Here is a 288,358-nt window from a genome sequence, read left to right on the forward strand (position 1 = left end):
TTCAAAGGAGACAGACAATATTTTCTGACTGTAGTTTCAGCCCTTCTCTACACAGGTGTACATAGCTCTATCAAGTAAAAGGTGACATATAAAAAAGCCAAAGGATTTAGGTTATATTCGGAAACAGAGATAGGTGGACTCCTGCAAACTGACTACTCAAATTTAAAGTTATCTAAAAATGTCTGGACGGCCCCAATCATTCAAATGGGCATTTTCTTCAGAACGGATGCAGTTCCATGGCAACCTGCTACAAGTTCACAGTTACAAGGTCAACTTTCACTCTGGACTTGTAGAATGGAACCAGAAAGGCTTTGTCCAATCAGGGTCTGTTTCTGAGTCTACGCTGCTTAGGTAGAGCAGGGCAGAGGCTGCAGGGTAGGGGCAAGCACCCATCTCTTTGTCTAGGTAGGCAGGGGTGGCCATTCCCTTTTCCACCTTGAAGGCCTGAGACAGACCTGCTCGACCTGCTTTGACTAGGGAGGATAAACATGAGGGATGCTCCCTTCAGCATTCAATATCACACAATTTCAACCCTGACACATCCACTTGGTTTACAGTGGTGTCTTTAAGGAGGATTGAAAGAGAAATGCTGGGACGCAGGGAGGGAAGAGAGGCACCAACTTTTCTCTACTACAAAACCCCATGGAGCACCTTACAAAATCAGGGACTACCTAAGTACAGAGAGGGCGATTAAGGTTATATCACCCCTCATATACCCAAGCACTATTTATAGCACCACTTACAAAATGGGAGGTCTCTCATGACAGATTGCAGGGTTTTACTAACTGAAACCAGTAGGAAATCTCCACATTGGGGTCAGGTAAAAAGGCCTGTACCCCGAGGTCATTACACCGATTACACCAACTCTTAGTCATATCCTGGTCATGGAAACAGTATTCAGGATGGACAAAATAAGGAGAACTTTGGGTGTAATCCTATTATTCTAAAGAGTCTAGCACTCTGTTGGTGAGCAACATCCAAAATATTTGTAGCATATGTCAATGGACGTACAACACCAGTCACCCACTGAGTAAATTATATCAAATCCATCAGAATGAAAAAATGATGAGCAGGATGGATAGCACCACTATTGAACTTACAGTGAGTGAACTGTAAATTCAGAGCAGCGACTCTTGGCTCCCCACCAACAACCGTGGTGAGCACATATTGAAGGGTATGTCTTTCCCCAGTATTTGAAATTATAATGTGAACTTTCATGAATAATTAATTCCAAGGACCTACATTTGCATAGATTTCAATACGATAAGGCCTGGTTTGAAGGGTAATTTCTGGCCTTCCCGTTTGCTCTGGAGACTGCTTTCTAGATCAGGCTCTAAGATTCTCCTTCATGGTAAGAAGCCATTCTGTGTCTGGAATCATGCTCATGATATCTTGAGTCGTGTGGGTCTTGCCCGCTTCCCACAATGGTATAGTGTTTGTCGAGCACACTGGCTCAATGGACTAATGTCTCCACTGCAGGGATGTGTGTTTGACCCCCTGATCCCAGGTTGCAATCCAGGAAGGTCCACTCAGGTTTTCATCCTTCTGAAGTGAAAAAAAAGCACCGCTGAGTTGATTGACAGTAAACATCTGTTATATAGCACCAAGAAACCACTTTGGTTGAATGTGTGCGTTACATATAAATATGTTATATCCATGGTCAGACTGGCTTACAGGTCAGTCAGGCACTGCATGATGTGCTGTTCTGACAGATCAGTGTGTGTGACTTTATTTTAGCAGTTGTGGGCCGGTTTTATGGTTAGGTGGGCCCGTTTTTACTGTTGATTTTCCTTATATTAGCACTTTTTTGCTGTATGCTTTGCTAATGGGGTTCACTTTTATTTTGGTGCCTGGACATATTTTATGTCCCAGTCCGATCCTGGTTATATCACGTTTCACCTGCCCCATGGAGGAGGGGCCTGTTTTCCCCCCACTTTGTGCAGATATTGCCAGCATTTCCGCCAAGTACGTGTTCAATTGTATACCCCCACTGACCCACCTCAAGGCAATCATCTATAAGCTTACTACCCTTTTGAAGAGCCCATCCTTTCCCAAATCTCAGAAAACTACAAAAAGCAAGGAAAATGGCATATGTGCAATCAATTCCCCTTCCAAAGGATATGCAACATTTGAGTGTTTCGCTAGTTATGTTCAGAGAATTTGAATTTTACTGCGTCCACCATACCGCAGATGTTTAGTAGTACCTTGAACTGTGTGATACTTGTCTATTTCTAATGGTCTCTGCATTTGTACCCTGTGAATATGGTGTAGTATGTGTTGTAAAGATAAGATCAATTGATCAAAATAAAGTGATGGGTGGAATACTTACATTAATATCAGTCACTAGTAGTTACTTAGGGCCAAATCATAGTCTACCGTTCTTTTTAACGCTATGCCAACCCAGACAGAAATTAGCCATATGCAAATCAGACTGGGTTGTACCTAGACACCAAGAAAACCGGGTCTTATGTTTCGGTAGAAGTAAGACCCAGTTTTCTTGGTGTCTAGGTACGGAATTACTTGAGAAGGTAACAGAATACAGATACCTGGGAATATGGTTCACGAGTAATCTGAATTGGACCACCCATTTGGAAGCACTAAAAATGAGGGCGACGGCTTCCACGAAGGGCTTAAAAAGATTTAATAGTTTTTATGGAGAAATGTCAGACGGGCCGGTTATAAAGGCCTATCTAGCTATGGTCCCCGCGCAATTTCTATACGGGGCAGAGGTTGTCTTTTTAAGCGGGAAAAAATGTTGGGATAAAGAGGAGGGTTTGATCCTGAAAAGCTTGTTCTCACTGCCAAAATCATCAATGGTACAAGCAGTAAGATTAGAGTTGGGAGTTACCTCATGGGCAATAACTCCAAGGATGGCCCTAATACGATTTTGGCAGCGTCTAGGGACCGGGGAGACACCCAAAAAAATCTCACAGTGGTGTAGATAAGAAATTGCCTCTAGTGAGTTATCTTGGGTGAAAGAAACAAGGGCAGCATTAAGAGAAGCATATGGAGTGCTGGGATTAGAATTATATACGCAGCTAGGACACGCCATAATAGGCAAAAAAGAACTACGGTCTTTGGGATCCGACGTGTCCTGTACAAGCGATCGAGAGTATCTCCTCCAGAAAGTTTCGGTGTCCCATATGACCCAAATATGGGCTTCAGAAGTTCAGACGTATCCCTATTTAGATAAGTTGCCGAATCACCGTCTCAGACGAGAGGTACTAAAAGTGAGAATGGGAATAAATCCATGTTACGTAAACAATAGGATTAAAAACCTCATGATAAATAAGGATGGTAACTTCACTTGTATGTTAGGTACCCCCTGTGATATTATACACATTCTATTAGACTGTATGATGGTTCTTGATATACGTAAGGAGATTTTATGCCCGATATTTAAAAAAATACAGGAATATGAATAGGAAGAAAGCCAACCTTTTAGTGGAAATTACAAATTTGGATATAGCCTGTGCCTTGGGGAAATACATGTATAGAGTGAGGGCGTTTCTCCAGTGTACAGAGTTATAGGTGCAAGTAATCCCCCGAATATAAAATGTGATTGTATTTTAATAGTAATGTACATATTGTGTTTGGAAGGTTTTGGTTATATTTGTTTAATTCATTGTGATTTTAATAATTCAGGAGGATATTGATTTTTAACAAAAGGAGCCGTGTCATCCTCCAGGAAATGATCAAGTGTTGCATTTTTATAACTGTGTGATATTATGCGTTTTTATAAAGTTTTATAAAATGTAAAGTACACACTTTTATGGTTGTAACAAACCAAATAAAGGTTTTATGACTGACTGACAGCCTTTTAGGCCTCATCACTGCAGTGCAGCTGGAGTGCCAGTGCAGAGTGTACCTGGATCCACCTGAATCCACCTGAATCCACATCTGGACCTACCTTTGGCACATGAAGGATGGAGTACTTAAATTGGTCTCAGCCAGTGGTATTTACTCTGCACCACATTCCATTCCATCATATTTAGCATATCCCTGCAATTACAGATATACCACAATCATGTGCAAATAACGCCTGGCCCTGATGCGCAAAGGACTATCAAGACCATACTGACAGGATAGGTTCTCACTGATGAAATGGGTCTAAGCACGTGTAGGGAGAGCTATAATCACAGCCCCCGGTGGAGTTTAATCCCTGCATGTACATATGCCTTCACATTAACTCGAGATTAAAAAGAATACTTGTACCCGCGAGATTCCGTACTTCTTTCAAGCTACTAACATTACACTGTAACATTCTGTAGTTAGTAGGAAGGTGGAGTCTCAGTACAGAAAACTTTGGCCCTCATGTATCATTATTTCAAATAGCTATTACCTAATTGCGATTATCTGCGAATTGCTATTAGGCAATTGCTATTTGAAAATATGAAATTCTATGAGTTTCATTTAGCATTTCCTAATGGGTCACAAATCGACCTACTTCATTTATATTCCTGAGGCAGGTCAATTTGCGACCCATTAGGAATAGCTAAAATCACAGGGATGGTGGCCTGCTGAGGTCAGCATTCCACCCTGTCTGTGATTGCTTTTAAATAAAGCAATCATTGTTTGTTTTTTAACAGCAGACCATTTTCTTTAAAGAAAAATGGGTAGTGCTTAAAAAAGAAAAATGAAAAGTTTTATATTTTTTAACAGCAGGCAGAGTTTCTACTAACAACTACCTGCTCTTAAACAATATTTTTATGAACATTCACAAAGGGGAAGGTAACCACCTACTTGAAGTAGGTGTTAAAATGCTAATCTTTTTAGGAAACGATGCCCTAAACATGCCACTTCCTAATACCGAATTGGTATGCATTCGCATTTTCAGTAACAATTGGAATTCAAACATACCAAAAAGCATTTTACCGGTCGCAAACAGCCCTAGTATTGTGATCCTCAGTTTTGAACGGTGTACGATGATTGCTTACATGTGCATTCTGTATTTAAGTTATTTTTAAGGTTTGTGACCTTTTCTATGCGGCCACTACTTTGGATTGCCTTCACTTCGCATCGTTAGTGCGCAGAAACCATTACTTTGCATGGTTTTACTGCGCATGACTGTTACTTCGCTGGATATCCATATCGTTGTTTTTATTTAGGCCCTTCTGTTTCTAAATAACGTAGTACGACTCTGAAGACGCAGGAAGCTGGAGCAGTGGAAGGTGATCCACGAGGAGGGAGAGGTAAGTGGAGCTGTGTGAACGGTTGTGTAGGTGTAGTGTAGAGTAGTTTTATTTGGGTGTAGGGTAATGTAGGGGGTCGTGAAGGGTAGTGTTTGGGAGTAGGGAACAGACTGGAGGTAGGGTCTGGGTCGTGCAGGGGGCAGTTTTTTGGGGTTTAGGGTAGTGTTGTGGTATTAGTGTAGTGTAGGGTTTTTCTTTAGGGTTTAGGGTAGTGTTGGGATGTCATGCAGGGTAGTGTTTCAGTGTAGGTACAGGGCTGGGTGTAGAGGCAGGGTCGTGCTGGGGGAAGTGTTTTAGGTTTTAGGGTAGTGTTGTGAGGGTTAGTGTAGTGTAGGGTAGTGTTTTAGGGTTTAGGGTAGTGTTCGGGGTTGTGCAGGGTAGTGTTTGGAAGTAGGGACAGGACTGGGGCTAGGGGCAGGGTCATGCAGGGGGTAGTGTTTTAAGGTTTAGGGTAGTGTTGTGGGGTTAGTGTAGTGTAGTTTACTGTTTTAGTGTTTAGTGTAGTGTCGGGGGTTGTGATGGGTAGGGAATGAGTGTAGGGACCGGAGTTGGGAAATGTGTATGTTAGTGCAGGGGGTAGTGATTTAGGGTTTAGGGTAGTGTAGTGGTGTTTCAGTAGTGTAGGGTAGTATAGTGTTTTAGTGGTTTGGTAGTGTTTTAGATGTGTCAGGTAGTGTATTGCTATGTATTATTTACTATAGTGTTGTGTTTTAAACATTTCTTTTTTTTAATATGACACATTATTCCGCATACTATTTTTATTACTAGGCAAGTTTTTACTTCACATACATTAACACTTTCAATGTAATGGTATGCGAAGTAAAAACTTGCATAGTAATAGCATGCGAAGTAATGGCATGCGAAATAACATCTCATATGCTCTTTTTAAAGGAGGCTAATTTATAAACGGATGTAGTCTGTGAAAGAAAAATTATCCAAAGTTAAAATCCAATCTGATTGACCTGAAGCCATGATTTTGACTGTTTAGTTCATTTTACCTGGCAACCAAAAGTGCTGCATGGGAAGGATGTACCCACGAGGATGTCCAAGCCTGAACCTGTCTTTGCTTTTGATTTCACATTAATTAGATCAGAGGATTTAAGGTGCACACCAACTGGAGGAAAAATAGGACCCAAAAAAGAATCAAACATTTTTATGCCGAGCCTCCCTGAAATAGAAAATATTGCTGCTTCCCTCACCCATAGGTGCTGTAACCTGCTAAAGTGTTTCATGGGCAACATATGAATTAGATGTCCAGTTGTGTTTGCTTGTACTAAGTTGTACCCTATAAAAATAAACAGGTTAACAAATGTAAAGTGCATCAGGCAACAGGCTGTAGTAACAATGCAATCATTGACCCCACACACTGAGTAGGCACAGGACCGGATTGGGACCGAATACCAACACTGCGCAGTCTTCAATCGACCTCTTGGCTCGTTCATCAAATATCAGACACTCTCTGACTCTTCATCTGACTCCTGCAAGTTCCTCCTCTCTCCCTTTGCATCATTTTTTCTGTCTTTCTCTTCCTACTTGTTTCTTCTCAGTGTGTTTTCCCCTCTCTTGCTCTCAGTCAATGTCTGATGAGGAGAGATAAGTGCCAGTCCCCAAAGATTAGTGGTGGTGGGCCCTACCAGCAACCACCAGCTCAAATTAAACACTGTCATACACTCTGATTTCAATGGGTCATTGGCACCCTTTCTAAAGCACTGAGTGCAAGCTTCATCTCAAACTCAGAAGACATATTATATTGTAACTCTGTTGGCAAGATTCCCTCACACAAAAAAGGTTTGGCATGGGGAGCAGGAAGTCAAACTTACCTCCCAGGGAGACAAAGAATGGAATGGGCAGAAGAAACACACGCTGAGGGCCTACTTGTGGACCGTCTGACCCCAACATTGTAGGTAGGCAGATGGGGTAGAGTCCTGCAGTTGGGCCAATCATGCATGAAAATATTCCCTAAGAGTAGTAGTCTGCTCCCAAGCCTCTCCTGTGACTAACAATGTATGCAGGAGTGAGGGTGGGGGCAGGAGCCCACTCGAATGCTGCTGCATGCTGTTGGCAGGCAAGGCCCAGCACCCTCCACAGTCCATCAAGCTAGTTAGACTTCTGCTGATCCCTGGGGATCTCTTAGTCTGCAGTCAATTACCCTCAGCCAGCTGCACTGTGGGCCCTGTGCTTGCCATCACAGATCATATACTTTCATGGCCTTAACGTTGGCTGTATCATCACCTCCTCCAGATCTGGCAGACCTTCATGTGGCTCTCATAAACTTCCAGCAAGTCCTTGATGGCCCTTAATCAAGACTGCGATACAAGCTGGACCCCAGCTGACCACACACTTGTTGCTAGCCCCCCTCAGAGACCCTCTACCAGCCAGTCCTAAGACATCAAAGGTCGGCCCTGCACCAGTCCTTCAGACCTATTCTTCTGGTGCTCCGACCCACGCTGCCTCCACTCAGAGTCTGACATACCCCTCTTTACTGAGCTCCTTTAACTCCAGCACTCTTAAGCTACTCATATCCCACTATATTTTAGCCTTTGTTGTCCCTCAGAGTTTCACAAGGCTTTACTGGCCATGTTTGGCTCATCTCAGCCTGATAAGTTCTTACATGGCCCTCACAAACCTCCAGCTGCCCCTCACAAACCCTCACTGTCAGCCCCTCAAAGCTTCTGCACAGCCACCTAATCATCTTCTGCTGAGCTTTAGATGTCATCAACAAACTTCTGCTTACCTTTCGACCCTTCATTTGAGCCCCAGCACTCTCAGGGATATTCACAAGAAAGTGCTGAAGCGCTGTGTTATGCCAAATTTGGTAACGCCACACTCTGATATTTTCAAAACGCAGGGATGCACTGTATTTACAAAAATACGGCGCACCCCTGTTTTTTTCCCCTAGCGCTGGCACTAAAAAAGATGCCCAGCGCCGATGCAGGCACCCTTGTGCCATATTGCAAGGGTGCCTGCGCTACAGGTGCGATTGTTTATGCGCAGGAATGAACCCCTTCCTGCACATAAACAATCAATAATGGCAATTTGCTCTTTCTATGTCTGTGGCAGAATGCAGCACACATAGAAAATGCAAAAAATGAGGAGAACTTCATAATTTCTCCTCGTATTGCTATTCTAAGACCAGGTACTACCCGGCCTTAGTTTTTGGCACTGCCCTAGCCTAGTAAATCTGGGGCATCGTCTAAAAGCAATGGGTGTTGCGGTCGAACACCCACAATAACACCCATTGCCTGCCCCTTTGCCGCAGCAGACTGCTACAGCAAGGGGCATTGTTACAAGGTGGCGTAAGTGACTTAACCCCACCTTGTAAATATAGGTAAAGGCACAACGCCACCGGAGCGTCAGAAAAAGTGACGCTTCGGTGGTGTTAGGGGCATGTAAATATGCCTCTCAGTGTCTCCAGTTTTCCCTTCCAGAGACCTTCAAGCACCTTCCCCTAGCCCCAGAGCCCCTTTCAGTGCTCTCACAGCCCATGAAAATCCATGCCAGTTTGTCCATCACTCTCCAGCCCATTGAGTCCAGGCACCAGCATTCACTGTGCAGCCCTTAGGGTTTGACCTTTTCAGTCAAGCAAAATCTGGAGAATAGTCCCACCCCATGGGAAAATAAAATTAACCATTGCAGCATCCTTTTGCATACAGTACATCATACATATGTACGAAACACATTTATATTTGTTCTTGTTTTTGCACGCACCTTCTTGTCACAATCTTGCATTCTAGTAGTGATACGTAGCACTGCCTGTAATCTGCAAATAAACAGTTCGAATCCTGGTATGGCAGCTCAGCTGGTTCAAGTGGCTGTTGCAGAGATGTACGGGACTGTAAGCGATCTCTTTTGGCGGTATTAGCTCTGAGGTGGAGGGAAAGCATGTGCCTAGCAGATCTGAACATGTCTCAGCAGTTTACATACTTATGTCTGAAAAGGAAATTCGAAGTGGAATTAAACCCAAACAGTGAGCAAAAGTATGTTTCTGAAGAACCAAAAAATGGCACTTGATGTAACCGAGCTGTGCAGCACCGCACGTGGCCTCTTCAGGAAGGCCTTGTGCGGGTGAACACTTGTTAAAGCTTGCCAACTAAATTGTTTGCATTTCACAAGAGGAGGCAGGTGGTGCACCGGAGACAATTGAACTCTGAACTCCAACAAGAAGGTGTCTCACTCAGGCTTTAAGCATCTCACCCCTCCCATCCGTGTCGCAGTTTACCTTATATGGGTCCGCCCACGATCACAAGCTGTGCAGCCGAGTACATGTCTGTACAGGAGAGCTGGGCTTTTAGCTGGGGATCATCAGATTACATACATTTTAGCGTGAAGGCCAAGACTTTGAGTAGTTTTACGAGACACCTTGTGACATTCTAAAGGAAAAGATAAAATACAGGCATAATCACAAATATCTGAGTTGTGTTTGAAGAAAGATGGAATAATACACAAAATATATATATTCCGGATGGTATGCTTCTCTTTACCGATTTTTACCAGGCATGCTTTTATGTAGATGATGTATATATATATATATATATGTAATTAACAGCTTCTCCTCAGCACGCTCTGCGCTCGCAGACACCGCCTCCACGCCAGCATGAAATGAGGTAAACGGACCAGCAAAGTCAGCAACAGATGGTATTTATTCCATAAACAGAACCATACATATACACACACACACACACACACACGCGCGCACCCACACACACACACACACTCACATATATTATACTGAGCAAAACTTTGCACAGTAATTGCAATCAAGTATGATAAAAAGTAAACAGTTATAATTCGGAGGTATCATTTAGGGGCAGCTAGGATTAGCAATTGTTATTCATATGTCAGGGTTTCAACCCCTCTGCTCTGCTTTGCAACCCATGCTATTTGCCGAAAAAGTCCCAGGGACCATATTGCAGAAACTCTGTGTAGGAAGGTGGATACCTGGCTATGGTTACCCCAGATTTTTTGCCTTGTGTTTAGCTGGTTTTCGACTTAGTTGGCCTGGGATCCTGCTAATCAGGGCCCCTGGCTATCTGCTCTCTCTGTAAAATGGACTCCATGTACTTTAGGTATATACCTAATTGGATGTTGGGTCACTCTTGTGAGTCCCTGTACAGTGTAACATAGGTACCCAGGGCATAGGTGCACCCAAGGCCTACCAGGGGCTGCAGCATACATTTTGCCACCCCTGGCTGGCAATCCAAACTGACACACCTGGCTGATCACTCAGCTGGGGCAAGGTCGTGTAATCACCCCTTGCTTAGATATAGTATTCCTATATCTAACCTTATATCTAGACACATATACACCTATAAGTCACTCCTATGGCACTCCTTAACAATCCTGGAGGCCGAGTGCTTGGTTTTATGTGAGATGAGGCTCTAGCATGAGCTGAGCCTGTCTGCAGCTTTCGGAACCATGTCCTTATAGCTGTTCTAGGATATAGCCATACCATATACTCTGCATTATAATCCTCGCGGTTGAATGCTAACTTTGGTTTGGCTTTATCAAAACATGTCGTGTAAGGTGTCATACGCTTTGGAATACTACCCTCTCTCCAGTTCTGGTGACGGGGGTAGCATTCCACCCTTCTAGAGGGAGAAGGCATGTTGTTCCTACTAATCCCGGTTAAAGTTAACCAGAGCCTCAGCATCGCAAAATGGATGCTGCTGCCACAGACACAAGTCTGACCTCCTGCTACTGGGAGTCCTTCCAGCGAGGGAGGCTTGGACAATAGGTTTCCTGTCTTGGGAGGTGCTAGCTCGATCCACAGCCACAGCAAAGCTGAGACCCCGTGGAGGTGACGAGAGACGTGGGACCGGCCATCTTGGAAAGCCAGCGAATTGCTTTCCGTGCAACTTCTGAGGCACCCTCAAAGTTGTGCATTAGGGATTGAGAAGCCCCAGCCCCGAGCACCAACTGCACCGAAGACCAGCCCTCCACACTCCACGAGTTCTGCGTGGGGCCCTTCTGCATTTTCCTGCTCAACGCGTCTGTCCGGTCACTTGCCCATTGGCTAGTGGCCTCTGTGACGACGAACCTACAAATTAACACCACTGGTATGGTTGCTCCAGACTGGCCCCTGTTACCCTGAAAAGGAGAAGCCCATCAGACCTTGCTGGTCTGATCCAGAAGCCATCTTTGATTCCTGCATGGGTTGCCTTTGCCAAGGCTTGTTGACTCCAATCCGGAAGCCAACAACGCCGACAGCGAGATCCTTTGTGGGACAGTCCATGTCCCGCTCCTGGTCATCGTCGACACCCCCTGGTCCATGTGGCTGCAGAGACAAGCTTCACAACATCACCTGATTGCTTCGCGACATCGCCTGGTTCCTTCCTGGTTCCTTCCTGGTCACTGGCTAGTGACCCAGACTCTGTTCCCTCTGCTTTCAGGTACTCTTCATCCTCGATCCACCCTTGGATCCAACCGGACACTTCTCTCCTGGTCGCCTGCAGCATCTTTCTTCACTGCTCCATAGGATTCAGCGACGAAACCCGACACACTTTGACACCTATGCACCCGCTTCCTGTGGGTGAGGTAACACGAGTATTTTGGTACTCCTGTGGGTATTGACTATCCTAGTGTCTAAGTTTCAAGTAGCTTTCTCCTAGTCCATCCGGAAGTGCCCTAAAAGAACTAGTTTTCAATTCTTTCGTTCCCATTCTAACTCCATGGTAACTCGAGTGTGTGTAAAGACACTGCACACACATCCCATGGGCCTCCTGCTCCCTATCCTTTGGTAGTACAGAGTAGCCCCAGTGATTCTCCAGGCCCTAGGCCTATCCTTTGTTCGTGACGTGGTTCTTGTACCACTATTTTAGTATATGGTTCGAAGTGCCCCTGGGGCATTACTGTATTTTGTGCAACTTATTGTATGGTAATTAAGTATCTTGTTGTGTGCTTGTGCCTCTGACCTCATAAAGAGTTCAGAGGATTAATTTAGTAATAAATACATATATATTTTATATATATAACCTGTGTGGTGTCCTTTCATTTGGTATTAAACGGGTTACATATGGTAAAACAGCTGGCTTCACATGCCCTCTTGAGTTTAGCCTAAGACTGCTTTGTCCATGCTACCACTAGGATAGCTGGTCTATAAGGTTGACTTTACAACCATCACCATAAGGGTTGTTTGGACTGGTGCAAGGTGCTCACTAGAATAATGAACATCATATACCAGGCCAACTTCTCACACTCTGCATCAGCTGTATTGGTGCCCCAAAAAGTAATAAAAACAGAGAAAATAGTTTTCAATACAGATGGCTTATTTGTGATTAGGAGTAGAGAAACATACTGAATTTACGCTATTACTTCTGTGTTTATTAAGTGGATATATTTCCTACACTTTTCAAACGCGAAAGCTTGGACAGTGCTCCAGTCAAAATCATTTCGGCCATGTTTGGTATCTAAGCAGAAATAGCGCAAATACAAACACTTTGCTCTATTGTTTTTCAAAAACATTGTTCATGCATTGAAATAATTTTGTTACAGTGTCGATGTACTTCCGTATTTAAAGCACTTTATGGGCAACTTATGTTTATGGTCTGGCTTGACATCGCAGCTGTAGTCAGGCAATAATGTGTGCATCAATAGAGAGGGACTTTGGCTCCGCCCACATGTTGGCAGCCAGGAGTAAATGTTCTGATTGGGAAGATGTGTGCTTCCACAAAAAAGGGCGTTCCCTCCGCTGTGATCATTTTGTTTATTTATCCAGCTACCTGAACTTGAATTTTATGGGGCACATTCTTTACATTATTATGTTGAAAGTGTCCTAGATAGCTCGAAAATTGATTTTGTTTTTCTCCTCCACAGCACAGATGGAAAGAAGGCAGTCATTAACCTACCTGGATGTCTTTAATCTAGCTTGCCAGTTCAACTGTCACCTGACCTTTTAACCTAAACCAATATTATTTTACAGTTATTTGCTTCCACATAAATACATATCTATTCCCATGCTATTTACTTGTAATACTTACATTACCATACAACAGTCCTTTAAAGACTGACCTATTCGCATTGCCAATGCTTGGTTACTTATGGTTACGCAAAACGTTTCCTCCATTTTGCATTGTGACAACATTTTTCTGTAATATGGACGGGAGCAAAATATGTTTCAAACATTTTACAATAAACAAGCTTCAAAATGGTGCAAATTGATTTGCCATTTGCCATTTTATTTGCAGCAATGAAGAAGTATTGACAAAGCCAATAGGGCACCTCATTTTGTAGGTGCCCGCACCACGCATATGAGCACCTACAGATACAGATGAATGATTTTTAATTTTTTATTTGTCGTGGTCTGAGGTGGTGTCAAGCAACATAGAGGACCAGGTGGGGGAAGCAACATGAGGAATGATGCAAGCAACGCAGACAGTGAGGGTAAGAAGGAGAAGCAACCAACAAGTGAGATGAGGGCACAGGTGGAGGAAAGGAACACAGAGGGAGAGGGTGGGGAGGAGAAGTAGCTGATAAGAAATCAAAAAAGAGTAGACAGGAGAGCAGCAAACATGCGAGAAAGCAACAAGGGGAAGTACATGAGGGCGAGAGCAACATGGAGGGGTGGGGAGAAGCGAACTGCAACAGAAAGCAACATGGAGTGCAGTAGGTGAGAAGTACACTACAGAGATAGCTGGAAAATAAATGCTCTCTCATATGTGCATCACCCATAGAAAAAAGTACTGCTTGAAAAGAAAAGAATGGAAGCATAGACATCAGCCAATGAAAAGAGATGGTAAAGAGGCTATGCTCCATGGGAGGGACAACTACAAGTCTGACAAGCTGAGACATGAAGAGTGACAGGTAAGCCAACCAAGGGTAAGTAAGTCACTGTATGTTCAACTATACAAGTTGAGGAGCACAAAGTTGAGAAAATCTGAAAAGATTTTTTCGAAGTCTCAAAGTTTATATATTATTTAGAATTGAACATTTGACAGCAAAAACTTCTACTAAAAGTACAATAACCAGATTTTTTCACATTCAGATTGTTTTTCCATCATCTTTATTCACAAAATCTTCAAGTGTTTTGATAAAACAGGATGACATGTCCAAATCAAACAGCCTACGTGTTTCGTCCCTATTCACATGGGACTTCTTCAGGGCGGCGCTTACTATTGCGAAAGTTCTAACTTCAAAAACCGAGTGTATGTTCGGCACTCTGTGTGGAACCTGTGTCAGCTGTTATTTCCTCACGTTTTTTTTCTGTGAGTTCGGCACATATTAGTCAAGCCAACAACGCTATCGATTTTATTCACTTGAAGACTATGTGAATAAAGATGATAGAAAAAGAATCTATCTGAATGTGAAAAAGTCAGGTTATTGCACTTTTAGTAGATATTTTTGTTGTCATATGTTCCATTATAAATAATATATCAACTTTGAGAGTTCGAAAAAATTTCTTCAGATTTTCTCAACTTTGTGCTCCTCAACTTGTGTAGTGGTATGTATTGGTTAAATTGTTTTTTTTTGGTTGACTCAAAGAGTACATACACTTGGGACAGACAGTGTGCAGGTGAAGATTAAACCATTTAAGCAGAAGGACCAAAGCAGCAGACCAGGTCATGCACAACAATTCATTAGTTTCACAATTAATGGTGGTGCAAACACTTCTAACACCCGCTGCCGTAGGATGCGTAATTTACAAGAATATTAAAACAGAAAAAGAAGGTGCACTCTAAGAAAAGTCAATATCCGAAGTCGCTCTTTTTTGTATAAATTCTTCTTTATTTTAGATTTCGTTCAAACATCAAAGGCACAGCCAACGCGTTTCGTTCCACTCTTTGCCTTTTGGAACTTCGTCAGGGCAATAGAAAATAAGCTTGCGATTTCAAAGGCAGTACCCTTCAGACTGCCACATAGATCCACGTATTGCACTGTGTAGGCCGAAGGTACGTTCTCATGTATCAGAATAAGGTTAATCAATCCGTGGCTCCTGGGAAGATCTTTGTCTTGTGCAGGTAATATGGGGAACCCGGTTGAAAAAGGTATCAGCCTCCGTTCGTTTTAACAGCTGATTACGTTTTCCCAAGGTGATAACACCAACCGAATGCTTGAAAACAGGTTATGGGAAGCCAATGTATAACGCACCGAACCCGTTTTCCACTAGGTGACCGCTCGTATTTGTGTTGCAAGCGTCAAGGTTCCCCGGATTCAAAGCAGCAACCAATTCCTTGTCTATCAATCAAAGCCTTTTAATGCAGCATACCGAACCTATAGTAGGGTGTCGGCTCTCAGACCTTCGGCGTGTGCGGCGTTCAGACTTGTGTAGTGGTATGTATTGGTTAAATTGTTTTTTTTTGGTTGACTCAAAGAGTACATACACTTGGGACAGACAGTGTGCAGGTGAAGATTAAACCATGACCGTTTTGCTGCTGTGAAAAAGTCACTGTATGTTCTTGGTAGGCCCACAAAATGTATTTTGCAACCAGACAGCTGTGCCATCTGATGGGCTCACCCTAAAAATCTATGTAATATTGCCACAGATCATCTAAAAAATACATCTGCATTCAGTTTGTGCTTGATTAGCAGCTTTGTGCCTAGTATGAATCGTTGTTTATTAACAGCCATAGCCTCAAGGTTTTACTATACATTATTTAATTAAAAAAAATACAAAGCCTTGTTGTTGGAGTCAAAGGATGTGCAAAGTCACTTTCTGTAAAGTTCTCAGTGAACAGGGATGGGCACGATGGGGAAGCCAAAGAGCTTATAGTATAATTGTCATTTCGGTGGTCAAAGAAAATAGACATTAACCAAATAGCACATATATTTGCTTTTAAACATATTTTTATTGGTTGCATCTTCCACTTAGTTCAACACCGATTGCTTTTATGTATTTTTTTCATATATCACTTTCACAACTATACAGTTGTGTTTATAATTTTCCACTTATACCGATTTTCCTAACATAACAAGAAAAACATTTATAAAACTTTTTCTCTGTTGTCATATTCTTTAATTCTGGATCCAATATGTTCCCCCAGCTGGATAGGCCATTCTCTTGTGTATCGTGATCATAACCCCTGTCTGCCTAGGTACTTCTTTCCGATGGGTCTGTCTTGGCTCCAGCTCCGTCATCTGGGTAAGAGTCAAAATTGTTAAAAATGTAATTCCACAACTCAGATATGGGGCGCCTCCTGATAACCCTCCTTTCTTGCACTCTGAGGGCAATACTTTCAAGCTTAGCCCATTTAAACGACATTGTTTACCAGCTTGGCATGTGATGGCCCTCTTACTTCTTCCAAGCCCTAGATATAGCCCTTTTAGCAATCATACATGCAAGATCAAGACATTTGCTACTGGATTTATTTTTTGGTTTAGGGCTTTGGACCAATCCTTCGAGATATTCCTTTGGTGTAGTTAGATTTATTTTGACTAGCATAGGTTCAAGGTGGTCCTCAGTCTTACTCCAGAATTCATTAACAAAGGAACAACACCTTGTCATATGGAAAAAGTCAGCAAGTCATGATGTACTGAACTACATCTTGGGCACGCCAAAGTCTCTATTCCCATTATCCAGTTTAGTCTCTGAAGTGTTAGGTACATTTGATGTAAACAATTATGCATTAAATGCACTTAAACCTGGTGAACCTGGCCACCCTGTGAGTAGGGGCTAACACCTTACCCCATTCCCTGTCGAAGTCTGTTTCCCAGTGGGCCCTTAGCTGAACCAAACCTGATTTAGTCATATATAACAGAGTTTTGCACAGCCAGGTTTTTTTTTTTTAACAGTTTTACATAGCACGAACTAGACCCGAGACATCGAATATCAGAGCGCTTTACATGAGCACCAGTTTCGTTACAGATGGACTCATTCATTTTTGTTAGGCACAGGGAGATTAAGTGATTTGCCCAGAATCACAGGATGTTGAGCGTCGTTGCTGAGACTCAAACCCGGTTTCCCAGCTTCGAGGTCGACCGCTCTAGCCGTAAGGCTACATTGTCTCCTCTACCAAAAAGTTACAATTTTCCATCCCGCTCCTATTGTGAATATCAGCTGTAGGAAGTCGTGTGTCAGTGGTACCGTGGTTGTGGCACCCAAGAGGCAGACCGTACTCTGACATTGTCCCATTACCTATTGTTTTGACCTTCCCTGCTTCCCTGACCATTGTAAGCCCCACTTCAAGGCACTCTGACAATCTCTTTGCCTTAACCCCTTCGCCGCGAGGCTAATTGCCCCGCGGCACTGGGAGGGAGGCGGGCGCGTGCAGTGCCACGGTGCTCGTGACGAGCTCAGCTCATCACGCTGCACGGTGGCGCTGTGCTGATGACGAGCTCAGCTCGTCATGACCATGCCCGTTTTTTAGAATGCTCAGCACGGCGGGGGAATTAGCCCCGCGTGTGAGCGCCATGCGTGTCATGACGAGCTCAGCTCTTCATCAGCACACGGCCACCGTGCCTAATGACGAGCTGAGCCCGTCATGAGCACGCAAGGAGTTAAAAAAATATTTTCCAGCTATAGGGAGCCTGATGAGAGGGAAACATGGGGCATATACTTGAATATGTGCTGTCTTACTTACACTCCGCTTCCAGCAGCGTAGTGCTATTGTAAGTAGTCTGGGTCTCCTCCGAGGAGCAGGCTCCCCTCCCCAACAGCAGGGAGGCCAACTGCCCCTGTTTGTACCCAATGGTCCCAGCTCTTCCAGGTTCTCCCCATTGAGCCACCTTGCAATCCACTGTAGCTGTGCCGCTAGGAAAGATAAAAGATAATCTGGTGCATTCAGCGCTCCTTCGGCTATGGGTATTGTAAGCATTTTGACACCACTCTATTTCAGTTACCGTCCAAGATTAAGGGCCTGATTTAGATCTTGGCAGATGGGTTATTTCGTCACAACGGTGACGGATATCCCATCCGCAGAAATATAAATCCTATTATAATTTATGGGATTTATATTTTGGCGGAGGGGATATCCATCACCATTGTGACGGAGTAACCTCTCTGCCAAGAACGAAATCAGGCCCTAAATGTCTTATTAGGAAGTCCAGCCTATTAAACCAGCACAATGGCACAATGGGACCCAAACCCGTCAGATCAGCAAAAAGGACAACAATCTCAAGAGCATGACTGCCTTTGTCAGTGATACGTGGGCTATGATTGGCAATTGACGTGATTTCCAGAAATCAACTCTGCTTTTTAAGCATTGAAGGCTACCTCCAAGTTCCCTTTCTTAATATCTCCCTTTTTGTCCAATATGTTAACTCCTAAGTAGCAAAATGTGTGCTGTTCCCAGGTAAGCTTGCGTACTGTATAGTTTTGGAGGTGTTCTCTGTTGGCTTCGAGTCTACTGGAAATCTACATGTTTCTTTAAATTAACCCTTAGTCCGCATGCCCTTCCAAATTCTTCTACTATATGCACTCAAGACCCTGTGACCTGTCCTGTAGATATATCAACATATTGTCTACATAGAGTGAAATGGAATGTGTTCCGTCATGTAATGTTATATCTCTTGCACTTCCCTCAGTTCTGTTATGCACGGCTAATGGCTATATCCCAATGGCGAACAGGAGCGGGAAGAGCCCGTTGCCCTTGCATATTCTGTCTTGTTTTGTTCTAACATACACCTTCCTATTCGTAATCGTACTACTGATTCGGTATATGGAAAAGTGATCCATTTAATCCGTTTGTCCACTAATCAAATTCTAGATAACACTGGCTCAAGATATATTCACTGCTGTTAGTTGAATGCCTTTTCCCAGTCGACCGAAACAATAGACATGGGTTTAACCTCTTTCAGAGTTTCCTCCAGAAATCTGAAAAACCTGCTGATATTATATGAAGTGTTGCATGTGGGCACAAAATCATTCTGGCCCTTTTACGGCAGTGGTACTAGGTGAGGGTACTCCATCTTATTACTCCTTCTGCTTTGCGTCGTGGGCCGTAGTGTCCACTGCTCATTAAATATATGGGTCTCTCTTCTTGCTGTTCTTTCAAATTCCTTTCCCTCTCCCTGGGTCTGCATCTGTTTGTCAGGTCTTCCACAGACTGCTACACTTGCTGAGGCCCTCTAGTCAGCCAAAGATCCTCCTTTCAATACCTGTTTTGACTGTTTTTCCCAGTTTGTTAGCCTGTCTTGGTCTAATGCCCATGCCAGCGCTAACGTGTCCTCTCGATCCTCTCCGTCCTCGTCATGGGTCAGAACTTGCTCTTCTTACACTTATTGGTGTCAGCATCATTCACCTTCTTGGAGGTGCTTGGGAACACAAATTGAACCAACGTTTAGCGCTTGTGCACTCAAATGCGAATAGATCCAGATGCAGATCCGACAAGCACTACAGCCTCCTCCTTTCTCTCCCTTCTGCTCCACTTTCCAAGGCTTTAATATCCACTGTGCATTCATTATTTGGAGATGTGGCATCCATCATGTTGGCCTTCCAGTTTCATACCCCTTTCTCTAGGTCTTCTTTTGTTGGTCAGGTCCCCTGCAGATTGTTGTCCTTCTTAGGCCTTCCTGGTAGCCAGGCCTCACTCCTGAGCTCTCTTTCATCTCACTGGCCTGTCTTGGCCAGGTGCTCACAGAAGTGTCAGCATGTCCTCTTGCTCCTTGCCCTTTTCCTGCTTCTGCTCATTTCCAGTTCTACGTGATTGAGTCTGATATGATTTCTGGAGGGTTCCCCCCAAACACAGAGGAGTGGGACTAAGGCTTGCGGTGTAAAAATTAATTTCAGAGCATGCGTTGAGTTAGAGCAGTCCAGAGGACTCCAGCACTAACACAAACTCACCTAGCTATCCTATGTGCCGGCAGTGTTTTTTGGTTACTTACCAGCAGTCCTGTTAAGTTCAGGGACAAAATGGAAAAACAATTTGTTTGTCTTGAGACAACACCCTCAAACTTGGCACTAAGAAATTGGGACTGTGAGGATTGTGGTGTATTACATTATATGGTTGTGCTACTTTACCTTGTAATACACTTGCAAAACTGCTGTGGGCCCAGTCAGGCTTGTTTCTAAAACCCTTAGCTCAGCTCTGGATAGCTGTGGCTTTGAGCAACAAGGCATAAACAAAGGAACTATTGTAAAGCATTTGGAAGCACCAAACAACAAATTAGAAAAGTCACACCACACGAAAGAAATCTCACACGAATTTAGAAAAATAGATTGTATTTTCAATAATTTAAAGACACCATGATTATCAAAATCTACTAGAGGGTTCCAGAGATATAGACTTTTAAGTAAAATGTAAATGTCAGCTTTTCCCCCAAAGTGCAAACAAGCATTGGTAACCGTAAAGTTTAGAAACTTTTGAAAAGCTACTCCGGCCCAAGTGGAGGTGGCTAAATACAACAAGGGTAAGGTTAGGATGACCACTTAGTAGTATTACAGTTACCTGGTGACCAAAGCAGTCTCAAGTCCAGTTCCACACTCATCATCACGACTACCATAGACTTCAATGGACTGGCCCTGAAGCTTCGTATGCAGAATGCTGAGGATGCAGGATGCTAAAAGATGCTCTGGATGCTCTGCGGTCAAGGGAGGTGTCCTTGCAGTTATTCATCCGTCCACGGGTAAGATGGGGCACATTTTTTCGTCATCATTAAATCCTCTTTGAGCCAGTAGAAGGCTAGCTGCAGCTGGGCTACCAATCTCCTTAGGTGTAACTTTTGGCAGTTGAAGATCGGTCTCTTGGGTTGTCCAGCGGCGGTCAGCAGCAATTTTTGGGTTTCGCCTGCCGAAAGGCTGCGCTCTGCGCAGCCTTTCAGCGCAGGTGAAATCCTATGTCGACACTAAGCAGTTCGGGAACGTCCCCCGGCTCTCATTGGCTAGCTCCATAAATGGAGGCTAGCCATTGGGTGCCGGATCTGTCCGTCAAGGCCGGACCAGATTCGGGGGCGTTCCCGAGATTTTTTCCCAGGGCGGAGTTACGTTTTTTCCCGTTCCCTCCCCTTTCACTGAAAGTGAATTCAGATGCGCTGTCCATTCCCGCCCCCTCCGTGTGCCTTTCCGCCCCCCTCGCTGTCCTGTGCACGTCTCCCGCCGTCCGTGTCCTCTCCCGCCCCCTCCTGCCGTCCGTGTCCTCTCCCGCCCCCCTCCCGCCGTTCGTGTCCTCTCCCGCCCCCCTCCCGCCGTCCGTGTCCTCTCCCGCCCCCCCCGTGTCCTCGTAGGTGCTTGAAACTGCTGTTAATAAAACGTAAAGAGAATAATCCTCGCATTCGCGTCCTTAATAGAGTTAAACGTTTCCTTCATTATAGGTAGGAAACTTCTCTTTTACCACTACTGCACGCCAACAATACACGGCACAGCACGCCTCAGAATGTGTCCGAGTTTTCTTATTTGCGCCTGCGTCCCAATATATAAATTGTTATTGGCTTATTGCATTGTACTACAGACTCCGCCCTTTACGTTTCTGATTGGCGTTTCTTCCGGAAGAGCAGCTCTCTCAGTAGGTGACCTTCCTCCGCATCGTGCGCCTGCGTATACCAGGTCTCTGGAGTTTTCATTGGTCAACGTTGAAGCTCAACCCTGTGCGTCGGTGCTACATTTCGGAACTACCACGCTTTCTTCTCGCCGGATTGGTCACTTGGAATCTCCGCCCTTTCTAGTTTCTGGTCCTCTTTCCTTTCTCTTACCGCGCGCTTCATTGTTTTCAGAGTGATTGGTTGTTTGTGAAACCCCGCCCCTCTCTTCCCTCACACACAGTGTTCTGATGGCGCTGGTTTTTTTTTGTCGAGGAGGAACAAAATGGGCACCAGCCTTGGGGACGAAAACAAAATGGGGGCGAGTCAAATAACAAAAACAACCAACAAATAAACAAAGTCCAATAACCTCATAGATAGGACGATTGGGAGTATGTCTCCATTGGTGATTTGCGAGGCTAAAAGACTTGAGGGAAAATCGGGCAAAGCGATGTCAGGACACCGGGTAAGCGGTTGGCAAGTCCGTTTTAGAGCAACTCACCGCTCTCCTTCCCACGTTGTAAGCCAGCAACGTGGTTATCTCATCACATGATGTCCATTCTTCTCAGTCTACCAAAAGTTGCATGCCTTTCTTTAGACCAATCGACCCACAAAAGCCTTCCTTGGCCCGAGTAATAAGAAAACAAAAAAGCACCAGTCGCAAGCAGCAACCGGTGCTTTGCTCCACGCACTCGCCGGTAATCGCCTCAGGCAGTGTTCCAGGCAGTGCTCCCGTGCACCACCCGCCGCCGCACATATTTGCATGGACACTCAGCCCACATTCCCGTGTCCAGGTTCCCTGTGGGGCCGATCAGCAGGATCAAAGGCCGCCTGCCTCCACCGCCCTTGGCGGGCACCGAGAATGGGCAGTATGGAGCTGGTTTTAATTGGCGTCCGTCACGTAGTCAGGCACAACCTGCACCGGTGTGAAAGCCGAAGCCTCCGGTTCCAGGGGACCGCCTCCAGTCAGATGGATTCTCGACCGGGTCCTGTCAGGAGGGCCTCGGTCATCTGTAAGCTGAGGGATCGGGAGTGGATTGGAGGAGCTAGCGGGAACGAGAGGACCCTGGTTGTAGTGATCTCCGGTCCGGGCATCAGCTCCTGAGACTTGCCGGGAGGATCTTTACTATCGAGGAGCAGGTTCAGCAGGGGTCCTCAGCGTCGATTCCAGGGGTAAGTCGTTTAAAAGATGTAAAAAAAAATTCAAGATTATTTCAAAAGTTTACACAAGATTGGTAATTAGTTTCACTGCTGATCACATGGCAGGGTTTTTTGGGGATATGATTATGTATTCCCCGACCCTGGAGCTTGTTGGAGGAGCTCCTATTTGGCCGCCATCTTGGACTTTGAATGGCTAAGATCTTAGCCCCTCAAAAATACTTCAACCTCTGATGTCGAAAATCATGGAAAATAGCGATCTTAAAATTTCGCCATGGCATGCTCCCATGCATTCAAACCTTCCACTGTGGCTACGGGCACCATCCCCAACTACTTGCAGCCTGTGCAAAAATGGCCAGGGAGATATCCTCCATCTACTATTCTCCTGTACGGAGACTGGGCAGCAGAGGAGACAACTGCTAAAAATCCCCTTCAACGACAGGGGAACTCGGTCAAGGAGGCAAGCAGCTATGGCATGCTTTGATCCAGGAACACCACAACTAAATTGCAGGCTAGTAAGATTTCTTGCAATTGCTGAGAAAAAAAGTCACCATAAAATCACGCCTTACCTTGGATTCAGAGCAAATCTACCAGTAATCGCCCTACGTAGGCCTAGTCATTAAGAATTGCAGGCAGCTTTATACACTGGAGATCCTAGCACCATCGACCCAACTAAACAACCAAGGCTGCTCCAAGTAAGAGAACTGGGAAGCCCCCATTGTGGTTAGCAGCTTAGAAACACTGTAAAGTACCTTTTTGCACTGATTGCAGCGGTTGATTTGGCAACAAACGCTGCACTGGCTGCTTTCCTTACACCAGCACTAGTCTGCACTAGCACCAAAGTGCTTTTTTAACTGTTGGAAATGCAATTTATTTAAAAGCTTTTAATGCTTATGGATACTATAAATGTGCACCGTATATTTTATCTTACGGTTTTAAGTTTCTGTATTGCTATGGTTTTAGTTACTATGCAAATTTAATACATTCTGAATTCAGTCCAATCTAAGTTGATGTTTTGGAACAAATAAAAACAAGCATTTACAATGCAACGGTTTTGCCTTTGGAAAAGTTTGAGTTATTGGCATTGTAAATGACAACATTTGTATTGATGTGTTGGTTTTGAAAACAGATAAATAAATGGCATTGTCATTTACATTGCAAATAGCTTTAACATTTCCAAAGGCGAAACCGTTGCATTGTAAATGCTTGTTAAAAAGTGCCTACAGACTACCTGGAATGGTATTCTTCAGCTTTGTTGGCCCTGGCTGTGGTTCTAGGAGTCAGTTGAGTGACCCATGAAGTCACTTCTTCACTCTGGGGCACAAGAGTGACTGTACCAAGAGCCAGGAGCCACAGGCACAATCCTTTTTTTGCTAGCACAAGGAGTGGAAGGTGCAGACCAGCAGTCGGTGCAGTCTCTCCTTGCCAGGCCCTGGGATCAGCTGGGCAATCCTTCTTCATTCCTTTCTCCAGTTCTGTCATGATCTGAGGTTCAAGGTGCCAGGGGTGCCTTAGTTATGAACAGAAAGTTATCTGTGCCTATGGGCTACCAGGATCCCTCCCACCCTGTGACAACTTCCAGCTATGTGTGGCACCTAGCAACCCCAGAGTGTACTATTACGCCCACTCTCAAGATATCTGAACCCTTACTTGGATGTAAGGAGCTTGGTGGCCCACCCTAGAAGTGTGGCTACCTGCAGGCTATAAACCCAAGGGAAAACCGGTCTGAACTCTGTTCCTGCAACCAGCATGTCTACCTGAACAAAGAGGCAACCCTTCAAGAGTGTGATCGCTGTTTGCCCACCAAAGACAGCTTCCCATTTGAAGCTCGCCTTTTGGGCCAGCACCTTGAGTGCCTTCCTGCAAGGGGGTGGTAACTCATCTACGTGTAGTAAGCTTCTATTGTTCCTGATCCATGGAGTCATTCACACTACTCCTTAGGAGGGCAGAAGGCTGTCTGGTGGCCACCAACTGTGCAAGGACACTGGACAAACTGGACCACAGAGTGGAAAAATGCTAACAGTTGCCTTTTCTTAAAAGTGACATTAAACTTCAATTTGGCATCAAGGTGGCTTCAATGCCACAATTAATTGGATACCTTGAAGTACTCATTTTAGTTGTCCCATTCAGAGGTCAGCCGGTAACTCTGTGTTAGCCAGCGAGGCTGCCAACTTTTCCACAGCAAATATTTTAATTTGGAAGTTTTGCTATTAGGGCATATTAAAATATATATCCTACCTAATAATATACAGCTCCCTGCCTTAGGGCTCCATGGGCCTTCATTAGGGGAGACTTACATATATTGTTAAGGGAAGTGGGGTCTTTGGCTGGCTGTTTGTTTACAGAGTTCTGTCACAGAAGAACATACTTGTGCTTTTCCAATGACAGGAATCCTTGCACAGATGGTCTTGGCTTCTACAGCTAACTCTCCTTCTGCGCCTCTCCTATTGAGAGTGAAGTCTGGACCAGGAACTGGCAAGTCAGCAAATTGGTGTGATTTCTGGCCAGGGCCAGACTGGCTATAGTGTGCACAAGGCATTTTCCCGGTGCGACAGAAGGGTTGCGGCTGGTTTTGGAGATGTGGGGTCCGTTTTTTTGTTACTGGGGGCCGGTTTTGCAGCAGTGCTGCAATTTTAGCCCTCTGTAACAAAATAACAAAAACAGCAACAGTGTTTCCCACCAGCACCCCAATAAACCAGGTCCCCTCCACCCCAGGCCGGGGCTGGTTTGCCTTCCCAGTCTGACCGTGTTTCTGGCGATAATCTCTTGGGAGAAGACCTCTCCAAATTAATGGTTAAAAATGAATCTTTTTAATTAAAAATATCACAGCCTAATTTACATAAGCTGAATTCACATTAATGGGCAGCGCCATGTTGGAGTTGTGTTTTACTGCATGCTGCTAACTTAAAGCAGGCTCATATGCTCATAACCATTGGTACAGCTAGCTCCCTACCCCCACAAAAAGCTTATGCTGTCTGTTATCGAAAGACATATTGTGTGCAGGGCCGGATTAGCTTCTGGGCTGGCAGGGTGGGGGCCAGTTTCACTGCTGGGGGGCTGATTTTGTTGCTGGGGACCTTCCAGACACGTTCCTACTTGCATACGCTTCTAAATAATAATGCAAAAACAAATGGTTTAAGGCTACAATTTAAAAACACATTGTCTGCTGAACCGCTGTGCATATGGACTGATAGTACTTTGTAAATTGATGGAAATTGTTACTGTACATCTGGTTCAGTTAGTTTCAAGCTTCCAACGACCATTCTCAGTCTATTTGGAGTTAAACTATATAGTTTGAACCCTGTGATCCATTGGAAGTCTTCTTTGAATTATGCATTCTCCAGAATGCTTACCACATATACTTTCTCCACGGAACTTTCCTTCAATGAACGGAAGATCAATTTTACTGTAATTCTAGAATGTGCACTTCAATCGCCCATCCGCACAGTTTTGGGATTGCCTGTGGTTTGAGGATTAACACCGTATTCTACGAATTCCCTACCACAAGACACTCTCAACTGCTCACAAAGACACCTGCTCCACACTACTAATGGCTGTAACTGTGCGAGCATCACTGGGATATCATCTGTCCAGGGCCAGCATTGGTGATTAGCGAATCTCCAGTAGGCATTTGCCTTCCTCAGTGGTTTTTTAAACAATTAAGATAGGTTTCAGTAAGTATCGCAATATATTCCCCAACCTGGAGCCTGTGGTAATTTATCATAAAAGGAGTGTAGTTAATCAGGGCCTCAGGTAAAATTGTATTTTGCTAATTGGGTGCCCCTTTTTTCGTGCAAGAAGGTCTTTTTGAGGCCATTGGTAACAATGATGCTCCCTGGTGTGGCATTTTCTAGTGGTGCAATGAGGCAGCTGCCCCTCTGGCCTCTTTGTAGCACCGGCCCCACCTAGAAGAGAAATGAGGGCATGAAGGAGGAACCAGCTTTCTCACCACCATGATGTTGGGAAGCAGTCTGACCACTATGTGCTTTGGGAGCTTGTGTGATCAGAACAGTTTAAGGATAAAGAATGAAACTGTCCTTAATTTCCTCTCCTACACATGAGCAAATCTTCCTTGAAAAATTGATGACGCTGGATGAAATATCGGCTGAAAACACTTTTATGAAGGAAACATGGGATTCAGTGTGGAAATTTGGGGAAAATAAGTAAACAAGTATCATAAAAGAGAGAAAGCTCCCCAAGCAGGGCCAGACTGGCCGTAGTGGGCACTGGGTGTTTCCCCGGTGGGCAGGAGGGGTGGGTGTGGTTTTGTGGCTATACGGGACGGTTTTGTCGCTGGGGGACGGTTTTGCAGCATTGCTGCAATATTGGCCAACTGTAACAAAAGCAGGAGCAGTGCTTCTTACTAGCACCCGCACCCGCCCTCCCCTCCCAGGGCCAGTCGTGCAGCAATCTGCCAGGGCTGGTTGCTGTTCCCAGTCCAGCCTTAGCCCCAACTGGTGTGGGAGAAGTTGCGAGGTCAAGGGATCAAACTTGTATCTATCCAAAATAATTTGTCAACCACTGAGCTGGATATGGAGCGGATCTAACATATGACTCTTGTTTAAAGTGGATCCAGCCAGGCATTGTTTTACATATATCACAGTTTTTGTGGCTTTTACACGATCTTACATGACTACTGTTATGACTACCCAGTTTATTGGTATTTAGTTTGTCAGCTTGAAATGAAGTTGCTCAGCCTAGGGTCGTAAAGGAGATTTGAAGTCCACACCTGTAGCTGTATCAGGAAGAGCTGTGCCATCTCCTTGCAGAGCCAAGAGTCTGATTCTTTAACATTTGAGGTGTCTAAAGTTCAGACATATAAATTATAATTTCTCAAAGTTAATGCATGAACTTTAAGCAGTGGGAAACAGAGATGAGCAATCATATCACACGGTTTCTGACTTGTGCTGTCTGCATTTCATGCATTAACACATAGGCTTCCTTGGCGTATTACAATAATAGATACATACACCAACAGCCACCTATCTGCCTTTCCTGAAAATAGCAATGTTCTAGATCCCACCCAATCAGGATTCAGTAGACTTCACACTACTGATTCTGCTCTGTTCCCCATCCTTGATGATCTGAAGGTCATGGTGGCTACTGGTGACAGAGTAATTCTGGTGTTTTGGGTCCCTCTGCAGCATTTGATACAGTGCCTCATAAAATACTCCTACTGCATCATTTCCATAGTGAGGTTTAAGATCAAGCCTTGTTTGGGATTTCATCCTTTCTTGCACATTGAACAAAAGTCATTCAATTGCCTCATTTCCAATCTGACATTGGACCTTTTGCACATGGGCACTGCAGGACTTGTCTCATCCCAACACTGTTTAACATGTTTGTGGGCCTCTGAGCATCACTGATTCGAAAATATTGGCTTACTTTATGATCTATGCCTGTGACACCCACATCGTCGTCCAGTTGAATAGCACGTATAATAATTCACAAACAAACTAGCCAGTTGGATGAACACTACTTTGATCAAATTCAATAAGGCTGAAAACATTGGAGCATATTTACCAAAACTAGAAATAAAAGTTGGATAGTTGTGGAATATTTATTTACAATAAGTACAAATAGAAAAGACTGAGCCCTCTTTGTGCTTTTACATAGAGGGAGTTGGAAGTTTCAGGGCTGATTCACAAACGTTTGTATGTTTTATGTACAACACCATGCCATTGTGAATAGGCCCCAATGTTGTTGATAATGACTCCTTGTCTTGGTGTAGTAACTCATGGCCGAATAATCTTAGGTTGCCCTTGCATTGGTAAGTATAGTTTCCAATCTGGTATTCATCTTTGATTACTCTTTCTAAACCTTCCAGATTAACAGCGTCACATCTGTCATGTCAGAAGGACACTAGGACCTTGGGGCTGCCAACTGGACACAAGGCATGACTTCCTGTATGGGGAATGGGGAAAGGCAGGAAATGAGGGAAACAAAGGACACCCCAATGTGGTGTCTCGAAGGGAAGACATGGGTGGAGACAAGCCCCCCAGAAGCAGATAAAAGAGTAGAAAAGAGGAAACAAGCAATAGAGAATAGTTAGTAATTTATCTGTGTCCTGTGCAAGGAGTGCCTTCATACACAACCCCTGGCAATTAAGCAGAAACCAACCTATGCAGCCTTGAATGGAGTAATGGTCGTGTCAGCCTTAAAGAGTTGTGTGGTGTCCACACAATCCCGAAGCACATTAGCCAAGGCATGTTATTACATACCCATGCAGTGAACGGGACCAGGGAGATACCTAATCAGAGGCCCCAAATGGCACCAATAAAATACAATGTATGCCCTAAAGAAAAAATACATGCTAACAAATTCGGCACTGAAGGAACTGTGACAAAAACCCAGTAAAAGTCAGTGCACAGCAGGTTGGAAATAGTTCCCCAGAGTGTTACATTCACCCTGGATTTGAAGGGCAGGTCCGATAGGGTGGAGCAACAGCCTTTTTGGAATGCGAAGCAGTAAGAGTAAGCAAATGACTATAGTCGGCCAGTGAGAAACAAACTGGACAGTCTGTGGAGGCCATTCACAAATTTGAGGCAACAGAGCTCGAGATCTCGAGAAGGGTAGATGAGAAAAAGCATCCATTTTGAAATGCCGTAGCCCGATTGAAATCAGCTGGGCAGACATTTTAAAATAAGGCACCATCACGAGGGGAGGCTCAGAGTCATGACTAAACCCAGTACTCTGGAAAACAAGGCAACTATCTTCACATTAAATAAATCAAGTTCAAGTTCAAGTTCAAAAATTTGTATAGCGCACTACTCACCCAGAGCGTCTCAAGGCGCTTGTGGGAGGGAGGTGAATTTACTTATCGAATATCCAGGTTTTTAGTTGCTTTCTGAAAGAGAGGTGGTTCTGAGTGAGGCGGAGGTGGGTGGGGAGAGAATTCCAGGTTTTAGCCGCTAAGTAGGAGAAGGATCTTCCCCCCATGGTGGATCTGTGGATGCGCGGGATTGCGGCGAGGGCTTGATTGGACGATCGTAGTTGGCGGGAGGGGGTGTAGAAGGATAGACGTGTGTTGAGGCATTCGGGTCCTAGGTCGTAGAGGGCTTTGTGTGCGTGGGTGAGGAGACGGAACGTTATTCTCTTGTTGACAGGGGGCCAATGGAGGTCTTTCAGGTGGTCGGAAATGTGAGCTTGCCGAGGGATGTCCAAAATGAGCCTGGCTGAGGCATTTTGGATGCGTTGGAGTTTTTTCTGTAGTTTGGCTGTGGTTCCGGCGTAAAGGGTGTTGCCGTAATCCAATCGGCTTGTGACCAGTGCGTGGGTGACTGTCTTTCTTGTTTCGGTGGGGATACAACGGAAGATTTCTTTGAGCATTCATAGGATGTTGAAGCAAGATGATGAGACGGCGTTGACTTGTCTGGTCATCGAGAGGGAGGAGTCTAGGATGAAGCCCAGGTTACGTGCGTGGTCCGTAGGTATGGGTGCGGTTCCGAGGGCCGGTGGCCACCATGAGTTGTCCCAGGCAGATGGTCCTAAGATGAGGACTTCTGTTTTGTCCGAGTTTAGTTTTAAACGGCTGTTCTTCATCCACTCGGCTACTTCTTTCATTCCTTCGTGTAGGTTGGTTTTGGCGGTGTTTGGGTCTTTTGTGAGGGAGAGGATCAGCTGGGTGTCGTCTGCGTAGGAGATGATGTTGAGGTTGTGTTGGCGCTCGATGGATGCGAGGGGACTCATGTATACGTTGAAGAGGGTGGGGCTGAGTGATGATCCTTGTGGTACGCCGCAGATGACTTCGGTGGCCTCTGATTTGAAAGGGGGGAGGCGGACTCTATGGGTTCTTCCGGTGAGGAACGATATGATCCAGTCCAGTGCAGTTCCTTGTACTCCGATGTTGCTGAGGCGTTGTATGAGGATGCTATGACAGACTGTGTCGAAGGCTGCGGAGAGGTCAAGTAAGATGAGAGCAACTGTTTCTCCGTTGTCCAGTAGTGTTCGGATGTCATCTGTTGCTGCGATGAGGGCGGTTTCGGTGCTGTGTTTGGCTCGTAAGCCTGATTGAGAGGAGTCGAGGGATTTGTTGGATTCGAGGAAGGCGGCGAGCTGACTGTTGACGGCTTTCTCGATGACTTTGGCGGGGAATGGGAGGAGCGAGATGGGGCGGTAGTTCTTAAGTTGGGTTGGGTCAGCCGTGGGTTTCTTCAGAAGGGCGCTGAGTTCGGCATGTTTCCAGTTTTCTGGGAAGGTGGCGGAGTTGAGGGAGCAGTTGATGACGTTTCAGAGGTGGGGTGCGATGATGGAGTCTGCTTTGTTGAAGATGTGGTGGGGACAAGGGTCGGTTGGTGATCCTGAGTGGATGGAATTCATCAGGCGGATGGTGTCTTCAGTGGTGATTGGGTTCCAGGTGCAAAGGTTGTTAGAGGGGGCTTTTGGTTCGGAGGTGGGTGGAGTGGGCTGGTCTTCGGACTGGTTTTGAAAGCTGTTGTGTATTTCGGCGATTTTGTTGTGGAAGAATGATGATAGAGAGTCGCAGAGGTCTTGGGAGGGGGTGATGTCGTTAGTGCCTGCGGAGGGGTTAGTGAATTCTTTGACGATGTTGAATAGTTCCTTGCTGTTTTGGGCATTGTTGTCAAGTCGATCCTTAAATGCTGATTTCTTGGTGGATCGGATGAGTTGGTGGTGTTTGCGGGTGGCGTTCTTGAAGGAGGCCAGGTTGTCAGTGGTAGGGTTTTTTCTCCAGGTTTTCTCGAGAGTCCGACAGAACTTCTTGGAATTCTTAAGGTCATCGTTGAACCAGGGGGCTTTTTTGTTCCCTTGCTTGATTAGATGGTTTTTCAAGGGTGCTATTTCGTCTGCGCTGTGGGTGATCCATTGTGTGAGGTTGGTGGCTGCTTGATTTGGGTCCGATGAATTGGCAGGAGTGTTTTGTTGAAGCGACGAGAAGAGCTGGTCGGTGGTGATTTTGTTCCAGTTTCTTCGGGGAATAGGTTGTGGGGGGTTATGGGACGTGGATTTTTTGTAGTGGAAGTGAACGCAGCTGTGGTCCGTCCAATGGAGAGCTGGGGTGTGATCGATGGAGATGTGCTTGCTGGAGGTGAAGATAGGGTCGAGCGTGTGTCCGGCGGAGTGGGTGGGGGTGTCAACGAGTTGTTTGAGTCCGAGATTGGCCATGTTGTCCAGAAGGGTGGTGGTGTTGTTGTCGTTTTTCTTGTCCAGGTGGAAGTTGAGGTCTCCCAATAGAATGTAGTTCTCGGATGGGATGGCATGTGGGCTGATGAAGTCAGCGATGTCTTCACTGAATTGTGAGCGGGGTCCTGGGGGTCTGTAGATAAGGGTGCCTCTGAGTGTGGTTTTGGGGTCGGTGTGAATCTGGAAGTGAAGGTGTTCGGCGGTAGCGAGGTTATCGTCGGAGCTGGTCGTGATGCGGATGGTGTTCTTATGGATGATGGCGATGCCTCCTCCTGTTTGGTTGATGCGGTCCTTTCGGATGATCTTGTAGGTGTCCGGGATGGCTATGGCGATGTCGGGGGCTGATGAGGCGTTCATCCATGTTTATGTAAGGAAGGCGACGTCCGGCGATGTAGTGTCGAGTAGGTTCCAGAGTTCGATGGAGTGTCTGTGGACTGAGCGGGTGTTGAGCAGTAAGCACTTTAGGTGGTTGGTGTCGGAGCACTGTTTGGAGTTTGTGGATTTGGTGTGGGTCCTGATGCAGTCGAACTTGCAGGAGTGGCAGGTGAAGGGTCCATGGGGGTGTCCTGGGGCGGCTTGGTAGCAGTTAGGGAGTGGGCCGGAGTTGAGTGCTGAGAGGGTTGCGGCGTCGTACGTTATGCGGGTGGAGAGGATTTTGCGGGGGCCAGGGGGTCTGGCGCTGGGCGCGGTCCAGGCGCGGACGGGCGTAGACGGACTTACCTTTGGCGCACCTTCGGCGCGCATGGGGCGCGACCGCTGCGCGTGAACGCTGCGCGCGTAGGCATCTGTCATATGTGGATAGTGGAAGGGGAGGGGCGAGAGAGGGTCAGCTGGGAGGCGGGATCGGGGTGGAGGGCCGGGCACAAACAAACAACAAAATGGCAGCGAGCCAAAGGCCAAGCAGGACGAGACTGCACACTCAGGCACATAATAAACAATCAGGGAAAGGCAGCAATGCAAAATCTACTGTAAATGAAAGCGCAGCTCAGCAGTAAAGTGCTACGGTAATTTTACAAATATGCCCAAAATAGTTTCTGAAGCAATGCGAGCAAAGCGCAACTTAGGACAGTAAAGCGCTACGATAATTTTACAAATATGCCCAAAATCGTTTCTGGAGCAATGCGAGCAAAGCGCAACTTAGGACAGAGGTAGAGAGCAATTTAGGGTAAAGAGTAGTGTGGCATTATAGCGTTACGATACCCGGTCCAAAGCAGGGAGCAGCAAGCAGGGAGCAGCGTGAGGAGCGACCGCTTCTGAAGAGTTCAGGACGGTCACAGCGCTAGCCCTGCAGGGTCGAGCCTAACCTTTCTGTGGGAGGGAGGGTCAGCTGGGAGGCGGGATCGGGGTGGAGGGCCAGGCACAAACAAACAACAAAATGGCAGCGAGCCAAAGGCCAAGCAGGACGAGACTGCACACTCAGGCACAGAATAAACAATCAGGGAAAGGCAGCAATGCAAAATCTACTGTAAATGAAAGCGCAGCTCAGCAGTAAAGCGCTACGGTAATTTTACAAATATGCCCAAAATAGTTTCTGAAGCAATGCGAGCAAAGCGCAACTTAGGACAGTAAAGCGCTACGATAATTTTACAAATATGCCCAAAATCGTTTCTGGAGCAATGCGAGCAAAGCGCAACTTAGGACAGAGGTAGAGAGCAATTTAGGGTAAAGAGTAGTCTGGCAGTATAGCGTTACGATACCCGGTCCAAAGCAGGGAGCAGCGTGAGGAGCGACCGCTTCTGAAGAGTTCAGGACGGTCAAGAAAACATCAAGGGTAAATCGTCTGGCTCGGAGATGAGATAGCTCACAGGGAGAGCAGGGCCCCCTTAAAAAAGGCTCCTGCCCATAAAAAGAGACAGCAAAGTCTTGGGGGCTCACCGAGAAACTTGGCTGCCATGTTGGAAAGGGATATTTAAAAAAAAAAACACATCTGTAAATGCACATCAGTTTTCATAAAGGTTAGCAACATGATAAAGATATTTGAGCTATAAGCAGATTATTTGCTGTAGAAGGGGCCACAGACGTAATGCTCTTTCTTCTCTTTTTCTCCATAATGATGCATTACATGAAAATTCAAATAAATAAAATAGAAACATGATAGTGAGTGCTCCAAGTGCTGTAACATCAACAGCGGTCTAGGTATGGCATTGAAAATATTTACTCGTCAAAAAGATTGAGACTCAGTATGCTGCCTAGGACTGAAATGATACAGGAAAAAAAGCTAATTTATACATAAATAATATTTCAAGCTGAGAAACAGTCATGAAAAAAAGGAGAAGTCTAACACAGAAAGGGAAAGGTTACAAAAGAAAAGATGGAAATAAATACACCGAATAAATAAGTAAACAAATAAATAAATAAAATAAATGGAGGCAAGCTCTTGCCAAAGGGAAATGCATCAATATCCAAATTACAATGAAAAAGCAAAATTCAGAGTAGGAAAATATGAGGAGAACAAGAAAGTCACGAAGAATGACATCATGAGTTCCAAGGAAATACAACAGCCTACATGCTAACATTGCAAATACTTTACATACTGCAGCACCAGACCACCATGCCTACAATAGAGGGGCTTATTTACAAAAAAATTACACAGCGCAGTGTGTCAAGCAATCTTGTTGCGCCAAACTGCATAATTAGGATATTGCAGGGATGCGTTGCATTTACAATGAGACACATCCTTGTGCTTTCCACTACGCTGGCACACAATAGGCTGCCTAGCGCCAATGCAGGCACCCTTGAACACTGCGTTGCAGGAATGATTATTTTTGTGCAGGAAGGGACGCTTTCCTGCACAAAACCAATCATTGATGACGTTTTCCTCCTACATGTGCTGCAGAATGCAGCACACACAGAAAGAGGAAAAAACAAGGAGAATAACGGTATTTTTTCTTGTTGTGCCTCTTTAACGCTTCCCCTGTGGAGGTGTTAGAATCTGATGCATTCTCAGGTTTACGAATCCTTGTAAATCTGGGAATACGTCAGAATAATTAGGTGTTGAGTGGAAACATCCACAGCAACACCCATGGAACACACCTTTCACGCACAGTAATTCGTGAAAGGGGGCCCTATTGCAAGGCCATGAAAAGTCACGCAGGGTGGTTTTGCGTGGCTTGGTAAATATGGGCCAGAACCCTGCGCCACCCGAGTATCACAAAAAGCGCTGCTCCGGTGGCGCAAGGGTCTTGTAAATATGCTCCAGAATGTCATGAAACTCAGTTACCTCAGTCTAAGTGCCACCCATAGTCATGGAGGTTAATTGACTTAGCTTTGGTTCACAGTGAAAGAAGTGATTAGAGTTGCTGAATGGCTTTCTCACAGCAGCAGGAGTCAAACAAAAACTGCAGCATCTGGCGGAAGTAGCGGGACATGAAGGTCGGTAGCTAATCAGAACATTCTCTCCTAGAAAGACTGATATGTACAGAAACCTCAACGAAGCACTGTGTACATTCTTCAGAGCAAATTTGCCATGAAGTGACGCAACGTTGCACAGCAACCAAAGTTTCTGTGATGCGTTGCGCGAGAGGGAGCAAGCAGAACTGAAATCTGCAAAGAAAGGGCATTGTTTCTCTTGCTCTCTTTGCTGGCACACTTTTGGCTGCCTTGCACCATACACACACTTTTGCACCATTGCGCAAGGGTGTGTATGTGATGTCTAGTATAGGCTTACTACTAGAAGGGTTCCAAAATCTAGCACACTGTTATTAAACTGAGGGCCTCCCACTCTAAAAGAAACATGGATTGATAACACAGCATTTTCATATTTGGCATGCCAGAAGCAGTGCAGAATTTGAACCAGTGGTTTCCAGTGCTTGGCACCGGCATTAAATTGTCAACACCAGGTGCTTGTGACATTCTGCCACAAGGTGTCGCTGTCTCAGATGACCACAACAACAGTCAATTGTTGATTCAATACACATAAAAAATTACTCTTACCTGCAGCACAAGCCATTCTTATAGCTTCGGGGGCCTGGAGTAGCGTGAATTGTCACACTTGTAGGAGTGTGAAGGTTAGTAGTTGTGTTGTGACTATCACTGGCAACAGGGCAGGGACAATGTGTAGCACAAGCTGCAATGGGCCCCTGACAAGAGTCCTGACACTTCAATTCATGAAGCTTTATTCAGTACATACAAGATGACCATAAAAGCACAACAACAAATGATAAAAACAGGTAAAACATGATTACAATCAAGAGTTAAAAAAACATGATTCTTAAAATAACATACTTTTACGTGCCCTAATAGACTGATTTAAAAATGTAGCAGTAAAAAAACAGATATCGGCAGTTTCCAAATTGAATAACAGACTCATAGCCGGGTTCACTGTACATACACCATGTTTAACAAACAGGGGCATCAAGTAAGCTATCCTAAAATTCTTATACAATTTGCAGATCAATAAAAAGTGCAAGTTGTTTTGTTTGGTGATGCCGTCACACTGGCACGGCCCTGTTGGATGTTTCTTAATACTCGGCTGGGCCTCTAAATGATGTGCTACTCCAAACCTCAGTCTTGTTAGCAAAAACTTATGGGATGGTCTTGTCACCAAACTTAAATATCTGGGAAAACCTTTATTGATTTTATATTTACTAAAGAACATGACTGTGGACAGGGATACATTTGTTGATCCCCGTTTCCCAGCCTGATGCGCCATAAAAGTTTCTTTCAGCTCGGCTTTTGGGATCATAGAAGCGGCACCCGGGTCAGTCAGTACATTTAGATTAAATATTTCTAAGAAACAATCAGCTAGATATCTTAACCAAGGGATATTACGATATTTATCCAATGATAAACAATCCTCAATAACTGATCTATTAAACAACTTCTCATCCTGTAGCCAAATTGACCGGTAAATTATAAGTGGCCTCAAGGATAAGACATCAGCTAGATAGTTAATGTCCAATTCCCGGTGTATCAGCTCAGTGGGAGCATAGGTCGGTAGACATAAAAGCTTTTTTAGGAAGGTATTTTCCTCCACCTGTAGCTTATGATCATACATATGTCCCCATACTCCTGCTCCATACATACATAGCAATGGTCACACATCTTGCTTGATAGATATGGAGCATGTCCTTAGTACGTCTATCCTCGACTTTTGCCGCAAATCTAAAAACACCATGTGCATTTTTAGCCATTTTATTACTAATATTCATGAATTCGTTATTCCACTTCCTGTCCTTTGAGAAAGTAATACCAAGATAGCAGAATTTACCTACATTTTGCACCTTATTACCCTCAATAAAAAAGGCATTGGAGGCTCTATTTCTATGCCCATGGACCATGGTATGCGTTTTCCCCTTGTTAATGGACAGTTTCCTATCCCTAATAAAGGTAGAAAATCTGTCCATCAGACGCTGTAGTCCAATAGAGTGCTAGAGAGCAGGACAGCGTCATCAGCATACAATAACACTGGGACAGAAACGCCTTTGATCTTGGGTGCATCTGCATTTACAGTTTTTAAAATAGTATCTATTTCATTAGTAAACAGTATAAAAAGAAGGGGGGCTAGTACACACCCCTGCCTTATCCCTCGCTTAACACTGAATTTAGGGGTGCATTCACCTTTAGTGCCGTAGCGCACACAGGTTTCTAGCTTTGCGTATAACCTAGCAAGAAAAAAGATTATACCCTCCGGCACTCCAAGCTGTAACAATGTTGGCCATAGTATAGAATGGTCCACCATATCAAAGGCACTACTTAGATCGGCGAAGCAAAGATATAATGAACCCTCCTTTGCTTCAGTATATTTACCAATCAGTAGTTCAAGGTTAATACACTGGTCAAGTGTACCCCGACCCTTCCTAAATCCATACTGGCTGTCTGCCAGGAGGCCTTCGTGCTCAACCCACTCTTCTAATCTAACCAACATGACTCGGCTCATGATCTTTACTGACAAGTCCAGAAGAGTGATTGGGCGATAATTCTTTGCATCTGCCCGACTGCCCTTTTTAAATTTTGGGATTATAATGGATTCCCCCCAAGTATTTGGTGCCTCTGCACACACAGCGGTATTAAACACTTTGGTCAACACAGGGCTTCACATCTTTAGGGCGGCTTTATATACATCAATCGACACCCCATCGGGTCCCTGGGCCTTGCCCCCCTTACTAGCTCCGATGCCTGATTCAACCTCTTGAACAGTGATGTCCAATGGGTAACCCAACCCTCACTAGATACATTAGATGTTAATTCGGATATATTATCCTCCTTGAGGAAGGCAGAGTTTACCGTTGCTCAAAACAGGGTGTTTTCGGATAGCTTTGCGGCCTGGTTGAGTGAATCCCAGGCCTGTTGCTGTAATTCACCCTTTCTCCTTTTCAGAGCATGCTTGTAGTCTGACCTTATTTTAGTGATATGATCAGGGTCCCTAGGCTTTTTCACAAGAGCCTGTTTTAACTTATTTAACAGGCTAGTACATACCTGGTCAAACCAGCCCCAACCATTTCTACAATGGGCATTTTTTGGTTTAGTGAACCTGGCATTAATAGATTTATTGATAGAATTGAAAGCAGCTAGGACCCGCTTGTTGTCGGTGCCGTGATCCAATATGATGGTAATATTTGTCAGACTCTCACTGACAATGGAATTTAGCAGTTCACTGGCTTTCTCCCCTATCCATCTAAGCCTCACACCATTTGGTCTATAAGGCTCTACATTAGTAAGTACAGTACCTACTTTAACAGTACTACTCCCCCATAAGGTACAATCCAGAACTATATAATTGTGGTCACTTAGGGAGCTGACCTCTATCCTAGGAGAAGCACAGTAAGGGGTGATGTTAGATGAGACAATCACATGACTGAACTACTCTGCCTGTTTTTAAAAGTAGGGATTGTCTGACCAAATTCGTCTTTAACATAATCCAAGATTTCCAGGTCATGACATCCCATGAACTTGTTCAATATTTCGCCATAACTGTTATGTCTAAAATGTAAATCATCCACGCCATCATTATTAAGGACCCCACAAACTTTTTGGGTAGACAGTTCACACAAAGGTAGGTTAAAATCGCCCACCCAGATAATATCAAAAACAACATTAAGTTCGATAATAAAATTATCAATAGCAATGGCCAAATTGTGGACTACAGTCGACCTGGAATTATCAAACAGATTATTGTAATAATTAACCAGTAGTACATTACGGCCCTGGTCCGCAATTAGCCAGAGGATCTGTGCATGAGCTCCCACACACCAATACCTTTTCACTGTAATCTGTCGCCTGATAGAGACCAAAATCAGGAGACCCCCCTTGGCTCTCCCCGAGGTAGAACCTTGTGCCAGCAGAATGTACGAGACAAAACCATCATAATTTACTTCCTCCCAACACAAAGTTTCCTGAAAACAAAGTATATCATAGCTATTAATAAAGTCATTCCAACCCAAAACGTTCCCCTTGGACTTAAGTCCAGCAAGATTCCAGCTGACAATTTTAATAACATTGGTATGCGTTATAGTTTGCGTTATACTATGGGCAACTGGGGCGGCTGTTACCATAGCACTGTCCCCCATTATTACTTTCCCCTTTAATATACTCCCACATCTGTTAATCTCAAATCGTTCCCCCGGCTGAATTAGCTCCAGGTCTAGATGTTTATTATTTAATTCAATCTCTGGGCTTACTGAAGTTGCCATTGCAGATAACCCGCGGCCCTCGGTATGTCAATCGTTAGAGTCCAATGAGCTTAAGGCTTGATATCTATTCTGCATGGGGATTTCGAAGCCAGGGTGTTGTACAGGTAAATGGGGACTATTGTATCTGCTTCTATCATTGTTGGGGGGTACGTTAATAAATTGACTATAAAAGTAGCCTAATGGCCATACGCAAACACTATTCTCAACATAAACTAGTGAAGCTGCCCTTAACAAGACGGTAGCTACATGTTGTCGATGTTTAAAATTTACTATAACGCAATCGCCCCTACAGGTCTTTCTAGACTGCCCTATCCAGTTCGGCCTTCTCGTAGATAAGATTTGGTCAGAAAAATTTATCGGGAAGCCACATTGCTTATTCAGCCACGAAACTGTCTTGTTTTAAGTGAATTGTGGGTTTCCTGAGGGGGCTGGGTTGAATGGCTTTCCAAGGGGGGGACGTTTGTCAAGACAACCACATATGGGGCACAATCAGGTGGCAGGTTGGTGGAGCGATTATTCCTTCTTTCTCTTACAGTCGGCATACTCTCTCGAGCTACAATACTCTGCTTGTTCGGACAAATTAATGGTGTCGGGTCAGGCATAACAATTTTGGTTTCAGTTATTCTATTACTAGGTGGCTTAGGGACATCTTTAGGAGTACCCTGTTTTATTTCAACTGTACCCTTGGCACCACATTTAGGTCTCTCAGTCCGGGCCAGATGTGTCTTCATAAGGTCTCTTAGTCTTTTAACTTCAGCAGAAATGGTATCAAGTTTGAACACTAGGGGTTTAATGAGCTCTTCTAGTTTTGCATCAATGATACTAGCTAAAAGGTCCAATTGATCAACATTAATGTTACATGAGCCTTTACTTCCCACCGGCTCAGAATCCCCCAGTGGACATTTCGGTGGTGTCTCTAATCTTTTTTTACTACGGTTTCCCCCTCGTTTGGCTTGAATCTTCCTACATGCCCTTACAGCCCTGGGTGTTCAAGGGGGGGATGGACCCTGGTCCTTGGTATCATTGTTTGAGGTATCATGAATATCGTTATTGGATATAACTGAGATGTCCTGAGCATTTTCTGCATGAACCAGAACATCCACAGATACAACTGCCTGGCTCCCCGGGCCACAACTATCCGATAATATTGGTGCATCCACTAGGATAGGTGAAGTTGGGGTAGTACCAGGAGAACTTCCCCGCCCTAGTGATGCTCTCCTGTCACTATTAATTTTATTAACCACTTTCACCAAATAACTATCTAATGTGGCTAAAGCAGTGGGAGTCTTATCAGCTTTATGTTTAGACATGATTGATATTTATAATTAAAACCACAAAGTTTAAGCTTTTTAAAAAGACGAAGAATACAGACTATCATGAATTTCCATATACTTAAATAAAATCAAAGTCCAATCAATAGATAAAAGAAAATGAAAGTCTCACTTCCAGGGAGGAAATGGCAGCAACCTGGACCAGAGTCTATTGCCCAGCCCAGCCTCGTTCAGCCCCGGACGGCCACAGACGGCCCGCCCTTTGCCCGGGCTTAGCCCGGCGCCCGCCCGCGCGTGTCACGGGTGGCGGGAGGGGTACTGCGTTCTTATGACGCCTCCGTACGCAGCAGTAGCGTCAGAGGTGCAGTGGGGCAGCTAGGAGGTGTAGTCCGGTGATAGCAGCGTGGCCGTTCCCCTCACGGCAGGAAGAGCGCCGCTGGTGACTGCAGTGCGGCCGTTTCCCTCACGGCCTCCGGTATGTGCCTGCTCTGCCCCGTGTCTGCTTCTCCCTAAGCTTTGTTCCTGATTCCCATCACCGCGCCGCCTTTAATTATCCGCGGGTTGTCAGGTGCTGCACCTGACACTTATTTTTTTACAGATTAAAGAAAGTCTGCGACAGATCATAAACTGGCAAGCTGATCAAAGAAAAAGACCTGCCCCCCTGAAGAGGGAAGGATGGTTAGAAAGAAAACACAGAGGTGTTATAAAATGCCATCGTCCAACAACGCATACACGAGGAGGCGAATAAAGTAAAGCCCTGGTCTTTCAAGGGCAGGGCTGAAAGAGCCCAGAAAGCATGAGAGAGCTGTGCATCAGAAAAGACATCAAGGTGCACAGACACCTCCAAAGATGTGTCAAGCAGTGATGAGGTCCAGAAAGTGGAATAGATAATAGTGCTGCCAAAACGAGCGAAGAAAAAACAAGCTGCAGAGCATCCACCAACTTAAGCACACCTTGGAAATACAAATACAGAGAAAGCAAGGCCCATAAAACATCTCTACAGGTGACCACGTCTGAGAACCACCTCCATTCTAAACACAGGGCCCCAGACTGACAATTTGGTGCAACCACCAACGTGTGTAATAACACAATCAACACGACACGTCTGGTGGAGTAACACAATGACATGAACATTGATTGCGCTTTCCGCAGCGGCAGCCACAAGTGCAGATCAGCAGCCTAAACAACATTCTAGTAGTCATTACCTCCTCGTCAGTCCTCCCCGTCCCAGTCCTTACTAATGAGAATAGCTCCTCCCACCAGAAACTCCCAAGCAACTAAAAACCCATCCCTTCCCTCCAGGCCACACCCGGAGGCATATAACCCTGCGACACGCCCATCCACATCCTGTAATACCAAACACAAGAAGCTGAACAGGTAGGGAGGGATGGGAACGTGGAGTGGGACGGGGAGGGCTACAACTCGGAGTAATGAATATTACCGGTGAGTAACCGGTCATTACCTCCTCATCAGCCCTCCCCGTCCCAGTCCTTACTAATGAGCAGATGCCAAAGCAAGAATCAGCTTCACTCAGTAGCAAAAACAGACTTAGCAGAACAAGCAGAAAGTCACACAACCTGAGCAGAACGGGGAGGGCTACGACTCCGAGTAATGAATATTACTGGTGAGTAACCGGTCAAAACCAGATGGATCAAAAGACTCCTCAAGTGGTGGAGTGGAGGGGGGAATGCTGAGTCAGCTTTCTTCAAGAAAGGGGAGCTCTCACTTTGGAGATGTCACATTTCACTAAGGAGGAGGGAGTTGAGTTGTATAGGGATGACCCTGGCACCAAGGGGATGCCTGCCAGGCACTGGACACCTCTTCCTGTTTGAGGAAAAGGCAAGGCAGGATGCCAGGGAAACAGAGGACATTCCATTGCAGAGTAAAGTAAGAATGACATGGGTGGAGAGAAGTGCTCTTCTCCTAGAAGTTAGGGAATGACTAGTAGAGAAAACAATTGATAAAGAATAGTTAGTAATTTCCCAGTATATAACACAATTTCTGTTTCTGTTGCATTACAATGTTATGTAAGATCTGTCGTCTTTTTCCACTCATATCCTAAGACCTTTTGGCCAGTACTACTGATTTTAACAGGAAAATATTTTGTACATGTAATATTTTCAAAAGGGTGTATTTTGTTGGAGGTGTGGCATGGACGGGGAGTAATGTTAAGTGAGGGTTGTGGCGCAGCAGCCAGAGCTGCTTTCTTCAGAGCTCAGGGCTCAGGGTTCGGTCGCTGGGGGCAGCTCAGCTCCGCATCACGTGACCCTGGGCAATAGCTCACATAATCTCCCTGACGGCCCCCAGCGCCTTGAAACCCTTAAAGTGGTGATGTGTTTGCACTTTACAAATAGGAATTTCTTTATTTTGGTATGTTGGTGGTGAAAGAGAGCAAAGACATGCTTTAATTCCTTAGTTTACTGTCTTTTCATTTGCATAACTATTATCTGCACATATGGGAAACATCACTTACAACGAAACTTTTACAACGCACTACCGTTACAACGCAACCATTACAACGCAAACTATTACAATGCATTGCTCTGGGGGGCTCTATAGGATAGGGAATAGGTTAATTTACTATCCAATAACCTTCCCTCGTGTCCACGGGGACTGGAGTTGGAATAGTAAATTAAACTATTCACTATCCAGCACCCAGAAGCACTATGCGTTGTAATGGTATGCGATGTAAAAACCGCGTTGTAACAGCATGCGTGGTAAAAGCATGCGTTGTAACGTCATACATCCGCACATACAGATTGTGCCACAGTATTTTGTCATTCTTATTCGTAAAAAAATGAATAAATAATCAACACCAAGATGCAAGTGGTTAGATTTGTGCAGTAGGGTAAAATCACATTGAAGAGGCCTTAAGGCTATTAGGCAAGTTGATTCGCTGTACAAAGTAATTGTTATATGCATGTAGCAGGCAGTCAACAATGCGTTACCATGCCAGTTTTGCAGTTCTGTGGTACTGAACTCGAATTTAGCATTTTTATCTATCTCTGTTGTCATGTCGGTTTTGCCTAATGCATCACAAGATATCTTCCATGAAGAAGCTTGTGCCAGCCTTTGAAGAAGAGCAATCTGTAGGAAACCTGTTTACTTGTCAGACATCATATTGTCTTGACGCTGTTGGCACCCACCCACAGCTCCAAGGCTGAGGCCTCTCCTCCCCCACAGCTTACAACTCTGGTTTCCTGCACCATTACATCACATATTACCCAGTTTGCACATTGCTTCAAGGTCACGTATAGCAGATAGTGCCCAGCTGCTGAATAGCCTCTGGTACCAGCAGGGCACATACTGTATAAAGTACAGAATGATGCATGGCTGGAAAAGCAGATAGTACTCGGTTTCCACCCAAAGTGAAAGCATTACTGGGTTAGAAGCAGGGAAAAGTTGAGGAGGCATAATCATGCTGTTTCAGTGCTTGAGTTTATAAGAAAATGACTAAAAAATACAAGACTGCATTGGATTTGCAATGCAGACATTTGACATATGTATTATTGTCAAGTAGTTTTGACATTTAAACTCTCCAAATTCATAAGAGAGGCAGAGCAGGTACGACCACTGTTGTCTCCAAATCAAATTGACAATATTCTCTGGGAAACCAGTGTTGAACCACAGGGCATTTGAGTGTGTCATCTCCTGGACGAGTGGATTAAAGGGGCCTGGGCAAACACAGAAGAAAGGAAGTGTGTTGAATTCTTTCTCTTTGTCACTTTTCTTATGTCAAAAGATGATAACCAGGGTCTCTGTAGCATACCTGGAATGATAGCTGCAGTGGGGGGCTCAAAGATAATGAAGGAATTTGAAATCTGGTGGCAATGTTTAAATTCATACAACGATTGTTCTACTGAATATCGACACCAACAATATCAAGATAGAAGAATACTGAGGACAGAATATCAAGGGACACATTATCGAAAGGTAAGTGCTGATAGGGAAGCATGTAATATTGAGGGACAAATTATTGAAAGGTAAGTGCAGATAGGGATGCATGTATTTACTTTTCCTAACTCAACATCTACGCATCTTGAATATATATGTACCACATAGGTACATATATGTACCTATGTGGTACCTGATAGAAGAGCATGGACGTAATTTGCAGGTAGTCAGGGGGTCACAAATGTGGCCTCTAGCTTGCGCTCTACTTCCCCTGGCACTTCCTTTATGAGCCCTGGCCTCAGAGGGGGCAAAATGCTCCTTTAGATGTTTGAGAGTGGGAAACAGTTGACTGTGCCAGCGGAGCCGAAAGAAGCCCCAAGACAGGGATCCAGAGCTTAGAAAACCCTTATGAAAGCTTTCAGATATCTTGCTTTGACTCAACTGTAATAACTGCACAAGTTCACCCCCATCCACCCCCCCACGAAGCATGCGAAGATACAATAAAGGGTATAAATACGGGTGAGGAGGATGAATCCAAAAGGGCTACCAAGGCCTTCAACAATTTAAAGACTGGGGCCTGCCGTCCCTCAGAAGGGTAAAAGCAGGCCTGGGTCCTACTGGGGGGGACTGGTGGGATCACACACTGAACCCATGGGGGGACAGGGCATGGATGTCCCATTAGATGGAGGAGAGGACCTTAGGTCTCAACGTCTAGCAAATAGACGCAAATAGAAATAGTAAATAGTATTAATAATGGTAAATAGTAGCACATAGCGTTTTGAATCAACTTACTTCCCCTCTTCCTATGAAAGCAGCAAGCAGCTGTCTGTCCCCGGAAAGCGGTATAAGCTCTTGTCACTTATATCTTAGGCACCTGTAGTTCATAGGTATGAAAACCAATAGCGATGTTTGAAAATCTGTAGACCTAATGCTATGTGTAAAACATTTTTATGAGGTTTATTTGTGGTTAAGGCCACCAACAGAAGAACCACTTAGGCCCTTACCAATGATCATTTAATTAAGACTGAGCACTCTTGTAGGAAAGAAAGCAACCTAGCTTCGGAGGTAGGAGGCACCACTGTTAGAGGGTCGCTATGCATGATCATCACGTTTGATGTTCAAGCCCTTCAGTTGGTCTTTCTCTGTTATTGCGGCACACACACCACTCCCTCCTTTTTAGAGCATGCTAATTGAAAGCCCTCACTGAGGTTATACATTGGAAGGGAGAGCAATGACTCACCACGAGTATAGAAGTCAAGGTCATGCACAAAAAACTAACAGGCACATGCATCAAAGGTTTTTGCAAGCGCATACGGTGCGATCCCCAAAAATCATCTGTTTGCAATCGCAAAATGGCCTTTTGCGATGCATCAAAGTGTTGGGGACATGCAATTTAGGAAATCACAATTTTTTGCATTGCGTTTAAGGAATCGCAATTTGTGATTCCTTAAATTCAATGCTAGAAGTACTTAGAAATAGCGAATTCGCAATTTGGGTCCGAAAATACTGAGAAATTACTCTGGTTGGTATTTTGCAAAAACTTTGAAAATGCACTAAAGTGCATTTTTCAAAGTTTCAGGTTACACACACACATGCCCTTGGGGCATGTGTGTGCGCAACATGGGGGCACATAATAATTTCAGGGGAGCAACTGGGTGTCATTTTGACACCTTTGCACCCATAACATTGCATTTGCAATTTTGCGAGTACCTATTGGTACTCGCAAATTGCGCATGCAATTTCCCATTCATTCCTATGGGCCTGTAGGCCCATAGGAACGAATTGGAAGCTGTTCCTTAATTGCAACTCGCAATTTGCGAGTCACAATTAAGGAATGGGTAGGAATCACTATTTTTCCAGCGATTCCTACATGCATAGGCTTTTGAGAGTCCTTAATTGTGATTCCTTAATAATTGCAACTAAAGACTCGCAAAAGCATTTCTTGATGCATGGACCCATAAGGACCTTATTTATAAGCCCCTTGTGCTGACAATGCACCGCTTTTTGTGACGCTCCGATGGTGCAGGAGCCTGCTCCATATCCACCAGGCAGCACTACGTCACTTCTTTGGCCTTGTAAATATCGTTCCATTTAACGCAGTTTTCTGCATTAAAGAGACGTGCAATGGGTGTTGCTGGGGGTGTTACCAGCAACATCCATGGCTTTTTGACACTGCCCCAGATTTATGAGGAATTGTAACTTTGAGGCAGAGCCAAAAACCTACGGGTAAGGAGGCGCAACGAGGAGAAATATCTATATTTCTCCTTGTTTTTCCTTCATAGAAAGAGGAAAAAGCCTCTTGTGATTGTTTTTGTGTAGGAACATTTCCGTTCCTGCACAAAAATAATCCTCCTCGCAATGCAGGCACCCTTGCACTATGGTGCAAAGGTGCATGCATCGGCGCACGGCAGCCCATTGTGCGCCAGCACAGGGGTAGAGGACAGTAATGCGCCGTATCTGATCGATAAAGTACATTCCTACCCTTTTCTTTTGCCATAGGGCAGCGCAGCAGGAAGGACAGATAGGATGGCAATTAAAAATCCACTGACATACCCAGACAGCAACCAAACAATTTTATTACCCCAGCTCAGTCCCCCCTCCCCGCCATTGTCCCCAACAGTGATGGGCTCCTACAATAGGGGCATATTGTGGGCTAGTCAAACAGTCAATTGCTTGGCACATTCACAGCACTGTGAAGGACGGAGTAAGTGTGTAAAAGGGAGTGTAAGGAAATTTTTATGCTGCAAGAACACTGAAGGAGAGCAGAGAGAGGATTCGGGCTCCTCGCACTCGTTCGGATGCCGGCGGATGAGGGTCCGATGCCTCTGGCTTCCCGTAGTGTAGGAGGCGAGGGAGGCGAGGCACAAGTGTGGAGCAGAGAGGAGTGAGTTCAGATTGCACATCGAACCCATAGATAGGATGTGGAATCACGGACTGAAAAGTAAGAGGGGGACAGTTTTGTTTCTTGTTCTTCAGGCGCTAGATGCATGACCTTGCTGTGGTTACTCTTTTTAGGAAAACGGGGGCGCTAGCAGTGTGGCGTTGTGCCCGGTGCTCCCTACATGATCGACATTTTGACTACAGGACAAACCAGTGTAGGGCTAGTGTTACCCCCACTTTAGGCAAGGACTACTTTGAGATGAATCCTGAGACTGAGACTGAATTTGGTATAGAGTTAAAAGGGGCAGTAAGAAAGAGTTTCTCAGTGGCTAGTCTAGTCACACCTTGGGCACAGTTAAATCAGACAACGAAGCTGAGATATGCGCCTGCCCTCTACTGCATGGAGGTAGCTACTCAGCAACCTGGACACATCGAGGCCATTAAGGAGAGTCAGTCAAACTCAAATATTTCTGGAGTTGGGGCTTCTACTATTGCCCCTATCACCGAGATACCATTGGGCAAGAGATATAAATTAAGATCGCACACTTTTTTGGGGGGCGGGGAACCTCCTGCGACGCAGCCGTATCAAGCTGTTGAGACGGGCGAAAGTATTTCAGCATGGTGGATTTTTTTCAGCGAAGCTCCAGAAATACGTGCAAGATTTGCAGTCCCCTAGCTCCATTTTCTAATGTGGGCTGCCATGAGTGGTCACAATCAGAGGGCCGCTTCTCAAGTAGATTTACTGCTACTCAAGTAAAATTTCTACTCAAGCGGCAAAAAATGTACTGAAATAGCTGCGTGCTCTTGCGCACCTCATTATGCCATTCACACTGATTTCTCAGAGCCGCTCACGCTAATGGTGCGAAATTGCAACGGGAGCAGCGCAACATGCATATTTTCTTACCTTTGGCAGAACTCTGCGGAATCTTATGGAGTTTTTGTGTAACTCTGAGTTCTGCCCATGCCTAAGAAAAAGCTAAAACTGTTGTTTTTGCCTTCACAAAAGTACCACAAAAACATATATAACCCTTATTACTAGGGGGTCGATTCCGATCCGTTAAAAATCTCCCTCCGTATGACTCGCATCCGGAGCCGTTTCCGTACGACTCGTACAGACGCCGTACGACAGGACAATTATGATCCCGATCGGGCTACCCGGACGCGATTCGTACGGTCCACGTCAGGTAAGGGCGATTCGTACGGAAAAGCGCACGATCACCTCCACACCGTACGGCGCATACACCCCATGATCGCAGGGGTACGTGCCGTTCCCCTGCGATCATGGGGTGTACGCGCCGTACCCGGGGGGGAGGGGGGGGGTTCCGTACCTGTTTTGGGGCGAACTCTGACTGTACAACAGTTTCCAGCTCCCGTAGAAAAAGGGTCGTACGGAGCGTACACAACACGGATCGTACTTGCCGGGTCGTAAAAAGCCGCCACGAACCGTATAACCGTCGTGTACAGCGGCTTCCGAGGGCGTTTCGTACGGGAATTTCATTTGTACGGTCCCTGGCACGATTCGTCGGATAGCTGCATCGGGTGTGGATCATACTACGTCGTTCGTACGGGGACGGTTACGGGTACAATTCGTACGGAAAAGAATGCTCCGTACGACGATTCGGAGCACTTTTTACGGGATCGGAATCGACCCCTAGATGTTTGATGATGAAGCACTCCCCCTTGTCCAGAGTGACACAGCAAGCACAACTGAGAACCTCAGGAGGTGATTGTGCTTTCAAATCCAAAGATATTTATTATGAAAAAGTAGGCCACGAATGCAAACAGACATATTTGAGGAGAGTATTAATTGACACCTAGTATGCACACTAAAACAGATATCCAATTGATACATCCAGGCAGCGATGATTCCACATCAATGGGCAAAGGCCCTCTTGTGAAAAAAATTCAGCATTCATTGGGGCTAGTGGCAAAGAGCTGGATCCATGGACATAATTTAGTTATAGATATTTCTTAGCAAAAGTGGTATATGGGCAATCACAAAAGACAGTTGAAGCCTCTGTGAAGATCTTCAAAAGATACCGGGCCTCTTTTTCTCCCACCACCTATTTTCTACATACAGTTAATTATAAAACATTATTAGCCACATCCCTTAGCAATAGATTGCAAATACTCCCTTAGACATTGACATATTTTATCATTTGTAATTGATTGGCACCAGCACCTCCCAGTCTACTTAATGCACATGTAACTCTTTTTAATAGAGTTTGCAGTACCATGATTTATACACCTTTTCATATATTCACAGCTTTGGCTATCATAGATATATATTTTCTTGGTATTAAAAATATGTATTCCCATCCTTAAGTCCAAAGTACACTTCGCAAAGGGGTGAAATGTGCTGGCTGAAGTCTCTGTAAATATCATTGTGTACTGTGAAAGCAGTTCAATATAGCAAGCCTCTTGTTAAGAGAGAGAAGTACTTTAAATGAAGTCCACTGGCACAACCGCACAAACTCTATATGAAACTACTAGCAGCCCGTCCCGAGGTTGTCCGGGTATGAATTGCTGCCAGCCAGTAGTATATTGTTTTGTAGGATTTCGTTTTGATAGCATTTCTTATCTGTGACAGGCCTGTGAAATGCTCCGATTCACAGTACACTGCTGATGCACTTAAGAGTGCGCGTTCAGTAGTGTGTGAACTCGAGTTTCCCTACTTTATTTTACCTTGCAATATTATATAGCGCAAACTCGACAACATGGCATGAGCACAATTTACAATACAAAGAACACATTCATTTGTGGTAGGCACGGGGAGACAAAGCGATTTGCCTGGAATCAGGATGTTGAGCTGATGCCGAGATTCGAACGTAGCTCCCCAGCTCTAAAGTTCGCAATTCTAGAACTTGCGGCGGGAGGTGTGTCTAAAAGTGTATGTCGGTGCTGGCCATCAATGAGAGAGACCTGTGCATTTTTCAAATCGGTGGTGAAAAAATATGAGTATGTTGCTGGAGATATGGGCCGCCGTGCCACCAATGTACTTACCGGGGGAGGGTAAACACCCATTATTCCGCAACTTTCTTTCCGCATACCATCACTCCGCAATGCCATTATAACGCATGGCATTACATTTTATATGATTTTACCACGCATACATTTACAACGAAATTCGTTGTAAATGCATGAATGGTAAAAGCATGTTTTATTTTTTATTTTTGGATAAGGTAAGTATGAGTATAGGGGTATATGTTTTGGGGTACTGAGGTATATATTTTGGGGTGTTTGGGTATTTTAAGGGTTCAGATATAGTTTTGGGTTATGGGGTACTGGGGTAGTTTTAGGGTTTAGGGCTAGGTTTGGGTTTTGGGGTAGGTTTGGGTTTTGGGGTATAGGGGTATTTTTAGGGTTCAGGGGTAGGTTTGGGTTATGGGGTACTGGGGTCGTTTTAGGGTTTAGGGCTAGGTTTGGGTTTTGGGGTAGGTTTGGGTTTTGGGGTATAGGGGTATTTTTAGGGTTCAGGGGTAGGTTTGGGTTTTGGGGTACAGGGGTATTTTAAGGGTTCAGGGCTAGGTTTGGGTTTTGGGGTACAGGGGTATTTTTAGGGTTCAGGGCTAGGTTTGGGTTTTGGGGTACAGGGGTATTTTAGGGTTCAGGGGTAGGTTTGGGTTTTGGGGTACAGGGTTATTTTTATGGTTCAGGGCAGGTTTGGGTTTTGGGGTACAGGGGTATTTTTAGGGTTCAGGAGTAGGTTTGGGTTTTGGGGTACAGAGGTATTTTAAGGGTTCAGGGCTAGGTTTGGGTTTTGGGGTACAGGGGTATTTTAGAGTTCAGGGGTAGGTTTGGGTTTTGGGGTACAGGGGTATTTTTAGGGTTCAGGGCTAGGTTTGGGTTTCGGGGTACAGGGGTATTTATAGGGTTCAGGGCTAGGTTTGGGTTTTGGGGTACAGGGGTATTTTTAGGGTTTAGGGATAGGTTTGGGTTTTGGGGTGCAGGGTATATTTATAGGGTTAAGATGGGTTAGTGCTTAAGGGTGTTGGGGTATTTTAAGGAATAAGGGTGGGTTATGATTATGGGGAGCCAGGGTATTTAAAGGGAGCAGGGTGGACACCCGGAGCTGGAATGTACAGAACCTGGGAAGAAAAAACATTGAAATATTGGGCACAATGCTCGTTTTTTTTTTCGTAATCCCACGCCCCGCACACCCCCACGCCCCCAGCGCACGCCCACAGCACACGATATGAGACATGGCATGAAGGGCGGAACGTACCACACGCCCCCAGCGTTTGTCACGCCCCCAGCACACGCCCACAGCACAACGCAGACACGCCCACAAGGGACTACTTTGCTGGCACTGTTCTTTTACCTTTTAAATGTATATGGTGGGCGTCTGCATAGCCTATGTCATTATGCTGCAACTGCCCTTTCCAACGCTGTATTGGGTGTGGTGATTGGTGCTGTGGTTCCTGAGATTACCCGCCTCAAAGGTTTGGCCTCTCTCTTTATTATATTAGTATAGATTGACCCCAAGTAAACCCCACAAAGTCTCAAGGACAAACTTGTAACCTATGAATAGTCTTATTGTTGATATAATGACAGCCTACAAACTAAACATGCAAACATTTGAATTACTAGGATTGCAGAGTGCACACTCTTACTCTAGAGGAAGTATGGTCCTACTAATATCATATACACCAGATGCAGAAATTTTTGAGTAACGTGCAAATGGATTGTTATGCATCTTACTTCCATATCTCACCTTCCAGATCTGATGCCAATGCTTTCAAGATCAACTACCCCCTGAATCTCTCCAAATACGGAATGAAAAACCTGAAACACAGGACCTTGAAAGACTTCCTCGAAAATCTCTTTGCTGACCAATACCATTGCCAATGTAAATGCACCCTCAAAACCAATCTTCTCCTCTTCACACACAACACTGACCTATGGATCAGTTCCTCATGCAATTTTCTCCCATCTCCTCTCTCTCTAACATCCCCATTGGATGCAAACTCGAATGCTTTTCCCCCCTCTGGCCTCTCGGGCAACCTTTCTATCTACATCTACAACAACGGGAAATGTTCCTAGCAAGCAACACAATCCTGGCCACAATAGACTTCATTTATCTCATCCTCAAGCCCTCCAACAATCCTCCATGCTCCCCTTCTCCATTCATCCCTAATACCCCTCACTCATTCCCTTCCCCTTCGGGCCCACCCAGACAAATCCTCTCACCCTGGACTCTCCTGCAATCTGATATGCCCCATTGCTGACTTTCAACACCAGATCTTAAACACCCCTCCACAGACCATCTCCGCAGCGTTTCTGTTAACCTCCAAAAAACCATTATCTCCACCTCTGGTTGCCCCCTCCACCCTTTACTCCAACCACAGTCAACCCAGAAGCCTACCCCTCCCTTTCTTTTCTTATCACCCCCTACCCCAACATCCCCCAAAACCAGATACCAACAACCCACGTCTCCCCCAACCACAATTAATTAACATAACTAGCCTCTATTCAACTAGCTCCTTTCCACATTCTCACCCTTCTCTCGAAGAACAAACATCTTCAAATTGGCTCTATCCCTTCTAAGCGGCTCTCTGGGCTCACGTTGCTGCTCCCTTCACCACCCCCGCGGATCCTCCCCTGCCAACATTCCAGCAGCGACAGCCGTATACCCAGACCTGAAACAATGCAATCTCCCCTAAACAATTCAGATCTATTCTATCTCCTAGAGTGTTAAGCAGCTTTAAATTCTGCCACCCCCTCCGCCTCTCTTCCCACAGTGGGCTGCCCGAGTTCCACCATTATTTGACCGCAGTCAAACTCACACACACCATCCTGGTGCACGGTCGTACCCTCTTAACTTGATTCGAATCCCAACTTCCCTCCTGGACAGCCAAGTCAGAAGACAAAGACCTCTCCCTGATCTGCATGCTGCACAATTGTTGGTCTGCAGTCAAACACTGCCTAGACATAATGGACTAGATATTGGTCCATAATCTCGGTATCCTTATCCACACAAAAACGTGGCTCAATTACTCATCTAAATCTAACCACACTCTAGACCTTCTACTTCCTACCAATTACTTAATTTTGTATTGTGACTGAGATGATAGACAAAATGGAGGTCTCACAGTCATTCACAGAAACTCCCTGAGACGCAGGACCCACCCAATGACCCATTTTCAGTCTTTTGAATGAATGTCAGTGGAAATGTCCACGTCCACTACTTCCAACATCGGATTGAATGTGATTTACCATCCACTGGGTCAAAACAACACCTTCATAGAGGAATGAATGGACCTTTTTGATCTCTCAATTGATCAGCTCAGACAACTCTATCTTCCTTGGAGACTTCAACATACACTGATGAGATGAGGGCTATGTGGATACTTTTCCCTCCTTTCTCAAAGACAATGATCTCCAACAACAGTGCCATAAGCCACACACCACAAAGGCGCCATTCTGCACCTGATAATCTGCAATTCCCCCTACCTGCAGTCATATGACCCCATTCTAGTCAACTGGTCCAACCATATGCAGATCCTGTTCCCCCTCTCTGGCTCTAATACAAAACATCCGGGCAACCCAAGAAAAGAAAATATGGTTTAGGGACACATCCAACCTTGACACAGAAGCCATGGACCTGGCCCTTCCTACCCTGATTTCAATTACACCTCACCTTTATATTAATGTGGCCCTCGGCAAGTACAACTCCTGCATGGAATCCCTTATCAACAAATATGCACTCCTGAAGTGCAAAATAGCCAGACCAAAACTCCCTAGTCCTTGGTTCTCAAAAGAACTTTACAAAGAAAGAAATCTCATCAGAAAATGTGAGAAAGAATGGAAACTAGCACCCTCTCACCTGAGTATGATTAAGCTTCGCAAAGGGAGATAACAATACAAAGACTGAATAATCAGAGCCAAACCCTCCCTTATCAGAGCCCTTGGGAATTCTGCAAAGAGTAGACCAAAGTGTCTGTTCAAAGTTATTGTGCAGACTTCAAACCCATCCACCACTGTAGCGCCTAAGTCATCAGTGGCCCATTGCAAGAACTTTGTGGATTTCTTTGCTAAAATAATTTGAGACAACCATATCTCGTTAAACACCATTTACTCCCGAGAAACGGTGAAGATTCTAACATGCAAGGTGCTGCATTCGTGGTCATCTTTCTCCTCAATTTCTGAATCGGGCCTACAGCAAACCATCTCCAAAGTAAAACCCTTGAACTATCTTCAGAATGTCATTCCAGGTTCAATTAGCAAATCTCTTGCCACACACCTACTCCCCATATTGACCAACATGGTCAACTCCACTCTCCAGCAAGGCCTTTTCTAGAATGATTAAAGTGGGTCACGTCTCCTCTTTCTTGAAAAACAACCGCTTGATAGGAAGATCTTGAACAACTGCCACCCAGTCTCCACACTCCTATCTTTAGGCAAAGTCATCGAAAGTGCCGTAGAGGCCCAACTCGCTTCACAAATTCGAACAAACAACCTCCTAAACACTCTCCAGTCAGGTTTCCATCAGGGCCACAGCACAGAAATGGAGATCCTCCAAATTATCGATGACTCCCTTAGAATCCTAGACTACGGTAACTCCTGGCCCTCCTGGATTTGTCTGCTGCATTCGACACTGACAACTATCTAGTTCTCCTTCGCACTCTAGAGCAATACATGGGAAGTGGGGGAATAGTCCTCAACTGGTTCTCCTCATGCCTAACCAACCATTCCCAAATTGTGAAATTGGGTAACTCATTCTCTAGACCAGTCAGCATACATCAAGGGGTCCCTCAAGGCTCGATCATCTCCCCAACAACCCTTTTGAACTTCTACCTCGAATCACTTTGTGGGGTTCTCAGAAACTCTGGAATTCTCTTCCATCGCTACTCCGACGACTTTCAAATATATACATAAAAATCTTATCCAAGAAGATGTTGTCCTGCTTTCAAGCATGCTCTTAAAGATTCAAAACTGAATGGGTAACAACCATCTAAAACTCAACTCAACTAAAACAGAATTTCTTTTGATTTTGCCTCGGAAAGCAAAAACTCCAGTACATGTATTGATGGATAACTTTCCCATGCTGGATGGCTTCCCTGCCATTGTCCAGAGTGCTAGATCACTTGATTACACCCTTGACAATCATCTCAATGTTCACAGCCACATCACAGCTATGGCGAAAAGTGCACAACACCCACTTAGGCAGCTTTGGGGCATCAGACAATCCCAGAACAAGACCTCAAAACAGTGGTGCAGTCTCTCGTTCTCTCCAGACTAGACTATGGAATTGCCCTTCTCTCAGGCATTCCAAAAGTTGACTTAGGCCCACAGAGAACAACACTACATGCAGCAGTATGCTTCTTTTTAGATCTCAACAAATTTACCACATTTCCCCTGCCCTGCCAACCCTCCAATGGCTTCCCAGTGAAGCAAAGGCCCAATTCAAAACCACCTGCATTACCCACAGGACGCTGCACTCATCTTCACCCTCTTATCTAAAAATAAAACTGAAAATCTCTGAAGCAAAAAGGGGTTCCAGAAATGCCTTGTCCGCTCCTGGGACCCCCCAACTTTAGTCGAGAACGATACATGAGCCAGTCGTTCTCTAGTAGTACCACAAGAATCTGAAACTCTCTACCTCCCTCTCTCCGCCTAACCACCTGCCTAGTCACCTTCAAAAAGGACCTCAAACTCTTCATATTTGACAGACACCTAAGAACTCTCTCTACCAGGATCTGAGCTACCTTTGTTACGTGACCCCATCATCTATAGCAATGCTTCACTATGTACGACCTTCGACCAACAGCTGCAATTTTCTCATGTGATAACTCCTGCATGCATCCACCGATGTAAATGTCTGAGTTTAAATACTGTAACTGGAACTCGTTGTAACCCATGTATCTTGCTACTGTTGTAAAGCACTCTGATGTTTGGGCCTTGCCCATGCTATTTAAAATTGCAAAAATAAATACATTTTAAAAAAGAACGAATGAGAATGCCTCCCAGGAGTCTAGTGCAACTTAGTATGCTTGAGTGATTGACTTTGGTATGGAGTGAATATCTAAGAAATGAACAGGAGCCTACTGGCAGGATAGAATCCTCCTGTACAAATGAATGGGTGAAGGTTCCGGGGTTCAGGGGTGTAGCTATTAGTAATGCAGCAGGTGCAGTGTTACCAGGACCCAGACGCTTGAGGGGTCCACTGATATTTGGTTAATGCTTTATTTTACTACCTAACCAACAGTTGAGGGGGCCAATGCTTCCCTTGCTATGCCACTATCGGGGTCAATAACCACTTGGTATGAGTAAATGCAGTAAGCTGTTAGAAGTGAACAGTCACGAACAGTGAATAGTAATATGCACAGTCATCTGAACATTAAATAGTCATCTGGGCGAGGGGGTTACCTATAAGACATTAATGAATATTTAAAGTGTACGAAGCAGTAGCGGCTCCTCGAGGGAGTGCTGCGGGGCTGTGGGCGATGGGCAGGGGAGGGGCAGGGTGGGGGGTAGTAAACTCCGGCATACGACCGAACCGAGTTAAGTACATAAATAAAATACATAAAACGAATTACATTGCGCGCTCTGCAACCCAATCGGCGGTGCAGCGCTCGCAATGTAATTCGTTTTTTTGATTTATTAATGTACTTAGCTTGGTTCGGCCGTATGCCGGAGTTTTCTACCCCCCACCCTGCCCCTCCCTCGCCCCCCTGTCCTGCAGCACTCCCTCAAGGAGCCGCCACTGGTACGAAGTGAAAACAGAGCACAAGGTGAACGTACAGAGGCGTGGTCTGTAAATTAAACCATGCAATAAAATATTCCTCCATAGTCAACAAGTGTAGTCACTATTATCGGGCTCCATGTGGGCCGCCATTTTGGAACGCCACTGCAAGGCCTGGTGTCTCCAAAGTGCAGGCCCAGTATTGTTTTCTGTGGTTCAGAGGTTCACTAAAATACATGCACAAGAAAAAACTAAAGAATTACTAACCTAATCTTGGATTCCGTTGTAGCGTGCTATGCGCCAAAAAAAAACTTCAATGCCTTATCAGGGGTCGAAAGCGCTAGATAAATACATTTACAATTACAAATACATGCTAGAACCAATGAACAGTCAGACTGTGAAATATCAAGTGCTTAGCCACACAAATGAACATGAGTTTGCTTGTTACTGCAGCCAGGGCAGGCGCTAGGCATGGGCAGCTGCCCAGGGCCCCGCGCCTTCTCGCAGCCTTGGGGCCTCGCACTGTTAAAAACTCCAGAGTTTCGAGCCTCTGGGGGGGGCCCCCTAAGAGTTTATATTATTTTTGTTTTTTGATCAATCGCCCCTGCAGGCCTGTCTCTGTGGGCCTAATGACTGCATCTGCATGAGGATAGCAGTGATTAGACAGGTAATTAAAGAGCCCTTGCGTGTGAAGGGAGCCCTGCGTGTGTATCAATGAAAAGGAGAATATCCTGCTGGGCGCCGAGCAAAAGATAGAATGGCGGCGCATCACAATGGAAACTGTTCACCTAGGACAAGTGGAAAGAGAGTAGAGAGTGGGATAAAAGGGGCAAGACAAAAGGAATAAAGTGGGAGGGGGGAAGGGGGAAGCAGATAGGTGTGAGTACGGCAGTGAGACAAGAAGGTAGGCAGAGAGGCAGAATCTGCATGTTAAAGCGGATGGAGCAGGGTTTGAAAGTGTGTTGGGTCACTCGAGTCTCAGACTCGGTAGTGAATTAAAATGGACATTCAAAAAGGGGCCCTATATTCATGTCCTTAAGTTTGCCTACAAAATCATTGACCCAATGTCTGCACAATGAAGTTCTGAAAAGCAGGTGATGAATGGGCCCGCTCTCCATTTTTGCCCTCACCCTCAGCGTGCAAAAACAAATCTTAACTCTGCAGCAGCGCCACCCTTCGCTGCCTTTAATGCAACTTCAATGAGACTCGTTATAGTTCTTTCACAGTCTCATCATGTCAGAACTGGAGCTTTTTCTATATTATATACAAGGAAGTCGTAGATGTTGCTTATTCATCTTATACAACTAATAATCACTGACAAAACCAATAGTACTGGCTTGTTGTAGGTGTAATTTTACTTGTTGTAATATTTATCTGGATGCAATGACAGAAGCAGAAACATACCAGTCGGGCGGCTTACATATTTTTAAGCCACACCCTTAATTACAGTAGCCATGCCCCTTTAAAAGACCACCCCAGTTTTTTGATCCCACTTAAAGCCTTGCTGTCAAGTCAGTATGTAGCCCGTTTTTTTGGCTATTTGTTGACCTGCTTTATTGTCAGATGAGCCGGTTTGTACTGTTGATTTTTATGAAATTAAAGCAAACATTGCGTGCACCAAACTCAAATCAGTGCAGCCTGCCATACCTGACAAAAAACATATACAGCAGGTCTTTACAAGTTTAAAACGACCCTAGTTTGCAAATATGGGACACTTTTCTAGCTAACTAACTCACTAATGGGGGCCCCTTTTGCTTTGGTACTGGGGCATATATTCTGTCCCAGTCTGTTGATGCTTGTTAGGCAGCGCCACTGGAATTATGTGATTGTGCGGCAGCGGCGATTTCTGCATAATCATGCATTTGATGCATTTGCCACATAATCCATCATCTGCTGCATAATCTACAAATTTTAACAACAAAATTGCTTTCTATCTCACACTGTTCAAAAGTTACTAAAAATGCAGCAACACGTCGTGCCGCAAGTGAGAAGGCCCTTTGAAAAGCTGGAGTAGTCAACTTTCTGTTTCCCACTGCTAAATTTGTGTGTTAAATTGGTACTAATGGGGTGCAACCAGTACCCAAACAGTGTTACCAAGTTTAAAAATGACAAACAAATGAAGTAATACTATTTCGAAATGTGCCAGATTATGCTGCATAGTTTGACTTTTCTTGTCACATAATTTACTCATCCTGCCACATAATTTAGCCATCGCCTGCCACATAATTCCAGTGGTCCTGATGTTAGGGTAATCCATTGCCGTGATTTTGTTCTTGTTTATATTTTCCATTCTTTACCTAATCTTGCATTCCTCAAGAGTGGTAGCTATTTCCAGCATGTGTGTTTCTGTATTTTATTTCACAGCTTATTACTCTTGGATGATGCCCCCTTTGTACTGAGTCGCCTCCAGGTGTTTAAAACAGTCTACAGTTGAGTACTTTGGAGTTGAGGCGGCAGGCAGTACAACTTTCACACTGTGCGTCTGTGGGTCAAAAAGGTGTTCAGATTACATGATCATTCAAAATATGGCCTCTCTGCAGAGCACAAGGAGCAATGGTCCTGCATTCCAGTTGTGATTCTATGCAAACGTGTGTGAAGGTGCTACTTATTGGTTAAAACAACAGGCGAAAGTAAAATCATTTATTGTAGTTACTCATTTAAATAGCTAAAAACCATTGACAAAACCCAGTTGCAGCCAGCATGACTCCTGGGTATGGGGGCATGCGGAGGGAGGGGGTTTAATTTAAAAAAAACAAAAAACTTTCCTTAGCCGCCGTGATCCGATGGCGCGTCGTCTCTGCTTCGGGGCCTCACATGTTCCTATTCTGCCCTGGGCCCCACATATCCTAGGACCGGCCCTGGCTGCAGCACGTGCATCTTCCCCAATTGTCCACCCCCAATGACAGAAGCCTTATCAGTAACTGTATCTGAAGAATGCAAGCAGCAAACTGCTGGAGGGGGTTGGGAAGGAGGGGAATGCAAGAGAAATTTACTGTTTTAAATTTGTTTAGTGTGTGGGAACGTCTTCCTCTTGCAGAAATGGGAATCTGCACAGGCAACCCCTTTTAACGTGCAGCCTTGCAATAGTTAAATTAACAAGCATTGGAAATGCAATCGGGCTCGGATTTATTTGAGTTTGAGCTAATGGCATTGTAAATGGCAATGTCTTTTCGCCATGTGTTATGGAGTGTGTGCATGTGGTGTGTAGTGGAATTATGTGGGTTAGATTGGAATTGTAGCAATGGTGGCATGCTGTGCTTTACATGAATATGTTTAAAAGTAAAGTGTACCATACTGAGATTGCTACAATAGTTAATTGTGGATGCGTTAACAATTGATGCGTGCACTGATGGCTGGTGGTGTGTGTGACTGCCTGTAGAAATTGTGCACTGATGGCTGGTGGTGTGTGTGCTTGGTAAAAGACTGCACTGCCGGCTGGAGGTGTGTGTGCCTGGTGGAAGGGTGCACTGACGGCTGGTGGGTGTGTGGTTGGTAAAAGCGTGCACAGATGGCTGATGGTGTGTGTGTTTGGTAAAAGCATGCACTGACGGCTGGTGTTATACGCCTGGTGGTGTTTGTGGTTTGTGAAAGCGTGCATTGATGGCTGGTGGTGTTTGGCCCTGGTGAAAGCGTGCACTGACGGCTGGTGGTGTGTCGTTGTGTGTGTGGTTGTGTGTGTAGTGGTGAGTGTGTGGTGGTGAGTCTGTGGGAGTGAGTGTGTGGTAGTGAGTGTGCTACACCAATGTGGCGCACTGGTGCCACTGCACCTGCTGCAGCAATGCTAGCTACGCCACACTGGTGCCACTGTACCTGCTGCAACAATGATAGCTACACCACACTGGTGCCAGTGCACCTGCTGCAGCAATGGTACCTACACCACACTGGTGCCACTGCACCTACTGCAGCAATGGTACCTACACCACACTGGTGCCACTGCACCTGCTGAACAATGGTACCCACACCGCACTGTTGCCCCTGCACCTGCTACGTCACACTGGTGCCACTGCACCTGCTGCACTAATGATAGCTATACCACACTGGTGCCACTGCACCTGCTCCACTAATGATAACTATACCACACTAGTGCCACTGCACCTGCTGCACAATGGTAGCTACGCTACACTGGTGCCACTGCACCTGCTCCAGTAATGATAGCTATACCACACTGGTGCCAGTGCTGGTACCACTCCACCTGCTCCACCAAAGATACTTACACCACACTGGTGCCACTGCACCTGCTGCACAATGGTAGCTATGCCACAGTGATGCCACTGCACCTCCTGCACAAGGGTAGCTATGCCACACTGGTGCAACAGCACCTGCTGCACAATTGTAGCTATGCCACACTGGTGCCACTGCACCTGCTGCACAATGGTAGCTACGCCACACTGGTGGTACTACACCTGCTCCGCAATCATAGCTAAGTAACACTGATAACACTGCACCTGCTCCACGAATGGTAACTACGCCACACTGGTGCCACTGCACCTGCTGCACAATAAAGTCCACATTTGTAAAGCGCACAATCACCCGTAAGGGTCTCTAGGCGCTGGGGGCCGTCGGGAAGATTAAGCGAGCTATTGCCCAGAGTCACATGGTGCTGGGCTAACCTGCCGCCGGAGCCGGGGATCGAACCGTGGTCCCCAGATTCCAGCGTCAGTCGCCGTCAATCATAGCTAAGCAACACTACCACGGCAGCAGCTCCACCAATGGTAGCTACCACTCACCGGTACCACTGCACATGCTGCACCAATGATGCTACGCCACACTGGTGCCACTGCACCTGCTGCACAATCATAGCTAAGCAACACTACCACTGCAACTGCTCCACCTATGGTAGCTACCACACACTGGTACCACTGCACCTGCTGCACTGAACTGGTACCACAGCACCTGCTCCACCAATGGTAGCTACGCCTACGCCACACTGGTACCACTGCACCTGCTCCACCAAATATACTTACACCACACTGGTGCCACTGCACCTGCTGCACAATGTTAGCTATGCCACAGTGGTGCCACTGCACCTCCTGCATAAGGATAGCTATGCCACACTGGTGCAACTGCACCTGCTGCACAAGTGTAGCTATGCCACACTGGTGCAACTGCACCTGCTGCACAATCATAGCTAAGTAACACTGATAACACTGCACCTGCTACACAACGGCAGCTACCACACACTGGTGCCACTGCACCTGCTGCACAATCATAGCTAAGCAACACTACCACTGCACCTGCTCCACCAATGGTAGCTACCAAACAGGGGTACCACTGGACCTGCTGCACTAAACTGGTACCACAGCACCTGCTCCACCAACGGTCGCTACGCCTACTCCACACTGGTAACACTGCACCTGCTCCACCAAAGATACTTACACCACACTGGTGGCACTGCACCTGCTGCACAATGGTAGCTATGCCACAGTGGTGCCACTGCACCTCCTGCACAAGGGTAGCTATGCCACACTAGTGCAACTGCACCTGCTGCACAAGTTTAGCTATGCATGCACAATCATAGCTAAGCAACACTACCACTGCACCTGCTCCACCAATAGTAGCTACCACACACTGGTACCACTGCACCTGCTGCACTAAACTGGTACCACAGCACCTGCTCCACCAATGGTAGCTACGCCTACGCCACACTGGTAACACTGCACCTGCTCCACCAAAGATACTTACACCACACTGGTGGCACTGCACCTGCTGCACAATGGTAGCTATGCCACAGTGGTGCCACTGCACCTCCTGCACAAGGGTAGCTATGCCACACTAGTGCAACTGCACCTGCTGCACAAGTTTAGCTATGCATGCACAATCATAGCTAAGCAACACTACCACTGCACCTGCTCCACCAATAGTAGCTACCACACACTGGTACCACTGCACCTGCTGCACTAAACTGGTACCACAGCACCTGCTCCACCAATGGTAGCTACGCCTACGCCACACTGGTAACACTGCACCTGCTCCACCAAAGATACTTACACCACACTGGTGCCACTGCACCTGCTGCACAATGGTAGCTATGCCACAGTGGTGCCACTGCACCTCCTGCACAAGGGTAGCTATGCCACGCTAGTGCAACTGCACCTGCTGCACAAGTTTAGCTATGCATGCACAATCATAGCTAAGCAACACTACCACTGCACCTGCTCCACCAATAGTAGCTACCACACACTGGTACCACTGTACCTGCTGCACTAAACTGGTACCACAGCACCTGCTCCACCAATGGTAGCTACGCCTACGCCACACTGGTAACACTGCACCTGCTCCACCAAAGATACTTACACCACACTGGTGCCATTGCACCTGCTGCACAATGGTAGCTATGCCACAGTGGTGCCACTGCACCTCCTGCACAAGGGTAGCTATGCCACACTGGTGCAACTGTACCTGCTGCACAAGTGTAGCTATGCCACACTGGTGCCACTGCACCTGCTCACCAAAGATACTTACACCACACTGGTGCCACTGCACCTGCTGCACAATGGTAGCTATGCCACAGTGGTGCCACTGCACCTCCTGCACAAGGGTAGCTATGCCACACTGGTGCAACTGCACCTGCTGCACAAGTGTAGCTATGCCACACTGGTGCCACTGCACCTGCTGCACAAGTGTAGCTATGCCACACTGGTGCCTATGCACCTACTGCACAATGGTAGCTACGCCACACTGGTGGTACTACACCTGCTCTGCAATCATAGCTAAGTAACATTGATAACACTGCACCTGCTCCACGAATGGTAACTACGCCACACTGGTGCCACTGCACCTGCTGCACAATCATAGCTAAGCAACACTACCACTGCAGCAGCTCCACCAATGGTAGCTACCACTCACCGGTACCACTGCACATGCTGCACCAATGATGCTACGCCACACTGGTGGCACTGCACCTGCTGCTCAATCATAGCTAAGCAACACTACCACTGCAACTGCTCCACCTATGGTAGCTACCACACACTGGTACCACTGCACCTGCTGCACTAAACTGGTACCACAGCACCTGCTCCACCGATGGTAGCTACGCCTACGCCACACTGGTACCACTGCACCTGCTCCACCAAATATACTTACACCACACTGGTGCCACTGCACCTGCTGCACAATGTTAGCTATGCCACAGTGGTGCCACTGCACCTCCTGCACAAGGGTAGCTATGCCACACTGGTGCAACTGCACCTGCTGCACAAGTGTAGCTATGCCACACTGGTGCAACGGCACCTGCTGCACAATCATAGCTAAGTAACACTGATAACACTGCACCTGCGACACAACGGCAGCTACCACACATTGGTGACACTGCACCTGCTGCACAATCATAGCTAAGCAACACTACCACTGCACCTGCTCCACCAATGGTAGCTACCACACACTGGTACCTCTGCACCTGCTGCACTAAACTGGTACCACAGCACCTGCTCCACCAATGGTAGCTACGCCTACGCCACACTGGTAACACTGCACCTGCTCCACCAAAGATACTTACACCACACTGGTGGCACTGCACCTGCTGCACAATGGTAGCTATGCCACAGTGGTGCCACTGCACCTCCTGCACAAGGGTAGCTATGCCACACTAGTGCAACTGCACCTGCTGCCACAAGTTTAGCTATGCATGCACAATCATAGCTAAGCAACACTACCACTGCACCTGCTCCACCCATAGTAGCTACCACACACTCGTACCACTGCACCTGCTGCACTAAACTGGTACCACAGCACCTGCTCCACCAATGGTAGCTACGCCTACGCCAGACTGGTAACACTGCACCTGCTCCACCAAAGATACTTACACCACACTGGTGGCACTGCACCTGCTGCACAATGGTAGCTATGCCACTGTGGTGCCACTGCACCTCCTGCACAAGGGTAGCTATGCCACACTAGTGCAACTGCACCTGCTGCACAAGTTTAGCTATGCATGCACAATCATAGCTAAGCAACACTACCACTGCACCTGCTCCACCAATAGTAGCTACCACACACTGGTATGACTGCACCTGCTGCACTAAACTGGTACCACAGCGCCTGCTCCACCAATGGTAGCTACGCCTACGCCACACTGGTAACACTGCACCTGCTCCATCAAAGATGCTTACACCACACTGGTGCCACTGCACCTGCTGCACAATGGTAGCTATGCCACATTGGTGCCACTGCACCTCCTGCACAAGGGTAGCTATGCCACACTAGTGCAACTGCACCTGCTGCACAAGTTTAGCTATGCATGCACAATCATAGCTAAGCAACACTACCACTGCACCTGCTCCACCAATAGTAGCTACCACACACTGGTACCACTGCACCTGCTGCACTAAACTGGTACCACAGCACCTGCTCCACCAATGGTAGCTACGCCTACGCCACACTGGTAACACTGCACCTGCTCCACCAAAGATACTTACACCACACTGATGCCACTGCACCTGCTGCACAATGGTAGCTATGCCACAGTGGTGCCACTGCACCTCCTGCACAAGGGTAGCTATGCCACACTGGTGCAACTGCACCTGCTGCACAAGTGTAGCTATGCCACACTGGTGCCACTGCACCTGCTCACCAAAGATACTTACACCACACTGATGCCACTGCACCTGCTGCACAATGGTAGCTATGCCACAGTGGTGCCACTGCACCTCCTGCACAAGGGTAGCTATGCCACACTGGTGCAACTGCACCTGCTGCACAAGTGTAGCTATGCCACACTGGTGCCACTGCACCTGCTGCACAAGTGTAGCTATGCCACACTGGTGCCACTGCACCTACTGCACAATGGTAGCTACGCCACACTGGTGGAACTACACCTGCTGCGCAATCATAGCTAAGTAACACTGATAACACTGCACCTGCTTCACGAATGGTAACTACGCCACACTGGTGCCACTGCACCTGCTGCACAACTGAAGCCACTGTCTATATAAACACAGCTGTAGTCAGTAAAGAAAACCAGATCTGCATGAAAAGAGGAAACGCAAGTAATGTCTTTGGTAGAAGGAGAACACAGAACAAGCACGAACGCGCGCCACTCACTGCAGACTGGTGAACGCGCCCAGAACATCTGGATTCCATTACCGCGGCCCCCTGACAGCTCCTAATTGAAATTTATAACACTCCCGTGCGCATAACCACACAAAATATGGCGGAAGTGGCCAAAATGAATAACATATGGCCTATTGCGTGAAGGCTACTAGAAAGACAGCACCGTGAAGACCAATTACCATGCAGATTGGAAAAAAAACTACAGAAAAATCTCGCGCATCGAGGAATTTTTCCTGCACGATTCAGAACCCCTTAACAATAGGAGCTCGGAGCTCCGCCCCCCTGCTGACGCAGTGGTGACGTAGGCCGAGCCCTAAAAATGTGGAAAATGGGCAGGGTGGGAGGTTTTTACCCGCCCCCTTTCCCTTCGAAACAATAGAAGAGGCCCGAAAACGTCACCGTGGCTCTCTGTCACATTTGAGAACGCCCATATTCAGCCACCAGGCACGTCCTTGACAGTGTCTCTTTGCAAGACATGTTGTACTTAAATCAGCCTCCTCTGGTATCCCACAAGTCTTTTTAATGCGGGTTGTGCGCTCAGGTAGAATTAATTATGCAAAATCCTGGAATGTGAAATTTTTAGAAAATCCATTGATTTCTTATAAATGAGAAATTTGTGAATTTCGCCAGTGTAAATAAAATTTCGCCCAGACCTATACACTAGTCATGGACAATAATATTTTAATAATAATAAAAACATGATGTAGTTCATGACGCCCGTGCCTGCACAGTTTTGCCTCCTTATCGTACTGAAAATTGGGCCTTTGTAAAATTTGAATTTATTGAAACTCCACAGTACACAATTTCACATAATTTCGGTCCATGGGGGAGTGGTTTGTGTAGACAATATCTTGCTAAGAGTCATTTTCATCTGTTGGCAATATGCTGCAAGACTTTAAGTTAAAGCCATTTGCTTTGCTAATGATATTCTATAGCAAAGCAAATGGCTTTAACTTAATGAAAGGCGAGACCTATTGCATTTTTAATGCATGTTTCTTTTCTTTCCTGCACTTAGTATCCAGTTTAATGGTATTCTGTGCGCAGAGAGCTTCAGAAGAAGGGTAGCTTGTCAGCCAGGCAGGCAGGGGTGAGGGTCGTGATGACTTTGTAGAAAGTGCTGGTGGTTTTGAAGATGATGCCAGCCTGCTAGGGGAGGCAGTAGAGTACCTTCAGGATGGGGAGATAAGGTCATATTTCTTTCAGGCCTTTGATGGGGCATGCTGCAGCATGCAGAATCTCCTTAAATGAGCGTCTGGAAGGCCATAGAGTAGTGTTGCCACCATCCAGATTGGAGATTACGACGGCTTGAAAGGAAGGTCAGAAGTGGCTTTCTGGGAGTAACCGTCTTTAGTAGAGTGAGGTAGTATCAAGCCGTCATTATTTTCTGGGAGGTGGCCTCCTTGAGGGATAGGTTGGAGTATAGACTGAAGCCAACGGACTTCGGACAGGCAAACGTTGGAGTCTGAATCCATTCAGCTTAAATATGAAGGCACCATCTACCAATTGGCCAACAAAAACATTTCACTGATAGTTGCACAGGCACTTATATTTCCATGTAAGAATTAAGCTAACTCCAGCACTGCACTCAAAGAACAAGATGAGAGAAAGATGTGTTCAGATCCTTAGCCGTGTGTACTTCCTAATTCAGCAGGAGGTTAAACAAGCCCAGCTAGTAACAGACTTCCTTTTAATGTTAAGCATTTTTCAGCTGTGGAAAATCTGTGCAGCCTCCGCAAACACCACAATGTGGAAAAAGTATTATATTGCAGCAAACACAGCTGTTGTCTGAATTTTCAAATAACGTGGCCTGCATAGGCAGCTCACATTTTCCTTTGGATTTTACTAAATATACATGTAAAATATATTTACTTAAAGAGTTATTCAGCTAGCCCTCTTCATCTGTTGGGATGTTATTCTGTCATTCACATTTTTCTTATGACTACAGCCAGAACAAATAAAACCAGCATTAAGAAAGCCAAAAGACTGGCAACCTATTGGTTTTGCCAATGCTTGTTCCTAGTTGTGTCCAATAACGTGATACAGCAAAATAAAGTGCGTGCAACAGCCCGTCATGTAAACTGATGAGATACACAAGGTCAGGCACTCTGGACCAGCAGGACTGGCCCCCAGCCCTTCCTCATCAAGCACCATTTCCCGCTGCAGATAAGGGCGTGCTGTAAATATCGTCCCAGTGTCGCATCCTTTGTTTCAGTGGCCGCTTGACCTTGTTGCGCTCCTCGTCTACCTCCTAAAAGATGACCCAGCTTCTCATAAATCATGTCGAAGACGAATGTTAGTGACTTGGGGATACTGAACTTTCTCTCCCCCCAAAAATCTCCTTTTGTGTTTCCTTACTTTAATTAGCATGATTTATATTATTTAAATAGCCAGCCAACACCAACATACCTAAACTTGAAAAACGTCACAAGCTGAAGCGGTGACTCCTCGTGATGCCTGCAGAGACTTACCACTTCAAGGGGTAATAAAGGGATTACCTTTCCTGGTGCTTCCTTTGCACACACTCGAAATATTTGGGACATTCTCTGCATTTTCCCACAATTTCTGTTTTGCTTGTAGGGCTGAGCTATTTAGGTGTAAATGTGGTACCACATATCAGAACTGTAATTGATTGTGTCTGAACACTGGGCATTCACATCACACTGTTGACATTGCCCTGAATACCCTCTGACATGTACATAGAAAAGCTCAGTAATCCACTAATGGGTGTCACTTTGCTGACCGCCATCAAACGCTGGGGAGAGGAGGAGCAGTACAGCACCACAGGTCCCAGACTTCCATGCGGCCGTAACAGCCGCCGACAAACTTACCACGCGTCCGAGGTGCTTTAAAAGCACACCAGGGCTCCTGCAGCGTGGGACGTGCGCAGGCGAAGCCCAGGCCAAGGACCGGAAGAGACTGGGCTGGGCCGCCCCCCCTGATATTTATCACAAAGGTAACCATTCCAGGACCCATGTCACAAGGTATTACGACTAGAACTGTTATATACACACATATATATATATATATATATATATATATATATATATATATATATATATATATATATATATATATATATATAACTTGTAAGTGTGTCAATTTGTGGTTGATAATTGGACTGTTTGAGCCCTCAGAATGGCGAGTAAAAGCAAAGGAGTAGCAGGGACATTGGATGCTTTCATTGTGAGGGCAGAGTCCCTATTTACCCATGAACTTGAATTGACAGAGCGACACCTGTCCATGGACCCCGCAACTCACGCCTATCATTGGATGGCTTGTTCCCTGACAGTGTAACACTTGAATCTCCCCATAATTCATCGCCCACAACAGCACGTCTGGTTCTTTCAGACCTAACACCATCAAGCCCGGGAGCCCCTGTCACGGATGTCCCAGATGCACCAGACATTAACACTAGATAGAGCACGGGCGGCATGCCCTCAAAGGAATATTAAACCAAAAATCCAACCTGCTAAAAGGAAAAGAAATGCAGGGATGACCAAGCCCAAAAATTCCAAAGGTTGCCAACCTGATAATAACGGTACAAATCAGGTGATCATCCACACCATTTCAGTGGGCACACAGACTGATGTTCTTTCTAATTCTGCCCAGACGCTGTCATTCCCTTCGACGTATTTAACCCTATTGGAAATGCCTTGGCTGACATTAAGAAGGCAATTGACACGAATTTCAATTTGTTGTGGGGAAAATTAGAATCCTTGAACTGTGAACTGGCTAATCTAATGGGTAGGAATGTGAATTTTGATCAAAATGTTGGCATGGGTGGAATATTTCCTTCTTCCATACATCCCAGCTCTGCCTCTCTTAAAGATATTACTCCTGCTATCCCACTCATAAGTTGTAGAAATACAAATGTATTGCCTGGGCGAAATCCTCACAGTGAACAAAGAGATAGGCAGGGTGTCCCCCTAGGAAATATAGCCATTTTAAACCCAACATTAGGAAGAAGCTGCCTTACTCACCAGTGCCCTAGTGCCCCTGTAAGAGAGACAAGTGTAAGCAGGGACATTCCCAACTGTCCTGGGAATGCCCACTCGAGAGAAAACACTAACGTACTAAGTCTACCTCCTGCTTCCTGCCCTTATGTGTTAGTTTTGCTGGGGTTCCCTACTTAGCTGGGGATCAAAGGGAGTCCTGGGCAGATTTGTGTAACAAGTCTGTAGACGGGTTTTGCAAACATAAGGGCTTTCACCCCTCTAATATGAACGACATCCTTATGGCCAGAAGAGTAGGGTGGGTGGGTCCTTCTGCTAAGAACATAATTGGTGATTGTGTTGTTCTCAATTTCCGCAGACCCCACCTGGTTCGCCGTTTACTGAGTATTTTTGAGCAATACCCCATGCTAAATACCCGCATTAGTGCGCTCCCCCTGGGTTATTTCTATAAGCCTCCCCCTAAATCCCTTATGAATGCCCACGTCTTGCCTCTGATAACCAATAGGATTAATGTACTCTCCAGCTTAGATGCACAGGATTGACAACCACCCTCAATGGCTGTTCAGCAGTACCAGCAGCTACACACAGAGGATCCCTCTGAAATTTCTGTAACAACTGATAATGACAATGATGATCACTCTCCAATTAGAGTTGACAGAGGAGTAGACCTGAACATTCTTAGTTGGAATGTAGCAGGGTTACAGTCAGAGCTTGATGACCAGGATTGGTTGCATTTAGTTAATGTAATGTTTCAGGAGACGTGGGCTTTGCTTGACCATCACCATCACAAACATGGCCGACCATCAGGGGGCCTTTTTATTGGACTTAATGTAGCAGCTGGAGGAACTTTTAAGATACTTCCAACTAACAGTTGCAATTACCAAATTGTATTGTTCACGACCAGAGTTTCCTTTTATTTGGTAAATTTTTACAATAATGACTTCCATTCTATTCCCAATAAGAATTTTATCGAGCTTTTCGATCTCATCTCTAATTTAGACTACCAGCAACGTTCGGGCAATCCGATTGGGATTATTTTAGGAGGTGATTTTAACGCAAAACTTAATGATACGCACCTAGGTGCTTGTGATAATGTGAGCAGTCTAGTAGCTGGGTGGGCGGAGTTAGTGGGTCAAGGGAAGAGGAGGAGACTGGGAAGGAAGGGAGATAGAGTAGGGACGGGAACGGAGTAAGAAGCAAGAAATAAAGCTCGGTGTTAAACTATATTGTATCTGTCTTTATTCGTGCCAAGACACGACAACTGGCGACGAGGGTGGGATGGGTGCATCCTGCCACCTACAGAACCTCGTGAAGAAGTGTCCCGTCCCCCTGCAGTGCAAAAATAATAAGACGCTGCTGAGACAAGAGTGTTGGAAGTAAGCCCACCGCCTAGAGTAAGAGGCCAGTGGACATTGTCCCTATACCGCGATTTGCCAGTCGCGTGGAGCCCTGATAGAGAAGCGCTGCTGAATGCCGAGGGCATTTTAAAAGAGAACGTCGCTTCGCGCCAAAATGCGTCTCACCCCCCGGTGCGTGCAAATCGGCACGCGCCTACTGAGGAGACGTCGGGAGCTCACCCTGCTCCCACCTACTGCGCTGACAACCGGGGGGTCTCTGAAGCGTTGACAAAGCCCTGGGAAGTGCCCAGACGAAAGAGCGCTGTCGTGCGCCAAAAAGAAAACGGAAAACGGAAAAACTCACCCCCGATGCGTGAGGAATGGCACGCATGTAACGAAGCATAATCGAGAGTCTGCCTCGATCCTACCTGATCGTTCCTATGTACCAGAACACAGGAGGAAACAAAGAAACGTTGCTACCTGCAAGCGACTAACTGCTGGTGAGTGTCAACTGAAGCCCTGTGAGCCTGATGAGTGAGCAAAGTCAAACCTCGTGGGAGAGGAGAGTTGCAAGTGGGCGGCCATCTTTGAGTCAGGCAGCCTAGAGGGACACCCCTGTCAAATACATGAGCGGCCATTTTGAAGTCAGGCACCCCAAGACTGAATCCAAACAAGCACTGATAACTGCAAAGAAAAAAATAAAACAAGAATTGGTGAGTGCAAAAAAACCCAAACATTGATAACTGCAAAACAAGCATTAATAATCACGAAACGGGGGGCGTGGCCAGGCGCCGAAGGTAATGGCCGCCTGATTCCCTAGCTTCGCCGGGGCCGCCAGTGTCCCTTCATAAATCCGTGCATAATCTTGGCCGGGAGGCTTTCTGAAGGCAGCCCCCTCAGGTTGGATGAGACCCCGGAGCGATTTTCAGGCTTGAAGAACCCTCGGAGGCTCCGTGAGGCGGCCGCGACTCGCAGCGGCGACCCGGCGTCACGCACCTGGACCCCGGGAGCCGCCGCCTCTGCCACTCGAGGTCCCGGCTTTCGGCCTGCCGCGGTCCGCGGCCTGAGAGGCGCGAAAACGGGGGGCGTGGCCTCCGCAGCGGCGCAGAAACATCGACGCACTGGGATCGTCTGACAAGGCGGCCAGCGAGACCCTCCGGACCCAGGGGATCCACACACCGGGACTCGGGACACAGCTAAGCGCCTACCCAAGAAGTAAGGAGGGCTGCCACACACAGCGCTACTGATATAAAGCATGCGGGGGGAGCGATCGGCCCGCACTGCCCACGGCCTGACAGGGTGCTGCTGGCCCTAAGTGCTGCACAAAGACGCGCTTTAGAGAGGGGCACATACCCACGGCTGTGGAGGCGGCTGGTTCACGGGACATCGGCCTAAGGGTGGACCGGTTGTGAGCGACTGCAGACCGGAATAGTTTGAAATCGCCACAGAGAGTCTCGGAGTACACCCCTGGCAGCAGGCCCCACGCTGCTATAGATCCTGGGCAGTACCTACAGTCCTGGTTGCGGTCTGTTGGAGGCGGGGAGTGGATCTGACCTGGCGACGGCCCGAAAGACGGTGGGTGACGGACCATCCAACCCCAAGGGCTCCAGATCGACCATGCGGCCTAAAGTGGGTTTAGTGTCCCAAACCAACAAACTTGATCAATATACGGTGCCCAAAACACAGACACAGACCGGGGGGGCAACGAAGGAAGGCACGGGGCAGGCGGAACCCTCCCTGACGTCCATAATGGCGGCCATCCAGACCCTTGGCACCAACCTCAAAACGAAAATGGACAAGATCACCATAGAAGTAAATCTGCTCCGCACCGACCTGGGGAAGACTACGGACCGCTCGAAAACCAACGAAGTGGACATTAAGGCCCTTCAGGAGTCGGAGAAGAAGCTTGAACGCAGGGTCAGCGAGCTTGTCCACCAGCACCGACAGATGGCACTTCGGCTCGATGACCAGGAAGGCAGGGCTTGGAGGAGCAACATACGCGTGGTGGGCGTAGAGGAAGACCTGGAGGGTGACAGTACGGAACTATTCCTCGAAGACTTGATACTCCGCCACCTTAAACCCAAAAGGTTTTCCAAGATATTTACTATTGAGCGGGCCCACCGGGCCCCGATTCCCAAACCCAAGCCTGGAGCCCCACCCCGAACAATTATTGCCAAAATACTCAACTACCGAGACCGGGATGCAATCCTACAGGCTGCCAGACAACATGGGGACCTACAGTACGAGGGGTCCACAATTCGTTTTTTCCCTGACTTTACGCTGCAGGTGCAACAGGAGAGGCGCTCATTCCAAGGGGTCAAGGCGGCACTACGTGACCACGGAGTTCGATACATGATGTTCTTTCCCGAAAAACTAAAGGTTATACATGGCGGCAAGTCCCACATTTTCACCTCGCCAGCGACGGTACAGGAATGGATTGACACAACGTTGGCAGTGGCCCACCCTCTTAAAAACGGCGGACAGTGGAGAGACACAGGACACCCCTCCCCGGGATCGGCGACTGGGAGAGCTGAGAATGGTGAGCAGAGCCAACGATCCTGGCGTTCGAGGTCAAACAGTCCCCGCTGGGACTCACCCGGAGATAACACAGCGCGATGAGGCGGCGCACACTGGACTTGGAAGAAGCCGAACTATAATGTATACAGTGTGATTGTTTGTATGCCTGGGCACTCCGAGGGGACAGCGTGGGGCCTGCCCATGCTTTAAGGGACGGGCCCCCCTATAGTACTCATACACCCCTGGCCTGAGGGGCTGAATGACCCGGGACACTGCGGGAGGGCGGCAGGGACGGAGCTGGCCACGTTAATCCCGAGTTAGAAGTTACTCGGTGTTCCAACGGGGTAGGGTTGGGCGACAGGCGCTCTGCTAATTGGGGTGGTGGGTTGTTTGAAACCCACGGAGCAGGGGGCAGGGAGGTTTTTTTTTTGTTTTCGCAGAGGTGGGCGGGATGTTGGGGGTCGATACGGGGAGAGAAGCATGGAGTCATATGTCTGATATGCATGTTACTGTTTGCACTGTTAGAGCTTTTGGGGGGGTACCAGGGTGGGCAGCGGAGGTGGAGAGTTTTGCTGCTGGGGGGGATCCGGGGAGGGTTGGGAAGTACTGGGTATGTATTGGTCGTACAGAATCTATGTCCGTGAAGACTTTACTGGTTCAGGAGTGCTGAGTAGGGACTGCTTTCAAAGTAATGGTTATGGCTAGGAATTGGGAAAAGAGCCTTAAAATAATGAGCTGGAATGTGAATGGACTTGGGGACAGACTCAAGCGTACTATAGTCTTGCAATTCATTAAACGACACCAACCTGACATAGTAATGCTGCAAGAAACTCATTTGCTGGGGAACACATGTCAGGCCCTCAACAGGTGGGGTTACAAGCTCGCCTCACACTCCGGCTTCACCTCAGGCTCAAGAGGGGTGGGAATCCTCATCCGCCGCTCCTTGCCCCTCCATATAGATGGCACTACATCGGATCCGCAAGGCCGCTTTACGGTGGTCACAGGCAGGTGGGAGGGGTACGTACTAAACTTGCTCTCGGCGTATGTCCCGCCGGGCTTGCAGGCTCCTGCCTTTGCAGACTTGCGCAAATTGTTACTCTCCCTCCCCGAAGGTCAGTTGGTCCTGGGAGGGGACTTCAACTCGGTGGTGTCGGGCATGATGGATAGACAACCCTCCAGAACCATACCCCAGGGACAGCAATGGTTGGCTGAGTTTCTTGAGGCCTTTGGCGCCACCTTCACCCCACGGCCAGCCAATTCACCTTCTTCTCTGGGCCACATCACACCTTCTCACACCTCGATTACATTCTCACCATCCTGCAGCATCACACTATAGTGCGAGAGGCGACACTCCTGACGCGAGGCATATCGGACCACTCGCCGGTCACAACACACATCACATTCGGAGCGAGGAGGGAGGGGTGCGTGGCGCCGATAAGCCCATGGCACCTGCAGAATGAAGACACACGGGGGAAAATCGACGCCTCTATCACTCAATATTTTGAAGAAAATGAGGGTTCCGTAGACTCCCCTGTCACGGTATGGGAGGCGTTTAAAACAGTAGTAAGGGGGGAAGCGCTATCACTCATTTCTGACAGGCGGAGAGAACAGCGCAGTCAAGTCACCACAGCTGGGGCGGAGCTGGCAGAGCTTGAGGCGGAAGCGCTTGAGAAAGGGGGAAGGACGGTCCGACACCAATGGCAACTCAAGCTGGTGGAATATAGAGCACTGGTCTCCCAGGAGGCCCAGATAATAGCTAGACATAAAATGGGCAGGCTATACGATCAGGGTGACAAAGCCGGAAAACTTATCGCCTGGCTTGACAAAAAGCAGCAGGCCAGGAAGACTGTGCCGCTAATACATAATCAATCCGGGGCGAGTCTCACTGAGCCGCGGGAAGTGGTGAAGGAGTTTTCTAGACACTACAAGCAGGTCTATACTAGGGTGTCTGACCGCCCGGAGGAGGACTCTACGGCCCTCCTCGCTGATATCCGAATGCCGTGTCTGTCGGATGAGGACCGGGAAACCATTGATAGCCCACTCACTGTGGCCGAAATACAACGCGCAATAATGGAACTCCGACCAGGGAAAGCGTTGGGCCCTAACGGTCTCCCAATAGAATTATATAAGATTAACCCTGAGACAATTAGCAAACACCTGAAAGCCATGTTCGACACCAGCAGAAAGGAAGGAATACTGCCACGAGACCAGCGCATTGCTACTATTGTGGCTATCCCGAAAGAGGGGAAACCTGTTGAATCTTGTGCCTCCTATAGGCCGATTTCCCTCCTCAACGCGGAGCCCAAAATACTGGCAAAAACACTCGCTAATAGGCTTAAACCAATACTGAATACACTGGTACATCCTGACCAGTCAGGCTTTATGCCACACCGAAACACGGCCCTAAATATCAGACGCTTACACGGGGTGATCGGACAACGCCACAGATTGAAGGAAGACGCGGTTGTGGTCTCCCTGGACGCCACCATGACGATTGACACCCTAGAGTGGCCGTATATGTTCGCTGTCCTGCGTAAACTGGGCTTTGGGCCCCACTTTGTGGAGTGGGTTCGTCTCCTTTATACAGAACCCCTGGCGCAGGTCCTAGTGAACAATAAAGTGTCGGAGGTTTTTACTTTAGGGCGAGGGACACGACAGGGCTGCCCCCTCTCTCCTCTCCTTTTCGCCCTCTCCTTTGAACCGCTAGCTGCCTGGATCAGACGTGACGTCTACCTTCGTGGAATAGAATGGGCGGAGGGATGGGAAGACAAAATATCCCTTTATGCGGACGATATTCTCCTCTACCTCTCTAAGCCACGACGGTCAATCCTTGCGGCCCTTGACATCTTCGCGAGCTTCGGTCAAAATTCCGGCTTCAGCATCAACTGGAGCAAATCGTATCTATACGTCCTCAACGGGGACCCCCGAAGCTCCCTGACACTTGTCCCATAACAGTCGCTGAGGATGGCTTCAAATACCTGGGAGTGTTCATATCCAAGGATAAGGCCCTGTCCTATGAGCGTAATCTCCAACCTCCCCTGCGGCGTCTCCAACGAGAGGCCAAGTCCTGGCAGGGCCTCCCATTATCATTGTTAGGCCGAGCAGCCTTATTCAAAATGATGGCGCTGCCCAGGTTTCTCTACGCCCTTCAAAATTATCCGGACATGGTGCCTAACGCCTACTTTACAGCAATCGAGGCAGCTCAGCGCACCCTCCTTTGGGCGGGAGCACCGCGTATCGCTCTGTCAAAACTTACACTGGGGTGGTAGGACGGTGGCATAGCCCTCCCCGACATTCGCAAGTACTACTGGGCAGCTCATCTCACCGCGATTAATCAAGGGACTTATGGGGATGGGGACGATCCGGCCTATGGGATGGACAGATGGCAGCTTCCTGGGGGAAACTATGAAAAAGCTCTCTACTCTACACTGGGCAAACTTCGTCTTACTGGGCCTACACAACACTCGGTGCAGGTATGGCACACAGCACAGAAACAATTGGGGTGGTCAGGGGTCCTCACCATGGCTACACCACTCTGGGCATCCGAAAAGTTAGGCAACCTGGGTCGGACTAAAGGGTTCCGGAACTGGGACCTTATAGGCATCTCCCAAATAAAAGATATCTGGGGCCCTAAAGGAGTTGACACATTCGCTCAAATGCAGGCCACGTACGACCAGTCGCACACCGAATACTTTCAGATATCTACAGGTGCGGCACTCCCTTCAGACACACATTCCACCTGGCACCACACTGCCTCAAAGCTTCCCTCTGGAAGACAGGCTCTTAGACGGGAACATTCCAGAACACGCCATATCTCTCACGTACAAAAAGCTGATAAATAACTCCCCTGACCTGCTGCTACCCTTGAAAGAGAAATGGATTGCCGAGGGGTTGGAAATTGATGAGGAGGAATGGAGGTCTGCTCTGGCCTCCCCCCGTGAGGTGGCCATTTCTGCCCAACTGCGCCTGATTCAACTTAAAATTCTACATAGAATTTATATCTCCTGTACCAGGCTGCAGTTGATGAGAAATGGTGGAGATGGACTCTGTCGCAGCGGATGTGGTGTAGCGGGCACCTTCTTTCATACCCTATGGGGGTGCCAAAAAGTGCAGCGGTATTGGGGGAGAGTAGTGCACTGCATGCAGGAGGTGTGGGAGGTAGAAATTAGACCTGAGGCCAAGAAATGTCTACTTAACATCTGGGAACCCACTGACCTGACGCACAGAGGGAAACTGTGGGTGACACTTGGGTTGGTGGTGGCTAAAAGGAACATCGCGAGGTTGTGGGGGGACCCTAACCCGCCGAAACTGAGGGACTGGCAATGTGACATGGACTGGTGCATGCTGCAGGCAAAGACAGTGTATGTCTCAAGAGGATGTCCCCGCAAATGGGTAGAAATATGGCCAGATGGAATGACTACAGGGGGAATATATGTGAGCCTCCTCCAACCACGCAATCTAGCTCCTTGGACATATAACATTGGCCATTGCTAACTGAGTCAAAGCATTTGAGGACGCCTAGTCTCTGTACACACACCGGCACTGCCTAGAACCATGCAGTACTGTAATCTGACGACTGAGTTACTGGGGGGTTTGTTTTTGTTAGTTCCTTTTCTGGATACAGAATTTATTTACAGTGGACCTTATTATTTGCATAACCTTGTAAAATCTGACCTTCTTTCTCCTTCAATATCCTTCGGGATCTCATATACTTGAACTCCGTTATGCCGCCGTACCCCCGGGTTGACGGCATGGGGCCGTGTCATTGTACTATTATACTGAAAGTTTGATTGAAAGCCGGCCCGATGGGTTGTAGGCGAGGAATGTCAAAAGTGATCTAAGTAATAAAGGTCTTTTAAAAATAAAAAATAAAAAAAATAATCACGAAACAAGTATTGGCAAAGACAAACCCAAGCAAACACAAGAGTGAATTAGCAAACAAGCATTGATAAAGACAAGAAGAGAAATCCAACAAGCATTGGTTGAGATAAGGAAATAACAAACAAGCACGAGTGAATGCAGAAGGTGAACAAGAAAACAAGCAATGATAAATGTAAGTATACAGCAAGGACAAGCATTGGCAAATCTAAAAGGAACAATCAGTGGCAAGTGTACGAAACCAAGCACTGGCAAAGGCAAATGAGCGAACATTGACAAACGTGAAGAAAACAAGCCTTGACAAATGCAAGAAGTGAAGACCCCGAAGAGGGCAGAATTGCTGAGGACCCCGAAGAGGGCAGTGCTGAAGACCCCGAAGAGGGCAGAAGTGCAGAAGACCCGGAAGAGGGCAGTCCTGCAGAAGACAGTACCAGAAGCCAAGAAATCAAATGATCCAGAGGCATGAGGAGATGAATGTCGAAGAAGCTGCACTAGTCTGGAACAAAAACATGCACTAGTCTGGAACAAAACGCAAGAAGAAGATGTCCATGTTGCCACATATCGTTGCGACAGCCCCACCGACTATCTGCAGTTAGCACGCAACTCCAAAGAAAGCGGGAATTCGCAGAGACACGAGTCGCGCATGGTGCAGCTGAATGGTGGCCAGTTGACCTCATGAGATCCAAGCTTAACTCACTGAAGCATACCGAGACAGTCGTGCCAGGGGCGGACAACATACAATAGTCACCCGGGAGCGGTGCATCTTACCAAAATCAAAGGAAACGACCAAACAAAGGCTATCGGCCAAGGAGGGTCGGCAGCAATAGATAGGAAGCAAAGGGAACAGTCCTGTGACATTGTCATGCCACCACATTCCACTATCATGTTGGTGAGAGAAGAAACACATGCATCTAAGCCCTGCATTGAAATACCACCCCCAGTGATGCAGACCAACAATCAGAGTTTGGGTCACCAATGGAACAGGTGGCTGGAATCACTGGATGACTTTCTTGAAACAACCGGTGAGCGAAGGACGGAAAACGTCTACTATTGCTACGTCAGCTTGTAGGTCACGAAGGCCGACGCTTAATCAGAACATTTTCAGCAAAAGACACAGAGACATATGGAAAACTCAAAGAGACGCTACACGCTCATTTCTACACAAAGGACGACGTGGATCATGAACGCATCGCTTTCAACACAGCACGGCAGGAACCAGGAGAACCATTGCCAAGCTTCATCACCCGGCTGCAAAGTCTGGTAAAAGGTTGCCAGTTCAACACATTTTCAAATGAGGAAGCAGTTCGGCTTCGGATAATCGAAGGCTGTTCAGACTCTAACACGAAACACAAGATCCTTCAAGGGCATTGGTCGCTAAAAGAAATCATCAGGAAAGCTGATGTTGGAGTGCGGATCAAAGCAGGATACGTATCAGAAGAATTGCACACCATTGCAAGAACCAAAGATACCAGGAAAGAGACATCCCTTATGTTTGAGAATAAAGTCACAGAAACAAACAAAACCAGAAAGATGAAGGATGAAGGGAGATCGAAGAGAAGACGGCGGGAGAGACAAAATGACAGAGAATACTCCGAGTCAACAACACAAATGACTGAGATAATCCAGGACTGTGATAGTGTCACTGACACAACCTCGGGGAGTTATTCAACCTTAAGGAGTCATTCAAAGTATGGCACAAAATACTCTGAAGAGGATGAAGTGTCAAGTGGGACAGATCGCACCCAGGGACAAGACGGCAGCCTGCCCACCAAGCAGGCAAGAAAGACAAACTATAAGAGATTGAACCAGTCATGTCATCACCGGAAGTTGATACATGACCACGCCCGAGCACCTCACTGTTTGCCAATTGCTGGTGATGATTACGAAGAAACATCAAGCTGGAGAACACATCACACCCGCTGCGCAGATGTCAGTGCACAAAACAAAGGGGAAGAAGAAGCCAAGCGCAGAAGCCGGGCTGATTCTCGCATCCATGACATCCGAGATAACGGGGAAACTGAGAATAGGTCATTAACAGCACATGAGAGAGGCAGAGATGAAATACCCGGGGATCAAACACGAGAAACCAACACATGGGTGTCAAACAACCTTTCCAGTGAAATGACACCGCAGATACTTCGAGAAAGATACTCGGAGAAGTATCCCAAAAACAACTCCGACGCAAAGAGCAATTTGGCATGGCCTACTCATGTCAGAGATTTACCAGTCAAGCCATTCTACAAGGAACATTCTCAAAGACAATTGACACCTGACTCCTCTCACTCCGGAGACATGTCTGTCCGATCCTGGGGACCAATACAAGACTCCTCTTATTCCGACTGCATGTCTGTCCGATCCTTTGAGTCGGCGGGGTCAGGGTCCCGCCAACGACCACGGCATCAAACACCCGAACACCTCATGCAACCGAAGGACATTCTTCCCGTCGAGAGCAACCTACCTCACACCAATGTTCCTGAACATTCCATCACCACACAAGCCAACCTGTCATGTCAGTCGCAGGGATATCACGACATAAAGTATATACCGTCACCCCTCAAGGGATCAGTGAGGTTGACTAGAAGGACTTACCGAACGAAGACAGAGATAACAGATGTCACACACTGGATAAAAAAAGACTATCCAGTCACTCTACGAAGGAAACCTGACGTGTTGACAGAGACAGGTCCTCCTCAGATGAGAACAGAACGTACACCTTCTCAAATCGTCAAAGGGTTCCCCAGTCCCAGACGTGAGCGAGAATGGGTGGGCCAACAAGAGGCAGTGAATGAGTCCCTGAACCGAACCAGAATTGTCATTTCAAATAAGGCATCCCAGTCCGGAATGCATGACGTTGGACAGGGGGACAGTGCTGCCCTCCACCAGACAAGACAAAGAGAAATAAAACGAGATGCGGGTGCTGGGAAGAGAACCAGATCAGCACACACTCATGAAGAACATAGAGCATCTATCGCATCAGAGTCACAAAGGAAAATAAACTGTCACTATCACGATGAGCCTTTCACAGCCACCTCAACAGGGGCACTCGTGATCGCCTCGGAAACTGAAGATGAGTGGATGACCCAGAAACTTATCGGAAACCACCACGAATCGGGAAAAAGGATAACACATGATACGTTTCGCAGTTTCAAAAGGATGCACTCCTGCAATCAAGGAGATTCTCAGCAAGGCAAGATGAAACAACACCAAGGAAATGGAGACGTGTCTCGTTTCAGGGCGGAAGTTTCGACTATCGCTCATCAGAAAGGCACCGTGGTGACGGCGGCATCGGAAAGCAGATGTCTCACCAGAGATGCGTCGCACTTTCAAATGTGTAATCCTGCCCTGAGAGAGTCTCTCCAGAGGATGAGTGGACAATCGGAGAGTGAGAAGAGTGAAAGGCCTGATCCGGCTGCCGTAGTCCAGAGACAGGACAATCAAGTAGGAGATGATTCTGAAGTTGGAGGTGTGTCCCTCCGACCTCAGCAAGACATTCAACGGCCACGATGGCTAATTGAAGAACTATGACCAAGTCAGTCATGTTTTGTTTTGTTAAAAAAAGGGGGAGATGTGATATTGTGAGCAGTCTAGTAGCTGGGTGGGCGGAGTTAGTGGGTCAAGGGAAGAGGAGGAGACTGGGAAGGAAGGGAGATAGAGTAGGGACGGGAACGGAGTAAGAAGCAAGAAATAAAGCTCGGTGTTAAACTACATCGTGTCTGTCTTTATTCGTGCCAATACACGACAGTGCTGAGTTACACAACTTAGGTCCTTCCTCCCGTAGGGGTGCTGAGTTGGCAGTGTTTTTGAGTTCCCATAACCTGGTCAATGTTATGGATCAGACGGGTACACTATATGTGACTAATTATTACCAGCCAACATTCAGAGGAAGGGGTTATTCGAATACAATAGATTTTGTTTTTATTTCTACCCTGATCATGGACTACTTAATTAATGCAGAGGTTGTTGCTACTATGCACGGGGATCATAACCCTATTAAAATAGCATTGAGATTGGCTTCATGACTCATGTTTCCATCTGAATGCGGGGCAAGAGATTTAATGCCATCGACTGACAATCTAAGGTAAATTTGGAGGGGCATTGTCAATAGGGATCTGTTTAAGTCATTAGTTAAGGATAACTTGCCCCTCATTGATTCTTGTCTGTCATTTCAAATCCCACATTCAGAGGTAGTCTATGGTTTTTCTAAAGTTTGTCTGGTTATTAAATCTTTTTTGTCGAAACCTGCATCTCTGAGAAAGCAAAGCCCTAGATGGTTTGATGATGAATGTTCACGGGCTAATAGGAACTTGCGTAGGGTGTTGTCAGCTGAACATAGGTGTGCCTCAGATGTGAAACTGGCCAAGCGGAAGTATAATCTGGCAGTTACTAACCGTAAGGGAGTACTTCTTAGTGACCGTTGGGAAACCCTATCGCAGGCCGCTACTGATAAAAGGGGAAAATTATTCTGGTCTGCTGTAAGGGATCTCCTATCCATGAGACAGTTATTAACTCCCATTAGTTGCACCATCTCTAGCCAATCCTGGGAATCCCACTTTTCTAAAATCTATGCTATTTCCCCTTCAGCGACCGACCTGTATGAATATGGTTTATTTACTAGCATTCAGATATCTCTCTCTGAAGTAGAAGAAGCTATTCAACAGAGTATCGGGAATAAGGCCCCTGGCCCTGATGGGCTACCAATAGATTTTATTAAATGGAATTCGGACTTTTGAGCACCACTTCTTGTGAATGTTTTTAATAACCTAATGCACGCCCCGCTACCTGACACCTGGGTGAAGAGTATTATCGTCCCTATATTCAAAAAGGGGGATCGGTCACAGACGAACAATTATAGGCTTATTTCTCTGATTGATAATACCCTTAAAATATTGGGCAGAGTTTTATATAATAGGATCCTGGAATGGTCAGAGGAATGTAGCATTCTAGAGCCCTGCCAGCTAGGCTTCCGTAGCAAGGTCGGCACTAATGAACAATGCATCAACCTCAGCCTTGTAATCGGGAAATACACCATTGCACGGAACTCTCCAGTCTATTTGGCATTCATGGATCTTTCCTCAGCCTTTGACTTTGTAAATAGGTCAAGGCTGTGGGCGATCCTGTTGGCCTATGGTCTGGATGAGCCTCTGGTTCATTTCCTGGCATACCTCCATAAAGATCTTCAGGCCCAAGTGAGGATTGGCAGAGGTGGAGAGGTCTCAGGGTCAATCAAGGTCGGAAGGGGGTCAGGCAGGGTTGGGTCTTTGCCCCCCTTCTTTTTATTATTTATATCAATGGATTGAATAAATCATTAGTATCCATGTCCCAGGATGTACCTATGATTAATGGGAAACCTCTCCCTGTGTTATTATACACTGACAATGTGGTTCTTATAAGCCGCACCCCTAACTCTTTGCGCACTTTAGTACAGTCTTTTGTTAAATACATGGATGGTCTGGACCTAAGAGTTAATTTGAGCAAATAATTTTTAACGTTCTGTGGCCCTCGGAGACGCCAGCTTGGTTCTATTGTTGTTGGTAGTCAGAAATTGATAAGCACCTGTAAATTTCCCTATCTTGGGGTGGTCTTTGCTGCGAACGGCTCCTGGACTGAGCATCTTGCCCATTCCAGGAGCAACTTCTCAAAGACCATCAATTCAATTTTAAGTTTCCCCCGTCCAAAGAACACAGGCGCCATTTTAGCAATCTTAAATTTTTTTAATTTACAATGTCTTCCAGTGGCCACCTACGGAGCTGAGATATGGGGCTTTGCGAACAGAATAGACTATACTCACTGTTCAAGGTATGTTCTCAGATTGTTTGTGTTGATGCATTTAGTCATGTAACACTAGAAAGTTGTTCCTCCCTCTCATTCTCTCTTCTGTCCCTTCAGAGAAAAACGCACTGCTTAAAGAATGACATTATGTAGCATCAAGAGACTTGTTTGATAAACTGTGTAAAAGTCGATGTATGTGTTTTTATCTTGTTTGATATTGTTATGTACAAAATTGTAAATAGTCCCCTTTTTTATATGTACTTTTGTAGCCCTGAAGAAGTCCCTGGTTGGGACGAAACGCGTTGGCGGTTCCAAAGTGATGCTGTCCAAAGCTTTTAAAGATTGAACAATAAAGAATAACTGAAACTGAAAACATCGACTTGCTCGTGAAACTAGATTCTTTTTGACTCATTCGTTGTTACAAATTGTGTTTAAAGTGTGCTGGGCTACTATGTGCGGCTTTGCGAACAGTACCTGCGTTCTGCTGGAAGAAAACAGATTCTGTAGGAAGCTGTTGGGCGTCCCAATCTTTACCCCACAATATGCTTACCACAAAGAACTAAATTTAACCTATATAACTGATTTTATACGTGCCCGACCAGCCCTTTACTGGCTATGGATCTGAAAGACACTTATAAGGCGCACTACATACCAGTGAGGGTCTCAAGGCACTGGGGGGGGGGGTTGCTTTTGATCGAAGAGCCAAGTCTTGAGGATACTTCTGAAGGCCAGTAGGTCTCTTGGGTCTGCTGTGGGTTGGTGGGGAGGGGGTTCCAGGTCTTGGCGGCGAGGTGGGAGAAGGATCTGCCGCCGTTGGTCGTTCTTCTGATGCGTGGGACTGTGGCGAGGGCGAGGCCGGTGGAGCGGAGCTGGCGGGTGGAGGTGTAGAAGCTGAGTTGTTTGTTGAGATATCCTGGGCCGGTGTTGTGAAGAGCTTTCTGCGCGTGGAGGAGGTGCTTGAAGGTTATCCTCTTGTTGACAGGGAGCCAGTGCAGGTCTCTCAGGTGGGGTGTGATATGGCTGCAGTGGGGGATATCGAGGATCAGGTGTGCAGAGGCATTCTGAATGTGTTGCAGCCGTCTCAGGAGCTTGGCCGACGTTCCTGCATAGAGGGCATTTCCGTAGTCCAGCCTGCTGGTGACGATGGCCTGGGTGACTGTTTTTCTTGTTTCGGTGGGGATCCACTTGAAGATCCTGCAGAGCATTCGGAGGGTGTTGAAGCAGGATGAGGAGACGGCGTTGACCTGTTTAGTCATGGAGAGGGTGGAGTCGAGGATGACCCCTAGGTTGCTTGCATTGTCGGTGGGTGTTGGTGCTGTTCCCAGTGTTGTCTGCCACCAGGAGTCATCCCAGGCTGATGAGGTGGGGCCGAGGATGAGGACCTCCGTTTTGTCTGAGGTCAGCTTCAGTCGTCTGTTCTTCATCCATTCGGCGACGTCCTTCAGTCCTTCGTGGAGGTTTGTTTTGGCGGTGTGAGGGTCTTTAGTGAGGGAGAGGATCAGCTTGGTGTCGTCGGCGTAGGAGATGATGTTGAGGTCGTGCTGTCGGGCGACGTGGGCGAGGGATGCCATGTAGATGTTGAATAGGTTCGGGCTGAGGGAGGAGCCCTGGGGTATGCCTCAGAGGATCTCGGTGGCCCTGGAGCAGAAGGGGGAGGCAGACGCTCTGAGTTCTGCCGGAGAGGAAGGATGTGGTCCAATTTAGGGCCTTCTCTTGGATTCCGGCGTTGTGTAGGCGTGTTCATAGTGTGCGGTGCAGACCATGTCGAAGGCGGCTGACAGGTCCAGGAGGATGAGGGCCGCTGTTTCTCCATTTTCGAGCAGGATCCTGATGTCATTGGTGGCGGCGATAAGGGCGATTTCGGTGCTGCGGAAACCGGACTGGGATAGGTCCAGGATGTTGTTCTCCTCCAGGTAGCGGGTCAGTTGCTTGTTGACGATTTTCTCTGTGACCTTCGCCGGGAACGGGAGCAGGGAGATGGGTCGGAAGTTCTTGAGGTCCTTGGGGTCCGCCTTGGGTTTCTTGAGTAAGGCGTTGATCTCAGCGGGCTTCCAGCTTTCCGGGAATGTTGCTCTCTCGAAGGTGATGTTGATTATTCTCCGGAGATGGGGTGCGATGGCTGTGCTGGCTTTGTTGAAGATGTGGTGAGGGCATGGGTCTAATGGGGATCCGGAGTGGATGGTGTTCATGATCTTGCTGGTGTCCTCGTCGTTGACGCTGGTGCAGGAGAGCAGGCGGTTGGTGCGGGTGGTGGTCATGGGGCGGTGGTTATCGGGGTAGTTGTGGTTCTGAAGCTGTCGTGGATGTCGGTGATCTTGCGGTGGAAGAAGGTGGCCAGTGAGTCGCACTGGCTATCTGGGGTTTATCAGAGTTTATGCAGCATTTATAAAGGCTTATCTTTTTAAATCCTGGTAAAGCTGAAACTCTGCATAAAAAAGACCTCAGGAGTGCTCTTTACTTGTTGTATAGCACCGAAAGAACTGCGCTTGAATCGAAGAAATCTTTAGTTTTTAGTTATATGTCACTGGAGCGGAACTACCACCCTCTTCCAAATGATCTTGTTTTACCTATGAGTCACTGGGAGAGGAGCATCTAATTCCGTTTGAAGTAGGGACAGTTACATTCGCATTGTGTTTTCCTCTTGGCTACCATCTGAATCTTGATCTAGTACCCTGTCCATGTAACGTGGTGAGTGGCCAATCTACTCTTCATTTCCTGCTTTTTTGTAAATATTAAATTAAATACAGTAAGGGGCTTCTTTACCCTTTTTTTAAACAGGATTAGGCCTATTAGCTTGGATTCTGTCTACTCAAGTATGCTTGCCCTGACTGATGAGGAGCTGGTTTTTCGTTTAAGTACATTTTTGAGAATTGCTACTAGGGCACATAAGACAATGCTAAATCCTTGAGTTTTTGTTGTTGTTTTTTTTAAACATGAATGGTTATGTCTAGAATTGTTACTTACTTACAACCCTGAGTTTGTAATATTGTGTTTTGTAATCCCAAATTCTTATTAATGTGTATTGTCACTCTTCTCTCGTCATTTATACTGTTTTTACTGTTTTGTACTCTTATGAATACAATGTTTATCCGAATAAAGTTTATGAACTAATGAGGAACACAAGGTCATACCTAAACTTGAAAAAACGTCACGCGGTGAAGGGGTGACTCCTTGTGATGCCTGCAGAGACTTACCACTTCAAGGAGTAATAAAGGGATTACCTTTCCTGGTGCTTCCTTTGCACACACTAGAAATATTTGGGACATTCCCTGCATTTGCTCACAATTTCTGTTTTGCTTGTAGGGCTGAGCTATTTAGGTGTAAATTTGGTACCACGTATCAGAACTGTAAATGATTGTGACTGAACACTGGGCATTCACATCACACTGTTGACATTTCCCTGAATACGCTCTGACATTTCCCTGAATACGCTCTGACATGTACATAGAAAGTGAGAGAGCGCAAACTGACCTAAATGTATGAGTGCATCACACTTACCCGTAGTAAGCACAAATCATGAGGAGAAATGCCATGAGTGCTAGTAGTATCTGCAATTATATTCTGAATGTATAGCTAATGTAGAGATTTAAGTAGAAGTGGAACTAATACAGAAATGTGTGATACTATATGATTTTATTAGATGTGATTATTCCTGAATCCATGTCGTGTAGCTGTTAAAATGTAAGATGGCATGTGGTTAAACGCAGAATGTGGTAGGCCTCAGGGCCAGAGCTAGAAGGGAAGGTGTTTCTTTTCACGACATAGATTGCACTAATGTTTTGGTCATTGCATTAATGGGCCATGATTTATAGATGTGTTTACTGAATAATAGAATAAGAGTATTAACATGCTTTAATTAATGAAGAAGTTGAATGCTATAATTATTATGAGAAATGCTGTAGGCCTGAAATGTTTTAACATTGATTTACACGTACTGGTCTGGGCCGAGAAATGTTGCGAAACTTTTTAGAAGTCTATGAGAGTTGGGATCTTGGCTGCAGATGTCTGTCTGCAAGAGAAAAGGGGGGATCCAATTATAAATAATATGAATAGAGGTCTGTTCAGAAGACGGCCCAGACATGGAGGAGGGTTCCGGAATGTTTTAAGGGGTATCAGCGGGCCGGAGAAGAGTCTGAGAAGCAAGGTCAACTCCAACGTATGAGGCCCAATACAAAGCAGCATGGAAAAAGCCAGAAGCTACACCACGTGAGGGGCGTCTCACGAGGGGCGTCTCAAATGTTGTTGACTGTTTTGTATTAGGGACAGCACCCCTGGGTGGAGTTAGAGCAGATGCCTGAGGACCCTTTAGAGAGCGGATGGGTAGGCAGAGAGGGGTCATGACTGGAGAACTATAGGTTTTCACCAAGAGACTAAGAGTGAGTGACTTCCCTTGGGGGTCATTCACTGCTGACACCTTTTGTTAGGTTGAGACTTGGTTAAGTAGGGATACCATCTAGAGCAGGGTAGGGACAGCCTAACCTGTGTGTTTTCCCTCCAACTTAAATGAAGGAGAGATCTCAATATGCGTCAATGCTGATAGCTTTATTATTCTTAGAACTTGTGCTGGTAATTTCCGTTGCTCGTCTGAGGGCTTTCAGAGAGCACATGTATGTAGTTGGACCTGTGTATCTCGTGAATCTCATTCTGAGATGCCTGTATTTGCAGCTTATCCTAACCTTACAATAAACTTTTGAAAGCTAGAAGTTGTTTGTGATCTTTTGGAGCGGGGTCCTTTATTGGGTGAACTAGCTTGGTAAGAGATGCACTTTCTTCCCTCAATGACAGGCAACAAAGGTTCAGTCGACCAGATCGAGGTTTAGATCAATAGTGATAAGGTATCGATCAAAATCTCGCCCTTCCAGTTGGTAGCTATAGAGGATGGTTGCCTTCTTGAGGACGGTGACCTAGGCCAGGTTAGCTTACCCCAAGGCCCTTAGAGATCGATGATCGGAAGAACCGCCCGCCGAAGAAGATCCGGATGACGTGAGACAGAAAAAGCAGCAGTATCGGTCGAGAGTGAGTATAAAGGGTCATGCGTGTTAGATTGCGGTGTTTTTGTATTGTATCTATGTTGTAATGTCTGGCGGAGTTGAAGGTCTGTAGAGTGACTGTGGAACAGGTTGTGAGCGCGCGCAACCGGTGGAAATCTTAAGTTCAAGGAGAGCTTAAGTGGTTCGGGTGTATCGGACACCCAGAGTAATTGTCAACTAGTGTGAAGGGGGTCATGAGGTACCATTGATCACCCGAAAGACCGAGATAGGGGGAACGTAAGAGTGAGTGCGTGAGTAACGGACGCTGGTCGGAGGTTACTGTGTGTGTAAGCAACCTATCAGAGAGACGATAGACATTTCGTCAGTTGGGTTGACAATTACATATAGACTGTGGACGTACAGTCGAGGGAAGTGACCGCTTGGTCGGAAGTAGTCATTTTTCGGTGTATGAATGGGACGCATGCATGACCGGGAGACGAGTTGAGAAAGGAGGGGTGCTGCTGCGAAGCGGAGAAAAGTGACGTCAGGAAGTGTCGCGCTGTGATTGGCCGACCGGAGAAAGACCGCGCTGTGATAGGCCAGCTAGCAAAGACGTCAGAAAGTGTCGAGCTGGGATTGGCCGACCGGAGAAAGACCGCGCTGCGATAGGCCAAGTTAGCAAAGCCGCGCTAGGATTGGTGGATTGTCATCAGGAAGTAAACAGAGTAGCGAGGCTGGATATTGTACGTATAATTATGAAGTGTTTTAAATGGCTGAGAGCGGCGTTTAAAAAAGAGAAGCGGGGATCGGAAGAAGGGGAAGAAGCCCCGCCGGAGGGTACGCCGGCTCGTTACATGGCAGTGAATGTTGGGCTGCATACGATCCTTTGGATAACAGAGTGGAGTAAGATTACGGAAGGAAATGAGGAACTGACGTTCCCGAAGTACGGGACGTTCAGATTAGAGGTGTTACATCGATTAAAATCAGTCATGACCTCAATGAGACCCTTGCCTAGACCGACCCAGTTTGAAGCCCTTGATGCATGGATTAGGGCAGCGCATGTAAAGAATATGAACAGACGACAAGAAAGGGTGAAACGATCGGTAAGGGCAGTACAGGATGCCAGATGGGATGCGGATGCTAAAAGATGGAGAGTGCATAACATGGAAGTCAATAAACTGTACCCAGTGTTAGAGGTGCCCGGAAATAAAAGCCCCCTAGAAGAAGATGATGAGAGCGAAACAGAGGACAGCCTGATAAACAGATTATTGACAGACAGGCCACCCCCGTATAATAGAGCAGGGGGAGAGGTCGAGCATAGTGAAAGAGAAAAGGGGGGCAATGCAGGAGAGCATGGACCGCTTCCCAGTTCAGAGTGGGATCCTGAGGCAAAGAAAGAGCTGTCCCAGCCTAGTCAGGTGCAACAGGTAGTCGGGAGGTTTGTGGTACAAAGAGCGCCGGAAACGGAGCGCGCCACATCCTACGCATTACCAGATGCACTACAGGTACCTGTTACCATAGGTCCTATAATATCGATATATGACCCAGAGAGAGCAAGAGGGGAAGAACGGGTACGGAAGGACGGAGAAAGAGCAGAGACGGCAAGGAGGAACGATACGATCAATTTCCCAAGTCAGATGCCGATACCAAGAGAGTGGAGCACCCCGGTGCACACAGCAGGGGATCCAGGAGGGGATTCTGGGGGCCCTAGATGGCCAGTGGATATGAGGGGATCTGGACGAAAATCCTTTCAAGAGCTAAATGAGTACATGAAGAAGTGGGATGAGGCAGTGGAGGCTCACAAGAGCATCATAGCTGCGGAAGCTGAAAGGGAAAGTCAGGACAGCAGAGCTCGGACTCACTGCGGGGCTGGGGAGAGCAGCCCGGAGGGGGACTGGAGAGAGAGAGATAGTAGGGGAGTCACCCATTGGGCCCGGAGTGGAGATAGAACGGACCTGGAAAACGGGGGCCCCGGGAGTGGAGGGGTGGCGCGCCCAATACTCAGTGAAGGGGAGAGGAGAACGCAAGAGTACAGAAACAGCTTTAAGTGTACCCACTGTGTGCCCGGCACCAGAGAACTGAATGGGAGTTGTGAGAGGTCGCACCATAGTCCCTGTGATGACGGACACGAGCGCAGCCCAGGGAATATGGGGAACCAGGAAGGATCGTATCGGATACTGAGCGATACTAGGCAAAGGGAGAGTAGCGACCAGAGGGAAAATAACAGAGAGGCGTACGGTGAAAGGAGAGAAGAAGGAGAGAGTGGGCAGAGCAAGAGTGGGGGTAACAGGCCCGTGTTCCATCACCTTCCAAGATCGGATGGCCGAGCATGGGACCTGGAGAGATGGGAGCAAGGGAGAGCACTCATTAACTCTCCCGAGCCCAAACGTAGAGCTCGGAGTTGGGATGGTAGGGAGACCAGTGAGCCCCCTTTGAAAGACATATTGCGAGCTGAGATAAAAGCCAAGAGACTCGATGTCGCCAGCTTAAGGTCAGACCTGGATGACATGGTAGATGGTACCCTGCCTTTAGAAAGAATGGAAATGTATGAGCAGGATGAAATACTGTATATGGCAAAGGACATCACTCGAAAGGCGAGAGCAATCCATGAGAAGTTAGTCGAACTAGCAGGCAAATATATGGTGGACCTGTCAAGAACCAAAGCATTACAGGGTAACCACAGGCTACATTACACAGATCGAGACCTAGATGAGAGGAGAACGATCGGGCTGAAAACGCACATAAGGGAACTGATCACTGGAATAAGGACATGGAGGGCACTAGATAAGTGGGAAGAGAGGTGGTCCAAGAAAGGGACCGTCAGGAGAAGCACGCTTGGTACGACACCAGGAAGGCTGCAGGGAATAGGAGCATACCCTTTGCGTGAAGTCGCAAATGGGAACTATGTGCATGTCCCTTGGAGTAGGGGAGATTTAGCTGCTTTTACCACCTCCTTCCCCAAATTGCGGGAAAACCCAGTGGAGTGGTACAAGCAAGTTGAGAGATTTGTAAAAATCTCAAAGGTCCTATGGATAGATCTGAACACGCTGTTTGACATTGTAGTACCAGGAGATCTGTGGACAGCATGCAAGGTTAGCGCTGAGTGGCCCACAACGGAGCCGGAGAGAGATGCTAAGACTAATGGGCCGTCCGAGATTGTGATGGCAAAATTCGAGAGAGTGATGACTTGGCTGAAAGAGAAGGTGCCAATGCAAGACATAGATTGGGTCAGAATAGACCGAACCAGACAGGAACCCAAAGAGACAGTCCACGAATATTACGAGAGATTGCTGAAGGCGTTTAAACAGTATAGCGGCCTGGATGTAATGGATCCAAAAGACATAGGGCAATTTGTGTCCAAGTTCGTCCTGGGACTGAGACCGGATATTAGTTTAATGATTCAGCAACACTTGATTTGTTGGCAAAATAAACCCCTAGACGAAATACTGAGATATGCCAGGTACTGCTGTGATGAGATAGACTCCAAGGCTAAGAAACTAAAAGAAAAATTGATGGTGGTACAGATGCAGGCAGCAGGGAAGGGGGGACAGCAGCAACAGCAGCAAGGAACAGGTACAGGAGGAAAGAAGCAGTACAGTCAGAACAAGGGCAATGAGGAGAGTTCCACCTTTAGACCCAGAATAGACGTAGCTGCCTTGAAGAAAACGACTAGGTGCCACCAGTGTAACGAGGTGGGACATTGGAAACGCGAGTGTCCCTACAATGAAGAGATAGGAGAACAAGGGATAGAGGAGGAAGAGGTCCAGAGCGCGCCTACAAGAGGGGTGACGCCATACCAGGGAAAGGTGCTCAAAGGGGGGGGGGCTCCTCCCCGAGCCCAGTTCCCGCAACCTCCCCGAGTAGGGACTATGGGTAAGACCTATAGACAGATGCCCCTGTTTGTAGAAGGAGAAGAGTGCTATTATGTGGACCCATTAACCGGACAGAGAGTGGAAAGAGAAGACTGCACCCTCGGGGCAGCCTTGGAGGTGGACCAGAGGGGACCCTATGTCGAAGCAGAAGTAGCAGGGTGCCCCACGACATTTCTGGTGGACACAGGAGCCACTAGATCCACGATCAGATCAGCTGCAGTTCCAGACCTGCCCATGTCTGGAGAGACCATACAAGTGGTGGGGGTCGCAAACAGGAGAATAACCAGCCAATTGACAGAACCGGTACAGGTGAAAATAGGGAAGTACAGCGATGAGCACCAGTTTGTGGTTTGCGATTCAAGTCCTGTGTGTCTGCTAGGCAGAGACCTGTTGTGTAAATTGAATTGTACAATATACTGTACACCTCAGGGAGTGGAGGTATTGACCAATGATGATGACGCAGACTTCAAAGTTGCAAACTCAAGAATATGCGTGGAGCTGTACCCTACTTTGACAGTAGATGAGCTCCCCTGGGACTTGAGAGAGACAGTGGCACCAGAAGTATGGGATTTCACTGGGGAAGAGATTGGATTGGTCAAAGGGGTGGACCCAGTGAAAATTGTAGTGAAACCGCATGCTGAGTTCCCAAGAACACCCCAATATAAATTGACTCCAGAAACGATTGCAGGCATAAAACCCGTGATCGAGTCCATGATTAAACAGGGAATACTGAAAGAAATCGTGGGTAGTCCATGCAACTCCCCGATTATGGGTCTGCAGAAACCAAATGGGAAATTCCGGATAGTGCAGGACCTCCGAAAGATTAATAACATAGTCGTTTCGTGTTGTCCAGTGGTACCGAATCCATCAGTGATACTGTTTCAGATTCCATTCCAAGCTGAGTGGTTCACTGTGATTGATCTTTGTCAGGCTTTCTTCTCGATCCCTCTGGACGAAGAAAGCCATTTTCTTTTCGCATTTAAGCTGGAAGGTCGCGTCCTAACATGGTGTCGTATTCCTCAGGGGTATACAGAAAGCCCATCGATCTTCAACCAGCTTTTGAAGAAAAATCTTGAAAGTCTAGTGCTGCCCCAGAAGTCAGTTCTGGTCCAGTACATAGACGACCTCCTCGTGGCGTCAGAAACAGAAGAAGCTTGCAGGGAGGACTCCATTGCTTTGTTAAATCACCTAGCTGCCAATGGGCACAAGGTGTCCCCGGGAAAATTGCAGTACTGCCTGACAGAAGTGCAGTACTTGGGACACAGAATAGAGAAAGGCAAACGAAAGGTGTCACCAGACAGGATAGAGGCGATCATGAAAATGAATGCGCCTAGGACACAGAGAGAGGTCAGGATGTTCCTAGGGATGGTGGGTTATTGCCGACAGTGGATCGCGAACTTTTCACTGAAAGCAAAGCCCTTGCAAAAACTGACGCATAAGGAGGTGAGCGATCCGGTACCATGGGACAAAGACTGTTTGATGGCATTCTTACAGCTGCGAGAGGACCTGTGTCGTGCTCCGGCATTGGGAATGCCTGATTACAATAAACCATTTTTGCTTTACTGTTGTGAGAGAGAAGGTTGCGCGTTGTCTGTGTTAGTCCAAATCCATGGGAATGCCCGTAGACCAGTTGCTTATTTCTCGGCTACTTTAGACCCAGTAGCCGCAGCGTTGCCCGGATGTCTCAAATCCGTTGCTGCAACGGGTGTCAGCATTGAGAGATGTGAAAATATCGTCATGGGGCACCCGTTAGAGGTGTGCGTGCCCCATTCTGTTGAACTGTTGATGACCAGGACCAAAACACAGCGTCTGACCAACAGCAGGCTCACGCGCTATGAGCAAGTTATTCTTGCTGCAGAGAATGTGACCCTCAGGAGATGCTCTGTTTTGAACCCTGCCACCTTGATGCCACTCCCAAATGATATCGAGGATGATGATGAATGTACAGACCATGACTGCCTCGATGTGACTGAACTATGCACCAAACCCAGACCCGACATCGTAGATGAGCCACTGACCGACCCAGACGAAATTTTCTTTGTCGATGGCTCATGTGTAAGAGACGAAGTTGGGCAGTTGAGAGCAGCTTACGCTGTTTGTACAATTACTGGAGTTGTGGAAGCTGGGTGCCTGGAAGGAGTACACTCCGCTCAGGTAGCCGAGATTATTGCCTTGACACGTGCTTGCTTGGCAAGCAATCAAATTCGAGTCACCATATACACCGACAGCCAATATGGTTATGGGGTGGTTCATGATTACGGGCAGTTATGGTCTCAAAGAGGGTTCATGACCTCTTCAGGCTCTCCCATTCGCAATGGAGAGTTTGTGCGCCTGTTGTTAGAGGCGTTGCAATGTCCAGCAGGTATCGCAGTTGTAAAGTGCACCGCACATACCAGAAATGAGGACTTCGTCTCGAAAGGCAATAGATATGCCGACGAAGTCGCGCGGTATTGCGCGGAACAAGGGTACTCTTTCACAGAGGTGGAAGTGGGTGGAATAAATGTAAGGACTGAATTAGCCATGATATTGGAAACTGTTGATACTTGGGACGAACTGACAAACATGCAAGAAAATGCTCCTGATTTTGAAAAAGAAACATGGGAAAAGGCAGGATGTGTAGTGGGTGAGTCCCATTTTTGGGTCTCAGCAGACGGCAGAGCAGTGTTGCCCAATGAGATGGTGAGCCCAATGGCCAGACACATACATGGTCCCGTACACCTAGGGAGAGACGCTATGCTGAGAGTGTTTAGACAGACCTGGTACAATCCTAAGTTTAGAATAGCAGCAGAAGCAGTGTGCCAGCGTTGTGTGACCTGTCAGCAGTTGAACGTAGGGAAAAGAACACCAGTTGCACTGAGCCACATAGGAAGGTCTGGAGGTCCATTCAATCGAATGCAGATAGATTTCATTGAAATGCCGAGGTGCAACCGCCTCCGCTATGTCCTGGTGGTTGTTTGTGTATTCTCCAGATGGGTTGAGGCATACCCTACACGTAGGTGCGACACCCTCACAGTGGCCAAGTTACTGCTTAGGGAACTCATTCCGCGCTTCGGGGTGCCGGCCTCTTTGGAATCAGATAGGGGAACGCATTTCAACAGCGAGCTTGTGAAGATGATTTGTGCGGCTCTGAACATAGATCAGAAATTGCATTGCAGTTACCGACCAGAAGCCTCAGGAATTGTGGAGCAGATCAATGGCACGATCAAAGCCAGAATTGCAAAAGTGTGTTCCTCAACGACCCTGAGTTGGCCTGACGCCCTGCCATTGGTCCTCATGAGCCTTCGTAGTACCCCAGACAGAAGAACGGGGTTGTCACCACATGAGGTGTTAATGGGGAGAGCAATGAGGCTGCCATCTGTCCCAACTACTGCACTGTTAAATATCACAGATGATATGATCCTGGACTATTGTAAGGGGCTGTCTGACGCCATTCATTCTGTGTCCCTTCAGGTGCAGGCTGCCGAGGTTCCATCGTGCCAGGGCCCGTGCCATGACCTGTACCCTGGGGACTGGGTCCTGGTGAAAAAACATGTGAGAAGAAGCTGCCTGGATGTTCGTTGGCGTGGGCCCTTCCAGATCATCCTGATCGCGAACACGGCTGTGAAGGTGGGAGGCCTGCCCAATTGGATCCACGCGTCACATACGCGAAGGGTTCCAGCACCTCTGGAAGAAACAGCTCCTCTCTCGGATAGACGTCCAGCAGAGGACCGAGAAGCCATAGAGGGGGCTAGCCAAGCTGTAGAGGTGCCAGCGGAAGCAGGGAACGAGTCTGACCAAGCTGAGGACGGTCAGTACAACAGCGAAACAGACGACGCTACAGAAGGAGAGAGTAGCTGGGAGTACGAGTCAGACACTGACAGGTCTGACAGAGAGCGAGAACAGACAAGAAGGAGAAGGAGTAGAAGGGCACGTGGAGAAGCTAATTGGCCGCAAAGAAGGAGCTCTAGCCTGAGGTCAACTCCAGAGATAACCCTTCCTCCGATATCAGAAGACTCAGACCCGGAAGAAGGTGCTCAGGGCGCTGAAGCACCGGACCGAAGAAGGTCAAGAAGAGTGCGTGTGCCTAGCAGAAGATACTCCACCCCTGAGTGGACATATCTGGCGACAAATGTCTTTGAAACAGGAGACAGGGAGGATTCGAGCGGTGGTGGTGTCCAGTTCTGAGCCCATCGTCACCGTGGAAATACGACTGTTGGTACCCGGAGTCGAACAAGAAGGGTCACTAACATTCATGCTCCCCAGACCTCCCCGCCTCAGCAAGTTAAAACACATGTTTCTCTCAGAATTGCAATTCCCCGACTTTGGTACAACGATAACAGCCCATGAAGAGCACAATCTTCGTTTGGAAATACTGAACTTTGCTATCGAAGCTGCAGGCACAAACCTGATAGTAGATGCTTAAAGGACTTTGTAAATAAAGCGAGCAGAAAAAGAAGATTACCTAGCGCCCAGGAAGCAGAGAATATTAGGGACCTTCCCTTGAGTTGATGGAGAAGGGCTAGGGTTGTCTGTATTGAACTATTAAAGGACCTTTGCGAAGAAGGTTGTCAGCTTCCAGTTGTGTGGATTCTAAAGACAAAAAGAGTAAAAAGAGACTGTAAAGGAACGAGAAGAAAAGAACTTTGTGCCAAGATAAGAGAGAGCCATATTGTCTGACGAAATGGAAGCCGGCACCCAGAACCGCAGAGCTAAATGTATAATAGGTACACTAATAGTAGGAGTGATAATATTAATAGCTTTAGTGGTAACAATTTCTTATGTAAAGGGACATGAGGAAGAGGCGAAGGTAACTGATGTGAAATCTGTAGAAACGCTTACACCCACTGTTGCTGGTGAGAAAGGGGAAAACACTCACGAGAAAGCGTTATTAGCTACAGAAGCCCGCAGGTTACACGTAGATGAGTCCCAAGGAGACTTTAGGTCAAATGCTTATGCTAAACTCTTATATGAATACGTGGATGCCATGGAGGTTAAGGACTGTTACGTCTGCATGCAGTTGCCGGCGTCTGTAGATGAAGGCATTAGATATCATCACCTCCCGCTGACATATGGCATTACATGTAGCTTATTGCTTAGTATATTTTATGGGAGAGATAGTTTTGAATACTATTTCTCCAACTATGATTCAGTGTTGCCAGAAGTCCCAAATTATAAGCAGATGAACAAATGGGACTACTGGAAGAGTGAAGACAGATTGGCCAAGTTCTTCATTCCTTGGATTACCTTAGATACTTCACATGCCCGTAGAAATAACCTGACATGCAAAGTGTCAGAAGTCGAGAAGAAGTTCATAGGGCAGGTGGATGATCGTTACAGGAGACAAAAGATTTTGAAAAAATCAGGACAATGGAAAACAGATTGGACCGAGGAAGAGAAGGCACACAAGAGAAAGGGTAGTAGTGGTCCAATAGCTTTAGATAAGACGCAGAGAGGAAAGCTATGTCTACACCGAGCCAAAACGTATTACGAAAATGTATACGTGGGAGAAGTCAGCTGTGAACATGCTTTCAATATAGAGTACTATACTAAAGATTTCCTGAAGGGAATGCAAGTGATTCCAAATGTGTATTTTGTATGTGGAAGAAATGCCTACGTGAGACTACCTGACAACTGGTATGGATCATGTTACCTAGCAATTGTCTTCCCCAAAATATATCATGCACAAGACTTAGAGATCATCGAGGGCAAGACATCATCGAGGGGAAGGAGAGATATAGGAGATGCAGAAATGGTTGGAGATGTCTTTGGAGCTGTGTTCCCTCTTTTGGGACTAATCCTTAATGATGTTAAAATTAGACGACTGGCAACAGTCGTCGACAGGTTGTCTGCCAGCACTGCTCAGTCCTTAATGCTGGTAGAAGGAGAGATGCAATCGATAAGGGCTATGGTTCTTCAGAACCGTCTTGCGTTAGACGTCCTACTAGCAAAAGAGGGCGGAGTCTGTAAGGCTTTGAAGGTCCAGGAATGTTGTACTTACATTCCAGACAATTCAAAGCCCCTTGAGAAAGTTATTAGGAACATAACTGATATTCACAAGGAGATCGAAGACTTGAGTAGAGAAAATGTCTGGGAAAAGGTGGGCCACGGAATGAGTGAAGTTGGAGGGTGGATCTCCACCCTAGGCAAAAGCTTTGTGTGGTATATACTAAAACCTATCATCATAATATTGATCTGTGGGATCATATTGTGGGGATTGGTGAGGGTATTCAAAGGGTACAGAGCAAAAAGGTCAGAAAGGGCCCAAAGAGAGCAGCTGCAGAGATTGGCTGCCATACAAGATAATCAGTACAGGAGTCTGAGGGCTCTGGAAACGCAGAGACAAGTTATGCTAGCAATAACTGCAGTTTAAATGTTAGTGATGACCCCGAGAGGTCATCAAAGGGGGGAACTGAGAGAGCGCAAACTGACCTAAATGTATGAGTGCATCACACTTACCCGTAGTAAGCACAAATCATGAGGAGAAATGCCATGAGTGCTAGTAGTATCTGCAATTATATTCTGAATGTATAGCTAATGTAGAGATTTAAGTAGAAGTGGAACTAATACAGAAATGTGTGATACTATATGATTTTATTAGATGTGATTATTCCTGAATCCATGTCGTGTAGCTGTTAAAATGTAAGATGGCATGTGGTTAAACGCAGAATGTGGTAGGCCTCAGGGCCAGAGCTAGAAGGGAAGGTGTTTCTTTTCACGACATAGATTGCACTAATGTTTTGGTCATTGCATTAATGGGCCATGATTTATAGATGTGTTTACTGAATAATAGAATAAGAGTATTAACATGCTTTAATTAATGAAGAAGTTGAATGCTATAATTATTATGAGAAATGCTGTAGGCCTGAAATGTTTTAACATTGATTTACACGTACTGGTCTGGGCCGAGAAATGTTGCGAAACTTTTTAGAAGTCTATGAGAGTTGGGATCTTGGCTGCAGATGTCTGTCTGCAAGAGAAAAGGGGGGATCCAATTATAAATAATATGAATAGAGGTCTGTTCAGAAGACGGCCCAGACATGGAGGAGGGTTCCGGAATGTTTTAAGGGGTATCAGCGGGCCGGAGAAGAGTCTGAGAAGCAAGGTCAACTCCAACGTATGAGGCCCAATACAAAGCAGCATGGAAAAAGCCAGAAGCTACACCACGTGAGGGGCGTCTCACGAGGGGCGTCTCAAATGTTGTTGACTGTTTTGTATTAGGGACAGCACCCCTGGGTGGAGTTAGAGCAGATGCCTGAGGACCCTTTAGAGAGCGGATGGGTAGGCAGAGAGGGGTCATGACTGGAGAACTATAGGTTTTCACCAAGAGACTAAGAGTGAGTGACTTCCCTTGGGGGTCATTCACTGCTGACACCTTTTGTTAGGTTGAGACTTGGTTAAGTAGGGATACCATCTAGAGCAGGGTAGGGACAGCCTAACCTGTGTGTTTTCCCTCCAACTTAAATGAAGGAGAGATCTCAATATGCGTCAATGCTGATAGCTTTATTATTCTTAGAACTTGTGCTGGTAATTTCCGTTGCTCGTCTGAGGGCTTTCAGAGAGCACATGTATGTAGTTGGACCTGTGTATCTCGTGAATCTCATTCTGAGATGCCTGTATTTGCAGCTTATCCTAACCTTACAATAAACTTTTGAAAGCTAGAAGTTGTTTGTGATCTTTTGGAGCGGGGTCCTTTATTGGGTGAACTAGCTTGGTAAGAGATGCACTTTCTTCCCTCAATGACAGGCAACAAAGGTTCAGTCGACCAGATCGAGGTTTAGATCAATAGTGATAAGGTATCGATCAAAATCTCGCCCTTCCAAAAGGCTCAGTGATCCACTTATGGGTGTCACTTACACATGCAGAAACATCTGCATTTTCTGTGGACTTTCTGTTCATCTAGGAGGTATCTACATGTGCAAAACCATGCTGACCCCAGCACCCTGAAGCAAGGATAACTTTCAAGGCAGTTTGCAACTTTTTCCATGCTCAATTATCACTTACATGAAGCTGGCCCCTACTCCTTGTCTGGGTAAAAAAGCGCCTCGGACAAACGGCCTGCAAAGAAATGCATTTAACTATTCTTAAAGGCAAACCCTCCCTTTACCGCGGGCTTCAGGGCAGAGCTCTGGAGCCGTGAATACCCTGCACCTGTGCCAACCCACTCTCGCAGGCCTAATGGGCAGGAGTTGTCTTCCTATCTGGCTTAAATAAGAGCCGTCTCTGTATGGCGATTCCACCTATAGACTAGGAGGGATTCTGCCGAGGGGACCTCTGGGGATACTCCTAATTTCCGTACAGACCAGTGCTCCTGAACTGATAGCTACAACCCCCAGAACCTAACCACTCTCATAAGGCGATTCCCTAGTTATATGAATGGCGAAGGGGTTGGAGGCGGGATGATTCACTGCCAAAATACATCAGACCCTCATTTACACAAACATTCGATGTTCCTTGAACTACCTACCATAATTCCAACAATCACAAGCATTCATCACATAAGCAGGGTAGGATGCACAATCCTTCAAGTCACTACTCCTCAAAACGGAGGCACATCAGATACCTGCAAACCGCATTCCACTGAGGGCATAATTTTGTATATCTTTTAAGAAACTTCATGGAATTTCGCAACATTTTACAATACATTACACAATTTCTCAAAGCACTGAAATTCACACAAGTATTGCTGCTGTCCATTTGTGACATACATTTTCGTGATGTCAACAGATTAGGGGCCTTGTTACCTGCCAAACTCAAAATAGACACCTAAGTTTCCTTCGATTTCCAAAACTCTGCTGCCCTGAAATGATGACTGCCATGCACTTAATTGCAGAAATGGATGTGCTTGATGGATGTCGTTTGCAGGTCACATTAGTAATTAAATGTTGGCTTTAAAATTCCACAGTCTGAGCCATGGATGTTAGGCGTGCTCTATTTTGCAAACAAATATATCCTGTTGTTATAATAACTGGCTTTTTCCTTATAGCAGTGTGGGATTTAAATACTCTCCCAACCCCGGGCTGGGAAAAAACCCATTGATACTCACAAAATACTGATAACTGATGAAGGTAAATTAAGCAAATAAGTGGGCCTACATAGGGCCAGGTCTACAGTGGCATAATCTCACAATTTTTGCACTACCCTTGTTAAGTGAAATTACACCATTATGCCACATGGTGGATACATTTGAGTGCAGAAGTATGGGAACAATGTAAATGCCCATAATGTGAGTGGCTCTTGTTCAGAGCACTTGTGTTTTCGGCACTGTATTGTTTAGCACTGAATGTGTCCTCGCATCCAAATAGATAGGAGGATGCATTTTGTACTAAATAGAACTCTTAATGGAAACTTTTTAATTCACCTAATTTCGAATAATTTTGACAGAATTTAACAAAAGCAAAATATACAAATTTCACACAAGATTTGTACTATTCTAAATCGATTTCAAAAGGCTTGCTCTCAGACTAATTCAAAATTTCTAGCAATGGAGCCTGCTGGTGGTAATCCATTATCCTTGATCAGCTCTTGCGGGGGTGTACCTTCCTATGTTGCAGCACCAACCAGTGGCAGTTTTGCCAGTCAGTGAAACCCATTGATGTTGTCCTCTCCTCAGCTATGCTGAGTCCTACGTAATAAAGGCAGGAAAATCTCCTTTATAGCATGTGATTAAGAATCTACTTGGAAAGGGCAGGTTGGAAAATGATGCTGGTAAGATGAAGAGAGATGCTCCAAAAATGGTTGAGCACACGGAATTTTGCTTTCTGAAGTACCTGTATTAATCATGGCGTTTGAATATTTTAAGGGAAATTTTGCAGAAAAATGCACCATTTTCTCAATTTGTTTACGTATAGGCAAGGTTAGTCTGGCATGATGTCTCACACTATAAAAATGTTGGAATGTTTCAAGAATTCCACTTCGGAATTTATGGCTTTTAAACAAATGGGTCTGAACTACGTACTATATTATTCCATATTTAGGCACTATTTTTAGGTCGAGCCTGGGCTGTGCATGCACTGCTCTGTGAGGCATGCTGTATTAGAGTATGGACTTGAAGCCCCGCCCACTCTCCGCCCATATTTGTCATTGGCTTGTGTACTTCGTAAATGCTGGCTTCTGAGTCATTAATAGGCTGGTTAGTCCCTCTTTAGTACCACCTTGTCTTCATCTGTAACCTCCCATGAGGACCGGCCCTTTTACTTTGGTTGTTACACAGTACTTTTTATTTAATCTGTAACTACTATTTTCTTTAATGAGTTTTTCCTACTGTAAACATCACATGCTTTCCTGCAACATTCAGAGACCCATGCGTGCTTTCACTTTCCAAGCAGTAGGTCTCGCATTTACAAGAGTTTGCGCTATTGGCATTGTACACAACAATGCCTTTTATTTATGTGTTATCAAAAATAGATAAATAAAAGGCATTGTCATATTTACAATGCCAACAGCTTAATCTCTGGTAAATGCGAGACCTATTGCATTGCAAATGCTTGTTTTATTCACCATGACTACAAACAAGTGCAATGTTTCTTTCCTTGACATCTACATCACAGAAAAAGAGGGGAAGCTAATGATCTCCCTTTATATAAAACTCACAGAAAGCAACAATCTGCTCCACTTCAGCAGTGCTCGCCCTCGAGCACTCAGAGGAAACTTTCCGGTGGGGCCATTTCTCCCAATCAGAAGAAACTGCTTGGACCATTGTGATTTTAAAGAAGAATCAGCGAAACTCATGAGAAAACATATAGAAAATAAATATCTGACTAGGATCATTGAAAAAGCGCAGATAAGGGCATGCAACACCCCTTGAGAGGCACTTCTGGAAACAAATACCAACAAAAACACTTATTCCATTATCTGCCTGAGCACTTATAATTCCTTTTCCATTGAACTGAAAAGGATAATAAGCAAACATTGGCGCATCCTCACGTCCAATCGTTTGACATTTAACAAACTCACTGTTCAAATGAAACAGAAGCATAAAGGATAGACTCAGTGGTGTAACGAAACCTGAGGGGCCCCCCTGCAAAGTACATGGAGGGGGCCCCCTGACCCACCGCCCACCACTTTGCCCGACCACCCAAAAATCTGGTACATTTTGAATTGACACCTCCAACATTTAATGAAATGCCTCTATAGGGTCTGCTGGCCAGCTCCAGCTCCCAGCTCATAACTTCTTTGTTGGCTGGCGCATCTAGGGTTTTCTGACTGCCACCGGAGCTGGGTAAATAGAACTCATCATATTGTACCCACCACCGCTCTGTCGCAGTTGAAGACCAAGTCTAAGTTATAGTCAGAGGGCTTGTTATACAGTCCATCGTACAGCTGTTGTGGGAAAACAAAGGATATCTCCGACTATAACACCATAGGACCACACTGTGTCACTCTCTAGCCATATGCAACTGCAAGATCGAAATTTACTTACAGAAGAACGTAGCAATTTTGAGGCAGAAGGTGGGGCCTAGCACTCATTTAATTGATAAGCTTTAGCGATCTGCAGTCATGCTAGGCGAATCCTGGTCCTCCTATGCAAGGCCTTCAAGCAATTAAGATCTCGAACAATCCACATGAAAAAACGGGGCACGGAACAGTTCACAAGAAAGAGCAAATGCAAGGCAGCCCATATTGGGATACTCCCCTGAAGTTTAGAAATAACAGTTCCGCCCCCCCCCCAAATTAAAAAATGGAACAGGCAAAAATATTAGTTGAATAGGAAACAAGCATTTGCAATGCAATAGGTATCGCAATTGGGAGATTTTGAGCTATTGGCATTGTAAATGACAATGCCTTTTATTTATGTGTTTAAAAAACCTGCAATAATAAAAGGCATTGTCATTTACAATACCAATAGGTCAAAGTTTTTAAAATGTGCGACCTATTGCACTGCAAATGCTTGTTATGAGAGTAACAAAGGAGTGGAAGAAGTATGTGATTGTAACCCGGTCCTGAATGACAATCTGTGTAGGGGCAACTGAAAGGAATCCACACTCAACATTCCCTGTAAGAGGGCCATAAAGCTCTGTTTGTAGGCAAGAAGCATTATTCACTCATTAGAACTGCTCATTTTCATTTCATTCATGTTTCTATGTCATATAGCGTTAATCAGTTAAAAGTGTTTATTTATTGCCCATTTCATTCTGTTTTTCAAGTTTCTTTGTTAACGTACGTTTTTCCATAGAGGTTCGTGATGTGCCTTTTTCCCAACCAACATGTGATTTACCCTTTCATGGAATGGAGACCCAAGGCTTTCTCAAGGCTTAAGGTTGGCATAGCTTTAAAATATCAATACAACAGATACTCATGTGAAGCAACCACACAAATCTGCCCTTTTTGCAACATCAACATTTGAAAAAAACAATTTGCCTATATAATCTTTATAACCATGGGTGCTAGTTGATGTCTAGGCGTGTTTCTTCTATATATCACCATTTACAGCAACACCATCGAAGATTGTTTTGTTAAATCAAAAGCACATTTTAAATCATCATTCCGGTAATCGAAACTGAGAAGTTTGAAGGCAAGAAAATGAAAAGCAAACTGCCCTGGTTTAATATGTATTTAGCTTTTGTGAAAAAAGCCTCACTGTTACAGTGAGCAAAACAAATGAGGAACAGCATGTGTGCTAAGGAAGCGATCGAAGTAGTCTAACTTTCCTTGATGACGCCATGTGTGTATTTATGTTTCCCTGCAATCAGCACAGCACAAATGCACTGGTAATGTGTTGCTCTCGAAATCACACTTACACGTTCTACCACTTGAAGCCTATTTCCCACACATCCCTTACCTCCTGTGTGGTCTTTGCACGTTGACTTACCTCCCTCATGGCACGTGCAACATCTGCTCACAACGACCAAAACACTGAACGCTGACGAAACACACTATAAGCAATGCCTGAACCGCGCATGTGTGAAGCCAACAATTGCCTTCCTTAGATCCTTAAAAAGCATTTGCAATGCAATAGGTCTCGCATATTGCATTAATGATTTTTTTGTTCATTTATGGATGCCACATCCCCTTCTTTCGACATACGGAGTCTAAGGAAAGGGGCGCAGGCACTATTAAAGTGAAACCACTGCATGCAGTGCTTTGATAGAAAAAAAAGCATCTGTTTGTGAACTTGAGAAACAGATGTTTTTTTTTGGTAAAAGCGGCCATGCTGTGCTTTCACTTTAATAGCGGCTGCACACCCTTCTTTAGACATGGTTTGTCTAAAGAAGGGGACACGGCATCCATAAATTTGAAAGCGCCGCATGGGCGCTAGTGAACCAAAAAATAAAAAAAATAAGTAAATGCGGCCGATATGCTTATTCTAATCCTGCCATTGGTTGAAATCGCAAATGCATTAAAATGAGGCAACCCTGAAAATGATGCCAATAATTTTAATTGGGGACACTATTAATGCGGATTAAGGGGTTGGAATTGAAACCATTGTTTGTACGATAATAAAAAAGTATAATTCACATATAAATATATATTACATGGTTGTCTGGCTGTCGTGATCATATTTAACGAGGATGATGGATTGCCCATTAATATTTCCACATCCGGGTGCATGGCATAGAGGTATGGATTTTATTGCACTGTCACCCCTGAGGCTGGAGGCCCCGCCGGTGACGAACTTACTTCGGAGTCACAAATTTGCTAGCATTCGCGACAAGAATTTGCAATTCTATTAAGGACACGGAGGCGAGGATTATGCTTCTCAATCTTTACTTGAAGCTCACAGCAGCCAATGAAAATGCTTGCTTTTCATTCAATATAAAACGTTAAACTACATATCCCATCATGTCTCATACATAGACACGCCCCCCTAGTCCATAAGAGGCCTCAGCCTGCCGCCATCTTCCTCTTTCTTTCGGCGAACAGCTCCAACGAAAACTTGGAATAACTTCTCAACTCTTCCAACGGGAAGAACAACATCTTCAGGCGAAATATCCTGGCATTCTTTGAGCCTCAGTCGCTCTTTTTATCAGAACCTGAAAGAAAGGATATGAGACCGTAACCACCATAACCATTGGGTGGGCAAGCATTTATATACATATATACATGCCGGGTGGGATAATCCTCGCCTCCGTGTCCTTAATAGAATTGCAAATTCTTGTCGCGAATGCTAGCAAATTTGTGATTCTATGTCAGGACCGGAGGCTTCTGATTATGCTAGTTTAACGCTTATTAAATACTACCGAGGCAATATCCCCCACCGGCTTATAATAAAATGTTTTGAAGGTCGATTCTGACGACCAATCTGCACAATGCATGATATCATGAATGCTGGAACCCAACATGAACGACTTCGATGCCATGGCACCCCTGACAGAATGCGCACCAAAAATGGTGATGTCAATGCCTGCTTCCTCCATCACATAGCGAAGCCATCTGGCAATGGTGGCCGCAGCCACCGCTTTGAAAGGCTTTTGCAAGGCGATCAAGAGCTGCGAACAGCCCTGAGGCCTAAGAGCCGCAGTACATTCCTCATAAGTCTTTAGACATTGCACAACACACAACTTTTCCTTCTCCTGGAATGCATTATAAGAAACATCTGTAGATAGTGTCTTAGTGCGCCTAACAATCTGAAAAGAAACTCCTTCTGGAGTAAATACTCTACCTGTTATGTCCAGCGCGCGTACATCCGATGACCTCCTGCAAGCCGAGAGGCAAAGTAACATGGCCAGTTTGGCCGACAACTGCTTCCTGGAAAGAAGCGAGTTCGCTGGCCAACTGTCAAAAAGGTCCAAAACCCGAGTAACGTCCCACAAACCGGAATATTTCGGTTTAGGAGGATTTTCCACCCGAATGCCTTTCAACAATTTGCAAACTACCGGGTGCATACCAATCGGACGCCCTTCCAGCTGGGCATGGCCAGCTGAAATGGCAGATCTGAAGTTGTTGACCGACCTATAGGCCAAACCCTGCGATGCTTTATCCGTCAGGAAATTCAGCACATGGGGTAGTCCGGCCCCCACGGGATCCAGATGTCGTTCCACGCACCAATCCACCCAACCTTTCCAGGCCGAGGAGTAACGCTTCCTCGTGGAAGGTGCCCAGGCCTGCTTGATGAAATCTGCAGCCTTGCTTGAAATCCCTGGCACTTGCCACTGTTGCCTGAAAGCCTCCAGGCCATCAGCCGAAGTCTGCCCTCCGCTACCAGAGGGTGCCTCTCCTGATGAGGGCCCAGCAACAACGTCATCGACTCCGGGAGGAGTCTGGGTAGGTCGCAGCTCCACTGCATCAGCTTGGGGAACCAAGATTGCGACGTCCACCAAGGCGTCACCATGACCACCTCTGCATTCTGCTTCATCACCTGCGACATCGCTCTGGGGATCAGCAAGAAGGGGGGAAAAGCATACTGCACCCCCCGTGACCAGTCCTGGAGAAAAGCGTCCGTCGCTTGAGCCAACGGATCCGGCCTCCAACTGAAGAAGCGAGGGATTTAGAACGTCAGCCTCGACGCGAATAGATCCGTCTCGAACGGACCCCAAATCTCCTCTAGCCACCTGAACATCCTCGGGAGCAACTTCCAGTCGCTGAAGTCCCTGAGGTACCTCGAGTTCCAATCCGCTACCTGATTGGACTGGCCCGGGAGATATTCCGCAATGACCGATATCTGGTTGCGAAGGCAGTAATGCCAAAAGTCTTTGGCTATCTGCACAAGCATGGACGACCTCGTGCCTCCCAACTTGTTGATGTATCTCACTGCCGAAATATTGTCCAGACGCAGGAGGATACAACATGATGTCTGCTTCGGGGACAACGTTCCCACCGCGAACGACCCCGCAAGCAGCTCCAGACAGTTGATATGAAGGGAAAGTTCTTCTGGGGACCATCTCCCTCCTGTGGAGATGTCGCCACAACGCGCGCCCCAGCCCCAACGGCTGGCGTCGGATTCTATCGTTATTTCCGGAAGACAACCGAAGATCGCTCGGCCGTTCCAAGCGTCGACGTGTCCCAACCACCATTGCAATTCTGTCCTCACCTCCTGTGTGAGGGGAATGCAGTCTGAATACGAGAGACCCTTCTGAAGATGTCTGATCTTCAGTTGTTGCAGAGCGTTGTAATGCAGCGGGCCCGGAAAAATCGCCTGAACCGAAGATGCCAGAATCCCCACCATCCTTGCCAGAGCTCTGAGGGAGACAGATTGGCTGATTAGCAGCTTCCTGATCTCCCTCTTTAGATCCTTCAGCTTGTCCTTCGGAAGGCACAACTGAGCCATCACAGAGTCCACTGTGAACCCTAGGACTGACTTCTTGGAGTTTATTACAAAACCCAGATCTTGCAAAATAGTCGTGGTCAGCTGGAGGTGCCGCAACAGAGTCTGCTGGCACTGGTCCACTATCAGTATATCGTCCAGGTATATGATGAGGCGAATACCCCTCTCCCGGAGATACGCCACTACCGGCTTCATCACCTTGGTGAAGCACCAAGGAGCCGAGGAGAGCCCGAACGGCAGAACCAAATATTCGAACCATTGGTTTCTCCACCTGAACTGCAGGAACCTGCGATGCGGGGGAAAAATCGGAATAGAGAGATAAGCGTCTTTCAGGTCCAGCCGGACCATCCAATCTCCCACCTGCAGAAGATCTGTTAAGAGATGGATGCCTTCCATCTTGAAGTGATTGTACGTCAGAAACTGATTGAAGTCCCTGAGATTCAACACCAGTCTGTTTCCGCCCCCTTTTTTCTGAATAACAAAGATATTGCTGCAGAAACCGCGAGGGCCTTGAGGACTCGGAGCTATCGCGTGTTTCTGCAGCAAGATCGCAATTTCTTCGTCTATAAAACTGGTCTCTAGTTGGGAAAAATGGAGAGTTGGGGGTACGTCCGACTGAACAGGACGTGAGTAAAACTCCAAGTGAAAACCCTGCACCGACTGCAAGACCCAGGCGTCCTGCGTAAGTTCTTTCCACCGCCCTAGGCAGTGCTGAGTCCGACCCCCCAGAGGAAGAAGGGAAATATCTGAAAGTCTCACCTGAGCTTTGCTGGTATTTGAAGTTCCCCCTGCCAGTACCGGACTGGTATCTGTTCTTGCCGAACCTCTTACGGGAGGGGTAGAAGGTTCCTCCACGGGTAGAGTTAAAGTCATTTCTGCCCCTTCCGAAGTCGCCTCTTTTAGGATCCTTAGTAAACTTCTTGAGAAAGGTGAGAAGGTTGGGGTCAATTTCCGGCGTTTCCGCCACCTGATTCGGGATGTCGGGCCTAGGGCACTCAGATCGCAAACGATTTCGCACTTCCCTGGGGAAACCCTTACGCAGGTTCTCATGAATATAGGCAGTCACAGCCATAGGCGGCACCCAGTCCTGTGACCTGGGGTGTACTATCTCCGTTGGGACAAAGGTGAAGGGTGTATGAGCCGGCGCCAGGCTTTTGGGCTGCGCCGATTTAGCCTTCTTTGGAGGGTTGTGATCCTCCGAGGTGTCTGTATCAGTATCCGTGTGGGTATCAGTGTCCGTGTCCGTGTCGGTATCATGGACCTTACGTTTAGCCGTGGCTTTGCCCCCTGTGTACGAGCAGTCCGCCATATCCGGTAGGGTAGCTAAGGCCTGCGAGTGAGGCCAAGTGGCAGTGTCACCTGAATGATGACCCGAGGCAGTAGCTTAGCCTTTCTTCTTTTGAGGTTTAATGAAGCCATGTCTTTTGGCGAAACCTTCTAGTTGTCGTCTTATGGGACGAAGGGCCGAAGCAAGTGCCTGCTGCACCGTCTGTGGGACCGTCGTCTCCATCGCCCTGTTAACTGAGGACTGGACCGATGCGTCCAAGGCGCTAACCAGGTTGTCCTCCAAGGCAGCCGTCTGCCTAGTCTCCACGTCCTCCTCGTCATTGTACCCCTCATTATACTGGTCTTCTGACATCCTGATAATCTTGGAGTTAATCACACTATATGTAGACCCTCAGGGTCGGGTACAAGGAGGGTCAGGGGGGGGGGGTCAGCCCACACAGCACACTTGATTATACACCTTCAACCCCCTCAGCAAAGCTGTAGTCAAAATGGGCCAGGGACCCAGGCCACCACAATTCCTTGAGCGTGTGCACACTCGAAAAAGGCCTTTTCCTGTACTTTACAACCTCACCAGGCGATATCCGAGGCAGAGGGACCCTTCCTAACTTCTCCGATGCACAAGCGTGAATGTAACTAATTTCGCGGGTCGCGCCGCGACGTGCAGCCCAAACGCGACCGAATTCTACCAAAAGGCAGCCCAATTCAGCGCGTTTTTGGGGCGCCCGTCGCGGCCGAGAGCCACCCGGCCTGTACTAGCGTCAGCGGCGATTAGGGAAGCCAGCTGCGCATGCGCTAGACGCGCGATCGTCAAGGGGAAGCCGGGACCAAAACATAAAGGCTCAAAGGTAATAAAAGGCGCCCGTCTGCCTCCGGTCAGCGACCGCTTTGCTACCCACGCGCCACGGAGGCGCGCTCTCTGCCACCAATGAGGAAATTCTACAAATCAGAACAACGGCCGCCGAGGCGGCCCGCAAAAACACACCGCTACTCCCTGTAAGCAGGAACAACCCTTAAAGGCATAACATAACCGAAAACAGTGCTCAATAATGCAATAATTATACAGTAATCCTGCACATATTAGCGAAAATAACATCAGAGGGAGTAAACGAAGGTGCACTTAGCTCTGTGAGCAGCAAAGAAAGAGGAAGATGGCGGCAGGCTGAGGCCTCTTATGGACTAGGGGGGCGTGTCTATGTATGAGACATGATGGGATATGTAGTTTAACGTTTTATATTGAATGAAAAGCAAGCATTTTCATTGGCTGCTGTGAGCTTCAAGTAAAGATTGAGAAGCATAATCAGAAGCCTCCGGTCCTGACATAGAATTCGGCTGTTCGGACTGAGTCTGTGGACAGTCCTAAGCGTGGGCGGGCCTATAAGGCTCTGTCTTCGTTCACTTCTCTGTCTTCTTGTCGAGTATGCCTGGCTATGTGCGCCTCTGATGCCACACGCCTAACGCGCATTTGCGTGTGAGCTCATTGCGCCGCAGCCGCCGCCGATTTCATTGCGTATGCGGGGCTGCCTGGCATTGGTCAACACTCACCAGCCAACCCTGCCCCCGCCCCCCACGCGCATACGCGGCGGCGGTGGAAAGTGAAACTCAGGAGAGGACTCAAGAGTATAGTAAATAATTGTGTGCGCTCCGCGCATCCACCCTTGTGTCCCGCCGCCATTTCATCGATTCGAGTCGAGAGGATCGACTCACTGTCACACTCATCATGATAATTACACAGTACTGATGATTGATAATAAATTAATAACTGCTCACACGAGGACTGCTGCTCAGTACCTCTCACACACAAAGTGCAGTGCCTCACTCAGTCTCCGAGCGACACACACACGGGTGGTGACGACGGGCCGGCGGGGCCCCGGCCGGGGCCCCCCACCATATCAGACTTCACTGTACTTGACTCTCTCTCTCGGGGCCCCGGCCGGGGGCCCGCACAGGCGCACCCAGTATTTCTAAGACTCGGGCCCCGGCCGGGGCCGCACCTGACCATTTTGAAGACTCCCAGGGGCCCCGGGCCAGGCCGGGGCCCCCGCCTGCACGGCCGCAGCATTTCAAAGCCTGGCTGGGGCCCCGGCCGGGCCCCCGCACCCATTTCAAAGACTCGAAGGGGCCCCGGCCAGGGCCCGCACTGGCACTGTCTGCGCACCATTTTAGAGCCTGCTGTGCGACGCGTCACAGATGTATTGAGGGCCGGGGCCCCCAGAGCCCGCAGGCCCCCCCGCAATGCGGGGGCTGCGGGGGCTTGTGTTACGCCCCTGGATAGACTAATACACAGCAACACTGGGAAACGTCCATCAGTAAGACAAATTACCCTCTGGGACCTACCCTTGGTTACTAGGTACTTCCCCTGTGGCAACTGCTAAGTATGCCCCCTTACCACATAAAAGCAACAGATTGCCCTGGGCCTAAAAAAAGTAGAAAAAGAGATGCCATACAAACTGTAACAGCAGCAATGTGATATATGTCACCATCTGTCCTTGTTCTCCAATACATTGGGATGACTATAAGGAAAGTTAAGATCTGAATAAGCGAACATAGAAGCACAATAAAGTCCAAAAAAACATCAACTAAGCTGACTGCACACTATCTGGAGAAGGCACATACTGACTGCAATATACAGTGGTGCATCATAGAAAAACTAAATGCCGACACTGGGGTAGCGAACAGATTACTAGAAAAAGAACAAGGATGGGTGTATAAATTTAAAACAGACAAGGCAGGACTCAGTGGTGGCATTCCATATGATCAGCTCAGTCTCCTTTATTCCACAAATTTAAGAGTCGCTCTTGGAAGTAGCACCACAAATAACCATATATGATGCCCTGATTAAAAAATTGTAGTAAGCATTCATGTATCTATGAAATATTTAAAAACCATGGAGAGCACTTCTTTGTTTGAGAGCTTTGTTGGGAGCATGGGGTTAGGGAATGCCTGTGCGACAACTTACCTTAAATACTCATGTCCCTATGACATATGGTATAGTCCAATGGAACAAAGCATGACAACACTATTCCTTTTAATAACACCCTGTTTACTGATAACAATATGGAAAGCATTGTCTCTCAGAACACAATTGACCAGATGTACAATCTACCAAATAGCGGCTCGCAAATTGTGTCGCATTTGCGACTCACAATGTGCAAGACTCTATTTGCCATGTACAACAGTGTGTTTAAAAGTGTTTGTGATTCCCTATGGGGTCGCAAATTGTGAGGCTCATGAATATTAATGAGCCTCTCGCAATTTGCGAGCCCATTGGGAATGACAGGCCCTCCCGGGATGGTGGCCTGCTAGGCTCAGCATACCACCATGTCTGGGACTGCTTTAAAATAAAGCAGCTTTTCTTTTCTAAATGCAGCCCGCATTTAAATTTTTGTTTAAAATGAAACGTTTTCTTTAAAAAAAATTAAGAGCAGGCAGTGGTCCCTGGGACCCCTGTCTTCCCTTAAAAAATAATATTGCATGCATTTGCAAAGGGAACGGGGTCCCCTGGGAACCCCTTCCCAATTGCGAATGCATTACCACCTACTTGAAGTAGGTGTAATTTGTGAGTGTTTTGCAATTGCGGTCCCAAAACATTGGTACATGGCTTTGCGGTCGCTATTAGTAAGGGAACGCCCCTTCCTAATAGCGAGTCGCAAAACAGTACTTTGCGAGTCGTAAAATACTGTTTGTACATGGCCCCATGCTTTTTAGCATGCGCAAATGGGTCTAAGATCTGTTTGAGCAAGCTGAAAAGCATCGTACATCAGGCCCAATAACAGCTTTTCTGATAAAACTTTCAAAAAGAACAAACACACACTTCTAAAACAAACTCCCTGAACAAGGGAGTCCTGTGATCCTATAGGGCGTATGTGGTTTATAGTCTTTTTTGGACTATACCGGCAGCCAATAGCTGCCCCAGTGTGCAAGGCACTGGAGTTTCAGATGCACAGGGGTCGTCTGGGCTCCCCGTGTTGCGCATAGCACACGTGCCAAGAAGACAGGTGCTTACGATTAACACACCTTCAGGCTGGACCCACCGCAATTAGCAGTAAACAGAAACAGCCGAGCACAGAAGATAAAAACGTGGTCTCTGCCCAAGTACACTGCCACAAAGCCAGGGAGAGCGGAGCCGATTTGGTGCATTGGTAGCGAGGGACCCTTGACGAAGTGAATTGAATCTCCTTTTCAGGTTGCATTTACTAAGATGCTGAAACTAAGAGTTGGATACTGACGAATGTATGACGTTACAACGCATACATTTACAACACATACACTTAAAACTGAGTTTTTACATCCCAACATCCACTACAATGCATTTCAATACATCGCATGACACTACATCGCATATTAAAAAACTACCTTTACAACGCATACCATTACATTGCATTTAAGGTAAGTATTGGATAGTATAGGGTAACATTTACTATTCTAACTCCAGGGGGGTGCAACAGTAGGGTATGTGTTAAATAGTGTAGAGGGGAAATTACTATTCTAACTCCAGGGGGTGGACCAGAAGGGTAAGTGTTGGATACTGTAGGGGTTAAAATTACTATTCTAACTCCAGGGGGTGCAACAGTAGGGTAAGCGTTGGATAGTGTATTGGTACTATCAGTGCCTAATTTGTAAAATATTAAGTGCAGGTGCTCATATTTATTAGGAGGCCACACCCACTTAATCCGGCTCCACCCACTTCCTTCACTGACTCCACCCACTTACTCCATCTGTTTCAGTCATATCCTAAACTGGCACTGCTGAAAGCCAGATGTAATAGTGTGAAATAATCTATCTTGCAACCCTAGGTAGTGTATGTTGGTAGGTGATGGTTCCCACAGAACTGAAAGTGTGATAGTGGTGCGGGTGCACCACTGCTTTAATATTAGGGTTCCTCTTAAGTGGTTGTGATAGGCACCCTCGAACAAAAGGGGATAGAGGAACTCCTGCTTTGACTGAGGCGCAGTGTGCTGTGAGGGAAGGAGGGCTGAGTGCGTTGCTTTAAGGTCTGGAAAGGCAGACCCTTCCTGAAAGCAGCCTCCCAGTCAACTAACCACTTACAATCCAGTTGTTCAGCCCCTCTGTACATGTTCAAACCCTGTGACACATACTAGGGGTAGTTAGATAACACTTGGAACTGCATTACATTTTGGAAAATGCATATGCTAACTTGTCTAATAGTGACGTTTAGTGTTATTTCTGTTTAGGTATCTGCTTGTATAAGTTTATAGTTGTCTTATTCAGATTCTTGCACTCTGAGGCCGGCCACAAGTTGCTTGTGGTGGCGATATCTATAAAACATCACATAACACATTATTGGATGACTGCTCTCAAAACTATGCTGAGGCCTCGTAAAGGCAAAGTTAAAATGAACTATGCGGAACTCAAGTTGCAGAGCTGAGATCCCTCGCTTCAGCTGCTACATTGCTTTGCTGGAATGCAACCAACCTTGGTTTTGCATTTTATTTTACATATACGCAAACTCGACCTGAAGGTATTGGAGCACTACATGAGCACCAGATACATTACACAAGGAGAGGTTATTTTTTTGTAGGCACAGGGATATTAAGTGGTTTGCCCAGAATCACAGGATGTTTAGTTCACACCATTTCATTTATGCAGTGCTTAATAGTATACTTTGCCTTTCCCCCTGCCTCATCATCTAGTATCCGTGACGGTGACAAATGATTCCTTAGATCATGAGGTGTAATCTTATGAAGTTCCATTACTTCATGTATTGTTATGATTACAATATCATTACTTACTTACTGACTTTTAATTATTCTGAGGCTTGCCGTACGGCACCCTGTTTGCTTCATTTGCCTAACGCTGCAGCTGCACACTATGCTGGGGTGGGCGAAAACAAAGTGTGGACACTGATCACATTGATCAACTCGGGACACTTGACTGTTGAACTCCAAGGAGAGACAGACTACTAATCATTTGCAAGCAGTCATTGCTAATGCACTAGCACTTATATGATTGATGATGGACTGACCAGTTATGGTCGCTGAAGCAGGGACCCCCCCTGGCAGTTTCTAGTGCTATGTGCCTCATCATAATAAGGCGGGCAGCTGTGGTGTCAAATAAATAAAAAATGTTTACACACTCTCCGTCTCACAGCACCAAAACCAACCAAATCATTGACCCAGTGGTTTTTTTCTCCACAAAAATGAGAAAAATGTCACCCATATTTGTGGGAAACTACACAATCTGGCAACACTGAACACAGGCATGGAGTTTTACCATGTGTGTGGTATCAGCTCTTCACCGGGAGTCTGGAGACCTGTGAAGTGAGCTAATAACGCATGTGACACACATTGCCACCATGTGAGTTGGCACTTTGCAGGCAGGTATGTCAATCAACCCAGCCCTGAGAAATAAGTGCAGTTGGTAAGCACCAGAAACCACTGGCACAAATTAAGCTCTAAAAAAGGGGAGTTGCTCTAGGCCACTGAGTTAACGACATTTGGACTGTTCAAACTATTTATGCCATTTAGTATGGGATGTGAGCCTAATTCCCAGCTAATCTATGTCCAGAACCCTGTCAAGAGAATGACTGTAATGGCGCAGTAATGAAAATGAAGTTGGTGCATCACTCCTTGTTTTCAGTTAAGTAATCCGCATATAACAATACATTTCACAATTAAATCTCAGCACTGGATACAAGATCCTCTTTCAGCACTGAAAGATGTGGCAAAGTTACTAGTAATTATCAGCACAGGGGGCATGCTAACAACCCAACAGATAAAATTGCAAGAAAGTTGACAGACTGCTGTACCCAGCTGCAGTACAGTTTGTCACTCACTTTTGTGTGTTGCCACCTCCAGGATGCAGAACTGACATTTGCTGCATGAAACATAGGTTCAACACCAGTTTACATTGTCGGGGTAGCTTTATTTTAACAAGTGCACTTCACATTACAGGCACTAAGTTTGTCTTCTTTTTTGGAGTCATATATACATAGCAAGAAGCACCATCCTAAGAATAGTCAAATTGCCTGACAAGTTCAATGGAAACGTATGTGCTCGTTTAGAGCCTGACAGGTGGACTGCCAGCCTATCGGGTCAAGAGAGGATGTCTGCCACATTTAGCGATCGCTAACCACCAGGTGGATATCTCGAAGATAAGCTTATCCCCACATAGGCAGATGCACCTTCAACACAACTCGTGCAAGCCACAATGTTGTTAGCCCACTCTGCATTTTGACCAAGTAGAGAAAGTTAAAAATAATACATAAATAAAACTCCAAAGTTGAGTGAAATTCATGACGTTTGCATGAATTCCATATGAAATTGCTCAGCTCTAACATTCATACATGAAAGACTATCTCACCAATCAATAAAACCACTTTATAAGCTCTGAACATGTGGCAAGCAGATTATACACTGAACTCAGCATGGCAATTAGCCTATTAAACTATCACACAACATCCGAAAGATGTTGACACTTAAGGCAAAGTGTGCAGAAAATGCAAGACGAATGAGAAATTCAAACAGAAGTGACCGTATTTTGAACTCCTTCTTGGAGAGCTGTAGCTTGACTATTTAGTAAAGTACTAAAAAGTATTTACTTTGTCTGTATGGTTCAGCTGATAAACAAAATTAAAAAAGAAAAAAGAACGATGTTAACTGTTTTCATTTTATAAGTAGTCTTCTGACAGTTCACACGCATTAGCTTATTCTTTCAAACATTTGGAATACAAAATTAATTTTCGACCTGGAGAGCAAAAAACAACGTATCAACTATTTTTCACAAAAGTAGAAAAGAGTGATGAAAGCCTTTAGGGCAAAGTTGCCTTACAGTGTGTTTAGATTAAGGCAATGCCTCAAACAATAACTGGAGGATTTAATTAGGACGTACCTTCGCTCGAATTGGAACAACCTGGACAAAGTGTGAAATACACTGCTACGGAATGAAAAATTGTCTAGCATTCGCGACAAAGAATTTTCAATTCTATTAAGGACACGGAGGCGAGGATTATGCTTCTCTCATCTTTACTGACCAAAACAGCAGCCAATAAACAACTTCAAACTGGCATGACCCCGTAAGGACAAGCCCCTCCATCAGTCTGCACCAATCACTGTCCAGTCCAATACAATAACAGTCCATGCAAAACCGGAACCTTCCTCTTTCTTTGCGATGTCCTCCGCAGTCCAACCAAGACTGTAGCCCAACGTGGCAACTATCGCATCCTCTTGTCAGAAGGGGAAAACTTCTCCTCAGCTGAGTCCCAGCTCAGTCCGCAGGAATCTTTACTCAGGTCTGCTTGTGCTGATCACCTGAAACGAAAAGATATGTCGTAATGGCTATTCCAACATCAAGGAATACAACAAGCCATAACATTATTCGGGTGGGTAAAATACATCACATCTTCAAATCGACATACAAAGTACATCACTGACAACTCGGGTGGGATAATCCTCGCCTCCGTGTCCTTAATAGAATTGAAAATTCTTTGTCGCGAATGCTAGACAATTTTTCATTCTATGTCAGTCCACGGAGGCTCTGATTATGCTAGTTTATAGTTTCTCCACCACCACCGAGGCCACATCCACAATAGGTTTATGATAAAACGTTTTAAAAGTAGATTCAGATGACCAGTCAGCCGCAGTCATGATGTCCTGAAGCCGAGAGCCGGCACCAAAGGATTTCGAGGCCATAGCCCCTCTTACAGAATGAGCTCCAAATTTGGAGGAATCAATACCCGCCAGACTCAACAACCAGGAAACCCACCTGGCCAGAGTAGCATTGGCGACTGGGCGGAAAGGTCTCTGTAGAGAAATCAATAATTGACCAAAATCGTTCCTAAACTCCCTAGTACAATCCTCATATACCTTCAAACACTTTACTACACACAATTTACTGTGGTGAGGAAAAGCAGGATAGGAAATACATTTTGAATGTGTTTTAGTACGTTTTGAAATAGTAAAGGAAACTCCCGTGGGAGTAAATACTCTACCTGCCAAATCCAGAGCTCGAATGTCCGAGACTCTTCTGCAGGAAATCAAGCATAGCAAAATCGTAAGTTTCGCTGAGAGCTGTTTTCTAGACAGACCCTCATTCGCCGGCCAAGCCGATAAAAAACGCAGGATAACAGAAACGTCCCAAAGCTCCGTATACTTAGGCTGAGGAGGGTTCACCAGCCGGATCCCCCTGACAACCTTACACACCAGTGGGTGTTCTCCGACAGGTTTACCATCCACGTGTGGATGTCCCGCCAAAATAGCTGATCGGAAAGTGTTCAGCGATCTGTATGCCAAGCCTGATTGAGCCAAATCTGACAAGAAATTCGCAATCATAGAGACATCTGATCCCACCGGATCTCCCTGTCGTTCGTTACACCAACCAACCCAGCGTCTCCAAGCTGACTCATAACGCTTGTGGGTGGAAGGTGCCCATGCCTGTGACAAGAAAAAGAGAGTGTCCTGAGAAACTCCCGGCACTTGCCAGCGTCTCCTGAAAGTCTCCACGCCATGAGAGACAACTGATCCAGAAGGACCAGCGGATGTTGAAGGCCCACAGGATCCGTCAGAAGTTCTGGGAACGATGAGATTCGCACTGGAGGTGCGCATGCAAGACTCATCGCGACCGGAAACCACGCTTGGGTTTTCCAACATGGGGAGATCAAAATCACCTCTGCCTTCTGCCTCCGAATCTGAGCTAGAACCCTCGGGATCATGATGAACGGGGGGAAAGCATAAAGAATGCCCATCGTCCATGACTGAAGAAAGGCGTCCGAGCTGATCGCCAAAGGATCCGGGCGCCAACTGAAAAAATGGGGCAACTGTCTGTTGAGTCATGAGGCAAACAGATCTATCACACACGGACCCCACAAGTGGTCCAAAGCTCTGAAAATCCTGGGATGCAACCTCCAATCGCTGGCATTCCTCAAATATCGAGAGTTCCAATCCGCTGTCACGTTGACAGATCCCGGAATGTACTCTGCCGTCACCGATATTTGATGGTCCAGGCAATAGTGCCAAAAGTCTTTGGCTATCTCCGCAAGGAGACGAGACCTGGTGCCCCCGAGGCGATTTATGTACCGTACCGCGGACACATTGTCCATGCGTAGGAGAATGCTACAAGAGATCGTTTGAGGGGATAGAGTCCGCACCGCAAATGAACCCGCCAGGAGTTCCAGACAATTGATGTGGAGTTTCAACTCTTCGCGGGACCAACGGCCCCCGGTCTCCACCGAGCCGCAGCGGGCTCCCCAGCCCCACCGGCTCGCATCTGACTCTATCACTACTTCTGGAGTGGCAGCAAATATGGCCCTGCCGTTCCAGGCCTCCAAATGCTCCAACCACCAGTTCATCTCCGTGCGAGCGTCCGTCGACAACAAAACCTGCTGGGCGTAAGTCACGCCCTTGCGAAGATGCAAAGCCTTCAATCGTTGCATCGCTCTGTAGTGCAAGGGACCCGGAAAGATCGCCTGGATGGAATAGGCCAATAGCCCCACCAGGCGAGCTAAGGTCCTCAAGGAAATTGTCGGAGAGGCAAGCGCTTTCCTCAACTCCTTCTTGATTGCCACCCTCTTCTTGAGCGGTAAGAGCAACTGAGCTTTCACCGAGTCGACCTGGAACCCCAAAAATTCCATAACCTGTGAAGGTGTCAGAATGGACTTCTGCAAGTTCAAAAGGAAGCCCAGTTCCTGAAGGAGGTGAACCGTCCATGACAAATGGAGCGAAACAATCTCCGGAGAGCATCCCAAAATCAGGATGTCGTCTAGGTAGATGATCATTCTCACGCCCCTCTCCCTTAAGCACTGAACTATTGGTTTCATCAGTTTGGTGAAACACCAGGGAGCGGACGAGAGGCCAAAGGGCATGGCGGCAAACTCGAACCACTTGTTGCGCCACTGAAATTGAAGAAACCGTCGATGCGGTGGAAAAATGGGCCCCGCCAGGTAAGCGTCCTTCAAGTCCAGACGTACCATCCAATCTTGTTCTAACAGAATGTCTCGCAGTAGGTGTATGCCCTCCATTTTGAAGTGGCGATACACCACCCATGCGTTGAAATCCCTGAGGTTGAAAACCAACCGAAAGCCCTGGTCTTTCTTTGGGACCACGAATACGGTGCTCGCAAAGCCTTGAGCGTGCGGCAAAGTTTCCACTATTGCTCCTTTTTGGAGCAAAGCCAACACCTCTGAGTCTATGAAACTCTGTTCTTGTAGGGAAAAATGTAGTGGCGAGGGCGCTTGACGCTGCGCGGGGGAGGCATAAAACTCTATGCGATACCCTTGGACGGATTGCAACACCCAGGGATCTGTTGTTAGCTCCCGCCACCTGTGAACAAATAATGCCAACCTGCCTCCCACCTTGTGTTCTGTTGCACAAAGAATTCGTACCTGAATAGGAGTTGTCTCCTGAATTATTTTGCTGTCCTCTGTAATTTCCTTTCTGTCCTCTGCCACAACCCCCTCGATTACGGGAGGGGTAGAAGTTGGGGCGTTGATAACCTCTGCCTCTCTGCTCACCTCCACGTGAGGTCTGATTAAAACCTCGGCCGGACCCTCGACCTCGCTGACGTCCGGCCCTGTCAAAAACACCGGTGTGAAGCACCCTCTTAATCGTGGTCTGCGCCTTGTCAAGCGCGGAAAAGGTGGCGACGTACTTGCCCATTTCCTTGACGAATTTGTCTCCGAAGAGCATGCCGTTAGCCAGAGAACCAGGTACGTTGGTGGCCATCTCCGCTAATTGGGAATCAATACGCATCAGAAAAGAGCGTCTGCGCTCCGTAGACAGCGCCACATTTGCGTTCCCCAAAAAGCACATGGCGCGTTGGGCCCATTCCATGATATCAGACGTGTCCATAGGCACGCCTTGTTCTTTGGCCTTGACTGCGGCCTCCAGAATCTTACTAAGGGGTCCAGAGACGTCCAGTAATTTGTCCTGGCACCCCCGCCATGCCCTATCCAGTCCTTTTTTGGGATCCTTAGCAAACTTCCTCATGAACGCTGTCATGGTAGGGTCAAGGTCCGGAGTATCCGCCACCTTCCCTGTCACTGAAGGTCTGGGGCATTCCGATCTCAACGTGGCTCGTACCCCACTCTCAAAGCCTTGCCGCAAATTATTGGTGACATAATGCGCCACTTCGGCACAGGGCACCCACTCCGTTGATCTAGGGTGAACTATAATATTGGGATCAAACAGAAGGTTCCTAGGGACCTGACTATCATCTGCCTTGAATGCCGTGTGCTTAGTTTTCTTAGTCTTCTTTCTAGAAGCTATCGAATCCACCTCCGAGTCTGAAGTGCCAGGCGGCGTCGAGGAGGAATCCCCCGAGGTCTGAAAAGCCATAGAGCCATGGTCCCTCATCACTGATTTGGCCATCTGCGCTATCTTGTGGGTCTGGGACTGATCCGAAGTATCCCCCTTTCGTGAGGATTTAAATTTCCTCTTGCCCGATGGGTGATGGGACTTAGTAAAAGGTTTTAACGCCTTAATCAGGGCTTTACTGACAGAGCTCTGGTCGTGGGTAGCCAGGGCTTCACCTAAGTTCTCCTCCAGCTGTTCTTCCTCAGGCTCATATTGTTCATATTCATTAAATTCGACCCACTGGTCGTCCTCCTCGGTGTAATACGCCATATCCACGGGGAAAGGAGGTGAGGAGGAGGTTAATAGGGGGGGAGTAACCCAGGGGTGCCTCTACACACACACTTCGCAACCTCACGTGCCAACACACCACAGAGGCAGTTTATTACACGGTGGAAGGAGCCCCTAGCACAACCAACACTCCCCTAGAGCAAAGCTCTCACTCCGGACACGCTCCGGTCAGCGTTAGACTGAGACTAGGGATTGATGCAGTCACTAACACGCAGATCGCGAGGAGCCGGTAATCTCAAAACGGACCTCGGCTCCTCGCGCATGCGCGTTGCATAGGGGGCACACACTCGACTGCTCCCTGCGCACGGCGAAGCTGCGTCTGCCTCCTCCTGCTCCACCGCCCCCTAACGCGCTCAGGCACACAGCGCACACCGCAGGACGGCGGACCGGGAGACGAAACCCAACGCCAAAAACGTTCGCAAAGGCGGAATAACAAACAGTGCAATAGCGCTATAACCAGTCGCGCATTAGCGCATGTAACACCTATGAATCACACACCACAAACCCCCATCCGCAAAGCAAATAAGGGAAAAGGCACTTAACTCGCTGCTGCAGCAGCAAAGAAAGAGGGAGGTTCCGGTTTTGCATGGACTGTTATTGTATTGGACTGGACAGTGATTGGTGCAGACTGATGGAGGGGCTTGTCCTTCCGGGGTCATGCCAGTTTAAAGTTGTTTATTGGCTGCTGTTTTGGTCAGTAAAGATAAAAGAAGCATAATCAGAGCCTCCGTGGACTGACATAGAATCCCAAAGCACATCGGCACGAGCGAGGGAATCAAGGGGAACCACGTAAACTGCCTAGTGAAATAAAAATAATAAGCTGGTCAGATCTACAATGTGAACACATCTCGTTTTATAGCTGACCAAGGCAATGACCCCAATAGAATATCAAGTTACCTGTTCTTGTTCGAAACGGCACACAAGACAAATGCTTCCGTGTTAGTGCCAGAGTGGAAACTGGGCATAAGTGCCGTCCATGGTTTTTCAAACGTCAGATGGCGTAACGTGAATATGATGAAGATGAAAGACAGACCCAGTTTGTGAGAAATAGCTAATCTACCGTGAGTGTGAACAGACTCCGAAAAGATAAAAACAGGAACAAACAGAAACATGCCTCTTGATGCGTAGTGACTGTTTTTCAGCAACATTACTACACCTCGAATATAAATTCAATGCCACAGAACCCGGTAGAGTTACAACAGGTTTGAGAGGGCTCTTTAACATTTGTGCAATTAAATGAAAAATACGAACACATCCATAACTGTCATAGTCCCGGCCCTGAGAAATAAGTGCCAGTGCTAAGCACCGGAAAGCACCGGCACAAATGAATCACTGGGTACTATGCGTTGTAATGGTATGCGTTGTGTTGGTATGCATTGTAATGCCTGCGTTGTAGTGACATGCGATGTAGTGTCATGTGTTGTAATGGTATGCGTTGTAATGTCTGCGTTGTAGTGAAAAAGCGTTGTAAGGGATGTTGCGATGTAATGACTGCGTTGTATGTGTAGTGCGATGTAATGACTGCGTTGTAAAGGTTGTTTCCCATACTGACCAATGGTTTGTTTTACCTTTCTATCATTTTAACTGCCATAGGGTTTGACTACAGGGCCAACCTCTTGAACTTCCGCCCCCATGGGGTTTACAATTTCCCAGATTGTGGGTGAGTTGCTGCGGCATAATAACCATGATAATATATGCTCTGTGATGCCTGACTGCTAATGTAATCCGATACATGGTGTGAATGAGGTTTATAGCGATAGACAACTTGGGCACTAAACCCAAAAAAGTGAACTTGCATAATAATGCAATTACGTATGATCTTGCATCCTGAACACAGGAAGACAAGTTGATGCATGCACACGTTTCGGAGGCCCGCATGTGAGTGTTTTTCACGAGTTGCATGGAATGTACGTTATACGTTCAGTGCGCAGTAGTAGTCATGTGCATGGGAATAGGGCATGCTACAATTTGAGCAGCCACACAATGGCACGTGATATAACAATAGCATTTGTTGTGCGAACAAAATAAATGTTTCACAACGTGAAACAAAATTTTCTTTTTACAAGTCGGACCAGAAGTGGCAATTATTTTACATGCGCTTGAGAAATGCATGCTATACACAATTGAACGGTGCCAAAAGCTGCATAACGGGGGAGGTGATACATATTTGAAATCACCCTGTTGAAAGCCTGGGACTTCTTCAGGCCTGCAAGTGTAGAGGGCTGAAGCATGTTGGTTGAGGAAGGGTCATAGGACTATTGATTCATACATACCCCCATATGTTATTTAGTTTTACTGTCCCCACCCACTCCTCAAATAAAGGGATACCTTGGAGTGGTTGAGGGATTTTGAATCTTTAGTTACGCTCCCTAGTTTCTTTTCTAATAAGAGCTCCCTGGAACATGGTCAAGAGCACCCTGACCTTTAGAAGTCAAGGTGAACCTGATGATGAAGCATGACAATAGTAGGGGGGCGTGGCCATCAGCATGGCCGGATAAGACCTGCTCCGGTGTAGCGCCAGATGAGCTGCTCTAAGATCCGACGTTAACACCAGTCCTGCAACCCTAAAACGACGGATGTGGGTCCGGAGGGGTCCAGCACCGCCCGGAGACCGAGAAATTGCCCACCCGCACTCGGAAACAGAGTAATCCAGCAGAGAAGCGACAGTGCTCCGGGACGGGTGCTCCAAGATGGCGGCGGGCCAAGGCTGAAATGGGCCGAGCGCTGCGGAGAGAATAGCGCAGGAACCACCAAGAAGCAAACTGAGACGTGCTCGATAGCTGCGGTGGGTTGGAGCGCTGCCAAAACGGGTATTGGTCCTGGTGCGGCCGCTTGCGGGGCGGCGGACCAGCACGAGGGGGCGGGGCCCCAGAGAGAGCATCCGAGTCCCGACCACGGTCGAGACCTGAGGGCACCCCAGGCCCAGGGGTCATCATAGAGTGGACGCATTGAGCGAGTTCGGCCAGGGTGCGAGTCAAAGAGCAGAGGCCGCCGGCAGGAACCTCCCGGGGGGGTGCGGGAGACCGGGAGACGGAGGAGGGGCGACCCGGGTGCCGGGGCCCGTAAGAAACACGCCGGTAAAGAGGGCAAACGAGGAGAGTTTCCGGGACGCCTTTCCCTCCCCCTTCGCTGCCCCGGGTGCAGCTACATAGCACCGGCTGCCCCCGGATCTACGGGAGGAAGCTCGGCCAACCGAGAGAGGAGACGTCAAGCCCGGCAGAGAGTGGCTGGGGGGACTGCAGCTAGGAGGGGGAGTGGAATAACGGGCCTGGAATGAGGCCTGCTGCCCCCCGCCCCCTGCATCTGACGGGAGAGGCCTGCAGTGGCGGGCAGACTGCAGAGGGTCCAGGGAGCGGGGCCGGGCCCTCGCTGCGCAAACAGACGCCTGGAACACTGAGGAGACACACGCAGGGGGCTGAGGCTGGGCGCAGCAGAGAGGTGCGAGCCATACAAGGCAATAGGGAAGGCGGCTGCCGAACGGTGCCAAGGCTGCAAGGAGAGATCAGCAACGAAGGTGAGGTGCAGGTGCGCCGCAGGGGAGGACCGACCCCATCCCTCTGGGCCCCACACGGCGCAGGCGGCCAAGAGGCCCACGGAGTTCGAGAAGAATCAAGGTGTCACCGGAGGGAGGGATACCATTGAGAGAGGAGGTTGCAGTACGGACGAAGAAATCAGGAAGAGAGAACAGATGGATTCAAGGATAGCCACCATAACAGTGGTCTACGGAAGGCGACCCCCCACTCGCGGACGACAAAAAGGTGGTGAGGAGTGCGTAAGGAAGCCGTCTGAGGGGGTGAAGGCCCAGAAGGGTACAAGATGGGGAAGAAAGACCCAGTTGCCAAAACCTCAAGGCAGAAGACCGTGGATAACTACGCCACGGCCCGTCCACAGAAAGAGGCGGCACCTACGGCCTCTGGCACGCGCTCGGACACTGAACTGCTGATGGGGGCAATACAAGCGTCAAGGACGGATATCCAAGAATCACGGGCTGCCCTGGAGGTCAAGATTGGCGACGTAGGCTCGAAGGTGATGCTACTGCGTCAAGACATCCGTAATCTGACAGAGAGGGTGACGACGGCGGAGACACGGATCAGTGAGGCGGAAGATTCTCTCACCACCCTCCAGAAAAACATGGATGAACTTCAAGCATCACACCGACAATTGCTATGGAAGGTAGACGATGCGGAAAACAGGGCGAGGTGCAACAACCTACGCTTTGTGGGCTTTAGAGAAGGCATCGAAGGGACGGACATGGCGAGCTATCTACATTCCTGGCTGAGGACAACATTTCCGAAAGCACAGTTCTCGAATTGCTTTGTTATTGAACGGGCACACAGGGCGATGTTGGTGAAGCCGTCGGAGAGTGCAAGGCAGAGACCGGACATTGCACGCTACCTTAACTTTGCGGACCGAGATCTAATACTCCGAGAGGTCAGGAAGTTGGGGGAGATCCGCCTAGAAAATACGAACATTATGATTTTCCCGGACTACAGCCAGGAGGTACAAAAACAACGACGCACCTATAATGCAGTGAAAGCGAAGCTGAGGGACCTGCACATAACATACATGTTGCTCTTTCCGGCAAAACTGAAAGTGTTATTTGAAGGTAGAACACACTTCTTCAACCGCCTGGAAGAGGCCTGGCAGTGGCTGGAGAAGCGCCCTATATTCCAGGGGGCGGAGGCCGAAGGAAATAGGATAAGGGAAGAGATGGCAGCCGCCAGACTTCGGCGAAGTCCTCCAAAGACCCAAAGATCTAAAATACAGCGGACCAGAAGAAGCATACAGACGACACCATATCCAGGTCTCAATGCATCGGGACAAAGGAGACGAAACTCTGCGTCATCAGCAGGAAGTGCAGCGACGGGGTCTCGATTCAGTTGCCTGGCGAGGCAGGCTCGCTCCGAAGGAGAAGACGACACAGGGGGTCGATCATCGGAAGGGGAGGAAGAGGAGAGACACTCTTTGCATCTCCTGGTGACTGCAATTCGAGAAATGGAGCAGGATGTACCTGGACTGGCAGAAGATCCGAGCAATGGGACACAGGACTCGCATTCCTGAAAAGGGACAGGACTGGTACCTGAGATTACAGCTCATCGCTGAGGGGGCACGCAAGTTACAAATTCCCCTTTACTTATCGTTTGCTATTTATTTCTATGTTATGTTCTTGGGCATTGCAGGTTGATCGGGCGGGGACGGGCCACGCACCCGCTACGTAGATTGCAATTGTAGGTTAAAGAGGGGGGATCTGAGTGAGGGTGACAGACCCTCTCCGCCTGCAGTCTTGGTTCTGTGGGAGTTGAGACTGAAGAGGGGGTGGTAGGGAGGGGGGGCAGGGGAGAGTTATGGGTGTTTCCAGTTTGAAGGAGTTGTGGGGATGATTGGGGAGGGGGGTGGGGGAGAGGGAGAAGGAACAGGTCATGTCAGGAAGGTCGTATTTGCCGCACTGCAGGACACTCCACTAGAGAGCGCCCAGGACACACAGGACATGGAGGGATGCCGGGTAGACACATAGATGAGGGACAGGATCTGGAGGGTCTTTCGATAATGACATGGAATGTGAATAGGCTAGGCAGTAGAATTAAACGGGGCCTGGTGAACGCATACATCAAGCGGCAGGGCCCGGATATCGTGCTGCTGCAGGAGACGCACCTTATGGGGAGCAAATGCGGTTTCCTAGCGAGAGGGCAATACACAGTCTTAGCACATGCAGGATTCACCAAGGGCTCGAGGGGAGTGGCAATACTGTTGAGGAAAACATAACCATTCCAGGTGGGCCAGATATGGGTGGACCCACAGGGAACATATGTGGGGGTGAGAGGCACATGGAGGAGAAAGGAATACACATTAGTGTCGGCATATGCACCACCCAAACTGCAGGCAGCAACATGGAAAGGTATCACAGAGATTCTACTCCATACGTCTGACACTATACAAATGCCGATTTGTAAATACCGATTCGGTATTTACAAATCGGTAAATACTATGTAAGTATTTTTACCGAAATACTTACCGAATCGGTAACATTCGGTAATTACCGAATCGGTATTTGGCACATTGCTACCATTTGATGTAATATGTGACGTCATCAACAGTGTATTGCGGGGGCACGAGTTATAGTTAGCTGAACTAACTATAATGTGGAATTTCTCTGGTTTTGTATGAGTGAAATGTCCAACTAACTATAATCTCCCTGAAACCTATGGTTTTTCAGTGAATATATATATCGGAAGCCTACAGCGGGTAACACACTGCTGCATGCTGGTAGTCACCATCCAGCACACTTGATACGGAGTATCCCCTACGGGGAGATGCTCCGCATCAGGAGAATCTGCAGCAATGATGAGGAATGTCGTTTGGCCCAATCCCACTGTAGAGCTCGTTTCCTTCAAAGAGGCTATAAACCCGAAATTATAGATAGTGCATGACATAGCAAGGAGGCACTCAAGTACCATCGCCTATAACTCTTCCTCATGTACCTCCGGGGGATCAAGGAGCAGTCCCCTGTATTCCGCCCATCTCTTCCAGATCTTAAAATGCTTATTGGGGCAGCCCCTCGCCTCAAACACAGGTCGTTCCAATCCCATATAAAAATCCAAACCAGCCTTCCATGCACACAGGGGGGGGGCCCGGACACTCTTCCACGCTCTGGCTAGATCTCTTTTGGCCACTATTAAGCCCAGCAGTAATAAGTGGCGCTTGTAGATGTTTCCACCCACGCCCTCGAGTATATGGAGTAAACCCAACCGGTGGGTGCGCGGGAGGTCCCACCCCAAGACCTCAGACAAGCAATTCCATACGCCCCTCCAGAATCCAATCAATCTAGGGCATGACCACACCGTATGCAACAATGTACCGACAGCCGCGCCACACCGCAGACATTCCGACGAGCCAATCAGACCAGCCTTCCAGAGCCTTTCTCGTGTATAATAAGCCCTATGAAGGTACTTGAATTGGATGAGGCGAAGCTGCATCGCTATCGCGGTTCCGCACGGGGACTCCAGGGCCTCCCTCCAGTCATCTTCATCCAGGGGGCCTATGTCAGCCTCCCAAGCTGCCTTCAAAGGCAGTAAGGTAGAAGAGCAGTGGGTCACCATCGTCTGATAAATGCGAGAGATCTTCTTGTCACCAAGGTCCCCCATGAATACCTTAGCTTCAATGGGGATAAACTCAGGGAGCGAGTCGAGGTTCGCGACACTGGGCGTGAGTGCGTGCCGGAATTGCAAATAGCGAAAAAACTGGGTCTGGGGCATACTGAACTCAGCGCTAAGATCCTGGAAGGACTTAAGAGTAGTCCCGGACATGACCTGTCCCAACGTCGATATCCCAACTGCGTCCCAGCCATCGAATCCCGGAAGGGTCATCAGACTGGGGAGTTGTCCATTATGCCACAGCGGTGTCTCAGCGGTTAGACTACCCCACCAACCCATTCGGCGTAACGCCTGCCGCCACACAGCGAAGACTACCCTCGAGACGCATGGCAGTGCCCGCCGCAGCCGGGCCGAGTATAGCACCGTGTGCAATGTATGGTCACCCATCAAGGAGCGCTCCAGGGCGTACGCCGGGTCCCCTCTGTCGCCATACCACCACTCATTGAGTACTAGCAGCTGCGAGGCCTGATAATATGACAACAGATCCGGGGTGGCCAAACCTCCACAATACGTGGAGAGGAAGCACGTCTTCAAGGCCACTCTGGCTGCGCCCCCGGCCCACAAGAAGCGACCCAGGGCAGAATTAACCTGTCGAAACCACTGGGGAGGGATGGGGTGGGGGTAGTTCTGTAATTGGTACAATAGACGGGGAAGAGCCACCATCTTGAATATTGCAGATTTGCCAAAAATGGTTAAGGGCATCCGAGACCAAGTTTTAACATCCTCTTGAACCTTAACCCACACAGGCACGATATTACGCTCCCACGTAACACTGGCGGATTCTGAAAGGAACACCCCTAAATATTTCAGACCGTCGGTCGTCCGCCGTAAGCCCGACGCCCAGAGGCCCACCTCCACCTCGCCTCCCAACACCCAGAGGGTAGACTTGCCTATGCTCAAGCGAAGACCCGAGACCTCACCAAAAATTCTCATTATTTCTAACACTCGGGGCCCAGAGCGGTCCAAGTCAGTAATAAAGAAGAGGACGTCATCCGCATACAAGGCAATCCTATCCACAAGGGTTTCAGACCATACAAAGCCCCGGAGCTGTGCGTCTATGCGAACCCAAGACGCTAGGGGCTCCATAGCCAGCGCAAACAAGTACGGGGACAACGGGCACCCCTGACGGGTCCCCCGTCCGATGGAAAATACCTCCGATGTGGCCCCAGCGACCCTAACGGACGCCGTGACGTCTGTATACAGCAGCGAGATGTACGATAGGAGCACCGGACCCAGGTTGAGACGAGACAGGAGCGCGAAAAGGTACGTCCAGCTGACGGAATCAAACGCCTTATGGATGTCTGCTATTAACAAAGCCGCCTCCTCTCCCAGAACCCCCATCGCGTCCACCGCCGCCTGCGCTCGCCGGATGTTGTGCCGCGTCGCCCGATGTGGCATAAAGCCTGCTTGGTCCGGGTGGACCAAATCCACCATATAGGGGAGTAGGCGGTTCGCCAACGCCTTTGCTAGAATCTTGGCTTCTATATTCAATAACGAAATGGGGCGATACGAGTCATGTCTGTCTGGGGGCTTGCCAGGTTTTTGAAAAACAACGATTTCGGCATGGCACCAGTCAGGTGGCAATCTGCCCCGCTCCCGTGCCGCCTCCAGGGTAGACCGGTAATGGGTCCCAAGGAGAAGCTGGAATTTCTTAAAGAATTCACATGGGTAGCCGTTCGGGCCTGGAGCTTTACCAACATTAAGTTGGCCCAGCGCCTCCCCAAGCTCCTCCGCCGTAAGCGGAGCATCTAGGTCCCGTCTGGCCTCATCAGACACCGCCCGAGGGGGCAAGTCGTCAATGAATTTAGCCACATCTTCGGCGCTTAGACTATCGTGTGGGGCATACTGTGACCGAAAGTAATCGGCGAAACTCGCCGCAAGTTCGGCCGGCTCCGTAATCGTCACGCCGTCCTCGCCAATGAGGCCCGGCAGTGTACAGCCAGCACTTTTTAACCTCAGTGTTAACATAATAGCTCACTTGGGCATTAAATCCACGTAAGGTATTGAATCCATGACAACAGGGATTTAGAGATATGTTTTTGTATAAACTCCCGCAGATATTTGACCTAACCTATACCCATATACTGTGGTTTTTTGGATTTTTAGGCATTAATATGATTATTTATATTTATATTTATTCGGCTTTTAACTTTTATATACATTTTTTAAAGTTTTCCCTAGCCGTTGCCATGAATACTTATTCAACTTGTTTTTTATCCACTGAGGTTTTACAAATATTATTGTGTCTGCATTATGTACTTTACTGATATTATATCATGATTGTTTTTGCTGTATATATTGAATGTGCAAACACTGGCATTTATGCCGTGATTCTGTTTTAAGAGGCTTTGAAATCAACAGTATTTCTTTGATTTCTATGACATGTGATGGCACTCTTGCACTTTAAATGGGTGGTCAGCCCCCTTGACGCTGACATGTGATCAAGGCTATCCTTAGCCGAAACGCGTCATGGAGGACTGGTGCTGGGCTTTATTTGAATAAAGAAAATTTTGCAACTTCTTGGGTCTCGCTGGTTCCTGCTTGTGTGCGTGGCTGCCTTGCTGCGTCTGCCGGTGTTGGGAATCCAACATACCTCATATATATATATATATATATATATATATATATATATATATATATATATATATATATATATATATATATATATATATATATATTCTTCACCAAATGCCCAAGAGCATTGAGGACGCACTCTACAGTAAACCACCATCCGGTTTATTCTTGCAACAACCAACTGCAGCACTGACATGATCAATGACATCACTGATGACAACACTGATGACATCTCAAATGACCTCACTGATGACATCTTCCACCTGAAAATCTGATGCACCTCCTCACATCCTAATATAACCTTTGATACACCCACTGTAAAATGCAGACTACCATTTTCGAAACCATAGACACATCAATATCAGTCACTACATACGCACTCACTGATTCCTAGGTCTACACACACACCTCCACTCATTCACCCATACAATGACTCATACATGCAGTCACTCATCAATACAACACTATCATATGCACTCATATACCTACGCAGACACTCACACACCACTACTAATCCAGAGTTACACACACACCTACTCAGTCATGCAAAGAATCAATCACACTTCCATTTATTCAACTATACAGTTTTACACACACAACCTCACTTATTCATACAGATACTAATGCATACTTACTCTCTTATACAATCACTGATACAAGTACACACTCATCCATACAGCCACTCTCGCAATCACTGACTCTCACATATAGTCATTTATATACTCCAACTCTCACATACACTGCCTTTTAGATATGTAGTTACTTGGACATGTACCACTGAGACATCCATTCACTCATCAACACACCCATACACACACTCACCCACCCATACAGCTGTTTCCACATGCACTCAAACCCATACACTCAGTGAATCAACAACTCACACATCTATGCACAGAGTCATCCACCAACCAACCACTCACAAAGAAACTGAGGCACCCATACAAATACTCAGGCAACCAATCGATAACCCATATACACTCATGTAGCTACTGGCCAACCCATGCAGCACATACACAGCAGCAGACAGACTGATACAGACATTCACATAGTTTAGTCACTAAGCCATGCATTCAGTAAGACATATTTAATCACTAATTTATACAGTCAGTCATGCACCTACTAAATTCTCCATCCAGACACTTATACACCCACTCATTCTTCAATACACCTTATATATAAAACATATTTAAACTTTATAGAAACACACAGTCACTAGATGACGCCATCAGTGATGTCATCAGTGATGTCATTTGAGATGTCATCAGTGATGCCATCAGTGATGTCACTGACCATGTCATGAATGATGTAATATGTGACGTCATCAGCAGTGCATTGCGGGGGCGCAAGTTATAGTTAGCTGAACTAACTATAATGGCAGAATTTCTCTGGTTTTGTATGAGAGAAATGTCCAACTAACTATAACGTCCCTGAAACCTAGGGTTTTTTAAATGAATTGCTAAGGTTTTTTAAATGTTAATTTCTAACTATAACAACCCTGAAACCTATGTTGTTTTGGTGAATTTCAAAGGTTTTTTAAACGCTAATTTCTAACTATAACATAGCAGTTGCGTTTGCAGAGTGGTGGAGAAAGATGAGCATGGCCTCCAAACACTTCTTAGTAATCCCACTGTGGGAGATTTACTGGAGGTAACAGGAGGGGTAGTTAGCCCCCATCGTCAACCTTGGAGGCCAACTACCCCTCCTATTACCTCCAGTTGGAGGATTAATTCCTCTTAAATACTGAGGGTCGCTAGGGGCCAACTTGCTTGCCAGATACCTCCAGTAAGCACACAGAGCTGGGTTGCAGAGAGGTATAAAAAGGGGCGTGGCCTCGGACGACCTCTCTGCAATGCAGCTCTATGGCACTTACTGGAGGTACCTGGTGGGCTAGTTGGCACCCAGGGACACTCAGGATTGAATAGGACTTAATCCCCCAATTTACAATGTGCCCGGGGGAGTGTTTGAACACTTGTTATGTCAGGCCCCGCCTCTCCCTGCACCACTGTGCAAACACGCACCCTGGCGTGTTGTAAATTGGGGGATTAAGTCCCCTTCAGTCCTGAAGGGTCCCTGGGGCCAACTAGCCCACCAGGTACCTCCAATAAGCCCTACAGAGCTGCGTTGCAGAGAGGTGGTCCGAGGCCATGCGCCTTTTTACACCACTCTGCAGACGCGCCTCTTGGCGCATTGCTGGTGGGGCGATGAAGTCCTCTTGTGTCCTGAGGACCCCATCGCCATAGCAAACAGCATAGCAAACAGCAATGTCCCGGGGAGTGGGCACCCAGGGACACTGCAGGTGCCGGCCATGGGGGTTGGCGGTCCCCACGGCCATCAAGGGCTCCAGGTGGGGGGGGGCACGTTGCCCCCATCCCAGCATTTTTAAAGCCCTGGGGAGGTGGTGGTCCCCGGGGCTGGGGGTCCATAATGGACCCCCGAATTTTAAAAAACAGTGCCCTGGGGAGGTGATGGTCCCTGGGGCAGTGTGGGGAGGGGCAGGAGCACCCCCCTCACTTTTTTAAATTAAGCCGCGGGGAGGTGGTAGTCCCCAGGGCCTTGGGGTGTCCCGTGAGGCCTCCCACGCCCAATTAAAGAATGCCCCGGGGAGGTGGCAGTCCCCGGGGCAGTGTGGTGGGGGGCAGGAGCCCCCATGCATTTTATTGGAAGCCCCAAGGAGGTGGCGGTCCCCAGGGCTAGGGGGGCTGCGTGCCCCCTGCACACAATGAATGAAGCCCCGGGGAGGTGGTGGTCCCAGGGGCTGCAGGGGCCCCAGCGGGCCCCCACAAATATATTTTGGCATTGCCCCCGGGACCTGGCCCACCCTGGGGCTTACAAATAACAAAGCGTGAAGCCCGCACTTTTAAAAAAATTTATTTTCACAGCAGGATTCACGATCCCAACGCAAATTCTGCTGTTTAAAAAGAAAAAAACTTTTTTGGGCCCTGGGGGTCCTTGTGGGACCCCTGAGCAGGCCTAGGGGGTCAGGGTGTTTCTACACTGCCCCCTTTTCTTGTTTTTCACCTTTTTTAAAACTCTTTTCTTGTGACTCAGCCACAAGATGGCTGCCAACACATTCTGGATTAGAGTGTTGGCAGCCAACCAGAGTGAAGCTTGTGCCCGGGAGGGTTCGCAAACCCTCCTCGGTGCTCAGATATCGATATTTTTTCTTTTTTTAATTTCTCAGGAACTACCGAATGGATTTACACCATTTAAAAAAAAAGGTCTTGTTATGATCCAAGGGCTACCTTCTTTTCCAAATTTGGTGTAATTCCGTTCACCAGCTCGATCTGTAGCCTGTTCCAATTTTTCCTATGGAAATTAACATGGGGAAAATGCGCTTTGGGACCCCCCTTTTTTCTCGGCCCCCACTTTACGAATGACCCCGAAACTTTCAAAACCGGAGCTGACCGGAGCGCCCCACTAGTTTTGAAAATTTCACAAAGATTCGTCAACCGGCGCCAAAGATATTATCAAAAGAAAAAACTCTATTTGAATAGAAACGAGGTCCTAAATATAACTACCTACTGGCGACCGCCAGTAGGTAATATATATATGTTATTATTTGTTTAAATTGCTTGTTCCAATATGGCGCCTCTGTTTAACTTATGCTTTACGGTTGAGTCAGTTATTTATGTTGATTAGAAGTGCACCGGAAGCTCTAGGAGTGTAGGGGCATATGTAGGTAGCCATTTGCGAATCGCAAACGCTGAAATTCGGTGAATTTCTGCGTTTGCGAATGCAAATCTGTGAAATGGTATGTAGGTAAGAAAAGTTCCATGCAAAATTGCTAATCGCAAAATTTGCGATTAGCAAAATTGCGAAAAAATGTTTTGCGAAAAAATATGCGAATTCGCAAATCTGCGTATCAGTAATTGCAAAAATTGCAAATACCGTCACGCAAAATGCGAATTCGCAAAATCATATGTAGCAAAAATGTGCAAAAATCGCAATTTTGCATTTTGCATTTCACAATTACCACCAACTCTGGCCCGGTGGTAACCAGGTGCAACCTATATAAAGTGGCCCATGATGCATCTGTGGTTTCTCACAATGGCTGGGCTCTATGTTATAGCCAGGAGGCTGCGTATTCGTGAGGATGAAGAGAGAGGGAGACGCCAGGAGAGGATTTACAGAGCACGCATCACCCTCTTCCAACGCACTGTGGGGGACATCCATGTGCACTACAGGCTGCATACAGACAGTATTCTGGAGTTGATAGAGGAGCTCACACCCATGCTTCAGCACCCCACACACAGGGCCCACACCATTCCCCCACATATTCAGGCGTTGTGCTCACTGCACCTCCTATCGTCAGAGAGTTTCCAGGGGGTAATTGCCACAGTGGGAGGGGTGTCCCAGAGCGCACTCTCGCGTTTCTTCCATGCTTTCCTCAATGCCATGATGCAGAGGATGCATGTCCACATTAAATTTCCTAAAACTTGATTTTTATCAAATTGCCCAATTCCCACATGGGATTGGCTGTGTAGACGGGACACATGTTGCACTCTACCCCCCATCACTCAATGAGTAGGAATTCAGAAACAGAAAATCATACCATTCAATCAACATCCAGGTAGTATGCAACGCAAAACATCTCATTACTGATATTGTTTCAAAATTCCCAGGAAGCACCCATGATTCCTTTATCTTCAGACACTGTGCCCTACACCGCAGACTAAGTAATGGAGATTTTGGAGAGGGATACCTGCTAGGTAATTTCATGGCACACTCAAACATTAGTAGGAATATTTTAAACTTGCAGCATCTCACTAAACATCGTTTTCTTACTCCCATGTAGGAGACAGTGCTTATGCTGTGCGTGAGTTCATTCTCACTCCCTACCTCAATCCTACCAATGCGGCAGAGTGTAGATAAAACAGCTCCCACAGATCCACAAGAGCCACTATTGAGAGGACATTTGGGATACTCAAGAGCCATTTTCGATGCATCCACAAGAGTGGAGGCACTCTTCAGTACAGTCCAGAAACATGCTGCAAAATAGTGGTGGCCTGCGCTATGCTCCACAACATTGCTATCAAAAAGGGCACCCCTGTGGAACTGACTGACTCTGACACATCAGATGAGGAGGGACAAGCCCCCCAACAGAGGCGTGCAGGAGGAGCTGGGGCATCTGCTGGGCGCATGCGACGTGATGACAGCACACGAAATTACTTTTAGGTAAGAGAATACACCACAATGCTTAATGTTGTTTTTAAGAAACAAAATGTATTTCCTTAAATGCAGGAGTAGTAATGTCACACAATGTGAGTGTAACTCACAAACTTGCACCTGTTCTTTTCCAGACAGTGCCAATATGTCATTTACTGAAGTCCTCATGGGATGTGTTGCTTCACAACATTCCATTGTGCATTTTGTTGCCTCATTTACGGCGTGAACGCCCTGATTCTGCACCGTCACCCTGGTCTGTGTTTTCAGTGTCGTGCTCCACACCTCTTCCCTGATGCCCACTCCTACGCCTTTCAGCTTGTATTGGTGGAGTAGGTGTACTACGGCTTGATTGCCCATCTGTGTCAATGCTACCTGGTGTAACAATGCCCCCAGTTACAGCTGCACGTAGCTGATCAAGAGAATGTGTCACCTGCACCAGGCTCCTGGCAACATCCTAACATCAGTGTGTCATTGCATTTTGCATGCTCACTGTTCTTCTGCAAAGCATGGCTATTGATGTGGATTGTCAGCTCACAGCCCGGGCAAATTGGTCTAGCCGTGTTGTTAGGCGTTGTTGCTCCCTGCGCTGGGCCTGGCTAGCAGCTCTAGCTTTATTCAAATGTGCCTATGTTGTTGTTGCAATTTGTATGATGCCGACTCTCACCTCAGACATGTGCCTATTGTGCCGTGCCAGTTGTCGTTTAATTGACGCTATGCCTTTACTTTGCAGGCGCTGCACTTGTAGCATTTGTCCCTCCAGGCCAGCAAAAACAGACTCTGAAATTGTGGTGGCATTGCTGGTGTCCTTCCGTGCCCTCTGTCTGGCACCACTGCCAGTCATGTTTGATGTGGTGGTTTGCGATGTGCCCTGAGAAGCCCTAGGCGATCCATCAGCCTGTGGCTCATCTTCAGCATCTGTGGATCCTGATTGCATTTGGATTAATGCAGGGACAGTTTTGCGCCTTTTTGTTGGTATTGTAGGTGTGTCAGTAGTGGCACTCTGATTCTCCTGCCCTGCCTGATCTTCTGCTGAAGCGGACTCTTCCACTGGTGCAATAGTGGCTTGGGTAGTTGGTGCATCTGTAAAAAAAAAAAATAATCACACGAGTTGTGTGTTTTTTTAAATTATTTATACAATTTAAACTGACACTATTTACATGCCTGCTTGTCTTTTTTGGGTACTTTACATTTTGTATTTGGACCTGTTGCCTACATGACCTTTGTCTAAGTATCTGCCCCATGTACATGACATTTGACTACATTTCCCAAAATGCTTCACTGGGTATTACTGAAATCATGGACCGGATTCCTATTTGTGCATGCAAGTTTTGGGGATTGAGTGGGATGGCAATGCATTGTGTGTTTTTGGCATGCATCTTACCTTCAGTTGTGTCTCTGGCTTTAGAGCTGTCCAGGTAGGCCACGCCCGTCACTGCCTCTGGAAACGCGTCCTGTGTCCGTGTTTTTTGTATCGAGTCAATAAAGTAACCGAGCATCAACCTTAAACGAGTGCGGCTCATTAATTTCTTTGTGGGAGATGAAGTTCTGAGCTGGATATAAATAAAAATAAATATATATATATCTGCAATACCTCGCAGCACTCCACCATTCAGGTGAAATACAAGGCATGGACCAACTTGTTGCAGCATACAGTTTATTCGCCCAATAAACAGTTAGTCATGACACGTTTCGACTGTCCCTGCGGCCTTGGTCACATGACAATGCAATATGCTCAGCCCATTTTAAAGTGCTAGTGCATCACATGTCGAAATGGACATAGAGAAAATACTTACAGTATGAATACCGTTACAAAAATCAAGTTTTACTGTCTCATATCTACATATATATATATAACCTACTGGAGATAGCCAGTAGGTATATATAGTTAGGACCTAGCTACCATAGGAAATCCACAACATTCTATTGGGAATAACTTTGGCGCCGGTTGAGGAATTTGCGTGTAATTTTCCAAAATTTAGGCCAGCTCCGCTCCGCTTCTTCCCTGGAAGTTTCGGAGGGATTCGTCATGCTGGGGCCGAGAAAAAAGGGGGGTCCCAAAACGTGTTTTCCCCATGTTAATTTCCATAGGATGAATAGACAAGGCTACAGCCCGAACCGCTGAATGGAATTACACCAAACTTTGCAAAATTGTAGGGACTGGTACGCAGAGGTGCCTTTTCTATATTTAGTGAAAATTGCTCCAGTGGTTTTTATGAAAATTAACTTCAAAAACACATATATATCTATCTAAGCTTACTGTAAGCTTACTGTCAGCTTACTGTACTCTGTACCTTCCAGAGTACGAGCTGCATTCTGATTGGCTTGTAGACTCAGGCACAGGAAAGCAGAAAAACAAACGTGTAGAACTCAAAAAGGGGGCAGGGTAGAAGCACCCTGCCCCCCTAGGCCTGCTCAGGGGGTCCCACAAGGACCCCCCAGGCCCCCAAAAATTTGAAAAATCACGGGGTACGCGTGAGATCTGATTGGCTGTCAGCACTTCATTCAAGAAGTGTTGGCAGCCATCTTGGGACCAATATACACGATAGCACCTCATTAAAAAGCATTGTAGGTAATAGAGGGTATTAGGACTTTAGTTACATTATAAATCATTTGTTGATGGTACCATACTCATTTTAGGAATTGTGGTGTGTTCTAAGGTGATTTTACCATGTGAAAAAGCCTTCTGCTGGGATATCATGAATCATGTTTGAAAGAAAACTATTATCTCATGCTTTTCCCACAGTGGTTTGGAAGGGGATCTATAAGCTAAACGTAAAGCATATTTTCTGTAAATTCACATTATCTTTCTCAGTCATGTGAGAATGAAGTCTGACATTCTCTGTAAAACATGTACATCCAACAAGGACAGAGACTGTCAGTTGATTCCTTTGTGTTCTACTGCAGCCTCCTAGAGTGTTCTAAAGAACAACTAAAGCGCTAACAGTCCTACTTATTACAAAGGTATGGCACACCTGAAGCCGTCTTGATTGGAATAAAGTGGTAACTCTTAAAACATTTAATTTAAAAAGGAACAAAATGAAGGGGTATATTTTGCCATAGAAAGTATGATTAGTGCTGCAGAAAGAAAAATTAGGGCACATTTTGAGTGACTTCTCAAAGCCTCTTCTATTTCATTAAAAAATTCTGACATGCAGTCTCCCAAGATGGCCACCAGAGACAAAAGAGCCCAAATGTAGCCCAAATATCACCCAGATGTAGCCCAAGTATAGCCCAATGACAGAATGTCCCAGAGCGTTCTAAAGAACAACTAGAGCGCTAACAGTTGTGGAAAATGACTAAAATTAGGTATACATAAGCGGCGTTCATTTATGTTCACCACAGCCACTGTTGAAAGTAAAGCGAAAATCACGAAACAGTGGCCATGCCACCTTGTCCCTTTTGCAAAAACAACAAGTGATGGACTGAATGTGGATCAATGTCACACACTCCCCCAGTCAAAAGTTCTGGGCCCAAATCCATCGTTTTTTTGCACTCCACACCACCCTGGGTTAGACAATGGCGATATGCAAATCAGCTCTGACCCTGTTACCCCATGGGAACAGTCCAGTCCGAACTACAAAAGCCATGTCCTTCCCAGAACGGAATCAAGCATCCGAGGACCGGACCGGTTTCGAGGTAACACCTCTCTTCAGCCCGGCTAGCTTGATTCCAGTGGTGTGGAGTGCCTGGGACCCACGTCTGGGCATCCCCAGCGCACTTAGGGCGGCAATTGCAAAAACAACAAGTGATGGACTGAATGTGGATCAATGTCACACACTCCCCCAGTCAAAAGATCTGGGCCCAAATCCATCGTTTTTTTGCACTCCACACCACCCTGGGTTAGACAATGGCGATATGCAAATCAGCTCTGACCCTGTTACCCCATGGGAACAGTCCAGTCCGAACTACAAAAGCCATGTCCTTCCCAGAACGGAATCAAGCATCCGAGGACCGGACCGGTTTCGAGGTAACACCTCTCTTCAGCCCGGCTAGCTTGATTCCAGTGGTGTGGAGTGCCTGGGACCCACGTCTGGGCATCCCCAGCGCACTTAGGGCGGCAATTGCAAAAACAACAAGTGATGGACTGAATGTGGATCAATGTCACACACTCCCCCAGTCAAAAGATCTGGGCCCAAATCCATCGTTTTTTTGCACTCCACACCACCCTGGGTTAGACAATGGCGATATGCAAATCAGCTCTGACCCTGTTACCCCATGGGAACAGTCCAGTCCGAACTACAAAAGCCATGTCCTTCCCATAACGGAATCAAGCATCCGAGGACCGGACCGGTTTCGAGGTAACACCTCTCTTCAGCCCGGCTAGCTTGATTCCAGTGGTGTGGAGTGCCTGGGACCCACGTCTGGGCATCCCCAGCGTCCCTTTTAGGCCCCATCACGAACGTAGGTGGCAGCCATTTTGAGTGTCATAACCTCTCTGCCCACTGCCAATAGCCTGCGCGTCTCTCCCCCTCACTCCCCAGCCTCGCAAGCATTCCCCCGCGCCCCGACAGCCCCCGGTCTCTCCTGCTTGGGCCATAAACACACCTCTAACGCGACCCTGTCTCCGAGCCACGGAGTCCCGTGCTGAACCCCCTCGCTCTTTCACCCCATTCATGGAACAGGCCCTTTTGATAACCTCTTCCTCCCTGCCCGATTGTCCGGCCTGATCCCAGGCCATCACCTAGCCCGACAGATGCAGTTTATTGCCCCCTACAGTAGGACCTCGCCTCACATCAAAGGAGCGGTGGTTAATCCATACCCTCACACCTCCAGATCCGACCGATCGCCCACTTTCCCGTCCCCAGCGGAATGTCCAGCTGCGCGACAACCACCACATGCTGAGATTGGGGTGGGAACTCTACTGTAGATGTGTGTGGGAACGGGCCTGGACCGGGGATTCCGAGGATGTCTTTTCTGGCCTTCAAAGAAACATTACGGATGCAATGTATGTAATAAAGCCATAAACCTGTGTATAAGAGGCCAGGCCTCAGAGATGCGGCTAGAGCACCTCGAGAAGATACCCTGTTGTCTGATTTGACGTGTTCTGCTCCGTCAGAATAAACTCCTGTTTCCTGCCTTCCTGTCTCCAGCGCCTGCCTCTTTGTTTGGTAATATTGAATGGTATGAGAGGCGGCTAACGCCGGGCAAACACTGAAGGTTCTTGGTCGACATCGGCCCTACCTTTCAACAATTGGCGCCCAACGTGGGGCCCATCAGTGACACGTGGATCCAGTGGGAGAGGTCCCAACGACAGAGTGAACGACTGCAACGATCGGGAAGTGCACCTGCCCGATAGACCCTTGTCTGGCAGCCGATCATCCGAACTTCACTGGTTCCGAGCAGACCTCTCTCGAGTGATCTACGGTCCTGACTGGGAACTATCAGGAGTGCCACAGCAATTACGGAGAATAGAGGACGATCAGGCGCTGGAAGCGGAAGACGAGAAACTGTCCATGCGGTCCGGGTAAGGTCGTGTAAACACGACGAATTGCTGATTGTTTGATTGTTTGAAAATACTAGTATTACTCATTTGATTGTTTCTTTGTTTCTGAGAGATTCTCTGTCTGCAAACAGGGAAGAATAGGAGTATTCTCTCTTTGCAGATAGTGAAGGGTAGGTAACGCAGGCCTTTGCCCCCGTTGTAATCCGTCGTGCCTGCTTCCCTCTCCATTTGATTGATTGGTATCCAAGCATTTATTGTTTTGGAATTGGTTCTCTTTGGATCATTCTCTATTTGCAAACAAGCACAGGGTCGCAATACTCTGTTTAGTCTTTGCAGATAATGAAGGATAGGTAACGCAGGCTTTTGCCCCCGTTGTAATCCGTCGTGCCTATTTTTATCCTTCATTTGATTGATTGTTTGACCGAACATTGATCGTTCGGAACTGGTTCTCTTTGGGTTATTCTCTATTCACAAATAAGCACAGAGTCGCAATACTCTGTTTAGTCTTTGCGGATAGTGAAGGATAGGTAGTGCAGACTTTTGTCCCCTTTGTAACCCGTCATGCCTATCTTTGCCCTGTTTGTTGGTAGTTGGTTCAGCCCGGACCGTTTATCAGAGGTAGATCATCCGGCTCCACCGGAGGACGCCCCTAATAAAAAGGACATAAATATAAAAAATGCGGATTAGCCGCTGTATCATGCTAGCAAACAATAACATAAAAATCGTTAGGAAAAACAAAAAGGAATCGAGCAAAATCAGTAGGCCACTGATGGGATCTCTTTTTGACCTCGCTAAAATAGAAACATTAGGAACAGCCCCTCATGAGAAATATGAAACTAGTGAGAAGAGCCGAACTCGACGCCATGATGGCTGCAAGACAGCTCGGCTCCACCGCCCACCCCGCCCAAATAACGACAAACCCTATGCAAATATTATAAATAAATACAACACTCCAGCAAAGTAACATGTTAAAACGTTTTATTATACAACTATTTATTAAACAACTATTTACATGGCAAACGGCTGCAACAACAAACCCAAATGCATTTGCCGCCTGCTTGACGCTGTAGCAATGTTGGGCTACTTTGGGCTACTTTGGGCTACTTTTTAGTAGGATTTGGGCTTTAGAAAGTCTACAAAAGCCATCAGCCGGCGAGGTAGCATCGGTGGCGGCCTGGGGTGGAGGACCGTTGTGCGAATAGCCCGAAGGCGACACCACGCGCCGAGACCCGTCCCCAGGACTTCCAGAGGTGGTGCCCAACAAGTTGCCTTGCTGGTGGCTCTCCTCAACCTCCGCACCCTCTTCCGTTGCCGGGCCCGGCTAGCTCAATCAATCGAGCATGAGACTCTTAATCTCAGGGTCGTGGGTCCGGCCATTTTGTACGCCATCGCCAGGAGATGGCGTGGGGCGCCCGCGGAGAGATGCTGCGGGCGGCCCCCTCCCCCTCCAGGTAGAGGTTCCTCTCCTGCACCAAGACTGCCATTAGCGTTCCACTCGCGGACCCCCCCACGGCTGGCTGACCGGGAGGGACCCGCTCCGGTGGCCGTGGTGAAGGGCGGCTGCCACGGGACTCACAAGATGGTGGCCGGCTCATGGGCCCTCGACTCCCGCGGGCTTCCGGTGGGGGCAACCGCCACTGTTGCTCGACAATCCCCCATGGATATGCCCCTGCACCGGGTGACCGCCGCCTTGTCGACATCTGGTGCCGTGAGAGAGGCTGATTCGGCTCATCGGTGGAGGGACACGCCTGCTGTCCCGCTCTCTGGAGTGGCCACGACGTTACCACAAGATGGTGGTGCTCTCGTGCTGACGCCAGCTTTTGTCCAAATTACTAAGAGACACTGTAGACTGCCAACTCGATCAGCTCCGGTGGGACCTCAGCGTGACCCGGTAGGGAAGATTTTGCCTTCCTCGTTTTTAAGTCGCGGTTCATGCCGCCTGTCCTTTCTGCTGGCATTAACGGAATCTTTTGAACTGCCGAAAGGGATTCTGGTCCGACCACTTGATATTGGAGGCATTTGGACTATACTCTGGACCCGCCCGGCCTCGACCAAAATGGCGCCAGTATGGGCGGGACTCGCAGTTCCTTATGACGTTCTAGTTGCTTAAACCTTGATGTTATGGGGTATGTATGCGACCTTTGTGCACACGGCGGGCGGGGAAGGGTACGGACTGAACATGCGGACAACCCTATCGATGTGCTTTCTTTGTCATTTTTTTGTATTATTAAAGCTCCGAAATAATGTTACTGATGATACTCGCCCATGGTGTACGTATGGACGATTTTATTGTAACTGATCCTGTTATATTTCCAACTATAAAATAAACCTTCACTGGTCCTGCAACCGTTAGTCGCGTTTAGTTTTTCAATTAAATGGCTCATCCTTTACTTACTTCTATACTACAGTGTAATGTCTCCTTACCTCATGCGTTTCCCGTCTGCCCCGTGGCCGGCCTACATGGTTGGAGGCCCGTATTTGAATGCTGACATCTTCACAAATAAAGTTTTTTTAAATATGTGGAACTAGCCTCATAACAGTCACTTAGATTGGTAGGTTCTCGGATAAAGGCTACTATTCTCAAAATAAATAAAGGGCAAGTAAAATGAAGCAATTTTGGTTATGAAAAATTAGAAAGGCATGGTACATACGAATAATGCGAAAAGAATAGTCAGGATCTGTCGTATTTTGCATTTCTGCAGCATAAGCAAAAGGTAAAAGATCCTGATATTTAGATATATCTATGAATAGGACAGTAGACCAGCTCCTCTGGGCTTCAATGCCGAGATTCAAGGTACTGCATCCCAAAGAAGATAAGTCAGGTACGTGGTAGGTAAAAACATTTTCGTGTTTTTGCGCGCTGATGTGCTTTGAACGCTGTCACCACCCCCCCTCTTCTCTTTCTCTGCAGGTTAATATCGGAATTTCAGCTGAAGTATGGAGAAGACCCAGAATGCACCGTGTTCCACGCAGAAAGAAGAAGAATTGTATGGTATGAATGTGCGCGTGGGCCCCGATTTGTGTCGTATGAATGCTTATGTGTGGTGCACGTCTGGGTTGACGAAAGAATGCTTTTTGTATGACTAAGGTGTTGATCGAACGGTCACTGGGATAGAAAAATTAAGCCCGAACATGGTACCTGCATGTGAAAAACGAATAGAGATATAGCACTTTCCTTACTTAGGAACGACTCTCTCTGGAGCTAACGAATGGGGGAGTGGCCTACGCCAGAAACTTGAAGGCCTATTTCAGTACGACGAACCTAACCCCAACCGATATCCCAAATGTACGCCCTAAATGTCGCGCACCAGTGAGTCAACTTATGTGCGGACTAGATGAGAAAAGTTAAGAATACCCCGGGTTGGGGTTCATCCAAAATCCCCCCCCTCAGCCCAGAAATTAGGGATATTGTCATGTTTTAGATTTACCCCCTCTTCTTCCACCCTCATAGAAAAGTCAGAATTGCACCATCGCACGTCCGACTGACACCCCTCCTTTACCTCAGCTTGGATCATCATTTGTTAGATGTTGGGAGACCCCACCGTGAGTATAAGCACGACTGGACTAGTGTCCGACCAATTAAAAAGGAGTAAGTATTTTTGAAGCGAGGTTACCAACAAAAATGGTCTACTATTAGGAAGGAAGGAGAACGAAGAGCTCGACCCCCAAAATGAATTAAAGGGAATAGTGAGAATACGCCACATGCATGGCAAAGTCCTTTTGCCCAAAATAGCTCTGCGTTTTGTCTTAAGTTTTCGTACTTGATGTATGTACTGTCGCACCGTATCTGGTATTTGTGTGTACGTAAACTATGAATTTATGTTTTCCCTCAGCTTGTGTTTTATACGTGAAACCGACCCGTACTGTTCTATATGTGTGTGCACTGAATAGTCTATTATTATACACGTTTCTCTCTCTCTCTCTCTTTTTATGTTGTAAGTGTACTAATAGCCTATTTGGTACGCATGACGCTCTCTCCCTCTGAGGGCTCCCTTGCTCCCTTTTGAATAAATGACGACACTGTACCTCGCCGGTACAGGTATAATTGGCTTTAGACATGACAGTGTTTGAACAAATTGACAGAAACAAAACGATCGTATTTTGCCATATTACTACCTCTCCTTTCTGTAAAATGATGGAACTTAATTGGCTGAGAAAGAAAGGACAGGTAAGACGACTGATGTCCCCTAATCTGACCCTTAAAAGGGAACTATATGTCAGTGGCTTTTGTTTAAGCGCTTTAGTAACACCACCCTCATCATTCGGATTACCACCGCCCATTGCACAGAAATAGAATGTCCGATACGTCCCCGTTTTTCCAGAATGGTCCCAGTTCTGTACCAGCCGTCCCAGAAAATCTTAAAGACTGTAGCTATAAGCCCATGATAATAGCATTTCACACTTTTTTATAAATTAACAGACCTTGAAGAAACATATAGCTCAACAGGATTTGTTTTAGACAAACGCGAGTCTCTACTGAAGGAGCCGGTTTGAATTCGATAAACCATGTAATTTTTAGATATCAGACTTCTTGCCACGTTCGCAAATATAACAGGAGTAAAACACCAGACAGACATGATGTTTGAAAATAGAAAAATGCTTGCCGACCTGCACTACAGCAATGATGCATGAGTTAACAACATACACCGATGTAAGGATTACTAAGCATCCACCCTATCGTGACCAATGAACGTTTCCCCAACTACTTGGGGTTGGGAGAGAAATTAAAGTGTGTAAACGTCTTCCCCTGCCAGTTCTCTAAGAATTGTTTTTTTATACTCATTTAAGGATAACGTGCAGTCATCGGAGGAGAGGGGCCGGACGTGACGCACAGCCTGGCTGCAGATCGGGGAATATCTATGACCTCGACCAAGGTGGAGCCACGGAGCAAAGAGCTGCGGGACAAGGCACCATTCTCAGCGTGGAAAGTGAAGGAAAGAAGGGCCGCCCAGAAGCCCCTGCACGTTGATGAGCTCGTGCCGAAAGTCCCAGCCCATTGTGCCCGATTGATGGGCCCACTTGCTTGAAATTTCTGCCCTCCTTGGTCCGTCTCAGATCTGATCCCACTCCACCCTCTCTTCCCTCGGCCTCCCAAAGCACGCCCCCATCACCCTCCCCCTTTTTTCATATGGAATTTTTGAACTTGACTCTGAGAAGAAACACAGCACAAAAGATAGAATAGGGTTTGTCACGAAGGAAGAACGGAATGCGGGTACCCCGCCTAAGGTACCTATGATAGATTAGTTAGGGAACAGGACAAACACAGGACTGTGGTCCGAGAGCAAAGAATGGCCACACCCTGCAACGCGAGATCTGAAGTAGAGCTGGACGCATAGCTCCACCGCCGGTGCTCAACAGTGCCAACGAAAGAGGAAGAACGATGAAAGCCTACCAGTGATGGCTCGCTGTAAATAAGACACTGGAAAGACGAACCCTTTTTGAACATTGCCACCCCTTGACTGTCCCTTGTATTAAGTTGGATTCCTCTCCCAACCACTTTTGTATTGATTAACACCCAATTGAGCAACTTTTCAACTATACATGGATATCTAAGAAGGTGTTAACTCTGTACCTTGATGATTGTAGAACACCAGTTATGCACATGAACATGCTGTCTAGTTTTGATCCTCACGGAGTCCAGACCTCAAATGTACTTAATAGCCCTTATTCTGCCAGGACATTTTTTGTATGGCCTCATGTTTGTATTCGAACGAAATCCCCTGCATCATTTAAGTAATGTCCCCATCTCCAGGTCTAATGTATGACACAACTAATGCAATCTTGTATGCACTGCCTCCCCGCCCATCACATTGACTACACATGGTTATGTACGAGTCTGTCTACATTGATAACAGAATTGTCTCCATCTGCCTGTAATGCATATGGGCTACCAAAGCAAATTGTATAACTAATGTCAGCTTGTACATCCTCACCTATGATATGAACAGGAATGAACTAACTCATGATAAAAACTGGGGACTGTGGAAAATGACTAAAATTAGGTATACATAAGCGGCGTTCATTTATGTTCACCACAGCCACTGTTGAAAGTAAAGCGAAAATCACGAAACAGTGGCCACGCCACCTTGTCCCTTTTAGGCCCCATCACGAACGTAGGTGGCAGCCATTTTGAGTGTCATAACCTCTCTGCCCACTGCCAATAGCCTGCGCGTCTCTCCCCCTCACTCCCCAGCCTCGCAAGCATTCCCCCGCGCCCGACAGCCCCCGGTCTCTCCTGCTTGGGCCATAAACACACCTCTAACGCGACCCTGTCTCCGAGCCACATCCCGTGCTGAACCCCCTCGCTCTTTCACCCCATTCATGGAACAGGCCCTTTTGATAACCTCTTCCTCCCTGCCCGATTGTTCGGCCTGATCCCAGGCCATCACCTAGCCCGACAGATGCAGTTTATTGCCCCCTACAGTAGGACCTCGCCTCACATCAAAGGAGCGGTGGTTAATCCATACCCTCACACCTCCAGATCCGACCGATCGCCCACTTTCCCGTCCCCAGCGGAATGTCCTGCTGCGCGACAACCACCACATGCTGAGATTGGGGTGGGAACTCTACTGTAGATGTGTGTGGGAACGGGCCTGGACCGGGGATTCCGAGGATGTCTTTTCTGGCCTTCAAAGAAACATTACGGATGCAATGTATGTAATAAAGCCATAAACCTGTGTATAAGAGGCCAGGCCTCAGAGATGCGGCTAGAGCACCTCGAGAAGATACCCTGTTGTCTGATTTGACGTGTTCTGCTCCGTCGGAATAAACTCCTGTTTCCTGCCTTCCTGTCTCCAGCGCCTGCCTCTTTGTTTGGTAATATTGAATGGTATGAGAGGCGGCTAACGCCGGGCAAACACTGAAGGTTCTTGGTCGACATCGGCCCTACCTTTCAACACAGTCCTACTTATTACAAAGGTATGGCACACCTGAAGCCATCTTGATTGGAATAAAGTGGTGCAATGACCGGATTTTCTGACCAAGTTATCAGCTCACCCAAACACCACAAACCCAGTCATCACGTAACTAAATCCCTTCCCAGACCCTATTTACAACAGTACCTGGGCTACTTACCTGGGAATGGGGAACCCACAATATATACAAGCTTACACAGCTAATATACCACTAAATCCTATAGGAACTATGGAATTCCATCCTATATCCTATGATCTCACCTTATAGCCCCACAACAATCTGGCTCGGGCTAATCTACTCTCTCTCTCTCGTGTCGGAGAGCAGCTATTTATAGTGTTCCCACTTGTAATCCCACGGCGATCCGACCTGGACTACTCTACCCCCTCTCTCTTCGGGGAGCAGCTCCAATGTATTCCCACTTGCAGCCGCACGACGATCCGGCCTGGGCTACTCTACCCCCTCGCTCCTCGGGGAGCAGCTCTAATATGTAACGCCCTGTCTTGAGCGATCTCCTTTTAAAGTGTTCCCACTGTCCTATTAATACCTCCTGCTCTCTATTGGGGAATTTCCTAAGTACCTAATATCTACTGGAAGTATCTATCTCACATGAGTTATTATTATTCTTCGTATGCTGGATAGGAGATCCAATCCTCACACACAAAAACTGTCAAGTCGCTGCATTCAAGAATTATTCCCTGATATGACTTACCCTCTCCCCTGTCATCAGTTACCTTCTCAGAAGCGGATGTCCCATCCTTCTGTTCGTCAGCACCTGGCTAAAAAGAAAGGTTAACTCTATCATAGAAACAATACTCAGATGCATTCATTAAGAACTGGGGTCCATTTATTAAACAATAAAAATAAACATTGCATTCATAGTAGCACCTAGCTATCTAAGCATAGCCTAAAAAGTAAAGGAAAGAGTTAATATATTTGCGCACTATAATAGCAGGACAGACTTCACCTTATAATTGCGTAGTCCGGTTCTGGCTGTTGTCTGGGTCCCTCTCTCATCTGTGCCTCGGCTCATCTCAGACTCTGCTCTGCACTCACGGATACACGTCTGCACCGCTATGCACCTTCACCTCCGTCACCCCTCCAAAGCACTGGAACCCTTCTCTGGTCTTCGTCTCTGCCTTCCAGCTCTACACCGTCCAATCTGCACTGACTTCTCCTCTCTCCCACGAACTGTCTTCACCTCCAAGCTTCACTCTATTAGTATAATTTTCACTATTCTGAGAACCATCCGTAGACTAACTTCTTCACTCTGATTATGCCAATGCTGGCTACAAACTAACTTCAACTGCTCTAACAGACCGATTGATATAACTTCGGCCTCTCCAAAGGATCATCTGCGTGGCTAAGAATCGTCTGCTTCGTTTCGCTTCCAAAGATCGTCTGTCTGTCCAAAAATCATCTGCCTCTCCAAAAATCATCTGCCTGCTCTACCTTGCTGCATTTCGATAATATAGAGAGCACTTCGTTCGTGGAAATTTCCAGACAGTAACCTGCCGCCCACCAGACTGCTGTACCAGGCCCCGGGCTCTCGACGCTCTCACAGTGGCCACCTGTTGTTGCGTCTTAAACCCGAGCTCCGTTTACATTCTTCCGATAAGGGCCAGCTCTGACCGGTTCTTCTCCAGCGAACAACAGCTCATAACTAAAATATTACTTTTGACCTACAAGCGCCTCGGGCAGCCGAGGCAGAAAGGAAAATGGAGTCTCTCTCGTTTGGGCCTTGCAGGCCCGAAAAAGATGAAAGAGACGCATAGCTCTGTCAAAGTACATAGGCAAGCCCTACCAATAGGTAATATTGAGTCAGGAATAAAGCATCTACCTCCTAATATAAGCCTTCAGGCCCGAATACGATGAAAGGGGCACTGAATTATGTCAAAGTCAACAGGCAAACCCTAAGAATAGGCTAAGAATAGGGATCTATCCACTATACTAAGATGGTAGTAGACCACAGTCACCATCACTCAGAAAATAAAACAAATTATCCGGCCACTACATTCCACCCTTGACTGTCGTCTACTAACAGCTTGTACTAAAGTTAAAATACAATTCAAAGAGAACGAACATCTAATGAAGAATAATAATAAACAAAACTAACAGATCTAGACATAGCTTGGGGTCTAAAAATCTGGATAAATGAAGGGATACACTGAATACAACAACAAATAGTGATTAAGATGCAAATCGCAATCAAGACACCCCCCAACACTTGTCGTAGGGAGTGTAAATCAGGTAACCAACTGAAAAGTCAATCAAACCACCCTTGATCTATATGTTGCCTAACTTCTTCAGTCAATTCATGGAGCTTATCAATATGGGATTGAATGGATCTGGAATGATCTGATAAATTAAAACAGCAAAGGCCTTCAAAATCTGAACAGCCATGACCATGTTTGAGTAAAAAGTAATCAATGGCGGCTCTATTTTGTAAAATGGCTCTACGCTCACCTTGAGCATCTAATAAAAGGTCAGATAAGACAGCAGAAGTATGGTTAATAGACTTAACCATCCAGCAAGCAATTTTTCCTATTGATTTAGCATTATATACTGACAATGCAGGAACACCTACAATAGAGATAGCTAGACTAAGATATTCAGACTTAGAGAATAAATGTAATGAGAAATCACAATCTGCTCTTAAAGATGGGGCATCAAGTGTGGTTCGGGAAATCATAGCAGGATGTGAAGAAAACATCAATAAACTCAATCTAGTAATAGCACAAGGACCTCCAGTAATATTTGCAGGAATATAGGGCCAAGATGTATTGCCACAGGAAAATAGCCATCCAGTTGGTAATAATACAATGCGATAGTGACTAGCTGTAACTACAGAACGTCTACAAGTCATATTATTTTTAACAGAACTACATAATTGTGGTGTTCTAGTAAAGCATAAAGTCCTTTCATGGGTCGAAAATGAAGTAGCATTTCTGAGTCTCAATTGAACACACTTGCCAATTTTTCTGGGATTACAGGTCATAAAGAAACAGAGGTCGCCTTCCGTGACATTATAAGTTGTGATCAGGGAATTAAACGGGGGTTGTGAATCAGTCAGAACTGTACATAAAGCACAGTAATCATAGGCCGCAAAGTCACTGAAAATCACATTAGGTTGAGCATCAGTTAAATTGAAAATATGGGAAAGTGTTTCCATAGAAGCTGGGACAGCAACCAAGCAGGTCTCTAAAATATCAGTCACTGAATGCATAGGGGTCAAACAAAAATGGTCTGAGTTGGTAAGTCTAGTTGCTAGAGTAGTCCAAAAGTTCGAAGAGGAATCCGACGACGCATATGAACGACGTCTTCGGTCCAAGGAATTAGTCCAGTCCTGGGGACCCTCTCGTCTCCCGGCACAGCAAACCAAAAGCAGTCCAGCGACGACACCTCCGGCAACAACAATCCATGTGATGGTCTAGGAGAATGGAATCAAATACAGGTATTATTCATTCTCGCAAATAACATTTGTCAGCTGGAACTACATCCCAGCTATCTTGCCCTGGCCTCATCACTAGGACAGTATTGTCCTGACCTGTTGCAATAATTTCGGCCTGTTCAGGGGGATTTGTAGGCGACTGAACCCACACTCTCGCTCCAGGTTTATCAGTGGAGCCAAAACCCTTTTTTCCACGAACAGTTAACAGAGTCGGGGCAGTGCCTTTTTGAATCTCGCCACTGAAGATAGGCATAATTAGCAATTGAGCAACTCGGTCTGATTTGTGCATCGGCAAATCTAAGTTCCAACTGTTTAACAGGATCACTTTAATCTCTCCCTGATAATCACTGTCAATGACACCTCCGAGCACCTGGATACCTTTTAAGGCTAAGCCAGATCTCAGGGCAATTAATCCAAAACTTCCAACGGGTATTTGAACACCAATTACGGTTTCCACAATAGTAATGTATCCTTTCTTTAAAGTAATGGTGTTTACAGAATGCAGGTCCAAGCCTGCAGAACCTGGGGTCGCTCTACATGGGGCTAGAGCTCCAGGGGAAATCTCCCAATACATCACTGTACTCAACAGTGTTTGGTTTAGCATCAATAGCTGGAGGAAATAAACGCATTAGTGGGGAATTAGAATTCAGATAAGGGTGATTGTTCAAAATCAGCAATGCATCATACAAAGGATCTCTCCAATTTTTAAAAGTTACATCTGAAAGCTTACGTAATTGATCTTTCAACAAGCCATTCATTCTCTCCACAAGGCCTGCGGCCTGTGGGTAATAAGGTATATGGATCACCCATTCAATGTTGTTTTCCACACAGAATTCTTGTACCAATTTGCCTTTGAAATGAGATGCGTTGTCAGACTGTATTTGAAGTGGAACACCATAGTATAAAATGATTAACTCTAATGTTTTAATAGTGTTTAACTGGGTAGCTAGCTCTCTTACAGGGAAATGCAACTAAAAGACCACTGAAAGTGTCTACAACTGTGCAAACATATTGATAATTTTTGCTCATGGGAAGAGGACCTATATAATCTATTTGCCAAATCTGTGAAGGAGATTTACCTCGATGTAGTTGGCCTTTCACAATTTGGGGCACTTCTCGCTGTCTAGAATGCTGACATATAGGACAGTAAAGTATGGAATCTTTAATCAAATCGAGAGGAATATAAATTCCTCTGTCAGCAGCCCACCTGCTAGTAATTCTTTTTCCAAAATGTCCTGACTTCTGGTGGGCCCATTTCGCCAATCCCGCCAAATCAAAATCTGGTTTGTCCACCATTGCCTCAGAAATTTTAGATTTCTCATCTGCAATTTGGTGAAAAAGTTTGTCAAGGGAATCTGCATGTGTATGAGCATCAACATGAAAAACTGTGACATTACTCTGAGGAAGTAATTCCCAAATCTCCTGCCATAGGTGCTTACCCCAAAGCTCTTTTGAATGAAGTTTCCAATCATGTGAGTGCCATGTCGGTAACCAAACCGGTAAACCATTAGCAGTGGACCAAGAATCAGTAAAAATATGACATGTACCAGGCAATTCTTGTTTCAAGACTTGATAAACAGCATATAACTCAGCAAACTGACTACTTTTCCCTTCACCTGTGGTACTCAGCAGTTTTTGTGTGATCGGATTCTAGGATACTGCCTTCCAATGCCTTTTCTCTCCTATGTACCTTGCTGAACCATCTGTAAACCATACATGTTTTCTGTCCTCCAGGGACAAATCATCAAACGGCTTACCCCACTTAACAGGGGATTCCTGTACTATAGGTACGGAGTAATCACTTTCTGCATCTCCTGACGGCGCCTGCGCCACTTGCTCATTTAACACTGCAACACCCTTTGGTCCTACACGCGCTCTGTCTTGTATATACCATTTCCACTTGATTATGATCACTTCTTGAGCATGTCCAATTCTGTGAGTTTTCGGTGAACTCACAACCCATTGCATAATAGGAATTTCAGGTCTCAAAATCACATCATGTCCTAAAGTCAATTGCTCGGTATCCACCAGAGCCCAATAGCATGCAAGTAACTGTTTCTCAAATGGGGTGTAACGCTCACCAGCATCGGGCAACTTTTTAGTCCAGAAACCTAACGGTACTTTTGTCCTACCTTGTTTTTGCCACAAACTCCAATTCGCATACGGGCCTTGCACAGACACATTCAAATCCACATCACCATCACGTACAGGCCACAAATCCAAAGCATGCTGAATTGCTTTTTTCGCCAAATCAAACGCATCTTGCCGCGGTTTATTCCATTCAAACGCATTCTTTTTACGGGTAACTTTGTACAAAGGGGCTAAGATCTGACTTAAATGTGGGATATGCTGACGCCAAAAGCCAAATAAACCAAAAAATCTCTGTGCTTCCTTTCTATTTTTCTGGACTGCAAATTCTGCAATTTTCTGTTTCACTTTTGGAATCACTTCTCGATTTCCTTCATGCCAATTAATACCTAAAAAGTTTACACTTTGTGCTGGACCTTGCAATTTGTCTGGATAATCTCCCAACCTCTGCTTTGTAAGTGAGCTACAATTTGATCCAATTGGGTCTGAACCATATCCTGTGTTTCACCTTGAATTAAAATGTCGTCAATGTAATGACACACCTGTATTTGTGGATTCACTGGAACTTCAGTTAAATGTTCTGCCACCAGCTGATGACAGATCGTAGGGCTATGCACGTAGCCCTGGGGAAGACATCTGAACGTCATTTGACGTCCATTCCATGTAAAACTGAATTGTTCCTGGCACTCAGGGGCAATCGGAATGGAAAAGAAAGCATTAGCAATGTCAATAGAAGCATACCAGGTCCCTGAATGCTTTTGAATTCTCTCAATCAAAGTAATAATGTCAGGTACTGCAACAGTTAAAGGGGGTGTATGTTTAATCAATTTGCGGTAATCAACTGTCATGCGCCAAGAATTATCACTCTTGCGCACCGGCCATACGGGATTATTCCAGGCAGAAGTAACTGGGGTTATAACTCCTGCATCCACTAAATCCTGCATTGTGGCACTAATCTCTTCATGTCCACCTGGAATGCGATACTGTTTCTGGGTAACTACTTTTGTAGCTTGAGGAATTTTCACAGGGGGAATTCTCAAACGTCCAACTCTTACGGACTTTGATGATATGTAATTTCTGTCTCTAAATCGATAACATCCATCATCTAAATATAATGTCATGCCTTTTAAAATGTCAATTCCAATTATGTATTCACAAAGGGGGACTACCAATACAGAATATTGCTTTCGGGGAATTCTACCTATTTTCATCTCAACATCAGTTTGTACTGCGGGGGTTTCTTTACCTTCTAAGCCAGTAATTGTGAAAAATTGTCCTTTAAATCTTTTCCGATTTCCATAAATTAAGGTGGCCTCCGCTCCTGTATCAACTAATGCTCGGGCCCTTTGTATGTTATGATGTCTCCCAAAAATTTCAATATCTACATAGGGTCTGTTATCTCCATGAGCCCATTTGCGCACTGAAGCTTGACCTATTTCCTAGTCATGTTTAAGGCATTCTGACGCCCAAGACAAATCAGGGTAAAGACTCTCATATTTCTTTGGTAATGTCATCTCTTGCTCATATTTGTTTCCCTCACGAAATGGATTTTTGTCATCCACAAAGTATTGTGAATTCCGCTCAGAAAACCTGTGTCGTCTCTCTTTCAGTCTGAATTCAGGAGATTCATCCCTCCCCTCTCTGTGTCTATTTTCAAAAAGTTCATCTCTCCCTCTCTCTCTCTCCCCTTCTCTCACTCTCTCTCGTGCACCACAGGGAGACACATCCCTTTCATTCCGATTTCTGTCATTCCTGTCAGAATTGTGTCTGTAATCCTCATTTTCACTGCTACTAGAATGATTATGAGTACGATCTTGTTTACTCACTCGCCTAGCACCTTCCTTTTTGTCCAAACCATGTTTGCGGAACAAAGCCCACAATTTGTTATTCGGCTCACCATCAATGTCCTCTTTTTTCACACCATCGGCCAATAAGGCAAGATACATGTCACGTCTAGTAAAGCGATTATTTATCCACCAGTAGCACCCTCAGGTCTAGATTGCCTTTCCGGTTTAAACCATTCACCCAATTCACCAAGTTGACGCACAGCTTCAAGCACATCAGACAAAGGAGAACCAGTTTGATTAATCAACAATGTCATCATAACTTGCTTGTAAGCAACAGGGGCAGAACGAATAATCCTATTCCGCACAGAAGAGGTTAACAAACCATCCATCAATCTGTCAGATGTATTAAGAAAAGTCGCAGTTTTCATCACTTCCTCTTTCAGTCTCTGCGAGGCATCTCTCAAAGTATACCACGGCTTGTCATTCAAGGGCCAATCAGATTCAGTAGGATACTTGTGATTACAACCTTCCGTTGCCAACTGAAGTAAATTAATCTGACCAGGATTAGCATAAATCCGAAAATGATCTTGCACAGTAGAATCGGAACTTAAAGAACAAAACTTCAGCGAATCTCCCATGTCCAACATAATGCCAGCAGCACCCAATTCAAAAAGACGCACCATCCATGTAAGTAAGGCCTCACCAGGCCGCTGTCAAAATCGTTCTAAAATGTCACTAACTTCCTGTTGCGTAAAGTCTTCCAAACTATCCAAGGAAATCCCATTGGGATTGCCAGGAGCATTCTGTAATTTCCTCCGAAAGACAGGATGTGCAGAAACCTCCGCACGACCAGCACTCTCACACCGATCCTCAGACTTAAACAGATCGTCAGATTTACAAGAAGCAGTCGATTTACAGTCACATCCAGTACGAGAAGATTCACGATTTTCATTCTCCTCAGCCGAGGAGCCAGAATCATTCGAGTCCCAGATATTACCATCCCACTCATCAGGGTTCCAATCGAGCCCTGCTTTCGCCACAACCAAACGCACTTTTCTTTTACTGACTCGACCACGTCGATGTTTGTATTTGTATCTGGCAATTCGGACTGCAGCTCTTTCCGCAATAGTCTGATATGTATCCAATTTGTCGGCAAGCAATTTATTTTGACATCTCAAAAGTGTATAAGCATTCTGCTCTTCAACAAACTAGTTTTCAGATTCTTTGCACTGACGCTGCAATTTCTCAAGTTTCTCATGTACAAGCCTGTACGCATATAATAAAATCCAACCTCTCCTTCCTAATATAGGAAGTTCTTCACCCTTCACAATCGGCGCTTTCCGTAAGCAAGAAACTACCTGAGCAGGATCCGCCGATTCCAAACCAAGAAATCCAATTTTCACTCAAACCTGTACAATCAGCCCATTCATGAGCTAGCGCCTCATAAGGCGTCGATTCCCACCCTGGAATCTCAATAGGCAATCGAAGAGTAGATTTTGACCTCCTCAAAAACATGGTATCAACAGTAAAAATATATACACATATAAACAGAAAACATACAAAAAGAGCTTCCGCACACGCCGAGCGCAAACAGACAAGATAACAAGAGAACGCGCTACAAGGCTTTCGAAAGCTGTTCAAGACGCCAAATGTAATGACCGAATTTCTGACCAAGTTATCAGCTCACCCAAACACCACAAACCCAGGCATCACGTAACTTCATCCCTTCCCAGACCCTATTTACAACAGTACCTGGGGTACTTACCTGGGAATGGGGAACCTACAATATATACAAGCTTACACAGCTAATATACCACTAAATCCAATAGGAACTACAGAATTCCATCCTATATCCTATGATCTCACCTTATAGCCCCACAACAATCTGGCTCGGGCTAATCTACTCTCTCTCTCTCTCTCGTGTCGGAGAGCAGCTATTTATAGTATTCCCACTTGTAATCCCACGGCGATCCGGCCTGGGCTACTGTACCCCCTCGCTCCTCGCCCTGTCTTGAACGATCTCCTTTTAAAGTGTTCCCACTGTCCTATTAATACCTCCTGTTCTCTATTGGGGAATTTCCTAAGTACCTAATATCTACTGGAAGTATCTATCTCACATGAGTTATTATTATTCTTCGTATGCTGGATAGGAGATCCAATCCTCACACACAAAAACTGTGAAGTCGCTGCATTCAAGAATTATTCCCTGATATGACTTACACTCTCCCCTGTCATCAGTTACCTTCTCCGAAGGGGATGTCCCATCCTTCTGTTCATCAGCACCTGGCTAAAAAGAAAGGTTAACTCTATCATAGAAACAATACTCAGATGCATTCATTAAGAACTGAGGTCCATTTATTAAACAATAAAAATAAACATTGCATTCATAGTAGCACCTAGCAATCTAAGCATAGCCTAAAAAGTAAAGGAAAGAGTTAATATATGTGCGCACTATAATAGCAGGACAGACTTCACCTTATAATTGCGTAGTCCGGTTCTGGCTGTCGTCTGGGTCCCTCTCTCATCTGTGCCTCGGCTCATCTCAGACTCTGCTCTGCACTCACGGTTACACGTCTGCACCGCTATGCACCTTCACCTCCGTCACCCCTCCAAAGCACTGGAACCCTTCTCTGGTCTTCGTCTCTGCCTCTCAGCTCTACACCGTCCAATCTGCACTGACTTCTCCTCTCTCCCACTAACTGTCTTCACCTCCAAGCTTCACTCTATTAGTATAATTTTCACTATTCTGAGAACCATCCGTCGACTAACTTCTTCACTCGGATTATGCCAATGCTGGCTACAAACTAACTCCAACTGCTCTAACAGACCGATTGATATAACTTCGGCCTCTCCAAAGGATCATCTGCGTGGCTAAGAATTGTCTGCTTCGTTTCTCTTCCAAAGATCGTCTGTCTGTCCAAAAATCATCTGCCTCTCCAAAAATCATCTGCCTGCTCTACCTTGCTGCATTTCGATAATATAGAGAGCCCTTGGTTCGTGGAAATTTCCAGACAGTAACCTGCCGCCCACCAGACGTCTGTACCAGGCCCCGGGCTCTCGACGCTCCCACAGTGGCCACCTGTTGTTGCGTCTTAAACCCGAGCTCCGTTTACATTCTTCCGATAAGGGCCAGCTCTGACCGGTTTTTCTCCAGCGAACAACAGCTCATAACTAAAATATTACTTTTGACCTACAAGCGCCTCGGGCAACCGAGGAAGAAAGGAAAATGGAGTCTCTCTCGTTTGGGCCTTGCAGGCCCGAAAAAGATGAAAGAGACGCATAGCTCTGTCAAAGTACAAAGGCAAGCCCTACCAATATGTAATATTCAGTCAGGAATAAAGCATCTACCTCCTAATATAAGCCTTCAGGCCCGAAAACGATGAAAGGGGCTCTGAATTATGTCAAAGTCAATAGGGAAACCCTAAGAATAGGCTATGAATAGGGATCTATCCACTATACTAAGATGGTAGTAGACCACAGTCACCATCACTCAGAAAATAGAACAAAGTATCCGGCCACTACAAGTGGTAAGTCTGAAAACATTTCATTTAAAAAGGAACAAAATGAGGGGGTTCATTTTGCCATAGAAAGTATGATTAGTGCTTCAGAAAGAAAAATTAGGGCACGTTTTGAGTGACTTCTCAAATTCTCTTCTATTTCATTAAAAAAATTCTGACATGCAGACTGAAACATGCACTTTGAATACCAGCAGCAGACTTCCCTGGTGAGCAGTAGCTTTTCTATAATGATCCAATGAGCTACTAGAGTGCTAACATTCAGAATTTATGGCAAATGTGTGACACATCTGAATGCCTTCTTGATGGAACCAAAGTAAACAAGCATTGAAAATGCAATATATCTCGCCCTCATTTAAGTTAAAGCCACTCTGTTTGTAATGAGGTGGCTTTTTAGCTTTGCTTGCATTAGTGTTTTTAAAACTTTCATGTAAATAACATGCATATGTATGCATATATGTATATGTATGCATGCATTTATATTTGTATTTATATAGATATGCAGATTATATATGTTTATATATGTATGTATCTATATATATATTCACTGAAAAAACCATAGGTTATAGACCATATATAGTTAGGAATTAGCATTTAGAAAACCTTATTTTACTCACACAAAACCATTGAAATTCCATATATAGTTAGTTGCACTAACTATATATCGCGCACCCGCAATCCACTGCTGATGATGTCACATATTACATCATTCATGACATGGTCAGTGACATCACTGATGACATCACTGATGACATCTCAAATGACATCACTGATGACATCACTGATGACATCTCAAATGACATCACTGATGACATCATGACACACCAATACCAGTTACTACATACGCACTCACTGATTCCTACGTCTACACACACATTCACTCATTCACCCATACAATCACTCATACATACAGTCACTCATTATTACAACACTATCATATGCACTCATACACCTATGCAGACAGTCACACACTGCCACTCATCCATGGAGTTACTCACACACCAAGTCAGTCCTGTAAAGAATCAATCACACTTCCATTTCTTCATCTATACAGTTAAACACAGAACACCATACTTCAGTGACATCACTGATGACATCACTAATGACATCTGAAATGACATCACTGATGACATCTCAAATGACATCACTGATGACATCATGACACACCAATACCAGTTACTACATACGCACTCACTGATTCGTACGTCTACACACACATTCACTCATTCACCCATACAATTACTCATACATACAGTCAGTTATTATTAGAACACTATCATATGCACTCATACACCTAGTCAGTCCTGTGAAGAATCAATCACACTTCGATTTCCTCATCTATAGTTAAACACAGAACACCATACTTTTCACACATATACTAACACATACTTACTCTCTTATACAATCACTGATACAAGTACACATTGATATGCACAGCGTCACACACCTCCCAGCCAGCCACACACACACTCAGTCTTCCATCCATCCAGTCATTCTTCAATATGTAAAACGTATTTAAACTTTACAAAAACACACAGACACTAGATGATGTCATCAGTGATGTCATCAGTGATGTCACTGACCATGTCATGAATGATGTAATATGTGACATCATCAGCAGTGGATTGCGGGTGCGCGATATATAGTTAGTGCAACTAACTATATATGGAATTTCAATGGTTTTGTGTGAGTAAAATAAGGTTTTCTAAATGCTAATTCCTAACTATATATGGTCTATAACCTATGGTTTTTTCAGTGAATTTTCAAGGTTTTGTAAATGCTAATTCCTAACTATATATGGTCTATAACCTATGGTTTTTTCAGTGAATTTCATTGGTTTTTTAACAGCTAATATCTGTAGCTGTAAAATGTATTCTTCTTTAAATCCAAAAATATATTTTATATGTTTATTAATAACTTTTTTTTTAAATATTTTTTTTTCTTCGTTCCCGCTTCGCGAATCGGGAAGCTTCCCGTTAGCTGACCTTGATGCCGCGAAATAGACCGCGAGCCGGTAAACGTTTCTTTACCGCAACTGCCGCGTTAGAAAACAACATCGTGACGCCTCCCGTCCGCATGACGTTTCGCGTTGTCGCGTGATACGTCATATGACGTGCTACGTTAGCGAACTCGTACGCTTACCGAGTCGCAAAGCACAGGTTTCTGGAAGCAAACCGGGAGGCCCTGCAAAGCGCGTAACGTAAACACAGCAGGTCATGTGACTTGGTAATAACACTTTTCATTGGTTCATTTCACTTTCGGTTTCCTAATGATGTAAGACTAGGTCATATGATCTAAAATGAACACTTTTCATTGGTTGAGAACTATTTTTTTTCCCAAATGGTGAAAATCCCTCCTTCTTTCCTCACTCTGACTTTCATCATTGTGAGAGAAAGACCCTTTGTTACCAGTGAGCAATGGCTTCTTTACTAGCTTCAGCTGGTGCTTCCCCACCACCTCCACCACATCCAAGGAAGAGTGGACCACCTGCTAAAGTTATAATTCAGCAAGAAGAGGAAGAAGAGGAACAGGACGACCTAGATAATCTCCCTATTATGGCCAGAAGATCTGTTGTACCGGAAGTGACGGGACCAGAGGGCAGGGAGATGGTGCCAAATATACAAACGAGATTTCGTGAAGTAAAACAAGTCTGCGTACATTGCAGTGGATTCATTTGCTACGGAGAAAGTAGCATCACTCTGATAAACAGAGCTATTGACAATCATGCTCATGTTTGTCCGAAACTCCCCAAACAATAAATTCTTTTTTTTTGTTTTCTTGCTCCTGTTGAGCCCTTTACAATGAATCGTTTTCGTTGCCCCCTCCGAAAAAAAACCAAAAAAAATATAAAACTGTTCAGAAAAATTCAAAAAAAGTAAAAAAATGTTCAGAAAAATAATAAAAAAAATATAAAACAACAAAAACAATTAAAAAAAAAGTTCTTTTCAGAACTACCTCCCCGTTATTAAAAAATTGGTACAATATTTGCAACTGTGCCAACCTCTATTTCTCTTAGTTCGCTTCCCAGTTCGCTCCCCGGTACGCGAACCGGAAGCGAACCAAACATTTTTTTTTTAAAAAAAGAACAGTAAGTATAAGGGAAGGAAACAGACAGTTATGTTAAAAGAAAGACAGCTATAGGGGAGTAAACTAGAGATACTATTACCCGTAATCCACTGCTGATGATGTCACATATTACATCATTCATGACATGCTCAGTGACATCATCAGCAGAGGATTGCGGGTAACAGTATCCCTAGTTTATTCCCTATAGCTGTGTTTCTTTTAACATAACTGTCTGTTTCCTTCCCTTATACTTACTGTTCTTTTTAAAAAAAATTTTTTAGATCAGTCAGAAACAGTGAAAGTAATGAAATATAAAAGACTACGTAGAATATGAGCACTGTATGCAACAACTTTGACACTTACAGAAGCCTCACCTTCTCCATGCCTCCTACACAGTTCTACATGTACATTATAAATGCAAACAGAACAGAATTAATTATACATGTTAAATGGTTTATTTTTGCTGTTCTCAGAATGTATCAAATTTCACTAAAACAGTGACTTGAAGGTATTCATCATATAACAGCGGGGAAAAAAAACCACAATCAAAATGATTGTGTTTAAAAAACCCATACAACATTACAAATCAGAATTCAGAACTCCTTAAAGTTAACTTACTTTCCATGACGGCCAAGGATGTCCTATGAACAGCTTACACTCTGTTGTGCTGTTATTACTTTCAACCCGCCACTTTCTGAAAGAAAACCTCCATTGTTTTCAAAAACATGTTACATACAATAAATGACTTCTTGCTCTTTACCACAAGTTTCCACAAGGCCAAATCTTGTCAGAGCCATGTATAACTCTTGGATTTCTTGTTAGCCAATCCCGTCTTTTCGCATTTCCGCAACTTTCAGAATTAAAATGTTGAAGATCATTTACACAATCCTGGACTAGTAATATCTTCCCCTTCTTGCTCAATCATGTTCTACATTTCCTATCACACTGATACTGCTTACTATGAAGCAGACTTACACTACCTTTATGACTAGTACAATTATTTAATTCTCTTCATCACTTTTAATCACAAAGCAATGTAAAACAGTAGACAGCATTGCAGACTTACATTCCCTCTACTCCATGTTTTGATTGGCTGCTTCAATTAGCTTATAAAAAGAAATAGTTTTTCTGAACTCATTCAAAGTGCACGTATTTCTCAATAACGTCCAGTGTTATGGTAAAAAGTTATGTCTCTGTACTACACTTATCCTCAAGGCCAAATAGTGTAGGAGCCATGAGAACTTCTTGAAATTCCTCAGAGCACATCCCGAGATTCTTTCCCTAAAATTTTGGTTTTAAAAACACCAGGTAAGAGTTTTTAAGGTCATATGGCAATTTTTTTTTGAAAATTAAAACAGAATCATTGCAGAATGACCAGCCATTTCTACACTTTAAATAAGCTGTATAATGTCCTGATGTTATTGAAGGACCATCATGATATATAATTGCTACAGTTACAAAAGTCCTTCCTGATATTGACAACTGTGAAGCCACAAAATTTTTAATTAAAGTTGTCAATTTTGTTCCATCAGGCCTACATCGTTGGAACATTAAAATGACATACTGGCCATATGTTCGTATAAATAATGTGGACATCATTTCAGATTTACATTGCCTACACTCCATATTGTGATCAGCTGCTTTTACTAGCTTATTAAAAGAGACTGATTTACTGTCTGGCAAAGTTAAATATATAAATCTTTCTGAGTCTACACTAGTACTACTTGATACCCTACAGTTCTCGCAGTCATGCTGCCATTGATAAGAAAGCCCAAACAGGTGATCTACATCTACACCTTCAGCATGCAATACATCAAGCATATACATTAAAAACTCCTGACAATCTTGCTGACTATTTTGAGAGAATTGTGTTTGGCCTGAACATCTGTCTAACAGATTTCGAATTTCAGACACACTTTCTATGTTTGTTCTATCAGTGCTACATTTCTCTAACACAGAATTTAACAAACTGCAAAATCTTTGATCAGAATTGACCACAATCTCTTCTTTTACATTTTGTAGAGAAAACAAAACATTAACCACTACATTAGCATAGCAGTTGACACCAGAACTGTTTTCAAATTGAAAACCAACAACATCTTCAACAGAATCCTTTTTGTTTCTGCTTATAATTTCAGGTTCATCGACTTTTCGTCTTTTTGCTACAACCTCCCCAGTATTGGTCACATTTCTTCGTTTCCGGCCTACCACACGTTTCTCAAACAAAGGATACTGAGGCAAATGTGGCGCATACTCTCTTCTCAACCTATTGTATTCCTTAACACAATCTAGATCCGCCCAAATGTTTGTGACATCACACTCAATCAAGTACAATCCCGATAAAGTCCTAACTCGTGACAATGCCACATATGCCATACCCTCCTTGAACACAGAACTGCCAATATTCACCAATGCACAGTCTACACTTAAACCTTGCGATTGCATATGCCAAGCAAACAGGAAACTGCTTACGACGAACATATAAGTCTTTTACAAGCAAAAATCTAGCAGAACAACGAGCAATTAGCTGTACTTCCTCAATGCCATCAAATTTAATTTAAAAAAATTCAATTCCATCTCTATTTCTGTATTTCACAAAATCAACAACATTACCCATTGATCCATTTACCAGACCTCTTTCAACATGTAAATTCCTTCTTAAAATTATACGGCAGTTCAAGCACACACTCAGAGTCTTTTCAAAACCCGCAGTTTTAGATATACTCTTCTCTAATGAATCCAATTTTGTTTTCAGATTCTCAGACAAAATAATTGTTGATCCCATATGCTCTACTCTGTCAATAGATTCCAATTTCACAATCTCTTGCTTTTCTAAATGCAACATTTTGTTGTTGAATTTGGCACATTCTGCAAGAGTTGGCATCAAACATATTCCAGATTTTTTCTCAGTAACTTTCTGAAAAATATTCTCAGGCACAACATCTTCGTCTGGATATAAATTTGTCAGTAATCGTGCATGTAAAGCTTCTTTCCCATGCTCGGTCACTTTTCCAATTCTAACATCTTGTAGAATAGTCTTGTAAACTTCATCCTTTGCCTGACGCATATTTTCATGCAGTTCAGCATAATTGAAGTTTAACCATATATTGACGTTGCCAATACTCCCTAAGCACTTCCTGGTATCTTCATGCGTGAGCATTTTGAACACAGGTTGCCCTTTCACTGGTGTCAGCTGCAGAAGATCTCCGAAAACAATGATGTGTTTGCCACCAAATAACACATCATACTCTGTTTTGAGAACTTCTTGCATTCTCAAATGCACAAAGGCAAGCATGACATTGGAAACCATGCTTACTTCGTCAATGATAAGAAGTTTCATTTTCCTCAAGACTCTTGAAACTTCAAAACAAGCATCTCCAGATAGCTTGTGATATTCTAATTTGGTGTCATGCTCCACTGGCAGCATCAGTAAACGATGTAAAGTAATCCCTTTAATGTTATGTGCTGCCAGTCCAGTTGGAGCGGTGACAACACAAGACAGCGATGACTCTGTCCTTTCCTGCAAATAACATGAAATTGCTTTAATAAGGAAACTTTTTCCAGTTCCCGCTTCTCCACTCACGTACAGTCGGACAGGCTTCAACGACGTACATGAGCACTCTTTCTTGTCATGACTTAATCCATGATCAATTTGCATGGTAAGTTCGTCATATATTTTCCTCTGCTCAACGTTGAGTTGTCTTTCCAACTCTTCTAAGTTAACCTCATCCTCCTGAGCATGTGCCATGGCTCTTTCCACTTCATTCATAGCAGTGGCAGCTTCATTTTCGATAAGAGGTCCTCCTAGTGGATCCTGACTCAATGAAGCAGAACTCTGACTGTCCTGAGAACTGTCTCTGGCAATCTCGGCTGCAATCGTTGCTTCCTGCTCAATTTCCACATTCAACATTTCTACATATTTGGGAAAAGCAGGACATTCTATGGTCTCCTTGGCAGCATTGAATGAGTCTTCGTAACAAAGGAAATCTCCAAGCAGTTCCTCTTCTGCACGCCAAGGCTTAAAAAGTTGCAAAAGTGCTAAATAGAAAAACTCCTTTTTTTCAGGAGATTCGCCACTCAATTTTCGATGGTTTATCAAGTGGCATTTTCTTTGCTTGACCAGACATCCCTCACTTCCTATTACAGCACACACTCCTTTCTCAGTATCTTCTTTGATGTTCCTCTTGAATATGTAATTTTGCAGAACCTCATACAGACAAACATTCTCGAGGTGACTGCTTCGATTTGGATAATATGTATCCAACATGTTGCTCTTCAAAATGTCGGTACTGTTTGGCTCCTTTTCCGCCAAATACTCAATTTCCCGCACAGGTTTCAGAACTCGATTACGCGTTGCAGCAAGACCAACACTCACCCAAACGATACTCCTGGACTTGGCATAGAGACTTGCTGAAGACAACCGGTCAGAACATTCGTAAGCTCCGATTTCTCGATGCGACAACATCTTCAGACTGAAACTGTACAACTTCTTGCTGAGGCTCTTTTCATGGGAAATGTCCTCCCACATATCCTTCAATTCTGTCTTCTCTTTTTTGGTGATGTAAGATGTCACATACCGAGCCACAGCCATACAGTTATCAGCCACAAACTGTATATCCATGTTAGCATTCCACATGGACAAAATCACCGGGTTGTAGTCGTTGATGTACTTAGACTCTTCGTTCCTCTTCAAATTGTATGTGTTTTTAGGTGATTTCTTCATCACATTATGTCGCAGCGAAGACATCAAACTGTTCACTCTTCCTTTAGAAATCACCGATCGTGGAAAGCCGAAACGACATTTGGTGTAGAACTTGTCTTTGTTCCGGAATTTACGACGACAGTACTTTCCACATCGATGGCTTTGGAAACGTAGAACTTTTTCTCTTAGGCTTTTTTTCTCCTTTGCGCACACGTAGAATACTGTTCTATGAAACTCATCACTGAGTCGTCTGCATCCGTTCCAAATTTAGGTGCATCCTTGATCCACAGCAACATATGTATATGAGGAGCACCTCTTGCTTGGTACTCCTTCCTCCAGAAGAAATCCAACACCTCTCCAAGAGGTGGATTCTTCTTATTCATGATAAAAGACATCATACCTTCAAATCTATGATTGAAGTACCTACATACATTGACTGGATCCAAAGAGCACAGTTCTCCGGGTGTCTTGAATTCGATGTTTTCTACGTTAGCATTTGCCTCTCGTAGAAATTCAAGTAAGTCTTCCCAGCCATACTCAGCACAGCTCAAAGTGAGGAACCATGTGGGAGTTCCTAAGTTCCTCAGCATACATTTTAAATCACCATGACGACGGTACCAGTACTCATTAGTACCACGCTGACACGCCATGAGATTAATCAGGTGAGAATCCAAAATACTGTCTTGGACATTGACTTTATCCATAAAGTCACTTGCCGAGATGTTTTGCATGTGTATACCACTTTTCAAGATGTGGTTCACTGCATATGACAGTCCAGACAGATCGCTTTCAAACAGGAGATGAAACAAATAAGGAATGCATTGTCGAAACCTAGGATCTCCTGCATACAATCGCAAAGTCCGGTATTCAGAAGCAGGAATTTGATGAGGTCGCTCATCATATCTTCCTCCCTGACCTGTTGGAAAAAGCTGTGGGAAACACCGAGCTTCCAAACTTTCCTCCCAAACACTAATGGGACTCCCTTTCGCTTGTTTCATTTGAAACAACTCAATAGCATTCCCCATGACTTCCTTGGAATGCAAAGGATGAACACTATAATGTTCATATATTTCTTCACTAGTACAGGGTTCTACTTTCTCAATTTGACCAGCACACAAATCGCTATCCTCTTCCTCACTTACTTCCTCTTCTGCAACATATACATTTTTATAGTATTTATTATTTTTTTTCAAATACAATGTTGCCCTTTTGACTTTCCTAACATCTACTAAATCTTGCCATATTTTCTTATTCTTTGTCGGAACCCCATTAACTAAGATAACAAGAGGTTCCTCTTCCACTTTTTCTACTCCAATTGTGTTAATGTTTTTCTTCAAATCTAGAGGCAAATAAACAACTCTTCCCTTTAATCCTCTCTGTAAATCTGATGGAGGCAATTTCCCTGTCTTTGGCTCCATTCTTACAATAGCCTGAAAGGGATGGATACTTTGAATCAAAATAGATTCATAAGTATTTAAATCCTTCAATTCAGAAGGAATCTCAACCAATTCCAGATTATTATGAACTGCTCTAGCAGGCATCTGGTTTTGATTTAATTTGTTACAACAATAAGTACACACACGTTGATCCAATCCCAAATCAAAACAATTTTCTACCATCAAGTATGTTGTAAAATCCTTCCATTCACTATTATTTTCCCTTTCACTTTTTCCATATAAATCCACTAACTTAGTCTGATTCTTATAATAAGTGCGTCGACAACACACACAAGTGAAATTTGGCCTCTCACTTGATTTCACCTCAAACGTCGCAATTTCCCTCTGGAAATTATCTGTACTGGAAACCTGTACACTATCTTCCACATTACTCTCTTCTTCTTGGTCGATTTCAACATTCTCCTCTTTACTTCCAAAGTAACAAAACTCAATTTCTTCACATATATTCTTCACATCTATTTCAGAACCATGCAAAAGAGCAGCGCATAATTGTTTAAGCATAATTGCTGGACTCTTAGCATAATACAACATTCTAACTAATTTCCACACTTTATTATGATGCACTGCTAGCATCCTGAAATGATGAAAAACACTCTGGCATACTCTCCTGGAAAGACAAGCCAGTGAATGACCATGCAAACCTATCACTTCTCTCACTCTGCAAGGATCTAATTCTTGCAAGAACTTCATTTTCTGCTTCAAACTTTTCTTATTAAATGACCGTATAAAATCACAAAGCAAATTGATGGAATCCTGTCGTACACTGCAAATACTACTACACTTCCAGGTGTACACAGGACCCTTAGGACGTCTCCCTAAAACCTCATTACCTAACACCTCTTCTATCTCTGTTCTCACAACTTTTTCTTTTTCAACTGGACAACCATCTTTCACTTCATAAGCTCGACCACTGGTGTCAACTGCATGCACCAAATCATTATCCTGGAAATAACTCTCCTCATTAAAAAATGCCTCAGAGCTTGAACTATGCATCCATTCTCCAGAAAAAACTTCACAAAAATTACTACGATTAACTATTCTCTTCCATCTACTATTTCTTTTGAAATCATAAATTACCTTGTTTAGCTTCCTAATTCTATTGATTGTCAAAATAAATAACTTACGTTTAATTTCAAATGCCTGATCAATAACTTTCTCAACTATTTTTTTTCTCTTATAAAAAACCACTTTCTGTTGACCTTTCTTAATATTTTTTAACAAATTCCCAATTATCCTGTTGCGGAACATTCGTTTACGAATATCCGTAAACTGTTGTTTCCTTCTACTTTCATGCATAGAGTTATCTCTTACTCTAGCAGTAACATTTCTCATTGGCCTTTCCTTACCATTTGAATTGTTTATCCTTTTCTGGACTGAAACATTTTCTGTAGTAATATTTTTTTTACTACACATATTTCTTATGACTGTTTTTGGACTCTTACCAGGTGCTTTCTTCGTGACTTGACAAATCTTTTTGTTAGAGGACTGCTGCATTATTCCATGGTCCTGCTGTCTTTGACGTTTTGCAGCCTTTCTCACTCTTTCTTTGCTAGGCATCCTAAAATCTTGAAATAATCTGCAGTTGAATCTGTGGTAAAATATAATAAAAAATGTTATTAACCACTATTACCCAACAGTAAATTAATAACAGTTATCAAAAACTTAACACACTACTTAAGTATATAATATACTGAAGCCTATCTCCAATTTTTCACTGAACAGGACTCATCTCTTCTTAACCTTGGATAAACCTCACCTACTCTGTGTCCCCTGCACATAATTAAATGTAAAGGGGCAGATTTATATTAACTAGCACATCCTCAGGGATGCACCAGTTAACGTGCACCGCTGCTCTGCCACCCACGGTGTGCCGCATTTACAATCAGATAGGACAAAGCTACATCAAAACCCGGCGCCTGCTTGAAGCAGGCATAGATCTTGACGCAGGTAGGCTGAAAGCTAAAGCAACAACTAAGTGTCGTGTGCAGAAGTTACAAAAAAGGAAAAATGGCGTTTAAACCAGTAATGAGACCATGCTAACGTAACACAGAGTAAAAATATCCAGGATCTACATCAGTTTGGGGTTCACGAACCTGGCAGGTACAAGGCACTGAGGCTTTCCACCGTGCATGTCTCATCCCAAATCATATGTTGTTTGTGAATGAAACAATTTCCCAGACCAAATGCTTTGGATTGGCTACTTCTAAAAAATTAAACACCCCTACTATCCCGGAGTTAGAGGAATATGATGGTTGGAGTAATTTTACTCGTTGTCCATTAAAGATTTACAGGCCCTACTCCGTAATTCTTCCTTTAACATTTCCAGTATAAATCCAAAAGGTTGACTGCTTTGGCAACGTGCCTTATCCACGGTTTAATAACGCTGCCTTTTCCTTTATATAAGTTTTCAAATTGTATGAAATATATACCAATAGGTCGTTATTAACCTTTAAGTAGTGGTTTTCTTCATGAGGTCTGGTCGCTTCCATACACATACAGATTTTCAAAGATGATCAAGAACTTTATCTGAATGGAGAGGAATGCACTGAGACGCCAGATCATTCACTAATGTGTAGGCACATACAGTTACACGGTTCATGCAACAAACACCGACCAAATATGGCTTGCGTGTTGCAAGGCACACCAGTTCCTGCTATCATCCCCACGTTCAAGTTCTTGGAAAATGGTAGTTATTTGATGCTCAATAATGAAGATTGTTCTGGGTTAATTAAAAGTATTCATTTTATCGTAACAGTAAATGAACGGGTTATTTGCTGCAGAAATGTTCTATTTCCTCCCACACATGAACATAGGGAGTTTTCAATCTGGCCACAAATACCAACCTTGGGAGCACATTTCAACGGCATGGCAAGAATAAGAGCTCTTTTATCTCAGACAGAGGTGGCCTTGAGTTCGACCCGTGAAACTTTCGTGCTTCACATAGCGAACACCCGTACAGAGGTGCAGACCCTTTTAAATACAGATTCGCCTTTCCATTTCAGCAAGATGGTTCGGACTATCTCTAACGCGTCCTCCACAAAGGGCCTGGCGCACTTTTTTAAAGTTGTTACCAGTGGTCTCGTGACTTCATTTGAGAAAATCTTTGGAGTCATCCCTGCTTTCTTTCATTCTATTTTTTCCACTCTGCTTCGTGGATTCCCATTTTTACTTGCATTACTAGCGGACGCTCTTGTGCTTTTTTACATTTTTAAATATGGATGTCCCTCCTGTGCAAGCTCCCGCCCTGCAGCTGCTGACACTGTTCCGCAATCGCATGCTAGAATATTATGGCACAATGCCGTTGGCGATATTAAGCACGGCATATGGATTATCTTTTCGATTCTCCTACTTCACCTGTGTCCATCCTGTATTTCACTGCCTGACCTGTGATTTCGATTGGGCCATTGATTTGTGTCTCTGCGGACCGGTTTCTCCTGACGTCGACTTTAATCAGCTGATGACTCCTATCATTACTCACGAGTTGGTTTGTCCTGGCGAAAGGATTATGGCTGTGGCATTGATGCATGGACTAATTGGTCCCTGGAATTTACTGGCGGCAACACAGTCTTTCTTGGAACAGAGCTTTCTTGAAAACCCACCGAGCTGTCCTCTGATGTTGATAGAGGATCCGGTGCTGGGAGAGCACTTATGTTCTTTTCCGCTTTTAAATTGGATGGCTGAACTCTTTTCGGATGAAGACGGTGACTTCCTATTGGAGGCTGTTGCAGCTTATTTTGCATACACAGTTATGTCATAGACCTTTTTCATGTTTGATATGCTGAGTACTAGCATTTCATTGACAATTCATTGACTTATTTGTCAAGTTTTTATTATTTAGCTTGCCTATTGGCTTAAGACTCGATAAAGTACTTGGCTGTTTTATTTTTCTTTAGCATTACATTTTCCTAGTTTTTAATGTTTTACCTTGCGAACCGTCCACATATAAAGTTGCAATCTGCTCTCATGAGATGACACTTCTATTATCTTATTCAGTTCGTTTCCGGATCATGGGGAGGTGTCATCTAGGTCCTGGATATCTTTACACCGTGTTAAGTTAGCATGGACTCATTACCGGTTTAAACGCCATTTTTTCCTTTTTTGCAACTTCTGCACACGACACTTAGTTGTTGCTTTAGCTTTCAACCTAATAGTTCATCGTGATTTACATGAGAATAATATGTTATTGCTCTACTATCTGCTTTGCTTCTTAAACTATATCTGTACAGCGAGTGCTGAAGTTTCAAGAACAACACGATACAGAATTGTTATGAGGTCTGATCTCCACGACTTCATACTCATAACATAAGTGCAGCTTCTCCCAATTCTGGGCATGAGGCGGGTTTTATATTGCTTTGCCGAACACACATACACAACACTTGATGCGGTTCACATGAACAGAGAGCTGGTGTATGCTGATGTGATTCCTTCAAATCTAAGACACTAAAGTATCGGCACGCCCTAAACCAACACAAAGAGACCTTCTTAGCAAATAATATATTATGTGTATTAGGGAGGGTGACATATAAGCAGCCGCGGGCCGTGGAGGGACTTACGGTGGGGCAGGGAGGCGGGGAGGGGGAGGGGCAGGGTGGAGCCCTCTCCACCCTGCCCCTCCCCCTCCCCGCCTCCCTGCCCCACCGTAACTCCCTCCACGGCCCGCGGCTGCTTATAAGTGTTACTAACTCTTATTCATTTACAGCATGTTAACATACTGTCACCATTCGCTTTTTATGTACTACTGACTATGCTGGTAATTTTGCTACTGATAATATGTGTACTTGTATAATCTAAGATACTACGCCTGAGAAGACGGCATTAGTAAATAAACATTTCAAATACACATGTCTTCTTCTTAACTCCATGTTCTGGTTTCTAAGAAATATATAACGACCGACTGTTCATGAGTTCCACGTATCCTGAGGTACTATAAGTTCATATTCTGGATTGTCTAAACATTGAGAGTTTGTTATATCCAATGTGACACTGTACCTAGCTTGCTAAGGGGTTTTGATTACTAAGGTGAGTTTTGGGACACCCTAATTCGCCGAGGTTCCAATCCTCTGTCCACAGTTCTGTGTGAGAACAGAAACCCTGCGACAGGGGCACCCCTCAGCCTTACTGGAGCTTCATCACACTTACGATACAACTCCAGCAATGCGCCAACTTTACGGCACAAATACGTCACGCATCTGTGCTGTTTTTGCCCCATGATGCGCCGCATTGTAAATGCAGCACACCATAGGTGACGGAACAGCGGCACAGAATGACTAACACATCCCTGGTGATGCGCCAGTCATCATAAATCTATCCCTATGCTTCTTATCTTGTTAGAGATGAACCGCCATATGTATCATCAAAGTTTTTTGCATTTCCTAAATAGCGAACTTTAAGGAATAAATAGCGATTCTTTACCATTCCTAGTTTGCGATGACCTATTTGCTAATTACAAATTACCCATTCATTTCCATGCAGCAGGAGGCCCATAAGAATGAAGGTGCAATTTGCGATTAGCAATTACCTCATCGCAAATTACAAATTTTTCCGACGGTGCAGGGGTGTCTCAAGAACACCCTACTGCACCCCTGAAAAAGAAATTTGGGGTCATATGGCGCACATAAATTTTGAAAACATTCCTTTACCTCAAAAACGATTTTCAACTCATAATTTGAAAACACTGCACATGGGGAAATAACTTAAAATGTCCTTAAGACACATAAAAGCATTTTTTGATTGCCTTTGCAGCATGTTTCAGTCACCTTTAACATGCCTATGTAACGGAAACATTCAAAATCTAAATTTGCCATGCACAGGTGGAAGCATATTTACAAGCAATTTGCTCCACAGACAAACTTCTTACATTGAAATGGGAAAAATAACATCAGAGACTCTCAATTACCTTATAAAGAAGCAGACACCATTATATCCTTCTCATCAATATTAAAACTATTACTTTTTCTCAAAAACGATTTACAAGTCATAATTTGAAAACACTCCACAGCTCCTATGCACATAAAAGCCCTGTCAGTACTAATACTTCACATTTTCTCCAATTACAATTTCTCAAAGAAACAAAATCTATTTGTGAAACACTTGAGACAAAGCAACATTTGAAAAACACAACTTTCTTCATAATTTTCTCCTTAAAGCACACTATTTTCTATCTAAATTAAAGAAATCTTTTCTCACCTTAGCGAATACTTTGAGTTTCAAAACAGTCTCAGAAACACACCAATTTGTCTTCAGCAGAGCAAAAGGTATGCACTCCAGAGTCTGCAGCTATCAAAAGCACAGAAATGCTGTAATTCCTCACACATATCTCTCATGTCACCCAATCAAAACTCTTCCCTCACTTTTTTTCAAAGCAAAACCCTTCCCCCCTCTGCCCCCTCTCTGCTTTTTCTGCATAGCAACCACCTCTTGCAAGACCTCTCACACAACAATGTTGCAATTGAACTCTGAACTCTCAGTGCACCTGGCATTTTTCTTCGCCACTCAAAATACATCTTTCAACGAACTCATCCATGCACACTAACTTTCTGTTTTCAGCAATCAAAATCCACCAATCACTCTTTCTGCTTCATTAACACAGAAACTCCTCAGTTTTTTTCATTTTACACTCTCATTTTTTCAACTGCCATTTCATTGCCACACTTCATCTGACTGCAGGAGAACCTTCTCTCACCATGTTTTCTGTCTGGATTGTTGGACATAGTTACATCTATTGGGCTCAAAGGTACGTTGAAAACAGGAATTTACCTAACCTCAATTTACAAGATGTGGAAATTAAGTGGTTTGGCCACAGAGGATTAAAATGTCACCAATTGATACCATTGGTGAAAACCTTTATGCATTTGCCAAAACCTGACCTGTTAATTGTGCACTGTGGAGGTAATGATTTGGGCACTTTGACTGGGGTAGGTCTGGAAATGCTTTTAAAGGACACCTTTGAGCAATTGATGGCACTTTTTCCTCAGACTGCCTTGGTATATTCAAATATATGCCAAAGACAGAAATGGAGGTGGTCGAACCAATTTTGTCCACAAATTGAGAAATCGAGGAAGCATGTAAACAAATCTGTTTCAGCTTACATGAGAGACCATGGAATGGGCTCCCTGTACAACAATAACTTGCGTTACTACATGCAAGATATCTACAGAGGAGATGGAGTTCACTTCTCAGATGAGGGCAACAGAGTTTTCACTCTGAATTTAAGAATGTGCATTGGTACCTACTTATAAGTACCTAAATGTACCATAAACCCAAAAGCTCTTCTCAGAGCTACCCTACATCTGATCACTCACAATTATTATTTTACTCTAACTTTTTTCACTAATTTTCAAGAAAGTACGCTCCCCAGAACGCTTCCCGGTTCGCGAACCGGGCGCACTCCACGCAAACAAAACTAAAAAAACGGTATATTTTTTTTTTGCCCTGCGAGACCCTTTCAAAGCCTCCACATCAAACCTAGGGGGTCAGGGACGATCTACTATGCCCCCTTATGGTCATTTGCCCCTTCGCTTTGGCCTCCTCTTGTCTCTCGATCCTACCGAGAGACAAGATGGCGGCCGCTACGGACTGTTTGGAATGTTTACAGATGCCGAAAAACCAATCAGCTTCGCAAACCTCCGTAACGCGAAAAGTACGCGAAGCGGAGCGCTGTTACAGATATATATCTTTTTTTGAACGTTAATTTCTCAAAATCCACTGGAGCACATATATTGAGACCTAGCAAAGGCACATCGGGCTACCAGTCCCTACAATTTTGCCAAGTTTCGTGCAAATCCATTCAGCCGTTCGATTATTATTATTTTATTTTTTTTTGCCCCGCGGGGCCCTTTTAAAACCTCCACATCAAACCTAGGGGGTCAGCGACAATGTACTATGCCCCCTTATGGTCATTTGCCCCTTCGCTTTGGCCTCCTCTTGTCTCTCGATCCTACCGAGAGACAAGATGGCGGCCGCTACGGACTGTTTGGAATGTTGACAGACGCCGGAGAACCAATCAGCTTCGCTTCACAAAGCTCCGTTGCGCGAAAAGTACGCGTCCTGGAACGCTGCCCGGTCCGCTGTTACAGATATATATCTTTTTTTAAACGTTAATTTCTCAAAATCCACTGGAGCACATATATTGAGACCTACAAAAGGCACATCGGGCTACCAGTCCCTACAATTTTGCCAAGTTTCGTGCAAATCCATTCAGCCGTTCGGGCTAAAAGTGAGGCCAACCGCCCTATGGAAATTAACATGGGAAAAACGCGTTTTGGGACCCCCCTTTTTTCTCGGCCCCCCCTTGACGAACCCCCCCAAAATGTTCAGGGGCTGCTCAGAAACAAAATGTTCCATTTTCCAGAAAATTTCAGCCAATTCCGTCCACAAACGCCAAAGTTATTAGACATAGAATTTTCAAAAATCCCATAGAGAAAAAATCCTAACTATATATACCTACTGGCGACCGCCAGTAGGTAATATATATATATACACATACATATATATAAATGCATATGCATATATATATGTGTATATGTGTGCGTGTAGAGAGAGGTAGAGAGGGAGAGGTAGAGGTAGAGAGGTAGAGGTAGAGAGGTAGAGACTAGTAGGGAGATAAGTAGGGAGAGGTAGAGAGGTAGAGAGCAGAGAGTGAGTAATAGAGAGTAGAGAGTGAGTAGTAGAGAGTAGTAGAGAGCAATAGAGAGAGTAGCAGAGAGTGAGTAGTAGAGAGTAGTAGAGTGAGTAGTAGACAGTGGTGGTTCGTCCATTGGGGGCGTTGGGGCGTTGCCCCACTAGCCATGGACGACCGTCACTGCATACATACCAATTACCGGGTCATAATGCATTTATTTTGAGCCTTGAGGTCAGTCGGAGTCACTAACTATAGTGACGTCATCGCGGAAGAGTGTGGGGAGCGGGCCAGCGGCAGTGAGTGGCAGGCTGGGCAGGCAGATAGCAGCAGCGTTGCAGGGAGGGCAGGGGGCAGCAGCAGTGTGTGCGCATTTAGGACAAGTCATTTTTATGACTTGCCCACGCATGCGCACACACGCAGTAGCCCCTTCCCTCCTCCTCCTCTCCTTGCACTCACACAGGCAGAGACCCAGGGGAGCCGGGTCTCATTATGGGCAGTATTAGCCCTGCTCCTTGTAGTCAGTGATTGGCGGGCGTAACGGCGTTGTCCTCTGTGTGGACGACACCACGCCCTGGCGTGGACAGGACTGCTACAACACCAGAGTCATGAGGAGAGTGATGGCACGCGCTCCCCCTTCCTCTAGAAACAGAGCTGTTACCAGGTGAAGGATGCGTGTCTTCCAGTCACTGCTGCCTTCACCACAAGAGTTACTCGGAGCGGCCTGCTAGCTGACCCTGCCTGTAGCGTTGCATTGAACCGTGTTTCATGATTACGAATAATCTCCCAGACCTGCTAATCAGAAAGATTGTCAAATCCTGTAGTGAAGCAGACCGAACCAGCAGGAGATCTATGGCTGAGTTGCCAAATGGTTAATTTTTGTTGGAATGGATGCTCCCTCTTCAGACAGTTTGTACAAATGCAGCTTTCATCTTGCATCAGCGATTTGAACTGTCTAGTTCCGTCATTAATAACAAGTATGAAGGAATATGTTTTTATCAGGCATTGTATGGGAGAGCGTGTCAGTTCTTTCAAGTTGCTAGCCGAGTCCTGCCTATTTATCTACGTCTCAAGGGCAAACACGGCTTCTTAAAATCCCTGATTCACCTGAGTCGATCCGAATCGGATTCAATATTACAATAGAGATGAGCTAGCTCTGGTTGCTTGCCGCTGCGCACAGAAGCACTGTACTGCTGCAGGTTGCTCTCCGGAGGAGTACTACGACAGTGGGGCTATGACTACTTTGAACTCGGCGGGAGTTGGGCAGTTCACAAGGTAAGGCCCAGGCGGGCATTTTTTAACTTAAGTAGGCCCGTTTAGCCTTAGGGCCTTGTCGCATGGATTGATGTCGGGGAGGGGAGGGGGGCAGACAGTACATTGCCAAATAGTTTAGTTCAGTTCTGAGTTCAACAATTGCATATCTTTTCTTTGCCCTCTATAAATGGAACGAAACGTTTATTCAAACGCTGTATTATTTCTGTGCATTGTAAGAAATCTTTCACTCTGACTCTAATCAAACAATGGTGCATTTATGCAGGATGTTTCTCTGCAAGTATGAGAAGTTGTATGGGCCCAAAGTTGTTTCTAATATATGTGCTTGATGTAGCAAGACCATTTGTTATATATGTATTTATTGGAATTTATGTGCAATCACTTGTGTTAGGCTGATGAGATTGTCAATTTCGGTTACAAGTTACCTAATGGCAGGTATCACATCGAGCCCTTGGTGTTTGGGGGTCCTTACCTCGTTGTTGTTCTAGGAGCCTGTTGCCAGCATCTTCCCCTCGCCGCCGCCGCACTTTGGACCTGTGCGCGGCCGCCGAGTAGGGGAAAAACTACGCTTCCCAGCATTCCCGGCACCAGGAAGCCGGACGGGACCACGCCCACTGCACGCCTGGTGGCACTAAAAGCGCGAGAGACTACCGGCGGAGCGGGGCAGGTATCACATCGAGCCCTTGGTGTTTGGGGGTCCTTACCTCGTTGTTGTTCTGGGAGCCTGTTGCCAGTATCTTCCCCTCGCCGCCGCCGCACTTTGGACCTGTGCGCGGCCGCCGAGTAGGGGAAAAACTTCGCTTCCCAGCATTCCCGGCACCAGGAAGCCGAACGGGACCACGCCCACTGCACGCCTGGTGGCGCTAAAAGCGCGAGAGACTACCCGCTCGCGGGACGCGTGCGGGCGGCGCCGGGCTGAGCCCGGGCAGAGGGCGGGCCGTCTTAGGCCGTCAGAGGCCAGAGGAGGTCGGGTCGGGCGCACCCCTCTTACATCTTCATTTAAGGTACTTTAACCACCACCGACTGTCTGGCTTTGTGGATGAAACATGGCATACTTACATTCTCCCCGTATATATGCACTGAGAGGGCCAACATATTGACATATTTTCAACAGACTCGCTCCTTTTAAACATCACAGAACTATATGGTGTACGGCCCCTTACATCATTTGCATTAATTGTTTATTTATCGATTTGCCGGATAGGATAGTCATTAGGATTGATACTGTGAACTGATTAGCATATTTTCATTGTCTCAATATGTCTCCAAGGGGCAGTCGCAGTAAAACTGCAGCTGGGGGTGCTTCAGTGATTGGCCCTATAGATAATTTTATTACTAGAGCCAATGATCCTATAGACCAGGGTATTTTACTTTTGGAACGTAGGGTTTCACGAGACCTAGCCCAAGCTCAACGTTCATCCCTTGGTCTTATTGCACTGGCAACAACACCTACACCCACCCAGGCCAGGCCTAGTAACATTAGACCTTTAATTGATGCATGTGCTGATATCCATACTATACCAAATGAGGTAAATCTATCTGCTTCAATTCCATTGATAGATTCTGACACAGATATAAGCACGGATTTGGAGAAAACTCCCAACTTAACTATTAATCCTACCCCAGATGAAATATCTGTAGTCAGCACGAGGCAACTAAGAGGTAGACGGGAGGATGCCATTAGAAAACAAGCACAACATGTATTAAAGTCCCGCACGTCCAAGGTTAGAAAACATAGTATGCCGAAAAGAAAGACTAGGAAAGGTGCTAACTCTAGCCCCCATTTAAATACGAACAGGACAAAGGAGACCATTGAGGTAGATAGTGAGGTACATCAAGAGGGGATGATAGGCATGGATGGAAATTCTGATGCTAATACTGCCAACACTGCAAATGACCACATGCTGGAAAGAATGGGTGAACTACTTAGTATCTATTTGTCACCTATAGAAAGTAGGCTCACTCGCATAGAAAAACAATTAGCAGAATTAAGTATTCCCATTAAGAATATATCCAGAGATGGTGCTCCCAATGGTGTGGGAGCTACATCAAGTTCCACAACACTTGCAGTTACTAAATCAAATAACCCTCAAGCGCCAACTATAATTACAAACACAAAACTCAAACCCCTGCAGGTTTTAGATAAAGGGACCATCGTTAATCAGCCAGTAGCTAACCCCAGTATTACTAATGCGGCTTTGGAGCCAAGGAAGGACCAAAATACCAAACAACTGAAGGGGATTTCTATGAGTCAATCCCATAAACCTTCAAATGATTCCCTTATGGTTCAGCCTCCCCCAAAAACCATTAGGCAGATTCCATTACGTATTAATCTACCACCTGAGTGTGGGGCATACGTGTTGGTCCTAGTTAATGTTTCAAAATTAAGGAAGGACCAAGAAGAAACCCCTATATCCCTTAAAAACAAAACCTTACATTGGTTAATTGCAAATTGTAATTTTCCTATCGAAGGGGCAAGGGGGATCATCCACACTCAGAGAGTGGGCTGGATAGGCCCACTTAGGAAAAAGTTTGAGGGGGACTGTGTAACAATAAATTTTAAAAACCCACAATGGGCGGAAAAAACATTGGCCAGCGCACCATTACCCTCACCTTGGGAATGTAACACTACCCTCCTTCCATTAGGCTATTTTTATAGACATTTGATACCCCCCAAACAAACTATGGCGAATATTTTCGCCATTTCACACCAGGATTTGAATTTTGGAGCAAGGATTAAATCCCCGCTTTTTTCCCAGAACCTAGATTTTAACTATCAGAATGCCCAGCCCTGGCGTCATCAGGCCCAAACGCCAGCCCATTCTCTGCACTATCCGCAATTTCCAACTATGCCCAACTGTGACCATAGAGAAAGGCAATATCCAGCATTCACTCCTAATCAATTTATACCGATGAGTGAAGCTAGGCCACTATTTAACATCCCCACTCATAATCGGTTGAATATTTTTCAAATTTAGATGAGCAGGACTGACTGGATAAAATTGCTGATAGTAGCAATACCAGTAGTCAAGTTACAAATAACAGACATGAGGGACACTTAGTAATATCTGAAGAATGTTTAAATCAGGATAGCCTAGTGACAGATATGAATACTAACAGTGCCCCATCTGTAGTTGTCAATACTATTAAGGATATGCCGAGGAGTGTTGGGAGTAAGCCCACTAAGCATTGTAGTACCCTTGGGTTATCAATTCTCAGCTGGAATGTGGCAGGCCTGGAATCTAGGCTTTCAGACCCCGCATGGGCGGAGATAATTGACGGTATGGATATTCTTATGTTCCAAGAGACATGGGCTGTTGGGAATTTATATATAGAAGGCTACCACTGCTTTAGTACAACATCACCCAAACCTAGTTTTGGTAGAGCAGTGGGAGGCTTGTTCACTGGGATTAAGATCTTGTCCGGTGGTTCAATTAGAGACTTATCGAGTGATAATCCTAATATTCAAATCCTTGAATATAAGCTAAAGTCAAAGACCAGGATTTATTTAATTAATTTTTATAACAATTATTTTTATCATGTACCGAATAAGAATTTTCTGGCACTGTCAAAGGCTCTAAGTAAATTGGAATGCACTTTATTATCAGATACAGAGTCAGGAATTCTAATAGGGGGTGATTTTAATGCTAAACTAACAATGAGATACGGGATTGAGGATGAGACTCCTCGAGACCAAGCGGAACGCAGGGGCATTGAATTAGCTAATATATTAACTGAATTTGCCCTTAATGACGCCATGAGAACAGGTTATAGTCCTAGTTCCCCCCACGCCCCCACGTTTATTAGTGGGGATAGCAGCTCCACTATTGACTATATATTCATGTCACCCCACCTAATAGATTGTATAGTAAAGACCACAGTGACGGTGACATCTTTCAGTGACCATAATCCATTGATAGTAACTTTGAATCTCGCACCTAGTCCTGTTTTTATGAATTTGAATGGTGCAAGGGACATTACACCCTCAATTGACGGCCTACGGCTAAAATGGAGGGGAGTTGACTGTGGGGCAATTTTAGATAGTGTTCAAACTTTATACCCGCATTTGATTAAATCTTGCCTGTCTACGAGTGGTAATTATGATACCAAAATCGCTGACTTTTAAGTACTGTGTTCTACTATAAAAACTCTTCTGTCAGTCCCATTACCTAAGGAAGGTAAAGATCCAAGGTGGTTCGACTCAGTCTGCTCTTCTGCGAATAGGGAATTAAGAAAGGCACTTAATGCTAAACCCAGGTGCAAAGTAACCGTTCAGTTAGCCAGGAAATATTACAAAGCCAAAATAGCAGATAGAAAGGCAATGCTACTCTCTGAACAGTGGGAATCACTGGTGATCAGCGCAAATCTGGGTGGCAGCGGTGCTTTTTGGGCCGCTGTTAGGAAAACAAGAGAAATGGGCAAGAAGCTTACTCCCATTAGCTGCAATATAATCAGCAGTGTATGGGAGACACACTTCTCCAAAATTTATACAGCTCCAATAGAGGAGCCGCCTATTTTAAATTTAGGACAATTGGGCGGCCTACAGATTGAAGCCCACGAAGTTGAGATAGCTATAAAAGAGAGCCTGGGAAATAAGGCGCCTGGCCCTGATGGTCTGCCCATAGACATTATTAAATATAATGTGGATCTATGGGCGCCAATTCTCCTTAACGTTTTTAATAGTCTGCCAACGGCGGCTATGCCGCCCACATGGGCAACTAGTATTATCGTCCCAATTTTTAAAAAGGGAGATAGGACAGAACCAGCTAATTATCGCCCCATCTCCCTTTTGGACAACACCCTAAAAATTTTGGGACGTATAATTTACAATAGAGTACTTGAATGGACTGAAGACACAGACTTCCTGGATTCATGTCAGATGGGATTCCGGAGTGGGGTAGTAACAGTGGAGCAATGCTTGAATCTGAAATTAATAATTGATAAGTATAGCATTGCTCGATCGTCCCCTACCTACCTTGCTTTCATGGATCTTTCATCCGCTTTCGATCTAGTGAATAGATCCAAACTCTGGACAATCCTATCACAAAATGGCCTAGATGACACCCTTGTTAGATTTCTCGCCTATCTCCACACTGACCTGAAAGCACGGGTCAGAGTTGGGATGGGTGGTGAAGTCTCAGGAGCCATTGACATAGGCAGGGGGGTAAGACAGGGGTGCGTTTTAGCACCCCTGTTGTTCATCATTTATATTAATGGTCTATCAAATTGCCTGAAAAAAGTCACCACGGACGTTCCATCAATCCAAGGGAAACCCTTACCAGTGCTTTTATATGCAGACGATGCGGTGCTTATGGCCCTCACACCAAATGCCCTTCGTCTGCTTGTACATAGCTTTGTTCATTTTATGGAGGGTCTTGATTTGCGGGTTAATTTTAAAAAATCTTTCATTATGTCTTGTGGTCCCGGCAAAAGGAAGCTCAACACTATACAGATAGGTAAAGATAAACTTGAATCTGTTTCTACATTTCCTTATTTAGGGTTGGTTTTCGCTGCGAACGGCTCGTGGAGTGGGCATTTGGCCCACGCCACGAGCAAGTTCTCGAAAGCCACCAATTCTGTTTTGAGTCTTCCTCGCCCAAAGAAAATTGGTGCCACTAAAGCTATTTTAAATTTTTCAGATTGCAGTGCTCACCTGTTGCCTCATATGGAGCGGAGGTTTGGGGGTCGGGAAGCAGCCATAGTATCCAACGGGAGGAAAGCTGCTTCTGTAGGAAAATATTGGGCGCCCCGATCTCATCCTCTGATTATATCTGCCACAATGAATTAAACCTTCCATATATAAGTAATTTTATTAGAGCCAGACCGGCACTTTTTTGGATTAAAGTCTGTAGGAATAGCGCTGCCGCACTTACCCAAAACATCATGAAAGACTGTTTAAATTGTGACCATGGAATGGCGATTCCTTGGCTCTTAGAAGTTTTCAAAACACTGAGTGCAGTGGACAGAGGCAATTTATTCACTGACCCTACGTTAATTGAATCCAAGGATAAAGCCGAGGTTAAAAATGCACTGTACGCACTTTACAATACTGAACGGATAGGAAGAGAATCGCAGAAATCAACTGTCGCAAAATATTTAGGGAATGAACTGTGTAGACAACCCCTCCCGCCCTATCTCTCCCTACCTATGACTAGCTGGGAGAGATCACTTCTGTTTCGCTTAAGGGCGGGTACAGTGAAATTCTTGTTGTCTTTTCCTTTGGGGTATCGACATAGCACGGATTTCAATCCATGCCCCTGTGATGGTGTCAGTTCACAGGATGATTTGCACTTCCTATTCTTTTGTAAATTTTACCTTAGGTATATTAAATGGTTTTTAACTCCTTATTTTAAGAAACATAGACCACTCACACTTAATGAGTCGCATAGAATGTTGGTTTCCCTGGATTCTGATGAACTAATTTTTCGCACCAGCACTTTTTTAAGACTGACCATACGAGTGCGTAAAATGATGGAAAATCCCTGAAATTACAAATTAGTTTTACTGGAGCTGAACTGTAAGGAATTCCAAAGCATGTTAATTTTTAAATTTTAAAACTTTTTGTATGGATGTATATTGTAACGATTTGTTGTTTTTAATTGCGGTACTTTTATGAATTTTATGAAATTCGAATAAAGGTCTTTTGAACTTGAACTTGAACCTAATGGACCCTGGATGGTGGAAGAAAAATCCTTTATAGCAATGCAATGTTTCTCTGAGATGTTATGCAATCTAAAATGTACTTACTGTTGTGGAGTGCATTGAGAAGACATTTACGATCCTTTGTGAAGGGACAGATAGCAAGCCAAACATCGTTGGTCACTTGTGCGTAGGAAATATTTGAAAATCTAAAATGTAATTGTTCTCTTGTTGCCTTTTGAAAGTTATGTATTGCATTTGTATGTGTTATTGCATACAAGATCTTGCTTTTCCTTTAACACAGCATATTATGTAGGCATACAGTTCAGGGCTCTGCGTGAAATAGTTACAATGAATGCGCCTTGCCAAGAAATGGTGAAATGTACAAAGAATCTCTCTACCATCTATGCTGCGTTTAAAAACAGGAGAATACAGTAGATTTTCTGTTCATCATTCTCAGCTCTGCCTGTAAGTGCAGCTGTACGCAAGGCAGTAGTACTAAACCCCAGCAGTGTTAAGATCCCACACCACTAGCAGGAAACCTAAAGCTCTAATCATTTCATTGGCCAAGTTGCACCTTAGGGCACCTATGGAATATGCTTAAAAGCAATTATGACTATTTGGACACCATCTGTAGTTTATATCTCGCTTCTTCTAGACCTGTACACAGTGTTATTTATCTGTGTTGCTAACCAGTTCTGTGTAATCTTGTTTTATATGAGGCACTCCGCTACTCCAGTCCTGGCTATATAAATACAGTAATAATAATAAGTAAAAGTTCAGCAATCATAAATAAGCTGTGCTGAGCTTAAATCGTTAGCTTCTGTGTGATTCCCTTCAGCATTGTTGCCAGAATCTCTTTGATACATATTGGACCACAAATGAACAGCATCCAGACTATGCATAATTTTTTGAAAACAAAATGGTACCCACTGGGAATCCTGACATAAGGCTATAACATTGGTTTTACAAACATATAAGCTGTTAAGGTGATATGACTGAAGAAAAAGCTCATATTCTACTATCTAGATTTTGTTTAAAGATCTTTGTCCATAGATGAATTTGGGAGCCATTATGACAGATTCTTTTGGCAAAATATAATAAATAAAGAATGCGGTGGGCTTAGTGTGATGGGAAGGAAGTGGGGATGAGACCAAATTGTGGTTGTGAGTTTAGGCGGCAGGGGCTGAAGAACGAAGGCAGCAGTGGCTGGATGATAGCTCAGCATTAGAACATGTGAAAATAAATAGATTAATTTCCACTGGTGGAACAAAGCAGATTGAGGCACATCTTAATGGAAAAAATGTCATGTAATAAGGAGTGGTGAAAGTGGTCTGATAGAGCAGTAAATTAACAATAAAAATGGGAGTAGGAGAACTCGATTTGTGCTCACTTCAATGTTTGCCCACTTGCCCAGAATGCATAGACATTCATACTGGCAGAAAGGGTGCACAGTACAACTGTGCTTTCTAAAATGTACTTTAAAATGCACCATTTGCCCACTCTTTTTTTCAAAAATTTCTCAGTGGAGAACCCCCCGAACCCTCCTTCGGTTGTTAGGGCTTGCTCGCTATGCTCGCTAACCGCGGTACACTCCATCTCAAATTTTACGCCTCCCCACTTTCAAATGTCACCAGCCGCCACTGGTAGTAGAGAGCAGTAGAGAGTGAGTAGTAGAGAGTGAGTAGTAGAGAGTAGTAGAGAGTAAGTAGTAGAGTGAGTAGTAGAGAGCAGTAGAGAGTGAGTAGTAGAGAGTAGTAAAGAGTAAGTAGTAGAGAGTAGTAGAGAGTGAGTAGTAGAGTGAGTAGTAGAGAGTAGTAGAGAGTAGTAGAGAGTGAGTAGTAGAGAGTAGTAGAGAGTGAGTAGTAGAGTGAGTAGTAGAGAGTGAGTAGTAGAGAGTAATAGAGAGAGAGTAGTAGAGAGTGAGTTGTAGAGAGTAATAGAGAGTGAGAAGTAGAGAGTGAGTAGTAGAGAGTGAGTAGTAAAGAGTGAGTAGTAGAGAGAGTAGTAGAGAGAGAGTAGTAGAGAGTGAGTAGTAGAGAGTAGTAGAAAGTGAGTAGTAGAGAGTAGTAGATAGTGAGTAGGAGGGAGTGAGTAGTAGAGAGAGAGAGAGTAGTAGAGAGTAGTAGAGTAGTAGAGAATGAGTAGTAGAGAGTGAGTATTAGAGAGTAGTGGAGTAGTAGAGAGTAAGTAGTAGAGAGTAGTGGAGAATATTCTAAAGTTTGGCACAGCACCACTTGCACAATAAGTCCAATCAAATCATATCACCTAGAGTCCTTATTGAAGCGCTGAATCTTGGTGTATATTCAAATGCTTTTATTTTCCTTAAGTTTATGTACCACAGCCAGCCGACGTGTTTCATTCTGTACAACAGAACTTCTTCAGGGCGTTCTTATTTCCTTCAAGTTATGTCGGTATCCTGTTGTCATATAACTAGATATTTCTTCCAAATGTTAGACGAGACGTAAGTACATTCTTATTCAAAGTGACTAGGTATCAATTTTACCCACACAATTCGGGCAGACTTGAGTAATTTATAGCATCCTCAAAGTCAGTCTTTCAAAAATTCCAAAGTATAGGACATGATAATCCAAATCCAAATGTTTCTCAAGAAAAGTCATTTTCAATCGTTCGGAATATCGGCGTTTGGGCAGATATGACCCAGGGACCCCCAGTATGCAAGGGGAATTAGTCCCCCCTCTGCAAACGCGCCAGTGGCCTACATTGCAGAGAGGTGTAAAAAGGGGCATAGCCTCATTACACCTCTGTGCAATGCAGCCCCCTGGCGCAAACTGGAGGTTCCAGGTGGGCTAGTTGGCCCCCAGGGACCCCTAGTATGCAAGGGGAATTAGTTCCCCCTCTTCAAACATGCACGGGGCTGCGTTGCAGAGAGGTGTAAAAAAGTGGTGGTCTCATTACACCGCTCTGCAATGCAGCCCCCTGGCACATACTGGAGGCTCCTGGTGGGCTAGTTGGCCCCCAGGGACCCCCAGTATGCAAGGGGAATTATTTCCCCCTCTGCAAACGCGCCAGGGGGCTGCGTTGCAGAGAGGTGTAAAAAGGGGCATAGCCTCATTACACCTCTGCAATGCAGCCCCCTGGCACATATTGGAGGTTCCAGGTGGGCTAGTTGGCCCCCAGGGGCCCCCAGTATGCAAGGGGAATTAGTTCCCCCTCTTCAAACATGCACGGGGGCTGCGTTGCAGAGAGGTGTTAAAAGGGGCGTGGCTTCATTACACCTCTCTGCAATGCAGTCCCCTGGCCCATACTGGAGATTCCTGGTGGGCTTTCAGGTCTTATATAGTTAGGAATTAGCATTAACAAAACCTTTGAAATTCACTGAAAAAAACATAGGTTTCAGGCCTTATATAGTTAGGAATTAGCATTAAAAAAACCTTTAAAATTCACTCAAAAAACTATAAGTTTTAGGGGTGTTATAGTTAGCTGGACATTTCACTCATACAAAACCATTGAAATTGCTCCTATATAGCTAGTTGTACTAACTATATTTCGCGCACCCGCAATCTACTGCTGATGATGTCACATATTACATCATTCATGACATGGTCAGTGACATCACTGATGACATCTCACCAGGCGAAGCTTAAGAGATATTTTGCTGGCCGGGATGAGACTGTTCTGGTCTGCGCCCACCAAAAGTGCCACCAGCAGGGCTAGACAATCAGCGAGCACCTTAGCCAATATTTCGTAATCTGTGTTTAATAAAGCTAGCGGGCGATATGATCCTGGCTCAGTAGGATCTTTATCCGGTTTGAGAAGAGACACGAGCAGTGCTTCCCACATAGAGGGGGTGGGAATCCCACATCTAATGCGGTGTTATACAATTGTTGCAGGTTTGGGGTCATTACTGGCGCATAGGCCTTATAATAGTCAGAGGGAAGACCGTCTGTGCCTGGTGCTCTGCCCGTGGCCAATGCTCGTATTTCGGCTCCAATCTCCATGGGAGTGATAGACTCTTCCAATGCCTGATCCAGTGTTGGGAGTGTCAGCTAGGAAAGTATGGAGTCAAACTGTGTGCGATATGTGTAGCTCTGCGTTTGAGGTAAGAATAACCTGCGTAGCGGCGCGCTGATGTGTGCATACTCCTCACATTCCTTGTTATGATATTTGCATGAGACATTATCGCTGTGGCAGTGTTTGATTCGCATCAACCCGGCCCGAGGTACCGACCCTCCCACAATGATTGCGTGTATAGGGGTAGCACAGCATATATAGTAGTGATGCTCCCTAACTAAGTAACTAACATAAAAACTTATTAGATGTAACTGATGTAACCGTGATGGGGCAGATGTGCAACAGCGATCCTCCCAAACTAGTATACCAACTTGTGGTATTAAACTTATTGCCCCATTCGTGTTGGAGTGGATTTGTATGACATGCGAAAGTCAGGGGAGAAAAACGCTGTATCCCCTTGCCCATTTTAAATATATAGGTTCTTTGCCAGAGTGATCCCTTGTGGTTCCCCTATTATGCATGCCTGGTGCTGACTTCCCGCATGCGTGCACTCAGGTGGGGAACAGGAGAGCAAAGATGGGGCCCATATTACAAGTCCAGATTTGTAGTCACTGTAGTCAATGTAACACAGGGGTCTTCAAACTGTGGGGCGCGACCCCCAGGGGGGCATGGAGCGACAAAAGGGGGGCGCGCCTTCACAGTTATCAAGTCAAGTCAAGTCAAGTCAAAAGATCTTTATTCGGAATAAAAACATCCATAAAAGCACAGACAAAATACAATTAAAACATTCAGTTCAATAATGACATCTGAAAAATAAATAAGAGAACAATCAAGCATAATCAAATTTCATTTCTAAACAAAATTTGTCCCTTCATAATCCAAAATGGGAGCACAGTTTAAAAAGCACAATTTAAAATCACAGTTTAACGACCATAGTTAAAAAGGATGGCTAGGACGATATCATAATTATATCTACACACACATGAAAAAACTGTTACACAGAGGTAAAACGAGCAGATAAAAATTCTTTAAAAATGCATAATAAAAAGTGCAGTGTGCAATGATTATACCTCAGTGTTAAGAGTGGTTCTTAATCTAACAGCAGCTTTGAGAAAATTGCTCACCCTAAAAATAACTTCATCTGATCCCAATAATAGGAAAGACCTCAAGGCTGATTTAAAATTAGTCAAACCATTTTTTCTACAATAAGGCATTAGATAATGTCCAGTGAGCTTTTTGTAAAAACCACAGAAGAACAAGAAATGCATAAGGTTTTGCTTCATGTTAGGATTGCATGGACAGTTTAAAGTAACAAGGTATTTATTGTATCCCAGAGGGAAGTTCAGTAGATTAACTATACTCCCATCTCGGAAACGAAACAGTGAACCCCTAACCCATCTGCTGAGATGCAGACGTAAATATCTGTATGGTGGGCCAGGTTTTTTGATATGTGGTTCAGAATAAGCCAAATATTTTACAACAGTGCATTTAGTCAAGTTCTTTCTTTCACGCTCTTCGCTGTACAAATCATACAATGCCCTTAGAGTGATGGTCTTATGGGAGCGATTTATTAAGTTAGGTGATGTAAACAGAGAGCCCAACCCCACACTTACAAGGCACTCTTTTACCGCTTTCAACCACGGTATATGGTGTCCCCTATCACATTTTATACAATCCAAAATGATTTCACGGGTCAAAGTAGCAGCTGTATTGTTCCATATCTTTATCCAGAATAGTGCTGGTCTAGATCTCACGAAATCCTCTATGTATGGAATATTTAATTCGTTATGACATACATAGTTGGGAGAACAAATAACCCCCCCCCAACACCTTCCAGCAGAATCTATTTTCTTCTCTTTGGATATGAGAACAGTTGGTATAACCCCAAACTTCGGCTCCATAAGTGCCGGTTGGCATACATTGGGTTTGATAGATCTTGACCAGGGGTGTTATTACATCAGCGTGGTTGGGTTGTCTCAAGGAGGTTACACAGTTGATGGCTTTACCCAACTTGTTCCTGGCATAAGATACATGTGCATGCCACGTACCGCTGTTTGAGAATAGCAGCCCTAGGTAGGGGAAGGTGCTGGTACTTTTTAAAACATTTGACCCTGATTTGATCTGGGCGATTTTGTGATTTTTAGGACCACAACTCATGATCAGGGATTTTTTAAAATTAGTTGTCAGGCCTAAATCGGCCATAAAAAGGACAAAACCTGAAATTAAAATGCGGAGTGCCTTTGGAGTGCGGCCCATCAAGACCGCATCATCCGCATAGAGAAGGGTGGGTATAGGGACTCCATTTACGTGAGGCACATCACTAGTTAGAGTGCTCAAAGAGCCACTTAACTTGTTGATGTACAAAATAAACAGAAGGGGGGCCAGCACGCACCCTTGTCTGACCCCCCTGCCAATGCTAATATCGTCAGAGACTTCACCCATTTGATTTACACGCACACATGCTTTTAGATCACAGTGTAAAAAGGCTAAAAAATGTACCAGGTGGTCGTCTAAACCATATTCAAGGAGGGTAGACCAAAGGCGGGAACGATTAACGAAATCAAAAGCCGAGCTCAAGTCCATAAAACCAAAATATAAAGGGGATTTCTTAGCAATATTATATTTTGCCATGATCAGGTTCAAGTTCAGACATTGTTCCACCGTTCCGACACTACTACGGAAACCAAGCTGGCTAGGGTGTAGGATGTTATTCTCATCAGTCCAAGTTCTAATCCTTTTAAATATAATCCGTCCCAAAACTTTCAAGGTGTTATCAATTAATGAAATTGGGCGGTAACACCCAGGATCCAGCCTATCGCCCTTCTTAAAAATGGGAACAATGATGCTACGTGACCATGTTTCTGGGATTTGCCCGTCTGTTAGATTGTTGAAAACATTGCAAAGCAATGGGGCCCAAAAATCGGGCTCACATTTTAGCTGGTCAATAGAGAGCCCATCAGAGCCGGGCGCTTTATTCCCAGCGCTTTCTAATATAGCATCAGCTACCTCGGATACAGAGATATTCAGTGGGTATAGGGAGGGTAACGACAAAGGAGAATTATCTGGTGTTGCATAGATTTTTCCAAAGTGTTCAACCCAGATAGGACCAGTGATATTGCAATTAATTTCGGTCAAGTTGGAACCAATAGATCTTATCACCTTTGCCTCCTTCCAGAACCCAGTGGTATCTTTCAGGTCAGCAGATCGTGCCAAGGAATCCCAGTGGGTTTTAAGTAATTCATTTAATCTGGTGCGTAGGGCACGCTTGTACTCTGCTCTAAGCAACCTTACTCGTGGTATATCCCTAGGTTCAGCTTTTAGGGCAGCTCTAAGCATCCTGTTTGCTTTGGAACATGGGGCATCAAACCATCTAGGCGTTTCCTCAGCCTTACTAGAAGCTGGTCTGGAAATCTCACCTTTAATTACAGAACAGAGTTCAGAAAATGATTTAATCACGTTAACCCCATAGTCATCAGTAGAGAGACAATTTTCGATCAAGGTTGGGTGTTTTTTACAAATTCCTGCTAGGATTCCCTTATTGTCTGCTCCCTTCCAGATTACCCTCAATTTATCTGTTGAGACTTCCAAATCCCTTGCACCTATTTCATATCTTGGACGCTTACCCCTCGGCAATGATAAGTAAATGGCAATCGGATAATGATCACTGTAAATTTTACACACTACTTCAGCCTTTGTTAAAGCCTTGGCAACAAGAGGTGAAACGAAGACATAATCAATTGTGGTGCCTCCCCCATGACCAATAAAAGTGGGAAATGGGGAGGCGCTGTTCTCCATACCTACATATTCCATACAGTTGACAAGTTCACTGGTAGCGAGAAAATTTAACAGTTCTATACCTCTTTTACACGGGGGATTTCTTGAATGTACATGTGCATTAAAATCCCCTCCTAAACAAATGCCATCAAATTTCCCATGTACCTGTCCATCCATAATTTCATTGATAAAATCAAATAAAAGAATAAAATTTGGGTTAGGTTGGGACGAAAAATCATTGTTATAGAAGTTGATTAGACAAAGTCTTGTCCTCTGAGTATATGAGAGTGCCATGAAGCTAGGACAATTGGTTAGTAGATTGTCAACTTTTACTTCTGCAGAGATTTTTATCCAAATAGACAGTCCGCCACTAGGACGGCCAAACACGGGGGCTAAAACAGTCCTGTTATGGCAGCTGTACCCCTCAAGCAACAGGTCCTCAACATACCAAGTTTCTTGAAACATTAATATGTCATAACAATTGACACAATCCCTCCAGGAAGGAATTTCCATCTTGGTCTTCAGACCCGCGATGTTCCAACTGAGAATTTTTAAGTTATTATCATTCCTCAGACAAGGACCCTGGTTAGTTCCTGAGGCAAATTTAGCTGTGACGTGCCCCTGTTGTTCACATAGTATACTGGGTGGAGAGATCTCCAATGTTAACGGGGCTGCCTCTAGAGGTGTTTCCACTAGCTGGAATGTGTCAAAGCACACAGAAGGCAGTTCGGTGCTTTTGGAGGGCAGTCAGTCCAATGTGTCCAGGTCCTGAAATATTCCAAACCTGTTATATAATGGAAAAACTGGTGGGGGTTGCATCATCTTGTGGGGAGGACGATAAAAATAATTTAGCGGTAGGGGGGTCACCACAGTAGATGGACCGTGTAGAGCAGAGTTGTTGTTCAACAAAAATGTTGCAGTGCCTGGGTTTCTGAAATTAATTACAATACAGTCCCCGTTGATATTTTTAAAAAGAGGACCAACCCAGGTTACTCGCCGTGTGGTTATGATCTCTTTAGAAATATCATAACCCACCCCCTTGTGTTTTGTTAACCAGTCTAAACACTTGTTGTGCAATTGAACCCACGATTCACCTTGACCTTCCCTAAGCGGTGGAATACCAGCCAGAACTAAAACATATGGACAAGCCTCAGGTGGAAGGTGGAAGGCTGGGCCTTGATGTTTTGTAGGCCTAGTGTCTTCATGTGAGGTCTTCTTGTCGCGCTGGCTGGAATTGACAGAGGCCTTCTGTGCTATGGTGGTCTGCATCGCTGTATTACTCTTATTATTATTATTAGTTGATAGTCCGTTTACAGTGTTGACAGAAACAGAGGGTTTGGACGAGGTGACAGGTCCGCGTGTAACATTGCATAATGATAAGGGGGTGTTAATTACAGAGTCAGGCGGGTTACTGCCTCTTGTGCCTTTACTTTTAATCGCCGTGGGTGTAACAGACGGCGTTAAATTAGTAATAGTTTGTTGTTCCACAACCCTGTTGATATCGTGGTCACTACTAGTGAGGACACGGGTAGTGGATTCAAGATCTTTTAGCAGACGTTCTACTCTCATTTTGTCCAGGTTCGCTGTGCCTTTTCTCTTGGCATCCTCGTTTTTAATAAGGTTTTCCAATTTGTCAAGTCTTTTAAAAATATTATTAAATTGTTTGATCATTTGACCTTCCAAGTTTTTAAAAATAGTATCTGCAATAGTCTCAATAAGGTTCCCCTCAGATTTGGAGTAGTGACTGAATTTGTTAATTTCATTGGGGGATTCAGTCTGGGTGGAAATAGATATAAAATTTAACCCGTCGTTATTTATAACGACGACGTCACCCAGATGCGGTTGTTCCTGTGTAGGTACTATATGTTGAACCAGCTTCTGTCTCTTCCCCTTGTTCCACATACTTTGTGGAGTTGGTTGGTTTATAATCCTTGGTGGCTGCTTCCTTTTGTTGTGGGTTAATTTAGCAGGGCCCCTCTTTCTCTTGGCTACAACTTTATCAGATACCTTATTGGTAGCCTCTGTAGATGTTGGTACCGAGGCAGGGTCAAGAGCTGCATCTGGTGCTATGTACATAACAGTGTCATCGTCATCTAAGACAATTGGTACATCAACAGCAGGATGTGAGGGTTTTACCACAGTTACTTCAGGATTTATATGGGTGTTGCCGTTGAGACTACTCATGACATGTGATTGATTGATGCTCATGGGACCCATAGAGTATCTCCTTTCAGTCTCGACGATCTCATTAAATGCGGTATCTATCAGTGCCTCAAACGACGTTAGCAGTGATACGGAAGACTCTGCATCCTGAGTGAGGATATCAACATTGTTACTTGTAGCGGTGCACTCAGCCATTGTATAAACCTGTTAGGGGACTAACCTTGTAGTGAGATATTAGAGGGGTGGCCCGCCCGACCACTGTTGTCCTCTGAGGGCCTCAGAGGGCCCACCCTTTGCCCGGGCTTCGCCCCAGGCGTCCTGCTTGCGTCCCGCGACGCGGGGGCTCTTCTCCCTTTGAAGGGCTCTGGCGCTCTCAGCAGCGCGACCCGCGTCACTGCGTACGCGCCGCCGCGAGGCCTGCCGGGATTTGTGGTCTCCCGGAGCGGCGGCGCGGAGTCCGGTATCCTGGGACTCTTGGCAGTGGCGGCGGAGATGGCGGCGTTACCTGGAGCCTGCTGGCTGCTTTCTGACTCGTGGCGGTGGCGGCAATCAGGTGCGTAGCTTTTCCCCCCGCTCTGCCGGGGCTCTCCTCCCTTTGAAGGGCTCTGGCGCTCTCAGCAGCGCGACCCGCGTCACTGCGTACGCGCCGCCGCGAGGCCTGCCGGGATTTGTGGTCTCCCGGAGCGGCGGCGCGGAGTCCGGTATCCTGGGACTCTTGGCAGTGGCGGCGGAGATGGCGGCGTTCCCTGGAGCCTGCTGGCTGCTTTCTGACTCGTGGCGGTGGCGGCAATCAGGTGCGTAGCTTTTCACAGTTATACTTCTGCCCAGGCCCATTTAGCCCCCCTCCTCCCTCGTCGTGTGTCTCAGCCCAGCTGCTGCTGCAGAGCAACTCGAGTTGCTGGGAGCTCGACTGGGCAGTGTCTGGAGTCATCTCCGGCACGCCCAAGTTTTTCACAGGTCTTTAAAGACCATTTGCATATTTAACATGCCTTTGTAAACTGGTTACAGCTGTCTCTGACAATCTGAGCCTCAGACGTGATCTCCCAGTTCCTCTGTCTCTGACACTCTGTGCATCAGACTTTATCTCCCAGCCCCTCACTCTTCCCCAGTCTGTCTCTGATGCATGGCAACATATGAAAGATTATGGTACAGTAAATTCAGTCAAAGAATGTTTGCAAGATGTGCAATGTTTTGGGGATTCAGTTTGTAAGCAAAACACACAGTAAGGCTAAGAACGTGTCAACAAATATTTAAACAGATAAAAAAAATCCTGCGCCGATCTACGCCCGATCCGCGTTGATGCTTACAGGAAAAACTGACATTAACTGAATGCTGCGCATGAGGAAATACATGATAAAAATGACCTTATTTCAAGTTACATATTTATTATTTTCAAAGAAGGTGCTCGAGCAAAAATGAATCATACAGCCGGATCACATATTGTGCCTTTTGTAAATATTTTGACGCATCATGCATTCTTGATATGTCACCGATTTAAATCCTAGAAAGTGTTACCACTGTCTTTTTTCTTTAATACTTGTTAATATCTGGATACCATTTTCGTGTCATGTTGGCCTTGCACCCCTCCAAAGGCTAATTAAAGTTGGTAGATTTATACAGCGAGGCTTATTACCCGCAAGGGTAGCCAGTCGCTGTCTATGGGCACCGGTACATTAAGTGGTTTGCCCAGAATCACAGAATGTTGCACCAACGCTGAAAATCCCCAGCTCCGGAGTCAGCAGCTCTGTCCGCTGCACCACAAACTCTCCCTGCTGTGAAAAAACGTGGTATTTGGATACAAAGAGACGCCATGCAGTGCCCTTCCTGGTCGCCAGCTTCAATCCTGGCGGCCTCACTTGATTGAATTTTAAGATTGCAGTGATACTTGTAAACAGGCGCTGTGCGTCCATTGGGGTGTGGGGGCGTAGCCCCCCCGCCCGCCCGCAGCAGCCCGCAGCTCCCTCGGCGACGGCGTTAAGTAAACTGAATCAGTTCAGTTTACAGTTTGAAGTAAAGACCCCAAGGCAGGCGGGACTCGGGAGAACTGACATTCCAATCCTCATGTCAGTCAGCATGACATCACATCGCCGACCCCCTTCAGAGTCTGAAGGGGGTGGGCGGGGTGGCATCATGTTGACTGACATGATGATGTCAGGTCACCAGGGCAAGCAACGCAAGTGCGCACGAGTGGGGACCGAGGGTGAATTTTTTACCCGTGCCCACTCATGCGCAATTGCATTTTCACTTTTTTGCGCATGCCCATTAGGAGCCCTCTGGGCTCCTAATGGGCGTGCTCCGGGTGAAGAGAAACCTGTGCCCCAAGCACCAGTATTGGCTGCGAGGGGCTGCCAGTCCCCATACGTGCGTGACGTGAGGCGCCAAGGGGTCCGTGAGCAGAGATGGCGCGGACCGGTCCAGCTATAAGGTAAGTTTTTTTACTTCATATTATTTCATTCCCCAGAACCCGAACCACGACTGTATAAAATTGCAACAAAAAATATACAAGGAAAATAGTAGTGTCAGAAGTTTAGGCATAGGATCTCCGCATTCCTCCTGGGTATGCCATGGTAAATCAGCAGATCTTGAGAGCTTGGACAGAGGAATCGGAGATAGGAAAGCGATGGAGGAGCGGGGCAAGGAAGACGAGGAGAGGTATTAAAGGATTGTGAGAGGGGAGAGAAACGAGGAAGTTGAGGAAAAGGCAGTAAAAAGGGCGACTTGGAGGGAGGGGCAAAAACCGGTGAACGTGACGAGATGATACAGATAGAAAGCAATAGAAAGAAGAGAATGTGTGCAAGGCAATCATAAGGGGGTTGAAAGAGAAAGCTAGGAAAGACAGTGCATTGGGACAAAGAACAAGCAGAGCAGGGTAAGGGAGACCAAATCATTTAAAATGAAGGCTAAGAGTGAGATTATGTGATATTGGCTAATATGGATTCTGTGCCCTAGTTGTGTCACTCAGAATATTAACTGACGATTATGGTGGAGTTGGTTCTGTACCAAAACGTTTTTGGATGTGTACTGTACCTTCTCTTTTCATGCACAGGGTTGACCCGACCGTTTCCTGAGACAGGCCCATCTGCTGTTAGATTTTAAACGACCGGGGTGGTAGTCACTTGATCGGGGGGCATGGACAACTCCCATGGTAAGAGAGGCATTCCATATTAGTGATGTCTGGTACAATCACACATAGGAATTGTTTAAAGCATGCAGCTGGATATGGTTTTGTGGGAAAAATGAAATGCTTTAGATATGATGCCAACAGTAGCGGAGCATGCAGCTATGGCATAGGCTAAGAGGCATTCTTTGGTAAAGGATGCGGCATGGAGGATGCATACTGTATTGGTGCTGGAACAAGCGTCAAAGACCTCTGTGGCTTTTGATGTGGTGATGGAGTCTCAGGCTGAAGACAACCGATTTTCTAAGAATCAGTCTCAGCAAAGGTGAAGAAATATGTAGTCTTTCTGGATTTGGATTTTGAATGTCATGTTGAAAGCTACCTGTTTATAGTGCAGCTGTCACTCATGCGTTTTAACTTTGGTGCATGCATACAATTATAATAATTTAGTAGAATTTTGTACCCAAACCACTTGGCTCACAGCGCACTGGCAGTACTTTCAATAATCTTATGACTGCAGCCGTCTAGAAATAGAATAGTGCAGTGACAGTAAAATAGAGCTTGGATCATCCCACCCGTTGATGGGAAAAGATTACGCATGTTTCTCAAGGAAGAGTGAAACTTCACTGTAAATAACGATCAAAGCCATCCTAGATCTGCTTGAGAGCAAGGGGGAGTAGTTTCAATTTTTGTTATTTGGTATGTATTTTTGTATGTTCCCAAAATAAATGTTCCTATGTTTATTTAAATAAATCAATGTTATATATTTTACTTGCATGGCAGCAATGGTGCTTTACACCACTCAGGGAAAGGCAGAGCATTGCATTGGAATGGTGTTTTATACACAGGGAAATATTGAAATGTGCGTGTTATTGTGTCATTTACTTATTAGGTGAAATGAGGACACTATCAAGAACATGAGGCTTATTCTAGCATTGGTAAATAGTATTTCAGAAACTGAAATCAGATTAGCAAGTCATGCCACCTTAAAACAGTAATTACAAAAAGGGGGTGGTGATGGACAGAGTATCTGAGTTAATCAGAACACTCCTACCCAGTCAACAGATCAGGGCTTGATCCATCACCGTTTTTTAGCTCACTGCACCATCCCAGTTACAGCCGTCTTCGGCCCGGGCCGACGACGGCTGAAATGCCAGAAACCGGTCCCCGGAAGCTTGTTTCCTTCCCAGTGTAAGAATTGGCTTGGTAGTTTGGTTTGCCCTGTTCCCATCATGCACTGGGACAGGAACAGACTAATTTGCATATAGCTAGGTTCTGAACTGGGATGGTGCAGTGAGCTAAAAAACGGTGTTGGATCTAGCCCTGATCTCTTGACTGGGTGAGAGTATTCTGCTTAATTCAGAAACTCTGTCCATCACCACCCCTTGTTGTTAAATATTTTGTCCACCCTAAGCGTGGAAGGGTATACTCAGATGTGAGTCCCTTGCTCATTGCACCATCAGGATTCAAGCAAGCCGGGCCGACGACGGCTGAAATGCCAGAAACCGGTCCCCGGAAGCTTGTTTCCTTCCCAGTGTAAGATATGGCTTGGTAGTTTGGTTTGCCCTGTTCCCATCATGCACTGGGACAGGAACAGACTAATTTGCATATAGCCAGGTTCTGAACTGGGATGGTGCAGTGAGCTAAAAAACGGTGTTGGATCTAGCCCTGATCTCTTGACTGGGTGAGAGTATTCTGCTTAATTCAGAAACTCTGTCCATTACCACCCCTTGTTGTTAAATATTTTGTCCACCCTAAGCGTGGAAGGGTATACTCAGATGCGAGTCCCTTGCTCATTGCACCATCAGGATTCAAGCAAGCCGGCCGACGACGGCTGAAATGCCAGAAACCGGTCCCCGGAAGCTTGTTTCCTTCCCAGTGTAAGAATTGGCTTGGTAGTTTGGTTTGCCCTGTTCCCATCATGCACTGGGACAGGAACAGACTAATTTACATATAGCCAGGTTCTGAACTGGGATGGTGCAGTGAGCTAAAAACCGGTGTTGGATCTAGCCCTGATCTCTTGACTGGGTGAGAGTATTCTGCTTAATTCAGAAACTCTGTCCATCACCACCCCTTGTTGTTAAATACCTTAAAACAGTAAGCATGTCAACAGTTATACTCTAAGAAAATATGTAATCTGAAGGGACAATGTCTGTCTCAAAATGAAATACTGTCATCATGCTTTATCTGTGGTCTAAACAGTAACTCTGCTGTATGATATCTGAGCATGCTAGATCAACACTCGAGTGCAGTTATCAGAGCATTATTTGCAACAGCTATTGCACCCTCTGTAGTACCAAAGCACAGTGAAGAACCGTATGGCACAGTGAATACTCACCTAGCACATTTAATTAGTGGTTTATTGAAATTTGGAATGGTTTATTCATGAGGCCTTGGAACTGATGATAGTTAGAGGGGAGGCAGTGGCCTGTTTCTGTTTGGCACAGTGACTTCTGAAAGTCTTGAAAATGCACCATTTGCCCACTAATTTTTCAAAATTGTTGGTGAGTGGCAGTGAAGCAATTCATGGAGAAGGAGGAAGCGGGGGTGGCACAATTTAGCCAAACCTGTCGCGTAATTTGGTCCTCACTGCCTCATAATTCTAGTAGCCCTTCCTACAGGATTAGAAATTTTTGTCAGGAGGGGGTTCTTAAGCCTCAGAATGTTGACATGGGGGTCTCGGCATCCAAAAGTTTGAAGACCTCCGCTGTAACATAAGACAATCTATGTCGATGATGCCCAGAGGGTCCTCACCAACAGTCATAAGCCCCTAATTCAGATGATGTGGTCAGCTTTTTTGCGGTGTCACCTCCAGGGGCGTCAGCGGGCCAGACTCTGAAGTGTGTCCAATGGTAGAATCCTATTCACTGGTGGATTTCTCCATCTTTGTCAAGGTCCGAGATCAGTTGTTCCGAGTGTAGCGCTGCCGCTGTTTGTATGGCGTTTCTTCTTTGTATGATCATTTGCTCCAGGTTAGGTACTGCTACAAGTTGTTCAGGTTTACTGGTGCATCTCTGCTTGCCTCGGTTATGATGTCGCGTTGCTCCAGCTGCCCTCTCCGAAGCCTTGCGGGGTACGTCGCCACTGCTACATGTCCCGCCTGCTCCATCCAATCCCAGGCATCCGTTGGATCATCAAAGAATCTGGTACTGCCATTGATCACCACCCTCAAACGGGAAGGGAAGAGCAGGGCATACCGCATATTCAGCTCACGGAGCCTTCTATTAACTGCCAAGAAGGAATGCCTCCGCTTCTGGACTGCTACAATGTCATCCGGAAACAACATCAGTACAGCACCATTCACCTTAACTTCCTGTCTACTGCGATCTTCATTTAGTATGCTGTCACTATCCTTGTAGTTGGGAAAACAGAACAGGAAGGGTCTGGGGGCAGCACCCAGCGATGGTTTTCTCGCCAGTACACAGTGTGCCCTCCCAACCAAAAACTGGGTGACAGGGCTGCCTGTTGCATCCATTCACGCAGCCAGCCCCCTACATACTTCACAGCATCTTGGCCTTCTGTCCCTTCAGACTATCCTACGACTCGTATGTTATTGCGGCACAATCTGCCCTCCGCATCCTCTATTCTGTCCTCCAATGTAGCTATGCGACCAAAGAGTGCCTGTAACGCAGCTGTGTTTTCCCCGGTGGCTGGTTGTAGTTTTTCCAGCTGTGTTTCAGCTGCCCACTGTTTGTCAGCCAGCTTGCGCTGATCTGCCATCAACTGGTTAAAGTCTATAGTGATTTTGTCATTTTTGTTTTCGAGGGACTTTCTCGTGGTTTCCAGGGACTCCCCAATTTTCTCCACCGCAGACAGCACACTATCCTATTTCTCTCCCAAGGCTATTTCTGTTTGCGCCAGTCTAGACTTTCGGCCACTAATAATAATAATAATAATAATAAAAACATTTATTAAGCGCATGGCTGCACAACTGTGTATCCCCGCGCTGATTGCTGAAAACTCTCATCCGAGAATCAAGTCAAAGGGAAGTGGGAAGCAGAAATTATTGAGGAAAGAGGTGGGTTTTCAAGTTAGCTCTGAAAAGAGTTTCAGAGGGTTCCATTCTTAAATGAATCGGGAGAGCATTCCAATGTTTCACTCCTAGATAACGAAAGGAGCGGCCACCGATTTTTGCTCTGTGGATACGGGGGAGTTTGAAGAGGGACATTCCTGAGGACCTCAGGTGTCGAGTAGGGCGGTGAATGGTCATGAGGCTTCTTAAATAGGTAGGACCCTTGTTGTGGGCTATCCTGTGGGCATAGCAGAGGCTCTTGAATTTTATTCTTTCCCTAACGGGGAGCCAGTGCAGTTTGGACAGCGCTGTCTTGGCAGAAGTTCTTTTCGGAAGGCCTAATACCAATCGGGCTGCTGCATTTTGTACACATTGCAGCTGGTGAAGATGTTTTTGGTTGATGCCTAGAAGGAGGGCATTCCCGTAGTCCAGGTGAGGTGTAATAAGAGCATGTACGATGGTTTTCCTGGCTTTGATAGGTATCAGGTCAATGATTTTTCTAAGAATTCTTAAAGTGCCGATGCATTTACCAATGATCTTGTTAACTTGGGATTTTCCTGAAAGATCCGAGTCGATCATGATCCCAAGGTTCTTGACTTTCTCGACAGGTTGCGGGCATTCGCCAAGAGATGTGGGCCACCACGCTTGAGACCATAGGGAGGTTTTGTTCCCTATCACTAACACCTCTGTTTTGTCTCCATTGAGCCGGAGGCAATTACTGTCCATCCACCCGGCAACAGCAGCCAATAATTTGCCTGGCGCCTGGGAGGATCCCAACGGGGTGGGCAGAAGATTTGACCGGAGATGACCTGTGATCAACTGCTGCGCTGTGGGCATTTATTGAGCTGCAAGGGCCACCCAATGAATTTGTGCGTAATGCTATTTTTGACAGCAGCAGGTTTTGGTAGGGCGGCGCAGTGAACCAACCCCCCTGTCCACACCGCCTTTGTTATAGCGAGCTCACCCAGGGAACCCACTGAGGATAAACATTTGAACTCACCCCATTGCGAATTCTAATTACCTGTAACGTATATTGTATATCCCATGTGTGCACCCCAGGCCCCAAGCAGCAGCGTGACTCCCTGATGCAGTTACCCCACTACTCTTATGACCAATAGGACTGTATTAGAAAACAATAGCAGTCAGCAGCCGAGTACAGATAACCAACATATGCCACGGATGCCAACAAAGCCCCAGCACAGTGGCCCCATCCCTCCAGTCTAAGGCTAAAGGTCACCAGAGCACCAACCAGGTAATACCCCATCTCCCACACACTGAAGCACACCCAAATGTTAATGTGGTGGCCCCCAGGGACTACACGGGTACTGTTCGTTGCAGAGGGGGTTATCCCACCATTCCCAGGAACCTGACTTGCAGTTTTGGGCACTCGTCCGCAGCCAAAACAGTCAGTGCACTCTTTGCGCCATTGGGCCTCACCGGAGCCGCGGCTGTCCGTGACCTATATTCTGCCAGGGGCCTCTGCTTATTACCAGATGACAAACACCGCTTCACACACAGCAGTTCCGTTGGTGGCTTGGGTCTCAATCAGTCCATATAGTCCCCCCTTGCTTCTCACTGCACCTTACTCCCCAGGTAGCATATGTGCACTACCTCTGTGGTCCAAGCCCGATCCGGTTCCCGATGCCAGATGCGGGGGGAGATGAGGCCTCCAGGTCCACATCAACACACAGTGGCAGGTCACTTCCCCACAACATCTGGCCTGGGCCTGACATGACCCCCGAGTTCGGGTTATTCCTCCCAGCTCAGTAAGGGACCCCACCATTGCAGCACAGCAGCAGTATAGCAGTATAGCACCGTCCCCTCTCTAGGTGTTGGTCCAGAAAGTGTGCTTTTTATTATTTGGTGTAAATCCGCTCAGTAGTTTCAGAGATATATAAGTAAAAAAATATAGATATCTGGGAGTCCAACAGCCTACTGAACCCCTATTGAAATTTGATTTCAGTAGGGTTCAGAGTCACAAGATGGCTGCCAACACTTCAACCAGGAAGTGTTGGCAGCCATTGGTTGAACCGAATCCCACAAAAATATTTTTTTTAAAAGGGTTGAGTAGAAACACATTGACTCCCCTAGGTCTCCCGCACTTCACTATTAGTTGGCCCCTGGGTGGGGCCAATTCCTAGGGCAGTGTACAAATAAAGGAGGGGGCACATGAGCCCCCCCTGCTGGAGTTTATTATGCCTCAGGGACCACCACCTCCCCAGGGCTTCATTGAAATAATATTGTGGGGGGTTGCCATCCCAGCAACCCCCGGCACCCTGGGGACCGCCACATCCCTAGGGTAAAATGTGAATTTTAATGTGGGGTCCCGCCGGAGTGGGTGACCACCACCTACCTGGTTCAACACTTTCAAATTAAATACGCGGGCCACGTGGCCCGTGCAGCCCCGGGAACAACCACCTTCCTAAGGCTTCATTAAGATAATAGTGCTGGGGTTGAACTCCGGCACTCTAGAGACTGCCACCTCCACCAGGCAACACTTTAAAATTAAATACGGGGCTGCGATACCGCCCCAGCCCCGGGTACCACCACCTCCCTGGGGCTGTGTAGTCCAATTGAGGGGGGCAGCGTGGCCCCCCTCCTGGAGCCTTAGATGTAGATGGAGACCACCACCCACCAGGGCTGGCTCCAACAATGTTCCGGGGTGCCCACAGCAGGACATTGCAGTTTTCTATGTCAGGTCATAGTGAGTGGGTGTGCAAGTACTGGTCTGGGTCAGTGAATCGTTGTGTGGGAGTGGGTGTATAAAATTATCTATGTGGTGCGATAGTGATTTTGTAAATGATGTCATCAGTGATGTCACTGACCATGTCATGACTGATGTAATATTTGAGGTCATAAGCCGTGCATTGCGGGGGCGTGAGTTATAGTTAGCCCAGCTAACTTTAACTGCTAGATTTCACTGGTGTTGTATGAGTGAAACCTGAGCCTAACTATAACGTTCCTGTAACCTTTGTTTTTTCAGTTCTTGAATATATATATATATATATATATATATATATATATATATATATATATATATATATATAACACACAGACAAACATACAAAGCCCATCCAAAACTTAGAGTAAATACTTCTGCTGTGTGATGGAATATTTAACTCTCAACCCCATCCGCACCTTACCATCTGGGAAATGAGTGCCCATAGTTAAAAATGCAGTGTGTGCGCTTTATATACAAATTCCATTATTTGTTATCTTAAAGGGCCAGCTGGTGAATAATGCCACAATACATCTCAAAACAGAATCAGGCTTCATCAAATAAAGCAACATACTAGAGAGCCAAAGTTGGAAATATTAAGCGATGCAGGACTGGGCAAAGAGAACTATTTCTTCTCTACATGGTATGACCCCTTTAAGGATGGCCATAACAGTTTAATATATGCTTTGTTACTACACTGCAACACCATAATTAGTCACAGTGGATGAGCTACTATATATCTAATTTCAGGGCCCAAGGTACCTGATCTTTCTAGACCTCCCAGCTGTGTAGGATATTTATGGATCATGGAATGTTGATCCACCATATATGAGCTGTAGCAAGGCTGGAGGATCCCTTTTGATTTCAACCTTACATACTACAAGTAGTCATCAGTACTCTTCTCTATCCCCAGTCGTATTTGAGATGTGGGAACCCAGATCTTTTCCTCATTCATTCAAAAAGTCTTTATTATGATTATTCATCTCAAAAGAAAGGGAAACTATAAAAGTTCGATACATAGCACCAGTATACATCCAATCCAATCCAATCCAAAAATTCTTTATTTCGGTCTATTAGACGATAAAAGATACAATAAAAACATTCAACATTAAAAACATTAAAAAGAACATTCCCTTATGTGAAGAACATTGCATAAAAATGTAATTCCTTAGAAGTCTATTCATGAGATGGAGTACATTACAGTTCATATCAATGTTCAGTCTTTTAGAAGTTTATTCCTTATCTGCGACATGGCCATTATGTATTTGGCAACTGCAAAGACTATGTAAGGCAGAGTGCTAGTTTTCAGTATTCTATAAGAATTCAAATGGCTCCTTATGCCCAAGTTCCTACATAATGGCAAAAGCCAATATTTCCTTGGTCTATTGTAGGCTGGGCAGAAGAACAGGACATGAATTTCCTCCTCATCATGATTACTGCACCCCGGACAGATTTTATCGTCACTCTTTGTCCATTTGCAAGTAAAAGTTTTAATAGGCAGGGTGCCCAACCTCCATTGGATGGACAGTTTTCGTGCTAAAATGGGGAGAATAATGTCCAAGAAACCTTCAAATTGATAAGAATTTTTGGAATCCAAAAACCGGTCTGTTAAGATGCCGTTATTGGGTGCGGACACCTGAGTAAATAAACTTTTTTCCTTGTGTATTTCCACCAGTCTTTTGCGGGAGACCCTTTGGCAACCTTGTTCGGGAACCTCCCATAACTCCTGGAGTCTCAGGCGATACAGTTCTTTCTTAATGAAGACCAACCAAGAAATTTTATCACGCTTGTTCAAGTTCATTACATGGATGAGGTCTTACCTATAATGAGCAAGCTCGCTTGTGGTCCAAAGCCTGTGCCAGAATCTTAAAGGCTTTAATTCCAGATCCTCAACTATAGAGGGGAGACCCACATCTAATCTCAAGGGGAGCAGGGGTGTGCCTCGGGGGAGAGCTAGGAGACGTCTGAGGAAATTATTTTCTACACTAATAAGTTCTTTCCCTGCTTTATGCCCCCATAGCTCACTACCATAAGAAGCGGCCGCTTTGGCTTGAGTTTTATACATTTCTATTGCCGGGCTAATAGGTTTAAAAGTGGAAGTGTTTGCAACCTTCAAAATTGCACCAGACAATTGGGAAAGCTTTAGCCGGGATTTTACTATTTGGGGGTCCCAAGATAAATTCTCATGTAGGGTTACACCCAAATACTGGAAGGTTTTGACCCTTTCCAGTCTTGCTGAGCCCAAGGATGGGTTAGGTCTAGTTTTAGGGGAGGGGTTGAATATCATGAACTTGGTCTTCTCTGTATTGATCTCAAGATCATGTTGTCTGCAGAAAAGACCAAACCCATCTAGGATCCGCTGGATCCCCATCGGTGATTTGGAAAGCAGGAGGGTATCATCGGCGAACATAATAGCCGGTACCCTCCTGCCTGCCAGGAAAGGAGCGTCGTTGTCCCTAACATTGTCGAGATGGGATATGACACTGTTAACATAGAGGCAAAACAGGGTTGGTGCCAAAACGCAACCCTGTCTTACCCCTCTAAGGACTTGGAACCTGGATGACGACGCTCCATCCCTCCCACACCTAACCTGTGCAAAATTACTGGTGTGGAGCCTAACTATAGCGTGTAGTAGATGGGTAGGAACACCCAGCTCCTTTAGGACCTCCCACAATTTCTTGCTGGGGACCAGGTCAAAGACTGACCTCAGGTCCACGAACACCATGTACAGCCTCCCCCCCTCGATCCTCACTGTTTTCCAGTAGAGGAGAACGAGGCGGAAAATCTGATCCACGGTGGACGTGTTTTTCCTGAAGCCAGCCTGAAGGGGACTCAGAATTTCATTTTCCTCCATCCAATCCAGAAGGTGGTCCAAGAGAAGGCGGGAAAATAGTTTTTGGGGGAAATCTATGAGGCTGATCGGCCTGTAGTTGGCTGGGAGAAGAGGAGAGCCCTTTTATACATCATAAAATCTCACAATTAAAAATTGCCAATTCCATCATAAAAATATAAATTACAGAAGTCACAATATAAAACAATTCATAAAACTAGATTAAATGTAACGCATACACAAGACTTTTCGTGGAAACAGGCAAAGAAGCCTTAAAAAAACGTAACCAAGCCATACGATAGGGGAACAATGATTAGCTAAGAAGACCCCTCTTTTTTCCTGAATAGCCCAAGCCCAGCTCAAAAACTTGGCAACCCCTATGACAACCATATCATTGCATCCCGCTTTTAATAGCCGATTGGCAACCAATAGAGAGTTGGTCCCTAGAGATCTACATAGGGGTTTAATCCACATACTTTGAGGGTGCTGGTAGGCAGGGCAAACATAAAAAAGGTGGTTAATATCTTCAGGGTTCTCAGTGCAGAACGGGCACTTGTCCCCTGTACCTAGTGACCATTTGCATGTGAACTTCCTAGTTGGGAGTGTCTCCACCCGGAACTGATGGTAAAGCTTGCGATCTCTGGGCTTAGTTATTAGATCCCAATAGCTTTCCATCAATGGGTCCTCTTTAAGCTCACAGAAATCTCTAGTCAGGGGTGAGCAGGTCAGGGACGAGTACCTCTTACTTTTTATAAGATTCCAATATACTGCTTTGTACACAGTTTTAGATGGAAATCCCGCAGTCTCCGGACAATCCCATAATTCTCTCATACCCATATTAATGAGGAGGGATTTGATGATACATAACCACAGCAAAATGTTAGCACTATCCAACCCCCTAACTTCGGTCAACCCCCTGGCAAATAAGTGAAGTTCGGGTGTGATCCAAAGCCTTCACCAGAAGGCCAAAATCCTAAACCGTGCGATATCCTCTATTGCTTGACAACCAAGATCTAACAGCAAAGGGATGCGGGAAGTCGATTTGGGGAGGCCCGCGATTGATCTCAAAAATTTATTCTGTGCCACAGCTAGGTGACACAAATTACTTGCTCCCCAAATTTCAGCCCCGTATAGGATTGTGGGAATAATTTTCATGGTATACATTTTAACTACAGGGGCTATAGGTTTGGTGATTGACTACCTGTGTTCTTTGAGCAGTACACCAGCTAGCTGGGAGTGTTTCAACACCAGTAGATTCAGTTGTGGTGACCAGCTCAGTCTATCACTAAAGGTGACTCCCAGGTAGGTGAAAACGTTGTTTTGCTCCAAGAGTTTCCCACTCATGAAAACTCTTGATGTTACGGGCATCGCCCCATGAAGAACCATGAACTTAGTCTTCTCAGCGTTGACCACCAGTTGATGGTCGCAGCAAAACTCCTCGAATGGGGACAGCGCCATCTGGAGCCCCTGTCTCGTCCTGGATAAAATCAGAGTATCGTCTGCGAACATTAGCAGGGGGACTTTTTGACCTGCTAACATAGGCGCATCCATTGGGAAGTTGACAAAATACCGCACAACCCCATTTATAAAGAGGGAAAACAGTGTGGGGGCCAGGACGCACCCTTGCCGGACGCCCTTCCCCACTACAAATTTGTCTGTAACCTCCCCTGGCTTCCCCAGCGAACCTGAGCATAATTAGAGGAATGGAGCCTAACCACTAAGGAAACAAGTTCCTTAGGCATCCCGAGGGCCAACAGGACGTCAACAGATCTTTTTCAATTTCTTGGTGTCTGGGCAAAATAGTGAGTCCAAATTATTGTGTGGACATAATATTGTGTCAAGAATATCGACGGGGGGTGAGCGGAGGCCATTCTTTCGCACGAATATACGAACTGACCAAGGGCAGTTCCCTGAACCAGTAACGAAGCAATAGGTTCCTGGCAACCCAGATTCTTCTACGGGGGCAGTGGTAGGCGTGAGTACAGCAGCCACCTGGTACAATAAATGGAGAATCAAAACGTACAGAGATAGCGCAGACCCAAAACCCTGATGAAATTGCCGGTAAATATAACTAGGTAATGAAACATGTTGGTTTTTAGTAGAGTGGGCACACAGCATGGAATAAAATTGGACTAGCTAGTTTAGCCTAGCTCTTTTTAAACTGTGGCGGGACCAGATCTCGATGATAGAGTTTGGCAATCCACTTTGGGTCACTTACACAGAGCACTTATATTGGTTTTTTGTCTGCACAGTTTATTATCCCCTTTATGTTGTAAGTTGGCAGATGCTGATGATGAGAACGTGAGGACACAGGCGAGTACCAGTCTGTTAATTCCTCCCCGGGTGTTACTCCCGTGAGGTTCTGCCAACTCCCCTCCCCCTTTTTTTCAAAGATACTTTGTTTTAGAAGGGTAGAGTGAGGGTAGTAGGTTGCCACAAAAGTATCACACATACGTTTTTAGCTTTGAAGCGGTGACTCCATTGAGCACATAGAAACAGGAAGGTTTATATATATATCACCTGTTGACTCCACATTATTTATGGGCAGGTCTTTTGTTGTTGAGAAGGTATAGAGTGGGAACGACCTGTTTAAACCCTGATATTCCCCCTAAGGCTCCCAGTAGTTTAGAGTGTCAAGAATATCGAAGACAACAATGTTGTGAAGGTAAGTTTCTACGGGTATGCAAAGTTTTACTATACTTAATTCAATATATATGTACCTTGACAATATATATATATATATATATATATATATATATATATATATATATATATATATATATATATACTTCAAAGTAGATTTATGTGGAGTCAAAAATAGTAAATCTATATTTACCTATTTGCACTTACCTTCTCGATATTTTGATCCTCAATATTTTTGACAAGAAATTCCCTCTACACATGATACCTTTTGTCCTCGATATTTTGTCAGTGATCACAATTCCTGTTAGCCAGGTAATTATAAGTATGGATGGAGGCAACTGGAATTAGTTATGCCTCAGAGATGTGGAGCTCTGAATACAAGAGATCTGACTTAAGCCAAATGAAGAAAAACTAGAGACGAAGATAGTACACCCAGGAATAACTTAGAAGTCTTTAAGGCACCATTAGGCAATTGCATAAGCATAATTTGTCAGGACCATATCCTTATTTAACAAGTGAAGACCTTGGGGGACATTTAGGGTGAAGAACTCTCAATGGAGCATCAGGTGGGTATGATAGTAGGAACATGCCTGTTCACCTTTCCTTTGTGAGAAACGTTATATACTTTGACCAAAGGTTAATGTGTTAAGTAGTGGAAGCTATAGTCACCTTCAGGACTGATTATGGAAATGCCCTTTGGTTGGTAGTTCAAAATCAGTCCATTGATTGATTAAATAATGTACAAAACATGGGAGTCTAGTTGATTTGTTAACATAATGACATTTTACCATGATTCCCCCGTCATATACAGTTTTCAACTGCTGTCAGTGAAGTTTAGAATTCACTTACTGGTCCCATGCATATTTTTGAAGTGCTTCAATAATGAGGTTCTCTATATTTGTATAAGAATCTTGATCTGCACATTAAAGCTCGATATCATAATTCCAAGGTTTGGAAATGTGCACCAGGCATACGATTCAACTAAAAGGCACAGAAAATTGAGATCTGTCTATGCTTCTCTGTGAAGTAATCTTCCTGCTTTTACAGTAGGGCACAATCCATTGAAATGTTTATGGAAATATTAAAGACAATCCTCTTGTTCTTTAAAGCATTTATATTAGGTAGTCAATGGAATACAACTAGATGGGCACCGTAGCTAAATATAATCAACGTCTAGATGATCTCAGCCTTACTCAAGTCGGACTAGGCAGTTATTTTGCAGTTCGGTGCTTTTGGACAACATAGTTATGCAATGAGCTGTATAAATCTACACACAATTATTTCCTATGCTGGGGTCTTATTATTTTTTTTTTTTGAAACAGCATGAGAAATACAATCGAATCAGAAATGTAATAGGGTTAACAAAAAAGAGAGCAGAGCAGAAAGAGGGAAAAGCAGATTAAACATCAAAGCAAGTAATTGATTTTCCCAAGCAGAATCACTCTAGTTTCAAAGCAAAAGTAGCAGGTACATATAATACAGAAACCAGATCTTAAATAAAAGTACCCCAGATTTTATCCAATTTCATTAGTGGGCGTACTCCTCTTATTTTAGCTAATGAGTACTCCATACCATATGTTTCTTTCACCAAGGACCACCATTCCATAATATGTGGTGGATTCCGTGATATCCACACCCGAGCAACAGTAAATTTAGCACACGCAAGTAGGATAGTTATAAGATCTTCCTGTGGGCTGTTCTGGGTCTGTACACCTAACAATACAATTGCTGCATTGAGAAAGAGAGGTCTAGCAAGTTTTTGATTCAGAACCTCCTATGCTAGAGTCTTAAACATATAAGTATTTATAGTTTTTTGGTTTAAGGCATCATCAATAGAGTTAAATATATAATGATAACTGATGAGATGCTTTCTATTCAATATAGTGAAACCTAAGGGACAAAAACCAAAACAGCAAAAGTTAGGGAAAAAAAACATGCTTCTGTAGAACAAAAAGGCATCATGTACCAACTGGGCGGTGGGGGGAAGGTTCTTGCAGAGTTTTACTCCACTGAATTCCGTGGAGTTACTGAAACCTCTGTGAGATTCCGCACTGCAGATTCCCAGTCCAACTTGCTGCTTACACAGATTTTAGGAACTGGGAATTTCTCAAGATCTTCAAGTGGATCCCCACCGAATTCAGAAAGACCATCACCCACTCTACTCTTTCCTTTTTAGTACGGAGCCTCCTTTTTCCCTGAGCTGTGGCCAGGTGAGGTGAGGTAGCCTCCTTTTAAATTCTAGGAAAGAATAAAAGGCTTATATCCATTGTTGGAGAATGATAGATGCCAATGTTTATGTCACTATTTGATAAGTTCTGAGAACACTTTATTTTCTGTTAATAAACCTCAATGTGGCGCACACTCTTCCTTTCTGATTTTACAGATACCTCCAGGTATATGGTTTTTACAGAGGAAGGATCGTACACTCCACACAACAGGTGATTTGGTTGTATTGTTTCCAACCACTTCTAGTGTACTGTTAGTAGTTAATTTTCTAATATGTATTTTTCCACATTTTTGCAACCACTTCTAGTGTACTGTTAGCAGTTAATTTTCTAATATGTATTTTTTTTCACATTTTTGCAGTAGCAATAATTTGGTTGGTCCTGACGAAGGCACTGGACAGATTGAGTGTGCTGAAACATGTTAACCACGTTGTAATCTTAGACAGCTATTTGGTAAAACTGTTGTTTGCACTGTTTTAGATTGAATTGCGGGAGACAATAATAAATATAGGGTCTGTCATAATTCAATTTTAACTTCACTTATCACTGATGCACTGCACCTATTTCCCACACAGTCAACTGCTCTCATCTGGTAGTCTAGGTAGTCATCCTTACTTACCAATTGAATGAAAACATCCTAGGGCTCCCCAATCATTGTGATGGGGTTGAAGCCCTTAGTGTCACCAGAGTGACTTCAAGAGGAGACCCAGATGATGACGCATGTCACCAGGTTGGTGAGTGATGGGAATCTGGAAATGTATTGAATATTTCCTTTTTTGCGGCACCTTTACATTATTTTGTTCGTTCTCTAGAATTTATAGTGTTCAGAACATTGCTGTAGACCCTTGGATACTCTAGGTATATGAATATGACAATGACACAAATATATAGGTGAATCCCTAAGCTGCCATCAATAATTGTTTAGGTGAAAAAAAAACATAGATTATTAATGGATTATTTTTCCATCAAATATAAAAATATTTAGTCACATATATGTGCACTGGACAGAAAGTAGTGAATTTGGCCCCGGTGATCATACTTCTTCACCAACAAAATAAGCGCATCCACTCCAGCACAGCTATAAACCATATGTCCTGCAGCATATGTGTTTGCTGAAGCAGGTGCATTTCAACACTCTTTGAATACTTGTAAAGTCTTTGTCTGGATCGGGGTTCATAATCAATATTTCCCTTTCTGAGAAAACAATAACTGATGATTGTCACATGGATCCCATTTTTTTAGATATTATCAGGGCCAAATTACGCCATTCACCTTACAAAGACAGGCCCCTTCAATACTTTCTGGGATGTGATATGTTGTCATAATTAGTTCAAGCAATTACAAGTGTCACCTTCATAAAATGTATAATCCCTCATAAAATGTACAAACACATTTTAAATGGGACTCTACCTGCATCTTGCAATCTACACTTATAGCATAGCCTTAAACGTGATGAAACCCTGGATTGCAAAGCACCTTGGCAGATCAGTATTTTGTAAAATGTTTGGACTTCTCTCCAAACATCATACAGTAATGGATGGTATGATGGGCTATCGTCTACTTTATTGAGACAAAAAGATATCAAAGATGATGAAGCTTTTGAAAAGGTGGAAGATAGCATCATATAACTGCATTTTAGAGGAAGGCCAACCTCCTTTGGAAAAAGGAAGTTGGAGACAATGAATAGTCCTTCAGCTTTTTTTAATCAACCTGTTTCAATGATGATAGGGTAGCGCCTTGAACCTATTGGGTTCGTAGAAAGGAAGGATTTCAAGTGAAATGCAATATCTTAGGGAAAATCATAACTTTAATAAAGTTAAGCCTACCTATAAACAATAATGGATGTAATATTCATGCCTTAAGTGTGCATGAACACATTTTCAGAAGGAAGCTGCAGTTTAAAAAAAATACAGGAATCTTAGATAGTTGCAGCAAGGATCGCACATCTACCTTTAGCCTGATGTCTGCTCTTTCCGATTACAAAACAGTGAAGAGAGTGAAGTGATAGGATGAGCTCCTTTTGTTCTAATATTCACAAGGCATGGTCAATAGCAATTCTCCATATCAGGTTTTGCCGTAGACTTTTAAAGGTCCAATATTAGGTGCACCCAACAAAGTCTTGCTGTGCTGAGTGGTATAGTTCCTCTGCCCAAAAGAAGTTAATAATGGGGTAGCTCAGCAGGGGCGGCTCTTCCGTTATGGCAGAAGAGCGTTGGACCCCTGCTGAAAGCCAGCAAAGGACAAAAATAAAATGATAATAAAACATTTTTATCAACATTTTATTTTTTAGCTCTGCATGCTGCGAGCCGAGGGAGGGGCATGGCCTCCCATACTGATGCAGCTGCAGCACAAGGGAGAAGGGGGAAGTGGTGGGCACTGCCAAGAGGGCATGAAGGTTTACCCGGCCCTCCAGGGCTGGCCTAACCATTATGCACACTTAGCCTTTCTCCATCTAGCTGTGTTGTAGAGCTGTGTGGAGGAACAAACACAGGATCCCAGTCTATGTATGAGTGCCAAACTGAGGTACACACACGCAAATCCCAGTGCTGCTCACATGCTGGGAAAACCATTAACCAGCATGTGAGCAGCGCTGGGATTGGGAGCTGGGCATATCATGCTTGACCACCACAAGCCCTAAGTTACAAAACAGCAGTTTCATCCTAGGGACATCCACATCTCCCCTGGGACTCCCAAGAGGACATATTTGGGCTCAAGAAGGATATTTTCCCTCAGCACATTGCCTACCTCTCCCACCACCCATGATCAGTATACGTGAATGGCTGGGCAGCTCCAAATCATGTAAATAAATGTACCCTTGGTGCTCCACATTGGATACAGTTGCCCTCCCCATACAATGTAGTCAATCTCTATTGTAGTAAACACAATGGACTATTTTGAGCTGGATCCTTTGCAGCCTGGACTTTATGGCAACCTCACTGGGGTGCATCAGGGCAGCTTCCCAGTCCACGTCCTCTAATCCCCCCCCAGGTCTTCCCCCATTTTGTTTTCCATTTAGCTATTACGGCTAGCACATTATTGTTGTGTTTGATAAGAATGGGAGATAGCCTTTGATTCCAACTCTCCTAGAAATATTCTGCCCTTAAGGGGGGCATATATGGATATATGGATATATCTCACTCTCCCAAACCCTCCGCCTGCCAAGTGCGTTGCAGTTGTGCGCATTTTAAGTACTGGTTCTGATTCAAGTGGTATTCTTTCTGGATTGATGTGAAAGACATCAAAGCACCCTCCTCCAGGAGATCCCCTATCCGGGAAATGCCAAGAAAATCCCACGACTCATATCCCTTAGGCCTTCCCCTTTCACACATGCACGTCCCCTTCCAGATCAGTGTCACTTGTGTTATCTTCCCTGCCCAGCCTGTGCAGCTAGTGGCTCTCCTCCAGGGTGCCAGTGTGACCTGCATTTCCGGTAGCAGCGTCGGAGCACCCTTCCCACTATACAAATAATGTATTGGTGACTGATTGGTGAACTGTAGGTGGGATGGTCCTGCCATGCGAAAAACCAATCGTTTATAGCCACCATATGAGTTACCTAGTAATAAGCCCAAATATCCGGGAGACAATCCCACCTCTATATGGGTGGCTTTGAAGGGTATTGAGTGCTATCATGGGGTGATAGTTGTCCCACAATAAAACCCTCAGGTTGCCCACAAGCTTGGTGAATATCTCCTCAGGGATCAGGTAGTATGTGTTTTGTAGGACGTAGAGCAGTTTGCAGAGCATTATCATTTTAAAGACAGCCCCCCTCCCCAGCAGGGTAAGGGGCAATACACGCCATTGCTCTGCCCTTTCCTGAAATGTTAGCACTACATGTCCCACATTTGTGACATCCCTTTGGGAAGTCAAGTACCCACCTAAGTATTGAAAGATGTCAGCTTCCACCTGGAGCATTCGGGGAGAGTGGTCAGATCCTGTGGACCAAAGTGTTGACAAAGCACAGACCTACTCCAATTAATGTAGTAGCCAGAATATGCCCCATATGTCTCAAACACCCAAAGGATAGCCAGAATCGTAGTCCTGGTCCAGTGACATATAACAGTATGTCGTCCCCGTAGAGCAAGACTTTCCCCTCAGCCATGTCTGTATCAGAAAGTCAAACACCTCTAATGGCTGGACTGGAACGAATCAGGCAGTCAAGGGCTCAATAATGAGAGCATACAGCAACAGTAACAACAGGCAACCCTTCCTAATACTCCTCCCAATCGGGAAGGTTGATGTGAGTGCTCCATTCACCCTCACCACTGCGGTGGGTGCCTGGTAAAGTAATTTGATCCATTACCTATTGTCACATGGCTTTTAGGGGCATTGTCATTTTTCACTAACTTAGCATGAGCACGCTGCAGCGTACCTGCTGCTTTTGCGCACGTTACTACACGTCTTTACTTTTGCAGTACTTTCAAAGATTGCTTTCACATGAGAACTCATCGCTGTGTTCACTCTCTGTATGTTCCTGTGATGTTGACTGAACATTAGGTGCAAGGTCGAACAACGATGCCCCTTGTTATTTTGTTCTGGCCATACCTTAGCCCTTAGACAAAACATACCGATGTAGCTTCTGTCTGCACACCATACTTGGGTTTTTAGTGGGGTACACGAATAGGTGAGTCACACTTGGAGAGGGACCTTTCCAGGGAGAAGAGCGAGGCTGCGCTTATGGTGTAGATCTACCATCTAAAGACTAATGTATAGGGTCTGCAGACAAAGCCCAGAGATCTTCAATTATATAATAATAATACTTCTTCTTAGCAAGGGGAGGGAGGTTAGGCACTATAGTCTTTTCTCCATTGTTTTTTATGATGACATCTCCTGTCATGAATTATGGAAGAGCTGCTATGCTGACTATATTTGTACTATGCATTTTCGTACTTGTTGTGGCACTTATACTGCATGTTAGGGCACGTTAGTTAAAATAAATATTTTTACCTATCCTGTGTCTCTGTCAGATATTATTGTGAATGAGTACAAGAGTGCAAGCAAAAGGATGTATCTTGTGACCGCGATTCCTGAGAGATCTGGGAGTGTTGTGTTCTGAGGTGTCTAATCCTTTGTTTCTCCGTAAGTGAATAAGAGAGCAAGTGAGACACTCTAGCTAGTTGGTTCTGGGTTCGTGGGTACAAAGGTTGTAGGAAGACCCAGTCCCTATACACTAAGTCCCCATAATCCTGTGTATAGTTCTGTGTTTGTGCAGAATCCCTGCAATATGGCACCACCAACGTTTGGTCTGGTTCTTATTCACGAGAGAAATCAAGAGAGAGAGGGGGGACCAGGAGCCAATTAGAAAGAAAAGGTCCAGTACCAAAGCTCCTAAAGAACAAAGTGGTAATCACTCCGGAGTAACTGTTCCTATGAAAAAAGAAGGAAGCAACCTAACCTGGAAGCTTAGATCAATGTGTTAGGGGTGTCTCATTCTGTTATGATGAAGGTTGGATATCAATGAAATGGGGGAATTCCTGCTTTTGGAAAAAGTGCCCTCACACACCCTTTCTGGTGTCATGCTTCATCATCGGGTGTTTGCTCCTCATGGGGGTGGCGCTGCTGTCCCACACGGGCCCCACAAGAGGGCTCTATGACGGAGATCTTTTAAGGAGAGACGCCGCAGTTGTGCATGCGAGTATGTGGGCCTAAAACGTGAGTGTGTGAAATAAAATTGCCTAACCAGTACCTGGCAATAGACTTTTATGCGGGGGTCCGGAAGGCAAGGTTAAAAAACAGCAATAAATAATAAGGAGTACCTCTTTTAAGATTATGTAGAGGGATGAGTATTGTCCTGCTGCTCTCTTTTCCGTGATTGTGAGTGATAGTGAAATTAGGTTGACATGTTTCGCGTTTACTTTGGTACCTAATGGATCCCAGTGCGCTTCTTCAGGACCGTGATGTGTATTAAAAATATTTTTTAAAAATTTACAAATAGTGATTGCGACACTCTATATTCCTATAGTACCTAAAATTAGGTGTGGGCGTCTATGCGCCTAATGGAACATCCGATTCGTGTTCCTTGGTCCAACCTAGTGGGAAAACAAAAGACACACCCACATAGAGACATGAACATGTCAGGATAAAGTGAATACAATCATTCACTTTCCACGGAATGCTAGCAGCTGATCTGCATTCACAGACATATACTAATAGAGGCATCCTGAATGTAACGTGCTTCTACCATCATAACAGTGCATTGTGAAGTAATTCTGCTCATTGTAACCTGTGCGATGAACCATGCACAGGTGGTGTGCCACCGGTATCTGGCCAAATGTAGCATGAGGTGACTTGTATCATTCATGCAATTCGCCATGCTGGTGGTACCCCAGGCATTTCAGGAGGAGTATGGAACACAAGCTCTTAAAATCAAGGCATCACTGCCATCATGATTATGGCACTCCGCTAAAAGTGTGCAGCATGGATAACATATTGTCCTGAGAGACTCGCTTCGAACATGCAGATGTGTCCAAAGCAAGTTTCCAGCCACCCATGTATCACTTACACACCTACAGATTATTATGCCCCTCTGTTAGTACGAAGCGGGGTGTAAACACGTGATCATGAAGTCTAGGCATCGCTGCCATGGTGATAGTGGCAGTCCATTAACATTATCAGGTGAATATCACATATACTTGAGAAATACATGCTGAGCATTTTGTTGAGTGCAATTAAGTCTACTACCACGATGCACATACATCCGTCAAACACACACATAACCTCCTACTCCTCTATTTAGATGGAGTGGCTTCCATTGGCATACCCTGCGGACATGAATGAGAATACCTGCGGGAAAAATGCCGGAATCAGCTGACATGGTGCTGGCATGGTGCGTGAATACCTGTATCCGTCGAGATGGCAGCAGGAAAAAACTCACGTCCTCTAGCTTCCTTGAAAGTCCATTACCTGCCCTCCCTCTCCGAGATACGCCGGTAGACATAAACCGGTGAAAATTCCGGAGATATACTGTGGCATTGGACGGAAGCGGAAGGGAGGGTGGCGGGGTTGGTTGGGGAGCAAAAACAAGAGAGTGTTCACGCTAGTAATAGAAAAATAGCGGCCATATTTGAAAGGGGTGAATGGAATGAAAAAATGCTGAAGTGAAGGCATATTGTCAAAATGTGTCCTATTATGTGTAGTTAATTGCCGAAGCTCCCTTGTGGCAGTGTCCGGCCATATGGTTATTTTACTAATGTTGGTATATTAGATGGAAACTCATGATTAGCTCTAGATGGACAGGGACACAATAAAAAATTTGCTAACATTCGTGCCAAGAATTTTCAATTCTATTAAGGACAGGAGGCGAGGATTATGCTTTCTCAATTTCTTTACTGAAAGCACAGCAGCCAATCAGTACGAAGTAAGAAAAACAACAAACTACATTACCCATAAACCCAGGGTAACCATAGAGTATGAGTAAGTATAAATAGAGTCATAGAGGTGAACACTTCCTCCTTCTTTGTCCATAGTCAATTAGTAAAGGATCCAACGTAACTTAAACAATCCATCAAAGGAGTCCCCCGGAGAGGTCATTGTCTGGCTGACGCGGGGAAGGAACGTCCCAGAGCCACAGGAACAGCAACAGACCAAGTAGGAGGAGAAAATCACGGCACACCTCATTTAAGGTCGGAGCCTGAGGAAAAAAGACAAAAGCCGTAAATGCTGTTCCCCAAAGGAGTTAAATACAGTAATCAGGACAGGGAGGGAACATTTCATAAGAGAAACCAGACTGGTACAGCATAAATGCAGTAAGCATAATATAAAGACAATAATGCAATAAGGGTGGGATAATCCTCACCTCCTGTCCTTAATAGAATTGAAAATTCTTGGCACGAATGTTAGCACATTTTTAATTCTATGGCAGGACGGAGGCTCCGATTATGCTTGTTTAAAGCTTCTTCACCACAACAGATGCAACATCTACAATTGGTTTAAAATAAAATGTTTTGAAAACAGACTCAGATGACCAATCCGCAGCCCTCATGATATCATGAAGACTAGCACCCATGGAAAAAGCCTTGGAAGCCATAGCTCCTCTCGCAGAATGGGCCCCAAAGATGGAGATATCAATGCCCGCTTCCTGCATGAGCCAACGTAACCAACGTGCTAACGTGGCTGGAGAAACAGGCTTGAAAGGCTTTTGTAAAGCGATAAGCAATTGACCTTGAGTATCAGTACGAAAAGGAGCAGTGCTTACCTCATAATCCTTTAGGCATTGGACTACACACAACTGAGGGTTGTGAGGAAAACAAGGATAAGTAACCGCATTAGTATTACATTTTGTACGCTTTGAAATGACAAAAGAGACGCCTTCAGGAGAAAAAGTGCGACCCGCGAGATCCAAAGCTCGCACATCAGACACTCTTTTACAAGAGACCAAACACAGGAGCATAGTAAGCTTAGCTGAAAGTTGTTTGCGGGATAACAGAGTATTGGAAGGCCAATCAGATAGAAAACGCAAAACAATAGAGACATCCCAAAGGGCAACATATTTGGGGCAAGGAGGTTTTACCATCCGAATTCCCCGCAACAATTTTGATATTAAGGGATGTTCTCCCGCTGGTTTACCATCGACAGGAATGTGACCTGCAGAAACCGCAGAACGAAAGTTATTAACCGTTCTGTAAGCCAACCCAGAGGATGCTATGGAAGCCAAAAAATTAACAATCAAAGAGAGATCTGCTGAAACGGGATCCACCGACCGCTGTGAGCACCAATCACACCAACGCCTGTGTGTGTTGGGGGCCCACGCCTCATTGATAAATCTGGTAGCGTCTCCCGATAAGCCTTGGATTTTCCAGCGTTCCCCGAAATTCTCCACGCTACCAGCAGGAGTTGGCCCGACATCACTAGAGGGTGTGGCTCCCGAAGAGGGTCCAGCAACAGGTTCCAAACATGTGGAAGGAGAAGCGGTGACGAGCAACTCATCTCCAGAAGAACTGGAAACCACGCTTGAGCCCTCCAAAGAGGGGTTATTAGAATGAGCTCTGACAAGAAAAGACGGGCCCGGGCTAGAACTCGGGAAATCATGAGGAAAGGTGGAAATGCATAACATAGCAGAGGAGGCCAGACCTGGAGAAAAGCATCCGTGGCTAGAGCTTCCGGGTCTGGCCTCCAACTGAGGAACCGGGGAAACTGGGTGTTGAGTCGAGAGGCAAAGAGGTCCAGGTGACAAGTCCCCCAAATTCGGGACACCTTGCGAAATATTCGAGGATGAAGTCTCCAATCGCTGAAATCCCGCAGATGGCGAGAGTTCCAGTCCGCAATGAGATTGCGGGAGCCCGGCAGGTATTCGGCAATAAGCGTGATCTTGCGGTCCAAGCAAAGGTGCCAGAAATCCTTTGCAATTTCTGAGAGGAGTCTGGGTCTGGTGCCCCCCAGTTTGTTCACATAACGAACTGCCGAGACATTGTCCATTCTGAGAAGAATGCAACAATTTGTTTGGAGAGGAGAGAGACAACGAATCGCGAAGGAACCCGCCAGAAGCTCCAGGCAATTGATGTGGAGAGATAATTCCTCCGGAGACCAACGACCCCCGGTAGACACTGACCCGCAGCGGGCTCCCCAACCCCAGAGGCTGGCATCCGACTCGATCACAATATCGGGAGTCCTCCCGAAGAGCGCCCGACCGTTCCAGGATTCCATGTGGTCTAGCCACCACCTCATCTCTGTCCGGGCTTCCTCTGACAGAGGAACATGATCCGAGTACCGCAGACCCTTCTGAAGATGACGGATTTTTAGACGTTGAAGCGCCCGATAATGCAACGGACCTGGAAAAATCGCTTGGATGGAGGAAGAAAGAAGACCCACAATCCGAGCCACTGAGCGCAAAGAGACTGTCTCTGTCTCTTGAGCGAGAAGTAACCTCAAGTCCCTCTTGATGGATCTGATCTTCTGACCTGGCAGAAGTAGCTGACAAGAGAGTGAATCGATTTGAAAGCCCAGAAAATCCATAGTTTGAGATGGAGAAAAGTTTGACTTTAAGGGATTCACTAGAAAACCCAAAGATTGTAGAAGATCCACGGACCAATGCAAGTGTGATTGAAGAAGAAGAGGGCACTGAGCCAAGATGAGAATATCGTCTAGGTAGACAATTAACCGAACTCCGCGGGATCGCAGAGATTCCATCACAGGACGAAGGAGCTTCGTGAAGCACCACGGAGTGGAGGAAAGGCCGAAAGGAAGGACTTTGTACTCGTACCAACTGTCCGACCATTGGAATTGAAGGTAGCGACGATGAGGAGCGTAAACTGGAACTGAGAGATATGCATCCTTCAGATCCAGTCGAACCATCCAATCCCCCTCTTGAAGAAGGTCTCTGAGAAGATGGATGCCTTCCATCTTGAAATGACGATAGACAACGCCACCGTTGAAATCCTTCAAGTTGAGAACCAAACGAGACCCTCCCCCTTTTTTCTCCACGAGAAAAACGTTGCTTACGAAGCCTAGGGGATGAGGGAGCGTTGGAACGATGGCCCCTTTGGCCAACAGGGAAGAGATTTCTGTGGAGATAACCTCCTGATCTGGTTGGGAAAAAACAAGAGGGCGTGGCCGAAAATGCTGGTGAGGGCGAGAATAAAATTCTATCTTGTACCCTTGCACCGTCTCCAGCACCCAGGCATCGTTTGAGATCAAACGCCAATTGTGCAGAAAATACTGAATCCTTCCCCCCAAAATCACATTGGAAGCGAGAATCAAGCTCACCTGAGGCGGAAGAATCAGGAAGTCCTCCTTGGCTACCGTTGTAGCCGCCCTTGCCATACTGGCCTCTCCCTTTCCTTGAAGGGTAGAATGAAGATTTGGTGGAGGAGTTACCTTGACCTCCTCTGTGGGACTTATTTCCCCGCTGAGCGGGTTGGTCTGACCCACGGCCGGACGAACGTCCCCTTCGTCCGGCCCTGCCGAAAACCGGACGGAAGGCCCGTCTCAGGTTCGCTTGGGCTTTGTCAAGCCCACTGAAGGTTGAAACAAACTTGGTGAGTTCTTTGAGAAAAGGTGCTCCGAAGAGCAACCCTTGAGCCTGTGGGCCAGATTCAGAGGTCGCCAAATCAGTGAGACGAGGATCAAGCTTCATTAAAATGGAGCGGCGTCGCTCCGCTGACAAGGCACAATTAGCATTGCCCAGAAAACAGACTGCCCGCTGGGACCAGCCAATCAATTCCTCAGGGTCAATCAGAGCGCCAGACTCCTTTGCCCTGAAACCCAAGTCCAAAATCTTAGCGAGTGGGCCCAACAAATCCAGAAGTTTATCTTGGCACGCACGCCAAGACCTATCCAAACCCTTGGTAGGATCTTTAGAGTACTTACGCATATATGTGACCATATTAGGGTCTACATCAGGCGTGGAAGCCAGTTTGTCTGAAAGGTCAGGGCGAGGGCATTCTGAACGTAAACGGGCTCCCACATCCTTTTCAAAAGGGGAACGGATATGGGTTTGGAGATATTCAGCCACCTCGAGAGATGGCAACCAAGCGGATGAATTGGGATGAATGATATCCGCAGGATTGAAAGTTAAAACCTTAGGGGAAGATGGCGCATCTACATAATGCTCCTTCCGAGACTTCTTGGATGGTGGAGGCTTGGTAGACTCAGAGGACGTGGAGGAAGAAGAAGACGACCCATCATCTGTGTCAGACGGAGGGTCCGAACGGGCAGGCGCAGCACGCTTTTTAGATGAAGGAGCAGAGAGGGTTTTAGCCAATTTGGCAAATTTAGATTTGTGTGGGTTCTTTGGCGATTTCTTGCTATGCTTAGAGGCAGGAGGGACCCAACCCTGTTGGGTGCATAATCAGATAAATGTTTTTTCAATGGCGCAATCGCCTGAAATAAAGCCTGGCCCATAAAATCATCAAGGGACGCAGAAGGCTCATCCTCCTCATAGTAGCCTTCACCTTCCTCATCATAATATTCTGCCATGATGATAAATTTCACCAAATAATGCCGTAGGAAGGAAGGTATAAGTTTAAGAACTTATTGAAAGGCACAGCCAACTAGGGCAAGTGGTACCCCTAGTGCAAGTCGTTTACAGACAGGAAATCCTGACAAGCAGAGTTCAATAAGTGCGGAGGGAGGACTCGCACTGGATACAAATAATTCTGCCACTCTAGGCAGAGCCTATTCAATAATTTATACAACCCCCAAAATTAAATAAATGAGGGCGTCAGGGAGCTCAAACGGCAGCAAATGGCAGGCATCAACGAGCACCAGAATTAAGCACCGTCAGAGGCAGCAGCCGACTGAGGGAAACACACGCCATCGACGAGCGTGTAAACAAAGGCTTCGCGCATGCGCAGAAGCGTCTGCCGAATAGGAAGAGACGCGCGCAAGGCAGCGCGTCTCCACCAGCTCCTACTCCCGCTCCACTCTGCTGAAAAACAACGCGAACGCGTTGAAGACACACCGGAGGTGGAACCCACGCTCCCTAAGAAAATATACAACACGGCAAAACGAGGTCAAAGACCTCAAAGCAAACCGGCAAAAACGAGGTCAGCGACCTCCAACCAACACGACAAGCGGCCTGTGAGACCGCACACAGCGTGAAAAAGCAAAACAAGTAAGCGGTGCAACTATAGAACAATACCATGCAAAACAGTAATGATAAAGCAATAAAGGCACTTAACTGGCTGTGAAGCAGCAAAGAAAGAGGAAGTGTTCACCTCTATGACTCTATTTATACTTACTCATACTCTATGGTTACCCTGGGTTTATGGGTAATGTAGTTTGTTGTTTTTCTTACTTCGTACTGATTGGCTGCTGTGCTTTCAGTAAAGGAATTGAGAAAGCATAATCGGAGCCTCCGTCCTGCCATAGAATTCTTATGCATTACACATCCAAATCCATATGTTTTTAACATATCACAGCAAAAACTTAGAAACAACAGTTTGGTGCGCTGTAGTTGGAATGATATAATGTGGCTTCAGGCAGAATGCTTTTCCCATTTCTGGGATTAGGGTACAGTGCATGAAATGGGACAGTCCCAGATGTGTATGCGGAGGGGGAAAGAAAAATGGGTGTGTGCACATCATATCGTCTAATGTATAATGGGGTCAATAAATCATTTTCAGGATGTAACTCAAGACCCAATACAGCATGTTAGGCCGTTAGACCTAGGTGATCAATGCAGCCCAAGGTATGTCATCATTCTGACCCACTGTGTTGCTTTTTAGACAAACCACCCAGCGTTGTTTTTGTCTCAACAATGTGCAAGTAGTCCAGCTGGGGTTTGATTCGATAATGGTCATTCTTAGGCTATCAGGGGTATGGTTCGCTTCCAGAAAATTACTCAGTAGTTTAGTACTCGTCTTTTTGCAACATATGGTGCTTCTGTGCTCCCCTATTCAAATATTCACAGACCTCATTGTCATACCTACATAAAGCCTGCATAACCTGTCACAAGGACAGCTGATGAGGTATATGCAATTTTTCCTATTGCAATTTGTGTGTTTCTTCTGAAGCCAAGGTCTGGCCAGACCCAGGTCCATCTGCTTTGATATTCCTGTAAGGGGACATACAGAACATGATCCGCAGGGATAGTGGCCCTCTAAAGGGGTTAAGGCCCAGAGGGTCGGTTGGCTGGGGGTGGCTATCTTAGGATGTGTGGACAAGAAGGTCCTTCAAATTTTGAGTGTGTTTAAACGCAAAAAGAGGTTGCGGGCCTGGAGTAAAACCCCCTGTCTTTAAAATATCCCGGTGTTTTTTTTATTACCTTCTGAATTTTATTGGAGTTGGGGGTGAAGGTGGTAATGCACGTCAATGCCTCTGTAATGGGTCTCCCCTTACTTTCCAGCAGGGCATCCCTATGATTGTTTCTGGTCTGTTTCTGTGCCTCCCGCATTATTTTCCAGTAGCGGCTCATAGCGGGAGTGTTGCAGGGTGGTAGGGCGTGGTGGGGGAGGGGCAGGGTGGGGGGTAGTAAACTCAAGCATACGGCCGACAGGAGGTAAGTACATAAATAAATAAATGAAAAACAATTACATTGCGTGCGCTGGAACGCCATTTGTGTTGCAGCGTGCACCATGTAATTTGTTTTATTTATTTATTTATGTACTTATCTCCTGTCGGCCGTATGCTGGAGTTTACTACCCTCCACCCTGCCCCTCCACCGCCCCACACCACTGCCCCGCAACACTCCCACTACGAGCCGATACTGGTATTTTCTCCAGGTAGTGGTAGACTGTCAAATTCTCTGACAAGATCTTAGCTTGTTTGTTGAATTTGGTCAGGGTGTTACAATTACGGCGCAGGCATAGGAACTGACCCACTGGAAGGTTGTTTTTTAAGGCTTTGTAGTGATGGCTCTCAAACATAAGAGAGCAAACGCCCGATGATGAAGCATGACTCCCGCAAAGGTGTGTGAGGGCACTTTTTTCAAAATGAGGAATTCCCCCACCTTCATGGATTTCCAACCTTCATCACAACAGAATGAGACACCCCTGTCTTTAAAATATATTAGATATTGATCTAAGCTACTAGATTAGGTCGCTTCCTTCTTTTTCATAGGAACAGTTACCCATGAGTGACACATCTGTACCCTAATCCCAGAAATGGGAATAACATTCTGCCTGAAACCACATTATATCATTCCAACTACAGCGCAACACACTGTTGTTTCTAGATTTTTGCCTTGATATGTTGGAAACATATGGATGTGCAATGCATAAGCATTGTGTCCCTGTCCATCTAGAGCTAGTCATGAGTTGCCTTCTTTCAGGTCAAAAGGCTTTATTTCGATAAAAATGATCATAAAAGCTTCATAGTAAAAAATATACACAAGTTCATTTAGAAAAAGTACAACAAATTAATTACATTGACATTTAAAAACCTTGTTTTTTCATTAAAAGAAGCATTACATAAAAAGATTTAGGTTAAAAAGAAAGGATTAAACTTTTTCTTTTAGCCTTTTGCTCCTAATGCGCCAGGCCCACGATAGGAATTTTGACAAAGTGCAAACATAAAGTGAACGTGAGTCTGACTTTAAAATACGAAGTGCCTCAACATGGTGTCTAGTCCCCAGCATACGACACAAGTTCTTAAGCCATTTACTTCTTGGTTTGGTATATTCTTGACACTCAAACAAAAAGTGTGCCACTGTCTCCTGTCTGTGTGGGCACGCAGGGCAGAGATCTGTGGTCAGAGTTGGCTTTTTCCACCGACAGGTAAAAGAATGCAGAGGTAGTGTTCCAGTTCTAAATTTAAAATATAAGGACCTATCAAATGGTTTCTCAATTATGTCTAAATAAAGTTCCCGAATTGGTAAGTCCTTGAAACATAGAAGTAAAGGTCTGAACCTTGCTAGATCTTCAATAGGTCGACAGCCAAGGTCAAGCATTAATGGAGTTGTGGGAGTACCTTGTGGGAGTGACATGATTGCCCTACAAAACTTTCTTTCAGAGCTTGCCAGTTCGTTGATTTTGCATGAACCCCATAATTCTGCCCCATACAAAGCAGAACTAACTCCCTTTGCTACATAGATGTCAATAACTGGAGCTATGGGTCTTATAGCGCAAGAGCGTTGTTCCTTCAGAAGGGCCCCCGTTACCCTCTTGTGGGCTAACAACATTTTGTCTAAGTGAGGGGTCCACTGCATGTTGTGTGACAGGCGGATTCCCAAGTAATCAAATACGTCTACCCTCCCCAAAGGTACGCCGTTCAACTTAGGAGGGCGTACAGGTTTTTTTGGCGGATTCATTACAAGATATTTTGTTTTGTCGGTATTGATTACAAGGCCCCGCTCCATGCAAAAGGTCTGGAAGTTGTTAAGGAGTTTTTGGAGACCCATTGGGGATTTAGACAGGAGGAGCGTATCATCAGCAAAGAGAAGAGTAGGGATACGCGTCCCGGCCAGGGATGGTTCATCTGAAGGGTCTTTAAGCAGGTGCTCAACCACTCCATTGATGTACAAAGAAAAAAGAGTGGGAGCCAGAACACATCCCTGGCGAACTCCTCTCTCTACTGGAATACTGGTAGTTTTTTCTCCCCCTGAGCCCCATCTGATCTGAGCAAAACTATTATCGTGGAGCCTTACAAGTAGTGATAGAATGTAATTTGGTATCCCCATATCACTAAGGACTCTCCAAAGGGTCTCCCTGGGTACAAGGTCAAAGGCAGTCTTTAAATCGATGAATGCGAGATAAAGACTGCCTTTGCCTATGACCACCACCTTCCAGTACACTAGCATCAGTCTGAAGGCTTGTTCTATTGTGCCAGTGCCTGTTCTAAACCCTGCCTGGAAGTCAGAAAGAACATTATTTTCATTGATCCATTCCAATATTCTGGTCAATAGTACCTTGCCAACTACCTTTTGGCTTATATCTAGCAGACTAATAGACCTGTAATTGGATGGGTCATCCCTGGCGCCTTTTTTAAAATTTGGGACGACCTCCGCCCCTTTCCAGGATGTAGGGACTGGGGCGCCCCTACAGATGGCAATCAGTAAACTATGGATACATTTCCCCCATGTCGTAATATCAGAGCGCAGTTGCCTTCTAATATGCCACCATTAGTAAAATACCCATATGGCAGGAAACTGCCACAAGGGAGTTTTGGCAGCTACCTACACATACTGGGGCACATGTGACAATATGCCTTCACTTCAGCATTTTTTCATTCCATTTACCCCTTTCAAAGATGGCCGCCGTTTTTCTACTACTAACGTGAACACTCTCACGTTTTTGCTCCACAACTGACCATGCCCCCCTCCCTTCTACTTCCATCCAATGCCACTGTATATCTCCAGCATTTTCACCGGCTTACATCTACCGGTGCATCTCTGAGTGGCAGGGCAGGTAATGGGGTGTCCCGGAAGTGAGTGACCGTGAGTATTTTCCTGCTGCCACTTGACAGATACAGGTATTCACACTCACGCGTCCGCACCATGTCAGCTGATTCCGGCATTTTTTACGCAAGTATACTCCTTCATGTCCGCAGGGTATGCAGAGGAAGCCACTCCATCTAAATAGAGGAGGTTATGTGTGTGTTTGACGGATGTATGTGCATCGTGGTAGTAGACTTGAGTGCACGCAACAAAAATGCTCTGCGCGTATTTCTCAAGTATATGTGATATTCACCTGATAATGTTAATGGACTGCCACTATCACCATGGCAGCAATGCCTAGACTTTATGATCACGTGTTTACCCCCTGCTTCATACCAGCAGAGGGGCATAATAATCTGTAGGTGTGTAAGTGATACACGGATGGCTGGAAACTTGCTATGGATGCATCTGCGTGCTCGAAGCGAGACAATATGTTTTCCACGCTGCACACTTTTAGGGCACTGCCATAATCACGATGGCAGCGATGCTTTGATTTTAAGCGCTTGTTTTACATAATCCTCCTGAAATGCCTGGGGTACCACCAGCACGGCGAATTGCAGGCATGATACAAGTCACCTCTGCCTCCATTTGGCCAGATACTGGCTACACACCACCTGTGCATGGTTAATCACATAGGTCACAACGAGCAGAATTACTTAATGCACTGTTATGAGTATATGTCGATGTGAATTCAGATCTGTTGGCAGCATTCCGTTGAAAGTGAATGATTGTAATCACTTTATCCTGACATGTTCATGTCTCTATGTGTGTGTGTCTTCAGTCTTCCCTACAGGTTGGACTAAGGAACACAACTGGGATGTTCCATTAGGCGCATAGATGCACACACCTAACTTTAGGTGCCATAGTAAGATAGAGTGTCTCTGTTTTTAATTCCTATTTTTTCATATTTTTTTAAATATTTTTTTTTTCAGAACAGATTTTATTATGTTGATGAGGCATTACAAAAAGAACACTGCCCCCCATGAACCGGAGGACTAGTGAGCAAATAGGTAATCATCACATAGTAGCATTTCAATCAACATTTTGAGATGAAACAATCCCCCCCAACTCCCTTCCCCCCCACACCCGCCCCGAACCTCCCCTCCCGGATCCCGCCCGCCCCCCCCCCCCCCCGGCACAGTGTCCACATGGTCCAAATGTAAAAAGCTCATGAAATCACAATCAGTGTGCATCCCTCTTCACCCAGGATCAACCTGCAAATGTTCTACATCAGTATCTCGTGGCGCTGGCGGCTCCAGCCACCGCCTTCTATAGTCTGCCCATCGCTTCCATATTTTAAAATGTTTCCGGGGGCAGCCCCTGGCTTCGAAGACCGGGCGTTCCAGCCCCATGCAAAAAACTAAGCCCCTCTTCCACACCTCAAGCTGGGGAGCCCTGGGGTCTTTCCAGGCCCGAGCTACATCCCTCTTGGCCACCGTGAGGCCTAGAAGCAGCAGAAGGTGTTTATAAACATTCCCTCCGACCTGTTCCATAACGTGAAGAAGGCCCAGCTTCGGTGAGCGGGGGAGGTCCCAACCCAGCACCTCAGACATGCAATTCCATACACCAGTCCAGAACCGTGCCAGCTTCACACACGACCACGCTGTATGTATAAACATGCCCACCGCGCTCCCACACCGCAGGCACTCGGGGGAGGCAATCAGACCAGCTCTCCACAGTTGTTCTCGAGTATAGTAGGCACGATGCAGGTATTTAAACTGAATGAACCGCAGGCGCACCGCAACTGCCCCCCCTCTCGGAGCCTCCAAGGCCTCCCTCCAGTCTTCCTCCTCCAAGGTACCTACGTCCTCCTCCCACACAGTGCGTAACTTATCTAGTGGAGACGAGCAGTGCATGACCAGAGTTTGGTATATATTGGATATTTTCTTATTTCCCAATTCTCCCATAAACACATTGGCTTCAAGGGGACTAAATTCAGGCAACGAGTCCAAGCCTATCAAAGAGGGGGCAAGGCATTCCGGAATTGTAGGTATTTAAAGAATTGGGTTTGAGGCATATCGTATTCTTCTCTCAGGGCTTGGAACGATTTGAGGGTCGTGCCTTTCATGACGTGGCCCAGCGCCGAAATGCCAATGGCATCCCAGCCTCGGAATCCCCGGAGGGCCGCCAGTGCCGGCAGTTGTCCATTTTGCCACAGCAGGGTTTCTCTCGTTAATTTATTCCACCACCCCATACGGCGTAAGGTTCCACGCCATACTCGGAAAACCACCTGGGTAACCATTGGGAGTTCTTTTCTTTTGCCTGCTGAGTATAGAATGGTATGCAGCGTATCTGGGTCCATCAGGTACCTTTCAAGGGCATAGGCCGGGTCGCCTCGGTCCCCATACCACCAGTCATTCAGCACCAGCAGGTGGGACGCCTGGTAGTAGGACAGAATGTCCGAATTCGCCAGGCCCCCACAATACGTGGGGCACAGGGTCAGACTGATTTGCATATAGCCATGTCTGAACTGGGGTGGCAGAGTGGGCTAAAGAACGGTGATGGATTAAACCCAGATCTTTTGACTGGGTGTGAGTGTTTGATTGATTCAGATGCTCCGTCCATCACCACCCCCTTTTGTACCGCTTTTGGCCGCCATAAGTGCGGCAGGGTATGCTCAGACGTGAGTCCCTTGCTCACTTTGCCACTGGATTCAAGCAAGCCGGGCTGAAGACGGCTGGAATGCCAGAAACCGGTCCTCGGAAGCTTGTTTCCGGGCCAGGGAAGACATGGCTTGGCAGTTCGGGCTGGACTGTTCCCATGAGGCACAGGGTCAGACTGATTTGCATAGAGCCATGTCTGAACTGGGGTGGCAGAGTGGGCTAAAGAACGGTGATGGATTAAACCCAGATCTTTTGACTGGGTGTGAGTGTTTGATTGATTCAGATGCTCCGTCCATCACCACCCCCTTTTGTACCGCTTTGGCCACCATAAGTGTGGCAGGGTATGCTCAGACGTGAGTCCAAAGCTCACTTTGCCACTGGATTCAAGCAAGCCGGGGTGAAGACGGCTGGAATGCCAGAAACCGGTCCTCTGAAGCTTGTTTCCGGTCCAGGGAAGACATGGCTTGGCAGTTCGGGCTGGACTGTTCCCATGAGGCACAGGGTCAGACTGATTTGCATATAGCCATGTCTGAACTGGGATGGCAGAGTGGGCTAAAGAACGGTGATGGATTAAACCCAGATCTTTTGACTGGGTGTGAGTGTTTGATTGATTCAGATGCTCCGTCCATCACCACCCCCTTTTGTACCGCTTTTGGCCGCCATAAGTGTGGCAGGGTATGCTCAGACGTGAGTCCCTTGCTCACTTTGCCACTGGATTCAAGCATGCCGGGCTGAAGACGGCTGGAATGCCAGAAACCGGTCCTCGGAAGCTTGTTTCCGGTCCAGGGAAGACATGGCTTGGCAGTTCGGGCTGGACTGTTCCCATGAGGCATAGGGTCAGACTGATTTGCATATAGCCATGTCTGAACTGGGGTGGCAGAGTGGGCTAAAGAACGGTGATGGATTAAACCCAGATCTTTTGACTGGGTGTGAGTGTTTGATTGATTCAGATGCTCCGTCCATCACCACCCCCTTTTGTACCGCTTTTGGCCGCCATAAGTGTGGCAGGGTATGCTCAGACGTGAGTCCCTTGCTCACTTTGCCACTGGATTCAAGCAAGCCGGGCTGAAGACGGCTGGAATGCCAGAAACCGGTCCTCGGAAGCTTGTTTCCGGTCCAGGGAAGACATGGCTTGGCAGTTCGGGCTGGACTGTTCCCATGAGGCACAGGGTCAGACTGATTTGCATATAGCCATGTCTGAACTGGGGTGGCAGAGTGGGCTAAAGAACGGTGATGGATTAAACCCAGATCTTTTGACTGGGTGTGAGTGTTTGATTGATTCAGATGCTCCGTCCATCACCACCCCCTTTTGTACCGCTTTTGGCCGCCATAAGTGTGGCAGGGTATGCTCAGACGTGAGTCCCTTGCTCACTTTGCCACTGGATTCAAGCAAGCCGGGCTGAAGACGGCTGGAATGCCAGAAACCGGTCCTCGGAAGCTTGTTTCCGGTCCAGGGAAGACATGGCTTGGCAGTTCGAGCTGGACTGTTCCCATGAGGCACAGGGTCAGACTAATTTGCATATAGCCATGTCTGAACTGGGGTGGCAGAGTGGGCTAAAGAACGGTGATGGATTAAACCCAGATCTTTTGACTGGGTGTGAGTGTTTGATTGATTCAGATGCTCCGTCCATCACCACCCCCTTTTGTACCTCCCAACACCCAAAGCGTGGATTTACGTATATTCAAGTGCAGGCCAGATACCTCCCCGAACACCCGCATTATCTCAAGAGCTCTAGGTCCTGATCTATTTATATCTGTGAGGAAGAAAAGGACGTCATCCGCTTACAGCGCAATCCGATCGGACGGTCCCCGCTCCCACTCAAGTCCCCGCATCTGCGCGTCCATTCGCACCCATGCCGCCAACGGCTCCATGGCCAGGGCGAATAAATAGGGTGAGAGGGGGCAGCCCTGTCGGGTGCCTCAGTCGATAGGGAAGGGGTCTGATACCGCTCCGGCTATCCTCACCGACGCCGTCAGATCCGATTTTTAAAGATTTTTTAATGCACATCACAGTCTTGAAGAAGCGCACTGGTATGCATTAGGGACCAAAGTATGCATGGAATATGTAGACCTAATTTCACTATCACTCACACTCACGGAAAAGAGAGAAGCAGGACAATACTCATCCCTCTACATAATTCTAAAAGAGGTTTTCCTTTTCCTTTGTTGTTATTTTTTAACCTTGCCTCCCAAGCATCGAAGAAAAGTCTATTGCCAGGTACCAGTTAGGCAATTTTATTTCACGCACTCACTTTTTAGGCCCACATACTCGCATGCACAATTGCGGCATCCCTCCTTAAAAGATCTCCTCCAAAGAGCCCTCTCGCGAGCAAACGCCCGATGATGAAGCATGACACCTGCAAGGGTGTGTGAGGGCACTTTTTCCAAAAGGAGGAATTCCCCCACCTTCATGGATATCCAACCTTCAACATAACAGAATGAGATACCCTTAAGACATTGATCTAACCTTCTCTTATTCATAAGACCCTCAGTAGTGCTTGTGCTGGTCCACAAACCCTTCAAAATGGTGTTGTATAAGTTTTTCAAGCTTGGAAATTAAAAGGTTTTCTTTCTCTTTCTGAGCCAATTTTGCGCTACTGTTTTACTGTTTTTTCATTGTTGGTTGTTGTTATGGTGGTCGCTATTGCTGCTCATATTCGCACTGCGGTACCAGCTCATTTGACTCAACATAGAGTCCCTAATACAGGGGCTGATATCATTGTTGTCGAGGGGGATGCAGCTTACCGCTTCGAAGTTTTCTATTCTTGGGTTACATTTCCAGCAGTGGATGGGATTGATAATTTGTATCATAAATATACAGCGGCCGCAGTTCTACAGAATTATCGTCGTTATTGATTACTTAAAGTTCCTTTGACAGCCTGGGAGCATACCATTTGGTGAAATGGCACCCTTCCTCCCCCTATTTCTGTGGCTCATTTAGTCCACTGGTCAGTCCACATCCTAATTATCTTAATGTTCCACTCGCAGAGCTGCATCAGTTGCATACAACACTGATTCATATACACAGAAGTGTCATACAATTGATGTCACATAGTTTTCAAGTGGCTCCGGTTGGTGCCGCTCCACAACCACCTGGACATGGTGGTGGTCTTGTGATTAGTCACATCGTGATTAATTCAGTGATGGGCAAGCGTCCTCGGAATAGAGATGATTTCCCATATTGGCTGGCTGAGGAATTTGAGCAACTCGAGGCTGTTTTCCCCTTTCTACTCCTGTTGAAAAACACAGGATCCTTACGATGAGTTTGTGGTATATAAATAAATAATACCGGATCTAGGTTTTACTGGACATAGCAATAACAGATAGCTCAATAAATAAGAGTCAAGATTCGAGGTAGTAGGAGTTTGCAGGTTTAATACAGCATAAAGGACAGGAACAGGACAACCTGCACGGGAACAGGATGGCAGCGCTGCCGGGGGCAGGATCAGAATCGGCGTAAGGGAATGGGGGTAACATTTAATAGCAGTGCACCAATATATATACTAAAACAGTTACATTACAATGAATTACAGTAGGCGGAGCAGTGGGTGTGGTCAATAGCAGTCGCGAAAGATAAGGGTGAAAATGGGTGTAACAGGGGCGTATACATAGACATGTGATGCAAACGTAACAGAATATGTCATAAATGGGGCGGAAACATGGAGGGGGCTACCTAAGGAGCCGGGACCTCTAACCTAATGGTGCGCGCAAACTGACAATGACGTGTTACTAGGAGAAGCTGGGGGCTATGAACTCTGTGCTAGGAGCAGAGACTGAAGTCTGGAGAGTCAGGGCGACATGTACCTAAACCCTATCTAGTATCTGATGTTTAGAGAACATGTTGATAGAATCCAAAAGTTATCGGGGTAAAGGCTAACGGACTCTAAGACTGGAGCATGCATTATTCTACATGTAGTGCGTGATGAAGAATATTAAATGACCATTAAATGCAGTATTTCTCTTACATGGAGACGTAAAGGCTAGACAATGACGGAAACCATTGATGCGATTCAGCAGCTTAGGAATGCAGAGAAGGAGGGCCGGACTGATAACTAGAATCACAACATACTCTTGGCAGACTCAGAGGCAGAGCCAGGCCGAGCCGGGCACTGCGAGACAGGAAGTAAGCGAAGGGTCGAGGACACAGGTGGGGGCTGTATCGCTCCTCAGCGAGGGTTCAGGAGACAGGAGCTGAATCTGGTGTCCGGGCCCTTTTGAGGCCTAGAAACGGGGACTTTACAATGAAATAACGTGCACACTGAGAAACGTGGCAACGTAACTTTACATAGGCCTGATATTCGTAGTATTCACGAGGACTGGGAACTGGCATACTAGTGATGGACACAACTGTAATTGCGTCTTTAATCTAACATGGGGATACATATGCATATTTAATCATGCACACATAACATAAGATGGAGGACACGTAGGGACACAGAACATGGCAAAATTTACTTTTCCACATTCCCTCCTTGTCACTACGTTTCCATCAGGAAACATCAATATTCATGATACCATCTATTATTTCATACAGTATCATTTCCTCGTCTCGAATTTTCTTGGAACGGGATTTAGGACGGGACTTGGGACTAGGAATACAAGAGGTAGCACAAATGCCGCAAATCGCAGGGCCACATTGTAAACAGAGGCAGCAACTGAATATGATCGCTACTGCAATACCCAGAAATGACAATACTTTCCATCCCCAGGCGGAAATTATATTCCAGAACCAACCGGACCATGTCCAGGTGCCTGGATCTTGATGTAACATATGGGCAATTTTATGGAGTCTGGTAATAGCTGAATAAACAGACGGTGCGTTATTAGGAATGAAAATGCAGCAACTAGATCCGATGACTCTACATGCCCCGCCCCTATCGGCCAGTATGACGTCAAGGACGAGACGATTCTGGAGCACGACAATTCTCATAAAGGATTGCTCTTCGGTTAAGTTACTTAGAGCAGAAGTAGTCTCAATCACTACTGCTTCGAGTGTTCTGGTTAATCTACGTATCAGTTTACTATTTACAACAGTACCTAAGTAGGGGAAGACACCTTTATTGATATCTATGTATTGTTCTAGAGCAGTTTCAGTATAATCGACAATCGGGAAATTTCTCTTGTGTCTAGTATGTACTAGGTGGGAATTCCTATGATAGTCAGGTGGGGCTAGGAAAACTGGTGGCAGTAGGAAGGCAATGTAACATGTTCCATCCCAATCAAGGGGCAGACGAACATATGCGGTCTGACCACAAACAAAATAAGAATGACGTGAAGCTTTGAAAATAGATTTCCCACTGTCACTATACTTGACAATAGTAGTACAATCACTATGGCCTACATGTACGGAACCATTATTTCGGACACATAATTCACCTTTGACTGGTAGTACTGAAATAGCAGGTAAGTCTGGAGTAGAATCAGACTGAACATTCAGGACCATAAAATTCGAAGAATAATTACCTAGATTATAAACTTCATTTTCTAGATCTAACCCTGTTCTGTGGGGAAGACCTTGCTTGTCTGGAAAACATGTACTGTTAAGAAAAGACATATCTGTTGAGGATGACATTAACGTGGACCATGCTCCACACGAACCGTTATGTGAAAATGGATAAGGAAAGAGTGGCAGAACTCCCTTCGGTGTCTGGAAAGGGGGGAGTCGACCACACACCCAACAATTTGTGGCATTGCTGGTCTGGTGTGAATAATGTAACATGCGGATAAAGGAGTTATTACGCATAGCAAGACGATATGAGAGTTCATGGGGAGGCAGATCACTAAACGTGTGCTCTACTGTAACATTGGCAGACTTATTTACATGAGAAACTGAAAAATACAAATAAAATGCATAACTGGTGCAGGAAATTATAATGCTGAAATATAGCAGAAAACATAAAATAATAGTGCAACTTCTAGAGTTCTCACTAACTCTCTCTCTGTGGGGGTCTATTATATACATGTCAGAAACCGGTCTTACCGTTTCACCTAGGGGAGGACTTAGACAATCAAACTGGCTGACTTATTTTACTAGACCTTAGTTTAAGCTTATACTCCTGTTGCGGAGTTTTCTCTAACAGGGAAGGGTTCGTAGCAATGTCTTTTGCGGGACAGTCCTTAAGAATAGTACTTTGGCAGTCTTTAGGATCCTCGGAAATGTTCTTTGAAACAGGTTTCAATCCAAAAAATCTTTTCACATGTGACAAATGGACCCAGCCCTTCCTGCCTTCCAGCTTGACGGCAGTACGGGTGGCCAGGAGGACCTGTCGGGGTTCCTTCCAGCGAGGCTCCAGCGGACTTGAACGATCAAAATTCCGGACCAGAACCATGGATCCGGGAACGATTTCATGCGGTGCCACCTCGGTATTGTCTGGAAATGCGGCAGCAACCTGTGAACGACAAGAGTGTAGGGCAGACATCAAGGAAGCTAGGTAATCTGTCAGCATATTACTTGAAACATCGGTAATACTTCGGGGTCTAGGTGTACCCCACATGTTAGGGGGGCGGCCGAATACGACCTCATAAGGGGACAGACCTGATCTGGAATGTGCGACCATGCGCATATAAAATAAGGCAACTGGCAGAGCTACTAGCCAGTCCACACCTTTCTCTTTACATACTTTTGCAATTCGGATTTTCAGGGTCTGATTATGTCTCTCTACGAGACCGGCTGCTTCTGGATGGCGTACACAATGGAACTTCCACTGGTACCCTAACAACAGGGAAATATGTTTCATGAGCTCAGATGAGAATGGCTGGCCGTTATCAGAATATACGACTCTAGGGAGTCCATAACGGGGGAAGAACTCACGAACCAACTGCTTGGCAGTGGTCGCGGCTGTGTAATCTGGGACTGGATATGCTTCTGTCCACCTGGACAAAGCGCATACAACTACAAGGACATACTTGAAACCTCGACATCGCTCCATCTGAATATAATCCATCTGGAGGACTTCAAAAGTGTGGTCGGGGGGCTGGAATCCACCTTGTTCCACCGGGACACTTTTACCTGGATTAAACTGACAACATATCATACAGGTACGGACTTTCTGCTTGGCTGCAGCTCGTAAATGCTTGTTGAACCAAATGTTCTGGATACTATCTAACATAGCTTTTTCTCCTAAATGTGCTGGACTATGTGCGGTATTGATAATGACTTGAACCATAGAATCGGGGAGAAACCATGTGGCTTTACCCTTCGTCACCCATCCCTGATCTGTCTGGACCCCTCCTTGTTCAGACCATTTCTTGATTTCCTCGGGAGTAGCATGTAACTGGATATCTATGACATCTTGAGTGGGGTCCTTAACTGTCATACAGGTAGTCGGATCTGGAGTGTATGTCGGTGTCTTATTAACTGGAATGTCTGGTGTCTGTGCTGTAAGCTTGGCTGTGCGATCTGCTAGATCATTACCTTGGGAAATAGTGTCAGTAACTTTCGTATGTGCTTTGCACTTCATGATAGCAATAGATGTCGGTAAGTGTATGGCATCTAACAGAGCTTGAATAAGGAGACCATGCTGAATCTTGGTTCCATGAGAAGTCATGAAACCTCTCTCCTGCCAGAGCACTCCAAAGTCGTGTACGACTCCAAATGCGTAGCGTGAATCTGTGTAAACATTAACTTTCAGGTTCTTAGCGTGTATGCAGGCTTGTGTCAGAGCAACTAGCTCTGCTGCTTGAGCAGACAGGGTGTCAATACGGTGTGTTTCTATAACTTCAGTGTCAGTAGTCACTGCATACGCGGCTACTAGTTCTCCTGTACTTGTTCTCATACATGAACCATCCACATAAAGTGTCAGGTCGGGATCTGGTAATGGAATATCTGTCAGATCTTGTCTTGGCTTAGTCATAATGTTAACTACTTCCACACAGTCGTGTGTGGCAGGATTTGAATTAACTGACGGTAACAGTGTAGCAGGATTTAGAACGTTGCAGCGTCTGATTTCTATGTGTGGCTGGAACAGTGTCAGTTCATAACCTGTTAAACGTGCAATTGTCAAGTGCTGAGTCTGGGTTCGGTTTAAAAGAACTTCCACAGAGTGTGGAACTTGTACTGTCAAGGAATGTCCTAATACTATGGAATCACTTTGTCTGATAGCTAGTGCTGTGGCTGCAACTGACTTGAGGCACGCAGGCAGAGCCTGGGCTACAGGATCTAATGTGCTCGAAAAATAAGCACAGGGCTTGTATTGTCCTGCTTGATCTTGTGTGAGAACAGATAATGCTGTACCTTCACGTTCAGTGACGAAAAGTGTAAAAGGCTTACTGTAGTTCGGTGTTGCTAGAACTGGAGCTTGGCATAGAGCTTTCTTTAATTCATTAAAACTAAGCGTATGTTCAGATGTCCAAGGGAGGACAGTCGATACGGCTGCCTCCTGTGTCGTTAACTGTATCAGTGGTTTAGCTAGAAATGCATACTGAGGAATCCATTGTCTGCAGTAAGAAGTGAGGCCAATAAAAGCACGTACCTCCTTCTGTGTCTTGGGCTGAGGAAGACTCGCTATTAACTGGATACGGTCTGGTGTCAACTGCCTACCCCTCTTGGACAGCAAGTGGCCTAAGTAGATCACTTGCTGGACACAGAATTGAAGCTTCGAAGGGGACACCTTGTGCCCCATCTCGGCAAGGAAATACAAGACTGTAAGGGATGCTCGCTCGCAAGCACGTTCAGAACGGGCTGTGATCAGTAGGTCATCGACATACTGGAGCAGGGCAGTGTCAGTTGGCATGTGAATATTGTCTAGTTGTCTCTTAAGTGCTTGACTGTAAATACTAGGACTTTCTGTGAAACCTTGAGGAGCTCGTGTGAACATATAGCTCCTTCCATTTAAACAAAATCCGAAAAGAAACTGGCTGTCTGGATGAATGGGGACACTAAAAAATGCGTTCTTGAGGTCTATGACTGAAAAAAATGTGGCTTCGGAATCAATGGCTGTCAATAGGGAAGAGATATCTGGGACAACTGGGTACTGGGGAATAATACATTTGTTAAGCTCCCGAAGGTCAATCACTAATCGATATACTGGGGGTGCATTTGGATCAGTACGTTTCATGACTGGAATGATCGGAGAATTACATACATTGGAGTCAGTTTCTACAACTACTCCTTGAGCGATGAGCTCGTCAATAATTTTGGATAAGGCTGCTACAGCCTCAGGTGGCAATCTGTACTGTCTGATTCGTGGTAACACTACACCTGGTTTGAGAGTCACACGATGGGGTGTGATTTGCATATAACCAACATCAGTTGGACCTTGCGCCCATAGATGCTGCGGAACATTAGACAATCTCGGATCAAAATCTCGTAATACATAGTGACCCTTGAAGTCACGTAGGAACAGTCGTATTCCCTCTGGGGAACAGCAAATAACTGCACCTAATTCTTTCAGTGTTTTAATGCCTAATAAATTTTCTGGACATGACTTCGTAAGTAACAGATCAGTAGTGCGGGACAATGGACCTACTTCTAGAGTAACTGGCTTAGATATCTCATTTACAATAGGCTTTCCTGAAAATCCAAGGGAAACATTTCTTGAGCCTGAGAGCGGAGCCCCTGGAACTTCGGCGTGACTGATGGTGGTCCTACTTGCCCCTGTATCAATCAAAAACTTTCTGTCTTTCCCTAATACTTGACTATGAACATAGGGACCCTCTTGATCTACAGGTATCTCGATGAGAGGCAAGCCTACCTCCCTCTCTAGGCTGTTTCATGAATATGGCTGGTACTCTGGATACTCGGACTGCGCATACTGGTACATCTGCTGTGTAACATGCTGTGTTGCAGCAATAGGCTGCGGTGCTGGAACTGTCTGTTGTGCATTCTGTGACTGAGAAGTCTGTGAAACTTGTTCTTGTCTAGGCGGACGTGGTCTTTCTTTAGTCTTACCAGTAGCTATATTGTGTTTCAGAACTGCACACTCGTTTATGAAATGACCTGGCTGTTTACAATAATTGCAGGTCCCTTTAACGGGAACTGCAGGATGACTGGCTTGATTCATACCCCTCTTCTGACTGTCTTGTGGAATAGATTGTGCAACCAGTACTTTCATTTTCGTGTCTTTCATACGTTTCCTTTCATGATCTTGTTCTTCTCTGATTCTATTCTGGTGGTATTGAAGCATCTGTAACATCTGGGACGGGGTATTAGCTTGCCAGGTACTTTCGACTTTCAAAACTCGATTCTTAACTTGTGGACTTGAATTCTCGACTAATTTAGTAACAAAAAGATGAGGGTATGACTCGCTACTCGTCTTGAGGCCACTGTTTATACTAAAACATTTCTCGAATCTAGAATAAAAATCACTAGTGTCTTCGTCTTGTTTCTGTTTACAGGCTGAGATTGCATCCCAGTCTTCCTTTTTAGTGGCTAATAACCTTGGCAAAACTTGTATTAACAGTTCAGGTAATTCTTTACATTTTTCTCCTAGACCGGTACCTGGTACTCGTATCTTATCTTCAGCTTCTAGAACTGCCCAATCGATCTTTTTCTCTCCCACCTCCCAATCTTTTTCCTTGAGTTTCTCGTATACCCCTGCGGGCAACAGGACTTTTAACATTTTAATAATATCTGGATACGTGTATTCTCCCATACGGAGCATGTCTTTTAATTCTCGGTGGAACCCTGCTGGATCTTTGTCATGACAGGGAATTAACTTTTTCATCTCTAAGAGTTCCATCTTTGTAATCGGGGTGTAAACAAACACTCGTTGCATTTCACCATCTGTTGTCCTGACTGGGTGTACTTCTCGTAACGGATTCTGTCTGTCTATGTAAAAGGGTTTACTTTCTGGAGGTGAGACATGAACAAAATGCGGGTTCAAAAACATACTATATTTGTGGCGCTGTTCTAAAATAACACTAATTAAATCGGTACCTAAACCTTTCCATCTATACTGGAGTAACTCGTTCAGGACATCGTGTAACGGACCTGGATCAGAATGTTGACCCTCATACAGAGTAATGAGGTGTTGGATCATATACATACCCACCAGTCGCTGCTCGGCTGGGGGCAATTTCAGGAACATTTGTGCCACTATTTCATCTGGAAAAGTGGTAGAATCAGTAATCCATCGGACCGCTGATCGGGCTAGTTCTTGTTCATGCATAGTACTTAACTCACTATAACCGATTCGTGATTTCAGAATGTGATCGGTAGCTTGAAATACTTGTTCCAGAGAACCTTGTTCTGGTGCTGGATGATGTAAAACTGACTTGTGTTCTAGGCGCAAATGGCGATCTGGAAATCTAGATTTACCTACATACGCTATTCTGGCGGGATTCTCGTCCTCTACCTCTTCAGTAGAAGAGTCATTTTCTTTCTCGCTTACTTGTGCTGCTTTACGTTGTTCGTGTAACTTTATTATTTCTTTACGGATTTTCTTGTACATACTCTCTATACTACTGATAGTCTTGTGTTTACCCTCGGCTATATTATCACTCCACCTTGTCAGGATTTTCATTTCGGCCTGATCTTTAGTCGGGGAATCTTGTTCTCTTATTAGACAATTAATCAGAAACTTTAATATCATAAGCTGGATCTCAGCTTTCCTTTGAGACATGGCTTCGCCAATACTTTCTGGATCATCCCCTGTACGGATGAAACGATATATTCTGTCTAGATCTCCTTTCATATCTGGTAGGGTGTCCAAATACCCGGTCACCCGTCTTACACGGATGGAATATATTACTGTACTATCATCACCTGCAACTGGATCATAGCGGCATTCAGTGAGAGCTCGTCGGATTTCTGCAACGGACTTAAATTTGGGCGTACGCTGTAACGCACATTCATGTAACTCGGCCAACGTTCTACGTTGGTGCGGTGGCGGGGTACCAGGAGGACCTCCTCCTGCGGCCCCTAAACTGGAATCATCGACTGATACTCTTCGTGCTAGCGCGGCGGGAAATTGTAATGTAGGCTGGACCGGGGGTACCGTAGCAGGTACTCCGGTGACTGGAGGAGCAGGATTTACATTATTTACAGGAGCTGGCGGAACAGGATTTGCATATTCCGGGACTGTGTCGTCCAAATAGGACGAGATGAAAATATCAGCTGCGGTCGGTTTGTGACGTAGCTTAGTCGGAACTAGTGGTGGCGGAAAATTACTGGATGCCTCCGGGGTCGCTTTTGGCAAGCCCTCGGCAAGAAGAGGATACATACCCTTAATAAGGGCATGCCTCTGTCTGTCTGACTGTTCTGTTTTAACTCGTTCACCTATCTCGATTAGTTCCCTTTCCTGGGCTCGTTCCAAGGATTCTCTACTTAGTTCTGACTTTCTGATTTCTTTTTCGGTTCTTTTATGAGATTCTTTACGCCATAACTCGATGGCATCTTTCTGTGACTGTCTGGCTTTCTTCTTCCATAATGCTTCTTCTACTCTCATGATGCACTCGGCATCCCATGTGCCTGATACAGGCCATCTATACTTTTCTTCTAACTGTTTGGTATACTCTACCCATAAATCTAGATATAATATGGCACTTATGCCATGCTTCTGATACATAAAATGACCTGGACTGTCCCTAGGCGGGACAGGAACTGCTTCTTCTAACAGACCTTTTCTAGTTCTTAACTGACGTAGTCTGGAAAATAACGGCATGACTGAACTGTAATCTGGACACAATACAATACACAATGAACACGATAATTACTCCACATTCATACCACGACATTAAAATACATGAAGAACATTTAAAATAACAGTTCGAACAGAATACTACCTGGAATACTGAAAACAGAATACATGAATTTTCTCGAGAACAGAACTGACTAGAACAGAAACTAGATGCACTGCTGAAACAGTACGAAACTTACCGGTCTCTTAAAGAGACACGTCAGGACCCGCATCCACCGAAGTGGACACTTCGTTTGTGGGTCTGTGTACCACCAACCCACGGACCAGAGTCAATTAGATTGACCCTGTCTAGATACTACCCCAGCAATGGTACTCACCGGACAGCAAGAACGGAAGGCCTCGGACTGGACTGGACTGCTTCGACGCCGGACGGACGAACTTCGGACTTCAGTTACGGGTGGGCCTCCGGATACCTCAGACCTTGGACTCTCGGCTTGGGCTCTGGTCGGGACTCGCCGCGTTCCTCCACCGCCTCGTCTGGATGCTGGACCGCCACCTCCGTCTCCTCTGTGGGCCTGAGGGATACTTGAAGCAGAAATATCTGCACGTGCACGGTATGGTTCCGTCACGGCTGCAGAGGGTCAGGGGGCCGGCGTGGCTTCACCGGCGCGTGGGGAAAGGGCAAGTCCCTGTTCGGGCGCCATTATGTGGTATATAAATAAATAATACCGGATCTAGGTTTTACTGGACATAGCAATAACAGATAGCTCAATAAATAAGAGTCAAGATTCGAGGTAGTAGGAGTTTGCAGGTTTAATACAGCATAAAGGACAGGAACAGGACAACCTGCACGGGAACAGGATGGCAGCGCTGCCGGGGGCAGGATCAGAATCGGCGTAAGGGAATGGGGGTAACATTTAATAGCAGTGCACCAATATATATACTAAAACAGTTACATTACAATGAATTACAGTAGGCGGAGCAGTGGGTGTGGTCAATAGCAGTCGCGAAAGATAAGGGTGAAAATGGGTGTAACAGGGGCGTATACATAGACATGTGATGCAAACGTAACAGAATATGTCATAAATGGGGCGGAAACATGGAGGGGGCTACCTAAGGAGCCGGGACCTCTAACCTAATGGTGCGCGCAAACTGACAATGACGTGTTACTAGGAGAAGCTGGGGGCTATGAACTCTGTGCTAGGAGCAGAGACTGAAGTCTGGAGAGTCAGGGCGACATGTACCTAAACCCTATCTAGTATCTGATGTTTAGAGAACATGTTGATAGAATCCAAAAGTTATCGGGGTAAAGGCTAACGGACTCTAAGACTGGAGCATGCATTATTCTACATGTAGTGCGTGATGAAGAATATTAAATGACCATTAAATGCAGTATTTCTCTTACATGGAGACGTAAAGGCTAGACAATGACGGAAACCATTGATGCGATTCAGCAGCTTAGGAATGCAGAGAAGGAGGGCCGGACTGATAACTAGAATCACAACATACTCTTGGCAGACTCAGAGGCAGAGCCAGGCCGAGCCGGGCACTGCGAGACAGGAAGTAAGCGAAGGGTCGAGGACACAGGTGGGGGCTGTATCGCTCCTCAGCGAGGGTTCAGGAGACAGGAGCTGAATCTGGTGTCCGGGCCCTTTTGAGGCCTAGAAACGGGGACTTTACAATGAAATAACGTGCACACTGAGAAACGTGGCAACGTAACTTTACATAGGCCTGATATTCGTAGTATTCACGAGGACTGGGAACTGGCATACTAGTGATGGACACAACTGTAATTGCGTCTTTAATCTAACATGGGGATACATATGCATATTTAATCATGCACACATAACATAAGATGGAGGATACGTAGGGACACAGAACATGGCAAAATTTACTTTTCCACAAGTTTACCACTTTAGCCTATTGCACCACCTCGGTCACCGTGTTTGCTGAGGTGTATACACTGTACTTTGGCACCCCTTCCACGAGCGTTCTTTTGAGCATTCTAAATAAGGTACCGGATGAACACGGGGCTGGCCCATCCCTGGAGTTGAAGATGAGATTAGTTGACATGTTCCCTATTGACTCCGATATGATTCTGGCCAATGTCATATGTGAGGCAGTGAGCTTGCAAGTGCCTCAACACCTTTCGGCATTGGCAGACTGTTGTAAGTTCTAGCCCAAAGAGGGTTTGAGGCATAATAGGTACAGGGTTCTCAATGAAGACACCAGGCAGATTTAGAAGGCTTCTTTGGCCTAACTGGTTTTTAATGGTGAATGGCTCGGAATAAAGTCAGTCCTTCCTGGGGTGTACAAGAGCAGGTCAAAAGATTTAGGCACTAAAGGAAAGTCCTGTTTTTTTTCCACTATTTGCGGAGGGGTCAGGGCAACATAGGACAGTCTCTGGTTTTCCCGGTTTCAGTGGAGGGCCTTCCCTTCAGGTTCCCCATCTTCCTGGCTTTCTCAGGTTTCAGTGGGTGTTATAGTCATCCCGGGGAAGAAAGAAAACAGAACAAGAACAAAACCGGGTCAGTCTTTCAGACTTCCGCCTCCTGACCATGTTCTTCCCCCTTTACACTGGTTCCCTCTTCACCCCCCTCCCTGCCAACCTCTTAAGGTACTGCAACCAAGGCACTTGCCTGGGGCCACGGTCCCCCAGAGATGTCAGCAAGTGGTATCACAATGTCCTTAGATCCCCTCGGATGTCTGGATACTTCCAAGTTTTCTTTTTGGTGGGTTGGGTCTCCTCACTGGCCTTCTCTGGCTTCTCTGCGGCTCTGCCTTGAGTAACCATTTCGTCCTTGCCAGTCGTTCGCTCCGCTTACTGCTTACCGCTCTCTGCCTCTGCTTTCCTTCTATCTGTTCTCGGGCTCTCCATTTTTCAGCTCCATTGCCTCGGCGTCTGACGTCATCACTGGGCGCAGTCTTCTCTCTAGCCCACCAACCGCTTCCACGGATAGTCAAACGCTGGGGGCCATGTTGGAGTTCCCAGCCTGCGGGAGCTCTAAATTACATGGACATTGAATGGCAGCAGCAGTTACCGAATATTATTGCGGATGTGTATACGTCATTGGGTCACAATACTTTGGGAGTAATACCATATACTCAGGTGCAAAATAAGCCCCCTCCAGAAAAAGGAGGGCCGTCCGACCTTTCCTAAAAATACTTGGAATAAAAATCAGTAGCCTCAACAGCAGAAGCCTGGTTCTCGTGCTGGTTCACCACCACCGAATGCTTCTGACCATTGCTATGATTTGCATGACAACTCAAACATTAAATCTACCGAGAGGTTTCAGGTTCCAGATCCTCTTTCTTCTCGTTCCTTTCAGGAAGCGTCAGATTAACAGTTCGGCGGGGGAGGATGACAGGATCATATAGAAGGCGAGTCTGTGCAACCACAACATGACCCCCAGTGCCAGTTTGATGTAAAAGCCAAACAGGAGGGACCACCTCAATATCGTGCCCTGTTTCAGAAGACAAAAGTTGTCGCAGTGGCTGCAAAGTATGCCTCAGACGGTAAGAACCCTGCTCCTAGATTGGAGATGGGCGGTAACACTCCTCAACAGTGCAGCGGAAGTTACCATAGTGTGGGATACACTCCACCGGTATCTGGAGGCGAAAGCAACTAACACATTCATTACAGTGGAAACAGCTGATGCACGAGTTGCACCCCTGGATAGGCTTTATAAGATAGGCCTCCAAATTGAAGGTGATATTAAACGCACAATTAAGGTGGTCTTTTGGTCAACCTTACTTCTTCCTATGATATTTTGTTGGTGGAGGTTGATTGGCCTCCCCCATTTGTTCTGACTTCCTCTAAAGGAGAGGATGTTATTCTCCCTTGTTTTTTGCATCATGTCTCGGAGGAGGCTAAACTAGCTTACACTTCAGAGTGGGTGCTTACCCCGGCTGTGTATTGTAATCAAGTAGGTTTGGAAAAGGATTTGCCGGCACATCACATTCCTTTGCGATCAATGCCACAACCCCAACTACAATATCCAATTAATCGTGACGTGAAAGTGTCCGTAAGTGAAATCTTGGTCCAATTAGAATATCAGGGTTTAATTGAACCCTGTGTTTCTTCATTGAATATTCATCTTTTTCCGATATTGAAACCAGACGGTTCATATTCTATTGTTTTGGACTACCGTCATTTGAAAAGTTATGTTCGTACCTTTGCGGTACAGAACACCCACAGCTCTGCGTTGGTCGATACTATTGTTCGTAAAAAATATAAACTTGACTCTTGATATCTCCAATGGTTTTATAGTCACAATTTGACTATTAATAGCTGTGGCTTGATAGCCTTCAGTGCCCTCTGCAATCATAAAAGGTATATGTGATTGGCTATGGGATATAAAATAGTCCCGGCGCTTTTACAGCATGCATAGTTTGTTTTTTACATGAAATTGACCCTGATGCTTTCTCATACGTCGATGTCATTTATTTTGCGGATGATGAATTGATACCGCATCTTGTGCGTGTGGACCGGATCTTAATGTCTTTTGCAGACTTGGGATGCAAATTCAACTTTGCCAAGTCGCACATTGCCTATTTGGCAGTTCTTTTTCTGGGTTATGAACTCACCAATTAAGGTAGGGGTTTGGCCCCCCACTTTCTGGAGAAATGGGCTCAATTGCAACCTCCCCCTACTCTTAAAAAATTTAAATCTTTGCTGTTTTAAAAAAAATTTGGGAGGTCTTACATTCTTGATTATGTTCAGCGTATCAAACCACTTTATTCTTTGATACAACCTTTTTTTTGGCTTCCTGTTGGCTTCCGAAACATACCGCAATTCTTCGGTCTCTGCTCTCTGACCTGCTTGCGACCAACGTCTTGTTGACACAAGATAATTCTACTAATTTGGTCATACGCGCGCTGGATTTTACTTACTTGATGTTAATTGAGGGGGACACGGTCCCAGCTGCATATAAAACGTATATATACACTTCGACAGAGATGTGTTTCACTTCTACTGAAAAAATTTGGACCGCTGTCCTGATGGCGATTTTGAGAGAATTCTCTCTGGCACAGGGGAAACGCATCTTCATGGTGTCGCCTGTACCTGCTGTGGAAGTAGTTACAAAGGCTAGTGTTCCAAATTCTAAAGCCTTGCATCCACGTTCTTTGACGTCGGCTGATGTCAACTTTTATCTTTGACCCGTCTTTGCAGACACAGGAGTTTTTACAATATGTTCACCCGCCTTCTCTTTCATTGCTTGCGCTTGATCAGCACAAATGCATTATTTACACTGATGGATCTGCACAGCCCGCCATTGGATATAAACTTGCTTATTCCGCAGCCTGCGCAAATGTGGCAGGTAAGATTGTTGACAGTGATTTTAAATCCTCATTGGTACACACAGTCTCTTGGTGGCAATGTGTGACGCAGGCTTACAGTTGCCTTTCAAGAAGGGCCCTGGCAGTGAAATGTTTACAAATTATGCACTGGTATTAAGCGTGATAGTGTTACGCTCCAAGATAACTCAGAATTCGTTTTTCTAGTACGCATGAGACAGGTCATAAGATTGAAATTTATTTGGAAAATAGGTATCATGTAACAAGATATTTTTTTCCATAGGATTTATATTAAGTTTCCAGAACAGATCAAAACAGGACGATGGTACAATATCGGAACAGGGTACATAGTAGACCGAGTACATTCGGAGGGTTGCAATGATGACCTGTGGATACTACAAACCAGAAAGTAACTCTCATCCATTTGGAAGCAATATTCAGAGCACAACAAAAGTTAAACAATATTGTAAGGAAAAAGTAGGAAAATTGAGAGAAAAGTAAGGAGTGGTTCATTTTAGTAACTTTTGAACTGTTTGAGCTAGAATCAACATTTTTTTGGTTAAAATCTACAGACTATGCGGCTTAAGATGTATTATGTGGCAAATGAGGTATATCTATATTTATGGTAAAAAAAAACTGTGGCTGCACAATTACTTAATTCCAGTGGCCCTGACAATAGCACAGTGCATTTGCTAAACTCCACAACTCATACATAATGCTTGCATATGTCTCAAAGTGCTTTAGTCACAAAGCTTACAGTTACACATAAAACACCCAAGTCTTTATCATTTACAGTCCCAAGTTCTGGTATGAAAGTTGCAAACTCCATTCAGCTAAACTTAAAACATGAAAGAAACAAAAAGGTTACTGGCAGGTTAGGGACATTTTGGGCCATGTGTACAAAAACAATTTCGCAGTTGGAAAAGGCATGATTTACAAAATTAGGCCGTTTCCAACCGCAATTTTTTTTTCATATGCACAGAGCATAACTTGTGATTCAGTAACATGTTGGTGAATAGCAATTTGTGTTTAGCAATTCAGTATTTGTGAACGAAGTGACCCGATTAGGGTCACCCAGATCACTTGCGACCACCTCTCACACCTTCCATACAAATGAAGAGTCGGTCAGACAATAGAGAATACAAACCAAAGTTTTATTATTAGTATGCACTTGAGCGGAATCAGGTCTGACCAGCCTCCTTAGATAGCTGCCGAGGGACTGACATTCACCAACATACCATCAGATATTATACATTTCCAATACCCAACAGGATCCACCAAGACTGGAATTTTCCAGCTGGACCAGGTTAACAAAGAAGGCACAGAAGGATGAGCTACACTCCTGGGAACGGGTACATGCTATCTCAGCTTCAAGGTTATTCTGCCTGTGCCCACCACTGTAAGGACGAGAACAGACCTATCTAGCAAGAAAGGTATGCAATGGTACAAGAATGTATTCATTAGTACAACTAAACTCAGCCTTGGAGGAATACAAAAACATATCGGGCTGCTTTCTGCTGAGGCAGACAGAGTGAGAAAGAAGTTAGTTTTGATCATCATACAAAATGGCAGCTGAATTCAAATGGTGCCCCAAATGCTAACTCAGGCAAAAGGCTAATAAGAGGAGTCGAATGAAAATACTTTCCAGTCCAACATTTGGAAAGGGCCTCCCTTCCAAATACCGAATTGCAGTGTTATGGATGGATGTTTTGAGAACAAATTACGATTGCAAAACATTTGCTTTTTACTGACACTCAAAAGTTGGTGGCAATCATTCACGAATGGAAAAGGGTCCCGACAGGACCCCTTCCACTTTGCGAATGTTGAATCAAATATTTTTTTTAAGCAAGCAGTCGTTTAAAGTACTACTGCTTACTCTTAAATTTTTTTAAATGCATTCCATTTTCCTTTAAAGAAAATGGGCTGCATTTAAAAAAAAGATTGCTTTATTAAAAAGCAGTCACAGACATGGTGGTCTGCTGATTCCAGCAGGCCACCATCCCTGTTTTAGCTACAATTCCTAATTAGTCGCAAACTGCAACCTACCTCATTAATATTCCCGAAGAAGTTCTATTTGCAACCCATTGGGAATTGCTATCACAAACTTGTACATCTTTATACATCAGGAATTGCGATTTCCTAAATGCGATTCATAAGACTCGCAATACCAAAATTTTGTTCATGTAGCCCTCAGTGCCTAATTCAAGCTTGTGGTTACGTGTCCATTTTTTGGGACTGGGCTCTTATACTTCCTCAACAATCTTTGATCCAGAGCAATATAATAAAAACACAAAAAAGGCAATGAAGAAGGAAGAAAAGCATAGGAAAACAGTGAGAAAGGGAGGAAGAATGGATGAAAAATAACCTGCAAGGGTTAAAGAGCATTGAGTTTCAATCAATATACCTAGCATTGGTGTTTAGTACCATTGTCTTCGATAGCACCAGCAATGGTCTTCTGAGCAAAATGTAGGCCCGGTACCGATTCTTTTAGAAATTAAGACATATAGGCATTAATGGTGCAAATCTTAAGTTTTCAATACATTTTGTTTACAACACGTTTTCAATGTATTTCGTTTACGACAGAAGTACAGTGTCCTGTTAGCTGAGTGAAAGATTGTGTGGTGCCATTTCCTGTGCTGTCTTCAGGGCAGTATATTTTTAAGGGTGCATCATGGTATTTTCTGCTCATGTTATTATGTTGATGAGATGATGACATTGCCTGGACACAGCTTCCCAGGTTCCTGTTCTGATATACAACTTGTGTTTGATGGGAAGGTACTATGCAAATGAGACTGCGAAATTGTTCCCTGGCTATAAGGCTGAAAAGGCCAATGTATTGCAATCTATGGAGACAATGAGAGTATGTATATCCTTTCAATATAAACTGTAAGTAGTGCATGACCACGTCTCACATAGAATATTGTAAAATGTATTCTTATTAAGTGTGTTCTAAATATTTTGTTCACAATAAAGCTGTCAAATAAACAGTTTATAGGTACAGGTGTACAGGTAGGTAGCAATTATATGTTTGCTCTTGTGGTTGCTTCAATAATGTCCTAAAATAATACTGTTTTGGGCAAATAAAGTTGACCTTTGGGAACACAAACGCCATGCTGTGCAAGCATTACCTCTACTTCTTTCTTTCCAGCTACCTTTGCCTAACCCCAGCCACTCACCCAATCACTGAGTCTTGGCTACCCACCTCTCTTCTCCTCCTCCTCCCTTGCCTCCAACCCAATCACTGAGTCTTGGCTACCCGCCTCTCTTCTCCTCCACCTCCCTTACCTAACAACCCTGCTTCCTTCCCACTACCTAAACTTACTCCCCTTCTTCACCCCCTTTCAAGTGCATTTCATATTCATCCACTCTTACCCACTCTCAGTGCTTAATTTGCGCCGGTGGTTTCCAGTGCTCAGCACTAGCGCGTAATTGTCATCACCACACTTAGGACACTCTGCCACATGGCGGTGCTGCTCATCTAATTTAGAGATTAACAGAACAACGGTTGTTTATGAATATAAAATACATTGAAATATACTAATACCTGCCTGCCCAGACATTCCTTTAGCTTTCGGGAATAATCTGAACAGTCGCACTTGCAGGTGAGAGAGAGGGTTTGTTGTTGTTTTGGTACCGTCATTGGTAGCGATAATGGGGCAATGGGTGGTGCAAGCCGCAGTGGCCTCCTGGTCAGGGCCCTGACATTTATTATTCTACAAATTAAGCACTGGCCACTCTCTTCTACTTCTTACCTGGGCTAACAATACTCATTTATTCTCCCCTCTCTTTTTCCTCAGCCTTCCTCGTGCACCACAGCTAGTGGCTCATTTTGGGCACCTAGGACTATTTTAACCTCTTATTCGATATAACAGTCCCCTCCACAATATTCTTTGTCTGGCATCATAAAGAAAGGCAGACATCTCTCTCATTCACGCCGTCCCCTTCCTCTGACTTCCACTACCCCACATCCCTCTATTTTTAGGTCTCGCCTAGCGATGCAGCGCATGTGCACTGCAAGACCTATTGCCGTCGACTTGGGTTTGGAAGGGAGACAGGAGATGTGCACTTTTTCCCCGGACAGCAAATGTGCACGCTCACGGCATCGCACACTCCCACCGCGCTCGCCTGGACAGCCCGACGCCATCGGCTCCGCAAAGGGTGCAGTTCCTCACAGCAGCCGCCGTCTGATACGGGCACAACAATCTCACACTCGTAAAGAGGTGGCAACGAGAAGGCAGCGCGGTGATTCCATCCACCTGCGGGCACAAACACCCATCAGCCAGCCTCAGGGGTGACATAAATAGAAGGCAGGCACCAGAAGAATAGAAACTTGTTACTGTACAAAGGAAGTAGCGGGATTTCATTATAATTGTAAATTGAGTTTCCGTTAATCAATGCCATAAAAAAACACACACACACAAAAAAATACAAATCAACTCTTATTCGCCTAGAGCGTTAAGTAAACTCTGCAGCTCTTGCTCCGACTTCGCAGCGCCTTCTTCTGCACAAGGCAGACGTGCACAGCCGCTGCCAGTGAGGTGCACAGTGAATCTGAGGCAACTTGTTTTACTTGTGCTAGACATGTTCTAAGGGTGGGGAGATGTACGGCCAGAACAGCAAAGAAAAATAATAGTTTACCTGTTTTTCCAGTGTACACAAAATAAGCAGGTACGGCGGTTGCTTGGAGAAAGATTAGAGCCTTCTAGTATATTGAAGCAGATTACGAAAACAAACATAATAGAAAGAATTGTTGAGTCAGTGGGTCGAATCTGTATGGAGCTTACAATAAACAGCAACGTGCGGACAAGTCGTAAGTTTCTGTTGAGGTGCCACAATAATTGAAGGATCGTTTCTTTCAGAAGAACTTATTTTACTCTGTGCAGGTGCGACCTGTCACTCACAAATGCCTCTTCGGAGTTTGCAGGATTCAGAATGTTCTGCATCCTAAGATTCCTCAACCTGACAAGGAAGGAGTGACCCATAATATCCCGCTATTGTCATGTCTCTATATCTGGCTGCAGCTGCATTAGAAAGCCATTCCTCAGCAGCAGTACAGCCACACCAGGGGAAGAAGATCAAATTAACATATGTATAGCCAGAGTCAAGCACCCCTATCCCCCAATCCTCCAGTCATTTGCTTTAGGTATTCAAGAAAGATGACTTTACGAAGCTGTCCCCACGTTTTGAGCCGGCAACATTATGTCATTTGAATCTCATCAATAAAATGGAATACCGACACAGGGATAACACAGTTTGAAAATGTAAAAGGTGCTTGTTTTTTTTACAATTCAGTTGTGACAGAAATGCACTATATAAATATAATTCAAACTAATTTAAACAACACAGATTGTAATATATACGCTGAACTTTCTCAGTGTATTAAAACTATTTTCAAAGTGACGTGCAGAAAGAGTACACTTTTCGTCATAAGGCTGGCATAAAAGATAACAAGGATTTGCAATGCAATAGGTCTCGCAATTGTGAGAGTTTGACCTATTGGTATTGTAAATAGCAATGCCTTTTATTTACGTATTGGTAACATAAATGAAAGGCATTGCCATTTACAATGCCAATAGCTTAAACTCTCACAAATGCGAGACCTATTGCATTGCAAATGCTTGTTTCAATACACTTGCACTTGCTCACAGTGACTGCTCTGTCCAATCAACAACTCTAGTCTTCAATAATATCCAACTACCCTTTTCGTCCCCTGCTTTTCTAAACCTCGTAAATACATGCCTCAGCCTCCTTGCAGATGAAGCGGTACCTTCAGCTTTTACCTCTTCAACTCCTACATCCCCCTTCACTCAAAAATTCTCACCTTTCCCAACCACTAACCAGCCCCACCAGTCCAAACCTCAGCAAACAGTCTTCTAGTCAGTACACAATCCATGAACATTAACTGCCTAAATATTTACGACTTGAGAGGAAAGTGTATATCAACCATCCAAAATTGCATGTGTTTTAGCAGTACATGCTCCAACTTAGCTTTTGAGTGACTGCTCTGGTCAGTAGAAATGACAAGTGCCATCTTAATAATTGTGATGCCACTTGCTATTTTCGCATTAAACATATGTTAGACTTTTAGGTCTCCCGGCATGTTTTATTTATACACTATGCAGCATATTTATCATAGGTTTGGTCGCTTTTTTCGCCATGCCACGGGGTGCAAAAGCGACACAAATCTTAAGTGTGATTTATCAAGCCATGCAAGGCTTGATAAATCCAGAGTAAATCAATGCAGCGCAAATCACTGCGTCGCTATACTGTGCCCTGGCAAGGCGTTCCATGGGTGGAGCGCGGGTGTTCCCAATTATTCACCCATGGATTCTGAAGCATTTCCTGATTTACCAATACTGGTAGACCTGGGAATGCCTCAGAATGCTACGCCTTCCCTGGAGAGGCGTACCGAGGAGAAAAATCTTTATTCTCCTCTTCAAATTTCCCTTTTTCTATGTGCTTTTCTGCAGCACACATAGTAAGAGGAAAAGCCTCAGGAGATTGTTTTTTTGTGCAGGAAGGTGTCTCTTCCTGGACAGAAACAATCCTGCCTACAACACAGGCAGCCTTGCACCAACCTTTGCACCATGGTGCAAGGGTGCCTGCGTTGTTTGCCAGTGCTGAGAAGAGACATGCATGCACCATATTATGTTAAATACAGCTCAATCCTGCCCTGTCACGCAGCGCAGCAAAGTGGCTTGCTGCGCTGAATGACATAATGATACATATGCCCCTGTGATTTCTTTTTATAGGCTCTGTTTCTGGGCCCACCAGCAATTGTTGTACCTATGATCAAGTCCTAATTCTACTATTCAAGAAAGACAGGGGGTGATTATTCCATCCATGGATTCACGGCATAGAGAAGAGGACATGGCCCTCCAGAGACATTTTAAAGGGAAGGGCAAACTGGGCAATTGCGCAGGATGCCCATCCTCTAAGGGGCCCCCTGGGAAAGTGAACATTCTCTCCATTTGATCATTTTCGACTCTATTTCTCTATCATAGTACTCACTATCCCTCCATACTAAATACCATTGGTCCTCCGCAAGACATATATTCAGCTGTTTTTGTATGGAGCCTGTTGTGGTTTAACAAATAATTTAGCATTCATTGGCATCGTGCAGGCTTAAATGAGCAGAATGTGGATAATGAAATCCAGATTTGTACTGAACAGCGGCTCCCAAAATATGCCTTACCTGGGACCCCCCAAATCCTTGTGATGACACTAGGGCCCTCCATTAATACAGATGTATAACTGAGTGGTGTGGACCTATCTTGAGTGACTGACCCCTTCCTGAAGGAAAAACACCCACTTCTGACAATCCATTCCGGGAATAAGAGCACAAAACCTTCAAAGGGAACCTAAACTGACGGGTTACACAGTTAATTACCCTACAACATGAAGAGGGTCACTTACATTTGATTACGGATTATTCCACGTGGGGTCTAGCGACGCTTGGATCAATTTCAGAGGGTTGTCTGTTTTCAATATCCGTTCGGCCTCCTCCTGGGCCCCTCACCCAGTTTCATAGCACCTTAACCGCATGCGCGCTAGCGGTTTTCCCGCTGCGCGCTGCGATTTCAAAAATCGCGCGTTACGTGACAAGGTCAGCTCGTCATCCGCGTAGCGCAGGTTACGCCCATGACGAGCTGACCTTGTCATGAGCGCTGAAGGGGTTAAGTGTGGGGAAGTGGTGCGTGGGAAGAGCTGCGCTCAGTGCGCTTCATGTGTGAGTAGAAAATGTCTCTGTGTGAAGTGTACATAAAGCAAAACCCCGCCTGGAAGAACTACTCACACCTGGACCTGAAAAACATCAACATTCTTCAAAGTGTAGAGAATGAATTAACTCTGTGCACCTCCTGTAATAATCATGGAGCAGGTTAAACTCATTCTTTTTTAAAACGGAGTGCACTCTAATTAGCCAATTGGCCCAAGTCTTCAGAGGCATCTGTATTGTCCAAGGAGTGGCTGACATGGCGATAGTAAATCAAACTTTATTTTCATTAAAACAGAAATTAGGGCCATTGCGCTGCTGGTGCGTCACTGTTTTTTGATACACTGGCGGCGCAGTGCGCCTGCCCATATTTACAAGGCCACGCAAAGTCACCCTGCATGACTTTTCATGGCGTTGTAAACATGGGCCCCTTTTATGCATTACTCTGTTCCCATGCAACATCCATGGAACCTGACACATTCCCATATTTACAAACTTTTGTAAAGCTAGAACTACGTCAGAATCCACCGCCTCCCCATGGGATGCGGTAGGAGTGGCACAACAAGGAGGAATACTTTTATTTCTCCTAGTTTTTATCTCTCTTTCTATGAGTGTTGCATTCTGCAGCACTCATAGAAAGAGGAATATGCCATCAATGATTGTTTTTGTGGAGGAAGGTGTCCCTTCCTGCACAAAAACAGCCATCCCCTTTATACAGGCAGCCTTGTAACATGACGCAAGGGTGCCTGTGCTGGCCCATGGCAGCCAATTGTGTGCCAGCACAGGGGAAAGCACACATATGTGTTGTCTTGTTGTTAATTTGACACATCCCTGTGCTTTTAAAATGACACAGCTTTGTGGAGCAAAACAGCTTGCAGCACTGACCTGCGTCATTTGTTTGTAAACGAGGCACTGAGTCTTTAGTAGCAGGTGGGATCCCAATGAGTAAAATTGGGTGTATGCCGACTATAAACAGGAAATATCACAAGGAGTTTCCTTACATACCGAAGCTGCGGAGATGCATCTTGCTTGCTCGGTGACAGTATCCTGGCAGTCTCCCTGACCACATCTTCCAAGAACAAATGACTTTCAGTGCTGAACACCAGCAAACAATAAGTTCCAGTGCTGAACTCCAGCAAGCACTGCCTCAAATTAAGCACTGACAGAATATAAAGATACACCCAGTGCTGGATGAACTGCTCAGACATGGACCTAGCAAATGTGAGAACTCTCCAATGTGAGAAGAATGAATTAACTTTGTACCCCTTCTGCATTGTTCATACAACAGGATCCAGGCATTTCTTCCTAAAGGTGACTGTTCAGTGTTGGCAATCAGGCCACGTCAAAAGGAGCAGGTTTATGGAGTCCTGGCACTTTTACCAACAGCACTTTGCATTTTGGATCTTCTAATATTGCTTGCTCCATGGCTCAATAGAACATCTCCAGCAAGCAAAGTGCCTGTCATTAAAACGCAGAGACGATACGCTTTTTTCTGATTACATGAGGCCAGTTACAAACTCTTAAAATGTATGCTGGTGTTTGCCTTTTCTCACAGGTTTCTCTTTACAGGTCTTCAGTCTCTGGGTGGAGTTGCGGTGTATGCTTATGCCACATATGTTGCCACCCAAAGACTGTGCCACTTTAAAATGGCAAATGCAACTCCACTGTGAGATTAATAAACTAAGAGAGGGCATGCATCTGGGCATCAGGAGATGTCATTGCATCACATTATTTAGGCCACTGTAGGCATTAATTACACCATGTTGAGTGGCACTGGTAGCAGATAAATTAGAGACCAGCTTTGCCCTTACGCAAGGTTAAAATTGCTGGTTAGGAAGGCCTATTTTAGTTGCTGTTTCCCATTGTCTAAATAGCAACATTTCCACCTTCCACCCTGGGGTCTGATACACACCAGTCTGTGGTAGCTTTGTGCAGGCAGTAAAACAGAAGGTGAGAACCTCAACACAGCTCAGGTTACTGGGCACAGAGGAGTGAGAGTGCAGGTTAGTCATTGCACCCATGCTGGCCATCCCTTCGCTTTTAGTTCCTCTCCTCCTCACAACAAGGAAGGGGGACCTTGATAACGACATTGCAGAGGGCTTCATTGGTCATTAGTGCAATCAAGAGATCTCTCCTTGCTCACTGTGTTGCCCTGTAAGCCGTGGCCATAGAGACCTTGATGGACAAACCCCTTTTTGGTCATTGCCCCTCAAACAAGTCCTCATTTTGCATTTGTTTCTATGAACACTGATCAAGGAAAACTTTTCCTGCTTTTCCTCACCAAACAAGGCCGGATGGGCCATAGCGGGCATTGGGCGTTTTCCCAGTAGGCTGGTACGGTGGGGCCGGTTTTGGAGCGGTGAGCACCGGTTTTGTTTCTGGGAGACGATTTTGCAGCAATGCTGCCATATCAGCCCCAGTCACAAAATCAGCAGTGTGGGGGCCGGTTTTGTTAGCAGCAGTGCTTCACACTTTTGCCCCCCAGGGTGGGGAGCAGTCTGAAAAAAAATTGCCAGGGCTGATTTTGGTTCCCAGTCCGACCCTGTCACCAAATATCCATAGTCAAGGGTACAGAGAGCACAGGAGCTACCCCAGATTGCTGTATATTAATATGATACATAAGGATTTATTGCATGAGAAAATCCACACCATCGGCTGTTCAGATGAATGGTAGCCCGGGTGTTAAGAAGCCAGAGCTGACTAGTAACTCATAATTGTTCATCACTAGTCCGTCTCTGACTCATGGTCTGTTCTTGACAAACAGTATTTAAATTTGCTGCTATAAGGTCATCACGCATTTTGCCTACTTTGTGGAAATATTAGCTCGCTGTCACCTCTAAGACAGTGCATTACCATCAATACTCTGAATGGGATGGTTTAATTATGTGTTACTGTTGAGTGATCTTTCAGGCGTTGCTTCTGATTGGTATGAATATATATTATACGCATTGCATGTTGTGTGCAAGTTACTTGCATGGCTAGTAGCCATGTTACAGATTACAAGGCTAACCATGACGCTAGAAATTCAGTGTCTTTTTTAAGTCTCTCTTGCAGCACGGCTATCAGCAGATGTTTTGTGATCAACAAAAACGAGCTTCAACCGCTTAACCGCGGCAGCAATTCCGCCGCGGTGCGGTGGTTTGATTACGTGGGCGGGGCCGCGTCAGCCAACAGAAGTGCACAGCACTACAAAGGTAGTGCTCGTGATGTCCGTTGGCCAACTAGCCCATGGAAAGGGTTAAAAACCAATAATGAGAGAAGGGCTTTTGCTTCACCTACATGTTGATTTCCCTGGGCAGAATTTTAATGGGCAGACATTGCGTGCTTTGACAGAAAAAGAGTGCTTGTACTGCAATTTTTTCTTGTGGAAAGCCTGTGCTCAGTACTGTAGAACTGAGTTGAAAATGGTATCAAGCCAATGGTTGGTTTGGTATGAAAAGTTATGACAAGTTCAGTAAGCCTGATTTGTTTATTATGTCCTGCAAATAGAGAAAAAATTAGAGTGCCAGAGTTCTAAACATATTAAGAATCAAAAGAAGCATCTACAGCTCCTAGACAACTGGCAAGGTGAGCCTTGAATGATGCTCCACAAGGTCATGTTCGTAGTCCTATAAGACTGGGTAAAAGTCTGCAGTTGACACATAGGGGGCATATTCACAACAGAATGGTGGACTGCCACAATTGGTAACGCCGCGCTCTGACATTCTTGAAAATGCACTAAGTGCCCTAAATGCAGTTTGGTTGCAGCAGATCTCGAACATATGCTCTTCTCCTGTCCTTCGCTACATGAGTTTTGGGTAGGGATAGAAAGTATTTTGAAACAGAAACAAGTGATATGTACTTCGCTGTCAGTAACGATGGTATTACTCGGCATGCAATCTTCTACTGGCGTACATAAAGAATTATTACCTGTGCTTGTTTCATGCGCGAGACTTACCATTGCTAGGGCATGGATATCCTCGCACTCACCTCATGTATGTGAATGGTGGTCAGTAGTGAATTAAATTTATGTTATGGAATCCTCCCTAGCTAGAATTAGAGAGGCTCAGTCGCTTAAGAAGCTGGATAAAATCTGGGGAACTTTCTTCTTGAATTAATATTATTGCCCCCTCTTTCTCTTTCTCTTGCTGTACTTTTTTTCTTTTTTCGCTTACATATTGTGTCTGATTGTTTTCTAATGATTTAGTCTGCAGAAAAATGCAATATTATGTTCTTTAAAAAAATACTATGTATGAGGTACTTTTTTGATGTAAAAAAGTCTCTATCTTAGTTTAGTTGACTTGTGTTGTCAATAAAAAAAATTGAAAACAAAAAAAAAAGAAAATGCAGGGATGTGCCTTGTTTACAATAATAGGGTGCACCTCTGCGTTTCCCCTGGTGCTAAATTCAGGATACTAGCACCAACACAGGCCCCCTTGAACCATAGTGATTCCAACAAGAACCCAGCACCTGGATACCTTCACAGGTGATTAGTCGCCCTCCACAAATCCAAATTGACTTGACTTAACACTAGAGAGCTAGATGAAGCACTAGAGGAAAGCAGATAAAGCAGCTGAGATCAACTGGTCTGGAGTCTGAAGAGCTGGAGCTTGGAGAGATGCATCTGCCTCATTTCAAAGGCAAGTAGAGAGGTCCAGACTGGACCACATCCAGCCGTGACCAACAAGTAGTCCAGATTGCCTGTGACTATCAAAATGACAACACCAATAGCCACATGGACAAAAGCTTGAAAACAAGGCAGGATGTAGCAGTAGTGTTCAAATGTCACAACTATGCTGACTGGGGATGAACTACGCTCTCATCAATGAACTTGTGTACCATTGGGCTTTCTTCAATGCTAGAGTAAAAAAACTATCTCTGCAGTTTCTGCTAAGAGCTGGAAAGTAGATGTCCTGATTTCTGTTCTGTTGCCTAAGGATAGGATCATAGTAGACACCTATATAAGATAGAGGGTAGTTATAATGAGGTTGCTCAGCACAGGCATTTGAGGTGTTAGAGTCTGATAGGGTCTTCGTACTGCTGGGTAACAAATCTAAGTCATGGGTGGTACTCATTGGAGTCCTCCCGGGTGACGATGAAGGTGCAACTACTCTTCTGACATCGTGAGGACATTTGTAACATGCTCTCTAACACCTCTGTTCAATCAGCTAGCAGTTGTCTACAAAACATAAACCCAAGAGCTCTGAAAAGCTGCAGAGGACACTAACTCATTGGCTTTAGTATGATTTTGGCAAAAAGATGTGTGTGTATTTTATCGATTTTGTCTTTTTGTTGTCATGTCTGTACCCCAAAAGGTGCTGAGAACCGCTTGTATTTTGTGTTGATCTTAATTTTAAATGCCGCATGTTCCTATTTGAAAATTAAAGAACTTTTTTTTAAAGATTGAGTTCTGCCTGGAAGTTCACACATAGTTATGATCAGAAGACAGGTAGAGTAGCTTACTGCTGCAATTCGCAATATCTGGACCAATCCGCTTCATCAAAAAATCCATAAGAATTCATTATGTCCCCCAAGTTAGAAAGCAATGCAGTCAGTCTGAGCTTGAATGATCAATATGGGGATACGTTAAAGGGATAATTCAACATGATGTAGTGGCAGTCAGCACTGCACAACCCATGGACATTGATTTAAGGAGAAGCATCACATTGCGTATGAGCTTGGATTCATAATATTAATAGCATCAATGGTAAGTGACACCATCTAAATAAGCAACAAATATTGCTTTTATAGTACAGTTCCATCGCCAAGGACTGTCAGCATCTTGATGAGGGAGCATATTTCTTCTTGAACACAACCTATTATTAAGGGTCACAAAAGAACTGAAGCAGGTGCATTAGTTGAGTTTGGTTCCTACTTATCATGAACATGTGCACACAAGTTTGTTTTGGGACGCGCCTTAGGTGTGCCTGCCTTGACTTTGATCATAAACCTCTGATGAATCCAAAGCAGGTATCACATCTGAGGGAGTAGCCAGCAGTAAGCAGACACATGCACTTTCACCCTTTCACTGCTAGGCCTCCCCCTTTTTTGGCTATTTGGGGTAGTTCACACTGAGGCCTCCATGCCTTTTTGTCCACATAGGCTATCCACACCAAATTTGCATCCTTGTTTCCAACATCCTGGGGATTCTTAAGGCACCCAGGGTTAGTGGATTGCCCAAGAGGAGACAGACACATTAGCCAAAATATAGATAAAGTTTGTTTTTAGGGGGGAAAATGGGAAAAAATTGCTTGCAAAGAGCATGTCTGTTTTCTTTCCCTGCAATAGCATCAACAAAAGATTTGCAGGGCTAAAATCACCTTTTTCCCAGCTTTCAGGATCGGCAGACTTGATTTAGAAAACCAAATTTTTTCAGTAAAAGTTTTAGCATTTTACTGAAAGATAGTAATTTTTTAAGTTTTTTTTGTGTGTTTTCAACCTACTTTCAGTTTGTGGTGGAAAAAGGTGTGAAACCAACTCGAGGTACCCAGGGCCAATAGCTGAGCTGCACCTTGCAATGGGTTTTCATTTTGTACCTGTATAGATTAATTCACATGGTAAAATATACAGTATGAAAAATAGGTATCAAGGAAACCTATGTATTTCCGAACTTGGCACAAGATATGGAGTATAGTAGCAGTGGTTATTTGCACATCTCCAAATTTGTGGATACCCATACCAGCATGTGAATTAGGGGTTATTTGTCAAAATGCCTTTTTTCTTACCCACTGAATTACATGTGGAAGGCACAAATGCAGAAAAATACAATTGATGATAACACTTGTACTATTATGTGTTCCCCTAAGTCTCCCAGTACAAATGGTACCAAATGTGTGGGTAAGGCTAGTACCCGCGACAGAAAATACCTCAAAATGCAACATGGTCACATCACATTTTCCACTGAAAACTGACCATTTGTTTTTGCAATGTGCCTAGCTGTGAATTTTGGGCCCTAACTCAGCTGGCATTTAAAATTAGCTAGCAAAACTGTACACTTTTTAAAACTAGACATCCAGATGAATCCAGAATGGGGTGACTTGTGTGGCACTAATCAGGTTGTTTGCTCCAGAATCCCTTGCAAACCTCAATCTGACTAAAAAACTCTTAATCTGATTAAAAAAACAAATTTCCCTCACATTTCTGTAATAGAAAGTTTTGGAATCTGTGGGAAGCTACACACTTCCTTCCACCCAGCATTCCCTTAAGTCTTTTGACAAAATGATACCTCACTTGTGAGGGTAGGCATAGTGATCGTGACAGCAAAGAGCCTAAAACGCACCATGGATACCTCACATTTTTCTACTTAAAACTGGCCCATTTTTTGCAAAGTGGGTAGCTGTGGATTTTGGACGCTATCTCAGCTGAAACCTAGGAAACCTAGCAAACCTGTAAATTTTTTAAAACTCGACACATAGGAGAATTCAGGATGGGGTGGCTTTCATGGCTCACACCAGGCTGTTTTATCTAGGATCCCTTGCACATCTCAAACTTTGACTAAAAAGCACATTTTCCTCACATTTCTGTAATGCAGCCACAAACTTTCTTCCACCCATCATTCCCCTAAGTCTTCGCATGAAAATGGTACCTCACTTGTGTGGGTGGGCCTAGTGCTCGCAACAGGAAACAGCCCAAAACACGGATACCTCACATTTTTCCACTCAAAACTGGCCCGTTTTTTGCATAGTGGTTAGCTGTAGATTTTTGGCCCTAGCTCAGCCAGCACCCCAGAAAACGTAGCAAACTTGTACATTTTTGTAAACTAGGCACCCAGGGGAGCCCAGGATGGGGTGACTTGCATAGCTCTTACCAGGTTGCTTTACCCAGAATCCCTTGCAAACCTCAAACCTTGTTGACTAAAAACACATTTTCCTCATATTTGTGTGATGGAAAGTTCTGGAAACCCTTGAAGAGGTCCGTTCCTGTCGCTGGCACTTGGCCCAACCACACAAGTAGCACAGCATTTTTATCGGCAAAAGTGGGGCATTGCTTGGAGGTAGGAATGTTGTGGATTGTTGCAGATTCCAGAAGTTTCCATCACAGAAATGTGGGAAAAATGCGTAATTTCACGCACAGTTTGAAATTTGCAGGTAACTGTGGGTAAGAATCCTCATGGGATTCACAAAAGGCACACTGCCCTAGATTCCCCATGGTGTTTAATTTTCAAAAATTGTCTGTGCTTTATAAGTTTCCCTTGCTGGCACCCCAGCAAGGCCACAAATTCCGCAGGTACCCATAAAGCAGCTCTCCCCTTGTAGCACTTTACGGAATTTATGTGTGAAGGTCTCTTGGCCCACCCACACAAGTGAGTTACCATTTTTATAAGGAGACTTGGGGGAATTCTGTTTGGTCGAAAATTTGTGGCTCAACCAGATTCCAGAAGTTTTCCTGACAGAAATATGAGGAAAATGTGTTTTTTTATTCAATATTTGAGGTTTGCAGAGCATTGTGGGTAAGGAAATGGTGTGGGATTCATGCGAATTCCATCACTCTGAACTATCCCAGATGTCTCATTTTCAGAACTGTCTGTGGCTGGTACGGTTGTGCAGGTGGTAGCCTGACCAAGCCCAAAATGTACAGCCGCTCATCATTGCAAGTGGGATGATACTGGGAGTTAGCCAAACTCTCCTGGCCTATTTGTAAATACAACACCCAAAATAATAGAATGTCCTCTTACTTGCCATTGCGATGGGATGCTTTTGTCCAAAGGGGAGCAGAAAAACTGTTGAGGTTTTAGGGGTGAGGGTGGGGCCTGGTGTTAAGCTGGGAAAGACCCACCCCATTATTTTATTACAAATATATGTTGCTGACATGCAGTGGGCTTTCTGCCCTCCAGGGGGAAAAATATGGGTAATTATCCCATCGACCCTGGTGGGGGTAGAAAGGCTGTTGCCCCCTTTGCTTGGGTTGGGGGCATATCCATACCCATATTGGGCAGCCCCCATCCCTATAGTTAAGAAATATCCCTGATTTCTAGTGGGCTTTCTGCCACGTCAAGGAGTGGTAGATTAGGGGAAATGTCCCATCTCCCCCAGTGAGAAAGACTGTTTACCCATTTTATGAGGGTGGGGGCATGATCAAGGCGATGCCGGGCAGCCCACACCCCTAGAATTAAAAGGAAACATAATCCCTGGTGTCTAGTGGGCTTTCTGCCACCCGAGAGGGGCACACAGGAGTAATTGCCCCCATCTGCTCCTCAAGGGGGGCAGAAAAACTATGTTCCCCATATTATAGGTGTGGATTCATGGCCATGCAGGGCAGCCCCACCCCTACAAATATATATATATAAAAAGTAATCCCTAGTGTTTAGTGGGCTTTCTGCCCCCAGGGGGTCAGATGGGGTACTCGCCCCTGTATGCCTCCCGGGGGCAGACAGACTGTTTACCCATTTTTACAGGGGTGAGTGCATGGCCATGCCCATGCTGTGCAGCCCCACCCATACAATCTCAAAAACAAAAGTAATCCCTGGTGCCCCCCCTTGAGGCCAGATGGGGTAATTGGCCCTGCTTCCCCACAGGGGAGGGGGCAGAAAGACTGTTTCCAAATTGTTATGAGGTGGGGGCATTGTCATGCTCATGCTAGGCAGCTCCCATACCTAGAAATATATATTAAAACAATAATTCCTGGTTTCTAGTAGGTTTTTTGCCTCCCCAGGGGGGCAAATTGGGTTAATTGTCCCCATCTGCCCCCCCCCAGGTGGCCATAAAGACTGTTTAGTCATTTTTATGCATGTGGGGGCATGTAAATGTATGTAAATGTATAGGCATTTATATAGCGCACTACTTACCCGTAGGGTCCCAAGGCGCTTCGACCGCTGCGAAACCCTTCCTGGCTTCCCTGAGAGATGGTCCCTTAATGGGTATCTCCAGGGTGAGACCAGGCATCCCCGGCGGTCTGGTGGGGCCGTTAGTGAAGATGAGGCAAGCTAATGCCCAGAGTTGCCGAGTGTGAACGCTGATCAGAGTGGGCACCGAGGCGAGAGAATTATCGAGTCCGCTGACCCTGGTCCAGAAACCTGCCGCGCCGGGAATCGAACCCTGGTCCCGGGCCGTCCTCTGCTCTCAGGTCTGCCGCCTCTAACCAGTGAGCCACACTACTTCACAACTATGACTATGACCATGCTGGACTGCCCCACCCCTACATTTACACCGCCCCAATAAGGCATCTTTGGTGTTTAGTGGACTTTATGCCCCTGTAGGGAGCAGATGGGGGTAATATCCCCCCATCTCCTTCAAGGGGGTCAAAAAGACTCTTTCCAAATTTTTATGGGGTTGTGGGCTGCCCCTACAAACATATATATATAAAATAATCTCTGGTGTCTAGTGGTCTTCCTGCTCCCCGCCAAGGAGGAAGATGGGGGTAAATGCCCCCATCCAGCACCTAGTGGGGGCCGAAAGACTAAAGGTTTTACTTGTGGTGGGGGGAGCACAAGCCTTTGCCTAAGGGTCCTCTCCCCCTCATGTCCCTGGGGCAGATCGGCTCATTTTACTTTTATTTTTATTTTAATTACATCAGCGCGCCACGCTCGCTGATCATAATCTCAATGAAAAAACTAAAAGAGCTTTGGTGCTGGGGAAGCTCTTCCTCAGCTCTAGAGGTTAATTTTAGTAAAAGGAAATCCCTCTGGTGCCGTACTAGAGGGATTTCCTGCCTAGGGTGCGAGGACGGCACGGAGGCCATATGTACAAATCATTTTTGCGTTCAGAAACGGCACGATTAAGACAATTCACAAATTGGAATTCGGTAAAATGTTACCAAAGCACAATTTGTGTTTGTGATTCCATATGTGGAAGGGGTGTGTTAAGGGTGTCACTTCCGAATACAGAATTGCAGTGGTATGTGTGAATGTTTTGTGACCGAATTACGGTTGTAAACATTCATTTTTTACCTACACCTCAAAGGAAGTGGTAACCATTCACAAATGGGAAGGGGTCCCCAAGGCTTCCCTTCACCTTTGTGGATGTTGAAACAAATATTTTTTACGAGCACACAGTGGTCCCATCTACCACTGCCTACTCTTAGAAACTTAAACTTAAAAGTTTGTTTTTCTTTTTATTAAACACATCCCATTTTTCTTTAAGGATCACAGGCTGCATTAAAAAAAAGGCTGCTTTATTAAAAAGTAATCAAAGACATGGTGGTCTGCTGGCCTCAGCTGGCAACCATCCCTGTGATGCCCGTGAATCCTAGTGGCTCGCAGATTGCGACCTACCTAATTAATTTTCATGAGGTAAATGTATTTGAGAGCCCAGTAGGAATCGCTATTTTGGAAATCTTTATTTTGTACATTAGGAATTGCAATTTCCTAATTGTAATTCAGTAAGAATCACAATTGGGATATTGCAATTCCAATTTTCTGTACATGTGGCACAATGTTCTGACATACTCGTTAGGGCACATTTTTAATCATCAAGTTAATGAAATTCAACAGGTCCAGTCTGAACTGGTCAAGCAGGCCTTCCTATTGTTCAACTGGGTGCCAGTTCATTAATCTAATAGTGGATCCAAAGACTAGTCATCTAACCTAATCCGACTGGAGTTAGTGCCACTAAAATAAAATGATGTGTGTAAACTGTGACCACATCTGCTTGATTAGGATAACCCACGAAATATGACTGTCACAGGGAGCATGTTTAATGCTCAAAAGTTACTAACTAAATGAACAAATGTGTAAGCATATTTAACCAACACTGTCTCACTCTTTGAAGGAAAAGTTAATTGACTGTGGCCTTTGGGAGGGGCGCGTTTCATGAATCTTGCTCACAAAATGGCAAAAACAATAAAGGCATTTCAAAAGAGATTGTTTTCATCTGCTTTAGCTTCATTCTTAAAATTTGACTTTTTAATCATTTTAAAGTTATAAATGTGTTGGAAGGCTGTTGTTAGTGCTAACAACCTTTAAGATAGCATCATGTCCTCACTGACCAAGCAGTGACGATTACATATTATATGTCCAAGACGGATGGCTGGAACTCTCTTATCCCTTGTTGACAGGATTGTGGTTGGTCAACCATACGAACTAACAATGACTTTGAGATGTCAAACGGCCCTACAAACTATCCTAATAAATGGACGGAGACTGGCTGTGCGCCAAGAAACAGTTTATAGCCATGTATCCGTGCAGCATGGGAGCCCAGGTCTTCCACGCATTCTGGCAGAAATGTTGAATCCTTCCATAGTCATGCAGCCATGAGGTGTCTTTGTAGGGTCCAATGGAAGAGTGTGGGAATTTATACTTTAAACGCTTACAAGTGGTGCTGGAACAATTTTCAGAGTGGGGATGCTGCCATCAATGTTAGATCACTGAAGTCATAGGGACTGTGAAAAATCCAAGTGTCACACAAGAATAAGATAGCAAATAAGCCACACCCATTCAGCAGGCAAGCGGCAAGGTTATCACATTTAGTCAGAGGTGAATTTTGGAGCACCCTGTCACAAACATCTTACTAAAACATGGTGTAGTACTGCACTGTCATTTACAGTCGGAGCATTTTTCATTGAAATGGCCACATAAATTGCAACGAAATGCAGTTTTACTGATAAAAATACATAGCACTCAAAAATGTGTAGAAAGCAGGTTTCAACAAATATGTATCATGTGCACATCAGTATAGAGCCTTAATTTGTTTTGATCCTATTAAAATGTTTGTTTCCATCACACTTCAGAATTGCTGAAAAATTTGCTTAATTTGTACTTTCCTAACTTCTGAAATATTTAAAAAATGTGTACAGTTGATTTTCAGGTATTTAAATGTGAAGTAGAAAAAAAATAACATCCTGCAGTCTTTCCTTTCTCACCCTTTGTACCTCAACAAGATTGCCTAAAGATAATTTTACAAAATCCTCTTACATTGCAGTCTGATGAAGGTTAGTAAACACGGAACTCAATGTCAAAAGAATAAGCAGCAATTTGTCAAAAACATAGCCTGGCATTTGACCTCTGTCTTTGAACACACAGCAAATCAGACAACATAAAATTAAAATGTAAAGGCATCTTAATTGTTCATTCACCTTATACATTCCACCATGGTTATTTTGGGGGTGCTGCAGCACCCCTGCACCCCTACTTCCAGCTCCTATGGGACCCTACAGATTTAGATACTACTAGACTTCCACCTTTGCAACACTCTCAATGCCTATACATTTTACCCTCCTGCCCTTCCATATGTGTTATAAGCCTGAGCAGGATTCAGCAAATTTCAGTACAGCCTACATGAATTTGCCTCGGGCTGAAATCACTGACCCACCCTAGAAGCCAATCAGAGGCCATAAGGGGGGTCTAAGTGTCAACTATTGGCTAAGCTTTCTAGCCCCAGTGCCCTCTGGAGCTTGTGAAGTGAGGATGAGATTCTGCTCCTCATGCACCAGACGTCATACTGCAGGACCTCCTACCCTGGCAGAGCTGAGCAGGCACGAAGTTACACGGCACAGAAGGTGACCGTCCTGATATTTCTTTTAAAAACATTGCTTTGCTTGTAAAACGGGGCCAATCAACACCGTACATGTTTGCTTCAGTTTGCAGCAAAGAGCTATAAACTGAAGTTCTGCTGTTGCCAATTACCGTTTCTTTAACTTAGAAAAAGCTTACCTCTTTTTGGCTACAGAATCAGTGGCGGCTCCTCCGCTAAGGCAGTGCAAAGAAGGAAAATGAAATGATAACAACGTGATGTTGTTATCGTTTTCTTTTTCGGTGCTGAGGCAGGTTTTCTGGCAAGCTTGGCTGTGCCACAGCCAGCAGGCGAAGGAGGAAATGTGTGCACATAAGTGCGCATGACTGTTTGGCCGGCCCTCTAGGGCTGGCCAAACAGTCATGCACACTTAGCATGTTCCCAACCAGGCTGCAATGCACAGCCTGGTGGGGAACATGCACAGGCCCCCCACTGCCTGTCTGAGTGCCGAACACTCGCTCTCAAACCAGTCAAAACGCTGCTAACAGAAGCATTGTGATTGGCGTAGGGTAGCCTGTGTGCTTCCTGTTCCATCCAGATCGAAGCACACAAGAGACGATGATGTAGGAGAGTCAGTGCCCTTACAAGGTAGGTGGTATTTATGTTTAAACACCCCCCTGCCCTGCCACCCTCATTCAGTACCAGCCGCAACAGTATAGAATGGATCACTGACATAATATCGACGACCACAATACCGAGTTGCAAAAATATCGGCGACATAATATCGACTACCATTATATCGACATCCAATACTTATTTAGGAAACTACAAAAATATCGACTACTAATTATCGAATAAAATAATTATCGACACCACAAATATCGAAGGACAAAATATCGATTAAACAAATATAGTCTATTAAAAAATTATACAGTACACAACTAAAATATCGAAACAAAATATATCGATGACACTAATATCGAAAAAAAAGGAATATCGACTCAATAAAAATACCAAAACGTTTTAAATACAATACAGCTATATATTTTAAATTTATAATACACTCTACAATATATATAATACAAAGAATAAACATTTTTTACAACACATACAATAAAAATAAATTTTTTTAACATATATCATACAAACATTTCAGTGAATGTATAAATAAATAGGATACTTTTAACATAAATGTGCAAAATATTATTGCATACATTTTAAATAGAAAAAAACAAACCTGGTTTACTGCAAAAGTATTACATAAATTGCATTACCACAACACCAAACATAGCAATTAAATTAAAAAAAATTCAAACCAACCAATGAAACGGCCCCATTCTTAAATAAACCAATCAAACGAAGTAACTAATCAAATACACACTATAAATGGATTATTTTGCTACTGCTATTTCCTGCTTCTAACTCTAAAGAAAGAAGAAGGTGACACTCTGGCCAACTGTTTCCTGAGCAGACTACTTTTCCAGACAAGACTCCTACAGAAATGATTAAAGTAAGTTAAACTAATTATGAAATAAAACAAAAGTACTAGGCTAAAAGTGTTACAATTTCTCTAAACAGTTTAAATAACATTTTATTTTTACCTTTTACATTTCTTCTACAGACATCTCCAAAACACAGCTATACTTGAACTGATTACTTACTACAAAATCCTTATTGTAAGTATTTGTAACTGTGCACACCAACTGCATTTATTAAACCCAATTTTCTAATACACATTTTATCTTTATTCTACCTTCTTAACAGAAATTTCAAAGACATCCAAAAAATTACTCCATTAAAGCTGAAGACTACACAAATTAAAAATGTAAGTATATTTTGTGCATTATTTAAAAACCCTAAAATGCTAACTACAAGACAGCTTCCCCCTAGAAACCGCTCAAAAAGTAATTAAATGATAGATGATCTAAATATTTTATCTTTCTACCAACAGAAATATTACAAGGAAATACAAGAAAAAGCTTGAAATCACCTTCTCAACATTTCGAATTACAACAAAGAACAAATGTAAATATAATCATAAAAAAATGAATGCATTAAAAACATGTAGCAGTAATTAAACTTAATATATATTTCTTTCTAACCTTTCCTAGCACTACAAATAGAAATATGACTGAAGGTGCAGAGTTTGTTATGTCACAGAAAAACAAGCTTTTACTATGTTATATGGGGTATGTTTATACCCAAGAAAAACAGTCAGGATGCAAAGTTTTTTGGAAATGTAGTAAATTCTACTCTAATAAATGTTATGGTAGGGCTACAACAGAAGACGCTAATGTACTATCTACCAAGGAACACAATCACCCCCCTAATATAACTGAAATTGAGGTCAGGGATGCCCTTGAAAGTATAAAAGAAGCAAGTACAGGGACTGACAAACCAGCAACCCAAATATTAAAAGAGGAACTCTTAACCGCTTCTGTGCGGCGCCGATTCCGCCCCTGTGCTGGACATTCCAGGACAGGGTGCGGTCGTGATGGAACCGTTCCGTCATCAGCACAGCTCAGCCGTGACTGATGACGGAACGGTTCCGTCCCAAGCATCGAAGGGGTTAAAAGTTCCTCAACATGCTTCTGGCCAACTCCCTTAAATTGACTCCCTAAAACGCACAATTGCAAGACAAAAAAGAGTCACAACAACTACTCAACCTAACCCCAAAACGTTAGAAGAAGTTGTTATTCCCACAGAACTGAGTATAACACATAATAAGGAACCATTCTTACTATTTGACAACAAATGCCCTACCAACCGAATTATAATGTTTGGTACTGCTAACAATCTAAAAAAATTACAAGAGTGACAACATTGGATGATGGATGGGACTTTTAAAACATGTTCTAAACCATTTTACCAACTCTACAGCATACATGGATTGTACCATCATTCTAACATCCCATTTATTTACTGCTTGTTGCCCAACAAACAACAAAATACTTACACAGAAGTCCTAAACACAATAAAACAGGAAACAAATAATTATTTTCCACAAAAAATAATTATTGATTTCGAACTAGCTATGATCAATAGTATATTAAAAACTTTTCCCCACACAGCAATATAAGGTTGCTATTATCATTTTAATCAAAGCATTTGGAGACATCTCCAAAAATCTACATTAAGCATACAATATGCTACAGACAGCACCTTTTCATACCAAATCAAAAAATGGATTGCCCTATCATATGTCCCTGTTACAGACGTAGCAGAACATTATAATCTAATCGATAGCCAATATTACAAAAAATATGAGGAAAAACTAGCACCACTCCTAGACTATTTCGAAGATACATGGGTGGGAAGGCTACATAGATTGGGACACAGACACCAACCTAAATTTCACATAGCTTGGTGGAATGTATATTTAAGTACACTGAATCAAGAAGCTAAAACTAACAACAATGTCGAAGGATGGCACAATGCATTTCAAGCTACCACTAGCAGAGGAAAACCCACTGTCCAAAAACTAATAGAAGCGTTACAAAAAGAACAGAGCTACCAAGAGCTACGTATACACCAATCAGTAACCCAAATAGGACCAAAACTAACTAAACAAACAAAACAAATGTTTAGACTACTCCAAAGCCAAGTCACCCTATATCCTTCTACAAGAAGCCTAGACTATCTATCCTTAATAGCTAAAAGCCTACTATAATTTATCTACAGACAAATAACAATACTCTCATTTATATACTAAAATTGTGATAAGTAGAATAAAATTTTAAATCATAATAAATATTCCATAATTGTCAAACATATTTATGTACCAAAAAAAGAATTGTAGACAATTAAGAAATATTGAATATAATATAAAATATAACAATAATAATAACAATCACATTTCCCACCCAAATAACATAAAATGTAAAAACTTACAATTCATGTTGCAGAAGAATACGTAATCCAACCACTTTTAATTCGTGTACTCCACTGGTAATCCATTACAAATCCAATTTGTGAAACCCTCAAAAACCGGAAAACAAGTTAAAATAGAAAAAACGCTCCAGGAAATCCCGAAAAAAGAAAGTATGGTAACTTTATTAATTTAAGTTACATACACACACTTTTATAAAAAATAAAACGCATGATCTTCTCCAAATCCAAATCGATGTAATCCAGAAAATTAGTTTAAAAATTTAAAAATTGCTCCAGTAAATCCCAAAAAAACAAAGTGTGGTAAGTTTATTCATAAAAATAACATATACACACTTTTCTTAAAAAAAAACGCATGGTCTTCTCCCAATCCAAATCGATACCCTTAAAAACCCGAAAAATAGTAAAAAAGAGTAAAAATCGCTCCATGAACCCACGAGAAAAGGAGAGAGAGTATAAAAACAATACTTTAATAAAGTAATACAATCTCTTCTCCAAAAAAAAAAAACGCATCCTTCTCCGGAAAGAAGCGGCCAAATCCTGGAACCTGTAAAAAATATCGAAAACAAAACCACCCACACAAAGTCCCCAAACATTTCCAAATATACATAAACATTACTATACAACATTAAAAAACACATATTTTAACATCAAACTCTGAAAATACACTAGGCCTCAAAAACTCACGACACCTCCGTAAAAGCCAAGTAACACCTAAAACATACCGAAGCCACAACTAAACACACACACTAACACTACACAGCTCCAAAATACACTCAAACACTACTGCTCTATAAAATATAATATAAAAATGCACCTTACCTTTCGCAACGCGACGCGGCATCCAACCGCGAGCTTCTCCAGTCCTGAATGAAGCCAAATAACCTTACGCGGTTAAAAAAGTAGTCCCATTTAAACACTAATAGAAACTTAAACATATTAAATACAATGTTCTAAGTAAAAATAAAATATACTACTAGACTTAAAATGTTATACATTTTTTCTAACACATATAAAAATAATCTTACATTAAATCTCCTTTGCAAATTAATAATAAATAATAATAACGTATTATTAATTATTATTAATACTTAATTTAATATATTAACATTGTGATAAATACATATAACAAATAATACTTGAGTTTATATATTATTGACATTAATGTTTTATTTTTAAATGTACTATACAAATATGTTACATTTGTAAATTAATAATAATAGTTAATAAATATTATTTATTCTTATTATTAATCCTATTCATGTATATATATTGTAAATAAATACTAATCCGAATTTACACTTAAGTGATTATTTCCAAAATATGTTTATGTTATTTGTTAAATTATGTAATAACTAATTTACATTTGTAAATTAATAATAATAATTAATCTAATATATTCATTATTATTATTATTCATAGAATGTATGTATGTAAATAATTTAAAAATACATACCAAACATTGTATGCAACTGTATAAATAATTTACTATTTTATATTGTATTAAGATAATTTTTATTTTGAAAAGCTGAGTATATACTTAATAATAATTAATTACAAATATTAATTATTATTAAGAACATTATATTTAATATGTATAAATAATATTCAAAATATATTTAGCATGTAAATGTAGCAAATATATACTTACCTGTTTATTATTTTCTGTTCATGTAAATATTCTAAATATTTAATTAATAAAATTAATATATTAAATATTAACATTATTAATTAAATATTTAATGGACATTCATTTAAAAAGTTTACAAAAAAGAATAAAATGTTAATAAATGTTGACTTAGCTTATAAAAATTCATAAACAAGACTGTATATATTGTTAGAAAAATACTGTTACAAAGAATATTATTTTGAAATGTAAAACATTTATGACTAAAAATAAATGTAATGCAATACATTCAATGTATCTAACTGTTTATAAAAAACCTTACATCATTTGTATACTGTACTGTACATATTATAAATACAATCTGTCAATAAAAAATTTCAAAAACTGAATATCTACTTATTTTAAAAATAAGAATAAAATGTAATTTTTCAATTGTGATTATTCTATTAATATTTTTATATTTATATCTACCTTTTCCCATCACAAATATTTATTCTACAATTATAATACTACCTCATATGTTATTTACATTACTTTTTAGAAAAATGTTTAAAACATATATAACTTAATATTCCCACTCCATTCAAATAACAGTTATGTAAGGTGCTGTACACTGACCCAATATAATTTAATATTCAAACTCCAGTCAGGTGAAAAACAGGGAAGGTGGTGGACACTGACCATATACAATTTACTATTTCAACTCCAGTCAGGTGAAACTCAGGGAAGGTGCTGGACAGTGACCCAATATAATTTACTATTCCAACTCCAGTCAGGTGAAACTCAGGGAAGGTGCTGGACAGTGACCCAATATAATTTACTATTCCAACTCCAGTCAGGTGAAACTCAGTGAAGATGCTGGACAGTGACCCAATATAATTTACTATTCCAACTCCAGTTTGGTGAAATACAGGGAAGGTGCTGGACACTAACCATATACAATTTACTATTCCAACTCCAGTAAAGTTAAAAACAGGGAAGGTGCTGGACACTGACCAAATATAATTTACTATTCCAACTCCAGTCAGGTGAAAAACAGGGAAGTTGCTCGACACTCACCATATATAATTTACTATTCCAACTCCAGTCAGGTGAAACTCAGGGAAGGTGCTGGACAGTGACCCAATATAATTTACTATTCCAACTCCAGTTTGGAGAAATACAGGGAATGTGCTGGACACTAACCATGTGCAATTTACTATTCCAACTCCAGTAAAGTTAAAAACAGGGAAGGTGCTGGACACTGACCAAATATAATTTACTATTCCAACTCCAGTCAGGTGAAAAACAGGGGTGCTGGACACTGACCATATATAATGTACTATTCCAACTCCAGTCAGGTGAAAAACAGGGAAGGTGCTGGACACTGACCATATATAATTTACTATTCCAACTCCACTCATGTGAAAAACAGGGAAGGTGCTGGACAGTGATCCAATATAATTTACTATTCCAACTCCAGTCAAATGAAAAACAGGGAAGGTGCTGGACAGTAATCCAATATAATTTACAATTCCAACTCCTGTCAGGTGAAAAACAGGGAAGGTGCTGGACACTGACCATATATAATTTACTATTCAAACTCCAATCAGGTGAAAAACAGAGAAGGTGCTGGACACTGACCATATATTATTTACTATTCAAACTCCAGTCAGGTGAAAAACAGGGAAGGTGCTAGACAGTGATCCTATATAATTTACTATTCCAACTTCAGTCAGGTGAAAAACAGGGAAGGTGCTGGACACTAACCATATACAATTTACTATTCCAACTCCAGTCAGGTGAAAAACAGGGAAGGTGCTGGACACTAACCAAATACAATTTACTATTCCAACTCCAGTCAGGTGAAAAACAGGGAAGGTGCTGGACACTAACCATATACAATTTACTATTCCAACTCCAGTCAGCTGAAAAACAGGGAAGGTGCTGGACACTGACCATATCTAATTTACTATTCAAACTCCAGTCTGATAAATGTCAGGGAAGTTGCTGTACACTAACTCTATTTAATGTAATATTCACACTCCAATATTAAACAATTCAAGTAATGTGCTGAACACAAACACATTATAAATTACTATTCCCACTCCAGTCAGATTAAATGCTGAGAAGGTGCATAATCATAATCATATCAACGTTACTAATCCTAATACCATAAATGTAGTTTAAAAAAAGTGTTTACATCTCAATCTATATCTAATAACCCATATTCGACAAACCTCTCATTGATATATTGTATTATTTTATTTATAATTTTTATTTAATTATTTGAATTTCCAAAGATTTTTTCAATATTATTATAAAAATGTATATTTATTTTAAAATTTGAATTAAATAATTAATATTTCTTAATATTTGATTTAAATTTCTATTTTTTTTTAGAGTTTGTAAATAAATTATTTTAAAATTAGTTCTTTTTTTTAGCACAATCAAATAAATATTTTTACATTTTAAAATTTAGCAAAATTTCAATAAATCTTTAAAAAAGTACTATAAAAACATTATTCTGAAGGTCAATAATCACCATTAAACACAATTATCCCCATACATTTTTTTTAGAATAAATGTAAATTTTACATTTTAATTTTGCATATAATTAAAAATTTTTTTTTACTTAAGATAAAAAAAATATTATAAACATTTTTAAAAATCCCTACCCTTATCCCCTAAAAAACCAACATCTTGCTCCTAAAATAACATAAAAACTTTTGCATTTTTTTTTAACATTTTTTTAAAAAAAAATATTAAAAACACTCCCCACCCTTATCCCCTAATAACCCAACATCATGCTCCTAAAGTTTTTAAAACTTTTAATAAATTATTGTAAAAATTGTAATTTAAAATCCTAAATTTTCAATTTTTTTTAAATATTTTATTATTATTATTTTAAAACACTCCCCACCATTAACCCCTATTAACCAAACATCCTGCTCGTAAAATTTAAAAAATCTTTTTTTTCAAATTTTTATAAAAATTTGAATTAAATTCTATAATTTTCAAATTTTTTACTTTTTAAAAAATGTAAAATTATTATTTTAAAACACTCCCCACCCTTATCCCCTATTAACCCAACATCCCGTTCCTAAAAATAAACATAAAATACACAACTAAATTAATTACATTTAAAATATTAGAAAAAATTTAAACATTCTAAAATATTGACACTTTTTAACAAAAAATGTTTTATTAACATTATATACATTTTTCGATATTTTTACCTAACTATATATTTTTTTCGATATTATTTACATTCTACATATATTATTTTGATATTTTAAACTACACTAACTATTCGATATTAACAGTACACGATATTTTTGATTCGATATTTTTTACTTCGATATTTAGTTACTGAAAATTATAACGATATTTTTTACATCGATATTATTTCTTTCGATATTTCTATACAAACTATATTTTTGACTTGATATTTTGTCCATTCGATATTTTGAATTCGATGTTATGCCCAGTTACCCTATAGAATATTAGAAAGCGTAGATTAGTGTGCGCTTGCAACTAGCAATGTTCTACCACTTTACTGAGTGTATTTAAGTGAGAGGAGAGCAGGGCACCTTGGATACTGCTTCTGTCATTTGTACCCGAGTGGAACTTAAAATGGCTGCTAACGCAGGAAACTGTACTGTGCATGCGTCAACTGCATCTACGCAGAATTATGTCTTTACGCTTAGAGGGAAAATTCTACTTCTGCACAAATGCATCTAACTCATCTGGAAACTCACATGCTAAGCATCTGCTTTGCTAAAATTAAAATGAGCTATATACTAAATGCTAATACGGGGAGAGCCTTTATAAGTAAATGGGATTAGAGTAGAGATAGGTGGTATACAGTGAAATCATTTTATTTTTAAATGAATACGTTTTCTTTGGACCTCTCTATTAGTTCGTATTTGGGCCTCTGAATGACGCTAAAGTCTACACTGCAAGTGACTCCTCACGCAGGCGCAATGATGACAAGCCAGACGCAATGATGTCAAATCTTGAAACCCGTTCAAGGCCGTTCTTGGTACGTGTCCTGGAAACCTGCTGGATATCCTGAAAACTCAATGGACAACTGTAAAATGTATGTTGATAAAAGCTGTGAATACGGGTGGGAAATAGACCTTGGGAAAACAAATTAATGGGCGGGAACATAAAACAATGAACTAAAGAAAATTATTCAAACTTAGGGGCCGATTAGGATGGCGGACGGACTTGCGTCCGTCCGCCACCCTTGAGGAGGAGGGAACGTCCGCAGGGGCTGCGGCGTTCCCTCCGTGCTGATTAGGATGTGACCGCCAGGGTGGCGGTCACATCCTCTATATTTAACATTGCGGCGGGTGCAGCTTCAAGCTGCACCCGCCGCAATGTTAAAAAAGCATGTTTTACATTTACATGCACAAAGCGGCCGGCACCGCACGGTGCCTGCTGCTTTGTGCACGCAAATGCAGGGGGGTACCATAGGTACCCCCCATGTGCACCCCCCACCCCCCATTCACCCAGGGGGCCCGCAACGGGCCCCCAAAGTGAATGTCCGTATGCTTTTCCATGGCGGAAAAGCCGCCGTGGAAAAGCATGTATTCACGAACATCCTAATATGGCGGACGGTGTCTCATAGACACCGCCTGCCATGTTATAGCTTTTCCGCCGCGGTCGGAAGCCGACCGCGGCGGAAAAGCGGCGGATGGAATTCCAGACCCACCAGCCATCCTAATTTGGCGGTGGGTCTTTGGAGGCTCCGCAGCGGTTTTTCCGCATCCTCCAGGCCGGCGGACACTTCCGCCGGCCCGGAGGATGCGGAAACACCGCCATCCTAATCGGCCCCTTAGTATGGTGTGATGATCATCCCCTTAGCTTGTCTAATCAGAAGTAGGAGTTTCATAAAGTTGAAACATTTAGGAGTGGTACATGCCATTAGAAAGATATAATTGAGGTACTTTAGTTAGAACAGCGTAGTCACAGCAAGAAAGAACGCTAAGAGACCGGGATGCATTTGGAATGCTGATCAAATATTTGGAGAAGCAGACTTAGAATTCTAAAGCCAAATAATTAGAAGAAGAATCGAGGAGGTAATCAAATTCGAAGAAGATCGCGTAAGAAATGAGGAGGAAGTTAATGTTAGAGAGGGGTGCGACGCAGGCGTCGAATCCAGAAGAGGTCATCTATCCTATCCTGAAGTCCCTGTCACCTGTTCTTTTTCAGGGGACCCATTAATCTCTTCGCCAGAGGGGTCTAAAATCCACACCATCCTAGGTAAATATATTTCTGTGTATTGTGTCAATGTGCTGCTTTCTCTATCCTCTTTTTCTGAGGTACTGTTATTGTCATAATCTCATTGAAATAGAACACTAAAATTGGGTAAACTGATCTTACTTCCTTGGAGAGATGGAGTACTTACTGTAATTTGTTTGTCTCATATCATTTTAAATAGATAAACATTTAAACTTTTACTGAGTCTGTGGTTATTAAATAAAATAGAAGATAAAACAAATCCATGTCATATCATCATCAACTAATTCCAATTAAATAGGTCAGTTGACTAAAAGTATTTTTTTTTTGGATCAGTGAAAAGATGAATTAGATGAAATATGTAACTGATCATAATTAAAGCATTTATAAAAATTAACCCCCAGCGGCGATAACCAGCCTATATGAGTGAGTGTGTATATGGGCCCAGATGAATATATGGTGATAGAGTTTGGTAACCCACTGGATCACTTCATGCTATCCTTATTGTACTTGAATCTCCCCAACTTTCCGAAAATGGATATAACAAAGTTTTTCTAAGTAAATTAGAAAGAAAACAATGCTTTTTAACCTTCTACAGGACCAGGGATCAAGCGGAGACAGCTAACCCCTCATCCAACAGTTCGGTGAGGAGCACGCAGAAATAACCTATGTGTTCAGTTGACTGCACTGCCAATTAAAGAGTGGCTCAGTGAAAATTCGGTAGGATCACTCAGCTCCACTGAATCTAGAATGCTGTATTGGCTCTGAAGTAGGGAGGGAACCCATTCTCTTCACACAGCATTTTAATTAGCTGTATGCAGCTCTGACTTTATGCACTGATTTCCATCCAAATAAGTTAGTAAGAATAGGTGTGCTGGCACATGGTCTGCACAAAGAACACATAATTAGACCAAGCAGATCCACAAAAAGCACAGTGGGTAAGTGTAGTGGGCTATGGTAGTCCATAATTATGGGATACCCTTATAACCAAAAAGGACAGGGTCAATTGCAGATTAAATCAAGAAAGGATCCTTTTTGTGTCACGCACTCTAACCATGGACACCATGGGGTCCATTAGGATGGCGGGCGGGCTTTGCCCGCCCGCCATCCTAACGGAGGAGTGGACTGCCCGCTAACAGTGCGGGGGTCCCGACAATGGCATTAGGATGTGCCCGCCACAGAGGCGGGCGCATCCTGTATGTTTACCATTGTGGCGGGCGGAGCTAGATTCTCCGCCCGCCGCAATGGTAAAAGTGCACGTTTCACTTTTCAACGCGCAACATGACAGGCACCGCGCGGTGCCTGCCATGTTGCACTCTGAAATACGGGGGGGTACCATGGGTACCCGCCATGTGCACCCCCCAAGCCACAGACTGCCAGGGGGCCCGCAAGGGGCCCCCGCAGGGAGTCTCCGCATGCCTTGCCGCCACGGAAATGCATTGTGAAAAGCACATTGTAATATGGCAGGCGGTGTCTACAAGACACCGCCACCATGTTACAGGTTTTCCGCCCCGGCCGCTAGGCGACCGGGGCGGAAAACAGGAGGGCGGTGTTTCGCACCGCCACGGTTCCCTCCGCCATCCTAATATGGCGGAGGGGAATTGTGCTGTTGATGTCGGGCGGATTTCCTCCGCCAGGCTGGCGGTAGCCACCGCCAGCCTGGCGGTGGAAATCCGCCCGACATCATAATGGACCCCTAGATACTGATGCATTAAGAAGAAACAACCACACACACTTATACACAACACTATCTTATCACTGAACACTGTTTTATGTAAACATCTTCTAATTTTATTCAATATGATAAAACCTTTACGTGTCCAAAAGTAGTCTTGATTAAAACATACTGTATATAATATTGCATTAATCTGAAACAATATTATGTTTATTCGGAAATTATGAAACCATTATTCATACCATCTACAGTTATCATCACAGAAATATCGCTATGTCTAATTTTAAAGAAGTTTAGAAAAAATGTGGTCTACACAATGATTGTTATAAATACCATAATATATAAAAAACAATATGCATCACAAGTTGTCGACGCAGCGGTATTTAGGTTGATTCACCCCGTCGGCTTCAAGACATAAAATTATAGAGTATATTTATTTAAAAATATGAGCATTTCTTTTAAAAAAATCCGATCAAAGGACCATAAAAAAAGTTTACATGAACAGGCTTTATGTCTGAATCTTAATCATATAATTCCTGCGCCTCTTAAATGTGAAGTGAACCTAGCACAGGGAAAAACCTGCACAAATTAAGCACTGGTTATGAACAAACATTTTTGAAAATGAACATTCAATCCTCTGGGGATTTCCTCTCTGTTAATTAATGCCTGTCATCTTCATCAACAGTTTGAATGTCCCATTACTTTTCCCACAGTAGTATTTCTTGGTTTCAAATTTTTATCTCACTTTTGAGCTAGCATCCGAAAGTTACTGAGATCCTGTTTGCTCCAGCTATCTTTTCTCACGATGGTCAAATCATAGTAATCCCAGCTCCCTTTCTTGCTCACATCCAGTCTTTGGTGATTTACAGAATGGTTTGTAGATGCATGATTCAGCCTAGCCTTCCTCCACTATGCAGCTTTGAAGATGGCTCTACTGCTTGTGTTAAAAGTGGCGAGAGAAACACTGTAAGAGGAGAGATCTATCTATCCCAGCGGATGCTGCTTTGTTTTTTACTTAGGTTAAGAGAACAGAAGAGAAGAAGCATTCTGCGCCGACGTAGCTATGTATAAAGAGCGGGCAGAGTAGAATGAAAGGGAAGGAACTAGGAACAAACCACTTCCTGGACAATTAAAGTTCTGTTGGAAGGTGGGAGGGGCAGCCTCTCTCCCGCCTCCTTCCCTGTCTACCCCCAAAAACAAATGGATTGAGCAAATGCGCAAAGCAGGGGGGAGCTGGGTGTAGGAATAGCTACCCACAGGAGTTAATTGGTGCACAGAAGAGATCATGCTTTGGCAAACTCCTTACTAGGACACTCAGCAACAGGAGGAGTTTGTCCCCCTGGAGGGGACAAGGTTTTATTTAATAAAAATGCCCAGGGGGCACAGAGTCTTTGGAGGTATTAATATATATATATATATTAAAAGGCAACCCTGGAGGGATTTATGACGTTACAACGCACACTTTTACAACGCATACCTTTACAACGCATTTTTTACAACGCAACATCCATTACAACACATTCCATTACAACGCATACGATTACAACGAAATTTTTAAAAAACTACATTTACAACGCATTCCATTACAACGCATAATACCTTTACAACGCATACCATTACAACGCATAACATTACATTGCATGTTTGGTAAGTATTGGATAGTGTAGGGGTAAAAATTACTATTCTAACTCCAGGGGGTGCAACAGTAGGGTAAGTGTTGGATAGTGTAGGGGTAAAAATTACTATTCTAACTCCAGGGGGTGCTACAGTAGGGAAAGTGTTGGATAGTGTAGGGGTAAAATTACTATTCTAACTCCAGGGGGTGCAACAGTAGGGTAAGTGTTGGATGGTAATGTTATGCGTTGTAATGGTATGCGTTGTAATGACTGAGTTGTAATGACATGCGTTGTAGTGGTGTGCGTTGTAGTGTCATGCATTGTAATGGTTGCGTTGTAATTGCATGCGTTGTAATGGATGTTGCGTTGTAAAAGTTTTGATGTAATGGTAGTGCGTTGTAAATGTTGCGTGGTAAAGGTTGTTTCCTTCCTGGAGACACCCTTTTATGATGTACATGTATGTCAATAGACCATCCAGTTACAATTAAGGAGCATACTGCCCTGTAATGGTTTCTTCCATAGGTACATTGGGTTGTTGAAGGGTGTGATGAAAGGTACATATGATTCCATTTGTCCAGTTCCAGCATTAAACTAAATTTTTGAGCTACTTTATCTAAATTAGCGTAATAAGAGAAAGGTCTGCCTTCTTAATTTCTACTGATGTGGTATCAGTTAACCATGTTTAAGTTATTACTAATACATCAAACTTATCTGTAGTTATAACATCTTTTATCTCATGGGAATGATTGGAATATGAATGTGCATTACTATAATTTATCTTAAGCTCACCCAAGTGGCATTGTGCGATTGTGAAGTGGAAGGTGAGAGCTCGGACGCAGTGTGATACTTAGCTACGCAATGTAGAACAGTATTTAAGACATGATGTCAGTAGGCCTTTTTTGTAACTCTGAGATTATACGTGCTGACTGTCCCTAGTCCCAGCCACTCAGTGACATACACATAAGTGCAGGCATTTGGCACGTAGCCTGCTCACCCTCTGCATATAACTGAGGTGTGGCTG

This window comes from Lissotriton helveticus, chromosome 1_1 (genome assembly GCF_964261635.1).
Source record: "Lissotriton helveticus chromosome 1_1, aLisHel1.1, whole genome shotgun sequence".
NCBI lineage: Eukaryota > Metazoa > Chordata > Amphibia > Caudata > Salamandridae > Lissotriton > Lissotriton helveticus.